Source organism: Coturnix japonica, chromosome 34 (assembly GCF_054131305.1).
Source record: "Coturnix japonica strain WE chromosome 34, WE-NBRP24, whole genome shotgun sequence".
Taxonomy (NCBI): domain Eukaryota; kingdom Metazoa; phylum Chordata; class Aves; order Galliformes; family Phasianidae; genus Coturnix; species Coturnix japonica.
This window is the reverse complement of record NC_140696.1, coordinates 3143790-3415869: the sequence shown is the minus strand read 5'-3', so window position 1 is coordinate 3415869 and position 272080 is coordinate 3143790. Positions and strand designations below refer to the sequence as shown.

The following is a 272080-nucleotide window of genomic DNA, read 5'->3' as shown; positions in this document are numbered from 1 at the left end:
AAACCCCAACGAATAGATAATAGGAAACCTCAAGGATAATGCAATGGCTTCTTGCATTATCAGCACATTTCCAGCCAATGGAGAAGGGTTTTCCCCAGTGTTGGCCCTAGGATAGAGCAGCACCCCAATGAAATCCAATAGGGATCATGTCTGTGTGCTGGGAGCGGATCATGCAGTCTCCAGCTGGGTGCTGCTGTGCCACCGGCTCAGCACCAATTATTTACGAAAGGAAATAGAAACAAAACTGCTTGACATTTGAAGAGAAATCATTACCACGCACTTGTGGCGAATCAGAGATGGAGTGCTTTAAAGTTCCGCCGTCCCAGCGCTTAATTAGAGACCAGGCAGCTCATGTTTTAGCTCTCACAAAAACTAAATTAACCCTTGGATGCTTTGCCAAGTTCCAAACACTGCTCTTGGACAACATCTTCCACTCCAGGGGTGCTCTGCTCCCATACCAGAACTCAGAGCATCCATCAGAGCTTTTGCTCCATAGCAGGAGATGTGGTGCTCCAGTGTAGTGTCAGCACCCACAGGGCTTTGCCAGCTGTTGCTTCAGTCAGATATTGGGAGCAATTTCTTCTCTGAAGGAGAGGTTGGACACTGGCTCCATTGCCCAGGGAGGCATTGGGGTCACCATCCTTGGTGGGTCTCAGAACTGTGGAAATGAGGCACTGAGGGATGTGGTGGGATGGATTGAGGTTGAGTTTGGGGTTCTTAGAGGTCTTCTCCATCCTTTATGACTCCATGTTTCCAACCTTGGCTTGGGTTTGGGTTCCACAAGACATTTCCATGGATGGCTGAGCTCTTCCTAAGGAACACACAGGGCAGTGAATAGAGCATCCTGTCTGCTTTGGGACCCCAGCTCAGCTGCCATTCTCCCCCTGGATGCTGCTTCCAGTCACATCCATAAAGCAGAGCAGCAGGTGTAGCATGGAGATAAATAGACTGAGGAGCACAAACTGCTCAGATAATGGGATCTGTATAAGCTTCCGCAGTAAACGATCATTGTAGCTACAACTGAATTTCCTTAATCTAGACAAGCCTCTGCTCTCCTGTCCTTCAACCAGCAGTTTAATTTGCATTAAAAAATCCTTCCAAGATGATGTGGATTGCACTTCCCCCCCCCCTCCTTTCCATGCTTTACAAGATATAAACACCGCATCTTCTTTTTCAGTGTAGCCTCTGGGAAGGGATTCCTGTGAAACTGAGAAGCGGGGCCATTTAACAGATAAATGATTTATATGGAAGATGCTATGGATGACCTGACGCTGACCTGTGTGAATTAATTCCAACGTTTGAGCTTCCATTTCTATTAAAACTCCATTTACCAGGGAAGTGAAAAGGTAATTATCGTCCCCTGCTTTAAATCACTCCGCTGCTGAATTATTAAAGGGAAGAATTAAAAATAATCAGGCTTTTTCATTATACTTCATAGAGAGGAAATTAAAGGTGTAAGAATGTATTTTTTTTTCCCCTTATTTTTTTCTTGCTTGCATTTAAGTATTCATTTCTGAGATTTATGTCGAAATTGAAATCATTCTCTCTGTATGCCCAGCTCATTCTCTTTATGAAGAAACACAGACACACGTATATGGGGAAAAAAAGGGGGGGGGAAAAAACAGCAAAAACCCTCTTGTGATATTAAAAGAATAGAAGGAAGAAGGGATTTAACATGAAAAAGTACCAGGAAAGCGTTTTGCATTTTAATACCCTTTTTTTTTCTGCACAATTACACCTCTGAGTGATCCAGCAGAGGGAGATTAAGCTGCTACTAATTTCAGATATACAGTTGTAAAACGCTGGGTTAGTTCTTATCAGGAGAGGTAGGAAAATCCAGAGCTGTGGCAGGCAGCAGGTTGCTGCTGGTGCATGGGAGCTCCCAGGGAAAGCAATACGGGGACTGCAGTGCTGCAGCACATTTGCACTGTGGTTGGTGGCGAAGATGGATTGTTCTCCTTTGCATTCAGTGGAGGAGGTTGGAAACGAGCTCTGAGATCCCCAAATCCAACCCCAGCCCACCCCTATGAACCACATCCCTATGACCCACATCCACCCCTCTGTTGGCCAAACCAGGGAATTGAGGGCAGCTGACATCTGGCCTTGGCAAAGCAGCCACAGAAAGTTGATATATGATCCAACTGATAAAGAATTAAAGGAGAGAAATATAATTAACATCAGTCAACACGGTTTTCATGGAAAATAGGCCTTGTCGGACAAATCTGATTTCATTCTTTGATGAGATTACGGGTCTGGTTGATAAGGGTAACTGCAGAGATGTAATATATTTAGGCAGTTGTAAGAGGTTTGACTTTGTATCTCGTAACCTTCTGATTAAAAAATTAGCTCTATACGATATCAGTAGAGCACGTGTTAAATGGATTAAGCAGCAGCTATCTGTCGGCTCCTAGGAAAGGGGAATCACTGCACCATGAAGGGAGGCACAAGTGGTGCTCCTTCCACATTTCCAGGCTTGGACTCAATTTTCCTCAATAATCTTGATATGAAAAAGTCAAATTAATACTGATGAAATGCACAAGAAACCCAGAGATCTGAGGAGAGATGGATGGCAACAAAGAAGGGCAGAACGCAGAGCGGAAAGCTTCCCCCAGTGCAGAGCAATGGAGGATGCAGTGTACAGAGAGCACTGATCCATCACTCCCTGGGGAGACATGAGAGCTCCATCCGTTAGTTTATCAGAGATGGAGAAGTGACTTGACTGGAAGAGATAAAAACCTTCACGGGGAGACAATGGCAGGTAATAAAGGCCTCGTTAATCTGCCACCAGAGACACGAGGGGAGCCCGATGACTGTGAGATGAAGGCAGGGAAATTCAAATGAGAACTCAGGCCAAACTGTTTCAATACAACATAATTAAATGCTGACAAATTGCTGGGAGGACAGTCCTTCCTCCAGCTCCAGAAATACCCATCCACAATGCCATGCTGCTGCTCCCAGCCCCATGCACCCACCTGTCCCCTCCCCATCCATGGGGATGGGATCCACACACATGGAATGCACCGACTCCTCTCAGACTCCTCATTGATCCCACTGGCTTTAACCCAGCACCAGGATAACCCAGTCTGCACTGCCCTCCTGCTCAGCATCAGCCTTTAAGCCCCCGGTCTCCAGCAACCTTACCTTTTTACCATATTCTGTACAGAACTTAAACTACCCAATCTCCTGGGCAATGAATTTATTATCCCTTTAACTGCCTGAAAAGAACTTACAGCCCTTGTAATAATACCTTATATCTCTCCAGGGTTTTCCTTCAAGGATCTCAAAGAGCTGTACAAATAACTGTTCCTCCTTACATTCCCATTTGCAGCCTTCCCTCCCATCCTACAGAACTCATGTAGAACATCCCATGTTGGAAAGACCCATTTGGGGTCCCCAAGTGGAGCAGATGCTCCATCCTGCTCCCATCTCCTGGGTTCAGTTTGTGGATCCATCAGCTGTTCTCCCCTTCCCATTGAGTTTATTTTGCCTCTTCAACCTCCGAGGCTCCAAGCAACAACTTTCACTTGGATTTCCTTTGTGCTCCTTCTCCTTCTGCTCCTGCTACCACCTCCTGCCCTCCCATCACTTCCCACCACAGCCCTCTGAGTGTAAATATTGCCACCAAACAGAGATGCCTACACAGATACCTTCCCATTCACCTCCCCTCCCTCCCCACCACGCGAGTCTGCAATAAATTAGGAGAAAAACGCTGCTGAGAGGTGTCAGAACAATTTCTATTAAACATAATTTCCTAATGAAAAGGTTATAAGCAGCTGTGTCAGAGCTAATCAAAATTCAATCTCCCCATCACAGCTCGGCAGCATCCCCCTGCACCTCCTCCAACCTCTATGGCCGTGTCTATGTGTCAGAGCAGGGCTCTGTGCATTACACCCCAGCAGCCTGACCCCCAGGTCCTCACCAGCTCACGGCCTTCAGAGCTTTGCCCCATAGCAGCCAGAGAGGATTCTCTCCCAGGGATGACTTTTCCTTGCCTCCAGCACCGCCTTTAAGCCATCCCTCTCATTTCTTGCTTTCTCCCTTCCCTCCCACCCTTCCTCTTCTTTCTGTCTTCCCCAAGCCACTAGGGAGGACTGCAGACAGGATTACTCAATGATAACAACAGCCACCATCCTAAATCCAGTCAGGGATGGTGGCTAATCCCTTTAATGAGTTGCTGCAGCTCTGGCAGCTGAGCTAACCTGCATGCTAACACATCCTCCACCCTTCTCCTCCCAGAGAGAGGCTTCTGAGCCAGCAGACAGGCACAGGACATCGTCCCCCAGCCCCCCATTCTCTCACACTGCCTTCCCTTCCTTTCTAATGAGGCCTTCCCTCCTTGCATAACACGTGCTGCCCGGGCTTTTCCCTCCGTTTCCTTATTAAGATGAAGCTGTCATTGGTTTCCCCACTCTGCTGGTTTGTTGGGGGCTTTCAAAGCTTGGAACGGTATTAAATATTCAGCCCGCTCCTTTGGGCTGCATTTCAGAGCTGTATCCCTCCCTTTAATTGCTCCGTCAAGACGAGATGAAAGTTGGATGCTGAGGCTTTGAGTGGAGCTAACTCCAACACTTTGGGCTCTGCCGATTTATTTATTTCAAGATAAAATATCTGGCTTATTCCGCTTAAATTAGGCGTCGTGCAATTACTAAAAGCCTCCTTCGTTTGTTCTTCTGCTCATTTATGCATTCCCTCAAAGATTCACTCTTTCCCACGCTGGTTTTGTGCCAAAATATACGCCTTCCTTCATCCCTTTCTCTCCATCCCTCTCCTGTCACCACACGTACATCTCCTCAAACACCTCTTCCAAAGCAGCATCGTGCCCTGCGCTCCCATGGGAAGCAGATGGAGACTTCCAGCCGAGGAGGCAGCTCCCCTGGGCACTGCTGCAACAGAAATCAGCATCGGGAGAGAGCTTGGCTGGCGAGGAAAGCACAACCACAGCATCCTCTGCTCAGCTCCAAAGGCTGCTCTGATTGATGGGCGCCCAGCAGAAGCTTGTTAACCTGCCTCCCTCCCTCCTACCCCACCTCTCCTAATGGGCTGAGCTCCCAGCCATCCCCCAGGGCCCTCTGGAGAAACCCCTGAGCATCCCCTGATGCCTCCCTTGAGCATCTTCCCTCTTGCTTTGAACAGTTTCTGTGCACGGAGTCCAGCTTTGCAGCTTTCCACTCACAAATTCAGCTCCTTTTCATTGCAGACTGCAGCTGGATGGAGGTTTTTCGCTTGTTTGCTGGGGGGCTTTTTGCTTTGTCCTCATCCGCCCCTATGTGCATCCCAGCTGCTTTTCACTGAGGTCTGGAATCAGTGGCTGAGCACATCTGTGCCACAACCAGGGGACAAGGTCAGCCCCTATCACAAGGCAGCAAACAGCAGCCATCCGGCTGCACTGCCCTCCTGCTTCCTCTGATGTAATTAACATCCCTTTGTTATTGTCTGCAATCACGGCTGTCTCTGCTTTAATCATCTCCCAGCAATGAGCATTCCTTCTCATTAGGGGCTTAAAAACCTCCATTATAAACATGTAAATGGGACGCAGTGAGGAGGGAAATATTTTACTATTCCAATTTCCTGTTGTGCCACTGCCAGCGAGCCGTGATGTTATTACCAAGCATCTCCACGCAGCACCAGCATCCACAGGACCAGACCACATCACTATTACCACCAGCATCTAACAACACCGGCATCAATGCTCCCAGTCTTCAGTGGTGAAAGGATGCCTTTCCTTTGAGGATGCGATAAGAGATGAGGCTCTGAAAGCAAAGGAGGACGTGATGCACGCTAGGAGAGATCTAGCTCTCTGTTGGCGATGCTGGTTTGACCTTAGGAAGGAAAATTGATCCATCTTCATGATGCGTTAAACAAAACCTCAGCACTTCTGGCAGCACCATTTCATGTCTTTGGCCTCTTCTGCTAAGAGCTCTGGGCCAGCTCATACAACCCATACATATTATTATGTATTAGCCCATACAACTGGGCTAATACAGGCCCACACTGCATGGACCTGGCTGATACACTGCTGATTTCCTTCCCAGCTACCTGCATAAATACCTACAGGAGCCCCCTCTCAGCACAAAGAGATCTGCCCAAGTATTTCTCGCCTCTCAGAAAGAGCAGGGTTCTGTATTTCAGGAGGGGTACAGTCCCTCCTCCCTCCCTACACACACTCCTGCCCAGCAGGCAATTGATTTGAGATGAACCCCTGCGTGACCCTGATACATCCTCACCAAAAAGCTGTTGTGCAACTCAATAACATTTACCATGCAAAGAGCAGCTCTGCACATGGAGCAGATGAGGAGGGATGCTGCAGCTGATCCATAGGAGCACTCGCCATCCAGCCCCAAAAAGATGCTGTTCTATGGGGTAAGAACCTCTGCTATCTGGCTGATAGATCTCCCAGCGAGCACCTTCTGCTCTAAAAAGGCCTCTCATGCGCAGCCGCTATTTGGGCAACAGCTGGAGAGCAGAGCAGCTGTGACATCGCTCCTCTGCTGTGCCCACTAGAGCTCCCACCAGCAGCTTAACCTTCAGCATCCAACCTTCCCCCTCACCAGCCTGGAGCTCATGTTACAGCACTGTGTCCATTTTCCTCTCTGTTTTTGTCTGTGGTGGGGAACAAGGGACACTTGATCTGATCTCTGCAGACAGGTTTTCTGCCTCATGCATAGTAAGGTCTCTGCGAGCAGAAACCACTGAATACACACAAAAAATTTCTCACCCAAGGTGGCTAACAAAGCCCCAAAGGCAGAAATAGCAGCCAAGGTGCAGAGGAGAGATAGCAAATCAGGCACTACTGTGCTTTCAACTCCAATCTCCTCGCCTTACCTGCTGATAAAACGGCGCTGAGACTTCTTCCATCTCTCAGATCCTTCCCAGCTCATGGATTTGGCACCCATGAACTTTTTAATTTCATAAACCAGCAGCGCCTCGCCTTCCCTTTTTTTTTGCACTCACTCGCCTTCTTGGAGCTCTCTAAGCCAGGTGCAGTCACTTGATAATTCCTCGTTATGTTATCACATTAGGGACTCTGCACCAGAGCTGAGCTGCAGCCTCAACTCCAGACCGCTGCAAAAGAGCAGGGCAGCTGGGATCTCAGGCTGGAGGGCATCACACAAACCTTATTTATCTGATCCCCAGCCCTGCTGCTAATGCTAACACCTACAGCATCCTCCTGTGGAGCATCAAGCAGCAAGGCTTCTCGCCCCCCACCCCAAAATACACTTGGGTTCCTGCTGGGTGTTTTATACCCTCTAAAGGGAAGGGCATGCATCGTTTGGATAAAAGCACATGAACCTTTTGGCTCTCCAGTCATCGAGATGTGGGCAAGGGGATGGTGCTCACTTGGTGAAAGGAGCAAGGGCAAGAAAGCAACCAGAGGTTAAACAGAGCCTTTTGTGCCAGACCCTGTGCTCAGGGCAAAGCCATCAGGTTTAATCCTCTTTACAGAACACACTGGTTTGCTCCTGAACTTTTCTGTGTGTTCCCTTGGAGACGAGCCCTGAAAGCTTCTCTAGCAGCCCCAAGCATTCTGGCCATGCCTCTACCTTGCCTTGGCCAAGCAGGGGATGGGGGGTATGGGAGAGACCAGTTGATTGCCTCCTGCAGCAGAAATACCCCCACACCAGCACAAGTAATGCTTTGTCCCATTCACACCTGTACCAAGCCACAGCCACAGCCATACAGAGCATCACAGCCAAGGGCAACAGGGATGTGCACAAACAGCTCAGGAGCCCAATACTGACCCACTCGCAGCCAATGGCTCGTAGCAAAAATGGGATTTATAGGCAAACACATCCACCTGCCCAGGGGCTGCTGCAAAACTGTCTCATTCCCTTCCAAGCACCACTCAGTCAGAATTTAATGTGTGCACTTTGCTGTTTATGTGCCCATCCTGGGAGCTTACAGCACAGCCAGTATTTTCACAGATCCTTGAAGCACTGAGCTGCTCCTGTGCTCAGCCTGCACCATACAGCAATACAGATGAAATCTGGCCTTCTCTCATGGTTAGGATGGGATACAAACCCACCACCAAAGTCAGAAGGCCTTGAGTGCCTGTAGGGATGGGGAACCCACAGCTCTCTGGGCATCCAGCCTGATGTTCCAAGAGTGTAATTAATTCCTATCCCAAGACAGGAGGAGAAGTGTATTTGTTTAATGAACGCATTCACAATTTGTTCCTCTGCTCAGTGTGTGCTCTGGCATTTTATTAAGACTTTTTCTTACTGGTGGTGGGGGGGGAAGGGGAACAAAGACTAATAAAACGTGTTAATGACAAATACCAACTGCGTGAAGAGAAGGCATTAAGGGTGATTTGTGGGCCCGGATGGGGAGAGACCGAGCACCCAATTCAGAGTGAAGGAGGGCTGACATCATCACACTGACAGCAGTGAGCAGCAGGCTTCAGCCATGCTCAGGTCTATCAGCTCCTATCTCCCACTGCATCTCCTGCACAAACCCTTTGATCCCACACCACTTCTCTCCCTTCTCTCTCAGCCACCAGACCACATCCAGGGGGTATATTATAATTTTTTACTTTCTTAATATTACCTCCCTGACATGGCAATAAATAACCAGAACCTCCGCGCCTCTGTTTGCAGCAAATATTGTTCTACAAGAGATGAAGGCAGATATGATCCTCAATATACTGCCCTTCACCGGAGTTATTTTCTCATTCCTCTATTTTGGGTGATGCTTTCTGGAACCATTTATATTTTCCCTCCGTCACTTTAAAATCAGAAAGAGCTTTAAAGAGAAAATTGCATTTGGTTTCCCTCTCACCTCAGAGCCTCAGCTTTCCTCATCCTTTTCTCTTTGATATTTCTGTTTCCTAAAGGAAATAAATAAACAAGTCTTTCCCCCAGCAGCCTCCAGAGGTGACACCGTGGTCATTTCCTCACTCCTTGCTTTCTTTTGGGTGTGCAACCCATTCAAAATGAATCATCCTTCTTGTACTTTTTTTGCTGGGCACAAGTTTCTTCCAATACCTCCAAGCTGGAGGACACCAAGCATCTCATTTCCAGCAGTATTTCTCCCATGCTGAGCTCCATCCCTGCTTTCAACACCTCTGCTAAGCGTGGGCTCCTGCCAGGACATGCATGGGGTGTGAGCCTGGAATCGTGCATCTATTTGGCTTTATTACCAAGGACAAGTCACTGAGCCACCCAATGCCTGCAGCACGTTGTTCTGTACCCACGTCAGCCAAAGTCCAACCTATGTCACCTAGACCTCGTGCCCCTAAGAGAGGCACGGCACACATTAAAGCCACAAGCCACGCTGTCACTTCGGTGTCATCCCATCCCTTCAGAGGTGTGGGAGGCAATGAACAAAACCCCACCTCCTCACTGTACACAAGAAATTAAAACCTCATTATGTTCTTTGTACGCCAGGGGGGGAATAAACCACAGCTCATGAAATCCCACAACAATGGGTCATTATCCAAACGAGCACCGCCTCCTTACCAGCACAGCTGGGGATGAACACAGTTGCTCGTGCTGTGCCCCTCCAGAGTGATGGGCTGGTATGTCTGTCATGGAGCTCCCTCGTGCCCTGACAGCCAAAGGCAGCCAAGGAAAGGCTTTTTTTTTCCCCTCTTTCTTTTCTTGATGGTGGTTTTTTTCTGGCAGGGAGAAAGCACACAGAGGAAGAGCATGGGCACTCCCTCATGATAACCACTGCTGCTGCCAGATAGGGGCCCTCACCCTGCTCTATCTCTATCTCTATCCCAATAATTGGGATGAAGACTCGAAATGGCAAACCTAGAGCCAAGAAACCAACCCACCACGGGGCCAACATCTCCATCCAAAGCTCTATAACTGCACATCCCCATACCCTATTGCTCTGGCATCCCATATAGGATGCTCTGCCCCTTCTAAGGAGCAGCACCAAGCTGAGCATTGCCTCACACAGCATGAAACCACCACCTCCCCCCCCCCCCAAAACAGGGAGCGGATCAGTGGGTGCCTGACAGCTGAGAACCCATTTCCATGCTGTTTATTCTTCATTCCCATTGTCTGCTGTAATGCACACAACATGTAATGGGCTTTGCTCGCAGAGCTGCGTTTGCAGTAAACAGTGTTTAGAAGCCTATGGGTGGATAGGAAAAAGAGCTGCTTTGTATGAGAAGGCTGAGGTTCATTCAGCAGAGCTCCGTGTAACTGCTGCAGCAGGAGGAGGGCTCCTTCCCTACCCACACCAACACAAGCTCAGCCTTTGTGATTTCATTGTGGCAGCAGTTAAGTACCTCAATGCCTTCTAACAGAAAGTTATGGTGCGTATTTGCCATTTTGGTAATGCAGAAATGAGCTGATTCATGAGTGCTGGGAGGGTTTATAAGGTTTTCACCCTGATTTCATGCCAGTCTTGCAGTTCTCAGACACTGACTTGTGGCACAACTCCCCCCCCCAAGCATCTCCCCCCCTACCTTGTGCTCCCAAGGGCAGCCTCATTAACTCACCTGCAAGGTTATTTATTAGGCAGTAAAACGCACAAATAAAACAGAGCAACCTAATGAAGACAGCGCGGTAAGTTTTGGCCCATTTTTAATCTTAATGCTGCGTATATTCCCCGTTTGGGTCCGCAGACTTGTCAACAGCTTTACAACTTTGGATGATACGAGCTCAGCAGGAGGAGAGGAGCTGGGGAGCAGCATTAGGAGCAGCCCCATGGGAGCCCTTCTGCAGGAGCCAAGGACGTGTCCTCACCATTGCAGCAGTGACAGAGAGCAGAGCAGAGCAGAGCAAACCCTGCTGCGGTGTCCTGCCAATAAAGCCCTCCAAGGCTCATTCGCCTTCTCTCCTTAGACAGGCTTTGTAGTAACCAGCTTATAGAATGGAGAGTAAATCTATTCAGGAGCTAAGGATTTTCTGACAGAAGGATGGACGCAGAGAAAAAAAGGTTTCCTTTCTATTGTGAGCAGAGGCAATGGGAGCGCCGTGGCTCTCCTGGATGCTGTGAAGGTCTGCAGGAGAAGGCTGAGCCCTGTGAGGTCTGCATTCCTCATAGGCAAGGCAGCAGGCTCACAGCTTTATGGATAGGAGAATTGGGACTGGGTGGAATTATATGACTGCTTCACAGCGCTACAGGGAACCTATGGCAGAGTTTTATTCCCGTCCTCCATCACCTTGCCCCATCCAGGGCTCAGAATGGGGTTTAATCAAAGCTGCATCCTTTACAGCTGAGTAAATCAGGAGCTGCTCCCTGGAGGTCCTTGCACAACAGCCTGCGGGGAGGCAGGGAGCTGCAGGGCTGCACTCTGTGCACACAGGTATAGAAGTGGACAGACTTGAGGCTTTTCTATCCCCCCTGCCCCAAAGCCTTCCTGCTGCTCACCCCTCCTCCTGCTGGGATAACAGCATTGCAGTGCAAAGAGTGCCTGGTTGAGATCCAGGGACCCCGAGCCCTAGTGAGGAAGGAGCAGCCTGGCAACCCGTCTCCCTGCAGGGCCCAGCATGCAGACACACAGAGATGCTTCTCGCAACCAGCTGCAGAGCTGGTGGAAACCAGCCCAGCCATTGCCCAGCCCTCCTCCAGAGCGGGCTGACTCAGAAGCTCTCTGCCTCCCAGGCAGCTCCTGTCGTGTCAGGGCTGTCACTTCCACATCCCACCATCAGCCAGAAGGGCTTTCTGCCGTCTGAGTTTGACCTTCTAAGGATGTTCAGCATCTTTCAGCATCTGGCCCATGAAGGATGTGACATGCTCCGCAGATGGGCAGGATACAAGGCTCCTTCTTGGCAGAGCAATAGGGACCTCATTCCTTTTCCTCCTGCAGCAGGATTCCAGCTCCCAGCAGGGCACGTGGCGATGCACAGCATGGGACCCAGGTGACTGAATCTTTCCCTGGAGGAAGAAGCTTTGTCTCACTTTCCTCCTGCGAAAGGACACTCTCCAGCCATGCTCTGCTTATTTCATTCCCTTGACACATTTTCCTGTCTCCATTGACGAGGGAAATTCCTCTGCACTTCAGGGCTCACTGAGCTGGCTGCAGCCTGGCTTTATACCAACACCTGCAGCTACCCTGCTGGCTGGGCTTCCCAAGGGGCAGAGAAGCTTGTCTGTCTTTACAGGTAATTAAATCTGGATTAAAACAAGATCTTACTGTAATCCAGCCCAGGAGGAATTGTAAAGAGCTTTGGGAGGTGATGAAGCTCCACACCAATGCCCAAGCAGTGCCCTGCGCCTTTCTATGCCCCATGAAAACAAATGGGAAACCAAAGCTCCCCCATGGCATCCTACATTTTACCTTATCAGCTGGGACCATAAAGAGCACTGAACTACATTGCTCATCCCCAGCAATGCTTTGCTAGGGGAATCTGCCAGCCCCTTTCCCCATGCCTCAGTATCTCCAACCATAAAGTGAGGCATCAGTGAGCAAACTAAGCCCTTGGTAAGCACACCAGCAAAGAGTGCAAGCTGCAGCCCCAGCAAAACTCCTGGCACTTGCTGATCTCCCCAGCTCCTCCTGCTGCTGCTGCTGGGCATTTTCCATGGTGTGTCCCTATGACCGGAGCTGCTGTTCCCTGCTGGGTTCCCACAGCACCCCCATCCCTCCCGGCTGCTGCATAATGGGCCTGAAAACACAGAACCGATATGCAAATCTGACATTTAATTTGGATACAAGAGCTTAATGAGACTGTGGAGATTCTGCCACTTGCAGCCTCCACATCCTGCATCCCGCAGCCACACTCCCTTAATTGAGCACGTCCCCATCCACATGTACTGATGCACACTCATGAGCATCTCCACTCTCCCAAACTGCAAAGCTCTCCCTGTCAGGATGAGTGCTTCAAGCCATCTCAATGGGACCTGGAGCACACATCCCACACTGCGTTCCACCAGCCCCAGTGCTCTCACCATCCCAAAACCTCAGCAAGATCAGCTCTTAATGAGTTTAAACAGCTCCAAAGCAGCCTCCCTGCTAAGCAAAGGCTGCTTGGGTATCTCTGGAGACCCCCTTCGCCACTCTGTCCTCCTCTGCAAGGTGTGGAAGGAGGAAAAAATGCATCTTCCCCAGTGTGCAGCTCGTTGTGATGTGAGAGGCACCCCTGGAAGCTGGAGCTGAACTGGAACAAATGGAACCATAATTAATCTGCCTCCTTGAGTGCAACAGCCTGAAATCAGCACGCTGCCGAGAGCCTCAAGTGAGATGAGCATAGGATAGATTGGCACTGAGCAGGGCAACCGGGAATGAGCTCAGGCCTTCTGAAATCAGTGCAATCCTTAAAATTTCCAGTGAAGAAGAAAACAAATAGCGAAGCCCAAGCAAAACCAGGAAATCCTGCATCCATAGGAGTTACATTTTGTGCCACTTGCCAGAATGTGAAGCCTTGCACTAGCTCAGAAACCTCAGGTTGCTCCTTCCCTGCTGCTTTATGTCAAAACAAGGCCCCTTATTGCAGCAGCAACAAGGCACCCCGTGCACCAAGGACAATGCTGCAGCCCCCAGCTAAAGCTGCCATGTTTAATTGGGAACTAGAGCTGGGATGAGGCAAAGGGATGGGGAGAGCCAGCCTGGGGGAGGGGATGAGAGAGTGACTGGGGCAGCAGACCAGCAGGAAGGGGTGAGTACCTGGGACATGAGCTCTTCAGTACGAGCTGGTTCCAGGATGAAATATTAATGGCAGCATCCCGAGAAGGCAGCGCAGCAGCGTCTGTGCCGCTCGGCCATGAATAAAAGATGGTCCTGAAAATGAGGAAAAGCAGCAAATTAATTAATCGAAGCAAAAGTCTCTCCACTCCCATTAAAGAACAAACTGCAACCCTCCCTCACGCAGCATGGGGAAGAAGCTGGGGCACAGAAGCAAGCACCAGCAGGGACTTCTCCCAGCACCTGCCTCCTCCCATTGACCACCAGTGATTTTCAGCCCTGATCCTGGTCCAGTTCCCCAGAGGAAATGCTTGGCACAGGGCTCAGCGATGCTCCTGCCAGCAATGGAAGGCAATGTGGTTTTCTCCCTTTGGAGGTGGGGATTGTTTGGGTGCTGCTGTGCCTGAGGCTAATCCCTTCCGCCTCACCGGTTGACTGGGAACAGAGCAGGGGAGGCTGTGCAGATGGAGAGCCACCCTGAGCACCAGGCAGTGATTGATCTCCTCTTCTGAAGCTTCGCCCATAAATTATAGATTTTAAGCAGTGTTTGTTTAAAATATTCAGCTTGCCACTTAAAAAAGAATACTCACACACACCGGGAATGGGGAGGAGAGCTTGGAAGAGGGGAAGGGTAGCAAGAGCAAGAGGTGTTTCCTTGCTTGTCACACAAGCAGCCCTCCTTCTCATTGCTCAGGCCCAAAGGTTTGCAGGAGCAAAGAGCCTCTGCTTTTTCCACCTTGCAACCAGCTTGTCCCAGAGGCTTCCATTGCAGCCCGGCTCTATTTGCAAAGCCAGAGCCCAAAGGCTGAAGGAGTTGAGAAGGCAGCAATACAACCACACGAACACCTAAAAGCACAATCACTGCTTTGATTGAAAATTCAGCTCTCCAACTGCCACGGCCAAGGGGTAAATCTGTAAGAGGTGAGAGGCAGAGAGCTGCAGCTGGGCTATTTCTCATCAATGAAAGATGCTGCCCTCCATCCCCACTCGCCATCAGCAGAGCCTGCATTGCCGCCTGATGGCAGAGAGGGAGCAAGGCTTGCTGCAGTATGAGATTTCTTGAGCTTGCAGCACCCCCCAGGCGAAGGATTTCATAGAGACAGCACTGGAGAAGAGATAGAACTGTGGCTTCTGCTGGCTTTTACACCTACCATCACTATACTGTGTTGCAGCAGCACTGGCAGGGTTCATTCAGCCCAAATAACAGCAAGGCTGCCCAGTGTACACTAAGGGTGCTGCATCCCCTCCTCCTACATCCCTCTGTGGGTCTCTGGTGGTCTCTTCTCAGCTCACCTGCATGCTCTCTCTGACCCCAAAAGGAAACAGCTTCACAAAGCTCACCAGCCCAGCCTGGAGTTCAATGCTGCATCCATAACCTCAGCACAGGGAGTCAGATCCCCTGACTTTCTCAGCAAGGCATTAAAATGCACCGATAAGGCCAAGCAAAAGGAGTGATGCTGAATGAAAATCTACTCTTTGCTTTGAGAGATTCAGAGGAAAAACACACACACAAAAAAAGAACCTCCAGGAGATCAAAGAGTCAACAAGCACCTGCTGAACACATTGATTTTACAACTTCTTTTTTGGCAGCTCTGTCTCTGGGTTTGCTCAGCACCTCAAGCAGGGCAGGGCTACGTGCATTGCCAGCAGCACTGAGTCCTTCAGCTGGGAGCCCACAGAGCATCATTGCCCCACAGAGCCATATACCAACAATCCCAACCCTCCCTAAGATCAAATCCAATGCTATTGCAGCACTGTGCTCCTTACCATCCCTCCCATGAGATGCTGACCCTTCTGGTGAGCTCCACAATCTATTTTTAATACATTAGCCCCGAACTCCATTTGCATGGATAAATATAGCATCGACTGCTCTGCCAAGCCATTTTTCTCTTGGTTAACACATTTATCCAAGCTGCTCTATTTGTCTTTCCTCCACAGACTCATATTCTTCTGGATTCATTTTGTCAAACAAATTGCACAAGCTGGACTGCCCATTTACCCAGTGTTGCTTGATTACAGGGGTTATTTATGAAACAGCAAGACATATGGCATTAAGCTTCTTAATAATAATAATAACAATGAGAAGGGGGGAAAGCACCAGAAGGGGGGGGAGGGGGGGAATGTTTTTCATTGCAGACAAAAGCTCCTGCCATGGGTGATAAATTCCAGACACTTTTCCCCTGTTGTTGTGCTGCTGGTATGACAAGCAGCATGGGCACTAGCACAAAGCTCAGCTGCAAGAGCACGGCTGGAGGTAAGGAGGTAAAACAACAGCGTGCACAGGGCAGCAGAGGCATGCAGGGCCAGCAGGAGCTAAACTTGCACAGCATGCAGCCATTGCCAGGTCCCTCTGGGTGTCCCCTCTTTGGTCCCACAGAGCAGTGAGATGGGAGGTAGTGAATTGTCTGGGTTCCTGCTGTCAATTCCCAGCTCCCAATGGAAGCCATTTAATTTCTGGGTAGCTAAACCACTTCTGAACCTGTTTTCTCCCAATTCTTTTCTCTGACTCAGTCACTTAATCTGGAGGTATGTTTGGAAACACTCTGTTCAACACAAGGAGAGACCAGTCAGGTCTCTGGACTCACCCTCCTCTGACCTGGAGAGCCTGGCTCTAATGAGGACTCACGGTAATTCAATCAAAAGCTCTTTCAAAGGAAGATGCTTGATTAAGGGCCTGGGAGACCTCGCAAGTGAAGTCAGTCCTGCAAGAGGACGGTAATTAATTATTTTAATCAGTGGGCACTAATCTCAAGGTCTAGAGAAAAGCAGCAGCTGCAAAGTTACTCCCACAGACAAAGTGGAACCTTGGCACGTTACTGGGAGCCCAGTGCTCAGGATGGGGCTCAGCCCATTCCAACCTGCAGAGCTGCTGCACCATCCCACCCCACTCCCTGCTGCCAGAATGCTGAGCCATTCCATGGGGCAAACACACTTAGTACAGTCTTCTCCTTCAAGAGCAAGGCTTGGCAGCTCTTCTCCTCTCGCCCCATCCCAAAAAGGAGAGTACACCAAGCCTGAAATCAAAGGCATCAATCTAAGGATCATTCCTTAGCATCCAGGCTCCCCTCACTGTCTCAAAGGGAAGAGCAGACAATAGGATAACCAAAAGCCAACATTAATACTCAAGGCTTTCTCCTGGCAGATGCAAATGGTTCTGCAATGCTACTTCAGCTTCTGCTTCCTATTCCATCAGCTGGCACAGAGCTGGGGATGCTGGGCAGGCAGACTTAATCAGGCCTCGTTTGTGATTACAATGAACTCTTGTATTTCATGGCCTGCATCCTAAACCTGCTTTCTAATTCCCCAAGGGAGAGGGATTTACACTTTCAATTTTATGTCTAGTTAGTTAATGGTTCATTACTGTCAAAAGGATCAGTCGCTAGAAGTTAAATCCTACAGGATTTATGATAAAGAAGAACTAAAGGCTGCAGTGGAAAACACGCCAAGGAGAGGGCACCAGGAATGGGGGGGGGGGGTTGGACAGCCCTGCCTTCCATCAATGCCATCCCAGCAGGATTCCCAAGCTCTTCTTGGGTAGGTGATGCAGCCCCTGTCACCGTTCCATAGCAGAGATGCTGTGCTTATTGTGGGTAATCAGAGGCTTGCAGCAAGACAGCAGCTTTGACAAGTCTCAAGTGCGTTTGCCCTGCTCATGTTGAGTTTAGCCTGCCACAACAAGAGGCACTGGAAGGTTTTGGCTCCCTTAGCTGGATAAAGGTTCCTGTGAAGTACACACAATCCTGCCAATAGCTGAAAATTGGCATCTCTGCTTCTGATCCCATCCCCTGAGATAGATGCGTGGTTTTTCTGCTGTCAAAGCGGAGGTATTACAGCAGCCACACTGAAAAGGTCTGTCAACATCACAAGGCTTGAAGCTCAGGGGCTTCTAACCTGCACAGAACTCACTCCAGGCTTGAAGCAGGGCAAGCAAAGTCCCCATACACCCCAAGCAGAGAAGTGCTATTTTTATTTTGCAAACACTTTTGCTTTCCAGTGCTCATCTTTGGAGGACAAAAGCTCTGCAGCAAAGAGCAATGCTACCCTCTGGTGCTGCCTGGGGGAACGGCCGCTCTGCCTGCTGCTCTCCAGGGATGCTGCAGTTGCAAAGCAGGATTGGTGCAGCAAAACTGCTGTGCCATGGAGGGAATGGAGGCAGCTGCACCCCAATGCTGCTGTGTAGGTGGGGAACTCAGCCTCCATTCGATTCCCATTTATCAAACATCACCTGAATGGAACTTTTTGTTGTTATTTCCAATGGATGCATTAAGAGGAGGTGGTTCGGTTCCTGGCGTTCACTTACTGCTATTGTGGTAAACAGCAGCTCGCATTGTGATGCTCAAGAAATGCCCCTTTTTGTTAAGTGTTTGTTTATATGGAAGTGGAGCTTTCCCCTGTGTCTGCGTGTGTGTGATTATAGCTGCAATGCTTTCTGCTGACAGCCTGTGTTTTCCATCTAAATCTTTGAAGCCAACACATAGAATCGTATCATAGGATCACAGAATGGCCTGAGTTGCAAAGGCCCACAATACTCATCTCATTCCAACCCAGTATGCTGTGTTGTAGGGTCATGAACCAGCAGCCCAGGCTGCCCAGAGCCACATCCAGCCTGAACTTGAATGCCTGCAGGGATGGGGCATCCACAGCCTTAACCTTGGGCAACCTGTTCCAATGTGCCACCTAGGAGACTACTGCAAAACAGCACTGACTTTGTGCCTGTGTTCAGGATTAAAGCTTTAGATAGGGCTCAGTATTTGGCTGGGTGCAGGGAGGTGAGCTGCAGGGCTCTGATTGCAGGAAAATGTCCTTTTGCCATAAACACAGACAACTTCTGCCCAGGTGGAAATAGAAGACCTATAAAAGGCTTAAAATGCATAGGGAACGCTCTTACTTTCTCAGCTTTGTAGCTTTGTGTGACCTCATTCCAGTGCAAAACAGCACACACTCCCTTTGGAGCCCTCAGTGGCGGAGCAGCAGAACAAATGTGGACAAGATTAAGGAGGATGCTTTATGTAGAATGAAAATCCACCTTAAGCGAGTGCTCTGTGGTTGAAAAGTTGGGGAAATCACAATGGAGTGCCTAATTTTCCATTGCAGATGGGGTGGAGGCATAGGGAAGAGCCTAAGAAGCTGCTGCAGAGGGTGCTGTGGAGTTCTAGAGGAGGATATATATATATATATATATATATATTTATATATATGCACCATAATTGCAATAAGCCATGATGATGTGCCTTGTGTTACATTCTGATGTCACTTAGGGAGAGAAAAAGGCAAGAGATATGGGGAGAGGGACAGAGAGATTGGATACGCAGGGAAGGAAGATCTGGGTTACCAGTATAGGAACTGGGTTACCAGTATAGGAACTGGGTTACCAGTATAGGAACTGGTCTGGTAATACTCAGGTGGTGGATGCACAGCTGGCTGTTGAGTTGTGGTCCTTTTTGTTTATTGCAAAGAGGGGATGTGTCACATATGTTGGTATGTGAGATGGAAGTAGGTGAGATTCAGCACTTGCACATGCATGAAGGGGGAGGGATAACATCAGCCCTTTCCTCCAATAGAGATGGGGATTGCAGAGACACTGTCCCTTATTGCATTGGTCACAGAGCATCTCTTGAAACAGAGGGGTTTGCCCACACCTGCACAGGGATATGGCCATTCCTCTGCCCATGTGCAATGTTTGTAATCCTTATAATTTTGCCTTGTTGCCCAAAGAAGCTGTGGATGCCCCATCCCTGCAGGCATTCAAGGCCAGGCTGGATGTGGCTTTGGGCAGCCTGATCTGATGGTTGGCAACCCTGCACATAGCAGGGGTTGGAACTGATGAGCATTGTGGTCCTTTGCAACCCAGGCCATTCTATGATCCTATGGTTGGATCCCTTTCTACCATAGATGCTTTGGGGCTGTCTGGCCTGGAAGTGGAGCTCCCCAAGGGGTAGTTAATGCAGCAGCTGTCACAGGCAATTTGCACAGACCATGGGATGGACCCATTGCTTCCATTCCAGATTAGCAAAAAAAGGCTCCTGGATGCATGCACACTGTCACAGCCCATTCCTGAGTGCATCAGTTACAGAAAAACACAAAGCCGTGCATAAAACATAGAGCGTATTGTTAAGCTGTTAGAAGCAATACACAGATTAATAAACCAATTAAATTATCTTAAAGGAATAGGAGAGGTAGTTAATTGTAATCAAGTGCTGGCTGGCTGGATCCCAAGTTCCATTAGGAATCAATGCTTAGCCAAGTGTGGTGGAGCTTCTGATGCTGAACATGAGCGGCTGAGTACCTGGAGAGTCACAGAGAGATTTCTTCTGGTAAACACAGACATTTGGGAGCATTTCTCTCTTCCAATAAAGGGTTTCTAAAAGTGGCAGGGATTTGATCTTCATCCGTCGCCTCACTTGTTTTTAGTGATGGCACAGAAGTGCATAGCATGTGGCTGCACCGTTTGTCAGCTGTCAGTAGCAGAGAAAACAGGCTCTGAAAAGAGCAGCAAAGCTTGCCCCAGTCTCCAACGTCCCTGCTTAGCCCATTAAAATATGAAGGGTTTGGAATAAACCCACTGTTTGGTGAGTGACAGCTTTGATGGGAAACTCCTGGTGAGGGGATTTGCTGTCATTTAAGCGAGTAGATTGACATCTATTGCAATGCTGCAATGGGATCTTGCAAAGAGCAGTGACAGCACTGCCTGGTCACAGTACCTGTAGTTCCTTTCTTCACTGAGCCTTTGCCCATTACTTTCTTATTTTAAGGTGTTCTGTTTTGGTGCTTTCTCTGCAGTGACCCACTTAACTTCTCTGGAGAGAACTGGAAGAGACGGGGACAGGGGATCCAGCTTGCTGGCTGTGCCCTGAGTACAGGAACACAAAGCTTTCCAGCCTTTGTAGCAAGCAGAAGCAGACAACAATGGGTAAAAAGCTGCCTGGGAAGTGCTTGCAAATTGCCCTCTTCTCTAAACAATTTGTCTTTATGGACTGGGGAGAACTGCTAAGTGCAACAGCAGTCTGGTTCAGTGGACGGCTGTGGCTCCAGGGGTGATGGTGATGGGAGAAGGGGTAACGTGTGCTTTGGAGTAGAGCCCACTGGGCTGTGGGTAGGCAATGCTGTGCCCACACTGTGGGTGTCCCTGGGGCTGGGGGGGCTCAGGCAGGGCAAACCCACTATCTGCCATCAGCTGGAGGGAGGGCAGGGTGCAAGGGGGATCTCCTTGCCCAGCCCTGATACACACTGCCATTGTCCGAGCTAACAATGGGGGAGATGAGCGAGCCTTGCAGCCGATGACACAAACCCAAGTGCAGGGAGCAGCTGGTTGGCTGCTAAACGGGAGCACTGTGTGTACTGTAGCAACATCCCCTACCCATCTATTGCTGCCAGGGTGAGATCCAGGCCAGAGCATCCCTCTCCCACCAGTCCCCAGCCCCAGGGTAAAACTGTTCTGTGCCAGACCTTCCTGCCCATCTTTAACCCACCTCTTTCCAGAGCCAGGAGCTTTGCAGCTGACCCAGATCACAGAGGTACCCTGCATCCCTGCAGGCAGCTGCTTCCAGTTGGCTGCTCTTCTCTGAGAGCCTGCATGCTGAGAGTTAACCATCCTGTCCTGATGGTGTCTTCATAAATAAGCAATGCTCATAAACAGTTTCCATTCCTGAAGGCCCAGCAGGTAGGAGGAGAGAATACAGGGAAGCTATTTCCATTTGCTGTAGCTTGCATTATTCATCTCTCCTGAGACAGAAAGCAGAAAGCCTGGCTGAGAATGGAAGGCAGAAGCAGAGCTGTGCATTGAGACCCTTCCTCTGCTCAGCAGCTTCCTCTTTTCCAGCTAAATTCCCCCAAAACAGAGCAGTCTAAAGTAGCTCTGAGCATCAGCTGACTGCCCAGGTCCTGTAATGTCTCCCGACCCTGCATCATCCTGTGTGTGCTCCCCTTGAATCCCAGCTTAATGAGGGATAGGTGTCACTGGGTTCAGCAGGAGATATAGGGAAGATCCAACCCTCTGAAACAGCAGCTTTTCCAAGTTTAAGTTCTCTTTCCACATGAAATCAGTTACACAAGCCCTTTGGCTTCACTCTATGAGAGCCAGACCTAGATCTGCAAACTGAACTAGCAGCTATCTATCTGCCAAGCCAGACAGGCCCATTTGACAGAGATGTCCCTCCTTCCCTAGGGATGAGTGTCCCTGTAAGCTCAGCACACAGCAGGTTTGCTCAATACAGACAGCAGCTCTGGCAGCCAGCAGCTGGGTGGGAAAAACCCAACCCCTGCCAAGCACCAGCAGGATGCATCACACGGGAGGCAGCGAGGAGGAGGCGGCTGACGCAGGCAATGCAGCTCTGCTCCTGCTGAGGCTGGGGAGCAGATGGAGTGAACACAGAGCTCCATGCTTCCAACAGCCCCCTCTTGCAGGCTCCTGTTATCCTGGCTGGCTCCCACGAGGATTTCTGAGGCTCCTGCAGGAAGATTTTATAGCTCTAGGCAGGAAGGTGGGCTGCAAGGAGGGCTGCTCTGCTCTGATAAGGCAGCAGCACTGTGTGTAGCACAGGGACTATTAGTGCCTGGTGGGTTCTCAGGTCATTGATAGAGGCCTTCCTTCAAGGAGATATCACCCAGTGCTGTGGGAACAGAGAGGTTCTTTTAGGGATCCTTGGTATTGAGGACAGCCCACATTGCTGTGGTTATAATTAGAGCTTTATTATCACATATAAATGTTGGCATTCTGAGCAGATTATTGGTATCTACAACCGTGAGCAGTCAGTATAGCTTATAGTTGCCCAGAATTTCCAGTAATCAGCATAGCTTTGTTGTTACCTAGAATTGTTACAGATCGGGTCAAACTAATCAGCTCTCCATACAGTAATCATAATCTCAGGCTCAGAGTTCAGCTAAAAGCCACTGACTCCTCAGGGATGGATGGTGGCATTGCCCCTGACCATGGGGACATTGCAGCTTTCTCTTTCCCATCCAAGTCCCACGTAGGACTTACAGCAGCTTGATTTCAAAGACAATATCATATATGCTGCTCCACAGTGCATGTCACCACATCCCAGCCACCCAGTGCCTACAGTTCCTGTAGCAAAACCTCCCTGCCTATGCTGGGGCTTTGCATGAGGCATCCCTTCCCTTTTCTGGGCTCTCAGGGCTGCTTGGAGTGCAGCATCCCCAGCAGTGCTGCAGCAGGAGCCCTGCACACCCTGTTTCTGTGGCAGTGCAGTCTCCTCCACCCCTGCTCTGTGCAGCGGTGCCACAAAGCCCATGGGCTTTGTATCTGGGCCGTGCTCCATATAGCATCCTTGGGGCTCCCAGGGGCTGCTCTGTCTCTCCAATCAAGGGCAAAGCTCTTCTGCAGCCTCCCTTCCTCATCTATTGAAGACTGAGATGGAAGGGCCTGGGTTCTGCAGTAAGCACAAGTCCTTCACAGCCCTGTGCTGCCTGGCAGGTGGATATTTGCGTCCTTGGAGGCACAGCTAGATTAATCATAATGGTTCTTGGATGCATTCTCTTGCTCTTCCATCCCATAACTCTGGCTCTAACAGCCTTTTGGAGGAGGCTAAGGACCTCTTCTTGGGAGATGATGGCCAGGCCCTCCTGCCTCCCATTCCCAGCAATAGCAGTGGACAGTTACTGGTAGGGAGAGGCTGTGGTGTGGGCGAGGTGTGAGTCAGACCCACAGCATTCAGCTGTGCAGTGATTTGTGAGCAGGAAGGAGGGATGCTCTCTCTCCATGCCTTGAGAATGGATGAGAGCAGGGGAGAGGTGTTCTTCCTGGGAAGGATGTGCACTCAGCCTTCTCCTGGAAGGGCAATGTGCTGCAGCAGACGTGCTTTGGGTCAAGGCCAGGTTTTAATTGCTGCAGCAGCACCAGACACCCGAGTCATGGTTCTCCTCTGCGTCTCCACTCCCAGCCTTGTGCTGCAACTGTCCTGGTGCTGCAGGAGCAGCGCTGCCCCTGATGCACCTCAGCACAGCAGGAAGACCCCCCACATTCCCCACCGGATGGATTTCAATGCAGAACTGGGGGCAGTTTGGTTGATCTGAGCTTTCAGGAGGGCTGGCAGTGCCTTGTCCCGCTGCATTGATCTTTGCCTGCTCATATCTGCCTGCACTACTGCACTCTATCCAGCTGCTTCCCTCCCCTGCTTGTTCTTGTCTGTCTGTCTGTCACTGCCTGACACCTACCCCTGCACACCCTACCTACCCCCCAGTCTATTTTCCTATCACTAAATTTTCTCATCCCCACTCTCTTTTCCTTTCCCTTTGCCCCTATATGACTTGGGGTCTGGTTTTTGGGTCTGATTTTCTCTGTTTTATGGATAGCATCCAGACTGCAGTCTGCAGTGAAGGGAGCATCCAGCTGGAGAACCTCTGCAAGGAGCCTTCTGCAAATCACCTATTCAGGATGCTTGCTGCCAGCACTGCCCAGAAACTGCACAATCATTGCTTCCACAGCACCAGCAGCCAGAGATTTAAAGGGAGCTGACATCACTTGCAATGGTAGTGGGGCTAAATGGAAAAGAACCCAAAGGTGTGTGTGTTCTTACATGTGCTGCCCTACATCACAGCCCTGTTTGGATGCAAGCCTTGGGTTTCTGGGGTTGTTTTTTGCTTTGCACCATGACTTCGTAGCAACATGCAAGTGTTTGTGTGAATTTGCATGGCATCAATCTGTTTCCAGTCTTGCTAATGTTGGCTTTCTGTGCCAGTCTGCCATGCCTTTGCTCCTTTGCTCAGCACTGTCAGTCTGTACCAGCTTAACCTGCTGTTATTGTGTTGATGCATGCACACAGCTAGGTGCAATCCTCCAGCCTGGGTGTCAGACCCCATTTGGGGCAGCACACCCTGCAGCCCCAGCCTAGATTCTGTGGAATAAGCAAAAACTCCCCTGCACAGCCAGTTTGCAAAACCTCAGCATTTGAATGTCACCTGGGCTCAGGTTTTGCTGGAGCAGAATATGGCTTTCCAGATCGTCTTTCACCAAGCCAGCCTTTTTTGCAGAGCCCAACCAGGGATGGGAGGAGGTGAGGAGCAAGCAGGACCCCTTCATGCCTGTGCTCCTTCCATGGAAGCCTTAGGATTCAAACTTGAAGGCAAGCAGCTCCCTGGTGCTGCCATCTCTTTGCCCAAGAACAGGGGGGATGTCTTTTGCCTGGTTGCTTTCAGGCTTCAAAGATATTTTGCCTGTGCAGAAGTAGTTCTGCTTAGACCCTTCCCATCATAGTGCTAAGAGACAGAAGAGAATGGTTCTTGGTTGTGTCCTTTCTGACACCAAGTGTCCCCACTGGTCCTACTACCACCTCCTAAACAAAGGCAAGTATTGGGTTCTTGAATTAGAGCAGGCTGCACTGGTGAGGACTCTGACTTCAATGCATCTGGGTAAAGGGAATCTCTTCTCTTCCCCAGCAAAGCCAAGCCCAAGTTCTTCTTCTTCCCATATCCATTCCACCCTCCTTTACATCAAAAAACCCCCGCATTGCCAGGGAAGGCTGCGGGCTGGCATGCAAAATACCACGTTCCCATGGCAATGGGGATCCAGCACCCCTTCCAGCCTGCACAAAGATGGAGAAGGGCGGTGGTGGGCTGCAGGGGGTGCCAAACAAGCCCCCCTACCCATACTTAACCATGCTGAGGGGCTGCCTCGAGGCTCCCTTGGCCTTCCAGCACCCCACAACACCCGGACCCGGGGTCGGGGCGGGGCAGAGGCAAAGCTGCAGAAGCAGCCCCCCTTCAAGCACCGCAGGGCTGGGGGCTGAGCCTGCGTGACGCTTCCCGGTCGTGATTTGCTGGGACCGCCCGATCGGCCCTTCCCAAACTGCGGGAGCTCCGCGCCTCCCACACCCCGCCGGGAGCCTCGGGCAGCAGCGGGCGGCAGCGCCGGGAGCAGCGGGCAGCGGCACCGCGCCGCAGGTAGGAAGAGAACCGGGACATCGCGGGGGATGCAGCCCCAGGGCAGAGAAGGGAACCGGGGGGAGCCGTCCCCCACCCCGGGTTGGGGGTCCTCGGGTGTGCCACGGTGATGCTTTGCACCGTGCACCGAGCGGGGAGGGGGGTTTTGGAGCTGGGGGGTGGCGGGGATGGAGGGAGATGCTCTTGATTTTTCGCATTACTGCTCCCTCTCCCTCATCCCTTGTATTTGCAGAGGGTCGGGATTGCGGCGCTGCTCATCCACCTTCATCCCTGCAAGGGCGGATGCCCGCACTCTGCTCCTTGCACGGATGCGCTCAGAACCCCGCAGACCCCCGCACATCCTCTATTGCTGCCCACTCTCAGTGTCTCACACCCTTGATGTCCTCACATGTGCCATCCCCAGCCGGTGACCCCCTGCTTGGCACGGAGGTGCACCGTGGCGTTTAATAATGAGTGGTACAGAGCACGGTGCAAAGCTTTGCACTGCAGGGCTGGATGGAGTCCATCGGATGCCCGTGCCCTTGTGAGTCCTGTCTCCTTTCACACCCCAGGACAGGGTGATACCTGGCTCTGCTCCTGCTGCAGGATATAAGGGACCTGGGGGATAGGAAGCTGAGAAAATCAGAGTGCTTTGATGCATCAGTGGGAGCACATCTGAACTGATGTGGCTGTGACCTAGGCGGTGTCCCAAGATGTTCAAGGAGGAGCAAGTCAGAGGTGGGGAACAGCAAAGCAAAGGGCGAGAGGAATGTGAATGAGGCTCAGTCTGTTGTGCCTCCATCTCCTTTTATAACCTCTTGATGATCGATACCAAAGAGAAGGGAATTTTTGTGCTTCACTGGGGTTTGAGGTTGTGCAATAGAGAACTTGAGGAGTGAGTGAATGGTTTTGGTATTTCCTCTTTGAATGTTATATGAAAGACCCAAAATATGCTAAAAAGAAAAGTCCAGCTGGCTGAGGTACAGGCGCTTCCTGGCTCTTCCCTGGATGCTTCTCCAGGTTCTTCTCTCCCCTCTGCCAGACTGGGATCCAATGGGTGCCAATTCACTACCCTTCTTGGATGTCCCCCTGTCCCCTCTAGGAGGACTCACTGCAGAGCAGCCTTCAGCTCCATTTCTGCTCTGCTGCTCCCCCACCCCTACCCTGTGCTCTGCATGTCTGCGGCTGGATTTCCCATGCAATTGCTTGGCTGGGTTGCAAACCTTTAATTGATTCCTCTTGGTTGGATCAGATCATCAACAGGGCTGGGGTTTAGCTCCAAACCCACGCAAACCACAAGCAGCCCACAGAAGGCTGAATTGTAGGGACGATAGGGACCCAACAGGACATCAAAACCCTTCCACCCAGCAGCCGGGCTCAGCCCCTAGAGACTGGGTGCCATCCTTCAGCATCTCAGCTCTGTGTCCGGCTGCCGTGTCTGTCCTTCCTGCTGCTCTTGGCCCCTTTCCCTCACTGCATCGCAATGAGTCATCTCTGCTGAGCTCACCCGCTGGGGAAGAGGGGGAGGGGGCAGTCTGGATCCCTCACCTGGCACAGCGCTGCGCAGCCACCAGGAGCATCCATTCTCCTGCCCAGTCCTCAAGCAGGCACCCAGCCCAGCACAGGCTCATGGCGGGCACTGCATGAGGGTCTGTGTTGTGCTTCATGCTTGCTATGGGGTATGTATGTAGGGAAAAGAGCGTGGCTGGCATCCCTAAGGTACAAGATGCAGCAGCCTCCAGCCCACATCAGCACAGCTGTGTGCCATAGCACTGCCTGGCTCACCGTATCTCTCCCCCCACCCAGGCTCATTTCTTGTTGGCATCAACCTCTGGGCATCTCATCCTCGAAAAGATGAACCCCACGGTCAGCATTGCTGTCATCCTGACAGGTAAGGCTCTGTGGGGTGGCACTGGGGGGGCTGCTTGGGTGTCCCCATTACTCACCTTTCCCCTTTATATGTACCTGTCCCAGTGCTGCAGGCTGCACACTGCCAGATGATCCGGGACCTGAGCGCCTGCCTGCTGGGCCAGAGCCTGCGTGTGGACTGCCGCTATGAGAACAAGACCAGCAACCCCCTGACCTACGAATTCAGCCTCACCAAGGACAACAGGAAGCACGTCATCCAAAGCACCATCAGCGTCTCTGAGAACGTCTACCGGAACCGAGCCAACGTCACCATGCATAAGAACCTGGTGTGCCTCTACCTGCATAGCTTCACCACCAGCGATGAGGGGGTCTACATGTGCGAGCTGAAGGCTACCAATGACTACACTGGCAACCAGATAAAGAACATCACTGTTATCAAAGGTGAGGGTGCAGTAGGGTTTGGCCTCCAGTTCTTCCTTCCTACCTGCCTTGGGCTCTGCAGGGCCAGAAAAACAAGACACATCCCACTGTGGATGTTTCCAAACCAGGCACAGTCAGTTGGTGTTCCCCAGGGTCTCTTCCCCCTGAATCTCTCCTGTTCCATGAGGTTGAAGGGGAAATGGGCAGTGGGGCTGGCTGCATTGTATGGCAAAGACGAGCAGCAGGGTCCCAGCACCCCATAGCACTCAACCCTAACCTTATTCCTGTAAGATCTCATTGTTCTCTCCCACCTCGCTCCCCATCCTCGCAGATAAACTGGAGAAGTGCGCCGGCTTCAGCCTCTTGATCCAGAACACTTCGTGGCTCCTGCTGCTCCTCCTCTCCCTGCCTCTCCTGCAAGCTGTGGACTTCGTGTCCCTGTGAAAGGAAAAGCCCCCTGCACCCCCACGGAGCATCCCAGCCAACCCGCCTCCCCTGCCAGAGCGCAGCCCTTGGAAAGAGAAGATTTGGAACACACGAAACCTCTCTCTATGTTATCTCTATATAGCCGTGTATCTAATGCTAACCACCGTCCTGTGCTCAGCCCTGCCATCACGCCCTGCTCTGCTGCATGGTGGCTCTGCTAGGCAGCATCGCTGCTCCCATCGTGCCCTCCCCGCGCTCAGGCTGGTGCTGGGGGATCTGTGCTTCTCCCACCCCTTAGCTTTTGGGGTTCTGTTTGACCAGGGAAAAGACAGCTGGATGAGCAGGTAAGGGAAGTGATGGGAGAGCATGGGGAAGGGTCCCAGCGCTGTGGCTGCAGCACCAGGGAACACAGTGATTTCCATCCATTGCAGCCAAGCTGGAGCTGGGCAGGGGGGGGACCAGCCCGTAGCTGTGATGAGAGCAGTGCTGCCAGCCCCACAGTGAGGCCTGTGGAGCCTCTCTGAGCTAGACACAGTGCCCCCACGGGAATGAGCCTGGGTGGGGAGGGGGCTCCTCCGCAGCACCCCTCAGCTTCATTTGGGGAACATCTGGGGAACATCTGAGCTCCCCATCCTTCCCCATGGCACATATCCCTGTCCTCCAGCCCCATCGGGCCACTGGGAGGAGCCCGTGTGCCCCCTTCCACCTCCCTGTTCCCTTTCAGCATCTCCCTGTCTCTATTTAGGGGTAGAAAAGGCTGGCTAAGGCCATCCTCAATCAAGCTAAGATGTTTCCCAGTGGTCAGCAAGAGTGGGGAGAGGGACCCCAAGCACAGCCACAGCTTGTCCCCATGTACCACGGGACCCCAGTGAATGAGCAAAGAGCTCTCCCAGTAAAGAGCATGGGGTAGGAGGAGATGCTGGCAAGAACATCAGCTCTGCGGAGCAAACCCCACACTGATCTCCACGTGCAGTGCCTGACAGCTGAGAGCAACTCCCAGCAGCTGGTCCCCACTCCTTGCTTTTCTCCGGCCACCAAAATCTGCCTTCCACCCCCAATGCCTCTCACCCCAATGCCTGTTCCTGCCCGTCTCTGCCCGCTTGCTTTGCTGTCTTAGTGCTGCCCAGGCTGTACGTGGCCAGGGGTAGGGCAGAGCCCGGCCGACCACGCGGACACGTCTCCCAAGTCTCATTCTTTTTGTGAACATTTGTAGTTGTTTCCACAGCTTGTCGTCAAGGAGAGAAAAAAAAAAGAAAAAAAAAGGAGAAAAAAAAGGTAAAAAAAAAGAAAAAAAGAAAAAAAAATAAAAGAAAAAGAAAGAAAAGCCAACCTTACGAAAAGCAACAATAACGATAACAACAATACACCTGTCCTCCGGGAGTTTTCCTCTGTCTGCACAATAAAACCTTAGGTTGTGTGTTGGAGATGTGTGTGCAGTGAGGGGCTATAGGGGGGGAGGGCACGGTTTGCCCTGCTGGGGGGTGACCCCCTTCTGCACCCATCTACGCTTCCATTCTATACCAGAGAACCCTTCTCGGCTCATTGTGAGCTCAGGGTTGGGGCCACCTGCGCTATGGGGAGAGGGGCAGTGCAGGGTAGGTACCACCAGGTATCCGTGGGCATATGGGCACAGGCTCCCTTGGCACCCCATCTCCATCCTGCCCTGCCTGCAGCGTGGAGGCAGCCCAGTGGGCAGGGAGTGAGTGGGAGTGGGGTTGGACACAGGGCATATCCCCCTATGGGTGACCCCATAGAAGCCTCTGGGAGTCACACCCAAGCACAGACGTATCGGCCCTCCCTGTTTTGGGGCTGGAGCTGGGCAGCGGGGATGAAGATGCCACCATAATTGCATCCCGCACCTAATTATCGTCAGCAGGTGCTGGCTGAGTCACAGGCACCGCGGTGCCGGCTCACGGGGTGGGTCAGGCGTCAGGGAGAGGCACCCAGGATTGTGCCCTGATGTCCCCCTGTGTCACCATGGGGTTACAGGGGTGGGTGCTCCTGGCCCCCTCCCACAGGGCTCTTCTCCATGTAACAAAACCCAAAGCAGCTCCCCGTTCCCCTCTTACTCTTTATCAATCCATTCCCTCCTGGACCCCCATCTCCTTCCCTCTCCCCTCACTCACCCCCACAACCCCCCTTCCCCTCCCCATCCTTCCCATCTTACCGTGGGCCTTACCTTGGGCTCACGTCCCCTTTAAGCCTCCCTGAAGCTGGAATGCGAGAGGAGCATTTCGGCGCCCCGCGAGGTCAGATAAAGACTCTATATTTATCTAGCTGGTAACCTGAGCCCTGAATTTCTGCTGTGTGTTTTTTACGCTGCCCCACAACCCTCCGGCACGGCCCCTCCGGACCATTCCCAACTGAACCTCGGGGTGATCAGACCCTGCCACAACTCCCCCAACACCCCCCTGTTCTCCTCCAGCCCCTGGAAGAACCCCGAGGAGGGAGGACTGAAACAAGGCAGCCTCATGAGTCTCCATTCACCCCACACCGTGCCAACCTCGCACCCCTGAGCGCGCAGCCACTGGTGAGTGCAGGGAGCACAGGGGGATAGCAGCAATGGGGAGGGGGCTGCGGGATGTCAGTGGGACCCTTAACTCTGCCCTCTTTTCCCTTTGTTTGGGGTGAAGCCATGGGAAAGATGTTTTTCTATCTCCATAGAGGGTGGGACCATGCCTGGCACTTGGCCCCTGGGTGAGCACAGCCATGTCCCATCCACTTCCCCCCCCAGGCTCCCTATTCTTTATCCACCTGCAGACCTCAAAGCAGTCACCTTGGGCCCTCCATCAGGGTTCCACTGTGGGTTTGGGATTTTGCTGCCTTGGGGTGGCCCTGGAGCACTGAGCAGCCAGGTGGGGATGTGTCAGCGCAGTGACGCCAGGCCTGCAACACACATGTGCTGAGCTGGGTGCATTCTCAACCTGTGACTGCATGGGGAAAGCTCCCCCACCTTGCTTCCCTCCCAGCACCCTCAGCCCTAAAGCAGCCTGGAATGGGCAGGGTGTTCCACATGGGATCCCCCCCATTGCCTCCCCTATGGCATCATGCTGGGAGCTCTGCATTAACCTCCAGGCTGGGACATTGTGTCTCAGGGCACAGGGACAGGGCTCACAGCCTGCGTAAGTGAGAAGCAGCTGAGCCGTAACACCTCGGTTGGAGCCAGGGCTGTGTAAGCTGAGCTCACCCTGGGGCTCTGCAGCCACCAAGGGGGAAAGCTGCCACCGGGGCCACCAGTGTGAATGTCAGCTCACTCAATGCCTAGGAGACCAATGGGGATTCTATTGGGAATGCTGGGAATGAGCTCCCCAACATGAGCATCCCTGCAGTGCTCATGGCCACATGGCCACAGACCGGACATTCCCGTGCCTCAGTTTCCCCAGGGAGGATGATGAGGTTGCAGGAGTCCTGACTCAGCCATGCCAGCCTCAGGGTTTTGCTTTGCATCAGAAAGGCTCAGCATTATTATTGGGCAGGGAGGGGCCAGGCAGGTCAGGAAGCGATGGGAGGAACCGGGGTTTTTCTCACACCCCCTCAGCTCCTCGGGCTCATGGCACACTCCGCTCTCCCACAGCCCTGGGGTCCACAGCGATATGACATGGGGACAGCACGGTGCAGATCATCCTAGCAGACACAGCAGCCCTACATGGTAAGACCTCTCCTCCCATGATACCAGTGGGTTCACCGCTATGTCCAGGGCAAGATCCCCCTCCTGAGCCCCATATCCCTGCACATCAGCTCTCCACACCCCCAGGGCAGGCAGTATCCTCTAGGGATTAATCCCATGGACTGAAAGCCCCCGTTGGAGCCACAGGGCTCCAGCACCCTCATCCCAATGTCCATGGGAATGCTGGTCCTTGGCTGGGTCCCACATCCCCCAGCAAAACCCTACAGTATGCACTGGATCCTGGCTGGTAGAGCAGCTCCAGGGCCCTCCCAGTGCTGGCACGGATGGGCCAGGGAGAGCCGGGTGTTGGTGGCTTGTTTGCCTGCAAGGGGATTATTCACCCCTCGGCCTCAGTTCCCAAACAGGTCTGTGCGCTCTGGCTTGCTCTCGCTTGTAAATAGTTTCCTCTTGCTGCTCCCTCAGCAATAGCAGCCAGGACACAGCCCAGGGCCGAGGAGGGAGGATCCCATGGTGCTTGCACTCGGTGACCATCCCCATGCCCAGCTGTGCCCTGCATGGAAGGGATAAAGCCAGGCTCCATCCCATCACCTCCACGCTGCCTTGGAGTGAGGCCAGTGCCCGCCCCAGCAGGGCTGGGAAAAACCTCTGAGCTGGGTCATCTCCTGGGTGACAGGGGACTCTTAGAGTCACACGAACCACTGTCCGGCCAGGGAAGGGATGTGAGGCAGCACAGCCCTGGGACAGGTAGGAGACCTGCATCAGCACAGGAGAGAGCTGTCCTCCCTGTTTGTGGGAGGTTTCTTGCTGCCCTGTCTTTGACTCTGTGCTGGTTCCTTCTTTGCTCCGGGTGCCTCCTTCCCCCTCCTGTCCTGTGCATGGGTCACTGTGTGGGAGAAGCCACCACCCCCCATAGGACCCAGTGCTTGGCTGTCACACTGCCCTGCAGGCTGGCTGTGCCTGGTGACGGGGACACAGCGGTCACCTGCACTGCTGAATTATTGATGGCAGGCAGGCAGGGCACTGGCATGGCAGGCAGACAGGCTGTATGCTGCAATACGGTGTCCCTTGTTTGTCCCCACTGTCCCCAATGCCCCCTGGTGGGTGGTGGCTGCAGCTTGGCCCCAGGCACCGTGCAGGGAGCAGGGATGGATGATGATGCAGAGGCATCGGCTGACCATGAGTGCCCATTGCCATGCCCAGTGAAGCCCTAATTCAGTGGTATCAGGTCCCTGCACAGGGTCTCCAGGTGGGGGTCCTGGGGTGGGCACTGTCTGGTGTCAGTCATAGCCCATGCAGCTGAGCCCAGGCCCTTCTCTTGCAGCCCATGCCTCCTTCCAAGACCTCTGAGCCCCAGCCTCCAGCATGTCCCAGCTCTCCTCCACACTGAAACGGTACGTTGACTCGTCCCGCTATGCTGAGAACACCTACAGCAAGATGCCCAGTGGCTACAGCTCCTACACCTCCTACGGCTCCACTTATGCCTATGCAGACAGAGACAAAATCGGCTTCAAATCCAGCTACCTGCCCTCCCCTCGGTACCACCACAGCAGACTGTCCCCAACCAGCTGCTATGACAGCGGCCGCCTGCCCCTCTACCCCGACTCCAGCATCCGCCTGAGCCCCACTTATATCCGCACACAGCCGGGCAGGGGGCTGAGCGGGGGCTCATGCTACACCTTCACTGGGACCCCCGGCAGCCCCTCTGGCTACGTGTCCAACTCCACACTTCTCAGCCGTCGCAGAGCCATAAGCCAGTCGGACCTGGCCCAGGAGTTTGCAGGGCTGCACACTTCAGATAGCGCCTACCCATCCAGCCCCAGTTCCTCCTTGTACCAGGCTGCCATGCGCTCCGACTACGTCCATGACTACCTGGAGAAGAACAGCCACTGCAGCCTGACCTCCAGCCCCTCCGACAGCCAGCTCTGTGAAAGGGATGATGCTTATGGCTCCGACCTCACGGTACGTGGCACGCGGTGGGATGGTGATGTGATGCCAGTAGGGTGAATGGTCTGCAGTGACAGGCACTCGGGGCTCCAGTAGGTGCTGTGCCATCCCCAGAGCAATGGCCCAGGGCAGGAGCAGCTATCGTACACTCAGCCCAGCTCTGGTGCTTACAGCAGCGCTGGTAATTTTCCACTTGGGTCCCTTTCCAAGATCCCGTCAGGCTCTATCCATGCTGTCTCTCAGTTCACCCCATGGTGGAGGTCGGTCCCCCTCAGCTTAGTGCCTGACCCACAGCTTCATCCCAGTGCTGTGCACCCAGCAGGGAGGATAAGGGCTGGGGGTGTCATTTGTGCATCCCCAAGAGCAGGACGAGGGGCTCTCACCCTTCAAGCTCCAATCCCCCCCTGTACCCACACACCTGGGATAAGTGCCATGGGAGAGCTCTGGAGGTGCCAGGGGACAGCAGGCAAACAGGGAGTCAGATCGCTGACACCAGCTGAGGTTTCCTTGGCCTTTAATGTGCACACCTGCTATTTTCCATTCCTATGCATTTTTTCCCCCCATTCCCAAGCAGGGAAGCAAAAGTACCAGTCATAAAACAAACTGCAGGTGCCTGCAGTCATGCCAGGTGCCGGAAACATGTGCACCCAATGCTACCATTGGTTCTACCCCATTACACAGCCTCAGGGGCAGCACTGCAGCCAGGGCATGGATGGGGCTGTCCCCACGCCTGCTCCCATCCCCTCACCCAGTGCACAGAATAGAGGAGCCTGGCACCTCCATTTGTCATCCCATGGAGCAGAGGAAGGTTTGTGCAGCTGCAGCAGAGCAGCCATGGTGCCAGGGAGGGAAGGAGTAGTGCTGTGCCACCCCATTAACTGCCTTGTGGGGACATAGGGTCAGGAGGCCAAAGCCAGCCACAGAATCACCGGCAGCTCTGCACAGCCCCATCCTGAGCAGCTGATGGCTCTGGCCCTTGGCCAGTCCCGGCCCTGCCTGCTATTGCAGTGCCTGCTCATGGCAGAAGGTCACTGCTGTCGAGGGGACAACTAGGACGGGTTGCTGGCTCCTTCACTTTCTGACTGCAGCCTTGCCCCAGGAGCCTGCATCCCTCTCCAGCTATAGGAACAACCAAAGTCACTGGGGAATGAGGTTGGTTATGAGACAGGGCTGATGCCAGCCCTTCTGCCATCCAGCATCCTGGGGAGTGATGCACCAGCACCTGGGGTACACAGCAAGCTCAGTCCTGACCCCAACCCATACGCTGAGCTGCAGGGCAGGGTGCTGAGCCTCAGCCCTGATGTGCAGCCATGCCCCATATGGGTGGGATCATACACCCAGTCTGAGCCCAGCGGGGTGTGCACCCACACCGTGTCCCTGTGTGTGTACAGTGTACACAGCACAGGCTGTGTATATATATATATATACACGAGTGCAGATTACGACAGGGCTCCTCTTGTGATGCAAAAAGCGCTGGCCCTGCAGATGAATAACGCTGCAAGATGCCTCCTCAGATATTTTTGCTGGTGCCAAAAATAGGCTCCTTTCCCCCTCCCACCCCCATCATCCCCTCCAGTGGCTGTGCACCGCAGGCAGGGCAGGCTGCAGCTGCATCACGGGGGGTACAAAAAGCACCTCTAGTGTGGTCTGGGGGCTGGCAGGGGGTAAAGCAGCCTCACTCCATGCCTGCTACATAACAGCCCTTGGCAATTTCCCTGTGCAGGTGGTCAGGGCATGGATGGGTGAAGCGGTGGGATGAGGGATGGGGATGCAGGAGCAGGATGCAGTTTGGATGCACGCAGGTTGGGGATGCAGGACGGAGAGCTGGGCTCGCTTCCAGCCTTTTCACCTGCCCTTGCTGCAGGGACAGAGCTGGAGCCCTGCCTGCTCCGTGCCTCAGTTTCTCCAGTGCTCGAAGGGGAGTGACTGGGGGGGGTCCCTGCTCCATGCCTTGGTGAAACAAGTCTGAGAACGACCCTCAGAGCCCAGTTCTAATGCAGCCCCCTCCCCAGCCTGCCCCACAAAGGGTTGCCTCTCCCTGCCCTGGCTCTCTCCCTTAACACTGTCCCGTGAGCTCCGCATCCCATTCGGATGCCCTGCAGCCCCACTCCATGGCTCGGGGGCAACTTTCCATCCTCTGAGAGCCCCGGGGATGGAGGGGAGGGGGCCGTGCCGGTGGTGCTCCCTACATTATGCCGTGCCGGTGGCAAGACGGAGCCCTGGAGCTCAGGGGGGACATCGCGTGTGTCCTCCCAGCGGTGCCTTGTCCCCAGCCCAGCAGGGGCCGCGGGCACGGCCGCCCCTCGCGGGCCCCCCTGGCTCCGAGCTGGCTGTACCACGCGGTGCGGCGGGGGCTGGCCGTCACGGAGCCCTGCTGCTGCCTCTCCACCCATTTGATGTCAGAGCTGCTCAGGTGCCGTCAGCTCCAAAGAGCCGGCATCGGCTCCGGCACCGCAACCGCCCGGCCACGGCGTTTCTCCGGCCCGGCCTGACCCCATACTCGTGCCCTCGGCCGGCCCGAGGAGAAGGGACCCTCCTGCCCACCCCTCCTCGTCCCCTCGCCATTTCTCTTTGCTCTCGGGGGGCACTATGCGGGACTCGTACACGGTGACGCTGCCCGAGGAGCCCCCCGTGCTCCCCGACCTTCACAAGGAGCTGCGGCCCCGCACCTCCATGCCGGGCTCCCTGCTGGTCTCTACTTTCGTCGGGCTCGTTCTCAACAAGACCAAGGTACGAGCAGCCCGGAGGATGGGGGCTGAGGAGGGGACGATGGGGAAGGGGAACCTGCTGTGTGCTTTGGAGAGTGCCGAGCCCCCCGGGGCTCACATTGCTGCACGATGGGGTGCCTGGCACTGGGTGCACATCGATGCCACCGGCTTTAGGGGATGGCACCTCCCAGGCAGGGAGCAGGAAGGGAGGTGAAAGCACGTGGCTGTACACCAGAGTCCCTTGGCCAGCGCTGCCCCAGCCGTGACCTTGGCCCCATCCCATGCCCCCGTGGCAGGGAGGAGGGGGTGGCCATATAACAGCGTGATGGTGGTGTCACCGGGACCCCCAAAGCCGGCACAGCAGGGCCGTGTAGGTCAGGGTCTGGGCACTTAAATAAGTCGGGCTTCTCCAGCTCTTTGCTGGTGTGCGGGTGACCCGCATCCCGTCCCCATCCCCGCTCTCTGTCCCCTGTCCCCCTCCCGCAGTGCAGCCTCAGGGACTCCCCAGCCACCGCCGCTGCCGCGTGAGCCAGCTCTGCTCTGCCTCCTATGAGCCCAGCCGTGTCCTAGATAAAGCCCCGGCCGGGCGAGGGGGATTAGCTGGAGTTGAGTCACCCAGGGAAGGGAAAACGTGAGGGGGAAATCTGACCTTGGTGCAGCCACGGCCACGGCATTGGGGTTCTTGTGCATCCTTACCCCATGGAAAGGGATGGGGGCTGTGGGGCCGCTGGGCCAGCTCCGTGCTGCGGGCATGGTTTGCATGCAGAGCCACGTGTGCCCGGCATGGGGCACCTGGGTGCCCATCGGTGCTGTGCCCCTGCTCTGGGTGATGCCTGCAGCATCGCTATGGCACACGTGTAACTGTATCTGGGTTATTTTGGGCTGCTGTCAGGGCTGGGTGCTCAGCACCTCCCACACGCGCACCAGCTGCTGCTATTTTAGAGCTGACGAGCCCCCTCCTCTCCTCCTCCTCCCCCAACTCACGCCTGGGGGTGGACCGGGAGTTGTGGCTGTGATGGGTGCAGGTCGGGAGGTTCGCCCTGTCAACGCCTTCTCTGGACTTTATCCCACAATACAGCCATGCTTCTGGAGGGTGGCACATGTATGGGGTGCCCTGGAGGGATGGGCAGCAGCAGGACACCCCATTGAGCCATAGGGCAGGCATGGAGCACAGCCACCCCCGGCTTCCCAGGGCATAGGGTTGGCAGGGAGAGGCAGGGGGTGGCCAGTGTAGCCTGCAGGGCATAGGGCAGCAAGAAGGACTTTGAGCCTTGGGAGTCATCCCAGGCCAGGCAGCTGGGTGAGCAATGGGTCCTCAGGCTTCTCCTATGCATGGCAGTGCCAAGAGCGCCCCAAATGCCCCCACATGCCCATGTGGGGCTGCCCCACAGGGGTGCTGGTGGCCCCACGGGCTGCTCACAGGCAGCCTGTCACAGCCCTGCTCCTTCTCTCTGCAGAGCTCCAAGGCGGTGCAGGGACTGACTGGGCTGCGGAACCTCGGCAATACGGTGAGTGCTCATCCCCTTCTGTAGGCACAGCCCCAGCCCACAAAGTGCCATTCTATGGGCACATTAAGGACCCCAGCATCCAGTGGTGCAGGTGGACAAACCCTTCCCCACTCTCCCCCCTGCTCTGTCCCCATCTCCTGCCCACCCGCCCCAAGGTCCCCCCCTGTCACCACCCGCCTCCCTCCCTCCGCCTCACGTTGCCATGGTTTTCTGCCTCCCCCAGTGCTTCATGAACTCCATCCTGCAGTGCCTGAGCAACACCAAGGAGCTGCGGGATTACTGCCTGCAGAACCAGTACCTGCGGGACCTCAACAACAACAGCCGCATGCGCACCGCGCTCATGTCAGGTATCAACAGTGGGGTTGGGGGTGGAGGGGGGCAGGATGGGGACAGCAGTGGGGCTCATTCCCCCTCCCCATATCGCTGAGCTTCCTTTCTGTACGCAGAGTTTGCAAAGCTGATCCAGCTGCTCTGGACCTCATCCCCCAATGACAGCGTGAGCCCTTCCGAGTTCAAGACGCAGATCCAGAGATACGCCCCACGTTTTGTTGGATACAAGTAGGGACCGGCGGTGTGGGGCTGGTAATGTGGGTCTCATGGGGGTCTCACATCCGTCTCCTTTTGCCTTACAGCCAGCAGGATGCACAAGAGTTCCTGCGCTTCCTCCTGGATGGGCTGCACAGTGAGGTGAACCGTGTGCTGGTGCGGCCACGGGCCAGTGCTGACACCCTGGACCACCTCCCGTAAGTGTGGGGTGGGCAGTGGGGTGGGGGCTGGATGCCTGGAGGTCCCAGCGTGGCTCAGCAGCTCTGTCCCTCTGTCTCATAGTGATGATGAGAAGAGCCGCCAGATGTGGCGGAGGTACCAGGAGCGGGAGGACAGCCGTGTTACTGGTGAGTATATGGGGAGGGGAGGGGGCAGGCAGGGGGCTGGGGCTGGGGGTCTCACCCTTCTCCATCCTCTCGCCCCCAGATCTCTTTGTTGGGCAGCTGAAGAGTTCGCTGACCTGCAGCGAATGCGGCTACTGCTCCACAGCCTTTGATCCCTTCTGGGACCTCTCCCTGCCCATCCCCAAGGTGAGGTGCTCTTCCCTGTCCTCCCACCCCACACATTGTGCCCCATACCCTGTGCCCCTGACTGTGCCCTCCTCCTACAGAAAGGCTATGGGGAAGTCACCCTGATGGACTGCCTGCGGCTCTTCACCAAAGAAGATGTTCTGGATGGGGATGAGAAACCGGTACGGGGTGTGGGATGGGGGCACAGGGAGTTAATGGGTGTAGGATGGGATTTCACTGTACTGCTCACTGCCTGCAGACGTGTTGTCGCTGTAAAGCCAGGACGCGGTGCACGAAGAAATTCAGCATCCAGAAGTTCCCCAAGATCCTGGTGCTCCGTATCCTTTGTACTGATAAATGGGGTTGGTGGGGCTGGTGCAAGGTGGCAGCTCTTTGCAGGCTCCCTATTGCTCCCCATTTCCTTGACGTGGGCCCCTCCATAGACCTGAAACGCTTCTCAGAATCCAGGATACGAGCCAGCAAACTCACCACCTTTGTCAACTTCCCACTGAAGGACCTGGACCTGAGGGAGTTCGCCTCGCAGAGCTGCAGTAAGTGCTGGTGCTGGGAGGGCAGAGCTCAGAGCTCATGTGTGGGCACCACTGATCCTCACCCTGTTCCCCCAGACCACGCTGTTTACAACCTCTATGCCATCTCCAACCACTCGGGCACCACCATGGGGGGACACTACACTGCCTACTGCAAGAGCCCCATCTCCAGCGAGTGGCACAGCTTCAATGATTCCCGGTGAGGCTGCGCAGGTGGCACAGGGAGGGGGACCTCGTGTGGGCATCCCATTGCTCATATTGCATCTCCTTGTATCTCTGCAGTGTCACCCCGATGTCCTCCAGCCACGTGCGCAGCAGTGATGCTTACCTGCTCTTCTACGAGCTGGCCAGCCCATCCTCACGCATGTAGCCAGCCCTTGGGCACCCCTTGGAGCTTCCTAGCTGGATTTGGGCCCCCCAAGAACAGCAGAAAGCCCCGTAATGAGGGCAGAACCCAGGCAGCCCTGGTGCCTCTAGGCCGCTGGCATTTGCTTTTTACCCTGGGGTAGGTTTTTCTTCATTCTTTCTGGTGTGTAATAAAAATACTGAGCAAGGGGCATGGGGCTGCCTGCCCCCACCAGGACCTCGGGGGCACCCAAAAGTGGGTCCCTTCTGGCATCTCCGTATCACTCTGCCATCCCTGAGGATCCACGAGCCTCCTCCCAGCTCTTCCAAACCTCCTGGTGAGGATTGCAGCTCTTTGGTTGCCTCCATCCCACCTCCATCTGCTTTCCAATCAGCCCCGGACTCACAGCCAAGAGGGAGGACAATGCTTCATGGATTTTCTTTCTATTTATCATGGACTTCTCTCAGCCTGGACCATCCCTCCTGGCTGCCCAGGGACTCACGCCAGGGGGGGGCTGACCCACCTCCTTATACGACGGTGCCTTAAACCATTTCGGGGCACGGGAGGCCCTTGGGGTGCATAGGGATGTCCGTCCTATGGGGGGTGGGGGGGTGGGCAGCACCTTTCCAGTACTGGGGCTTTCCTCCCCTGTTCACCAGGAGCCCCATGGGGTGCCCAGAGATGCTCCCCTCACCCAGCCCCACTGCTCCATCCTCTAGCTAGCAAACGCCAGTGGCCTTTTTAGCCTTTTCTCTAATTTATTCTCCTCCCCATCCCGCCCTGCCCGAGGTGCAATGGGGGTTGGGGGTGGGGAGGGATATGCAACTGACCCAGGACAACCCCAGCCCCAGTCCAACCCAGCACCCATCCTGCTTTGGGCATGGGCTGAGCCCCCCTGCCCCGAGCACATCCCCCAGGGGCATCCAGGCAGGGTTGGGTGGTAGAGGTGGGTCCCGGGCTGGGGTAGTGCTGCAGCTCGGCAGGTGGCTTGTTTACTGTGTAAGCAAGATGGGCAGGATGTGTCTCGTACAAGGGAGACTCGTGTAGGAATAAATTTTAGCTGGAACAGAGCGCTGTGTTTGTGTGCTTGGCTCGGGGCTCCATAAGCAGGAGGGAAACTGAGTCAGGATTAGGAGGAACCACGGAATGGGGCTGACCTGCAGCAAGAGGATGTGGTGGCTGGTGTGTCCATGGGGAACAAGGAGCCTCTCCTCCTTCTGTGCCCTGTCTCTGCCCTCAAAGCCCTGAACAAAGGCCCTTTTCTGCCCAGCTCAGGCACAGACCTGTGGCATTAAGGGGCAGCAGGAACACAGGCAGCAGTGCTCAGATATCAGCAAGGGGGGGATGAGAGGGAAGGAGGGGTGCACACCCAATATAGACCCTCCTGGGCTGCCCAGCTCCCACCAGCTCCTGGAAAGCCGTGTCCCCAACCCCTGGGACAGCCTTCCAGCTCTGGTTCAAGCACACTTTCCCCTTTAAGATGTGGGATCTCCGTGCCAGGGTCTGACCTCGGCATCCTCAGCTGAGCTGGATTAACGGGGCAGAGGGAAGGGGCCCGCTGAGGGAAGCAGGGCCTCCCAGGGCTCCCCACACACGGCCATAGGGCTCTGTGGGGCTGAGCAAATGCGGGCACAGCCAGCACTGTATGCAATGGGAACATCCAGAGAGCAGTGGGTGGAAGGACATGTGGCCATGCTGGGGAGCACAGAGCTCTGGGGGGGCTTTTAGATGCTCTGTACCAGGAATGCTGCTACCATGAAGGACTTCACTGAAATCACTCTTTGCCCTGAGGCTCTGGAGCGCAGTGAGGTAGGGCTGGGGTAGGGGTGCCACCTGATGGGTCTCCATAATGCAGTCCCCACAGTGCTGTGCATCATTGCTTTCATGCAGACTGAGTTCTGCAACCCCGTCTTTGAGGGAGAGGAGCCCCTGGCAGTGCCTCCAGCTGAGCAGCCACTGGATGAGGATGGGGTGGGAGCCACGTCACCCCATGATGCCTTCGGTACCTGCGTGGGGTTTGTGCATGCGCCCGTGTCCGTGGGGCCACCAGGAGCTCACCCATGGGGGTGTGGGGATGTATGGGGAACTGCTGGCACCCTGGGGACAAAGAGCTGGGCTCAGGGGGTGGCACAGGGCTGGGGATATGGCAGCACCCCACTCTGCCCACTCTCCTCACCCTCCCCAGGCCGGCAGCTCTGGGTGCAGGCAGGCTGGCAGTACCGAGCTGACTGCAGGTTCACCTGGCTCTGCGTGGCTCTGATGAGTGCCGTTCTCCTCTTCCTCATCTCCCTCCTGCTGGGCATCATCATCCACCGTGAGTGTCGTGTGCAGGGAGAGCAGGGGGACTGTGCTGTGACCTGGGTGGGCTTCCAGAGCTCCCTCCCCATGCTACATCCATCCCCCTTGGTGCAGAGCTGACATCCCCACCACCACCCCACTCCCCGGCTGCAGCCCTGCCTGCCCGCAGCTCCGCCACCACCACTGTGACACCCACCCAGAGAGACCCCCAGGACTCCAAACCCTCCACCCCAACCCATGGCCAACCACCTGCAGCCAGCACTCCAGCACTGGGTAAGTCCCCACATGGGCTGCACACTATGGTGGCCACATCCCCATATCCCCTAACCCAAACCCATTTGTAATACGCAGTGTGTGGTGGGACCCTGTATGGCCCCGAGGGCTCCTTCAGCTCCCCCAACCACCCTGGTCCATACCCACCCCATGCTCTCTGCATATGGCACATCGAGGTGGCAGCTGGCATGGCCATCCAGCTGACCATGGATGCATTCAGTGTGGAGGGCACTGCCTCCTGCCTCTTCGACCGACTGGAGCTCTATGAGGAGCAGGGAGCCCGGGGGGGCACTGCCAGGTAGGGCTGTGTGTGCCCAAGGAGGGGGTGGCATATCCAGGGATGGGGCAAGCAGTGCTATTACCCTCACTATGCCCCCAGGTTCTGTGGCAGCGTGGTCCCCCCAACCTTTAACAGCATCTCCAACCACCTGCGTGTCACCTTTGTCTCTGATGGCAGTGTGGGGGCACCAGGCTTCAATGCTCGGTACCGGGCTGTGGCCCCCAGTGAGAGTGAGTACATAATGTGGGTTGGCCCCAAAATACGCAGGGGTACAGGTATGGGGTTGGTATGGGTATGGATGTTGGAATGGGAATGGGAATGGATATGGGTATGAGTATTGGTATGAGTATTGGTATGGGTATGGGTGTGGGTATGGGTATGGGTATGGATATGGGTATGGGTATGGGTATGGATATGGGTATGGGTATGGATATGGGAATGGATGTGGGTATGGGTATGGATATAGGTATGGGTATGGGTATTGATATGGGTATGGGTATGGGAATGGGTATGGGTATGGGTATGGGTATGGGTATGGGTATGGGTATGGGTATGGGTATGGGTGACCAGCCCAGATACCTGCACTCACCCCGCAGAGAGCTGTGCATGGGATGAGCACTTTTGTGACCAGGGGCTCTGCATCCACCTGGGCTTTGTCTGCGATGGGTTCCATGACTGTGAGGATCGGAGCGATGAGGCCAACTGCAGCGTGAAGCACAAAGGTGGGATGGCAGCGTGTGCCCCCCCCCCAGCCCTGGGGAGGTGATGGTAGAGGGAAATGGGGGCACAGCTGCCGTGTGTGTGTGTTTTGTGTGTTCCCAGAGTGTGGGGGGCCGCTGACAGCCCTGGAGGGGCACTTCTCCACCCCGAGCCACCCCCAGCCATATCCACACCAGCAGGTGAGAGAAGGGATGCTGGGAGGAGGAGGAGGGCAGGAGGAAGACCTCCTCCTCCTGTGCCCCTGTCTGGCTTCATGGCTCTCATGGCTGTCCCCATAGCTGTGCCTCTGGCAGATCTCTGTGCCCCTGGGCCACGTCATAGACCTGCACTTCCACAACTTCAGCCTGGAGTCACACGAGGATTGCAGCTTTGACTTCGTGGAGGTTCACGACAGTGCAGGCACTGGAACTGCCAGCCTGATGGGCAGGTGTGGGTCCTGTGGGTCAGCTGGGGAAACTGAGGCATGGAATGGGCTGCTGGAGTGAGCCAGAGGATGAGCTTTAGGGTTCTACATACCCAGTGTCCTCTCTTACCCCATGTCCCTGCAGGTTCTGTGGCCACCAGCTGCCACCCACCCTGACCTCATCGCGCCACGTCATGACAGTTCTCTTTGTGGCAGATGAAGGAGTAGCAGACACTGGGTTCTTTGCCACCTATGAAGCCCGCAATGCCACAGAGAGTAAGTAGCCAGACAGGGAGCAAGGTGCCAGCAGGGGCTGCATGGTCTCCATCCTTGGGAGATGGATGCATCCTATGCCCTGCCTTGGCAGAGACCTGCAGCCCCACAGAGTTCTCCTGTGGCAATGGCGAGTGCCGGGCACTGGAGTCTGTGTGTGATGGCTGGCACGACTGCCCTGATGGCACCGATGAGCTGAACTGCACCGGGGTCTCCTACCCTGCATTTGGTGAGTGCCCATGGCTGGGGGACACCCCCTGTCAGCCATCCCACATCCCACCTACCCCGGGTGCACACCTGGAGGCCATCAGACCCTCTGTGATATATAACCTCTAACCCTAACCCTGCATCTCTCTCTTCAGGCTCCATCTGTGAGCCTGTGGAGGTGGAGATGTGCCTGGGGCTGGGCTACAATGCCACCTCCTTCCCCAACATCTGGCTGGCCATCCCGGACCAGGCAGGAGCCGCTGAGGTGCTGCAGGACTATCAGGTGAGGTGCTGGGCTGCAGGTGGATGCTCTGCACCATCCTGTTCTCACTGCTTCTCTCCTGCAGACTCTGATGGAGCTTGCATGCTACCAGCACCTCCGCCTGCTCATCTGCAGCCTCTTTGTGCCCAAGTGCACTCCGGATGGGGGTGTCCTGCAGCCCTGCCGTGCTGTCTGCCTGGCTGCTGAGCTGCGCTGCCAGCACTCCCTGGGTCTCCTTGGCATCCTCTGGCCCATCAACTGCAACATCCTGCCTGATTCCAATGACCCCGTGGAGTGCTTCCAGCCCTGAGATGGCAAGGAAAGAAGAGTAGGAGCTGCAGAAGAGCCCAGTGCTGCCCTAAACCTCCATTCTACTCCAGCTGTAACATGTCCTGCACTGAGGCCTTCCAGTTTGCTCTGTGCTCAGCTCAGTGCCCAGATGCCACGGGCTCTTTGCAGGACTGATTTCCCATAGAGAGACTCTGAGCCCTCAGCAGCAGAGCTGTTAATGCTCCATGAATGGAGCAGGGCTGGACCAGGCTGCAGGTTGTCCCCCAGTCCCAGAACCAGCAGAATAAAGAGCATGAGCAGCTGATGAAGTGATGGAGCAGATGTATTTGGAGACGGTCTGCATATGGGTCCCACCAGATTATTACTAGGGAAATGGAGGAATGGGCTAAGAGAGGGAAGCCAGGAGTGTGGGCTGGAATAAAAGGGCACAGGACTGTCCCAGCTGCGGGGATGACATGGGCTGGTTGTTGTACCCTCAATGGGATGGGAGATAAATGGGTCTTGGAGAGTGTCATGCAGGCAGCTCCATGGTGCAGGGAGCAGAACTCACTCCAACCAGGGCTCTGCCCTTTCTGGCCATGCTGGCACCAGGCCACCCCACTGGCAACACCCTGTGGCCACAAACCAGCTCCCAGCTGACCAAAACCAACAGCCCCTTCACACCTGGGGGGGAGCAGCCAGGCCGCATGCAAGCACATGACTTTTAGGTATGTGGACCAGGAAGGCTCAGCCAACAGTGTCACCCACAGCACCGCACCCTGCAGCATCCCTTGGATGCACTCGGTGCTGGAATGGATTCAAGGAGAGCTGGGAGTGCCTTGCAAAGCCCAGCACTGTCTCAGCTTTGTTGCATGCCTGCAGTCTCGCTGCCTGCACCTGCAGCCTGATGCATCCCTGCACCCTCTGCAGCCCGCAGTGCTGGCACTGCCACAGTGCATGTACCTCACTGTTCCTCTTGCCTTATCCCTTCTGCCAGGCACAAAGCACCAGCCAGGGCATCACACACCTTTAGGGCTCCTGCTCCTTTCTCTAACTCTGCTTCTTTCCTTTCTCTCCTTCTGCTTTCCCTCTGTTTTCTCTCACATTCCCCATTCCATCTTGCTGTCCTGCTGCCCAGATGCCTTCAGCGCTGATGATTCTCATCCCACGCCTCCCCTCGCCCCGCTGTGCTGTTTGTCTGCCTCTCCCTTCCCCCTGCTTACGGAGCTTCCGACACCGCGGGATTAGTTTTCTTTTTCCCCTTGTCTTGTAGCTTTTGGCTCCCAGGGCCCGTGATTTCCTTTGGAGTTTGGGAGGAGAGACGTGGGGAGGAGGGGGGGGGAGGTGGAGAGGCAGCCTCTCCTCGGGCCTTCGTCAGAGCAAAGCGGTCAGGAAGAGCTGCAGCCATCCCAGCGGAGCACAGCGGGCTGTGGGGACAAGGAGCTGGTGAGTTGAGGGGGGCATGGGCATAATGGGGTCCCAGCTCCAGCAATGGGGCAAAGAGGAGCCACATTTCTCCTCCTTTTCCTCTTTACTGCAGCCGTCACATCCAGGAGAGGGGAGAGAGAGATTTCATAAGGGAAAGGCCATGGGGAATGGGCTGGGGGCTGTGCTGGGGATGGGAGGGCTGTAGGGTGGTCCCAGCACTGGGGTGGTCCCAGCACAGCCCCATGCGATGATGCTGTAGCCCTGGATGGTTGTGTGGGGAGCCGGGTGGCTCGGAGCAGAGCTGGCTGTGGGGATGCTGCCAAGGGCAGGGCCACGATGCAACTGGAGCTCCCGAGCTGCCGCCCTGCCATGTAATGCTGTCTATTGAAACCACAGCCCATGCACGGTGTCACCATGAGCATCCTGCCAGCAGAGCCCACCACCCTGAACCCGGCATGCAGCTGTGCACTGCCATCACCTCCCCTGCGTGGTCCCCTCCTGTTTCTGGCACCGCCACGGTCTGGGTGGGCAATGGGGATGTTGCAGCAGGTGCAGGTAGTGCCTGCCAAAAAGGCAACTAGGAGAGAATTGAGGGCAGCTGCAGGGTGCCAGCCTTCTGAATGGGTGCCCACAGGACTGTAAGCTGTGTTCTGTGCCCCCTCCCAGCTCCTGCATGGAAGACGAGATGAAGCAGCTCTTCCTCCTCTTTCTCCTTGGGCTCATCAGCAGCTCTGTGCAGATTGAAGACAACAAGATCCCCAGGCAGTGCTCAGGGCAGCCGGGCATCCCAGGCACCCCAGGCTTGCATGGGGGTCAGGGTCTGCCAGGCAGAGATGGACGAGATGGCCGGGATGGGGCGATGGGGATGCCAGGAGAGAAGGGCGAGATGGGCCCACCAGGTAAGTAAGGGGTCATGTCAATAGGGGACCCTCACCATGGGAATGAGCTTGTGTCTGAACATTGGCACAACTCTATATTGCTGAGCTGGGAGGAAATCCCACAAAACCCCCCCGCTTTGTGCTGCCACCACCCTTCTTCCCCTGCATGGATGGCCCTCCAAGAGTCAGCAGCTTGCTGCCACCAGCACCACTGTGTTTCTCCCTTCCTTCCACCTCCTGCTTCAGGAACCCCAATGTGGGTACAGCATCCATTCCTTGGCTCCTTAGGGTTGATCTGCCTATGCTGCACCCCCAGATAGAGTGGCAGCACCCATGGGATGCTGAACCCCACTGGGATGGGTCTGGGCAGCTGAGCTGGGGGAGTTCGAATGTTACACTGTCCCCTCTGTGCTCCCTCCAGGAGCTCCTGGACCCCGTGGGGAGATGGGCAGCCCCGGTGTGGATGGCCTGCATGGTGAGAAGGGGGCACAGGGTGAGTGTGCAGTGGCCCCCCGCTCTGCCTTCAGTGCCAAGCGCTCCGAATCACGCAGCCCACCTCTGGCCGACCAACCCATCCGCTTCGATGTGGTCCTGGTCAATGAACAAGGCCACTATGACCCCGCTACTGGCAAGTTCACCTGCGAGGTGCCCGGCCTCTACTACTTCGCCGTCCATGCCACTGTCTACCGTGCCAGCCTGCAGTTTGATATCATGAAGAACGGGCACTCCATCGCCTCCTTCTTCCAGTACTACGGGAACTGGCCCAAGCCCACCTCGCTCTCAGGGGGAGCCCTGGTTCGCCTGGAGCCCGAGGATGAGGTGTGGGTGCAGGTGGGAGTCGGGGACTACATCGGCTTCTACGCCAGCGTGAAAACAGACAGCACCTTCACCGGCTTCCTCGTCTACTCCTACTGGCAGAACTCAGCTGTCTTTGCCTGAGCGTGAGGCTGGGGATGGGGACCCCATGGGCACCCATTGGGGATGGGATCTGGCCATATGGGAGCCGGGATGCTCAGTATCCTCCCTCTGCCCTACTGTGGCTTCATCACCTCATGCCAGGCAGGGGCACGCTGTCCCTGCTACCCCATGCAGCGCTGTGCCAGAGCTAAGCATGATTGTGTGCACCCAGCTTTAGGGCTCTATGCCCTAAATTCTGGGAGCTGCAGTGACCCGATGGCCGCGTTGTCTGTAAGCACACAGCATCCCCCCCCGGTCAGCTTCTCCCTGCGGGCTGTCCGGCCGCTGGCACGGCGAGGGGCCCATCCTGCCATGTCCCAGGGTGGGCAAACCATCCTGCCTGCATCACTGATGTCCCCCATCCTCCAGCCGCCCATCTCCTCCTTCACCAGCAATAAAAGGGGTCTTCATCCCTGCGCCTGCTGCTGTTCGGCCCTGCCTTGGGGTTGGAGGGGCGGCACTCGGGGGGCTGCACGGAGCTGTGCCGCATCCCAGCGCTGAGGACAAGACGAGAGCAGCCAGCACAGCCGCTAGATGGAGGCATCGGCATCTATTTGCTTCCTCCCTCCCTGTGCGCCTTCCCCTAAAATCATCGAGGGGAGGGGATGGGGCGGGACTCCCCTCCCAAACCCCGATTTCAGTTCACTTCAGTGCGCGACGTTGCGTCTGGGGGTCGCGTCCCCGCATGGACCCCCTCCCCTTGGTGCCATGGGACAGGCTGGGAGCCCCTACAGGGCTGGAGACATTGAGGTTGGAGCAGGGGGAATTATTGCCCTCTGCCGTGTCCAGGACTTGGGGAGTTCGCCAGCTCTCTCCCATCCCGGGCTGCAGTGTGAGAGCAGTGATCCGCTTGGGAGAAAGGTCCCTATTTTTAGCCGTGGAACGAAGAGTTTCCTCATTCCTGCCCAAAATAGGTCCTGCGGGGATAAGGGACGAGCAGGGAGGGGGCTTTTGGCTGGGGGCCGAACTCCTTCACCCAGCAGCCGTGCTGCCCATCAGGCTGAGGATGAGCAGCCCCACAATGCAATGAGCAAACCCTACAGACCTTGGGACCACGCAGGAGCCAAGGGCACATCACTGCATCACACCTGGGCACACAGCAATGACCGGGACCACCCTCAGCCCCACAAGGACTTGCAGAATCTATAGGGCCAGGGGTGAGGGCTCGCTCCCCATGGGAGCCCTGCAGCTCCCTCCCAGCCCCAACCACAGGGTCACGTTGCAGCGGAAGCGGCTGTTTGGGTTGAAGATGGCTTTTTTTCTGTAAGCAGAGCTGCTGAGGGATAAACAACGTGGCAGAGCAGATCGATGGTCGGAACTGTCTATTCTGGGAGGAGGAAAATGACTTATCTTGGGATGAGGCCAGGGGAGGTACGTGGGGGTTGGGAGCATCTTCCAGGCTCTATCATGATGCGGAGCAGAGCACTTGGTGCAGCAGCTCTGCTCTCCTTGGGATGCTTTTTATCTCCTAGGTGCTTTGTATGGGGTCAGTGGGGGATGCTGGGGCCTCCCTTGAGCACCATAGGGGTGCCCTCAGCTGCCTAGGGAGGAGGACAAGGAGGGGATAGGGTTAAGGGGAGACACAAGATGCTTTGGTTTGTGGTAGTACCTGGCGGCTTCTAACAAGCTCAGCTGCCCCTGAGGAAGAAGTGGCCACAGCCCCTTTTCAGCTGCACACAGTTTAGGGAGGGACCACCACCCCTTTGGCCAACAGGAGGGTGAAGCTGCTATAAAAGCAGGGTGAGCAGGTAGGTCTTGTTGTGCAGCTGATGGAGGTGGCAGCTGGAACAGAAATGTTTATTCAATTAAAAAGAAAAGAAGAAGATCTGGCAGCCCTTCCCAGTGCAGTACTTTGCTTCTTGGCCACGGTAAGGTCACAGTTTCCAGCTGGAGGCTTGAACCCAGCAGGGCTGGGGCTCTGCAGCAACAATCCAGGGCTACCATGTGCAGCTTGCAAGAGGTGTTGGTGCTGTGTGTGTGCCCTGAGGTGAAGATGGATCAGTCATCTCCTCCAAGAGCCCAAACCTTCAACTACAGGAGCAGAGTATGGAAATGCCCTCGGTAGCAAAGATTGTGCTGGTGTCTCCTGGCTGACCTGGTAAGAAGTTCAACCCTGGGGGAGGGGATGGGGGCTGTCCTCAATTAGGGGAGGCAAGGAAAGGGCTCAAGTGTGCAACCTGGGCTGAGGAGGGGTCGATCCATAGCATCCACACCAGCACTGTGTGTGAGCTCTCATGGCTGTGCTGGGAAATGGGACCCTGTTGGGGTATCTAAAGTGCCTATACAGCAGTGTGAGGACAAACAGGAGGGACCTGTGGGCTCTGTGTGCCTGCAGTCTTATTGGGGTAATGGCAACCAAAGCACTGGTCCTTGTGGGAATGGGATCCACCTTGGTATCTGGCAATAGCTCACAGCAGCAGGTGGCTGAGGAGCAGAGCTCAGGTGGGTAAGACCTTACAAACCAGAGGAGCTGAAAGAAGGGGACAAGACCAAAGGAGGATCCAGCTGAGGGCTTCAGGAGGGCAGACAACAGGTTCTTCAGGGATCAGCATGAGAGAATCCCATGTCCTGGTGAGTAGAAGGGGACCAACAGGACCAAGAATCACCTCCTCCAGGCCCAAGTGATGTTTCCATCTGCACCTCAATGGGATGGAAACCCTGTGGAGGCAGCAGGGAGTTTCCATTCATGACAATACCCTCATCCCAGCTGAGCACAGCCCTGTGCAGCATGTTCTGAGCCACTAATGAGGGAGCAAAGCTGGTGCCTGGGAGCAGACAAAAGCCCCCCGTGGTTCTGCTGCTGATCCATCACCTGCTCCCTCCCCATCGGCCAGGGGCTGTGAGCTGCTTTGCAGTGCGTGTCTGTCATGCCAGCTCCCCGCTGTCCCACAGGCAATGGCAGCTCATTAGGGCTGGGATGTTGCAGCTGGGCAGACAAAGGGATGCCAGAGATTTTCCCAAGGCCTGGGGCAGGCTTCAGTTCCAGCAAGCTGTCAGCACCCCCCACCTCAGTGCTTTTAAATGGGGGTTACCCAGCAGCACCACACCGAGTAGAAGGAAACACATCCAGGACCTCAAACTTTGTGCCCATGCCTGGTCTGTGAGCATCATTGCAGCCCCACACCAGCTCCATGGTGCTGGAGGAATATCAGGACAGTGCAGGCTGCCATCAGCCAGGAGCTGGTTGCATTTTCCTCTTGTAATTGCTTGCTGCATGTGAGCCAAGTGCGTGCATGACAGCTCCCAGGGGAAGACTGTGTCCTTTACATCCTGTTCTCACTTGACCACAGTGGGATGAGGTGGATGCATCCATCTCTACATCCTCTGCTTGGATGCCCACTGTATAGAGCATCTCCCTGCCAAGCCCCATCCCCCAGCCCACCTCAGCTCCCTGAGGACACAGGGGAAGGCTGTGCCTCAGTTTCCCCTGGTGCAGCCAGTCCCCTGCAGGGCTTGGCAGCCCCATATTGGCTCTATGCCTGGCTGAGCTGCACTCCTGCAGCCTGCAATCCCCCTTGTGTGACTTTCAGCCAGGACTTATGAGCTTCCTCATTAAAATTAGTTTGTTTGCTGGCACAGCCCTACCAAAGCAGGTGAGTTCAGGGCAGGGTGAGCCAAAACTCCTGAGGTCTCTGCCCATCAGGCTCCTGAAATGTATTTTCCAAACAGTTTGCAAGGATTTTGGAGAAGCCAAGGATGCTTAAAAGCACACAGTAGCCTGCCAAGAGCTCAGATCGGGGCCAGGGAATAACTGTGCGGCAAATGCATCTGCTCAGCAGTAGCTCAGCACAGCTGAGCCCGTCTTGGCCTTTTTGTGAGGCAAAGCTGCCCCTGTTCTGCTTCCACCCCTGAGGATACGGGGCTTGCCAACACCCTCTGTCACAAGCAGCAGGGTGTGGAAGCACCAAGGACACACGGGAGCTGGGATTATGCATCCTCACGCTTTGTTCTGCCAGCCTGGGAAGTCTCAGCCTTTCTGCTTTGGGTTGCTCCAGCTCTAGAATAGCCAAGCACAGATTGCTTTGGTTCAGGGCAGAGAAGCACAGATTTCTTTCCAGGAGCAGCTCAAGCAAAGCAGGCTGCTTTCTCTCTTCCTTTCTGAGCAGCCCATAGTGACAACAGCCTTGGAATCCAATTCTATGTTAGTGATGGAGCCTGACTGCAAGCAGAGAGGAGGTCCCAAGGGAAACCCACCCCAAGAACGAGGCAGCTTTTGGTAGAGGAAACTTTAATCTGCTCATTTCTAGTGCAAAGAGTTAAACTTAAGGCAAAGCTTTCTCTCTTCTTTTCTTTTTTTATATAAACAGGCGAAAAAAAAAAAACAAATGGGCCCCTAAAACAGTGACTGCTATAACAATAAAAAAAGACTCGTGGGGAGAAACTGCAGTCTGGAGAAGGCTGAAAGTCACATAGGACACACTGCACCCCAAGATCACCAGCTGGCCCCAGTCAGTCCATCTGAGCTGCAGGAGAGGTGGCTTGGAGGTGAGGATAGAGATCCCAGCACACAGCAGTCCCTGCAGAGCCGCTCTCAGACACCATCAGTCCTCGACGCAGCACAAGTTTGCAGTGCAGAGTTGTCTCCCAGCATGGCCTGGCCTCTCTGCTGCCTCTGTTTTGGCTTAACTTACTAATCAATTATTTGTTAGCAGGAGAATGGAGAAAGCCACGCCAGCCGCCCCCAGGCTCTTGGCTTGCAGTCGAGAAGTCAAGGCTCCTTCCAATCTGGCTCCAGCCAAAATTGGCTCTGATGCATGGCTGACCCCAGACAGGCAAACTGAAAAAGGGAAAGCTTTTTAGCGCGTGGCTCTCTTGCAGCCCAGCAGTTTCTTGGAACAGTGCTGGGATGAGGCACCTCAGCCCTCCCCAGCAAGGAATGGACGGCCTTGTCAGACATCATGGGATGCTTACATTAAACAAACTGTATTTCACACTGCAGACAAAGCAGAAGTATAACCCTGCCCTAAACAAACATAGCTGTGGTCCTGGTACTGCCCCGTGCACACAAGGTCTGTAGTACTTATGTCTGGAGCTGGAATGTCTCAGTGGGCTTCAAGAAGGATTGGGGTGTCCCCTTGTCTCTCAAAGAGCCACCCCTTCCTGCCTGCCCAGCCTGGGATGTAGCAAATGCTCTCCAGCCTTAGGGAGCCTGAGGGCTGCTCAGGTTCCCCAGGCAGCAGGTAACAAACTCCCTTCATGCAAGTAACACGGTATGTGCTTGCTGGTCTTGCATAGGTGTGGAAGCAGCAGCAGTACTGAGCTCTGCAGTCAGCTGTTCTGCAGGGAGATCGTGCTCATTGTGGCTCCTAATGGCAAGGGAAAACTGGGACACCAAAGCCGTGGTGGCTGGGACATTAAGGTGCCTCAGAAACCCTGCTGTCCTCCAGCTGAGAGCTGGGCTCAGCCCTTTGGTAGAAAAGCCTAAAAAGCTCAAGTGTGCTTTGCTAGAGCCTTGCAAAAGGGGCACGCAAATCCTTGCCCTGCGAGCTGCCCCACTTAAATGGCAGGAGGAAGAAAGAGTGTAAATGCAGTCCACCAGGTAGCTTTTTGGCCAAGCCTTGGTAGCAAAACACTCCTTTGCCTTGCACCAGTCCCAGTAATTCCCAAGGCAGCACAGCCTTTATCCTTCCATCAGTTTTGGCTAGGAGGAACCAGATCTGTGCTTTGTTTCAGATCAAGGCAACAGGCCTTGAAGCAGAAGTTGTCAAATACAGAAACAAAAAACCCCAACCTTTCAGCCTGCTGCAGAGATCAGCTGCTGTGCTTGTTAGCAGGAGCTACAGCCTAGTTGTACACTTAACATGGCTGACAGATACCTCTGACAGCCTCTTGGTCCTTCAGCACCATCCTTAGTTCTTTGGAAACAACTCAGGACAGCCCTGGGAAGAGCCATCCTGCACTCCAGCATGAGGCAGAGGCGTCTTCAATCACCTGTAAAACAACCCGTATTACCCACCCCCACAGTTCACAAGTACACGTTGAGCGTCTGGAGGATCATCTGGCGGCACAGCGGGCAGTTGCGTTGGTAGATCGCCTGCTGCAGGAGGACTTCTGTGCACTCCTGGCACAGGCACAGGTGCCTGCAGGGCAGAAGCAGGACTGTCTTGGTTTGATCTTGACAGATGACGCATTTCTTACGTTCCTCTTGTTCTTTCAGAAGCATCCAGGGGTCGTTGTCCGGAGCTCCTGCTCCATCCCCAGCTGTTGCATTCAGCTGCTCTCTCCTTGGTGCTTTCCCCCAGGAGGTGCTTGGCTCATCCCTGGATGCCTGGAGACGCTGCCCAGACACAGCGCTTCGATTCAGAGCTGGATGTGCCTGCGGGACCTGCTCTGCATCTGGCTGTTCGTCCTGCTGTGCTGCAGCATGGTTGTCCTCTTCCAGCATCAACCTGCCCAGCACCTGAGCCGCCCCTCGTCTCTCGCTCTCTCTGTTCATCGTTCTGCCCCCTCGGCTCCAGTTGGTCACCTGCAGGCTCCAGTCCACCAACCTGCGCCACGTCTGCGAGGTCATGGCCATGCCCATCATCAGGACAGCCAGCTGGTACAGCCTCCACACCTCCTGCTGCAGCCGGGGATACGCAGGCAGCGTATGGAAGCAGCCAAGCACATGGCCCAGAAATGTCAGGAGCAGCCCGGGGTTGAAGATAACAGCGCTGACCACAATGATGGCGACGAGCAAAGCCAACCCATAGACGTTGACAAAGAAGATGCCGATGAGCAGCTCGGTGGTGGAGACCAGCAGCTCGAAGGCCAGTTGACAGGGAGACCAGAGCAAGATGGATACAGCAATAGCACTGCTAGAAACATGTGCCAGGAAGGCAGCCAACAACTCACCAACACGCAACACCGGGCTGGTCACCGCATCCCATAGAGCCAACAACAGCGTGAACAAATTCTGCGTGCCCAGCAAACACAAATTAACCACGCTATTAACCAGATAAGCCAACAAACTGATCCCAATGGCCAACCCTTCCCCTGCCTCTCTCAATACAGCCTGCCCCGAGCCCAGCAGGCTGCACACCCCTCTCTGCAGCATCTCCCTGCCCCTCAATCCCATGTGTGTTAGCAGGTGACCCAACACCTTCAGCCCCTCCATAACGTTACAGCAGCCCCTCAGCATCCCACCCACCCCCTGCACGACCCCCAGCACCAACCCACACAATCCATTTAACAACCCGTTCCAACAAGCCCATATTCCAGCTGTGGCAGCTCCGGGGAGGCTGGAAGCGGTGGTGAATAACCAGATTAAGGCTGTGACCAACGAGGATACGAGGAAGAAGTTGAGATCCAGCAGTAGGAGCAGCAGGTCCAGCGCCAGGCGTAGGCCGCGCAGCAGCAGCAGCACCAGCTCCATGGCCGCCATCAGCTGGGCCGCACTGCTATGGGCGCCGCCATCTTGTCGTGGGCGGGGACTCGGTGGTTAGGTCGGATTTAAAGGGCCAGTAACCCTATTAACAGCCCCCCCCCCCCCCCCACCCGTCGCTGTCATGAGTGTGATGAGTTGATGCCGGTCTCAGCGCTTTCTGGTTGTCCAACACAGGGTCAAACAAGGCGGTGCTGCTCGCTCCATATCCTGTACAGGTCTCAGAATAATCCCAAGGCCAAGGTTTGGCCATGGAGTAGTTCAGCAGTTCCTGCCAGCTTCCAGGCTGGGCATCCCCAGGAGACACTGCCTGTACAGTGACGCCAGCCAGAGGAACACCCAGCATCGTGCCCAAGGCTTTTTAAGGAAGGACAGAGCAAGATGACCCATAGGAAAGACATGCAAGGCCCTGGGCAGTGCCTGGACATAGTGGCAGCCCCTTGGAGTAGCCCCCCCCTTCCACCATGCAGCCCCCTTCCACTGCATAGCAAAGCCATGTGTCTATCTGTCTATCTATCTGTCTGTCTGTCCTGCTTGTTTTCAGGTCCGTTCCCTCCCTGCCTGCCTGGTTTCAGGGGTTTTTGGGTGTGTGCCGGTGCCCACGTGATGGAACCAAGATGCTTTGAGCATTTATGGTAATGTTTGGATTTCTTATTGCTTTACCAGGAGGCAAAAAAAAGACACAGTAGATTGGGGGGGGGTGACACAGAGCTGGGTGTGCTGTGCTCCATTCATTCCTCACCCCATGCCATGGGGAGGGGCCTTGCAAGCCCCATGCACCTGTGTCCCCTTCCCTGCTGCTGCTGGAGAGGAGGGGGGGGCACACAGAAGGGCCAAGAGTTGCAAGGCATGGTGTCTATGGGGCTTATGTGGGTTCTGTTGGGCCCATATGGTGTTGTGGTGCCTATATGGGTTCTATGGAGCTCATATGGGGTTGTGGGGCCTCTATGGCGTCTATGGGGCCTGTATGGGGTTGTGAGACCTGTATGGGGTCTATGGGGCCAATATGGGGTCTATGGGGCCCATATGGGATCTGTGGGACCCATATGGGGCTGTGGGGCCTGTATGGGGTTGCGGGGCCCATATGGGGGTGCGGGGCCTGTATGTGGTTGGGGGGCCTGTATGGGGCCTATGGAGCTCATATGGGGTTGTGGGGCCTCTATGGGGTCAATGGGGCCCATATAGGTTCTATGGGGTCAATATGGGGTTGTGGGGCCTATACGGGGTTGTGGGGTATGACCCCTCTTTGGCAGCCCCCCCTTTCCCCCAGCTGTCCCCACACTTGCTGGAGGTGTGGGCACGATGCCACCATCACCCTCCCAGCTGTGCACAGCAGCTGCCTGGAGCAGGGCGGGCTCCTGCTGCTCAGACCTCATTGCACTCATTGACTCAGGGCTGTGTTTGTACCTTTGGGGTGTAAGAATCACAGTGTGGGTGCATCATACCCGGGGCTATGCTGGCACCCAGCCCTGCTGTGAGGCTGCATCATTGCCTTCCCAGCTCTGAGCTCACCGCAGCGTGTCGGGAAGCAGCAGCAGTCAGCCTGGGCTGCTCCAGGGCTATAAGCAGAGATGAAGCATCTCAATGCTGGAGGAGCTTTCTGGTTGTCCTGGTTCTGTGGGGCGTGTGGGACCCAGCGTGCGGCTGTGGGGGTGGAAGAGGAATGGGAAAAACAGGGAGACAAAGGGTTGGCAGCTCAGCCTGCAGCTGCACAGGGGGGAAATGATGCTGAGGAGGGGGGAAACGGCGCCGGGGGCCGCCAAGGCTCCCACCTACGCTGCCTTGTAGCAGGACACAGCTTCCCCGGCCCCAGCATCTCCTCCCAGCACTGCATGGGGGCAGGAAGGGTGGTGCTGGGGTGTGGGTCCTGCTGGCATCGTGCCCCCGCTCCCAACCTATGGGCTGGGCCCATAGAACTGTCCCCAGGGTGCTGACCCCTTGCTAGCACAGCACGGTGACACCAGCACGCAGCCCAGACGTGGCTGCTTAAGGTGCCCGGCTGAATGCCCCGGCACAGCCCCGAGCTCCAGGTCAGGCTCAAACAATGGCTCATTTCAGCACATCCGCTCCAGGAAGGTTCCCCATCCCCGTCCCCAATTGGGCTCCGATCCAAAGCGTTGTGCCTCGCTCTTCCCCCAGCCTCCACCTCCGGGTGGGAAGGAGCTGCGTCCCCAAGCATCCCCACCATCTATAGGCTGTGGGGATGGGGAGCCCAGAGAGCTATAAGGAACGGAGCTGGGATCTCTCTCTGTCCTGTTGGAGCCCAGCCAGGCAGCCCTGGGAAAAGCAAGTCCTCATCCATGGGAAAGTCCTGCGAGGAGAAATCCCTGCCCGGCCCCACAGCTCCCATGGGTGCGAGTGGCCTGGCGTGTCCCCAGCGTGGTGGGTGCAGGCAGGGGGGTGGCATGTGGACAGAGCCCCCCTCACTGCCCTTGTCCTCTTCTGAGCAGCCCCAAACCCTGCACAGCACGGAGACCCCCCACCCCCTTCCTAAATCTGGTGACGCTGTGATTTTTGGGCTCTTCCTTCCTACTGGGGAAGCCCGGTGACGTGGTGAGCTGAGTGTGTCCGTTCCAATGGGAGCTGCAGCATTAGCAGGGGGCAAACATGGAGCACAGCCGGGCCCCCGCCTGTCCCTGCACCATAGGACCCCCCGCCATCCAGTCCTATAATCCACCCTATTGTGCAGGCGGGTGCCCGGCCCCGGCCCATCTGGCGCCAAGACAATGGGGCCTTTTTCCATCCGGCAATAGCCAGGGGGAGATGAACTCAGCATCTTCCGAAGGAAAAGGCCTGTTTATAAATAGCCGTCCCCGCTCTGCCGGCTTCCCCCAGCCCCAAAGCCTTCCCCTCTCAACTGAGAGAGGATCCTCAGGCACAGACGTGATGGACCGTCCCAGTTTGGCTGTGCACATTGCGAGTGATAGGGCACTACGTGGCCATCTGCACACCATGCAGGGCTGCACCTGCTTTGGGCTGCAGGGAGCCCACATCCATGATATGGGGTGAGCATCCAGCCCTGGCTATAGGGCTCCTTCCCCATGCCCCCAGCCGGGTAGGGTTTCCCCTTCACTCCCCAGCTGTCCTTGTCCATTTGAGCTGTGTGTTCTTGGAGCAGGGTTGCATGCCCCAAAGCCTTCCCCACCATCCCCAGGGCAAATATGGGGCTGGGTGTCCCCCTTTGCCATCTCAGCTCCTTTTATGGGAGCTTTGCCACTACTCGCCATCTGCAAAGCCGCCTTCCATCCATCCCCAGGTGCACAAATCCAGATGTCATCTTCCTTCCCCCCCCTTTCCTCTCACATCCTTCCTCCCTCCACCTGCTAAACAAAGCCCCGTAGCCATGGTCAGTAATCCCTGCAAGAAGGGAGAGCGGAGGCATAAAGGAGCACTGGGAGCCCAGCCGAGTAAGGGAGCTTTCTGCTGAGCCATGGGACATCACAGGGCTCTCAGCCCCATACACAGCCCCTCCTGTAGCTACAGAGCCAGGTACAGGAGGAACGAAATGCAATTACAACCCGCCTGCAGCTGGGGATGCTCAGACAGCCCTGCTGTGGGCACACAGCCTGTGGGGCTGCCCCACACCTCGAGCAGAGCAAGGATCCATGCACCGACCTCCCTGCTCCGGCTGCGTGTGCGGGATGGTGTCCCCACGGCACGGCGCATGCTGTTTGTTTGCATAGCAGCGAGCAGGAGCCGAAGCCAAATCCATTAAGCAAGCAAATAAATAAGAAGGCGTGAGATAAAGCAGCTGAAGGCAGCCCGCCTGCTGTGCTCCCTGCTGAGCCTTCACCCACTGGGTGCCAGGTGATTTCATGCTCAGCCTCCCTCTCAAACCCATTAGAACCACGAGGTTGGTTGGGAAACAACAACCACCATAGGAACAAGTTCTCTTCAAAGCAAAGCGCCCCTAAAGCAGGAGGCACACAGCACCCGCTGCCAGGCTGTTTGCTCATGGGACCAACGTTGCCCTTTTCCCAAGGGCTGGGAGTTTTCATTCTGCTTTGTTTTTAATGTGGAATAAAGGCTCGCAGTGGAACTGAAGGCACAGCAGCGTGGCAGCCAGGCTCTCCCACTTGTTTGCTTGCAGCTCTGGGTGCTTTCTCTGCCCTCACTGGGTGGCATTGGGGTTCATTCACTAAACAAGCAGAGCACGGGGCTGTGGTGCAGCACCCAGACACCCCCAGCCCTGGGCACCTATGTGAGCATCCTCATGATGAACCCATAGAGGAGGCTCTGCTCCATGCACTTGTTCTTGGAGGGCCGCCCCTCCACACAAGCAGCGCCAGACCAGGAGCCTTATCACTGCCCAGCGCTGCCATTTTAAGTAACTAATCTCGCCGGGAAAGAATTTAATCATTTCCGATGAATCATCGAGTCCATTTGGCTTGGAAAGGGTATTTGGGGGGGGGGGGCTCCTCAGGCACTCAGCCAAGGCAGGAGGGGGCAAGGAGGGGGCATGGTGAGGGCTGGTGTGGGGCATTGCAGGGGCTGGTGGGTGAGAATGGGGATGCTGAGGGGACTGATGGCATAAAGAGAGGCTGGGTGGGGTGGGCAGCCCCCAGGGTCTGTGTTGCAGAATCAAAGCACAGGGGGGCACAGCTGGAGGTGGGCACCCTGTCTGCAGCAGGATAAGGGTCATCGAGCTTTGGGTGCAGATGGGGAGAGGGCAGGAGGGGCTTCGAGGGAGCCCTGGTGCTTCATCCCCCAGCCTAGATCTGATGGAGAATGGGGACACTGAGGCACAGACGGGCTGCAGCACGGATTGAGGGCTGCTCTGCTCTTTGGGCTTGCGCTGGGAATGGGTCTCAGTGGGGTTGCGTTGGGGACGGGTGATTTCCCCTGGATAATAGCAGCCTTGTCCGCCCCACCGCCCCCGTCCGGCCCCCAGCCAGCCCTGTGCCCCGGCCGTGCAAACCTCGGCTCTTCCACAGCCGCCCCATTCAGCAGCTGCGCGGGGGTTGGGGGGCAGCTTTGTGCCATGGGGCCCCTCCGTGGGGCTTTGCTATAGGGAAGAGACGCGGGTTGGCAGCGAGCATCCCTGCCAGTACGGAGAGCGGGGTCTGGGGGCAAAGCCACAAGGATGGGGGTCTGTATGGGCTGGTAACGACAAAAGGTATTTCGTTCTCCCGCTGTTCCCGTGCCCCAATCCGTGCCTTCAAGGTGAGCGAGCCGCTTTGGGGGCTGCTTTATGGGGCGGATTGAGCCCCTGTCTGCTATTCCCATAGAACAGCAGCCCGCTCCCACCCCGCCCCCCAACCCCCGAGGGGTTCCCACCTCCAGCGCCTCCCTGTCTGCTCCCAACAACCTGAGCAAGCCCAGGCAGGGCGGGCGGGGCGGCAGGAATGAGCCGCTAAAGGAACCCGGCTCCGGAACCGAACCGAGTCGGCATCGGGGTGGGGCGGTGGGAGGGGGAAAAAGGGGAGCGGAGCTCGGCACCGCGCGACCGCTGGGGGGGGATAAGGGGCCGCGGGTGGGGGGCAGCAGCACCGCGCCTTCCTCCTCATCTCCGCCTCCTCCTCCTCCTCCTGACGTCAGGCAGCGGGTCCCGCTCAGTCGCGGACGGGCGGCGGCGGCAGCGGGCATGGCTGGGGGGCGGCGGGCGGCCCCGAGCTGCGGTTGGGGCTGGAGGGGCGGCTGGGGCTGCTGGCCCTTCCTGTGCCTCCTGCTGTGCTGCGGTAAGTGGGGCTGGGGGTCGGGAGGATCCGGGAGCACCTGCGGGACTGCGGGGCTGGTTGTGGGGTGTGGCACCGGGAACACCTGGGGGGGAGAAAGGGGGGATGCAGCCCGACTTTGGGTGGGACGGGCTGATTCGCTGTTGGGATGAGGTTGGTTTGTAGGGTGTTCGTGGGGTGGGGCTGCTCGTGGGGTGCATTTGGCTTTCAGGCTTTATGGGGTGCAGCCGCTTTAGCAGCAGGGCGCTGAGTGCATCTGCTTTGGGTGCAATGCTGCTGCTTTTGGGGTCGTGCTGCGGGGTGCAGCCCGATGTGAGACAGGAGCAGGGCGCAGTTGATTTAGTGCTGGGAAATGGTGCTCCCAGGGTCCCCTTCCCCACCTCTCCCCGTGCTTGGGATATGGCCAGACCCTGCTCCTGCATTTGGGATGTGTGGGGCTGGGGGTTGTGCTGCTCCCCCTCCCCAAATGGCCCTGCAGGGCCCCATGGGCCGTTCCCCATTCAGGCTGTAGTGCTGACAGCCGGGGGGAGCTGACGCCCTTCGGGCACCGCCTGGCCAGAGTCCAGGAATGCTAAAACCGTGCTGCGGGGGAGCGGGGTGGGAGCAGCCCCCGCCCCCATCCCCGAGCCCGTCCCCGCCCTACAAGTCCCCATGCTCCGCTTCAGGAGTGGATGTGTGTGTGTATGGATGTATGTACGTGTGTGTGCAGAGCTGGGAGTGCCCCGTGCAGCCCCCTAAAGCAGCACAGGGTAAGGGATGCCCTCTGTATCCCCATGGGCAGGTGGTTGGTGGTAGCCCCATCCCTGTGCTCTATGGGGCTGAGGTGAGGGCAGTGTGCCCGCACGTGTGTCCCGTGTGCACGGGATGCCTCGGTCAAGCCGTTAGGAAGCATCCACCCCTTTCCTTCTAAGGAGTTTTTCCCCAAGCGCCGTGTTTCTTTTGGCTTTTTACACTCTTTCTTTTTTTATCCTCTTTCCAGTCCGTTTTGCCCTGGTTTATGGGCTGTGCTTCCTGCCCCACACCGTGCCCTCCCCATACCGGGGGTCCCCATGTTTCACCCCTATCTCCCTACAGCACAACACAGGGGTAACCCTGCTTTGATTGAGGCCTGGGCTGAGAGCTGAGCTCCCACCCCCAACCCGTGCTGGGATCCCCTTCCTCGCAGCACACGTGTCGAGTGAAGCACCCATTGGTTGGCAGCACGATGGTGTTGGCGAGCAGAGCTGCTATGAAGGGCTTGATGCTTCCCAGAACCATCAGGGGCTGCAGCCAAAGCCGTTCCCAGGCAGGATGGTGGCTTGCTGTGCACCCTCACATGGGGGTATATGCAGTGGGGCTGTTGGGGTTGAGTGTGAGATTTGCCATTCCCATTGGGGAAGTTTACTGGGGGGTTTGGGATGGCAGCACAGCATTGGCTCCATCACCATCCCCATCTCCCCCCAATAGGAAGCAGAACCCCATTGCATCCCCCCCCCAAGCCCTTCAGCTCCGTGTGCTGCCTGCACACCTCTGCTCTGCAGTCGGCTGCTGGAGGGGCCGTGCTGCTCCCCACCCCCTTCCTCTGCTCTAAAAGCAAATCTTTGTTCTTGCAGAGCGCTGGCTGCGGGCCGCCTGTCCGCCAGCCAGATGGAAAGGCACGGGGGCTCTCCTCCCTTCCCGGCTCACTTGCTGCAGGCGGCCCCTCCGCATCTCGAGGTCTCCCTTTGGAGTTATGCCAGCCTCTCAGGGCTCAGTGTTAAGAGCTGGAGCTCAGCTCTGCAGCCTGTGCATGGCCAATAGTTCTCCAGCCTGACTGGAGAACCCATCGCTGGGTTGAGGGGGGTCTGTCCTTGTGTCCCCATTCAGCAGTGCCTGAGGTGTCACCAGCTGCTCCTTATAGCCTGGAGCCTGGCTGAGCCCTTCACCCTGGGTATCCAACTTGTCCTGGGGGAGGTGGGGAGCAAGGAGAGGTGGGGAGGGGGCTGCAGTCTCCCTGTTGGCCTCTTCAAGGGCAACCAATGGAGCAGGAGGGGTTCCTGCTGCCAGCCAGGGATGCCAGCCATTCCCCAGCTGTGAGTTCATGGTTTCGGCTGCTTGGCGGCCAGGCTGGGGGCTGTCACACTGAGTGGGTGAGCTCTGTGAGCTGCAGCTTTCCTGGGGCTGGGGAGCAGAGCCTGACATGCCCATGTCTGTGGGTGCCAGCTCAGGGCCAGGTGCCTCCTGTTCTGCACTCAGTGCAGTTTCCTGATCCCATTCCATACTTTATCTCTGGGGCTTTCACCTGTTTTTCCAACTTCTCCTTTTCCTGCACGCTGTTTGTCCCTCTGCTTAGTGCCAGCTGTGCTGTGCCTATGGAAGGGCTGAGGGGCAGGAGTGGGCTGCTGTGTTGTCCCAGCTGTGCTGGTGGTGTAAGCCAGCACTTTGGATATGGCAGATAAGGGCTCCTGGCTGCATTTTGGGGCTGTGCCCACTTCACACAGAGCATTTTATGGGCACGGCGTTACCCTTTGAAGCTGCTGTGTGGCTGTCACCAAGCAGTGCTATCAGGTGGCTGTTGACACAGCTGCCTTCCTACAGCCCTCTTATCTCCCGTTCTCATACTGGGTGGTGGGCACAGCCATTCCTGGGCTCCCCATTGCCATCCCATCCTGGGGCTCGTTGCTTTACTGCTGTGCCATCCATGCCATGACACAGCTCTGAGCTGGGGCTGCTCAGACTCGGTGCAGGGCAGCTCCGGGCTCTGGATCGATATCCATTACCTTGGAGCAAGGCCAGGTGCTCCATTAGTACTGCAGGCCCCCATGCTGCAAGCAGGGATATAACAAGGAGCTCACCTTTATATTGCAGGGAGGGTGCTTGGGTTGCTGGCTCTTAGGGTGGAGACCTGGGGTGATCCCTGCTGTGCTGGGGATGTGATGTGAGGGTGCTGTTCCTCCCCCAGGTGTATCTGGCAGGCTGGAGGTCCACATGCCAGCAGTGCTGGAAGTGGAGATCGGGAGCACAGCCAGACTGGAGTGCGGCTTCTCCATCCCTGGGAACGTCTCCTTCACCTCCATCGAGTGGTTCTATGTGAGTGATGTTGGGGTTGGGTGGCCAAACTTGGGGCTGTCCAACGGGTTCTACATCGGGCTGGTCCCCAGGTCAACCATGGGCACTCCAATCGGGTGAGGCTGTGCGTCATCACCGCCAGTGGGGCACGGATAGATGAGACGGAGTACGGCGAGAGGCTGTCGGTGGGGGAGGACAAGGCTCTGTCCATCAGCAAGGTGACAAGGCAAGACAACGCCAGGACCTTCATCTGCCGGGTTGGGGCTGACGGACGGGGTGTGGGGGAGAACCACACCGAGCTCTACACATACAGTGAGTGATAGGGCAGCCGTGGTGTGAGGTGGGGGGGATCCTGTCCTGCTCCTCCTAATACATGGAGTGGCTTCTTCCAGAGGTCCCCGCTCCCCCTGAGATCACACCCAACTCGGCCGGCATCCCCGCACAGAACAGCGACATGTCGGAGGTGAGGAGAGGTCCCCAATTCCCCATCCCCATAGGGGCACCCCCAGGGCCGTGCCGTGCCCATGGTGCTCCCTGCTGCTGCAGATTGCTCAGTGCAGGAGCGAGAACAGCTTCCCGTCCCCCAACATCACCTGGTACAAGAACGGGGAGCCGCTGCTGCAGGAGGAGGACAGTGAGTTGGGCTGGGGATGGGGATGGAGAACCGCATCCCTCCATCAGAGGGACGGGATACCTGTGCCCTCCATGTTTGTGGGATGGGAACAGCATCTGCATCTCTTGCAGAGACAAAGATCCTGACCACGTTGGTCCGCCAGTCGAATGGGCTGTACACGGTGGTCAGCACGCTGTTCAGCAAGGTGACAAGGGAGGACCGCAGCTCCCTCTTCCACTGCACTGTGCATTACTGGCTGCGGGGACAGATGCTCACCAAGGACTCTCAGCGGGTGAACGTCACCGTGTTCTGTGAGTTGGGGGGCAGGGGCTGTTCGCAGTGCTGTGGGTCGGGACCCGCACCCACCCTGCCTGCTCCCTCCTCCCACAGACCCCACGGAGCATGTGGAGCTGCGCGTGGTGAGCAACTCGGGGATGGTGAAGGAAGGGGATGATGTGAAGTTGGTCTGTGATGCTGATGGGAATCCGGCCCCTGTCTTTAGCTTCTTCAAGAGAGAGGTAAAGGGGGGCAGGGGGTGGTCAGACCCCTCTCCTTTGGCATCCCCTGTCCCAGGATGGAGGGGCTGAGGGTTGTGTTGTCCCCACAGCTGGAGGACAGCTGGCAGGATATGACCTCGCTGGCTGACACCAACAACGGGGTGCTGATGCTGCACGATGTTAACAAGAGCAGCAGCGGGCTGTACAGGTGCCAGACGTTGGACTTGGATGATATGACACAACATGAAGGGGATGTGGAGCTGATGGTGAACTGTAAGGCTGGGGGACGGGACACTGCACCCTGCGGGTGGTACCCCATCCCTCTGCTCACACTGCCCTGCTCCACATCCCTCTCCTAGACATCGAAGGGGTCCAGGTGAAGATGGAGCCATCCTCACCCCTTCACGAAGGGGACAGTGTGAGGCTGAGCTGCAACGCCCACAGCCCCGTGGCCCTGGATTACCAATGGAGGGATGCAAAGGTGAGCAATGCTCGGGTATTGGCGTGCTGGGCTGCCCCTTGGGGTCCATTCCTGCCATGGGATGTGGGAGGTGCTGACCCCCAGCCCTGGGTTTCCCTCTCCAACAGGGCAGGAAGGTGGCGGAAGGCAACCAGCTCCACCTGAGCAACCTCACCTTTGAGACCTCCAGTAACTTCAGCTGCAGAGTGCAGGCTCGCAGCGTGCCAGGGCTGGAGCAGAGCAAGCAGGTGGCTGTGGCTGTGCGGGGTAAGGATGGAGATGGGATGAGCATCATGCTGCTTCCATCAGCCCCATCCCATGGGGAGATGCAGACACTCGCTGTCTCTCCCTGCAGGGGAACCACGCATTGTGGCCATCAGCTCCCCGCTGTACGTGCGGCAGGATGAAGTCATCAACCTGACCTGCAAGGCCATCGCCTTCCCCCGGCCCTCCATCCACTGGAGCATCAATGGGACGGTGAGGGATGGGTGGGGGCTGTGGGTGGCTCTCGGGATGGGGACTGTGTGTGGGTGCTGAGCCCTGTGCTTCCCATATCCCTACAGACCCACGAGTACATGGAGAACAAGCACATTGCCAGCAACCTGACGGTGCGTGTGAGCCACGACCTGCTGCGGGCAGGAGCCACGTGCCGGGTGTCCAATGCTCTGGGGGTCAGCGAGAAGCACATCCAGCTGCTGGGTGAGCCCCATTGCCCCTATTTCTGCTCTGTGACACTGAGAGTCATGTTGCTGTCTGGCCTGGGGAGGGAGCCTCCTGCATCTGCTGCTCCTCTCCCTGTTCAGACAAGGAATGAGGCTCTGTCTCCACCTGCAGGGGTGAAAAAGCTGCTGCTTGGTCTCATTCTATTGCCCAGCAAAGCCAGCAAGGGTGCAGAGGGATGGCTGGGAGGGTTGTGGTGTCACCATACCCGGAGCTCTACAAGGACTGTGGATACGTGGCACTTGGAGACAGGGTTGGGGTTGGACTTGGTGGTGTTAGAGGTCTTTTCTAACCTTCATGGTTCTGTCATTTCCATGCGTCCTGCAGGCAGCAGCTGGTGCTTTGCTGGGGAAGGAGCTCCTTTCTTACCCCTGGGAGCACAGATGTGATGCACGCTCACCCCCCTCCTCTCCTCTCCTGTCTAGATCAAAAGACATCAGAGAGCAAAGGCATCATCATCGTGGCCATCATCGTCTGCATCCTTGTGGTGGCCGTGCTGGGCTCCATCATTTACTTCCTGCACAAGAAAGGCAAGATCTCATGTGGCCGCAGCGGCAAACAGGACATGTAAGCACCGCCGCCCTCGGGGCAGAGCTGCTTTGCCATCACCACCGCTTCCCATCCCATCCCACCTCCCCCTGCCCAGCATGGCAGGCTGGGCCGCTTCCAGCTTCCCGCGTTGAGGAAGGAGCAGAGCTTTAGAGCAGCCAAAGGGACCCATCCCCAGGGAGGGGCTGTACAGCACAGGGCTTCCCCCAGCTGGAGCATCGTCCCCAGCTATCCCCTGCCCTATGGCATCCCCCAAGGTGGAGCCTGGGGGCTCGGTTTGCCTCTCTATCCCCCAGCCACGTGCCCTTGGCTATGGCAAAGATGTCTCAAAGTTGTCACCTCCCTCCCTTAGCACAAAGCCAGAGGCACGTAAAGACAAGAATGTAGTTGAAGTTAAGTCAGATAAACTTTCCGAAGAGGCTGGGCTCCTGCAGGGTGCCAACGGAGAGAAGAGGTCGGCTGCTGACCAGGTAGGACCGAGCATCGTGAGCTGGGGCCAGGGCTGTTGCAGCAGCCAGAGGTGCTCCAGGTAACGCTTTCCTCCTCTCGCAGCCTCCCCCCACCCTGCATGGGCCTCCATCATCCATCAGCAGCGCTCGAGGAGGGGCTGGGAGGGAGGGGAAGGGGATGATGTGCTGCTTTGAGGATATATAGGGCTGCTCTGCCAGCTCTGCTCTGTGCCAGCCCTGAGCACTTCAGGAAACAGCTGCCTGGCTGTGAGCCCTGCAGGCTGCCCCAGGGGTGCTGGGGAAGCGGCTGCACGACCAGCCCTGGCAGAGCTCAGCCCATTGCAGGCTGAGATGGCTCTCCCAGGGCTCAGAGCCCCCAGTGCCCATGCCAGGCTGTCACTGTGCCAGGGCTGGGCTCTGTGTGCTCATCCCATAGAGCAGCACTGAGCAGGCTGTGCTCCTGTTAGCATTAGATTAGAATGGCCCCAGCCCCTCCTGCTGCCAGCACAGCTCACTGCTCCATGCCCTGGGAATGGCACACACTCCTGTTCTTACCCCCACCTGTTTTGTTTTATTAACTAACTGCTTTCCTCCTTCCCCCCCCCCTATTTCTCTTCTATTGGCCTGAAGAGCGAGAAATACATCGATCTGAGAAACTAAGAGAGGGCGATCTCCTAAGTGCTTTCATCCTTCGATCCTTCCCTGCTCTTGGATGGCCTTATCCCCCCCCTGCCCCACACCTGGGGGGCACAGCCAGAGGCAGCGACCCCCCCCGACAGCTCACAGCGGGGCTGACGGGTTGTCGGCTCAGCAGCAGACTTCGCTTACTGCTACGGAGAAGCCAACAGCAATACTCACACCCCACTCGGCTTATCTACCTGATGGAAGGGTTTGGAGGCTTTTCTTGTTTCTTTTAGTTTCGTTTTTTTTTGTAATGGAAACCTGTTCTGTACGTGTGTGAGGAGGTTTGGATGCGTTGCTTTTGCAGCGGGATGCCCCAGGCAGTCTATAGGCACATTGGGGGGTGTGCAGCTGGGAGGGGAAGGGCTCTATTAGGGGATGTGGGGGAGGGCTTTGCTCTCAGACAGGTGCCAGAGCTCTGAGCTCCCCATATTTGGGGCTGTGTATAATAGGGAGGGAGGTGGGATGGTTGAGTTTGGGTGTGAGCCGAAGGAATGCGAGGGCAGCGCCAGGCAGCGCCGGCTCAGGGCTGGATTTGTTGTTTTATTCCCTTTTCCTTTATTTTTTTTTCTTCATTTTGTCATCTTCTTTCCTCTTCCTCTTCTTCTCCCCCCTTTTCTCCTTCCCCATTTTCCCCCTAAACATCCCACCCCCCATTTCTCCCCTCTTTTCCTTCCCCCTCATTCTCCCTGCTCTTCCCCCCATCCTTTTTTCTCTCTATTCCCTTTTCCTTTCCCCTTATCCTTTCTCTTTCCCCCCTTTTCCCTCTTTCTCCTCTCTTCCCCCTCTCCTCTCTTCTTCCCCCTCTCCTCTCTTCTTCCCCCTCTCCTCTCTTCTTCCCCCTCTCCTCTCTTCTTCCCCCTCTCCTCTCTTCTTCCCCCTCTCCTCTCTTCTTCCCCCTCTCCTCTCTTCTTCCCCCTCTCCTCTCTTCTTCCCCCTCTCCTCTCTTCTTCCCCCTCTCCTCTCTTCTTCCCCCTCTCCTCTCTTCTTCCCCCTCTCCTCTCTTTCCCCCTCTCCTCTCTTTCCCCCTCTCCTCTCTTCTTCCCCCTCTCCTCTCCTCTCTTCTTCCCCCTCTCCTCTCTCTCTTCTTCCCCCTCTCCTCTCTCTCTTCTTCCCCCTCTCCTCTCTCTCTTCTTCCCCCTCTCCTCTCTCTCTTCTTCCCCCTCTCCTCTCTTTCCCCCTCTCTTCTCTTCCCCCTACAATAAATCACCCCCAGGGAAAACTACTTCATTTCTTCCTCCCCCCACCTTCCCCACACAAGGGATCAGAACAACCAGAGCCCCCCCATTCCCCCCCATCCCTTCCTCTTCCCCCCCAGCTCTTCCTCCCCCTACCCTGCATTGCAGCAGGACCTCAGGTCACTGGGAGGAGGGAAACCTCCCCCCCCCCCTTCTTCATTCAACCTCCAGAGCTGCAAACGTTGTGGAAACAGATGCTTCAGTTTATATATATATTTCTGTTGGATGGTGTGTGTACATTTCCAGGAGTTCTTTTTTTTTTTTTGTCTGATATTTGCAAGGTTTGTTTTGTTTTTTATATATATATATATATGTGAAAATAAAGTACCGGGTTCAACACGTGGTGGTTGCTTTGGGCCTTGTTGGGGTTGGGGGGGGATGCTCTGCTTTGTTCTATGGGGTTCTCAATGGTGGGAATGGCCAACTACTGGATCCGTACCCACTCAATAGCAACTGATCCATCCATTCTCCATTGAATCCATTGAACAAATACGTTCAGTTTCTCATAGATGTGAGACTAAATTCTAACAGGTCTCAGATTGTAACAGAATTAGGGTAGGTAATAATTGAAGGTGATTGATTCTATTATAGCATGAGCCACTCGTGGGGCCTGAGATACAAAGTGGGAACCAACCCCCCCCCTCCATCATTGTAAGGGGGAAATAAACCAACATGGACAACTGGAACCACTTATTTCACGTCCAGTTCAACCCCTGTGTCCTCATTTGACCCCAATTAACCTCATTTGACCTTTAGGATCCCTTATTTTAAGTGATTTGACCTTGTTTGCCCCCTGTGTCCTCATGTGACCTCTGTGTCCTTATTTGACCCCAATCAACCTCATTTGACCTTTAGGACCACTTATGTGATTTGACCTTGTATGACATCTGTGACCCCATACGACTTTTCTGTCCTTATTTGACCCCAATTAACCTCGTTTGACCCTTAGGAACGCTTATTCTATTTGATTTGATCTCACTTGATCTCTGTGTCCTCATTTGACCTCTGTGTCCTCGTCTGACCCCAATTAACCTCAATTGAGGTTATGATGATCCTTTAGGACCACTTATTTGATGTGATTTGACTTCATGTGAGCCCCTCTGCGCCCTGTATCTTCATTTTACTCCCATTTATCTAGTCCACACAACTCAGGGCAGGCAGTTCTAAGCACATCTTTGCTTCTGTACAAGCCCCAAGGCCCTGCAGGGTTCATTAGACACGATGCATTAATTAGACCTCATGAGGACACTAGGTATGTTGTATGATGCAGCTATACCCATCACTTCTGATCTCTATACATAGAATCACAAGGTTGGAAAGGACCTACATCATCTAATCCAACCATCCTCCCTTTACCATACCTACATAAAACAACTAAGCATACCTACATAAAACAACATATCTCCTAGCTCCCTATCCAGATGCTTCTTTGACACTGCAAGATCTTCTGCGTTCACAACCATGTAAGAGATATATAAACTAGATGTAGCAAGTGCAAGAATAGATCAGCACCTACTGCAATAGACTAATGGACATTATGAGAGGCAGATGGGCTCTAGTAGAGTGGCTGTGATGCTTAAGGATCCCCCAACTACAGACCAGATTCCTTTTGTACCCTTAAAGGAGAGAAATAAAGTTGTTGATGTGACTCTGTCTCACAGATTCTTATGGATTCTAGAACCTGTTCATCAAGATTAGTACAATACGATGTGCTCTATCAATAGACTTAATAGCATTAACGCACCATCCCAGGCTCGGCTGCTTTGATCAGGCTGACTCCAGCTGGATGTTCTTCCAGGACCCACAGAACCAACACAACTCAGCCCATCTGCTACAACAAAGGAAATTTTATTTAAAAATAAAACTTTTGTTTCATTTTTCTTCTCTCTCTTTTCTTTTTTTTAACCGACACAAGGTGAATGAAATCCCAAAGAAGCTCTTTAGTGGGCAGCACACAAGAAATGGAAACAATTAATAAATAACATTAGTATAACCTCTAAACATTAACAATGCATTTGCAAACAAAATGAGGACTTTAAACCAAGTGAACCTTAAAGCTCAGCTACTCTCTGTAAGAATATTTACCTTCTGTTTTTCCTTATTCTTTACAGATCTGAAAGGATTAAATACTGCTATTATATTTTATATTAATGACACTATTATACTTTGTTTTTTTTTTAAATATTTTTTTTTTGTGTGTGTGTGAAAATCTCAACGTTTTTAACACTGATATTATACAAATGGGTATTTGTCATTCAGCTGCTCCCTGGCAGGAGTTTCAAATCAAAACCATTTCAAGGAGGAACTTTTAAGTGTCCTTATTCCCCTCTCATTTCCAATGTGGCACCTTGAAGGCAGTGCCCTGGGAGCTGCATTTTGTAATTGCTCAACAAATAAACAGCCAACCAACTGAACAAAAACCATGTACAGTAATGACCCTACCTTGGGATTGGCTGCAGTAATGCAGTGAGCCTCATGCAGGGAGCAGCACACTGAGCAGCAGAGCCCTTATGCAGACAGCAGGGGCTGCACACCTCCACCTGCAGCTTGTGCAGGGACATGCAGAGCAGGGCAGTGCTGCAGATGAAGCTAAAGCAAACTCCTGACAGGATATGTCTCATTGCAGGATCCCGTTCAGCTGCGGTGGCATCCGACTCACCAAGTCAGTGGGGCAGATAGATGATGTGTGCTGCTTTCCTGCTGCTCCCAAAGCCCCAGCCCTCACTGCACAAAGGGTTTTCTGCTTGCTTTGTGTCCTGGCTTGGCAGGTTGGGGGGGAAAAACAGTATATTTAATCATGAGCAAAACTTGTATTTTATCACAAGCAAAACCAATCTTGTTCCTCCAATTCTTCACACCGAGCTCAGTGCAGCACCAGTGCAGACAAGTCACTGTTAGTAATAGGTAGAGTAGGAAACCTCCACAGCTGAAATGCTACAAAACACAGTGTTGAAGTGACAACTGCCCACCTCTCTCGCCCCTCCTTTTCACACCTTATAATGTATCTCAAAGGCAGCACAGGGCTCTTCCTTTCCACACAGGGATACCCAGATCCAGCCCGGTGACACAGCGTTCCCTTAAGAAAGGCACAAGACATTTTGGGTTTCTCTTGTTTAAAAGTAGCATCACAAAGTGAACTTCTTCAGAATAAAGAACAAGGAGGTGAAGGGAAAGGAAGAGAAAATAGCATCAGGCTCACCTTTCTGAAAGAAAAACAGCAAGAAAAATACACTGTACACAGTGCCTGGGTGGACTTGACAGAGCACAGCCATAAAACACAGGCAGGACTCTGCTGCACTTCAGTGGTGCAAGCAAACACACATCTAAGGAAGAAAAGCCAAGGCTTAAGTTTCTTAACTCAGTTGGAGACACAAACAGTGCACGGAAAAGACACATGCAGAAGAATTAGTGATACATGCCACAAAGATTGCTCTCTCTAATCTCTAATACCTGGAACAACATCCCTTGGCACACACAGCCCCAGAGACAGGCCTGTATAAAGCTCTGCTGCGTGTGGGTCGTTCAGCATCACGGCCAGCCTGGAATCAAGGGCTAGCAGAGGATGGGGCATCACTACTCCAATGGCACACGCTGTGCAGGACAAGAGTTAAGGCTTTCCAGCTGGCTGCACTTGGCTCCTAGCAGCCCTGCCTGTGTGCTGCAGCCTCACGCCACACTTGAGCACACTTAGGCTGAGTTTACACAGCAAGGCAGAACTGAAGTGGCTCCAACAGCAACACGGAGTGAGTGGCAGCACTGGAGAGGAGGGAAATACAGAGCAGTTGCTCCCTCACAACACGTTCTTTTATGTGGGTCTCCAGGAGAAAGCCAGAAAATAACACCCAAGCAGTAGGACTGGATGGTCAGGCTCACAACTGCTGCATCTGTGGGCACAGGAGAGGGAGCAGCTCTGCTTCCCCAAGCACAGCATGCACAGACATCAGCCTCCCTGCCAGGCCAGACCCTGCTCTTGGCTGCCTGACCTCTCTGCAGCACTGCAGAGCACGTTGCTGGCTGACAGCGATCTCAGCAGCGTGCTGCATTTGCAATTTCAGCCCCAGCCCCAAAATAGCAACAGCAGTGATGGCCTTAAGTGTTGCACTTAAGAGATCTCCTTACAGCTTCAGAGAAATACAGAAAGGAGGGGAGTGAGGTGAGACAGCTCATGCTTTTAAACTACGTGGACCCCACATCATCAATTTACAAAGCTGTAGATTTAGAGAAATACCAATACTCCACACAGAACAAACATTTGATGCTTAGTTTCCTATGCTAACACTGGTCAAGTCCCCCTCTGCAAACTGCAAGTTGCTTCGCTCAGATCTGGAAGCAGCAACCAGATCCTTTAAAAGCTTCAACTGAATCCAACAACCGCCAGCACTCCAGCAATAATATTTCACGTCGTAACCCTTTGCCCAGTGACTGCTGCTGCCCTCTCAGTGATGCAAGCAATGCAGGACATGCTGTGCAAGGCGAGCAGCCCCTTGGTGCGCACAGAGCACCCTTCATGCAGCAGGCTGTGACCTGCGGATCCCTGCTCCATTTAAATCCCCTCCAGAGGAACTATGCTTCTCACACTCCAGGCAAATTATGCACTGAGTTAAGTAGCTGAGTATGCAAGTCAGGTTTTTGTGAAGTAACTGCCCAGTTCTGACTTGTAAAGCTCAGTGTGATTGTTTTACAAATGCAGAGGTTTCCCAGATCTGCTTCAACACAAGCTCTGGTAATTCCTGGGAGTAAGGGCAGTGCAAAGAGCCCCCGTGTTGTTTCGATAGCCATGCAGAGAAACTGCTGAGTTTATTTTACTTCAAAGCAGGTAAGATACCAACAAATACATCAGCTGCATCTACCAGCCCCACACAACAGCCTGGCACAAAGAAAGATGTCTGAAGGAGACGACGGAATGTGCGTGAAGGCCACGAGTCTGCGACAGCCACCATGCAGTTAAGATAAATAACACATCGTATTTACCAGGTGCAATATTCCTAGAGAAAGAGTGAGTGCCTGGTGATGCTGCTTAAGCCCAACAGGGCTGCAATTGGAGCACCGAAAGCATGGAAGGCTCAAGGCTACAAAAGGAACAGCAGCAGCCAGTTCTCTGCTCTCGGCTCAGCTTCTTCCCACCTCTCCAAAACATGCAGAGCTTTCAGCACATCTTGCTCCCTGGAATCTGGCGCTGCCAGCATAGCTGGCACGAGGACACTTACGACAGCAATCCAGCTCCAAGATCCAAAACGCCTGGCAGATGCTGGTCAGGCTATCTCCAAGCAGAAAAGGACAACTCAAATCATAAGCAATAAATGCTACTGTTACAGGTAAAAGGGAAACGCCGTGGCAAACAGGAAGCAATCAAGAGATTTCTTCCAAGGTCTCCTATTTATTCCCAGCAGAAAGTGACCTCTCAACTGCTCTGAAAAGCCTGAGCCAAGATACACAGCAGCGAACAGGACCAAACCTAGTACCATGAACCACAGGACACACTACACCGACCCGGAGACTTTGTTTCTCAGAGCACTCACTTAGAATTCACAGCACAACACACTCCCCCCGGCCTCCAGGGCATCAGCTCTGGGATCCCTCCTAATGAAACCTTCCTCTACAGACACCCTGGAAATTAAATCTGTTCTCTCAAACACGAGGTAGGGGTAAAGGACTCCAAGACACACACTCTATAAAACACCATTCCGCTCCATTCCATTTCACTGCTTTGAAATCTGGAACCACAAAAACCTGATAACTGATTCTCTTAAGAGGCAGGGCTGACCTCCGCATGAAGTCTCTAAAGGAACCCCCTTCCCCTTTGGTGCGTAGCCGGGCTACGGCTGCCCAGGCAGTTGGTCCACAGAAGCTCTAGGTGTGGAGGTAATGTGCTATGTGGCCACGTGTGCAGGGGAGGAAATGGAAACAAACTCACGGAGAATATTCTTGGCCATTTCAATATTGTTATGTGCAATGACCAGAGCTTTCTGAATGTCCTGATATGAGTAGCCTTGGCTCATGAGGTTCTCAATCTCGCTGGAGAGCTGCAGTGATGCCCCGGTGCTGCTGCTGGCTGCTCCTGGCTGGCAGCTCCCTGCTTTGCGCTCGGAATTGATTCTTCGTGGCAGCGGTTTCGGAGGCCTTTCTGGAACCTGAGAGCCATCTGAAAAACCTGGAAGGAGAAATAAAGGCGTCACTTTGGGAAAGGGCACGTGACTCTTGCTCGGAACACAGGATGACATCAGACTGGTAAGTGGCACTTAAACACAGCACCGAAGCTGGTGTTGCTTTCTCCAGTCAGCCCATCGTCCCACGCAGCGTCACAGATCAGATCAGCTTCCCTCCTTGTGTGCAATAGCAGCCACAGGGATTCATTATTTGATGGGTACATCAGGTCCATTTATTACATTAAAACTGAAGAAAAATTTGGCCACGGGGGTATGCATCCACGTAAGCAGAGCTGAGGGATCAGTCTTAGAGTGAGACAGAGTCCTGCTGTGATAAAACAGCACAGAGAATGCATAACAGACTGCACCAAACCTACTTTGCAAATGATGAATAGACAGCACCTTAAAGAAAGCTGAACTTGCCTTCCAGAATAACTCCTCGAGGTACTCGGGATGGAGTTCTCTGCACTCAGATCTGTAAGGCTAAGAACGCCCACACAATCCCTCTTTAGGAGTGGGCAGAGATGAAGCCGTCATTGTGGAGCTTTTCTAAAAGACTCTGACCAAAAGCACTAAGATAAAGGAAACAAATTCACTGAGGCTTCCTCACCAACCACAACGCAGTTCATCTCCCTGATCCTCGCAGTACGAGCTTCTTACTCATAAAAAGCTTTTTGTACATTGGAGAGAAAGGACTACCCGCTTCTCTCCCCCAAACTGGCTTTTGAAACAGCTGTTCCAGCTTCAGCTGGTTCCAATTTCAGGCACCGTGGGTCAATTTCAAAGGGCGACTACCAGCTCAGCTTTTTTGGTAAATGATTAAGAAACTAAATTGTAGATCACAATGTATGAGAACATCAATATGCCACAATTCATCCCATAGAAGTCAGGCTTGCTTAGCACCAGGCTTCAGCAGCAGCCAATACCCAACAATTCAGACAACGGCAGATGCTTCCCAGAGAACTAACATCAGCACTTTTCATGAGCAGATCTCCTACCACTACAAAGCAGAACAACAGCACTATCATTTCAGGGTTGTATAAACAAGGAAGGGTCAATGATTAAGCTCAGTTGTTCATCTGGGAGCAGCATGTGAGCTCCCTTTGCACTTCTTCTCCCTGCCAGCCACATTCTACAGACACGGTGACAAAGGCAGGAAGCAGAGAGGAGTGGCAGCAGCTAATACATGTATCTGATCTAATAAACTCTGAGCTGAGCTGAGGAAGTGAAAGCTCCAAAAGAGGGAACTAATGAAGCAGGTGAATAGAAGGGACAAGCAGCCTTGGGTACGGGAAGCTCAAGGAACAAGAAACTCACTCCTTTTACTTGGAAAATGGCCAGAGTTCAGATGTGCTGAAGCCCAGAGCACCCCAACAGGAAGTTTCAAAGCTTCCTTTTGCACTGCAGGGCAGTTGTAGGGATGAAGCCAAGCATTATTCATGAATGCTCCTGGAGAGATGAGGCTTTGGTTTCCCCTTGGTGAACGTGTCTCAGCCAGAAGGACAAGATGTCCCCTGCTTTTTCTTTGGGGACAAAAAGCTGACCTCGCTGAGCCACCAAGTCCTCAATCAAAGACATTGAAAGCATCAAGCAGTGCTATTGTGCCATCTGCTGGCAGCCACCACCTTGAAGCCAGGCAGAAGCCAGGCCAGTCATCCCATATGTGAGCAGCAGTGCTAAAGTTCTGCTTCATGCCATGGTACATAAAGAATCCATGTCCTACAGGACTCAGTGGCTTAAGGATATCCTTCGGGCTGAGAATAGGTTTTGCTAACTGTGATTTAATCACGATTTGCTAGTTAAGTGATTTAAATGAGCGAGGCAGTGCATTCCGAGTCATAAATCAAACTATGCAATTAAAGACCACAGTAATTCTGCTTCATAAAGCTGATTTTACAGCCTGCACACAAAGCCATCAATACCCACAAGAACATCCAGAATACAGCTGTTCTCTAACCTGTTACTGGGTCATTTTCCAAAGACATTCGGCTGAAGGCAGGTGTGGCATTGGAGATATCAGACAGTGTGCGACGAGCAATAGCAACTGGTAGTGGTGGTTTGGGGATATCATAGCCATCCTCTTCATTTTCTGACTCCTCAGGGCCGTTGCTGGCAGTGGCTGCTGCCAGATCCCCTTCATCTGGAACAAGAGGAGCAGTCTGAGCTCTGGGGCCGAACAGAGCCTTTGGCTCTCAAGGCAGACTCTGTTCCCGCATCCACAAACACTGACAGGACACAGAACTAAAGCTCTGCTGCCAAGAACCCATATTCAATGGAAGCTCTTTCCAGAAGGTAGTATGTGATGAAAAATATTTACCATATATGTGGGCTGACAACTGCTGCAGCTGCCTACAGCAACTAAGCCCAGAAAACAAAGTCTTCAAAACAGCAATTCTGTTCAACAACTGCCGGATAATTTTACAGTACATTCCAGCTATGCTTCTCCCCAGCATCCCCACACGCAATTTGCAGTGCCCTTATACAAATGCTTCCATATACATCATGGCTATTTTAACAGCAAAAGCAAGTAACATTCAGCACAAGAAGCTAAATGCTATTCCAGCTGGTACTGGGGTCAATATATTGCATCTTGGTTTCTCAGCTGTTTGGTTTTGATGGGCTTTTTTTTAGCACACCCACTCACCAGAAGCGTTGATGGTCTCAAAAGCAGAGGGCACTGCTTGGGAGTGAATGTTGTACATTGCTTCATACATACAGCCATCCGCCTGCCGGTCACACTCCAGAGCTCTGAGGGAGAGAACACACATTCTGCAAGTGAGCAGCAGCCACATTTCATTTCTAGTTCACTCTGCTGAGTGTCACCAGGGAAATTCAGCTAACGGAGAAGACAAAACCTCCACCCTACTAAACAAATACGCTTCCCCAGCGCAGTGAGGAGGAAGCACAGCAAGTGCAAACAGAATCTCACCGCAAACTCTGAGTCATTTCCAAAGGCATTTTGATCTCTGGTTTTTGTACAGCAGGACCTGGAGGCACCACTGGCAGAGAGGAGGGTGACATGTATTCAGTGTCTTCATCGCTTTCAGACTGTTCCCCAGGAGGCAGTTTTGGTACGGGCAGTGGTCTGAAGGCAGAATAAACAGGATATAAACACCAGGAAAAAAAACATTTACATTAAATCTAATTAATATCAACGTGTCCTTTCAAAGCCAGAGCTGAAGGAACAAGCAGTCACGTTACATTAACACTGTCTAGAGAAATAATCTGGCTTTTGGTATTCTCAGCAGCCCAGCTGCAAAGTCTCACTGACACAAGGTCATTATGCAAAAAGCAGTTGACAGCACATCATACATCACCTGCTTTGCAATGTGCATTTATAAAGGCCAGCTCAGAAGGAAATTTATGATAGAGCTAATGGCAACCATAGCCTGTTTCCTACTGCCACAGCCAAAGGTAAGCACTCAGCCCCAAACCTCTGGATGCTGATTTCACCTCCTTTCTCTTGGTTGTGTGTTTGGAAGAATCCATCATCTCAGAATGAAACTAAGGCTGGACAGAGTTATGTCAGACTCTCCCTCTGCCACCAGCACGCAGAGACCTACAATTACCTTCCTGTAACTTATGAAAGAACACGTTTTGCAAGCAAAGAGCATACCTGGCAGCTAAGGAGTAGATAGCATTGGCAGACGAGGAGGGTTTAATTTTGGGATGCTCACATTCTGAGGTTGCTGGTGGACCAGTGTTCAAGTTCTGAAAGGAAAAATGCCAACCCAGGAATTAGCAATGCCAGGTCTACCAATGCAGTTGAAAACTTGTCAGCCAGCCACCCAACATGCCCTCTTGGGGAATGAAACACCTTCATTTATCCAAAAACATTCGCTGATACTTAAGAAATTCAGCAGTTCTGTGTTAGTTTTCCCTTCCTGAGAAGCACAAGCAGAGTTTTTCTCCTCCAGCCAACTGCCTGTTTACACAAGAACCAAAGGAACTCTTATCTTTGAGACTCCAATGACTTTGTTAGACTCAGCTGAAATTGACCCAAAGGTCAAAATGTTAATAAGGGAAAAGAGCAAAAGGATGTAGAGAAGCATATATACACACAGTGACAGAATCACAGAATCATCTAGTCCAATAAAGTGCAACAGAATGACAGTTGCGCTGGTGTCAATTTCTTAGACAATCTGGCTAAAAAATGTACTTGTTTCAGTTTCTGTTTTTCAAGAACGATGGAGATTTTAAAAGGAAAAAGTAAGCAAATGGAATCAAAGGAAGCCAAACTGCCTCAGGTTTCTCTTAGAGGGCAGTATGTTGGACCACCAAGTTACATACCATGACATTACTAACAGTAACATACCCAAATGTAACTCAGATTTTACTCTGTTGATCATTGCTACTGTGTGCAGGTTTTACACGACTGAAATCTGACATGTGTGAATTACACATTTTCAGCACACCAATGCAAAACAGACTCAGTTTTTCATAATCCAAATGTGGACAGGGTTTGTGAAACTGTGGCTCAGGACTGCTTGAAGTTAAATGTGCATGACACGCTGAGATTTCAGCCCTGCTCCCAAGAGGCAGGAAAACACATCCCTAAGAAGTCCCCTTGCCTGGCAATCACCAGCTCCTTTCTGCCTCTCCCTTGGCACAGGAATGCCCTGTTCTGATGCATATGAGAAAAGGGGCATGACTCAGTTCCCCACAATCTGCCTTCACATCCACTAGATCCACTCACCACTGGGTTGTCCAGGCTGAGCGTGCTCCCAAGCCGATGGCTTTCAGGCCTGGAATCCATCTGAGAGGGCAAGGAGAAAGGAAGCGAGTGCCTGTTTGACAGTTCTCTCCCAGGCCAGTGGTCACTGGGGCTGTGAGCTACAGATGGGGCTTTTGGAATCGGACGGGAGGGCCAGGGATCCCCCTGACGGTTGGAGGGCACAGGGGGTGGTTTGTCCCTTGCAGGACAGTCTGCTGGTGTGCAGGGCAGGGGCCGCCTCTGAGGCCGAGCATCAGCCCCAATGGAATGTGGTCTATCCGGAGGCGGCGGCGGAGGGAGATCTCGGAGCGTGGGTGGGATGGGCAGAGGCTTGTCTTTGTGAAGGGTACCAGGAGCAGCCTGGAAGGCAAAGGAATGTGAAAACATTGCTTAGTAAAGGTAGTTCAGCTACAAAACAGAACAAGGTTGGGGGCGGGTGGCAGAAAGTCTGGTTTTGTTTCTTTTTTTGTTGTTTGTTTACACGAAATTATCTCAATGGATGTGCAATAATGCCAAGTTAACCCTCCAGAGACACCTTCTCTACAAGCTTGAGAAGACAACACAGTGTGACTACATGCTGCTACAACAGCTGGGCACCGAACACACCAGGTCATCTTTCTTGAAGGAAAAAACACTCTCAAGGCAGTATTGGATTGGAAAAAATCCAGTACTGGGGCTGAAAATCAGTGAAGGCAATGATGATCACTTGGTCGTTCACCCTATGTGATCAAGTGCTTCAGGTTAGAACCATCTTCCTTCTGTCAACTGTTTGGATGAGTGAGAAGAAAGACAGGTTTTCTAAATAGGAAATAGAGACCACTCCAGAAGGAAGCATTTACTTTCAGCACAGACTAAGCTCTTGTGGGGAATAGAAGAGCTCTTGTGGCCTGACAGAAAGAATACAAAGCCTTGTGTGTAAGCACTGAGGGATGGCACAGAGAACACACAGCATTCAGCAGCACGCTCTCCTTCCCATCTGCCCCACCAAAATCACACCTGAAAAAGGCAATTAGTGTGTTTTACCTTTGAAGAGGTGCTGGGGCTGGAAGCCCCAGGTGGATTGGACACTCGCTGTTGCAGAAGATCCAGTCGTGGTGGCACAGGAGGAAGGGTGGCCTGTGGAGCTACTGAGAATGGGGAAGGAGGACGCTCGACCTGAAAGAGAAGATTGGGAAAATCAAAGAATGACAAAACCCAGCAGAACTCTTTTCTAGAGGCTTTCAAGCTCTGTGACTTTTATAGGCTTTGGTATCACAAATGGTAACAAATGATTATATTAACAACCATACACTAGTAAATTAAGGTACTTTCACAGCACAACAGCATTTGACTTGCAGCAAACAACCACAAACGCACGTTTAGCAGGGGCACAATAAGAGACAAGCTGTTTTGCTGCTCACTGAGCCCTGAGTAGCAGCATCAAGCTTGCTTCCTTTTCAACACAAGAGGGCACGATCTGCTGCAAAACCTCCTTATCGCTGCAGGCGCTGCTGTGCAAGCTGCCTCAACTACAGTGTCATGGCTGTTGTAGCAATCATTAGTGTGCACCAAAACGTCCATTTTTGTCCCCGGAAAGCTGTTTTTTTTATACCTAATGGAACAGTGCTTCTTCTCCTCTGTTTATTTTGTGAGCAAGGTTAGTGCTTGGTAACCCTGAGAGTCTTTATACGTGTTTGAACTCACTAATGCTAACAAATATGGAATACTAGCCTGCTGCAAACCGCAACAGGATGTCACATCAAGGAAACTGTGCTTTGCTTCCCCAACCTATGTATACAAAAACAATCCCCAGGAATACAGTTTACAGGATCTCACAGGGTAGAGGCTAAAGAGAAATCTGACCATAGGTTAACAGTGTAGAGCAGGAAAAGCAGCTTCTTTTAATGGATTCAACTATGGAAAATGAGCCAAGTTTAAAACCACCTTCCAGTAAAGCAAAACAATGCTTCAAAACTGCAGATGTGCAAGAGCAGCAATACACACTGAGAAAAGAATGGTGAGAGATCCATAAAGCATCCCTGCCCTGCACACATATCCTGGAAGGAAGGTGCACTAATAATGGCAGAGAGCTATCAGACCTTTGTTATACAGTTTTATCAGACATCATGTAAAAAGATGAGAGTCAAACTGTCCTACTCAGCAAAACACCCTGCCCTCTAACCTGTTAGTCATCATGACCTTGGGAAGACTGTGTCTGGTTGGTTGTAGTCATCACTGCACAAAATGGACAAACTTTTGCTGATATGAGGGAATTAAAGCACACGGAGGCCACCTTACTTTGGTACCAGCGAGTTCTTTCATCATGAAGAGGGAATCATCAGCTCTGTCGTCATCATCGTCATCATAGTTGGGTGAGGGAGTTCCTTCTGCACCTTGCCGTGACAATCCTCCTCCTCCTCTGGGGTCGAATGGGTCTACAACAATTGGCTCCGTGCCTTTGATTTCACAGCGGCAAAAAGGACAACCCTGGCCTTCTGATTCCTTCAGGGCAGAGGAGAGATCTGTTACAACCACCATTAAGATGCAGAAATTAAATGCATGGTTAATATACAGGCAGGTTGAAGCCTGCTTTTTGGCAGGTACAGAGAGGAAGAGAGAAATGCAAACTGCACTAGAAATGTGGAGGATTTTCTCTTTGGAGTACAAAAACAACTTTTTAACAAGTCCTTGCACTTCTTGGCTATATACTGAGATAGAGCATCTGAGCAGCTTCTCCCTGGGCACGGAAAGCTAGCACTGATATTCCTGAACTAGGAGCATATGTTCCCTCATCTCCATACCTGAAGGAAACAGAACAGGAGGACACACTGTGTTTCTGTTGTAAAGCAATTAGTTGCACTCAGGGAGACAAACAAGAGGCAACACCTCACCTGCCATGCAGTGAGACAGGACGTGCACATCAAATGGCCACACGGCTCAATCTTCACATCCTTGTCGTTTTCAGCGCAGATTTTACACAGCTGGAACGTGGAGCCCATCTCACAGTACAATTCGTATTGTTCCTTGGAGAAAAGATGGACAGACGTTGTTGACATTGTAAAACAATGTGCAGGATTTATTGTAGCTACAAGAAATCCAACATAAAATAGGCACAAAAGAAACAGATTACTCTGAAGAAAGAGGACTTTGGGTTTTCCCAGATGTGTTAAGAACAGCCTGGGAATGCAGGGTTTGTGGGTGCAGGTATGGTGGATAGCACAGAAGAATCCATCTGATGCAGAACACTCTAATGAAGTAATTTAAAGTCTGTGAGCAGAAAGCTTTACAATCTCTCTCTGCCCAGCCCTACCTTTCAAAGAGCTCTGCAGCTCCTAAAAGATAAAACAGAGCAGCCTGAAAAACAAGCCTTTAGGATACTGAGCACGAAAGCATTTCACTCACCTGCGTAACTTTAATGTGGTCCTGAGGTGTGGGCTCACACAAGCCAGTCAAGTCAGGGTTCTGATTCCGGCCATCGGGAAATAAATAACTGTAAGCAGTTGAGGAAAAACAATATCTCACTCTATATGTACATATACACACATACACATGCACATAAGGTTTCTTTTCAGGGTGGGGGGAGGAAAGGAGGAATGAGGGTGAGAACAAAGGGGTGGGAATTCAAGGTAGTGTGAATTCAAAAGAAGTTTTGCAAGAACTTCCTTATCAGACAGAAAACAAACATGCCATTCTTTACTCCAGAAAGAAGCTTGTTTTCCTTCCTGGGAGCAATTATACTCTTCTTAAATCATTCCACAGTGAAATTGTAATTATCCAGAGTGAGAAAACCGAGGTCATAGTATCAGTTAAGCACAAGTTAAGGAGCCAATTGCAGAAGAGTCTATGATGAGGAAAACACTGGCACACACTTATTGTCTGCTCTTGCAAAGGGCAATACAGCTCCCAGTACAAACGACAGCTGTCTGAGCACTCTCAAGTGCCAAAGCATACAAATTTTTCCACTGACACCAATTCATTTGCTGGAAGTGTTTTCCTGAATCAAGGTTTAAATAAAAAAGGAAGAGCTGAGAGATGTTCAGAAGGGGCTGAGTGATGTCAACAGTGATTGCTTGACCTATGCAAAAAGCTGTGTCTCCCAAGGAGGGATAACATGTCATCACCCGGCAGGTGCACTTCACCATTCAGCTGACTTTGTGGCAGCAGGATTAAGAAGATATAAAACAAACTCGCAGTAGAGAACAGAGAAAGTTACTTACAAGCCTTCCCTGAAGCCATCGATCAATGCTTGAAAAAGAGGTTTGTTGTGAGGGATTGTCTGAAGAATGTTCCCATCTGCAGTGACGTATCCAATGGCCCACTGACCAAGTCGGGTGCAACTCAACCTAAAAATGTAACTGAAAACACAAAGGAAAAAGAGTTTCAGTTTGGACTGAAACAGGCAGAAAGCGTGAGATGCCAAGCAAGTCTTTGCCTATCTCAAGACAGCAAATAAAAACTAGTAGGAATGACCAGATGATTTATACCAGCTTTCCTCACTTTACCCCCAGGCAGATCAAAGGAGAACTTTGCAATCTGATACGAAGTGAGAAAAGCATCCAAGCAATGGTCTCCATGTGAAATTAAACACAGGATCCGTAGGAAGAAACTCTGGCATCCTCATAATCATTTGTTTCAAATTAATTTCCGAAAGGAAAAAAATAAAAAATAAATCAATCTACACAAGGTTTCCATTTTTAAAACCTACACTGAACTAAAAACACGCTAACAGCTTCCAGAAGGGAACACTTGACCCTTCCTCTCCATAAAGAGAGATCTGTCAGCTCTGCTGCATTGCACCACATTCTACCCAGGGCACTGGGCAGCCCAAATTTACTCATGTCTACAGATCTATGTGTCCTGCTCACCCCTGATGCTGCTATAAACCTTGTGCAGGTAAGCCATGACACAGAGAATTACTGAACACAGGAGAAGATGGAGCTTTGCATAATTAACAGAGAAGGACAAAGACAAAACCAAACTGATCTCCTCAACCAGCGCAGTAATCAGTAGCGTTAGCAGTAGCTACCTGAAAGGCCAAGCACTAACCTGCCAGGTTTGTGAATGAATTTCTGAAGCCGGGCTTTCACCTCATCATACGTTAGGAATGCCATATAACCAGGATGAGTCACTGCTAGGCTATTCCAGTTCCTGAGCAAAGAGGACCATGGCTAGAGAAACAACAAAGTAATATATTAACCTGAAAGGCATCAAGACATACAGTACTCCTTAATCAAAGGGCTCGGTGCTTTGCTTAGAACAATAGGTTTCTTATCCCACCATAAATCCCACAGATGACCAAAAGCCTACAAACTCCTGCAGCACCTCTGTGTTGGATTTGCTCTGGTCAGCAATAAAAGCATCAGCTGAGAAGGACCTTCATCAAAACCCCTTTAAAAATGAGCGAGAGGTCACTGACATCACAAAAAGCCCATGAAAAACTACCAAGTGTTACTGCTTCTTCAGAGAAAATGACTCATTCCTGAGTCGGGGACAGAGATGGGAACTTGGGAAGATTATGCAGAAACCACAACCAGCCTGATCCCATCCCTGACTTCCTTATGGCCTCAGGAACGTGACCTCCCTTCTCTGTCATGGTTTCACTGTGTGTAAGATGCTTGTGACTCGAACTACCTAACCTCGCTTGGGTGTGGCATGGGCTGCTGCCTAGTCCAAGATTTGAATCAATGAACCAGCACATACATGTTAGGTTTTCCCCCAGAAAGTGATGGTTTGAAAGCTTTCCATTCTGAGAAGTGCTGGGATGTCTAAATCTCATCCAACATTCCCAAACTATTCAACTTGCCCCAAATGCCACCTCTCCCTATTAACTCTGTATCTCTCAGAAATCACAGAACTCTCTCTTTTATGAAGCATAGCTGCAAAGTGAGGAATGAGATCAGATACACTGCAACACCAAACATGGGAATATTTCATCTAGATGATTCTTAATTACAACCCATCCTATCACATGGGAAAAAGCAAGCCAGAGCCAAAGAAGTCAGTGTTTGTTCCTGTAAACACCCATTTGCACCATCAAAAGCTGTGTTTCAGAGCCCAGCACTATTAAAGACCATGGGCTAGAGTTCTACTTGCTATTAATATCCCTTCAGCCACACAAATGCTTCTTGCACACAGAACGTGTCTGCAACATCCTGGCTGTGTCAGTTCAAAAGCTAGGAAACCTAAATTTCCATGCTATGATCCATCCTGAACATTCCCCTATGGAAAATAAATCTGACAAGAAAAGAAATGGATACAAGGAAAGATGAACTGATAAACTCAGCTTCACATTTCCTGAAGCTGTGTCAGAACTTTGGTCTAAAAATGACCTTCGAAAGGGGAAAAACTGATTCATGGGAGGAAACAAAATGTGCCTTACATTTGGTTACAATCTAAATATAGAAAACTTTTTCTTCTTCAACCAAATATATCAAATGCTCTGATGTGATTTAACTACCGAGCGTAGTTAAGAACTGGTCAGGGGATGAGGGGCAAGAAGACCAAATCCTTTGCAATATAAATACCACTTTAGCATGCAAAATATGGTTTAACTTTGGAGAAGTCGAAGCTGAAGCACTGAGATAGATTTCAAGTGATTTACACTTACCTGAAAGAGTCGTGTGAAGATATCGAACTCAAATACTGAAATGTAGTCATTGCACGTCAAGTCGATCGTTGATTTTAGGGCCATGGCTTCCAGCCCTGAACTGATGGGATGCACTTCGTGCAGGGCTTGGCGGAAGCTCTTCCAAGGAACAATGGTCCTGGGGGAAAACAAGCCATATGTGACTGGATGGAGATATAACATGGGCTGTACACATCACTGTCATTTGGTACGAGTTTAATGGTTTTCTAGCTGGCAGAGAAGGAGTTAACAATAAGTAGAGGTGCAGACAGTTAAAAAAGCCAAAAAAAAAGGCTGCAAGCAATTCTCTGAACAGGCATTAACAGGAGAAGGAAGATAATCAGCAACCCAAACACAGGCTCCTGTTGAAAGGAATATATTCCTTCCTTTAAAATATCAAGTGGAATAGAAACATGAAAAGAATGTGTCCAGCTTCAGACAACCGAATACGTGAGTAAATACATTACAGCTTTCTGTTCTGACAGCTACTAATTAAACTCTTTATGTGAAGTACCTCACTTAAAAGCCGTGCCTAATTCCATTAACTTTAATCCCTATACACTGCTGCGAACACCTCTGAGGTTCATTTCCATAGCATTTCATTAGACACAAAAATTAAAGCTGACATTTCAACTGTTTACACCTAAATACACGTTGTGCTTCACTTTCTCCTTCATTCTGTCTTATCAAAGCCATCATGTGAACTGAGGCGAGTTCAGAGGATGCAGAAGAAAGGTGTCTAAGTGACTGGAAAGACTAATTGGAGGGAAGATGAAAGTATTTAATATGATGGCTTAGCTTGAGGACAGCTAATATTGGGGGCACAGCAAGCTTTGGAAGAAGAAAGGTTATTCTGTGTTGTTTGTGGAGCTCACTTAGAAGTTAAAGAACTAAGTTAAGGAGAGGAAAATTTAAGCTGAATAAACCAGAGAAACCTTATGACAGTACAAGTCTGCTAGGAAGGACCATCACTTAACACATCTAAAATAACACAGGACAAAGAAGTGGAAAATATTGTGTAGGAACAACTCTGTACCCCACCTGAGACAGTGGATCAAAATGACCTGACAGATCTCTTCCATTGTTCATTCCCATTGATCAACGTTAACAATACACATTCTATATACATAATACATTGTGCACAGTGTGTGGTCACAGCTCTGATGTTAAGAACAACTCGAAACTTACTTCTCCCCAAATGCTTTCCTCCAAAATTCTGCAGCATCAGCTTTGGTGATCCGGAATGTGTCTCCTTGGAAAAGGCCGCTTGGGAAAATACCTTTGAGTTCTGCCAGCATGTGGCTGAATATCAGGGATAGCTTCGTCAGGTTACGCCTACAAAGGATCACAGAAATAAATGTTTCTTTTAGGAAAGAAAGATGTGGTTTTGTGGGAATAATGCCTGTAAGAAACGGAGGGGCAGAGAAAAAGAGCTGGGTATTTCTAGGCCAGAGACATTTCTTATGCCCCGTATCACATGCTGGGAGGAGAAAGAAGGAACCAGTATCACATGGGGAAGAACAGCTTCTCCTCTGGTCACTAATGAAACACTGGGTTTGCTCAGGAGACCACACAGACAGGCACAGGCTGGTGGGACACCAAGCAGGCTGACACAACAGTCTGCAGGTTGCAAAGCTCAGCAAGTAAAACCACCCAGACGCTCTTCATGAGGCTGCTCAGTTCAGCAGCCCCCCCTTGGATGCATCCAGAACATGAGTATTTCAAAGCAAACATTTGATTTGATCCTACAAACAGAGTTAAAAGCTGTCTTTGTTGTTCACCTTCATTAGCTTCCAGGAGAGGTGATATGGGAAGCCCCCAACCCATTGCTGTCCCATTTCCCAGTCATGTTGCTTCCTCTGTTCCCCACCCCCAGCTTTAGGAAAGCTTAGGTATCACAAAAAGGCTGCACAGGATCCTGTGCATGAGAGAAAGCAACTCAGTGAACCGCACCCAAACAACCAGGTATGAGATCCCCATGTGATCAGAATCATGACTGTAAATGTCAGTGTAAACTCATTGCAAATGGTGCAGCCCTCTTTCCAGGAGCAGATGAACACCTCTGCATTCCCTAAGGCAGGCTCAGGTAAGGGGGGCACATCCTTTGTCCTATAGGGGCGAGGGTTTAATGGAGAGCTCATCCCTTTGGAAGCCCACGTGTTGTGTTCATTCTATCATTGTGTTCATTGCTCCTCCAGCCCTCTCCCTAAAGTTCTCATCTTCATACAATGAGACAAATGAGTTTATGGCAGAACACAGAGGAAATGCAAAGACCGCGCTATTGTGAGCCATTTAATCTCAACTCAGGCAACAAAGGAGAGGTGGAATTTGTATCCACTCCATTGATAAAAACCACAGGCGTGAGCTGATGTGGAAGCAGTCTGTAGAAAATGCTGAAGGGTTTCCTGAATGGGTTAGGGAGCAATGTCTGCATGCAACCTCAGCATGCAAAGCAGCATCAACACGTTGCTGTGAGATCCCATGTCCTGCAGCAGCAGAAGCCTGGAGGCACCCAGGTCCACCATCACATCTTATCTGTGATAAGATCCTAGTCCTGCTTGGAGTGAGCACATATAACACTCAGAAATAGGAAGGAGCATCACTTCAGGTGTTTATTCCCACACACTGTGGAAGGGTGGGTACAATGGGGTGAGAAACAAGCTACAGGAACAAGGGCATGGCTTGACAAAAAGCAAGTGGGTGCAGTGCAAGGAGACAAATGGCATTGCTGTGTGTGCTCACTATGAGAGCTCCCTCCCCTCGCTGTGCTTCAGGAAGTGCCTGCAATGAGCAGAGCAGACACAAGAATGACTTCCTTCAGCAGCCTCCGGTGTGGATAAACAAATGATGACTTGACAGCACACACACACTGAGGGACACGGGGCTTGCAGAAAGGTTTCTGAGGCCTTAAACGCTTTCAGGTCTTAGGTTGATGTTGCCATCATTTCATATTGAGTCATATCACCTGTAAACAAAAACAGGAAGAGCATGGGCTGGAAACAAAGAAGAGCAGATTACTGAAGGCTTTAGGTTAGAAAGCAGCTGGCACGCAGCAACCAGTGACCAACCCTGTGCTACTATTACATTCCCTATATAAATAACGCTGCTTTATTTGAACAAGCCAAGTTATATGTTTGTAAATGAATACAGACCAAGTGAATGCTTAAAGTTACAGTGATGTTTACAGCCTGTTATCACGTTTTTATTGATGTATCTGTGTTTAGTGATGTTGATGGGGTTTGATTTTAGTAACATCAACTGTCCTCATCTCTGGAGCTCAACAAGAAACAAGTGTTCACCCGCACAACATGGCAATGTTTTCAAAGAACATTTAAGCAATTTAGGTCATAAAATCCCAAATCTTTTTTGGCCAAGGACCTGCAGGGTTCCTTAATGTTTCTTAGAGACCAGCACAGCCCCTGCTGCACTGTTAACAGAACACAAAGGCTGCTACTAAGAGTTGCCCCAGAGCTCTGCCAGCCACAGCTCAGCACCTAAATCCTGTTGGCCAGCAGAGGAACTTCAGCACCCGTCACACAGGCATTTGTTAAACGTTACCCAGGCAGCACAGGCCACATCAATGGGCTCTCCTGCTTGCAACGAGCTGAAGGCAACACCTGCACCAGCTTCAAAAGAAGAACTGCAGCACGTCTCTGCGCAGCGGTTGGGTCTGGAGGCAGAGCAACAGCTCCGCTGGGGTGGGATCTCATGCTCCCTATGAGCAGCTTCACACATGTATGCAAAGCTTGCAAGCACAGAATCAACCACACACACACAGAACGAAAGCGTGGAAACCCAGCACTTTTCCACTCAATACAGTAACCAAACATATAACTAAGAAACACCTGCAGCTTTTGCACAGGGCCATTAACAAGCAGCAACAAACCAGCAACACCAACAGGGCTTCCTCAGCTGCTGTTACACCGTTCTGCCTTCACAGCAACAACGGCTCCAGCAATGCTGGTGTGCAATGATGCCCTTGGGGAGGCTGTGAGTGCCCTGCTCAGCTGGTGGCTGTGTGGGCTCCATCCCTGCGTCCCCCCGGTGCTGCGGTCGCTGCTTCCTTCCTGCTCGGCTCCACACATCGCAGCGGAAGCCTGGAGGTCGGCCGGGCACTTCCAGGCACACCAGGGCTGCTCCCTCCCCCATAGCCCAAGCAGAGCTCTCTCCTCCAGTTTCCTGTTTGCTGGACAAAGCGTTTTCCCTCCGTACAGGCTCAGTCTTGCAAAGCCATTAACAGCAGAGGACCGCTGTAATCTCAGCATTGCCTCTTGCTGCTGCAGTGATGCAACGAGTTCAATTAATCCACGTTACAATCATACAGCATCTGGAGGGCTCAGGACTACTTCAGCCTTACCTCGAGGCAACGTGAAGGCAGCGCTGCCTCTTCCACTAGTGCCAGCCAGAGGTTTGGCATTGTCTTCCAACATCTCTCAGCTATTTCCCAGCAAACCAATGGGCATGGGGTGATCCTGCTCCTCCTCCATTGGCTCAGTACTGCACCAACATGCCCTGATGCAGCACTGGGGCTGCAAAGCTACACCATGCAAAGCAGAAGGGATGAGGAGCTGCCATGAGACAGCTCTGGAAGTCATTGCGTGCATTTCTTATCTAAGGCAATTTCCAGAGGGCTTTTCTATTGGCACTCCTGCTGATGCAAGAAGGGGGTCTGTACAAGCAGTGCTCAGCATCTTAAGGTATAGGCTGCTTTTAGCAAGGATTCTTCAAGGGAAGAAGGCAGCCACTCCTGCACCTCAGCCCTGAAACAAAATTCAATGCTGTTATTGCATAAAGATGAGCAGCAAGCTGAGCTCAGTTACAAACCAATGACGAAAACTAAGAGGGCAATAAACTCAAATCAGAGCACCTAAGTTTCAGTCAAACCACCCTACTCAAAGCTGAAGAGAAGGTTCTCTATATGCAAACTTGGCTGTTTGAAAGGGCACGACCTGAAACACAAAACGCAATCTCAGCCCGTGGAAAAATAACAAATGAGTGGTGAGTGTTTTTGAAGAAAGCAAAGCAAAGTTTCTTTAGTCTGATGGGAAATTAAGGAGGAAAAGAAGAAAAGCATAAGAGAGGATGTGGGAGTGTCTGCCAGCTAATACTAACCCACTGACTGCAAGTCGGGGCTCCTATGGGAGATGATGCAGTTTGTGATTGTGTTTCCCCAGAACTAACACACACACCTTGGGCAGCTCCCACACACTGCTCCCTTTCCTTCTGCATCACTGCGGTGGTCTGGAAAGGAGATGATTGTTCTGTTAAAGCGAAGTAAAGAGCTCTGATGGCTGAGTTATTCCTTGCTGCTGGGAATAAAGTGCATAGGACACACAGCACTGCAGCTGTATGGCTGTACCCCGTGGGGTTGTTTTCCTGTAATGACATGCCACCGACCCCACTGATGGACAAGGCTTCCTTCAGGACCTGGACATGCTTCAGGTTGCCCAAGGAGGCAGTGGATGCCCCATCCCTGCAGGCATTCAAGGCCAGGCTGGATGTGGCTCTGGGCAGCCTGGGCTACTGGTTGGTGACCCTGCACACAGCAGGGGGTTGGGACTGGATGAGCACTGTGGGCCTTTTCAACCCAGGCCATTCTATGATTGTGAATATAAGATCATACTGGACTTCCAAGAGGCAAAAAATCCCAGAGATTTACCTTATTTTACAGGCAAGGCAGCTGAAGCAAAGGCAGTGCTGGAAACTAGAATGGAGAATCTAAAATCCTTTATCACACGTTCATTATTGAAGATTACTGTCCACTCAGTGCTGCTTCAAGGAAATACAGCCATAGAAATCCAAATTTCCTACCCTCTTACTCTGTAAGTCAACATATAGTTACATTCAGGACGACACTCAGCACACAGGATTTGTATCCATGTGGGTAAATGGAAGCACAAGCTTCAGGACTAAGGAAAATAATGAAACCACAGCTCTTGGGGTCCTGCAAACAGCCAGATAGGGGGGGAAAAAAAAGACAACTACTTTATATATGTCAGAGTTTGAATAAGTCAGCCTTTTTTAACTCTCCAATAAGTCAAACTCACGTTTCAGAAACCACAAAGGCATGAGGTTATCATGTAACAGATGCGTTTCAGCTGTTAGCAGCTATGCAGCAGCCAGCAGCAGCTCCAGCCCATTTGGGCAGCTAGGTGGCTGCACCTGGTCCCAGAAGGAACAACTGCAGCAGGTTCTCATCTTTGTGTCAGCACAAAGCACCGTGCACAATCAGCAACAAGTGGGAATGCTCGAGGTGCTCCCAAGCTGACTTTCATAACTCAACCAGCTTCAGAGCCCTCTATGCACAGTGATCAGCTTTAAAAATAGCTACAACGGAACTACTTTCAACAAAACTTGCAACACAGGAAGTGAATGAAATTCCACTTAACTATTGCTAGTTCAACAGAAGTCACCTTCTGCAGCAGCAATGAGCCCTGACCTGCAAAACACACAGCAAGCAGCATGCAGGCATCTCCCAGCAGGGAATTCACTGCTTTATTCACACTCTGCTTAAGCCACCTTGGTTTTGTGGAGGAGCTTGTCTGGGAAAAAGGAAGCGAGCAAAATGCTTATCATGACTTGTTGGTACAAGTTTCACTTCTAACTCACTTTTTGGTTGAAAAGGGTGCAGGCTTTGCTGTTTGGTTCCTTATAAAGTTATAAAAACAGCTGATCCAACCTGCAGTTCTGAGTCTTCCCTCACTAAACCCACACTGCAGAAGGTGCTGGGACATGAGTGAGTGGAGCTGCGTCAGTGCTGCCCTCCAGTCCTGTAATGCTCCATGCAATGCAATGCTGCTTGCAAGCAGAGCCCCAACTACAGCCCTCTTCAAATCCATTGAGACCCCAAACACAACGGCCTGGCCCTGTGCATGCAAGCTGAGCACCCAAGGGACACAGCACAAGAAGCAGAACCACACTTGGCCAGCATCAGAACTCATTTAGGAGGTCATTCCTTCCGACTAAGCAGCATGATGGTACCACCAGCCACCATGCAAATGCATAGAGCTGGCCTTGCATGAAGCTCTACACTGACCCTGAGAAGAATAAGTTTACTTCCCCACTGTGCAATAAGCTGGAAGATTACCTTGGCCCATAAGCAGATTTGCAAGACATCCATGTGAATTCTGCCATGAATAAAATGAATGCAAGCTTATGCCGATGATATGAAGCCTTATCTGAGTTCCATAATGATCACCTCAACTAGCAGTTTAAAGCAGAGTTAAAGAGAAATAATTCACATTCCTCTCCACAACAACATTTAAATGATAATGAATTTCTCCTTGGGTAATAAGCAGTTAGTTAGCACTCATACTCTGGAGCCTGGCAAGGAAACCTTTCTTGTGGGCAGCTCTGGAGCCTGCTCTTTTCTTTAAGATGTTCTAATTTAAATGCAGATGTAGACTTCACACTAGTGGGTTTTGTTTCAAAGTCTTTGCTGTGTTGGAAGGAAGCAGCAGCAGGAGGATCGGCTCACAGACTGTGTGTGTGTGGGTGTGCAAGCACTCCCAAATACGTGATCAGAGCAGAACCTCCTCCGGAGGGCTCTCCTGGGTCATGGCACTGCACCAATGCTTTCCGAATTATTACATTCCAATCCTTTTTCCAAGTCATTCTTCACGCATTTCCTTCCCCTTCAGGGTCGTTTTGAATACACATTAAATCCCGGTAGCTTTTTTCCTGTGTAAATCAGTCTCTATGCTGGAGCTGGAGAAGAATACAAAATCCTGCTGAGCCAGCATCCTTTCTGTCAGGAAGACAACAGTTAAACACAGACGACTTCCCAAAACTTCCCTTATTACAGGCAGGGTTTACGCCACTCCCTGTCCAACCCCATTTTCTCTTCTACAAGTGCATTAAGTTTGTTAACCTCTTATCAGAGCGCTCAAGCTCAGCTTGCAAGTTCACTCGTGCTATTTCCTAAACAACCAGTCGATATCCTGTGTAATTACTTCTCCCTTCACCTGCCCCCACCCACTGACTCAATTCTCACATGGAAACGTTCACAATGGTCTGATTTTCTTCAGGAAACAACTTATCTGAACTTCCCCTCATGGCAGATGCTCTAATATACTCAGTAGAGCTGATTCATGACTGAAAATGCGACTCTTTGCCCTAATTTATCCTCTCCCAAGTAACAGAGGGTTGCCACTCCAGGTCCTTTGTGTGTTGAACTGTGCAGAATTGCTCTTGTTGCATTGCTGTGGCTGTATAGCAGACAAGCTTCACCTCTGGGTGGTTTGCTTCCTCATTTTTAGCAAGTCTTAAATACCTTCTGTGTCAGGAAGCAACTGGGATCTATGGAGAAAACAAGCCAGCAGTTTCACAAGTGTCTGCATCCTCAAGAGAGCTGCTCAGCACCTCACCTTCAGCACATGAAAAAGCATCAAGAATGACAGATCAGCTCCCGAGATATTATTGATCCCAATACCCAACCCTGCAATGTTAACTTTGTAGCCTAGCAAACCATCAGTTTGATTTCAGAGACTGAAGAGCCCCCATTAGCAAGGGGCTACAACCAGCAGCCAACAGTCAGTGCTCAGATTAACACTGCATCTCTGCTACAAAGGAAACCCTACTCAGAAATCACCACATTGAAGCATATCTATGTGCCTACTCGTTCTATAAGCAGAAACAAGAAGTTACCACGCGTACTCAATTAGTCAGGAAGTGCACACACAGCACCCTTAACAGTGCTGGTTTTTAAATAGAAACGCCAGTGACCTAAAGCAGATTTTAAATAGTTATCTTTAAAGCTCTACTAATGAAATAAACAAGCAAGTTCCCCTTGCAAGAACTGCAGGATGGGTTTGAGGAAGCTGGTACCAGTGTCAGCTGAATGACTGCAACCAAGGACTGAAAGGAAGCAGTGCATGAACCACGAGGACAGCCCAATGTGGGATGCTGTCAGCAGGCTGACCGTTGAGGTATGACGCAGGAGAGCGTTTAACAGCTCTACCATTGCAGCTGGACTAAAACTAAAGGAACAAAGACTCACCCACATCCGTAGTAAAGCAGGCATGCACACGAGCCCGTCCTGACCCTGCTTGTGTTTGAAAGTCAGAATAATACACCAAGGCTCATGTTGTGCTCTGCACAAATACACCTTCTGATGTCCAAACGCAACCTTATTTCTACTTGTGGATTCTAAACTAAGTCTGCCTTACAGCAAACCCTGAGCAGCATCAGTGCTCTGCTCCCATGCTGCCTGCAGAGCACTGACACTACCTGACACACATCTTGCAGGGATGTATAATGCAGCATGGGCAGCCACGAGACACGATGCTCCTTGCAGCTCTGCTCCAGTTCTGCCTCAGCCCACTGCAAAGGGATGCACACGAGAGTCTGTGAAAAGTCTGAGCAAAGGCACAGAGAGATTTAGAAATGAGAAAACCAGCTTTGGTCGCTTTGATGCTCCAACACGAAGACAAATGTGCTCCTACAACCTCAGATGCTATGGGCATTTCTAATGGCTGACACGTTTGCTAGCAGCAAACACCTGCATGGTTTGCACGCTACTTATGCAAATAGCACAACAGTGCATTTGCTTTACATCAAGAGATTCTGTTGGGGGGCGGGGGGAGGAAAACAACAGCGTACACAACAGGAAACAAACTGAATGCTAAATCTGGAAGACAGGAAGAAAAAAGCTTCAAGGACAACAGGGGGGGGGGGAAAAGCTAGAAAAAGTCAAGAAAAAGTGATTATTCAGTGCATCAAATTAGGTTTTTAAAGGCATGTTTTCAAAACACTGTAGACTAACATTAGCAGTGAGCTTACATAAGATCAAGACAGATATTTTATATATCCATCCATATGCACACACACGCTGCCATGAGCATGCTTTGCAATGAATACCAGATCCGAGTTATATTTGTTTGCACTGCAGGATGCTGACAAGCTTCCAGAAAATTTCTCCCACGCTTTGGATATTTGAACTCATTCATGCTTACAGTCATAAAACACACACACATAAACCCACACCACTTTTGTCTTCAACTCCTAACAAGGTAAGAACGTCTTAAATCAAAAGGTTCTTACCTCTTAAATCAAAAGGTGCACTGATGGCAATGTTGCTTTTAAGCAAATTGAAGAAGAAACAAACAAACAGCATTTAGTTATAAGCTCCTAAAAGGCCACACGGATGCTGGAAGTGCAGCAATTAGCAGATTCCCTATAGCTGAACCAGCAGCAGCATTGTTTGGGTAGAGCTATCTCTTAAACTGGCATATGGTTCACATGCACGACCTCTTTTCTATAACAAAACAGAGAACTGAGAAGGTTCCCACTCTTGTTACCAGCCCCAGGATAATCGTGTTTTACCCTCTGTGCCAAAACAGTAACTGCTGTTTCCTGGGCTGAGCACAAGGCAGGAGGAGATGCCATGAAACCAGCTGGGATACAATTCTGCTTTCACACTTAGGTCTGTAAGTCTCAGTTGCTTCTCTTGTAAATTGTTTATTTACAATTAGCAAATCCCCAGAGACTCCTGTCACCTCTAACGGAATCCTCTTTGAGTTCATTCATTTGGATCCTCCTGCTCCTCTTCCCAATTTGTTTGAGCACAGACAAAATGAAGAGCCTATCCAGGATGGTTAACGCTGCAGAAACATTGCTCTGCTTCCCTCAGAAATACCAATGGACAGGAGGGGAGAGGCTGAACCTACTATTGACACAGCTATCCTCTATTTGCTCATCAGATGTTCCACACTGACGACAGGCAGATCACAACACACACAGAACAAGCATCAGATAAACCCTGAAGGGTTTCACATACCCTCACAGCCTATTTCTGGAGGCAACAGTGAATGTTCTAGAAAACATCACCCATATTACGTGGCAGCAACATACAAACCATAAGCAATAACTGCTACTTTAGTTATTTTAGGAACAACCTGTTGCGTTGCAAAGTCACCATCTCCAGTGATCATCCATCTGTCACCATCTCAAAGAAGAATCCAATCAAATAAGCAGGAGACTCAGAGCTCAGTTATTGTGGGTTTACATAGCAAACTCAGCTTCTTCTAAAGGAGACAATGAGACCACATGAAGATGCCATACTTGCACTCTTAAGCCCCATCTCCAACAAGCTCATCTGACAAAGTGATGCTAAACAACACATCTAAAAGAGATTTTCATTTCTTAGTTCATTCTTCATCACTGGCAATAAGAAATCAAACAACACGACCAGCACCTTCCCCAGGCACTCTAACAGACTTGCTGGAGTTCAACATTATAGAATATGCTGCAGAGAGTTCAATATATACCAGAAACATGTGCCAGCACTTCTCTTTTTTCTTCACCCCAAAGTAATTCAAGCAAGTAGTTGCCAGGGCGTTAACCACATATTCTCCCCAGAGCAATTACGTTCAGCTACTGAGTTGTTTCACTTTTTTTTCCACTGTTTCTTAATTCAGTGCTTACTGCAAAAAGCTGAAACGAGTTTTAAATGACAAGTGCACTCTTTGTCTGCCTCTGTCCTCTACATCTTGCTGCCAACAGTTGGACAAATGCATAAGATCAATGTTTCCCAAGGCTTTACCCTTCTCTCAAGTCACCCTATCTCTCCTTAAAGCCAAATGAAGGGATGATGCAGCCTTTCAAGTACAGCACAGCACTCCTCAGGTTCCAAAGCCTATAGATAACTGCTTTGCTACGTAATACAAAACATTCTCCTGTTTCCTCAAACTGTCAGAAAGGTTATCCTGAATCTTATCATCCTTTACGAAAGGAGAAAGACCTTTTCACAGCACAATTTATTGCTCACATGCACCTAATGAACCTGAACTACACAACAACAAGGGCAATGCAGGCTCTGAACACATACTCTGTGCTCTGATCTCCATAGAACCAAGTGTATTTTACTTGAAACTCTATATTTAGCCTTAAATTTCACCAGCCTGTTCTCATGTACAGACATGTCACCCAGCACATCAGTATCACAAATACTGGAATGCCTTTTTCCCCATTACCTAGGCTGAGAGTTCTCCTCATACATCCGCTCTTTCCCCTCCTTGAAGAGGCTGATGGTCTGCTTGGTTTTCTTCATCAGGTTCTCCATGAACACACGGAAATACTCGTTTTCTCCCAAGGTCTCCATCTTCCCTTCGTAGCGTGACAGGATGGTCCGGAGGTGCTGGTAGGTGTCAGGCAGAAGGTCCAGGATGTAGGGTGGGCTGTTCTTCAGGGCCAGCTTTGGGTTCTGGCACAGTCGCACCACCTGTGGTTCAGCAAGAAGACTCTGTTTTAAAACTTAATAATAGCAAGCAAGTCATCGGTCACTTCCAGACCATGTTTACTTACAAACCACATCTCTTTTGTTCAGACAGGGAGCCTCAGTCACTGGGCAAGCCTAGAGACCAAAGTGTATCAGGATGCAAGCTGAGCTTACTATAGGTTTTCACTATATATGCCAATGGCTCATGATAACAGGTTTGGGACTGGGGGGAATAAAAGAAGCCTCTCTGCCACTCACTACTGCCAACGTAGAATAAGAGAAGGGATGGGAGAAAGAAGGACAAAATGGCAATTGTTTTACTGTCAGTTGTAAGAAGAACCAAAACTCTGCTATTCTGTTTTAAGCCCAGTTTCAGAAGTTTGAGAACTAAGGAAGCAGCTCGTCCAGCCTTACTCCTGTCCTGCTTCCATCTTTAGCCTCTTACATCAAAAGCGAGCAGAAGACTGGTACTAAATAGGCATCCAGCTTCCTAAAGCTCTTTGCTGAAGTGCAAGTTATCTGACAACCTAATACCAAAGCACAGTAATGAGGTCTATTAACGACAGCCACACACACAAGAGTATACAGGGGTCCTCATGCATCTGACTTAGAGCAGTGCCTCCAATGCGAGCTGATTGAGAAGGACTGTGTCACTGAAGAAATGGGCACACTGTATGTTAACAAACAGAAGAATCTGACTGACATTTAGAGAACTCTTTGCCTAGAAAACCCTCCCTGAGAGGAGATGGAAGTAAAAGCACCAAAATGGCCCCTCTGTGCGTGTTAAGAAGCCTCGACCAGCAGACGGGTGGTCACACAGCTGACTTTGCCAATTGATTTGGATGCCTCAATTGCTGCTTCCTTGGAGCCTGTGAACACTACAACAAACCACATCAACAAACTGAGTCAACACAATCGTTCCCTGGATAAAACCAGCTTCACTGCATGGTATGAGCTGATCCTAAATATGCTCTACAGGCAGCAAAATCGCTTCCTCTATAGAAATTGTGGCTTAAAAACTTAACAAGAGCAGTTCTTCTAAGGAAGCCACATTAAATAGGCCCAGCCCCTGGAACCACTGCACCATGGCACAGCTCAGAAACGCTACGATTCTTTCCTTAAAAGCAAGTTCTATTGAAGCGACATCTCACCTTGGCACAGCAATACAAGAAAAGCTACTCAAACTCCTCTTATCTCCTGCTGCATTTGTACCCAGCCTCTCTGCTATTTGCAAGGAAGGTGACCTAGAGGCGGTTCTCAGTATCAGCTTTAGGAGCTCACTAACATCAGCACGCTGCTCTGAGTTACCTATAAGCTCACCTTCCTCTGCTGGATGTCACTGCACTGTATTGCATCCCTTAAACCTTGCTTCAAGTGCTTCATGGACCACAACACCCATCCCAGGTGCTCTGCATCAGCTGCTGCCCCTCCACATGTGGGAGAAGCAATTCCCAATTGCAGCAGTTCATGTAAGAAACAAAGAGTTGATTTCACCAGCCATCACATTGTATGTTTCCTTACGCTGAGCACTGCTTTATTTGCTGAAGACAGCGATAAGATGAGCAAGCGTGATAAAAACAAATGAAAAGCAGTTCCTCCCACTTGAACCAACCTATACACCACGCTGCAAGGAAGTGACTGCGTTACTTACTGTGCTGTTTGTGCAGGCTCACAAGATGCCTGACAACAAACCCACCCTCAGAAGGGTGCTGATATTACAGAGATAAATGCACATATATCACCTAGTTCAGTGCAGGTGTGCAGTGACACAGAGGGCCGTCCTGTGCAATGGCCCCCACTCACAATTAGAACTTCAAGTTAAAGAATCTGAAAGGCAGGAATACATCAGGCAGCTTATGGAGAACATTATGGGGAAAGTATTTGGACAAGAATCAACTTGCATAGGAAATTCATCAGTCACATCCAGAACCAGAGATGCACGATTGCTTTGACAACCCCTGCTCGTTATTCAGGCTGAGGAATCAGGCCACGAATGCACTGTATGCACAGCACACATCTCTGCAAGGAAAACATCATCTATTAAACATGCACGCAAGTTGTTTTTCTTCAGTTGCACCTGTACTTTCATCTAATTGGCCCAGAAAAATAACCTATTTTTGATAGCTCCCACGCACCCCTTCTCACCACTGAATCCACAACCACTGTACAAAGGCCTGGCAGTTTCCTATACAACATTTCAGTTCTAAATGTGCATTAACACAAGTGAGGTTAATTGGAATCAGAGAGGCTTTTCAGATCTCCCTCCTGCCCCCATCACACTGCACAACAAGCTAAGACTGCAAAAATTAAGCCTAGAGCCAGAGCTTTCAGGTGTTGTTTAGGAGCAAAAATGGGAAGCTGGTGCTCTTACAATTTCCTTTGACTTGAGGCAAACAACCATACCCATGGCTTGGCTCTTCTGTTGGTGATTTCAAGGTGGAGATGGGGGATAGCCAAGGTCCCATAGATCTGAAGTGAGTGCACACCCAAACAGCCCATCACAACCCAAAACACATAAGTATCTGCAGCCCACCTCACCAAGGCAAACACAGACCGACATTCACCTCTATATCACAGGAGCAAGAAGGAAGATTTGCATTCCTACAAGTTGAATTTATTCCCAACAGAATCCCATTTCTGGGCTCATCTTCAAACCAGTCTTCCCACCTTTTAGCCCTTATACTTATGCCCTCAGTGTGTGTCAGAAGCAGCCACTGGCGCTTCTCAAAAGGCTTCACTCTGGATCCCAGTCCCTCTCTACAGGAGGTGATCAAAGCTCATCACAAACCCAGCAGGGTGCAACTATAACCCGTGCCTTTTGTGGAGCCAGCCAACGCAAAGTGATTTCCTGGCATGAGCATCATTTAATATGTCTTGAAGAAAGTCATCCACCCTGCCTTCCTCAGCACTGACTGTGGGAGATTCAGACACTGCATGCAAAAGAGAGAAAAGAGGTGAAATGCATAAGCCAACAGGGTGATAGAGTGAGGAATAATAGGGTGAGGGATGTTCTCAGCCCCTACACTGTGCTCCTGGGGGAGAGTGACATTCCCCATGGGCTGCTGGGCTCTTTGCTTTGAGGCTGCTCTGCTCCTTAGGGCTGACCTCCTGAATCACAGAATGAGCCGGGTTGGAAGGGACCTCAAGGATCATGTAGTTCCAACCCCCCTGCCTAGCAGGGCCACCAAACATACACCTTTACTAGATCAGGTTGCCCAGGAGACCCCATAGACCCCCACAGAGACCCCATAGACACCATAGATCCCCACAGACCCCCATAGAGACCCCATAGAGACCCCGTAGATCAGGTTGCCCAGGGCCCCATCCAACCTGGTTTTGAACACCTCCAAGGACAGGGCATCCACAACCTCCCTGGGCAGCCTGTTCCAGGGCCTAACCACTCTCCTAGTGAAGATCTTCCCCCTAACATCCAACCTAAATCTTCCCTCTTTTAACTTAAAACCATTTCCCCGTGTCCTGCTATTGTCAGCCCCTTCCAAGAGTTTACTCCCCTCCTGGGAGTAAGTTCCCTTCAGGTATTGAAAGGCTGCAATGAGGTCACCCTGCAACCTTCTCTTCTCCAGGCTGAACAAACCCAACTCCCTCAGCCTGTCCTCATAGGGGAGGTGCTCCAGCCCCCTGATCATCTTCCTGTCCCTCCTCTGGACCCTTTCCAAAATCTCCATGTCTTTCTTGTACTGAGGGCTCCACACCTGGACACAGTACAACAGATGGGGCCTCACAAGAGCCGAGTAGAGAGGGACAATCACCTCCCTATCCCTGCTGACCACCCCTCTCCTGATGGAGCCCAGGATCCCATTTGCTCCTGCCTTGAACCCAGCACGATCCAGCACACGCTGCAGCCTGCAGCACACGAAGCCCAACCTCAGCACCCGACAGCAATAAGGATTATCACAATCACATGGAAAAGACACATCACACGATAGCTATACTTACCTACCAGGCCATCCTACATACACCATGACGGGCTGTTCATCACGTTCTCTCCCAATAGCACACAGGGCCACAGCTCCAGGCTGGGGGCTGTAATTTCCTGGCGGCTTGAAGGCTACAGGAGGGGAGTGTCTGACCCCAACTCCAAGGCCTTGCATTGGAATAGGTCTCTCTCCACTCCCACCCTGCTGGTTGCTTATCATTACATCTGATTCTCTTTTTGCAAAGGGTTTTACACAGCGTTTAGTGGCTCTCAGACACAGCAATGAGGCCCCAGCACTGAAGGATACCACACAACCTCATCCCATATCTACCCATAGCCCCCCCCCAGGCCAGGCCCACTCTGAGTGCCCCCCGTGTCCCCCCCATCCGGACCCACCTTATCCATTAACTTCCAGCACTTCTCCACCATCTTTTTATCCACAGCTCCCGGTTGATGCGGCCCGAGATGATGATGATGAGGCTGAAAAGCGTCCTTCATCAACCCGATCAGCCCCCCGGGGCCCTTCTTCAACGGAGCCGACATGAGGGCAGCTCGGGGGCGGCAGATTGAGAACCCACAGCCGCCCCCACCCTGAACGGCACCGGGCCGCGGCCCTGAGGGGCTGCCGGCTGTGGGACGCTATTGGACCGGGCCGGGCCGAACCGGGCGGTGACTGAAGGAGCCGCGGGCGGTGGCGGCGGGGGGCGCCCGGCTAGAGCGCCGCTCCGCCTTCCGGCCCGGCCACGCCGCACGCTGATTGGATATCTCCGCCCAGTCCTCCGGGGAGGAGCCGCTTTCTATTGGCTGGCGGTAGAGCCCAGTAGGAAGGGGATGGGAGGAGGGCTGAGCGGCAGGCCACGCCTCGTCTTTTCGGAGCATGCGCAGTGTGGCAAGATGGCGGCGCGGCGGCCATGTTTAGTGAGGGAGGGAATGGCGGCCATGTTTAGTGCGGGCGGTGTTGCCATGGGAACGGGTCCCTCTGTTGGTGTATTATTGCCCGTAGGCCGCTGGTTGCACAAGAGATGGTTTCCCCTTTGTACAAAGCAGCTTCTCTATTCCCCAAATACAGAAGTGGCAAGTTCAAAATGGGAAGTAGGGAGTGCAATGTGTGCAGACATTGCCCCCCAGGACACGCTGTGCCATCCTAAGGTGTCATGGCGGCATCTCCCTCCATCACAGGGCATAGGAGAAGACATAGAGCAAGGAACAAGGAGATAACGCCATATATAGGCTTAATTTAACTCCCTTTTGTGTGTATTTCTGACACAGCTCCTTGTCTGGCTTTAATTACCTGGGTAAATTTTCTTAAGGATTATATTGACCTCAAATATGTCGACGTTGATTGAGGCAATGTGTTCCTGAGGCTTTTCCCATTAGATGGTAATAGATTCTGGCTAATAATCAAAGCCGAATTGACCACCGGAGGGTGCCCTGGGCAGCTTCAAGATACCACAAGCTCAGCTGCTGCAAGGCAACCTGCCCTCATTGCACACACAGTTGCTACAACAACAGCTTGGCTTGGAGGCAGCTGCCGTGTGCTGAGGGACTGAGCCCTGTGCTCCCAGCTTTGCCTCAAGGATGCCCCCAAAGGGCAAAGGAAAGAGGAAAAATGGAGTGAAACAGCACAAAAAGGGAAAGGCAGCGGGTGAGTCCAGCTACTTCCCCATCTTTGCTATGAAATCTCAGCTCTAGATCCCAACTCTCCAGGGAAGAGGCTTCAAGTCAAACTGGCTACACCCTGCACAAATACAGCCCTAGCACTGGTGTTTCAGCTGGCTGCATATCCCAGCCAAGTTTTCCTGGGTTGAACATCTCCAGGCAGGCTGCCCCCAGGCTATTTAACGCTCCTGGTATCCCTGGGCCAAGCCCCACCAACCAGCTCCTCCTGACTTGTCCCTTCTTCTTCCCCTCTGGCAGCAGAAAGCCAAGCTGCAGCCACATCCAGGAGAGCAGCGCTGGAAGCTGACAGGCTTCAAGAGCACCCAGGTAAGATGGGGAGGAGCCAGGAGCATGTTTGGGAGCAGGGAGAAGCTAGGAAAGATGCAGTGCTGGATCCCAGTGATGGGCAAAGCATCTTGTCTCATGGTTTGGATACAGCCATGGGTCCCCCCCAGCAGCTCTCTGTCTTGCAGTTCACTGGAGGGATATGGTCTGGAAGGTGAGGGCTGACAGTGATGGGCTCCATAGGAGGCTGTGGGAGCTGGAGCAGGCATTGGAACGGGCACAGGAAGACAAGAGAGACATGCATGCAGGTAACAGACGGGGTGGGAAGGGGCAGACACAGGAATCTCACACCTCAGTGCCAGCCAGGGATGCCAGCCAAGCTCACCACACCTCTCCCATCATCCTGTACTGCTCAACCCCAAAGCACTCATGCTATTGGCACACCAAGGCTTTGGTTGTGCACTCATTGCACCCTAACTGCTGTGCTCAGACACGGAGCAAACCAGAGCCTGTAGAAGTCACTGCCTCTCCACTTCCTTCAGCGTTTGAGAAGGAGGTGGTTTTAGCAAAGGTAAAACCTCAGCCAGAGGTTTGTGGTCTTTGCCACATGCAAAACTCCGTGCTCATTTTCACTCTCCCACGCTCAGCAGAGGTTGAACTAACTTCCCACCCCCCTCCCCAGGGCTCCCTCCTACCCCTGCCACAGCCCAGCATGACAGGGGACATGGCTACTCCTCAATTCCCACTTGCTGCAGCCCTGCCTGGCCACAGATTCTGGGTTTCTAGCACAGGGACTGCCTGCTTGTCCCTTCTATTGCCTCCATTTGTCTCCTTATCCTCTCCTTGGCTCCCAGAAATGACCCGGCAATACCAGGAGCTGCAGAAGCAGACGGCATCATACAGCCAGCGCTTGGAGGCAAAAGTGAAAAGCCTGCAGGAACAGCTGGGTATGGCCCTGGCATCTGTCACTAGTGGGATGGGAATGGGTTTGTTCACCCCAGGGCAGGAAGGTATACATTGGGGGAGTAAGGGGAAACAGGAGATATTCACCCTGTGCTGTCTGCCAAGCAGCAGCTGAAGGCAAAGCCTGATGCTACTCCCAGTGCATCCCTGAGCTTGGAATACTGACTGCAAAGGGGATGCTGTGATCCCACACCATCCCAAACCCTGGGGTGGGGGCTGTGCAGCACCCTCCATGACCACACATTCTGTGTCCCCTGCCTTTGTCCCCAACATCCCACAGCCACCATGCTGCAGGAGAGCCAGCACACCCAGCAGGCTGCCACCAAAGCACTTGCAGAGAGGGACAGGACCATCGCCAAGCTGCAAGGCAGAATAGACATCATGCAGAGGGTGTATAAGAAGATCTTCCATGTGAGTGGGGACGCAGCTGCGGGTGGCTCCCCTCAGCACAGTTCCCCCTCCTCATTGCCCTCTCCCCCAACTAGGATAGCCTGGACCTGGTGCTGGACAAGATGGCAGAGGCCAGGCAGCACTGGAAGGAGGAGGGCACAACCATCTGTCTGGAGTACAAGCAGCACCTGCAGGAGTTCGGCCTCAACCCCCTGGAGATATAGCACTCAGGGCCCCCCAGGAGAGGGCAGGCTCTCAGCCTCTATCAGCACAGCTGGCCCAGGGTTCTGTCTGTCTATGGGACATGCTGCTGAGTGACAGACCCCCCAGCACACCACTCACATGAACAGCAGCGTGGACTTGTCCTTTAATCACTCACCAAAGCAGTGACACAGGAGCAGTGCTGTGATGGGTGCAGGTACCACCCAGCAGATTGCAGAGGGAGATGTCCATGCAGGGCAGACCTGAGCCCAGATGAGAGCTGGGGGGGTTCCTCCAGCACCCTCTTCCCCTTGGCCCAAAGTCCAACCCCCTGGGTCATGGAATGGAGGGCAGTGCCTTGGCTCTCCTGGGAGCAATCCAGAGCCTGGAGCTGGGCATTATGTCCTCAGTTACCCCTGGAGGTGTAGGTCTGTCCTCAGGTTCCTGCTACATTCAATAAAAGCTTGAGGCCAGCTATGGACAATGGAGATGAGTCTCTGGTAGTTGTGATGCTGGCAGTCCCACCCCAGGAGCAGAGATGCAGTGCGGTCTATAATGACAATCATTTTGTTCTCTGGGTACATCAGCAGTGCTGCGTGGGATCCTGGCTGGATGCAGGGTGCTCCAGGCTGTTAGAACGCATGGCGCAGCCGCCTCTGCTCCTCTCTGCATGGGCTCTGCAGGGACACAGTTGTGCCAGGAGTTCATCACAGAGGGCACAGGGTAGGGGGGATGCCAGACTTAGAGCAGCGTGGTGAAAGTGGTTTACCTGTGTGATGGTTATACTGTTGGCAGCAGCCATCAGCCAGGAGCCAGGTCCCTTCGGTCCCACATCAATGTGATGGAACCCAGGGGAGTTGCTGGGAGAGGGCAGGGAGGGCGTGCAGGAGCCCAAGGCAGGGTCACCACCATCAAGGAACAGCAAAGGGGACAGCCCGATCTGCAAGAGCATCACGGGTGAGCCATGGAGCTCCTTGGCAAGCTGAAGATCTTGAAGGGAACCTCACTCTGCAGGTCTGGGGGTGAGGGATCCACCTTGCAGACTGAGTGTTCCCCAGCACGTACCGAGCGGTAGAACGCATCGCTGGCGGGGTCAATGACCAGCAGTGTCACTTGCTCCTTGTGGGCACGGATCCGCAGCACAGTCTCCTGATGGTCCAACCCCTCGATGCTCTCACCGTTCACAGCCAGGACACGGTCCCCTTCCTTCATCCCTGCCTGCTCAGCTGGCAGCCCCGCATCTATGTCCCATAGGAACTGGCCTGTGGGGGTGGTGGAGGAGAGATGCTCACCAAGGGGCACCCCAGCACTGCTGTCTGAGTGCAGGTGGGATCGCCTCCCTTACCTACTTCCCCTGAGCCGTAGTCATCCTCCTTGAGCAAGAACCCATAACCAGCAGCACCCTTCACCATGTGCAGCTCCCGAGCCTTGAAGGGCAGCCAGGAGGTGTCCGCCAGGGCAGCTGTCGCCTGCAGTCCATGCAGCCGGTAAAACTCCTCCACTGGGCTGGATGCCACCAGCAGTGTCACCTTGCTGCCGCTCTGCTTGAGCTGGAGGAGACACGCATGATGCTCAGCACCACAACCAGCCCCAGCCCTGCACCAAAGAACACACTTCACCTTTCGGGCGAGCTGGGTGTGTGAGCAGTTCCTGACGCTGTGCCCATTTAGCTCCAAGAGCCAGGAGCCCGATGGCACTCCAGCTCTCTCTGCAGGCCCGTCCTGCCTCACTGACAGCTGGAACGTGCCCTTAACACCTGCAAGAGGAGAAGGCTGCAGTGAGTGGGGCGATGCTCCAGGCAGGGTGATGCTGCAGGCTGGTGGTGCTGGCTGCCTTCCTACCTTCTGGACCCGACACGCTGAAACCAAAGCCGCTTTTATCCCGTGTGATGTGGCAAAGGCGCGGGCGGATGTCAGCGGGCAGCATTTGGGACAGATCTCTACCCAGTGCTTTGGCTGCTTCGTAGGAGTCACCATCCAGCACTGCGAGCAGGACCTGGTTCCCGCTGGCCTTGATCTTCTGCACCACCTGCAAGGGGCCAGGCTGCAGACCTGTTCTCCTCCAGTGAGGCCAGCATCCCACACTCTGTGCCCAGCTGGGGGTACCCAGGTGTTCCCACATTCCCAGGATGCTCACGGCTTACCCGGCGATGCTCTATGTGGTCCACAAAGTGGCCGTTGACCTGGAGGAGCCGATCCCCATCCTGCAGCCCCCGGCGCTGGGCCAGCCCCCCCAGCTCGACCTGCCGGATGATGTGGCCCTGGCAGCCCAGCTCCTCGTGTAGGCTGAAGCCGAAGGTCTCTGTGCTGCCCTTGCTCAGCAGGTAGAAGCGGGGTTCCCCCATGGTCTCGCCATCTGCATGGGGACATTGCCTGTGAGCAGGGCAGCAGGGATGCTGACAGGGCCATGGTCTCCCCATTGCTCTCTACTGTAAGCATTCGCCTCCCTGAAGTGCCCAGGGGTGACCACAGCTGCCCTGACCCCACACTGATGGGGGAAACCCACATATTTACCAATGTCCTCAGCCAGTGACAAGGCGGGGTTGTCAATCCCATCTTTGGGGTTAAATTCAAATTTTCTGCAATGATAAAGGGTAGGAGAGGCCACATTAGAGCAGCCCCATCACCTTCTCCTGCTCCCCCATAGGAGCCCCATTCCTGCTGGGGCCACAGCAGCAGTGTCTAGGGGAAACTATGGAGGGATGTCACTTTGGGATTGCCCCTGTAACTCTCTTGTTGTGAAACAAGAGACAGCCATAGCCCCCACCACCCCAGCACTGCCCAGCTGTGGGGCCGGGAGGGAGCACAGCACTTACATGATGGATGCTTTGTCGCCCTCGAGCCCTGCAGAGGGAGAGGAGAGGTCAGCGCAGAGCTGGGTGCTCAGGGCTCATCTGTTCACACGGTGTGCAAGGTCTGTGCAGCCCCTCAAGACTTTTGGGTTGAGAGAGTAACCAGGGCCCCAAAGAGAGAGACAGCAGCATTCCCCTGCACAACCCCCCCCAAAACCCTCCAACACCATCAACCCCTTGGAGAGGGGATTCGTGCCAACACCCCCCCAACAGCCCATTGGCATTTTCCTGGGTGCCCACAGCTTCTTTCCATGGCTCTGACAGCCTTTTGCTCCATGAAGAAGCAGAGCCTGGAGACACGCACACATGGGGAAGGGTCTCTGCAGGACGAAGCCCTGCAGCCCCAGCACATACCTTCTGTTTGTTTCATGGCCGCAGTGAATTCGAGAGGGAGCAAGGTACAGGGTGAAGTGGCAGGGAAGCACAGCGTCCCCGCCTTCTCCAAGACGCCCCATGTTTAATGGTTAAACAACCCCAAGCTTCCCCTGCCCTCCCAGTCCTGGCAGTGCCAGCCCTCACCCAGCAGTGCCAAGAGCTCAACCAGCACCTGGGGCTCAGGGACAACCCCTGGGTGTCCCACAGTAGGAAGATGGACACCAGGAAACAAAGTGGTGCACTTTAATGCTACCAAGGGTTTCACAAGCAAGCTTGAGTCCAAGCCCAGAAGACAAGTCCCATTCACTCTTGGGCTTTATGCCATATTTCAGCCTGGCCCCACGTACCCAGCACCTTCAACAGCTTCAGCAGCATCCAACTGCTGGGCATCTCTGCTGGGATAATGGCACCGATGAGGCTCAAAGGGTCCCATGCTGGAGTTTCCCCAGCATCTTCTTCACCTCACTCTCCACCCTTAGGAACTTGGCTTTCCTCCAGGGGTTGACTGTCTGCCTCCTGCTGCTCTCCAGGTCCTGCAATATGATGGTCAGGTGCTGCCGAACCCTCTCACGGTCCCAGAAAGGCAGATTCTTGTGCACCACGTTCAGGATGCTGGACCAGTAATCAGAGACATCAGTGCCTGCTGTGAGGAAGACCAGAGCCCTGACGCCGTCCCGGTCCATGCGCAGGCTGTCGAGTGCTCGCTTGCCATCCTCACTGATGTCATTGAAATATAAACTATGGGATAAAAGGAGACGCTGAGGGCTGGGAGGAGGGATGCAGGGGGTCGCTGCTGCAGGGAGGGATGCTGGCTCGCAGCATCCCCTGCAAGAGCAAAGGAAAGGGACGGGGTGAACTCACTGCACTTTGTCCAGCGTTGTGTGCTTTTTGGCCACCTCCACCACACGCAGGGCGGCCGTGTCCGTCAGGGAGTTGTAGCCCAGGTTGATCTCCTGGAGCTGCTGGTTCTCAGCCAGGTGCTGGGCAATCAGCTCCACGCCACGATCTCCCAATGCAGTGTGCAGCAGGGACAGCTGGGTCAGGGAACGGTTGCCTGCCAGCGCCTCGGCCAGGTACTGTGCCCCCTGCTCACCTATGGGGTTGTTCCCCAGCCTGCAGGGATGTGAGGTCAGGGTGATGCTTGCAGCATGCAGAGGGGTTTGGGGTGAGGATGGGGCAGTACTCACCGCAGGTTGTTCACCGCACACTTGTCGTGCAGGAGCAGGTCACGGATCTCCTTGCAGGCATCAGGGCCCAGGCTGTTGAGCTGCAGGCTGGTGCAGAGCAAAAGAAGGGGGTGATGGCAAGTCCAAAGCATCAGCAGTGGGGCCGTTCACCCCACCACCATCCTACCTGGGTTCCCCATACAAGGTCACCCAAGGCTCCCTATCCACAAGCAAGCCCACAGCAGCCACCGCAGAGGACACGTAGCATCAGCCAGTAGAGCCAGCAGCAGCAAAAGTGAAGGACGGGAGGGGGATCCGGCTGCCGCTGTTGGGGCTGAGGGTCTCAGGAGGGAGCAGGACCCCACCGAGCCGTCCAGAGCATCCGCAGGAAGGAAGCACCGCACAGCCCAGCTGCACAGCTGCGTCCATCTCTGCCGAGCGCGGCTCGCCACCCCCTGGGCAATGAGCAGACTGCAGCTCTACAAACGGACCGGGACGATCTGGGCTGCGTGTCTCCTGCCCTGAGCGAGCTACAAAGCGATGCAATGCGGCCCATGGTGCTGAGCAAGGGCAGGGAGCCGCATTCCAGCCCGCAGTGCCAGGCGCAGACCGATGCCTTGGGAAGGGGGGGTTGGACTGCAAGTCCCAGCGTGCAGTGCCTGAGCAGGGCTGCCGGTGGAGCACTGCATGTCGGATGCTGTAGTCCCTCCCCGCTGTGAGCACTGACTGCAAACAAAGCCATGCCCTGCCTCCACCGCGGCTTCGAGAGCATCCCTGCCATGGGCACAGCAGGGGGTACTCACTGGAGGAACTTGCACCGCAGCAGGATGGGGAATAGAGTCCTCAAGCTGCTGCTGTCAAGGTTGCAGGAGGTCAGATTCAGCTCCTCCACCTCGTGGTTGGTGCTGCCTATGACAGAAGCCAGAACGGAGCACTTGAGAGGGGTCATTTTGACAGAGGAGAGGTTGATAGTCCGGAGGGAGCGGACGGCCTCAGCTGTGAAGCGCTCGTTCTGGAACTCGTGCAGGAAGAAGAGATAGTCCATGAGCTCGGAGGGGGGCAGCCCTTTGCGGCTGTTCCTGATGACAGTCTTCTTCATGGCCTTGGCTATCTCAAAGGCCGCCAGGTTCTTGATGGAGCAGCCCAACTGCTCCAAGATGGCACGGTTGCGGCGGGACAGGATCCCACCCATGAAGATGGGGAAGAGCTCAAAGACTTCATCGTCAGCGGCCTCATCAGGGTGCCGCATGGGGCCTTCCACACCCAAGATGCTGGAATTGATTTGATCCAAGACATCATCATTGTAGTAATCCTCCTCTTTGAACAGCTCCTCCGCCATGGTGCGGGCGATGGTGTCCCGGCCCTTCCCACTCAACCGCGAGAAGAAGCGAGGGAACATTTTGAGCAGGTTGAAGAGCACAGGCAGGAAACGCAGCGGGAGCACTTTGGAGATGATGCTCAGCACCACGGCAGCATCTTCGCTCACCTTCCCGATGATCTCCGACACCTCCTTCCCCACTTTCTGCATCAGGGTCTTCTTCTCGCCCAGCACCACGTACAGGGCCGCCAGGTACTCCTGCATTGCAGGGATGGTGAAGACGAAGGTGTGCTCCTTGCCTGGCTGCACACACGGAGTGAGGAAGAAGCGGAAGACATCACTGCGGAAGACCTCCAGCTGGTTGAGCTCGCTTTCAGTCTTCATCTCCACCTCAAAGCACTGCTGCAGGTCCTCCTCTGTGAAGCTGGTCTTGCGGGACATCACCCCTTCGTGGGCCAGCTTGCCCACCGTCTTGGCCACGTATTTCATCATGGAGATTTTGGTGGGGTCGGTGCTATCCAACACCTCCCCGCTGAAGTTGAGCCTCAGGAAGCTGGTGTAGATGCCACTCAGTGTCTGGCTGGGAGGCACCGTCCTGGTGAAGTATAGGAAGTGCAGCGTGGTGCACACCAACCAGCAGTAGGACGGCAAGAAGCAGGCGGCAGCAATTTGGTTTTGGCGCTCCAGGTTCCTCGACAGCATCTCCACCAAGTTATCCTGCTCTCCTGAGCGGCTGGCCACGTTGTTTTCTCCATCACAGCCAGGCTGGCTGAGGCGCAGCTGGAAATACAGCTTCTGCAGGTTGGTGTCTGAGAAGCCACAGATCTCTGCATAGCGGCCCACGTACTTACCAGGGATCCGGCGCACCGCAGATGGGCGCGTGGTGACGATGATGCTGGCCTAGAAGCAGAGGGCTGGGTGAGTTTGGAGGTGCCTTTGATCTAACCTCAGCAGGATCCCAATCCTACAACCCATATCCAGGAGCACCCAGGAGCTGGGCTCTGAGAAGCTGCTGCTCAAAGGGCATTGGTTCAAACCTGGCCCAGACAGAGGGGACAGAAGAGCTTTCCACATCCCTTTCTAGGTATAAACTGAGTCTAGAAGGCAACAGCCCTGCAGACTGATTCTCTTCGTCTTATCAGCCTTCCCAAATATTCCCCAGCAACAAACCAGCATAGAGAGTCCCACCAGGTGTAGAAACTGCAAGTTGACTAGCAGCCAAGCTGGGCTACAAGAACTAACACAAGGCTTTAACCTGCAATACCCCAGCAGTCACTGACCTCTGGCAGGAGATATTTCCGCAGCAGGTTGACCACGATGGCAGATGGAGGCACAGGCTCATTGGCATCACAGCACAGCTCAGTGCCAGCCAGTCGGAAATCCAAGTTGAGGCGCTCCAGTCCATTAAGGATGAAAAGCACCTTGAGGTTGGAAGAGCCCAGAAGTGGCACCACATCTCGGAGGTGCTGGTACTTCTTGGTGATGAGGCGTCTCAGGGAGATAGGGACGTGACTATGGGACAGGTCCTCACAGGAGAAGGGGATGACCAGCTCAAAGCGGGGTAGGAGACCATGGCACCAGTCCACCACCAGCTTCTTGATGAGGGTGCTCTTCCCTGTGCCCACGGTGCCGTACAGCACCACGTTCTTCACCTGCCGCCCACATGCATCCACATCAAAGAGGTTCTGGAGGCTGATGACCCGCCTGCAGGGCTGCTGGAGCTGGTGCTGGATAGTCAGGTCAGGTGAGGGCTTCAGGATCTGCTCCAGGGAACTCTCCCGGATCACTGGGTCCACATGGACGGCGTCTAGAGAGAAGGAAGGGCCAAACTGCCTCTCTTCGTTGGGCTGGTTGCTGAACCACGCAGACAGGCTCTTCTGGTGTTTCTTAATAGCATCTGGGAGGAAAAAGGTGTTTGGCAATACAACGGCTCCTTACTGGCAGGAGTTTGGGAAAGTGCAGGGAGGAGGCAGAACCCTGCACTGCCCAGGGCATCCATCCTCCTCGGCACAAGGCTGCAAGCTTACCAGATGAGGCCACGTTCCTGAGATGGTCCAGGCCATGCTGAGAGGAGCCGCGCTGGGCTCGATTCTCCTGAGTCCCTCCCTTGTACCGAACACAGCTCCTGCTACAGGAGAGAAAGCATCAGGAGGTGGGCAGGGGCCAGCAGCCCCAAGGGCAGGGTGGGACACCATGAGGCAGTGCCTGAATTCAGAGCGGCAGGGAGTTGGCTCTGGGTGGTTTGTTTGTGCAGGCAAAGCAGCATCTCTTCCCATAGAGTCCCAGTGGTCCTGAGGCAGCAGCTCAGCCACCCACATCCCACTGTACCTGGGGAGGGAGATGCCAGCCACATGGAGGATCTTCCCGTGGAAGCAGCTGCCTGCAACACCTGTAGGGATGAAACATTCCTCCACTCACCAACAGCCTCCCCCAGCCCAGCAGAGCTCACACCTCCGAGCTCACTGACTTAGCACCCCGCAGAGGTGACACACAGACTGCCCAGGCTGTGGAGCTGGGGAGGGACTTCCAGCAGGGACACCACAACCCTGGGAATAGCGTGGGTTTGGGGTCACAGCTCACCTGGCCCCGAAGCAGCACAGAGGTACACACACCGTACTGCCCTGCAGCCGGGCTGGGACCCACACAGCCGCATCCAGCTGCCCCAGGGCAGGCAGCCATGGCACTGTATGGCCCGGGACATCTTCTGCCTGAAACAGAGGGGTCAGCTGAGAAGAAGCAGAGTAGTGAGGATGTCTCAGGGGGGAGCCTACCCGCCCCCAAAGGACCACAGAACTCACCAAGGGCACGAGGGGCAGAGTAACATTACCTCCCGATCCACAAAGCCGTCAACCTGGATTCAGCTTTAGCGCCGCATCCCGGAGAGCAAAAGCGCTGGAGCTCGACGTTTTAAGCGCTATATGGTGAAACAGCGCCAAGCCCGGCTCTCTGCGCCCTCCCCCAGCTGCGGACGAGGGGTTGAGCAGCTCGGGGGGGATCCTCCCAACCTCCCACCGTATTGACTCACGCGCAGCACGCCCGGCTTGCAAGGGAAACTGAGGCACAGGGAGTAAGAAAACTCCAGCTCACAGCAAACGATGAGCCGAGCAGAGGCCGAGCAGGGCTCGCACCGCTCTGCTTGCTGCCATCCCCGCCTTACCCGGCTCCCTGCCCTCCCTCTGCTCCGCCAGCACCTTCCGCCGCCTTCCCCTGGGTTCTATATAGGGCAGCACAGCCCTGCTCCTCTCCCCCGGGGCCGGGAAGGGCTCGGAGACGTCGGTGACTTCCTGCAGCACCGCCCCGGCTCGGCACAGCACGGCCCGGTTCGCCCCCGCACGGCGGCTGAGAGCAGCGCCTCACCCGTGAGCTCAGCCCCGGCCCCGGGGGCAGAGCTGCTTTGTAATCCCGGGGGTGGTGCCCAAAGCCGGGCTGCTCCCTGCCGAGAACCGCCCGTGCTCAGCATCCATCTGCATCCCGGTGCTCCGACACAACGCGGACCCGCACAGCTACTAAGGGAGGAAGCAAAGGGATACACTATAAATATAAGTTTTATTGATGTGTGAAAGTACAGCTGGCAGCTCAGAAACACCGTGACAAGCCGCGACCCCTCCAGCCGTGCGGCAACCAACCATCCGACCACCGAGAGTGATGCCCAGAAGCCAGGACCCAAAGGCAGCGGGCACTCACCTGCACACAGCACTGCCCTGCGCCCCCCCTGCAGCCCAGTTATGTCCCCCCCACCCCCCAGGCCTGGCCATACCTCTGTGTCCCCATTGCAAGGCAATAGGACCCACCGCTGGCAAAGCCCTGGCACAGCAGAGCCGCAGCCCCATGAGCAGACTCCTTCATGCTCTGAGCTGCTGTCTGCATGTTATTTTGGTCGATGGGCCCATAGAGTACAGCTCACCCCGACCCACATGCACACCCAGCACTGCACAACCACACACACGCAGCACAGAGGGGCAGGGAGGCGGCAGGAGCCCCCAGCAGGACAGGATGGATGGTGTCCACACACAGAGAGAATGAAACACTGCTTTATTGCCTGTTTGGGGTGGGTGAGGCCCCGCAGGCAGCTCTTTGCCCCCTGTGCTGCCCTGCTGTGCCCTCCAGCAAACCCCAGTGGGTGAGGATGTGTTTGCTCCTCATGTGAATGTGACAAAGGTGACCTGGACATGCGTGGAGGGGAGAGGCCGAGTCCCTGTGTGCCTGGCAGCGTGCTGGGGGCTGCTCATAGCACACAAGGGGGAGGCTGAGCTTTTGGGCCTGAAGCAGTTCAAGATGGGCTGAAGTTCAGCTGGCGTCCTCAGAGAGCTGCAGATACAGCCCAGATCTCATCCTAATGCACTCAAAGTGCATCGCAGGGGAAGGGAGGGGGTGGGAAGGGAGAGGAGGTGGAGGGGGAGAAGCCTGCTCTCCTCCATCACACTCCTCGTGATTATCCAGACGCGTTCCCTGGAGGGATGCCTGCAGCCAGAAGCACCCAGAGCCCCACTCCCCTGCTCCAATAAAGTGCATCCTCACCCCACACATCCTAAACAGGGCAAAAATCAACACGGATCTCCTATGACCTCACAATGCAATCCGAGAGCAGGGCAGAAGTGGGGCACTGAAGTAGCCCAACAGCCCCAGAGACAAGAGATGATGGTAGGGGACAGCCAGCAGCTCTGCCATTGCCTGGTGGCACAGCAGATGTGGGGACTGCAGCCCTCCCATCCCCTGCACAGCACAGCGCAGGGATAGTGAAGGGAGCATGGGGGAGTTTTTATGGGGCACAGCAATGAGTCAGCTGAGATCTCCCCTGGGGAAACCCCAATGCTCAGCACTGGAAGAGCATCAGAGCACGTCCTGCTTCCAGAGCCTTTATGCATGAGCTCCTCATATCCATGCAGGGGAAACCCAGCCCTGCTGCAGCAGCACCTCCATCTCTGCCCTCCATCCAGACCCTGCAGTGCAAAGCAGTCCCAACAAACCAGGAGAAGAGTTCAGGGGATATTGCTGCAGTTTCTCTGCAGTCCAATCCTCTGCCATGTCCATGCTCACCAGCAAGCAGTGGGCTCAGCTGGCATCATGCAGCCCCATGACAGCAGTGCCAGCGTGCTGTCCCCACCAGTTCCACTCCTTCTGAAAGCCAACAAGGTGCTAAAATCCCCCCTGAAGATTGCAGAGCTTTGGAGGAACCACCAAAAGGAGCTTTTCTCCTGGTACCAGTCCCAGCATCAGGGCGGCTCAATGCAAACCAACTGCTGTCAGATCTCACCTGCCTTCCAGCTCCGGCACCACTGGGACCCACTTGTCCATGCTCTTACCCACCAGTCCTGCTGCAATGGGTGGGTGCCCATAGTCTTCATCCCCTCCCAGCTGATGCTGAGGGAGGGTGGGATGGGGATCATCCTGCATGGTTGTGCTGGGGAAAGGGAACAAGGGGCCCAGCAGAGCTCCGGTGATGGCACAGTGTTCCATATGGGGTTTGATGGGACGGTGGCTTCTTTTTGTGTTGATCACTTTTATCCTCTTGGTTCAGATCCCAAAGATTGAACGTGACACTGCCCCACTCCTATAGACACTGCTGCATCCCCAGGTAGCAGAGACCATCTCTGAGGATGGCACTGAGCAGCAGCATAGGAGAGCCCCGAGTCCTCTGCCCCCTGCTCCCATTTCTCTCCATGCAAGTGGGGTTTTAAACATAATTGAAAAGGAGGAAAAAGAAATAAAAAGGAAAAGTCAAGGGAGGATTGAAGCAGGAAGGAAAAGGGGAGGCAGCAATCTGTGGCTGCAGCAGCATCAGGAAACACAGAAGCCTTGTGCAACTTGGTCTATGGTGGCTTTGGGCTCTTCTCTATGCGACGGCTCTGTGTGTGTCCCCACGTGGCTCAGACCCCCAGCACCTGATTCTCCTTCTCCTGCCTGGAGCTCCCCACAGCCCCACTCTGCCTCTATGGGACGGTCCCTGTTGTACCCATAGGCAGTCATGGTGAGCGGAGGGATGCAGCTCCATGGGCTGAGGCAGAACTGGGGGGGACACGCAATGGGGCTGTACAAAACGTTTGCCATGAAGAGTGAGTGGAAAGGTTAAAACAGTTCCGAGATGTCTCAAAACCCTTCTCGACTGAGCCAGGCCTGGCTGGCACCTACCGACATGGTCCATGGCTGCCATGCAGCAGCTCAGGCCTGGGGGCAGCTCTGGGGTCCCGCGGGCCCCTTTATCTCTCCGACTTGACTTTGTACCTGAGCACCAGGTACGCCAGGAGCCGCAGGATGATGAAGAAGATGCCCAGGATGAGGAAGTCCAGGTAGAGCTTGGCCTCCTCCACGTCCAGCTCCTGCAGGATCTTGATGGGTTTTTGGAAAGGGCAGAATTCCTCGAGGCACTCCAGGTCCTCGCGCTCCATGGCGTAGATGGTGAGGATGACGCCTTCAAAACCATACCTATGGCAAAGCACAGTCACTATGCATCCCACGTAGCCCCACTCCCACCCCATGGACAGAGCGTGGGGTCTCACCTGACGTAGGAGACATAGGAGCTCCATTGCAGGTAGGTGGGGATGGTCTTGAAGCTGACAAAGAAGCCCGAGAAGAGCAGGACAGGGATGGCAGTGACGGGTCCCACAAAGGTGGCCACCTATGGAGCAGAGGCAATTGGGTGCCACATCCTATATGTGGTCCATGGCACTCCCCATCTGTGGTTCTTTGGGACACCCATGTCCACACCACAGGCAGAGCCTGACCTGCAGGGAGGTAGAAGCAGCTCCAATGAGAAGCCCAAGGGATTGGGCTACCAGAGCAGTGGCAGTGGCCAGGGCAGAGAAGAGGAGGAATCGCGTGGCCTCGGGAGGTTGGCCTGTCATCCAGTACACGATGCTGCAGTAGGCAATGGGGCAGATCACCTGGAGAGGGGTGAGCAGGGTTACATGGCTGTCCTGGTCCCATAGACCCTCCCCATGGGTGGAGAGTCCAAGGAGCCCATTCAGGGCATCAGGAATCCTCTGTGCCAAGGGGCCATCTCACAAAAGCTCACCTGGAAGGGCACATCTGCCATGGTCTTGGCCAGGTAATAGGCTTTCAGGCTGTACCAGTAGTTCAGATGCTCTCGCAAGAATACAGACATCTCCTGGGGGACTGTGGGGAAGCAAGGAAGGAGTCAGCAATGCCCCAGCACACCCTGCAGCCTCCAGCCCACGGGTGGGAGCTTCACCAGGGACAGAAACCGAGAGCGAGAGGGGAACCTTCACATGGACAAGTCAGCTCAGCCAGGGGGGTTTTGCTCAGGCTTTTTGAGGAAGTGAAAGGGAGATCTGAAGCAGCTGGAAGTGCAGCTGTGCAGTCAGTTTCTCAGCATAATAAGTAAATAAATAAGTTTCAGCACACTGCTTAGAGCCGTTTGGTAAGGAGTGGCAATAAATGAACCAGACAGTAAACAAATGGCAGCTGGGGGATGTACTCCAAGTGATGCAAATGCTTCCATCCTTCTCTTTGTATTCTTACCATCCCTATCCTATTGCCCCACAACTCAGCTGTCTCCACCATACAGCATCTATTGGACCTCTCGCATGGACACAGCCCCCCCTTCACACCCAGGGTGGGAATGGTGGGGCGAGGAGCTCCTTACAGGTGAGGATGGTGGGCATCAGAGCAGCGAACATGAGGAAGAGCATGGAGAAGAAGAGGAAGCCAGTGTTGTTGAAGACTTTGCCGGCGTCGTTGCCGATGTGCAGGTAGAGCAGCCCAATCAGCACCCCAATACAGATGTGGGACATGAAGCGCAGGTGGGTCAGCACCTATAGGTGGGCAGAAGGGATCAGGGAGGCAGGACCACATCCCTTGAGCATCCCAGAGAAGGGTTTCCCCCAGCAAATAGCTCCCATCCCTTTAGGGTTGGCTCACCGTGTCCCTTAGGATGCAGATAAAGGTTCTCTTGAAGAGGATGCAGAACTGGGTGGAGGTATTGGTGGCGAACGTGTGGCTCTCAATGTGGTCCACGTCCTGCAAAGGGATGCTCAAGTCAGAGATGCAGATGAAGGACAGGGATCACCTCCCACATGGTGTCCCCTCTTGGGCTCTCACTGTCACACAGTGTGCTGGGCACGACGAGTCCGCCTTGTCAGGGCTGCTCTTCTTCTCTGCCATGGTGCACATGCCGTTCTGCACAGCGCGGAACAGGACGGGGTTGAGGTCCCCATATTCTCCTGAGGCCACCTCGATAACTGCAGAGCACAAGAGCCAAGAGCAGCACTGAGCCCTCACCATCACACTGCTCAGGTCACCCAGATTCCCCATAGTCAGGGGATGGGAGCCCAATGCAGCCCCCACCCCACAGCGTCACACCACCCACAGCACTGCATCCAATGGGAGGATGTGAGTTTGGACCTCACCACCCTCCAACCCCAACACTGCTGAGCTGAGGAGGGACCACTCACTGAAGTCAGCAGGGTTGTGGTATGTGGGGCAATGGAGCCCAAGGCCCTTCAGGTAAGGGATGAGGTTGGTCACGACGCCTTTAAAGATGCACTGGCCCTGGCTAAGGATGTAGAGCTGCAAGAGAAATCAGCAATGGGGCAGGTGCAGAGCAGCCAGGACATCACTACCTGCTCCAGATCCTGTCATCAGGGCTGTGACCCACAAGAGCCCAGGTCAGCATCCTGCACCCACCCCTCCCACAGCCTCTCAGCATGGTCAGAATGACCTGCCCCAACAGAGAGCCCTGTGCCCCAGCCCAAACCTTGTCAAACATCTCGAAGAGCTTGGCGCTGGGCTGGTGGATGGTGCAGATAATGGTGCGGCCACCCTGAGCCAGGGAGCGCATCAAGGAGACAACCTGGAAGCAGGAGGCACTGTCCAGACCACTGCAGGATGGGAGAGAGAAGAAAGAGATGGCAAAGGGAAAAGGAGAGAGTTGAGAAAGCGAGATGGATGTCCCCAAGACACCTCCACCACCACATAGGCACCTTCTTTCTGCCTGAAGGATGGAGAACAGCATCACTTTGCAGCCCTGTTGTCCTCTAGTCCCTTTGGTGCCCCACGGCCCCTCTCAGATCCAAAGGGCTCTGGTCCCCTCCAGCGAATCCCAGTGCTGGGGAGCTCCAGTCCCTGCAGTCTCACCTGGTGGGCTCATCGAAGAACATGACTGGAGGATTGTTCACCAGCTCCAAAGCGATGGCCAGGCGCTTGCGCTGCCCTCCCGACAGCGAGATGGTGCGGGTGTAGGAGCACTCCAGCAGCCCCAGGGCTGTCAGGATCTCATTGACCTGAGGGATGGAGCCTCATTCACCATGAGCTCCCATGGACCCTCACCCATCCCCCATCACCTCCTCCCACACCCCCATCACCGAGGGTCCATGGTTCCTTCCCTTTTCCACTGTTGGGTATTACCGTGGGGTAATACAAGGGGCCCTGGACTCACTTCCTCTTCACTTACCAGCTCCTTCTTCACCTCCTGCTTCTCACTCAGCTTCAGATTAGCAGAGACCTGCAGGGAGAAGATGAACAGGGAGATGATAACATCATAGAATAGCTTGGGTTGAAAGGGACCATCATGCTCCAACCCCCCCTGCTGCATGCAGGGCCACCAACCTCCATATCTATCTAGGCCAGGATGCCCAGGACCCCATCCAACCTGGCCTTGAACACTGCCCCAGGATACCCTGCAGGTTATCTAACCCTAACCCCCCTCTCACCATCATGGCCTCCAGCACGGTGAGGTGAGGCAGCAGCATGTCGTCCTGCATGATATAACAGGACATCTTGCGAAAGGTGCGCAGGTCCCGCGGCCGCCCATTCACCAGGATCTGACCCTTCATGCCCGTCTCCCTGCAGGACACAGAGGATATAACACAGCCCCCAGGTCCTGCTCACCCAGCCCCTCGTCCAGCCCTACCTGTAGCCAGCCAGGATGTTCATCAGCGTGGACTTGCCGGCACCCGATGGGCCCATGATCCCAATGAGCTCTCGCTGGCAGAACTTCCCTGACAGGCATTTGAGGAGGGTCTTGTAGCCTAGAGGGAGAGAGCAGCATAGTGGGATTGCAATTGGACCCCGGCACCAAGGGACCATCTCTATCAGCACCATCACGTCTGTCACCCTCAATACAACCCCTGCTTCCCCATCAGCTCATCCATTTCCAATGCAGACAAGATCAGAAAGCTCCTGAGACACAGCATGAGGAAGGGCACCAGACTGTGGCAGTGCCCTGCTCCCCAGGCATTGAGGAGCAAGGTGCCATGGGGCAGCAGTGCCCCCGTGCCCGCTGAATGCCTGGCTGCTGCCTTCATTGGCATTCATGCCATGACACCCAACAGCAGCCACTGCTAATCAGACCTGGAATTATCTCTGCTTTAAAGGCAGCTGATTAGCATTTTCTGGCAGCAGGAACGCAATGTGTCAGGAGCACGGAACAGGCACAGCCTCAGGCTGGCAGAAACTGCCCTGAAACACAGCCCTGCATGGGCAGGATACCACAAACCAGGTCTGAGCGTCTCCCTATTGGAAATACATCCCCTTACCCCATAGCACCAGCTGGCATCATGCAAGGACAACACATCTATCCCAATACCCACAAACTGGAGCAAACCTTGGGATCAGGGCAGTGAAACAAGCAGGAGGGGATAGGATAGGATAGGATAGGATAGGATAGGATAGGATAGGATAGGATAGGATAGGATAGGATAGGATAGGATAGGATAGGATAGGATAGGGATAGGATAGGATAGGGATAGGATAGGATAGGGATAGGGATAGGGATAGGGATAGGGATAGGGATAGGGATAGGGATAGGATAAGATAGGGGATCCCTCCAGGGATGGGGTCCAGCACCGCGACCTTCCAATGCCCCAGCAGCACACGTTGGGGTCAGGCACCCCCAATAGAGGGGCTCTGGGGGCTGGGAGGTGTGAGCAGGATGCTGTGTGTGACGGCAGCAGGGCGAGCCCCGCTCTCATCCTCAGCAGTGCATGCTGCTCACGTCGGTGCCACTGCAGCTTGCGCAGCGGTTACTCGCGTTCATTGACTGCCAGTAACCTCCTGCTTCAGCAGCGAGCGGCAGCACAGCCGGATCCTGCACAAAGGCACCTGGAGCTCCACACTGGCTCCTGTTTGTGGTCCAGGGGAGAAGAGCATCCCCCCTGTGCAGCCCCACAGTCCCAGCACCCCCCTGCTCCAGCTGCCCCATCGCAGCGTACACAAACACTTCAGGCATCCCTGGCTCCAACCTCCATCTTTTGCTTCCCAGCATCTAAGAAGGCAGAGCTCACCCTGGGGGCTTTGGGCTGGTCCTGCTGTCCATCAGTGACTCAGTTTCCCCATCTGCAGAGCTTAGCTGGGAGCAGCAAGGACCCCACACCCTTAACCAGCTCACCCCAGGACCCCACTCAGCCCTATCAGCCCCCCCCTTCCACCTCACAAGGCCAACTTGATTGACATCCCATTAACTAACAGAGCTAATTAAAGATGACTACCACCCACCAGCCACCATCTGCCTCCCCTCCCCAAGCTGTTGGCCGCAGTCGCACACAGGGAGCTGCCAAAGAGGAAACCCCCTGCAAGCCCAGCACCCCCCTGCACAGCGGGGCACCCCTTGGAGCCTCCTATTGCCAGCACAGCAACACTGAGAAAACCCTTCCAGCATCAAGCTGACCAACAGCCCTGATTGCCCCATACAGCTTCTAGGATGGGATCCCCTGGGGATCACAGGGCTGGGTGGCCAAAGGGAACCGCGGGGTGAGCAGCTCCAGCATTTCCCACTGCTGTGCTTTGAGCCAAAGTACTGCAGAGCTGAGACTGCATCAGCAAAGAGGGATGGACCCAGGACAGGGGGTCTGGGAGAGATGAGACTTGGGGGAGGGGGGTAAACATGGCAGCCTCAGGGGTCCCCAGCCCTACAGGCAGCTCCTACCTCTCTTCCTCCACCAGGAGCCCTCGCGCACAGAGTAGGACAGGTCAATGAACTCGATGTTGACAGCTGAACGTTTCGGGAGGTGGGAAAACCTCTGGGCCTCTGTGATGTGGTTTTCCACCTTCTTCAAGTGGGTGGTGAGGAGAGGAGCATCCGGGGGGCCGGCGTGGCAAACCGTGTCCTCCAGGGCGATGGAGACGCACGCAGGATCCATGCCTTTCTCTGCCATTGTGCTGCTCTATAGGGAACACACAGGGATGGACCCACTGGATCTTTGGCACCAGGGCTCTGCAGTGATGGGGGGATGCTGAGCCAGGTGAGGTAGAGAACACGCTGCACCCCAGGCCCTCTGCAGCATCACAGATGAGGATGGGGCTCGGGGTCCCTCCTTGTGCTGAGGACAGGAGGCTGAGCCGTGCCCTGCTGAGCTCAGCACCCCCCCCCCCCCCCTCCCCTGCAGGGCCGGGGTCCTAATGCCGTGCTAACCTACATTTAGCTGAGCCGCAGGCTGCAGGCAGCTCCTCGCCGCAGCTGCAATGCACACACACAATCCCCTGGAAGGGGAGGATGGCCTCGCGAGGAGCTGCTCCGAGATCTTCCCAGCCCTCTCCCCGATGCAGACAGATCCCTTTCAGGGCTGGAATAAAGCCAGCCTCAGCTCTGTGTGAGAAAAGGGGCGAGCGAGGGCTGCGTGATCCCATCACCGCCCCTCCCTCCGAACGCTTTGGGTCCCCCCTTCCCACATCCATGGGGCATAAGGCCAGCAGGACGGGGGGCTGCTGGAGGCACAGACCGCCCTCGGGCTCACCTTGACTCCTCGAGCCGCTCCCCACCCCACCCCACCCCGGAGGCGAGGGCATCTCCCGGGCCGCTCCTCCTCCATCCCTTCTCCCTCCATCCTCCGCACCCCAACCCCTCCGACCCCTCCTCTCTCACCTGTACGATCTCGGGCTCCGCTCCCTACAGCCTCCGCCGCTCCGCTCAGTGCCGCAGCCGCTCCCCCCCCACCCCCCTGCGGACAAAGGGGCGATGCCCGCGGCGGGGCCGAGCGCCCGCAGCCCCCGGTGCGCCCCGACGGACCGCGGGGCAGGAGAACGGGCGGCGGCCGGAGCTCAGAGCCGCTCCCCGGGCTGAGCGCTGCCCCCTAAGCGGGATGCGCTCCCCATCCCTCCGTAGGGCTGGGCTGGGCAGGGCCGGGGCGGGCGGTGGGGTGGGAGGCGAGGGGTGGGAAGACCGGATCCGTGCCGTTATCCGCTCCCGTATTGGTGCCCCGGGTCCATCTGTGCCCCCCAACGCCGGCGCTGTCTCCGCTGTCGTTGTGCGTCGGGTCGGTGGGAATTGGCTGCCCGGGCGGCGCTGCCAGGCGGCGAAAAACCCTCTTAAAGGAACCGGCTCTATTTCCTCTCCCCACTCTTTGCGTGGCAGGCACAAGGCCCCGAGCATCTCTCGGTTGCACACTTAGGGGTCGGTAGCCCCCGTTCTTCTGTCCCCGTGGTCCCACAGCAGCACCTCTCACACAGCAGAGAGCCCACACCCACCGCCCCTCACCACAAAGCCCACTCCCAGGGCTCACCGAGCCACACACTGAGCTGCCATTGCATTGCATTGCATTGCAGCCAACAGCCTCCACCGCAGGGCAGAACACTGCTCAGGAAGCTCACAGCAAGCATCAAGGGCCAGGGGGCACAGCTTGTCCTTGGTGGGAGGGTGCCCACCCCTCAGCTTGCCCCCCCAGCACATGTTCCCCTCCATGCTGTCCATGTGCTGTACCTGGCTCCCTCCTGCTGCTCACACCTCTCACCCACCCCTGTACTTAAACATGAAAGACATATGGAAACGAGCTGCACTGACAATGGTATTAATTAAAATACCCATCTGGTGAGCTAAGGAAATCCTTCCCCTCCCACAGTCAGACTGAGGCTGGGATGGAGCTGGGGACAGGGATCCGGCTCTTTAGGATTAGGATTCAGGCAGGAGGAGCTGGGACAGGGTGCGACATCAGAGTCAGCCCAACATCGAGGCCTGCAGTCAGTTCCTCGTGGAGCAGAAGAGGTGCTGGGCTCATCCCAAAGCTATTTCATCACACTGCCTCCTAACCCAGGACATTCACACCTGGGGCTCGGAGAGCCAGTCCTGGCCCTGCCCTCTGTGTGTGGAGCTGTGGGGTTGGAACAGGCAGCAGAACCTTCATGTATAACTGCACCCTCTTCCTCCCCAGGGAATAACTATTCTGGCTCTTCCACTGCTGCTCCAGAGGGATCCAGCGTGTCCATGGGGAGCACGTGGCACCCAGAGACCATCACAACAATGGGACATGAGGGGATGTGGGACAGAATCAAGGGTTCAGGGTTGGGATCCCAAGGAACCCAGGACCAAGGAGGGGTCTTTAGCACTTAGGACAGCCCCTTGCATCTCCTTACCTGTCCTGGCTGCAAGGCATCAGCTACCCCAGAGATGTCCCTGGGGAGGAGGGGGGGGGCTCAGAGCAAATCACACACTGCAGGAAGGAGCAGCCCCCACCCTGCGGGCACCATGCACAGCAACCCCCATGCATGGATGGAACAGCAGGACAGTCCTGCTGACAGCACACAGGGGCAGGAAATAGCTGGCAGAGAGAAATAGCAGCCTGCAGGACAGGCACAGCGCTGCCTCCCTGCTAGAAGAGGATGTGAGCCTCTCCAGGGAGCAGCCAGGAAGAACGGCTGAGACACTGAGGTCTCCAAGTCCTCATTGCAGCTGCCCAGCTCCTGCTGCCCACAGCATTCCCTGCACACCATGTGATGCAGCCAGGCAGGAAGGCAGCAAGTCCCAAACCTCTTCCCCCAGATGACAGCTTCAGGATGGACGGAGATTACGGGAAGGAAGAGCCCAGCACTGGAGATGTGTAGCCAGCAGAGCTCAGTGCAGAAGGCTCAGCTCTATCAGGAGGAAGCTGGAAGGAGAACAGAGATGTTGAGCTGCTCAGCAGCCCTTATCTTGCAGCCACCCCTTCCCCAAGGGCAGCATCAGCCCCTCACCTGAGGTGGGCACCGCTATCAGGACTCCCCGCAGGGCACGTGGCAGTCACACTCACAGACATCGCAGCGCAGGAACCAGCGCACCCAGCCCGAGCGTTTGGTGCTGCAGGAGGAGATCTTGATGCAGCCACGGTGCAGGGAGGCTCCCAGGTGGCTCTGGGTGCTGCAGGATGATGAGCAGCTCCCACTGATGTCCCGCTCGCTGATCTCGATCCGACCTCGCAGGCAGATCCCTGCAAGAGCAGGACTGGAGCACATCCCCACTGTGCCCACCAGCCCCTTTTATCCCGTGGTGGGCTGATAGAACAGCAGTACCATCCCACCCCATGGTACTCACGCAGGCAGGTGGGTTTGGGCGTCCAGCGGCCGTCGGACTGGCAGGCACTGGCTGGGTCCCCAAGCAGCATGAAGCCGGGCCGGCAGCTGTAGCGCACTACGGAGCCCACCCACCAGTCATTGCCATACACCACTGAGTTGAAATCCGCCTCGGGCCGCCCGCAGTTCACTGGGGATGGGGAGGATCCCATGGGCAGGGAGCTCAGTGTGATGGGAAGGTGAAGAGGTTCCACACCCTCAGAACCCCCCACCTCCCCGCAGTGGCCGTACCTCGGCAGAAGGACTTGTAGCCCAGCCAGCAGCAGCTGCCATTCCCACACTGGCTCCTCTTCAGCTCCTTATGCTTCCCCTTGCAGCCCCCCACGCAGATGGGTGCAGTGCCGGACCAGTAGGTATCCAGGTCTCCTGGTGCCATGGGAGCAAGGCAGAGCAGGGTTTGGGGCTGAGGATCTCAGCCCTGAGCCCTGCTGTAGGTGGCACAGCCTCAAGCCCTGCTGCAGCAAGGAGCACATCCACTCGCAGCCCCCAGATCCGGCACCTCCAGCACCAAGCTCCAGCACATGGGCTTATTCTTTGCTGTGTCAGCAGCCTTAGGGCACCCCGTAAGCAACCCTTCTCCCAAACACCCTGTTACCTTCTGGGTGCTCACAGGAGACCAGCGTGGCCAACACAATGAGGAAGAGAAGACCCAGCCCCATAGCGCAAGCACTGCTCTCCTCCCCTCACCCCCGAACACTGCCAAGGAGAAAGTGAACTTGGTTTCCATACACACAGGCCGGCATGCTGTAGGGCCCAGGGGAGGGAGGAGACTCCTGTTGATGCCAATCCTCTCCCCATCAGATAATCCCTGGCAGATTACCCTCTCTGGACCCAGTGTTTAAAGGGACAACTCTCCTCGGGCACCACCCCACTCGTAACACCAAACAATTGGGTAGCATAAGAATGCTGCAGCTTGAAAGCAGCGGCGCAGCCACAGCTTTGGCAGCAGAGCTCATGTGTTGGAAGGGGAGCCAAGATGGAAGTGCTGCGAATGCAAACTTGGCACGAGTTCCTTCTCTCGAAGGTATCTGCAGCCCCAGCTCAGCCAAGCAACAGTGAGCAGGCGCCGAGCAGGGAAGGCTGGGCAAGGCCAGGGCACAAGCACAAGAGTCACGGCTTCATATGCATTGCACTGGTCAAAGGAAGGAATCTTGCTCTCATACCTGCATGTAGCCCCACAAGACCTTCTTACTCTGGGGCAGGGGGCTCTGCTTCTCATCTCAACCAGGGCACAGGCCCAAGGGGCTGCTCTCATCACTCCTGGCCAAGGGCATCAACACGGATCACACCCACAGTGCTTGTAATTAGAAAGTGAGCAGATGGCCAAGGGTTTAACATCAAGTGATTTTCTCCATTAACCTGGAATTCCAGCAGCTTTTGCTGAACTGCTTGAGGAAGTGAAGGGAAAAGTCAGCATCTGGCTCAGATCAGCCAGGTTGCCTCCCTGCCTCCCTTAGGGCACATCACCTCCACATGCAGTGCCATGAGGATCCAAGGGTCACTCCAGCTTCACACTGTCCATATCAGGTACAAAAGAGGAAGCTGGCTCAGCTCACAAGATCAGGCTACTCTTCAGATATAGAACAAACACACAAACACCACTGCAGGCAGCTGATGCTGATGACCAGAAGGAGGCAGCAAAAAATCAAATCCATGACAGGACAGCAAAGAGCAAGGACTTAAACTAAACCTGGCCTTCCAGTGCCACCACTGGGGATGTGGAACTGCACATCCCAGGCAGGGAGCAGCTGCACCAAGCAGCAGCACACAGGATGTGCCCGTAGATCCCAGCAGCTCTGCAGGCCCTACAAACCTTGGCTTCACAACACCCTTCAGCTGACAGAATGTGGCTGAAACAGACACCAAATGCTGGCTGGCCTGGCAGTCTGACCTTTATTTGGCTCTAAAGTACACTCTGCACAACCAGGAGCCCAAACCCCCCAATGTGGGGAGCAAACTCAAGGAAGAACAAAAGCAGGAAGGCCCCAAGCACCCCCATACTGCAGGGCAGTAGTAGCCTGCAAGGGCCAGTGCCTTCTTGCAGTCCTCTCCTCCCATAGAGATCAATGCAATGAAATGGGAATGGCAGTGCAGACACCTCTGGACCCTTTCAGACAGGCTGGACCCTTTCCCCCTACACATTTCCCAACCTCTCCCTGCACCACGTCCCACAGAAGCCCAAGGTTTGCAGGTGAGCACCTCACACAATATGGATACCCAGCTCTTCAGCTGTCTTCTGCAGACGGTCCATGATATTCTCCTCCAGTTCCATACCCAGCCCACTGGCTGCTGCCGCCCGCTCCTCTGAGGGCGTGTTGGCCATGATATAATACACAGTCTCACTCTCCCCATGCTCATTGGTCCTGTTCACCACACGGATGATGGGGTTGGCTGGGGTGCTGGGCTCCTGCTCTGAGGGCTGCACTGCTCCTGAGAGGGCACTGGGCTGTGCTTGTTCAGAGCTGTTGGCAGAGCAGGCTGCAGGATGCAGTAGGGCCATGTGTGGCTCGGATACGTTGCTTTCCATAGAGGGAGCCTCTGTTGGAGCCTCCAGAATGATGCCCTGCAGGTTGGCCTCACCTTCAGACAGCACCACACCATCAGTGGAGCCATCCAGCGCCTCCTCCTGTTTCTCTCCATCCTTCAGTAGCTGCTCCGTCAGCTCCACGCTCTCATAACGCACCAGCTGCAGCCTCATGTAGCCATCCTCGTGTTCCTTGTACCTGAACAAAGGCCCAAGGAGAAGGACAACAACCTGAAGCAGCAGCCAAGGAAGGGGCGCGGCATTCTGGGCTCCCAGCACAACAAACCCAACACCAGACATGTAAAATAAAAACAAACCCATAGCCCCAAAAAGCACATCTGCTCAGCAGCTTCTGAGAATTCAGCCAAGCCTTTATCATCTTTCAACTCCATCTCCTTTCCCCATTCTGTTTCATCAGGAGCAATTGAAATTCAGCCTCTCCCCATCCCCGATTTTTTGGGAATTTCCTAGAGATAATGCAGAAAAACAACTGTCAGGAGACTGATCTGCAGCAGCTCTTTCTAAGTGGTACAACCTGGACCTGGCCCCTGCCAAACACTGAGGTGTATCATAAGATGAAGCTATGAAGGCACCACTGACCCACTGCTGGAACTGTCACGCAGCACTTCTCCATTGCTGTGTCAGATCCCAACAAATAGTTGTTTTCAAATGCTTCCCAGCCACTGGGAGATGAGCCTTGAGCACGTTACAGGCAAACACCAGGGCCCAAGCACTGTCATGTTTCTGCTGGCTCTGGCAAGAAGCAGGATGTGGTTCCAGATGCTGCACTAGAGGGTGTAAGGAGCTAAGGATGAGCAGTACCTGAAGCGAGGATGCCCCGAGGGCCATTTGAACTGGTGTTTCTTCCTGAGGTGGACAGTGAGGTTGTTCCCACGTGTGAAGCTCTTGTCACAGACGTGGCACTTGTAGCGGGGCTCTGAGTCACCCTGAAAGGCAGAGAGAGGGATATGAACACCTTACAAGGCTGATCAGGAGGGCTGGTATCTATACATGTAACAGAGGAAAGAACTGGGTTCTCAGAGATCAACACAAGCTGTCATTGCACAAGCTCATGCTCCTACAGCCCTGGTCAGCCTGGGGCTCTCTGCTTCTGCAGACCACACTGCATTTAGAGCTTGTCAGCCTTGTCAGAAGAGATTACACAGCAGTCACCCTCTGCTCCTTCCCTACCTCGTGGACTTTTCGATAGTGCAGTTTAATGGAGCAGAGGGAACGTGCAGAGAAGCTGCAAGCCTCAAACTCGCAGCGATAGGCTGGTTCTTTGCTGTGCGTATCCAGATGTTTCCTCAAGTCAATGAGATTCTTGCACCTGTGACAAAAGAAAGGAACAAAGCTGAATACTGTGCACCACACACATGCTTCTCTACCAACAGGAAGGGAAGACACCTCACCTGTAGTCACAGTAGTCACATTTAAATGGCCGTTCTTCACTGTGCCTAAAACGGATGTGATTGCGGAGGGAGGAGGGCAGTGGGCAGGTCATGTCACACAAAGGACACTTATAATGGTTCACTGTGGGAAAGAATTGGGGGCAAACCACCTCAGAGAGGGGGGAACACAGACTTCAGAGCCTCAGCTGGGCCAGGGGGCTGTTACTCACCGTGGTTCCTCATGTGGTCACGGAGCAGCCTCTCTGTGGCGAACCTCTTGGAGCAGTGAGAACACTGAAACCTCTGCTCTGCACAAGGATGAGAGGGGAGGGAGAAGTAAGAAAGGGACCAAAGCAGAGAGTAGAATGCAAAGAGCAACATAATGAGTGGAAAAAAAGATGCAGTTACAGTGGAGCTAGGAACCCTTCCCTCCAAGGCCCATTCTGCCTTCAGTTTATGCACCCTCTTTTTGCTGCCAATGTAGAATCTATGGAGCTACAACCACGCACATCCCCTGCCCACAGGAGCTTACGGTCCAGTGCAGTCTGACGGCGGATGTGGTCAAAGAACTTGGTGTTGTTGGCGAACATCCCACCACAGGTAGGACAGGCCACCACCTTCTCCTGTGTGTGGCTGCGTAGGTGCTCCCGCAGCTTGCAGCGCCCTTTGAAGGTGCAGTCACAGTCTGAAGAGGAACAACAGAATGACATTAAGATCATCAGCTTGAGGGCTCGACAGGCCAAGTATCTATGGCCTCACTATGTGGCAGGCTGCTCACACAGAGCCACACAATATTCATTGGAGATATCATGCATGTACCCAATACCTTTCCAGCCACAGAGCACCACGTGGTTCTCCTTCCCAGCTGCCTTGTACTCAGAACAGAAGCTGTGATCCTCCACGTGCCGATAGAACCACTCGGGATTATCAAACGATCTCTATTGGAGAGGAAGGACAGAGCAATGAGATCAGCACATGCCATGACACAGGGCAAAAGCAGCTCCCCACCCCTCAGCTCCCATGTTAGAGACCACTCAGGGAAGCAGAACGAGGTCTCAGCCCTCACCTCGCAGTACTCCCATAGACACTGAAAGTTCTCCTGGATCTCAGGGATGATGTTGCGGCTCTGGAAGTCCAGCTGGCAGTGACTCAGCTCCGCCTGGCCCTGCAGGGCCCTCAGCCCCCACTGCTTCAGCTTGGTGTGATAGCAATGGAAATAGACGTGGCGGATGAGGTCGGCGGGGCTCTCAGGGGAACAGAAACCACATTCCTGCCACAGACACGTGTATTCCTCTGGAATACAAGCAGGAAACACACAGACCATAAGGATCTGAGGGCAATACAAGAAGGAGACACACAGACCATAAGGATCTGAGGCTGTACATAAACCTATAAGGGTCTCTATGGGAGCTGCAGTTCAATCCCCAATAGCTCAATGCTGTTCAATCCTTACCGAGCGGATCCAGCTCGTCCCGCTGCTCGCCGGGCAGGTGCCGATGGAGGTGCTGTGTGACATGGCTGCAGAACTCCTCCATGGCTGATGCCACGTAGCTGCACGCCTCCCACTCGCACTGCAGCACCAAGGCCTCCTTCCCGCCGGCCTTCACGGGCGCCATGGCCGGAACCGACTAGGCCTCACCTCACCCTGCCCGAACCGGAAGCGCCTCACAGGGGGACACCGGAAAACAAAGGACCGCCGCAAGCTCAGCCAATAGAAGCCGTCTCTACTGAACCGCTGACCAATCAGCGCATAGGAAGGCACAAAGCGTCCGCCGGCAAAGAGGAAGAGCACAAAGGTTCCGGGGACATTTCTGCCCGGGGGAGCCATAGTGGGTGCTGCCCTTTGGGACCGACCTACACTGAGAATTAGAAACCTTCTGTCGTTGCAGCAAGGCTCCATACATGGAGGACTGTTCAAGACCAGGTTGGACAGAGCCCTGGGCAACCTGATCTAGTAAAGGTGTATGTTTGGTGGCCCTGCCAGGCAGGGGGGTTGGAACTACATGATCCCTTGAGGTCCCTTCCAATCCAGGTCATTCTGTGTGATTCTGTGTGTGTGTGATCAGCAGCCTGGTTCCTGCTATAACACAATGCAACGCAGTCTCTGTAAGGAGAAGACAGGCTGAAGTGGCGGTTGGAAACAAACAACCCCCCATTGAAGCGTTGCATCTGCTGCCCCGAGCTTCTGAGGTTCAGAATAGAGATAGGATTCCCAGGAAAGTTTGCTTTGGCACAGGGAGATACCACACTAAAACGAGATGGGGCCATAAAACATGCCCTATCGACACGCAATTGCTTCCATCATTCCTGCTGTATACACAGAACACGTCACCTCCCAACTCACTGAATTACATGGAACAGCTGGATCTGATGCTTTGTCAAATGAACTTCAAGCTGTGTTTTTGTTTTATCTCTGTTCAATGCTTTGCTTTAGGATCTGCTGTTGTTTTCCATGCTACTGTTTCTTAAGTGGGGCAGAAAACACCTGGACCGGCCAAGATAATGCAAAGCTATTAGCTGGGATAGAGCAGGGATTTGATTTCTTTATCCTATCCAAAGCAAAGTACATAAATATCTGGCACAAGAGACAAAAAACAGCCTGCCAGGAGCCAGGTGGCAAATTGAGCCTGCTGCTGATCACAGAGACAGCTCCTTGCTGATGGGACCCCACATCTGCCTGCACCTCACCAAACTGCCTGGTGCTCACAGCCCTTCTGGCACCTCTCAACCAGATCCAAGGCACTGGATAGCACGGTGACCAGGGATATTCTCTCCCTCCCATGTGCAAGGGGTGATATTCATTTCTGGCTGTGTCCTGTGTCCAGATGCTGACTGGTCAGTACACAGACCACACTCACTTCTATTCTGACTATTATGATCCTAAGCTTCTTGGGTGCCTTGTGCCCAGACTCGATTGAAATCTCCCTCTGCTCAGTATCCAAACACCAAACATTTGAGGTAACCAGAAGCCAGCACTGAGATCCTGCATTACTTTCACCCTCTGCTCATCCCTTCCCAGCTCTCCACGTACCTGTGCACCTGGGGATACAATGCCATATGAATTCAAGTGGTAAATGGAGCCAAAATCAGCCAGGCAAAATGGTAAACCCCACTTTGAGACATCAAACGTGGCAGTTGTGGAATGGCTGTTTGTGTTCTCCCAGGAGAACGCAGCTGGGTGTTATCCAAGGGATTAGCTTCAAAGTTCAGTTTTTCTCTGGAAGATCTCAACAAAAGCCCATCTGCACACCCCTCCCTGGTCCTGCAGGTGCAAGCTGCATAGCACAGCCTATCAGCCCGGATAAAGGAGACAAAAAAAGAAGCCCATAAAGGACTCAGTGCCATCTTTCATCTCCACAAAGCCCGCACCAGCCTGTTGCATATAACAGCAGTTCCTCCAGCTGCAAGAAACATGTACCTGCACATTGAGCATGTTGTATAGCACTGACCCAACCCCAAAGGGCAGAGGGCCTCAGTTTCCTGCCCAGAGCATCCCACAGACTTCAGGTGAGGCTGCTGTGAGCTCTGATGCTGTTAGATGGGAGTTATGTAGCATGGGGATTTCAGGGTGTCCAACCTTTGCAGTGTTTGGATGTGCTCCTCCCCAGCTTGACAGTGTCCAAAATGACCAAACCTTTGAAAAATGATGTGCTAATAATGTTAAACAGACATGGAATCACAGGCTTTTCTCCCCAAAGTCTAGGCAATCTTCATCCCACCCCCGCCACCAAACATCTGCAGCCATCTGGGCTTGCAGTAGGACATCCATGGGGACATCCTGGTCTGAGAGGGCCAAGCCTCATTGGAAAGGTTTTAGGACGTCTATCAATGCCCTGTGCCATCTCTAAAGAGGCTCAGCTGTGCTAATGAAGCAATGACCTGCTGTGGGGCTGCCAAGGCACAGAGCTGAACACCGAGCTGCTCAGGGGTGGTGGGCAGCACCAGGCTGAAGGGTGCTTTGATCCTCATGGATGCAGTGGATCCCCCTCTATGGGAACCTGGAAAAGCAGGAAGGCATTCAGGAAGACTTCTTGGGGAGCACTGGGAAGGAATGGCTGTGGTTGTACCCATTTCAATCCTCCCTGAGGACTATCAGCTTTACTCACTGCCTTTCTGGAGGCAGCTTTTCCATTCAGCACTTTAATGAGCACAATGGAAAGCACAAAGAGCTACAAAACAGGCATTGCTTCCTCAATTGACCCCTGCTTTATACCCCAAAGCTCAGTAGGTGCGTGGACCTCATGCAAAAATCAGCCTTATTGCTAATTCCCTCTGATAGACAAAAGACATTGCTGTGCAGGGCACATGCAACCCAACACATCATGGAACAAACAGCCCTAAGAGCAGCTCTTTATCTGACAGATAACACGATCCAGACTCAAAGCAAACAGCAGATAACCAAACAGCCCTTTGTATATTTATCACACCGCCTAATTGAGCGGCACCTTTTACTTGAGCGTGATCTTGCCTCCAAAAACAGAACATCTTTGTTGTGCAAGGAAAAGTCTATAGTGTGTGTGTGGGGCCAGGGCTTCTGACAGCTGAACACGTGTGGGCTGCAGTGATGCTAAGCAGATGTGCTGCAGAAGCCCAGCAAACCCAGTCCCACTGCACTGAGAGGAAGTCATGCAGGAGGAAATGGACTAATGGGCTTAAATTAAGCCGCACCATTCATCACCCGATAAGGAGCCAGGAGGCAATGAAATCAAGCTCCCTGCAACATGAGTGTGCTCGCTGCAGGGAAAGCCAAGGGTGGGCAGCTGCAGAGGTGCTGTGGTTGAATGAGGAGAAGCCCTCCCCAAATGCAGAGTTAGGGGTGTCAAACAGCAGAGCTGGGCTGCTTCCTACTAAGACTGGAGCCCAAACCCTCGTGCAGAGGGCTGCACTATTACCTTCAGCCAAAGGTTCAGAAGAGAATACAGACAAGCAGGCAGCACGATGCTGTAGCCACGGGCAGGCAGAAGCAAACATAGCAAGAAGGGCATCTGCTGAGCCCCAATTTGCATGTGGCAGCTCCAGCTCTGGAGCAATGATCTCACTGAGGTCCATGCAGACACCCAGGCAGGTGCAGCCCTGACCCTGTGGGGTGAATCTTGTCTGCCTGGAGGCCACAGGGCTCCTTCCTGCCACCTCCTGCAACTTGTGTGGGCTCAGGACTCATTTCCATGCCGTAACAGGGAGCAGCTGCAAGCCTCCCTCAGCACCAAAAGGAAGTCTTAGCGCTGGCAAATTTAATTCAAATCTAAACCTCTGAATTTGGTTGCTTGCTGCGGCAGGAACCTCCTGTTTGCACTATGCAAACTGAACACAGCATGGAACCATCACCAGCCATGGAACCATCACCAGCCAGTGTGTAGATGCAGAGCAAGACACAGCCCCATGGATGAGCTCTGCCCTCGAGGAGCAGGTGTCTTTGCCACAGTGCACATAAGGAATTAACCACCCTGAGCACAAGGGTCACTCGGGGCTAATTCTCCTGTACCTCAGGGCCAAGAGGGGATTGCTGTTGTTATTACTGTATTCAGCATTGCTGTACCACCCAGCCAGGAGCTACAGACAACTGCCTCCATACCCAGCTCACCAGGAGCCAGCACAAGAGGCTCTGCAGCAGGGAAATGCAGCACGACAGAGCTGGTCATGCAGATTCAGCCTGTTTTGATGAGCCAAGGACTTATATATCGACTATACCGAGACCCGTTTTGTGCTGACACCAAAAGAACTGCTCAGCATTGTGGCTGTGCTGAAGGACCTTGAAATATATGGGAAAGAAAACAGTTATCTTGATAGTTCTGCCACCAGCTCTGCCCAAGTCCTTTGAAATCTCTTCTTAGCCTACATCTGCTAAACCTCAGAGGCCCCAGGCTTGAAATCTCGAAGATAATCTCCCCATAGTGATGGCACTATGGCTCATTGCAGCACATCGCAGCCACGCCAACACCTTCCTGAGCTCCGTGCTCAGAGAACTACCTTGCTTTGAAGAGACATTTGGTAACATGCCTTTATCTTTTGTGGGTCAGTGGCAACGCAACTCTGTCATCTTTTTGCCCCCCTTCCCTCCTCACCAATAAATAAAAGCCTTTTGTGCTGGGTGGACAGAAAAACATAGTCCCAGAGGAAAGTATTTAAAGGAGTTAACCCAAAAGCAGTGATAAAGAATGGAAGACCCCCATAGCCTGATGTGAAATCCCCAATGGGAGGAGAGGTAACAGCTCCCACCTGTTTTGATGGAGATGGCATGTGGAAAATCCCTTCTTCCTCTGTGTCTTCCCTAGACCCAAAGAGAGAAAGCACAAAGCCAGGAGCTGACAGTGCTGTTCCTTAAGGTCCTGGGTCAGGAAAAACGACAGAGGCAGAAGGTTTTGCTGCTAGGTACAAGCTCACCTCTCTCTCCAGGCTCATTTGACTTGCTGCAGGTGGAGATGTGCTGGCTCAGGTGCTACAAGCTCCAGGCTGATGCTCCTGGTTAAGCCAGACTCTCTCCTGTCTGGGGAGGGGGCTCTGCTTGGCCCCTGCAGAGGGGCACTGTGGTTGCCCAGGTGTGATTTTCCCTTATCCATCCCTTTCTCCTGCCCACAGCAGGTTTATTCATCCCAGCTGGTTACTGGCAGGCAGAAACTTTCAGAGAATCATGGAATGGCCTGGGTTGCAAAGGACCACAATGATCACCTCATTTCAACCCCCTGCTGTGTACAGGGTCACCAACCAGCAGCCCAGGCTGCCCAGAGCCACATCCAGCCTGGCCTTGAATGCCTGCAGGGATGGGGCATCCACAGCCTCCTTGGGCAACCTGTTCCAGTGCATCACCACCCTCTTCTTTCTGATTGTTCCCATCTCATTGCTCCTTTCCCCAGTTAAGACCAGCTCCAGCCCTTCACCACACCATTGTCTGGACAAAGGAGGATAAAAGGCCCATCTAAGGCCTCCAAGAGCTGGAGAAGGAAAATAGTTTGTTACTGAAGCAAATGAGTTACTTGTACGCTTTTTCCTAGCTGGTCCTTCAAACAGAAGATGCAAACAGAGGCACTGATGCACCATATCCACCTTATGAAAGCAATTCTCACGGACAACCCCCAGCCCCACCATAGTGCTCCATTAGGGGAACCACCATCCTGGGGTATCATGGGGTACCATGCTGGTACCGGAGCAGACATCGGTGCCGAGCTCTGCGTGCAGCCGCTAGAGGTAGCTCTGCTCACACGAACACGCGAGTCCTGCGCTGCCCTTCGGTTCTGCTCCTTCCCTCGGGTACCCACGGGAGAGGCAGCGAAACCCTCCCGGCTGAATCCCAGCACCCGCGGATGTGCGGAGAGGGCAGGAGACCCTCCATGAGCCCCGGTGCGTTCCTCCATCCCTCAGCCCACCAACATTTCCCACACTCCATAAGCACGGGCTCCACACGAGCCCCCCAACCAGAGATGGGGCGAATTCTGCTGCTTTCAGGTGTCCCCGTACCCCCCAGCCCCACGGCCGCAGCCCGGTACCCCCCGGCAGAGCCCCGCTGTGCGGCTGCGGCCGGTCGGGAGCGCCGGGCTCCGGTCCTGCCCTGGTTTCTCTCCCCGTTTTCGCTTCCTGATTCCCCAGCCCTGTTCAGACCTGTTGGGAAACGCAAACCCCCGCGGCTCCACGTGCCCCAAAGCCCTGGGGCCGCACCTTTATGTTTGCCCAGGGTGGGGGGACAGACAGACTCGGCCAGCACCGGGAGGGCTCTTTTGGATGCATCCGACCCATTCAGCTCTTCACCAAGGCTCCTAACCCAAGAGCAGGCTCCCCTCTGCATCTCCAGCTCCAAAGGCAACCACCACTGTGGCTTCTGGGAAGCATCTCTTGCAATGCAAGGGCCTCAATACACTTAGCTTCATCAGGAGGTCCCTGTGCCCCCACTGAGCCCCCCCGTGTCACATCACAGGACAAGGAGAGGGCTCCTTGCTGGGGCAGTGTCCCTACACCCAGCACAAACACAGAGCAAAGGAAGGGATCCCCACCATGCCCACTCCTCCCCAAATCCGAGTGCATTTGTTCTACTTCGAGATTCAGCCTTAACAATAACCCCAAGTGAGCAGCTGGTAGATGATTAACAGCCCGGCCTGCTTGCTGCCATCAGCCAGCTATTCCCGAGGCACGACACTGCTGTGGTGCTCAGGGTAAAGAATAACCACCACTTAAAACCAAAAAAACCCAAATACATCACTACAAAGCAGGGATGGAGCTGCCCAAAACCTGCATCATCCCAGCAGGCTGCAGCCCATCTGCTTGCATCATATGGGGCAGGCCAGTGCTGCAGCACCCATGAGAGGGGCTGCCTCGTGCAGGGAGAGCACACAGCCTGGATTTAGGGGCACATGCATGTAAACTCCAGTATGAGGCCAGCATGTAGGGAGAGAGAAAGGAGCAATGTGGGAAGAAACAGGGTCTGGGTGGTTTCCATCAGCACGCCAAGTGCGGCCTCCCTGCTTGGCCACATCCACCCAGTGACAGTTTGGTCCAAAATCCAGAGTATTCACCCTTAAAAAGTGCCAAATAGTGCAAAAAACCACTCGGTCCCTTGCTGTGTCCTCTCTGCAGGTAGCACATGAAATATGAGAGGGCTGGAGCCCAGCCTGCACCTCTGAGGGGAAAACACTGAGCTGGGTTCGAAGCATCTGCTTCGTTTGGGGAAAGATGGAGAAAACCTTGAAAATGTCAGAAAAGCACAGAGTGAGGAGGGCAGCCCCAGCGGATCTTATTCCCCCAGACCCTCTGCTAGATGGGGATGTGCTCGGTTTCACCAAAAGATAGCCCATTTTGTGGAGCCTTTGAATATTCAAATTGAAAGTATCGCGCAATCATTGATTGTCAAATCATTGGTTTCTAGAGGTTTTAAATACTTGGCATTAGGGGAGAAAAACTCAAACTTATACCAGTAGGTATAAAACAATAATATTTAAGCGGGCACCACCTGGCATCGCCACGAGGCCGCCGGGTCCCTCGACCCCCCAATTCGCAGCCCTCCACCTCCAGCTCCCATCCCCCGCCTCGGGGTCGGGGCCGCCGCCGTTTGCACTGGGGCCGCCGGGCGAGCCGCTGCCGCCGCCGCTCAGGATGTCCGGTAAGCCCCCGGCCCACGGAACCAGCCCGGTTTGGGGCCGTTTCGCTGTTCCATGGGGTCATTCGGTGTACGAGGAGGCAGCGTCGCCTCCCCGGAGCGAGGAGGAAACGGGAGGGCGGGGAGCGGGGAGGAGGCAGCGAGCGGCTCCTGCCCGACGGGGCCGGGGCGCAGCGGAGCGCAGCGGGCAGAGCTGCTCGACGGAGCCCCCATCCCACCCTATCTCCATCCCCAGCCCCACAGCTGGGACCCTCTGCTCACCCAGCCGCCCCCCTCTGCCCTTGCTCTGCCCAGCCTGGCTCCTCATCCCCTGCCCCTTCCGTGTTCAGCCCGGAGGAGCCGGCAGCCTTACCCACACTCGCTTCTCGGGGTGTAGCCCCCCCAGTCAATCACCAGCTTAGAAATAAGGCCGTGTCTCAGCTGTTGGGGTTGGCCTGAGAGCTCTCATGGTGCAGCTGACAACCCTGCCTGCCTCCCTGTACTCACATCCCAAGCTCGCAGGAGGGTGGGTGCCCTTCCTGACTATCCCTATCTGCTAAAGGGAGTTCTCATTAAATTCAGCTGAGGGTGCAGCTCAGCATAGTCTCTCCTAAAAGCAGCCCCAGCTGAGCTGTTGAGTTGCTTCCAGGGTGACCCAGCACTTCTTGGCAGCATCTCCTCAACCACAGCTCGGAGGGGAGGTCAGACAGGATGGAGAGATGCTGCATGTCCATCAGCAGCAGGGAGAGGCTATAGCAGGGGGTTATAGCAGAGTGTGTGATCGATGTGTGAGCACAGCCTGCAGTGGGACAGGGAGCCTGCAAGCAGAACTGGGCTGGGACCATGCTGGTGTGCATAGGATTGGCTGTGGGATGGAAATAACAGCAGAAAGTCAGGACGGAAACTGAACTGCCAGAGGCTCAATGGAAGGATTTCAGCATGAGTACAACAGGTGAAAGTGATTCTTCGGATGAGATAAATTCTTTGCCATTTCCTGTACTCAAAATCCCTCCTCAGGTAGTGACTGATGATTGATGGTTGTTTGGGGCTGGATTAAAGGCATCCTAAAAGCTCGTTTGAAGGCAGTGGGAGCTGCACAGAATGGGTGAACCCAAGAGATAATGGAGGCTTTGCAAAACAAAAAGAATAAAAGGAGGCATGAAAGCAGGCGTTTTATTTGTGTTTTATTTAACCCTGTGAATAACCACCCACGTATCTGTATTGTTTGATTCCTGCCCTTCATCTGCCAGACGAAGCAGTTCCCACTTCTATTTTCAGGTCCCAGGAGCAGCAAACACAAGGGGGATTTGAATGGATGTAGCAGCAGCACCAGATGGAGCTGGGTGTTAGGACACCTGGAGGGGAAAATAAGAGATACCAAAGAATAAAACCTATATGATTAATCCCGTCCTGAGGAGAGTCTTTCCATCCTTTCTTTCAGGAAAGCCCAAAGTGTACCAAGGTGTCAGAGTAAAGATCACTGTTAAGGAGTTACTGCAGCAGAGAAGGGCTCGACAAGCAGCAACCGGAGCAGCGGTGAGTGACCCACTTGGTGCCTGCTGTGTATCTCCTCCCTTCATCGTTTGTTTAATGCTCTTGCCAAGGTTGTAATCTATGTGACGTGGGGTTTGAGCACGGCAGGGTGATAGGGAAGAAGGAAACTCAGCCAGGATCGCAGCAGTGGTGCAAACCGGTGCTGGGCTGAGCCCTGTGCAGGTGGTGGATGTGTCTGTGGCATGCTGCCCAATGCAATGTGTGCCATGCTGAAACCACACAAGGTTTGGGAATATGGGAATCCAGGTCTCTTGTGTTGTCCGGCACGACCTGAGCTCCGTCCCTTCTTAGAGAGGGGAAGGAAGGAGGTGGGTTCACCTGTGTGCAAAGCGCATGCACTCAAACTCTCCCTAATCTTTGTGAGAGCCCTCCAGCTCCAGCCACGCTGGGGATTTGCATAAAAAAAGGTCAATAAATCATTCCTGCTTCCCGGTTCATGACACCACGCCTTGGCATGGCTCTCAGATCTCATCTCCCACCTCCTTTACCTGATGGCAGCTGATTGCACAAGGCTGGAAGCCAGGTGGAGCAACCGGGGCTGACAGAACACAGAGCTGCTGGGCTCTGGGAATGGAGGGTCTCCATTGGAGGCAATGGGGTGGGAGGTTCCCACTGTGGGTTCCTCGTTGTCCTGGAGGGATCGGCTGCTGCCTGAGCTGGATCCAAAGACTTGTGCTGTGGTGCACATCTGCAGCCAAAGCCAGGAGGGGCAGACCTACAGGCACCCAGAGCAGCCACTGTTTAATGATTCCCTGTTAGTAAGGAAATGAGCTATCAGCATTTTGAGTAGAGGAAAAGAAGTGGAAGTCTGTGTAAGTTACAGCTGAGGTGGGGGGGAAAAAGGGTTTGCATTTGCAACGTAAAATCCTAGACCCCAAAGCACAAGCATCAGCACTCCCATTGCATTTGGGGCAGATATCTCCCCTCCAGCCAAGCTCCTGTAACAAACACAGACCCATCAACTCTAAATTGCAGCATCCTTTGGGAATCCCATCCCTTCCCATGGGGGCATAGAGCTGTGTTAGGGGGAGATACGCTGTATCTCAAACAGCATCAGCACCAACCTCAGTGATCCAGAGATGCCTGGCCGTGGGGACACCTGTAATGCCTTTAGGCACACTTCAAGGCAGCTATTGCTGCACTTGTTAATGGTTTGTTCTTCATCATATTCATCCCTGCAAGTTCACACGGATCCACAGTCCTGGGAATGAACACATCAACGTGGGGAGGTTTGCAAGGCAGCCCCATCTCTGCTGCAGTGACAGCAGCAAGGCAGCAGGCAGAGTGTGCTGGTGATGTTATATTGAAAGCTTTGCACCAGGCTGCTGCTTTGCTCCTCCAGCCCCATTATCTACACAAGCTCAGGCTAAGAATGTTGCTCTGTCAGTTCCAGAGGAGCTTACCCAAGATAAATGAGGTTTACATCAATAGCTTGAAGCAAAATGACTTACCTCCGTGTGCAGAAAGACACTCCTGTGTTACAGCACCTCCAGACCCTTCCTCTCCCCTTCTCTTTGCCAGGTTTCCTGGGGCAGCAGCAGCATCCAGTTTGCAGAGCCTGTGTCTCCTCCTCACCCAGGTTGGTACAGAACCCTCCCGAGTGTCCCTTCCCAGCCATCCCCACAGCCCTTGGCTAATGCAGAAAGCCAGCGGTGCAGCCAATCAGCACCTGAACGGAGCCCATGGAATGCAGATGAAGATGCCGAGAGGCCAAAAGGGGACATATTCCCCTCTGCAGGATCACCATCAAACGCTCTGCTTGGACAGCTTCCCACTGCAGGAAGGCAGAGCCCCTTCCCCAAGGGATGCTCGGCCCCATAGAGCACTGCTGTCCCTGGGCTGCAGCCCATGGGTCGTTACCTGGGAGCACTGTGCACTGTTGGCTGTTCTTGCTCTGCTGGCAGCCCCTGCAGCAGTGAGAGGAGTGTCAGATTTTCAGCTCCTTCCCCATCTCAGTGGATATCCAAGGAAAGGGGGAAGGGCGCTCGGGGCTTTCAGGTCCTTCAAGTGTTCTGCAGCCAAAGCAAAGAGACCTCAAGGGTTGGGCAGGTGTGAATATATACATTGTGTGGACAAGGAAATGATTCAATCATCAATATTTAGGAATCAATTTGCTTATGTTAATACAGAAACATGAGATGTACTCAAGGTCTTTCAGGGTGGTAAATCTCCATCTGTTGATGTACTTTGGGTACTTCTCACTCCTTCCCCCATCCAGCTACACACTTCTACTTGCACCTGCAAACGCTGCCCTTGGATATTGAATAACTGCTTCTTGCTTTACCTTCTCCCCCAGCACCTTTTGATGCAGAACCCATCTCTTCAGCTCCCAACTATTGCCCGTCAAGGCAGTTCACAAACTGCTTCTCCTGCGAGGAGAGCCCCGGCCACCTGGAGCAGCTGGTGGACTCCTACCTGCAGGCGGAGGCAGCTTTTGATCCATCCCTGGGCACTCTGCAGACACCATCGCATTACATCCCTGATTCCTTCCAGCCAGTCCCACTCTGCTTCAACCAGGGCTTGGTAAGCGCCGTGTGCTCCAAGGGATGCTGGGGATGGGGTCACAGCATGGGGTAAAGCAGCAGCAAGCTGATTTGGGAATGGGGTTCAGATATCACAACACAGATGGTGCTCTGCATGGAGATCTCACAGAGCTCAGAGAAGGTCTCTGTTAGTGCTCATAGTATTTGAATCACCTTTTGGGTTTAGTCTGCTGTTGTGACGATGCCACATGGGATGGAATATCCATATGGCCAGCTTAGGTTGCCTGTCTCAGTTCCATCCTCTCCCAAATCCTTAAGTCCTTCAGTCCCCTCACCGTCAGGACAGCATGAGAAGTTGAAATGTCCTTGTCTCTGTGCACCAATACTCAGGAACAACTAGAAGGACTGGTGTGTTATCAACCTGGTTGATCTCCTAAAGCCAAAATATAGCATCACACCAGGCAAGATGGAGAACATCAACCCCATCCCTGCTGAAACCAGGACGTCCTCCAAGGGCCAACCCACCTTCTGTGCATCCAGACCCTCTGAGTGTGCAGCAGTGCAGCAATCCCAGCTGTATCCCCAAGACAACACCCCAAACCAAAACCTGCTTTTCTCATTTCTCTCCCTTGCAGGCTACAGCATCCCCGAGCCCAGCTGATCTTCCCAACACGCTGCCCCACGGCTGCCCCGCTCCCCAGCTGCCCCCATTCACCCCCCTGACCCACAGCCCACCCCCTGCCCTGGACCCTGCTCCCTACGGCTGCCCAGCAGAGGGCTGGCCCTGCCACCCCCCATCCCCTTACACTCCCCTCGCCTGCTGCTGTGCCGCCTGCAGCCCCCCACACACCGACCCCAAAGTCCCACAGCGCTTCCCCTGCCCTGGCACGGACTGCTCGGGCTGCCTGCCGCCCACTGACGACTTCTTCAGGAGGGACAGGAGCTGGGACATCTGCTACAGCTAATGGGGAGGGGGCTGCACGCTGCCTTCATGTCGGCATCGTTGCCTGGGAACTGCACACGGTTGCACTGCCTCCAATGTACTCATCACTACTCACACCCGGTGTTGTCACTACATTCATCCTCCTGTTTTCTGTGGTCGGGGGTGGCTTTTATTATTTGGTCTTTATTTTATTTCCTGGTTTTGTTTGTAAGGACTCCCCCTCGGCTGACTTACCAAACCCACATCACCAACACCAGCTCTTTGTGTCACAAATAAATCATTTGGTACTCACATCACCCTTTCTCTTTGGCTAATGATGGAGGCTCACCAACATGGGGAAGAAGTCCTCAACCACAGTAATGTTCTCTGGTGGCTCTTGCAACTGAACAGCTTCCTCTGCCCAGAGCTGGAGGTACTCAAACACATGGGGATGCAACACATGTACTGCTGGCAGATAGAGAAGCTCCTTCATTCTACCCAAAACCAAACCAAAAGCCCAACAACAAACCCAACCAATATTTCATCCCCTTCACCATGACATTCAGTGATGTGTTCCCCTCTTCTCTGTTTTCACCTGGTTCACAGCCCAAGTATTAAATCTGTTCTAAGCAGGAGTCAGCAGCTGTGTTTTTGCCATCACCTTCGTGATGCTCCTACAGGCGTCATTCAGTGGTGCTGGAGGTGCTTTGTTCCCTGTGGGGGCACAGTCACCTCCTGCCCCAGCAGTGCTGAGCTCCTGGATGCTCTCAGCCCATCCTCACCAACATTAAACAGTTATGGGAGGATGAGGATGTTTGAGGCTGCTGGTGGAAATGGGATGACCGCATCGTCCCCATGGGCTGGCTGCATTAGTCTGAGCTTAGCAGAACTACCAGAGGGTGTTCTCCTGCAGCAAAGAACACGTGCAAATGGGTTGCAAGCATAGAACAAGGAGAGCACCCACCTTAGCACAGCAAGGCTGACACTATTCCCATCTGTTAGCTAAGTCACCCTCCATCCCTGGCAGCCATCTCCCATTTCCCTGCTGCACTTCCTCATGTTGTTTTGCAGTCCCCCATAGCAAGGGAGGTGCACACATCTCAGACACCAGCCCCCAGTGCTGTGTCAATAGCTCCAGGTGGCACGTGCAGTGCAAGCCAAAGCTTGTGCCTTGTTGACACAAGGATTCCTGGGCTGATTGTGAACTAGAAGGAAGAAAACAACAGAGGGGGATCATTCAAAGGCTGACTGTGGGTTTTCTGGCTGTGAGGAGCCTGTTATTTCCCTGCTTTCCTTCCTTGTAAAAGCTGATAACATGGGAATAGCTCGTGCCATATCTCCAACAGAACTGGCACAGCGCTACCAAATGCCAGGCCCTGCCAGGTGCAATAAACACATGGGCATGCAGAAATGAGGATCACCCCAATCCGAGCCACGAGTAGCTCCAGCAGCAGCCTGCAGTTATAGAGAGAATAAAGGGCTCTTATTTAAACCAGTCATTCCAAGGATCTGATCAAAAAGCTTTCCTTGCCAACCGCTCAATGGCTTCTCCATGGTGCCACTTGGAAGCGTTTGTTTAGAGATAACGAGCCTTTGTTCTCCATGACTTATCTGAAGCCACGGGTAGGAAGAGATAAAGCCTGCAAACAAAGGGTATCGCACACCACCAGGGCTGCTGCTGTTATAAAAGGGACATTCCTCCTCCAAACAGCTGCAAGAACTGGAGATGCTGCGATCACAAAGGGACGAAACTCATCTTGGCACAGAGAACAGCACAGGGAGCACTGCTGAGCCATGGGAGGGATCGTCTCAAGGTGGAGAAAGAGAGAATTTATTGACCACTTTTCCTCGTCAATGCGGTTCTCACTCATTTGGGTCTTGTTACAGCATCCCACCAAAGCAAGGAAGCACATGCTTGAGCCGGCCAGTGCCCAGTTACATGCAAATTTATGCAAACACATGCAAATATGTGTCTGCTTTTTTTTTTGTCAGAGGGAGCTGGCAGGTTTGTAGGCATGATGTAGTGAGAAGCAGTAGCCAACCAGTAAAGAGGAGGGATGAGGAAGTCAGAAGGTCTCTTTTGTTTGGGTCTGCAGAACAGTCATTGAAGCAGTCCAGGTTTGCAAGGCTTACCAGAGCTCTCACCCCCCATAGGCACCTGCCTTCACTCCTCCTGCCCCACACACTGCCAGCTGATTGCACAGCAATTCACAGATCATTTCACAGAAAGGATAAGAACTTAACATGGGATGAGGATAGGAAAGAACCCATGCCACACACTTGCCCTTAAAAGCATCTGCTCTCCTTTCATAGGGTGAAAGGAGGGGGGCAATGGAGAGCTGGTTCAGCTTCCTTCCTCAAAGTGCTAATAGCAGGGATAGCAGCAGCTTGCAGGAACCCTCACTTGGAGGTCTTCTGTTCAGCCAAGCCCCTGGAAACTCTGCAGTCTTGGCATGACCTCTTTGGTCTGAGTCTTCCCCCATCCCACTCCAGTATATAGAATCTGGGGGTTGGTTAACCATCCTCCTGGTTGTTCTATGGGGCTTTGTGCCATTGGCTGAAGTTGAAGCTGTTCCAGAAGCTGCAGGCAACCTAGGATCTGGCATTCCGGCAACAGGAAATAAATGTTGATGTGACTTTCCCTCTCTTCAGCAAATGCCTGATCTGCCAAAGAAATGCAGAGGTTTGTAATGCACCACATGAAACTGTGGGGGCTGATATGCACACACACACACACGTCATTATATACATGTATAGGCATAATTAAAGACACATCCTAACACACTAAGGCTAAAATGAGCTCCAGGAGCCTCTTCATGCCCATAGACATGAAGCCTCATCCTCCTTTGAGTCATGCTGCCATTAAGGAGCTGTAGGTTGGTATAGCACAGCTGTGGCACTTGGAGACGTGGTTCAGTGGTGGGTTGATGGTTGGACTGGATGATCACAAAGGTCTTTTCCAACCTTAACAACCCATTGATTCCAAAGCCTGCTTTGTGCTCCTCAATTTGCTGATGTAGGAATCCCCCAACAAGCTCAGCCCCACTTGGCCAACACCATTGACACACAATGTCCTCCCTGTTTCCTCCATTAAAGGCAGAGGGCACTGGTGCAGCAGGAACACATACCTGGTCCCCAGCTTTCCCATTAGGAGCCATGTGGATCGGCTGATCGTTATCTAAGTTTCGGATGCTCGGGTCTGCCCCGTGATCCAGGAGCAATTGGATGATTTCCTTCTGGTTCTTGTCACCATGCAGTGCAGCCGCCATGTGCAGAGCTGTGTTTCCATGAGCCTAAAAATAAAGAACAACCCTCTGAAAGGCTTTGCCTGTCTCTGTGCATGGAGCCATAGCTCCATTAGCTCACATCCCTCCATACACCACAACCTGAGCAGGGGGGGCTCAGCACAGGGCATGGCACCTGCCCATGCAACCTTAATGCTGCCCAGTGGGGTATGACCCGTAACGGTTCTACACGGCGAGAAGCAAGCGTGCAGATGCACAAGGAGAGGTATTTTTAGTCGGCACCAAGTCTCGATGTGGCAGCTGTATCTGTTTGTTCCTCACTGAAATAATCACACGTTGCTGATGAGTTTGGGAAAGACGGGCCCAGATGGCACCGCGCATCACTACTCCAACTGTGAAAAGGGATATGTATGATTTTCACCTCCTGTTTACACATAAGAGATGTGGAAGCACAAAACAAAACGGCGAATTAGAATGGAAATCTCAATAGTTATTCTTAGGCAAGGCATTTTTACAAGCACTCAACAAGCAGGCGCTTGTCAATTTTACCATCCCATAAACTCCAGAGATAGTTTATAAACTCTTTATACGATTTCTCATTAAAAAGGAAACATCTGCATTTGTTTGCTGCATCTTGGTGGCAGAGGCACTTGACAGCTTCCAAACCCAGGCACAGGGCTATGAGGACCAGGCCAGCTGGCAGCGCTTGATCTTAAAGCCCCTCCATTGACTTCAGTGGGACTTGTGTGAGTCACTATTTCAGTGCTCCATATCTGAGCTCTAGAAGTGGGTGAGATGAAAAATACCTCAAAGCTCTCAATGCTTTTCTCATTGTGAAATCCACAACTGACTGGATCTGGAATGAGACAACTTGCAGCAAGCAAAGGGTGACCCAGGAAAGCCAAAACACACGAGTCTCCATTTTTCTTCCCTCTGTTTTGCTTGGAAGATCAGACAGGACCAGCCAACCCTGCCACTACATTTCTTCCTGTCCCAGGCATCCCACCAACAAAGCTCCAAGCGATCCTATCGCAGTAAGAAGCTCTCCCAGCATTGTGATCAAGAGACAACAGCAGACTCCCCTGGACAAGATAGCACGTGCCTGATGGCTCTTCAAAGATATAGAAAGAATGCAGTAAAAGAAAAATAGAAACCCAGTATAATTACTTGTGCATGCACACTAAACCAAACTTGTTTCTCCATCCTCCAGCCCAACGGGTTGGATTTGGTGCCCTAGCAAACAGCTCAGCTCTGCAGGAGCACCCAAATCATCACCCAGACCTGCACAGAGGTGGCAGCTGCTGGGATATCAGGCTGATGGTGCAGGGCAATTGCTCAGCACACACAGGAATGTCAGGATCTCTGCTTAGGAGGATGGGTGCAGCTGATGCAGATATAAGATAGTGTCACTGCTTTGTGTCTGCTCAGAGGTGAAGCATGGGGCAGGCAGGGGGTGGGTGACAGCAGCAGGGCTGGAAAGCTCCCAGCTCATCCATCTCAGCTCTGTAAGCAGAGCTACACAGTGCCTGAATCCATTTAACATTTAGCACTGGAGCTTTGTCCCTTGCTGTGCAGGGCTCTGCTGGGGAAGGTTACCAACACACAGCTGTTCCAAACACTGCCAACAGCAAAGCATCACAACACTGCTGAGCTGTTTGCTCAGATTTCAGCCCAATGTCACAAAGTTCCCATCCCTTCCCAGGAAACCACATCCCACATCCCTCTCCCCCCATTATCTGTCTTGCTGCCAGGGCTCAGCCCAAGCCCTGCACTAAATCCCTTGTACTGCCTCTTTGCTGCTCAAATAACATATATGGGAGGGGAGTCAGTGCTTTCTGCAGGACCCCAGTGCTATCTGCACTGCTTCTGTCCAGTCTCACCTTGCTGTTGATGAAGTCCTTGGATTTGAAAGCATTCAGCTCCAGGAAATAGCGGAGCAGGGAGACATTCCCATCCTGGACGGTGTAGTGAAGAACTGTCTTGTTGCTTTTCACATCCTATTTAAATGCAGACAGACATCACCAAATGAGAATCTTTCTGCAGAGCAACTTAAGGCACAGTCCCCATACCAGCAAACAGCAGAGGGACAACTGAAGGATGGGGAGAAGCAGTTCCTACCCGGCTGTAGATGGAGGCTCCTGCCTGCACCAGCTGCTGCACACAGCTCTCCAGCTCCCAGCTCTGGTGCTGCAGATCTTCACTCTGCTGTTCCAGCAGTGCCAGGCGGCTCCGGTCCCGTAGCAGTGTGTTATGGGCCAGGACAGCACAGTGCAGCGGGGTATGGCCTGAGGACACAGCAGGGAGGGAGCGATGATGGTCTCCATCAGAGCAACACCGTAAGGGGAGGATGTGAGCTCCTGATGGAGCTGTGGGTGTTCCTGCTCAATGCAGGGGAGGTTGGACCAGGAAGCCTTTAAGGGTCTTTTAAACCTTAAAAGATACTATGCACATATCTTGTAAAGGGCATCCTTAAGCCCTGAGACCTTTCTCTAATTCCAAAAGTCCCATTCTGGATGTACAAACAATTTGGGGGCATTCTGGTGCATACTCAGCTCCATGTGTGCACTGAGATACCACTGAGCCCTGTGGCATTTGAGCTTCCAGCACTGATGCATCTGAGCCCATCACCCCATGCACCAGCCAACCCCAATGTGCATCAGTCCATGACATTGCTGGTATCACTTCTTCCTTCCCTTCATTTTTCTTTTAGGACCACTATAAAATACTTGTGCATAAGGTCTCACCTTCAAAATCCTTCATTTCTAAATCGAGAGGGAGGCCTTGTGAGAGTATCACCTGGGAGTGGCAGAGAAATGTGGCAATTTTAGCTCAGCAGAACATTGTCCATACCACAATGGTTGGAGCTAACAAAAGATGGGGAAAAAAACAACCAACCAACCCCCAACCCTCCCAAAAGAAGCAATTAGACAATAGATAACTATGATTTAACTGTAGGCTAAGCAGTTTGGCACTAGATTTTGGCACTCTGAGTCCTATTTCCAAGCAGGGATGTCACTCAGGGTTGCACAAGATGATCACCAAGTCCCCTAATAGTAACCCAAGGACATGCAGCCAGACCTTCAGCCTTGTCTGAATGACCACAGTTCATGCATATTTTGCTCTGGACTGAATGCAGAACGTTGTTTGCATTGCAGCATCTTGCATGGGGATGTGGCTGCACGGTGACTCATCCCAACCCCGTCATGCTGGACAAGGCACAGGAGGATTACTCAGAAACGTTAGGGCTTGTGCTCTCTTATCATAACAAGAATATAATATACCCAGAGCAAACATTGACAAGAGGCTTTGAGCTGCCTGATGTTTAGAGATTAGACGTCTCAGGTGTTAAGAAGAAGAAAACCAAAAAACACCGTCTCATGTCATGCCTGTGACCCAGGAGAGCAGCAAACCCACGTGCACTATTCCTTGCTCCATCTGATTCCTCTTTTTATGCTTAAAAAACAAACACATAATAAAAAGACTCGTTTCCACTAGTCCAATTGGCACTGATGGAATTATCTGAACGCGCAGCACTTTAAATGAAACACCTGCTTTCCAAAGAACTGCCTGTGTTATACATTAACCACTGCTGCTGGCCCTCCTGGGATGGGTGCCAGGCTGAACCGATGGCCGCTGGAGCTGCATATCCCATATAAACCCAATATAAACCCAAGGGTTTATCCAACACCCTGCAGAGTCTTGTTCAACCCATGCGAGCCCACCATGCAAGAAGATAGATACACTTTTTTCTCTACTAAAAATCTGAACTGCTTACAATCATCCTCCCATCTGAAAGAGTTGTTTAAAGATGGTGATAATGAGACGATAACAGGCTTACACTGCTAACAATGAAACCATAAAAGCTTTTCCTACCTGGAGAACGTGGGCATACCCATATGTTGCAGCAAGGTGCAGAGCTGACTGCCCTTTGTTGTCTATAGCATTGACATCTGCTCCTGCCTGGATCAAATCGTGGACGATTGCTGGCTGCCGGGCAGTGACGGCCACCAGGAGCGGGGTCTGGAAAGGGCAGCACAGCAGAGAGCCCTGAGAGTCTGATGTGATCATAAAGAGAAGAAAGGCAGAAGCAGACTGGGTTGGATGGGATCTAGAAGGCCAAGGGTTGTGGTGCACAAGCCAAGGGGAGCTCACAGGCAGATCTGGAATCCCATAGAACTGTGAGTGAGGGGCACTTCCCAGCTCCTGCTGGGCTCTCTTAATTCAGATGGCAAAGCAAGTGCAGCACTTTCAGAATGCCAGAGCAAGGCATAGCACTGCTCAGAGCTTCTCCTGCAGTAACAGAGAGGCTGAGGGGGGCTGAAAACACAGCATCGCTTGCTCTCAGCCTTATAGCCAGTGCCCATCCCAAATGCTGTTTGCAAGAGGAGATGGTCAGCATTACCTTTCCTCTGTGTTCCTTGGCATCAAGTCTCCGCAGCTCCTTCATGCGCTCTGCAGCTGCCAACGTAAACGCCCTCATACCTTTAGCTGCATAAATATGTAGAATTCTAAGACAGTAAATAAAGATATCGATCACTGCTTGGTCATGGATCACCCTGGAAGCAAACAGTTTTACAGGGTAACAGTGCTGCTTCGGGGGTTTTACATCCAGAGTTCCCACAGACCCATCCATAACCCCAAAGGCTTGAGATTCAGAAAACCCATTTCCAGGAACTGAGTTTCCTACCTCAACATAACTGCTGCTTTCCCAATCCCTCAGCACCCCAAGCTTTGCCATGCTGGCTCCCTTCTACACCAGCACTATCCCTCAGGTGAGCTTGACACTTGTGCCACAATGTACCAGAACCCCACACAAACTCAGCATTGGGGCTCCCACTGGTTTGGGGTCACACTGCCATGTGTAGCATAAAACCAAGGCACAAGGCAGCCCTAGCAGCCCAATTTGCTCACTCTCAACACTTCTTAGTCATAAACTGGTGGGCAGTCGCTTCTTCCCCCAGGTAATTTTGTACCCCAGAGCCACAGCTTGCAATTTTAGGAAGCAGAAATGCAACTTCACAGCTGGTCTGGTTTGCAGTCAAGCTCAGCATGAGCTATGAGTGCACACTGTGCATCCCCATGGTTACCAATAGCAGATGACTGTGATCAAACCAACACCCAAACAGCAGCAGTGCTCGTGTCAGTGAGCAAGCAGTGCTCCCAGCCCACATTTAGACCATGGAGATCCTCTATTAGCCTGACTCAGTGTGCAAAACTAGCAGAAAGCCCAACAGCTCCTTGGGCTCTGGGCTGTACTCATAGACTGATCGCTAACCCAGCGTGCTGGGTCATACTTCTGTGTAGGAAATAAAACACTCCAGGCGTATGGAAGTTACTATAGATCTTTATTGGAGAATAATTTGTCTTTTTCTAACCAGAACAACCCAGAAAGAAATTCTGAAGCAGTTCATCTTTGGTATCCACACAGAGAATTTACATACATTGAAGTGAAAGGAAATCAAATGCAATCTTAGCAACCACGGGCTTGGTTCACACACCTATTATCCCAGTTTTACTGAGTGATTCTGTGCTCGTAAAGCTGGAGTAAGCAGTGGTGAACCAAACTCCTTCTAATTCATTTCTTTGCTGGGTTTTTCTGCTAATATAAGCCACTAATTTCAATGCGCCTGGACTACTGCTATTTTCAAGTGACTTTATGATCACTTATGTGATCTACTGCTCACGTCTTCTAGATTGGTGAATATTAAGCAGTGGAATATGCTTTGAAAGTCCTCAAGACTTTTGCTCTGATCTTGCAAACCTCACTCAGGCATAAACCATTAAGGTTACTTGAAATATTGCCTGGGTGGCAACTGGAGTGCTAGGCACCAGGCAGGCAGCAATGCAATAAATTACTTTGCATAATCTCACAAGCACTGAATTCAGTTAAAGATCCTGGGCTTCAGAAAGCAGAAAAACCCAGAGAAATTGTGTTCATCAGCCAAGAGCCTCCAGTTCGTTTGGTTTCTTAAGGTAATGATAAACAAAGCTCAAAAGGGGGTACATCTCCTACAAGTATGTATGCGGCACGGCACTCCTGGACATCAACAACCATATTAACAGCGGCATCAGAGGAAAAGGTAAAGCTACTCACTGTCTGGGAAAGCAAACCAGAAAGCCATAAAGAGAATGTGTGCACCTGTGAGCTTGGGAAACTACAGTGAAGAGGAACTTTCCATAGCAGTAAGGCACAAGAGAGGTCACTGAGGTTCCCTGGCTCAGCACACCACCAACTTCATTCTCAAATGCTACAGAAGAAACAGAAGCATTGCCAGCTAATAGTAATGTCATGAATTTCTTGTTAGGCTGAAGTCCAGATTTTGGAAGACCCTGTCTTCTCAATGATTTGCTGATATGGGGCCATGTTGTGCAATCCTGACTCAGGCAAAACTCTCAGTGACGTCAATGGGACCAGGATCTGTCCATTGGTAGAACACACAGCATTACCAGCCACAGAACCAGCCTCCCATTTCCAAGGTGGAAATTTAGAGTCCAAAAAACACCAATTCAGGCCCCCGAACATTTTCTAGTGGCATAAACAGCTCTACAGACAGAGCAAAGGGACACACAAGGCATTTACACTGAGCTCTACAAAGCAGTCCTACTGGAAAGGTCATGCCAACACTTAAGAGGCGAGGGCACCCTCACCATACACTGGCCATGGCTATGCTGTGGTTTGCCCATTTCAGGCTGTGAGATGAAAGTCACCTTGTGCTGGGGCTGTAACAACACAGACTTTGGGTGCTGGGCCCCAGGACAAAGCAAGTTTCACTCAGCACTCAGCCACGCTGCGCTGGAAGTGGACAATAAAACCTTCAAGTCAACTCACTGCCCTCACCCCCTGGGCCAGATTTCCTCTGTACTCAATGCTTGTTGTGATTCCACTTGGAGCACTGAGTACACGAGGACTGGATCCAAGATGAACAACTTAAAGCCCTTCAACAGAGAGAGCGTGGTTTAACACATACGTATCATTGTCTTCATCTTCTAGAAGCAGCTTCTCTATGGGCAGCGTGCCGATGACTCTCCGGGCATCCTCCAGCTCCTGCGGGGCCGGCTCAGGGATGGAGATGGGCAGGGGCACAAACTGCGGTGTGGGAAGCGTGGAAGAGGCTGGTTGGTACTGCAGGGTTGGGGCAGGCAATGCTGAGAGCGGCTGTGCCCATGGGAAGTAAGTGAGGGGTGGCTGCTGCTCCGTCACCTCCAGTTGAGGCACCACGGCCGGGGTGCTGCTTCGGGGCTGGTGGGAAGGAGAGGCATTTAATAGAATCAAACCATTGGCCATTGGGTGGGGTGTGGGACACAAAATGAGGGGAAGGATGCTCAGTCTCACTTTGAACATCCCTTTTCCTGTCTCTCTGGGGAAGATTTACACCCAGGGTGGCAGTTTTCCCACGCTGGCTCCCATGAGAGCGGTGGCTGTGGGTGTCCCAGGTGCTCGCGGGCAGTAGCTTGAGCTCATGATGAGTTAGTTCCCTTCAGCTTTCTGTTCCCACTCCCACCCTCACTGCAAGGCCATGAGACAGCTTCACTTTATACTGAATGCTGCCTTCTTTGGCAGCATTTTTTTTTTACCAAGCCATTTTCCTGGCACGTCCAGTAGGTATTTCCTAGAATTCCCTTCTTCACTTTTTGCTTTTTTTTCTTTCTTTTCCAAATATTTGGAATTAAATAGTGAAGAATCTCATGAGGACTGCCAGATCTGCAGGCACTCAGGGCCAGGTGGGATGGGGTCCTGGGCAGCCTGAACTGATGGGTGACAGCCCTGCCCATGGCAGAGGGTTGGAACTGGGTGACCTTTGAGGTCCCCTCCAACCTGAGCCATTCTATGATTCTAAGTCCTTGACTTGACAACAGTGTATAGGGACCATAGAGTAAACCCATTCAGAACCACAGCTTTCTCAGCTATTGCAAATCTAAGACAAAGAACCCCTCGTCCAATTGGAACCAATGACAACAGTAAGCTGAACTGACTGTGTTATTGCTGTTAAATTATATGAGTTATATCCTGCACTCCCCATTGATGCTTACTGGAAGGTGGGGATTAGCCATCATTTATACATAGTTATCTTTGACTTACTGCAAAATTGGTGATCAGTGGCTGAGACGCATAGGTCAGCACAGATGAAGGTCCAACCAGCGTGTAACTGGGACACATGGGCTGAATGTACATGTCTGCAGTGTAAGGACAGCTGGCTGCTTCGTGGGACACGTAGTCGGGGTAAGTGGTCCACTGAGTCAAAGGCTGCAGGGATGATGGAGAGGGCTGGGAGAGCCAGCTGGAACAGAGGGCTCCTTCCTCTGCACTGGGTAGTGCAGGGGCAGCAGCATCCACATCGATACATGGCTGGCCTGGAAGACAGGAGGGGATGACAGCTCAGTTCTGCATGGCTTTCCCTGCAGCAGGGTTGAGAAATACATAGAAAATCAGGGAAGCATTACCCATTGGTGAGTAGGAAGGGAGCGGCTGGTGGGGCAAAACAACCTAGGAAAGGGAAGAAAAATATCCAAGGATTAATACCATAAGCAGCAGCATCTCTTTCAAATCAATGGCAGCTGAAGCTGCCTAGTACCTTAAAAGCAAAAATGCATTTATTTCATAGAATGGGTCAGAAGGGACCTTTAAGATCATATAATCCAACCCTACAGGCAGGGACACCTCCCACTACACCACATTGCTCAAAACTTGGTCTTCATTTACATCTGATTTATAAATGACATTTAAAATATATCATAGTGTCTCTAGGTATCAAGAGGTTCTGCTACCTCTGAACACTAGTGATACAAAGGTTTCTCTCATTGCACCAAGCAATGCCAGGGCAGCTCAGTTATTTCACTACCCAACCCAGCTCTGCTCCTGCAATTCTTTATCTCTCTTACCGTCGTGGCTGCTGCTGCAGTGGCATTACGGACATTTCCCCTTTTCCTTTTCAGCAGCTCCTTCACTGGCTCTTTGACACGGACCCCTTGATAGGGGCGAGGTTGCGGCTGTTGTTCTGAAGCAGAAGCTGTAAAAATAGGGGAAAAAAAACACACATGACAGGTGGTGTTTGTTTTCTTTTCTTGCCCCTGTTTTCCTGCAGAACGTTCCTACGTGATGCCCTTTCCCTTTGGTCTATTTGCTTCCTGTTGCTGCTGTGGCACAGGTGTGCAGTGCAGTGATTTACAGCACCTGAAGGGCAAACGGGACTGAGTGAACCTGCAGGTTGGTTGATGAGATATTCAAGAGGGTCATGTTATAGTCCCTATTTAGAAGCAAGCTGCAAATAGAAGCAAACATGAAGAACATCCCCATTTGGGCAGCCATTGCCCATTGGACACATATGCCTCATGGCTTTTGGGAGCAGGCTCAGCAAGATACATAATAAGACAACAAGAGTAGAGGAAGAACCGTTCTTCATCAGCAGAGATTATCACCCTGCATTATACACAGTCACTGGAGGCAGTTTAGAGCAGGAGACCACGGGATAACAAAGCTCAGGAAGGCCCTTCGATTTGTGAGCATATCAGTTGGTAAGTTTCCATTTCTGAGGACTGCAGTTGGCTTTATGAAGGAGCCCAGCTGGATACCCAGCTCAAATCATCCGCATAAAGCACCATCCCAGTAGGAAGCGTTGATTCAGATTTACGCTCTGTGCTTTGCGCTGCAGAACGAAATGAAAAGCTGAGTCTAAAACTGCAAGAGAGCCTCAAAAATATTTGACAGAGTTGACTTTTCTGCTTGGATTTCTTTTAAAAATGAAATCCCTATTTTCCCTCAGCTTTGAAACGCCAACAGTTTGCTCTTTCAGCCCCACCACATACCATTTAATCACGAAATCTTGAGAGGCCATTATAAATACTTCTGGCAGCAGATAACACCACAGTTATGTGTGGAACTGCTCTCTTTGTTTGTTACCTTTATGCATATAGGGAAAATTCCATGCTTTAGAGCAGTAGGTGAAGGAAAGCTGATTCCTCAGCCTTTGCCTGATGTGTACTTGTTCTATCTGACCATTCCTTGTGGAACTTCAAAGCGGGTTGCCTGCATTCTCATAACTCCTGTGGCTTTGGAAATGCAGTTAGCAAAGGGAATGAAGGTCACTTCGTTTAATGCAGCTTTGCTTTTACAGCGTAATTGGCATTCATTTCTCTAAGTGACAACTAAAGGCAGTGCCACAGAGCACCATGCTGTGGGCTGCAATTGACTCTTCACAATGACAACTCTGAAAATGAGCTGAATACCAGACAGGTCTGAAATGAAGCCCATCCCATAGGCACTATTTTGCTCTTGCATGACATTTCTTTGGAAGAGATGCATTGTTGGTACCTTACCAAGAACGTCTCAGAATTGGGTGTTGCTGTTGTTTAAGCTGAGCAAAACCATCGGCTCAGCCAAAGCCAACATGCTGTAGGGTGCAAGAGGAGCAGAACGTCCCTCCTGGCAGTGCCCTATCCCCAAGGCAAGCTGCCCTCACAGCTCCTCTCTGCAGGGTTGGGTGGGGAAGGATGGCAGTTTCTGGCTCCAGGTTTGGGGGGATGGGAGAGAAGAAATTTACTGTAAAAGCTGACAAATATACCTATTCACAGTTTCCGGTGTAAGCAGAGTAACCCAAAAAAAAAAAAAAAAAAAAAAAAAGAAAGATAAGAAATAAAACCAAAGTCTGCACAACATATTTCGGTTCCCCCCAAGCTGACCTCCAGAAATATAAATAATGCTAGCACAGCTGCTTTTCCACTGCTCAAGTGTGCAGAAAGAAGAGAGCAAGACGAGCTTGGGTTCCAATGTGCAATTCCTCATAAAGCAAAATAACGTGATCTTTTACAAGTCTTTTGGATCTTTAATGACCATTAAATTAATGACCAATAACCTTAAGCAGAATGTAGCTGGATTGAGCACTCTCCAGCCGTTTCTATCTAAGGGTTGCCTTAATGAACTATCAAGCCTACTTTGTACTCAATAAAGACTGCTACACTGAGCTGCAATGCACCAACAAACCCAAAACAGATAAAGAACAGCATCAGGTGTACTTTGGTGCACAGCACAACAGCCGTACATCCTCCTTACCAGGCACTAGGTCCCAATTTGTGGCTGCTTGCTGAAGCTGGAGCAGTACAAAACATTGAAAGCATGGAGAGAAGAGAGAGAACCTGACCCAGCCAGTAGGATTGACCATAGTTTCTGCGTGCAAACTTAGTTGAGCTCATTACAACGCTTTGGTCAGGCCGCCTTACAAACCCAAGCTCCTTTCATCAATGTTATCACTCAGTGCATTTACTGATTGCTGAGAAAAGCCTGGCATGAACCCCAAACCCTTCGGAGCAATGTCTCAAAGTGGATAGAGAGCACCAAGCGGTACCAAACACAGCACTCCCTGCAGTGCTATGCATCACAGACAACAGCAAAAAGCCCACAGAGGTGTTGAAGGCTGCTCAGCCATTCAGCTTGCTGAGATTGCAGAGAAGCAAAAGACCACCGCTTCACAAGGTTTCCTTTCCCTGTGCTTATACTGTATGATAAGCTATCAACCAATCAGTGCAACCAGTGCAAACATTTTGCTCTTTCCCTTCCAATGTAATAAAAAATAAATACAATAGAAATCTTTTTCATCTTTACAGGAACGCCAAAAAGCAAACGGTTCCTCTTGGATAACAAGAAAAAAAGGCATTTTGCTTAACAAACCATTGACATTTGGCCTTTGGGCTTGAAAATTCCATAGGGCAGTTGCTGACACTGCTATGGTGTGCAGTGAACTTTGGTGAATTACAAATTATAAAGAGTAGTGGGGGGGAAAAAAGAGGTGTAGCTTTGGATCCACTGCTTGGATGTTTTGACTCCAACCCAAACCTTTTTGGTAGCATTGGTTTGCAACAGATGCTGCTTGGAAATGAGTTGTGATCAAAGCAGACAGGCCACAGTTGTAAGGGAGCTGTGTTGGTAGTGACAGGTCGGGTTGGCTGGTAGACACTGGGAGTCATGACCAACAGACCATTCTTTGACTGACATGCTGAATAAACCACAAAGTAACTCCAAACATGGCATTTCTCCGCATTGCCTTTGGTCATTGCCCACTGTGCCATCTCATCAGTGGTCTCTCCATTTGAAATGACACCCAAAGGCCACAGTGTTGGCATGGTGCGCCCATTTGGAAGCCTAAAGGCACTCTGTGCTTCCGACACATCCCAGATCTCCTGTAAGGTGTTGCTATTCTTTTTATAAGATAACCCTGACTAAGAGAACTGGACCAGAGCAGGTTATTTCCTACACCGCTTGTCACACCGAGGGTGTGTACCTCAGTGAGGATTTAGTTCAATGCAAAGTGCTAAGCAAACATCTGGGCAGAGAATCTGCTGTACAATAAACAGAAAAACTCAGAGCAAGAGCAAAAGAGACAAGCAATGGTTCATTGCTCAGCATAAGGAAATGAACCCGGGAGGGTCCTTAGTGTAATTAAATCAACAGACTAACTATTTCACTTGCTTACCAACAACTCAGAGCAGTATTTGGTCTCTTTCTGCTCAGTTGCTTGGCACGACAACTACTCAATGGCGTGAAACAGATTACTGCCATAGTACTATATTTCACAATTATGCCCAGTCCCTTCATCTATGGGTGTTTATCTACAGTAAGAAGATGTCCAAGAACAAAAGCAACCTTGTGTTCCAGCAGATCCATGTGCCATCATACCCTGCCTGAGTCCTTCCAGCATGCTGCCCTTGTAGGAAAGGTCTCCTCCACACCTCCAGGAGATGTAAAGGAGTGGAAGCCATAGGAGCACTGTACAGAAACTGAGTTCTGCTACAGCACAGGGAGATGGCTGCATTAGCTTTGTGGTGGTGAGGGCTGCCAAAAATTATCTCTTTCAGAATAAGAGAACTCCCGTTGCAAAGGGGAAGCTGAGATAGACAGAAAGTGGCTTAACCATAAGTCTCACCCTGCATGTCCTAATTCCTCCCAGCCCAGAATACTCTTTCCATTTTAGTAATGCAGGCTTTCCATTTAATTGACAATGTGGTCATTCATAGAGCCCGACACCTGCTTTGTAAAGCATGGATGGACTCAACTTTCATGCTATCCATCTTTCCCAGTGGGGTTTTTACCAAAATTAAGACTCACAAGATGTGACATATTGCAGTTTCACCTCTCAGTCTCATTATCTGATACTTTCAGAAAGGCAGTATAAAGCCCCACATCTGCTGAGGGCAGAAAAGGCTTCAGGGGCTTAAAAAGCGTTTGGGAAGAGGTTTGCAAAGGGGAAGATTCACATCTCTCTGTTGCACGGGAATCCTGCCTCACCTGCACCCGTCCCACAAGACTTGAGTAGGAGTTGAGTGTCCAAAGCTTATTGACCTCACCAAAAACACCACGTCAATGTGAAACACTTGCCGAATTGCAACCTGCTCGCATACCCTCTCATAACAGAAGTAATTTGCATGAGAAGTATGTTCATTTTGTCATCAAAATACAACACGGAGTCCGTATGCAGATAGCGACACGTAAGAGGAAAGGTGCTGCGCAATAGAAATTACCCATCCCGCCGAGCAGCCAGCTCCCATCCAGCAGAATCCTGCCAAAAGCTGGGAAGCCCCTACAGTCACTTTGCTCCTGCCGTGGGAGGGGATGCTTTCAGGCCGTGCCTTTTGCTCAGCGGAAGCTCTGGGCCCCATTCCTGTACAGAAGCTCCCGCAGGGTCACGGCACAGTGCGCATCTCCAGCCATGCGAGACTCCCTAGAGGATGAGGGCCTCTGGTCACCGCAGGGCTGAGGGCTGCCCTGTTCCTGTAGGGTTTTCTGCTGAAAGGTCCTCTGCAGAAAGCAGGAAACTGCCCTTCAGAAGTGCCCACAAGAAATGCCCTCTTGGTGAGGTGACACCTATTCAAATCACCGGCGTCGCTCTTCGATTTTCACTTTGTTTGTTTTGATCTTTGGCTGTTTTGGTTTTGTTTATTTCATGGCTGTGGTAAATATGGGGATGATACCATTCCTTTTGAAACCTCCTCTTGTGCTAAAAACCCATTTACATCCATACCATACCATACCATACCATACCATACCATACCATACCATACCATACCATACCATACCATACCATACCATACCATACCATACCATACCATACCATACCATACCATACCATACCATACCACACCATACCACACCATACCATACCATACCAATGGCATCCTGATGGAGGAGGCTGCCAGGAGTTCTGTGCAGCCTACTTCCATGCAGGTACAGATGGAGCAAACATTTCTGCCTCTACCTTCGCATTCCAGCTGGCACTGCCCTCAGCTCAATTGCAAACATAGCTGTGAAAAGCCAATATTAGACTGGATATAAGGAAGAAGGTTTGGCACTGAGGGTAATGAAGCAATGGCACAGGTTGCCCAGAGAGTCAGTGGTGCCCCATCCCTGCATACAGCCAAGGTCAGGCTGGACGGGGCTCTGAGCACTGCTGGAGCTGTGGGTGTCCCTGTGCACTGCATGGAGTGGCACCGGGCGGCCTTTGGGGGTCCCTTCCAACCCAACCCATTCTCTGAAATGCAACAGGCACAGCACATGATGTACACAGAGCTGGACTTACTGATGGATTTGTGACTTGCACGAGGACACTGGAACATCCGTGTGGTCACAGGTGCAGGAAACACAAGCCCACAGCTGGTCACGCTGGCAGAAGACAGAGGGACTAAATGGGGACTCGCAGAGCTATCACAAAGTCTGATTTCCACTGAAATCATTGAGACCCAACACCACGCTCAGCAACAGAGAAGGTAAACGCACCCCAGCACTGCTTATGGCTACACCTGAAGCCAAAGTGATCCATCACTGCAGCGGAACAGGAAAGCAGGATAACAGTATAATGCTGAAACAAATGATACTATATTCAGGTTTAGCAAAAAACTCAAGGGTCTCTAAGACTGAGGAACCCCAACCATGCCATGACACAACAGACACCAACAGCAAACCAGGCATCAATCTGCTCTCAGCTCCTTCCATGTCTCAATTAACACAAAGCCAGGCTGATCCAGCAACCAGCCCAGGGGCAGAGGGAAACTCCTTCTGCAGCAAGAGAAGCCAAATGAAGGCAGCTGCTGTCTTTCAGAGCAGCAGGGAGCATTGCTACAATGGGAAAGTCCAGCCTTGGGAGTTCAGGGGCATGGATGGGCAGAAATGGTGTTGGGTGGAAACTCACAGTGGGGAGAGTGACTTTGAAACACAGGTTTTGATCTCCACTGCTGCAGGCTTTGCAATTCCTGCTTACCTGTGAAAGCACTGAGTGTGTTAAAGAAACAACATATGGGGAAAACACCTTATCAGTTGCCAGTTTGGTTCTACCTCCAACATAGCTGGTTAGTATTGCTTTGTCATTGCAGTAAAAAAAGAAAAAAGAAGAGAAGTAATCATAAAAAGGAGATGGATAGGCTTCTCAGATGGAAGATAACATCTGACCCTTGCAACATGTTTCACATCATATACCTACTGGTACTGAAAACAGCACGAGATCATCGGAAACAAGGTGTGTTACCATAGTGCTCCTGCTTGCTGCTGACTACTCATCACACAAACTGAAACAGCACCGTGTAAGGAGCCAGGGCTTCTTACTTCAGGACTTGCACAGTGTAATTTCATGAATACACATTTGAGCTTCCAAAGTTCCCAAGTGAAAAGAGTAACAGAAGCTTTTAGCAGGGAGAAATTAAATGTTGATAAGTTCAGAAAGATGTGGGGGCATCGTAAACCCATCTCTGTATAACCTACAAGCTGCAATGTCAAGGAGAATAAGATTGGTCTTAGTTCCATGTTAAATAAGACATTATTAAGAGGCTTCTTCCAGATGGATATATTATATTATCCCAGGCTAAAAGGCGGCATGGTGAAGTGCCAAGGATGGCAGCACAGCTGCAGAAATGAATCTGGTTGTAGCATCATAGAAAGGCTTATGTTAGAGGGGGTTTCAAAGCCCATCCAGTCCCAACCCCACGCTGTGGGTCACTAGACCAGGCTGCCCAGGGCCCCATCCAACCTACAGATCCGCACAGTGAGAATGAAAGAGCTGCAGAAGCAGAGCAAACACCTACCTGCATTGGGACCGGCAAATTATCTGCACAAAGGTGGGCCAAGAGCAGTGAAGTTATCTTGAAAACAAGAAAACTGATTTCCTGTAAACTCATAACCGTATTGCCTTCCCTCCTTATCTTTATTATTAGTTGAAGAAGGAGAAGAAAAAAAAGGTACGTATCAAAAAAAGACACAGAAATAAGCTTTCTCACAGGTTTCACTTTTAAAAAGGAAAATTCTCTGGTATGTAACCACCGTAACCTTTGATATAATACCTGCATCCTGTTATTGTTTTTATGAATCATAGTCTTCCACTTGATTCATAGTGATGAATGCCAACAAAGCAGCAACGCTGCTGCCTTGTCTTGATATCCCTGCTGGAAAATCAGCATCACATTCTCATTTGTCTCTCCTGAGAGCGCTCACCTCATCCTGAGCATCTCTACCGTGCTATGTTAACACTCACTTATCCATCACACCTTTTATATCAGATAGGAAAACAAAGGCAATCAGAGCTCACTTACATTTTTGCCAGTGCATGCTGAGTGGTGGGACGGAGCCTTGTGTCTCTTTAGCCGAAGACAGTCGGGCTCTTGAAGAGCCAACGTGGGTTTGACTCCCTTTCGGGGGCTGCGATCTCTGAGCCTCAGGATGTTTCTTTCAGCTTTTTAAAAGCCCCGTGTTCCCGCTGAACTCTGTGATGTCATCACATCCTCCAACCACAACTACTTCTATATTTTCCCTTGCTCTGTGTTGTTCTTCATGACGCTAAAAAGTTCCTCCAAGACCCAAAAGCGCTCTGGAAGATATTAAGCATCAAGCAGCACGTGAGATCACCAAGATCCATTTAAACAAACTACTGAGCTTGGAACTTGCCTCTTATGGGGCTTTTGATGGAGGTTTGTAAAAATGGGGTCACACAGCTGAAAAACAAGTGGGGTTTTTAACAAGGCGTTGACCATCTGTGGCACTGTGAATGACCAAATCCAATGGCCATCCTGTTGTAGTCATGGGCTCTAGACACTCAACCAGACTGAACACTCTCTGTGTCTGCAGGGCCCTTTAAATGCCCACAGCTTTTAAAACACAAAACTGGAGCGTTCGCCCCTGCCTTATGAGAATCTCAACTCCCTGGGGCCACTAAATTTGAACTTGTGAGGAAACACCTGTAAACACTTCAAGCCTCATTAAACGAGGACGTCCTTCATTTAAAAAAGAAACCTCTCCTTTTTCTGTTTTGTTTTTATCAAAATATAACACTTCCTACCAAGGAAGAGCTGGCCTTTCCAAAGAGCCTTGCAGAGCTGAAGGAAGGCTGAGAGACTGCCATAGGAGCTCAGGTTTGTTCTGAACATTATAAATAACAACACTATTACATCTAATCTGCTCATACCGCTGCATGAATACAACCTCTTTAGCCACTTGGCATTCCCATTAAAAGAACAAGATGAGGTCTGGCCTTTGTTTTTGGCCATGAGTAAGTCAAAGGGATTTCAGCCATCCAAAGATGCCCAACGTGTCTTGAGAGTGAGTTCATACTGCAAACCATTTGGCAAGTGTTTCGTGAAACAAAAACCAACAAGCAAACAGAATAAAACCCCAATGGACTCACAGAATGGAGATCACACAATCATACAATCAACCCAGTTGGAAAAGACCTCCAAGACCAACCAGCCCAACCATCCACCTACCATCAATATAACCCCACTAACCCATGTCTGTTAGTACCACATCTAAATGTTTCTTGAACAGGAAAGACTTGCCCAACAAAGAACCTCCAAACCAAGCAGTGACACAAGAGACCACACGGCTCCACACTGCTGCTCTCAGCAATAGCCCCCACCTCTTGAGCATTGTTCTGCCACGCTTTGCATATCTGCATTCATTCTTACTACCAGCTGCACGCTGTGATATCCTCTCTGCTGTCAAAGTGCTTAGTAATAGCAGGCATGCTGTGAGCTAACACTGCACTGATGGGCAGGGGAGGGCTCAGCTCACAGCTCTGTGCTGCTGGATGAGCAGAGGGACAACATTGGAACTACCTTCAGTGCCATTTCATTTGCACTAACACTGGGATAATATGTGGACTCGACTATCTCTGGTACAGTAACTATTGGATTTCTCCCCAAAATAATGCAATTATAGGATTTCATTACATCCATTAAAATTGCATTCTAACGATGCAAAACCTCTACTTCACAAATGATGTGCTTCAAATACCACTGCCTGGTCAGCTATTCAGATTTCCTTACAGCTCACAGTGCAGGGCAGTATTAGAAAGCAATGGTAGAAGTTAAGGGCACTTGGCTTGAGTTAGTGCATGAGAAAACAGTGAACACAATTAGGAGATGGACTCAGTGATCCTCACAGGTCTCTTCCAATGTGAGATATCCTATGACTGTGCTCTGCTGCAGTTTTCTTCTGGATACACCTGACTTCTACCACAGCCAAGGAAGGCCTCCAGCAGGTCTCTGCCACGAATGAGCCCTCTATTTTTAAACATGAGAACACACCCTGTGTACATCTGCAGAAGCACTGCCTGAGACTCATACACAACAGACTGGCAGTGCATGCAAAGGTGGATCGCACACAACATGGTCCCATGCTGACACCCAGACCCAGCATCTCATATTAACCCATGCTGTAGTTGTATTTAGAAATGCAGAGGATAAAACGGACTTGCTCAGGATTCAGCTGTTTTCCAGGTCTTTGCAAACATGAAACCAGATAAAGTCTGGTGATAAATACCTAAAATGAGGAAGTTGCAAATAAAAGGGCATAGATATCCACAGGTAAATGAACTGGCAGTACTTTGGTGGCTGACAATCACCCATTTATACCCACAGTCAGTAAACTTTTGATGTTTGTTTCTATGCCTCCCAGTCCTGCTTCGATCAGTTCACCACCAAAGCAACCAGCTCAATGTCTTGGAGCCAATGAGATCTCTGTTAGCATGGAGCATCTCTGCCCCAAGTCATGGTGAGATTTCTCTTGTTCCTGGTGGCTACACATTGAGTCGTGTCCACAGACCAAAAGACTCAAAGGCAACACAGTCCTGCCACAATTCTGGGAGTAAAAACAAAACAGAATCATAGAATCATCACAGAATGGCTTTGGTTGGAAGAACCTTCCATCTCCTGGCCCCCAACCAGTTCAGGCTGCCCAGAGCCCCATCCCGCATGGCCTTGAGTGCCTGCAGGGATGGGGATGTTGCTGGGGATGCCTCCATAAGATTAAGTTGTGTTTGACAATCTGATACTCAGCTTTACCTTGCAGGTTATGAATTAGGCACTCCCTCCCCTTCTCTCCTTATTATTGCCTCATTCCCAGGACAGCAGTTGAGCTCATAAATAATTATCTTCCCAAAGTGGATTAATGCTGTTGACAGATTTCCTTTCATACATATATATTTTTTAACATGTGTCAATATTGGTGCTTTAATCCTACCATACAATGTCAGAAGTAAGAACACACAAGCAGCAGTCTGGTATTTCAGAAAGCTCTGTGGTCTGCAAGCACAAACATTTGACTTTGAGGACACAATAATGAACTTAATAAGAGGATCTCTATCTCATAGCTCTGAATGAGTTTAAAAGACAACCGTGCTTAGCCAAGTTTCCTTCTGAAACTTCCTCCTCCATCCATCAGGGCAGACAACAGAGACTGAGAAGCTGAGTCTGATTGAGGCAATAACGTCTGCCTGAACCAGGGTGGGTATTTCAGACTGCAAACATCACATCTTTGTTCTGTTGAATGACGTTGTATGTGAGAACACAGAAAGACAATCCAGCACAGGGCCAGGATCCATCTGATCTCACTGATGTGAGTTGTGTCATCCAGCCTGGGAGCATCCCCACCTCTGGGAGCTCCTGCGAAGGACACCTCAAACCCATGTTTAGAATGCAAAAGGTGACTTCAAGCAATGAGACCAACCCCCTGAGCAATGAAAAATAGAAGAAACTTTCCCATTTTCAGCAGAAACTCTGAGGGTTACCAGGATTGTGTGAGTCACAGCAGGAGGGAAATCACAATTTGAGCAGGGCTGGAGAGACCCAGGGTGAATTTAGTCTTAAATCTCATCAAAACTCTCTGGGTAATGCCAGATTTTACTCTATGCCCCACAATGGGAAGGCCTAAAAGAAATGACAGACACGTTTCTGATGTCCTGATCCCAGTGGGAAAGGCAGCATTCCCAACTGGCACAGCCTGCTCCATCATCTTCGTGTGTCACAGAGCCAGAGAAACACAAAGATGCACTTGTTTAGCAGAAACCTGATGGCAGCACTCATATGTTTGTCTGGTTTTCCCTTGGAATGCTGCTGCTCTGAGCACAGCCATGCACAACGTCAGCCCCTCATTACCAGCATCCTTCAAACAGCCTCTGAGCACCCAGTGGAGCTGCAGTGTCTCCACTCATTGCTGATGAGTTGAGCTAAGTGACATTTGAGGGTCCCTTCCAACTCAAACGACTCCATGGTTATATGAGCATCACCTGTTTTCTTATAGTACTATAAATAAGAGTAAAGCAGCTACAGTACAACGAGCTCCACTTCAAGCAGCTCTGTAATATTTTTATTTTTCTACGTGAGCCTCACACCTCCCACTTGGCCCTTTGAAACAGGCTCTGATTCATGCTTCAGTTTTAATAAGGAACAAATGAGGCATCCTCCATCTGCAATCAGCAGCATTAAGCCCTTGGGCAGTGTAAAGCACCATCACCCTCATGACCTGTCAAACATGCTGAGGACGTTCCACATCCACTCCATGGTTGCTGCGTGTGTTTTTTTCACACTCAGAAATCACAGAATTGATTTCAATTGCTCCTCTTTGAGTTTGAAATCATTTCTCGCTCGTCCTATTGAGTGCCCCATACTGCTCACACCTAACATCAGACATAGAGGATAACCTGAAAGCCCTCAGAACCTTTGCACACAGGTGACCCTATTCCCTAGTATCCTCAATAGCATTCTAGGCTAGAAATGACATTAAAAATACATTTATAAGTCGAGCCAACACAAACTTGTTTGCTGACTTCTCCAAGCTTGACTTGCAAGCTGCTCACAGCAGGCACAGCACTCGCCTGTTCCTGCCTCTCCCTTCCTGCTCCTCACTCACACGTTCAGGTGTTTGTCTGCAGATGAGTTGCAGTCACGCCGAGCTTAAAAGTTTCCGGCGCTGAGTCAGGCAGTGGGAACAGCAGCAGCCAACACTGTGAGCTCATGTAATGCAAGGCAACTGTGGACAGAGTTTGTCCCCTTGGTAAGAGGACGAAGAGCAGCGATGGTGCTATGGGCACCATGCAGCTGATGTGCACAGACATGCTCACTTTGAAGCAAGAAAAGAGGGAAGGAGCATAGCATCTTCCAACTTCCCCACTTATATTAAGTAGCACCAGCCCTGGGTCTTGCTGGCATCCAGGGCTTGAGCACCAACACAAAGAAAACCACCCATCCGATCTATCTAACTACACACAGATCCACCCCCCAGAATCAACCTGAAAACGGGCAGAAATATGAAGATCTCAAATGATTCACCAAGGGAAAAGTACGAGCAAGAATATCATTGCATGTTACTCACATGGGTCGCATGACTGGCTCTGGAAGCACGAGGTTTCTGCAGCTATGAAGGCAGTGCAGCAGAAGGGCTGATCCCATTGGTGTCCCAGCATAGTGGTCCTGTATAACAGCCAGAAACAGACCACAGTGAAGGCTTAGGTCCCTTTTCTGAGTCTCCTGCAACAGCATTTCTTTACAAGAACACGTTATTAACAACCTCTCTTTCCCCTCACTGAAGCAAAACTGAAGCTCAGCAGATGAACAAGGAAGGCTTTGTGTAATGTGAAAACAGCGATGCTTCTTACAACCAGCGCTCACAGTTTGTAAAGCTGTTCTCACTCAAAATTTGCCTAACAGTTGACAGGGATTTCAGATGAAACTCGATTTCTGAGGGCCTCTCATTTGACTGCATGGCACGTCCTAGAAAGGCACCGTGCTTTTGAGCTCACACAGTGCAAATAACACCCAAAGATGACAACCAGTGGCCCAAAAAAGCCGTATCCAACCAAGCCACGGGCCTAAACTCAGTAGAGCAAACCAGAGGCTTCACCATCTCTTTCACCACTGAGATGCTGGGCCAGGCTTGCTTGGTTTTCAACCCAACAGCTTTGAGCTGCTGGTTGATATTCTGCCACCTGCAGATCAGACTTTGTGCCATAAACCACACCATGGGGCTGCCTCTCGCTGCTTCATTCTGAGCACATTTGGCCCCAGAGTTTCATTAAGAAACAGGACTCAGCAGCTCCACAGCATCCTCAGCCTGAAACCTGCAGTGTTCAGCTGTAGAGGAGTGGGCAGAGAGCTGCAGAGAACAACAGGACCACGGCAAGATGTGAATGTGCACAGAAGTTCCCACTGCGTCATTCGGTGCTTGCTTTACTGTGGCCTCCTTGGAACACATGGGAAAGCCCCAGGCAAGGTGCAATCCACCTGCAGATCCCAACCCAGCTCACCACTAAGGAGACTGACCCTGTCTGGTTTAGGGGAAGCATTAGGAAGTCTAAGGAAAAATAAATGAAGCTTTTTGGGAGGGTTTCCTATCCTTGTCCCCCATAGATTGGCATCTGTCTCAGTTCCAGACAGGCTTTTTTCCCCATCCTATTCGGCCTTTGGCTTTGCTCTTTCCCTTGGGAGCTCCTATCAGGCCTAAATTATACCTTTAATAATCCAGTTAATAATTCATTGGCAAAAATTCCCTCTTCTTTGCTGGCCACTGGTTTTGTAGATGGCCTTTCAAGCCCGTCTCCACTTGATTAACTGAAAGCAGCACTAATCAGCCTCTTCTCATCATTACAGCATGGAAGATGGAGCTGTGCCACCGACCTGCAGAGACACCGATGGACCTTGGGATAGAATCATAGGATGGCTTAGGTTGAAAACACAGATCGCACCCTAAGAGCATTGAATTCAGTTTAGACAAGGAGATGGGTTACATCTTCATCTGGCCCTCGTGCTTAAGAGAGGCTGCAAGCTTTACAAAGTGATTTTGTATTGACGTGAAGGAAAAGAAACTAAACACGTCCCCAGCTCTGGTTCATGGTTAAGCTACGCCTGGGGTCAGTTTGCAAAGTTGGACACAGAGGGAGAATCTGGGCTGGTTCTGGTCAGAAAGAATGGGAAAACCAAAAGCAAACTCAAAAAAGAAGATAAACAACCCACCCCAAACCAGCACCTAGACTGAAAGGTAGAATTTAAAGCGTGGTAAAGTGGAAGCATCACTGCCTGCCTTAAAGACATGCATGTGGCTGAGAGGGAAGCAATGAACACTGACTGTGGTTAGCAGGAACAGAAGAAATGGCCGCTTCTGGTTGGAACCAGCCTATATCAGAGGGGCTGGAAATAGATGATGTTAAAGATCCCTTCCAACTCAAACCATCCCATGATTGTATGATCTGAGAGGTGCCTTCCAGCTCAAGCCAGTCTATGATTCTATGGTCACTGACATGGGAGCAACAAGCAGGGTCTGTTCTAAAGTGAAATGGGATTGGTGGCTGGGATTCTTCCATCGCCCTGCAGGACCTGTATTAGGGTAAGGAAGGAGAATCCCATTGCAGCAGCTGATGGTGGCACTCACCGTGTCCCCTCTGTCGTCCATCCATCCGCTGGGAGAAGCTGCCACCTACCGGCCCGCAGCCTCCATCCAACCCCCATCAAAATGGAGATCTAAAGGCTCAGCGGATGGACGAGCCATGGGAGGAAATCACAATGGTGCCTTGAAGGGGAAATGAAGACTCTGTCACTTAAAACACAGCCCTAACCATCTATGCTATGTATTTCTGAGTGCAGAGTTATGGGATGTTTCCATTCCAGTTGCACTCCATTGGTACCGTCTGTTCCCTGGAAACAGAGGGACTTTCCTTCAGCTGTGCCAACAACCTTCTCTTTTCTTCCAGCAAGTGAGATTCTCACTGTGCAATATTCTATTGTATGAGATGCAGGTGCAGAAACCAGCCCTTATTGTACTCTGTGCTTCTCATGAAATACCAACAGCATCTCTTGAGGTCCCAGTTGACCCTCTCCATCGCGTCTCATTTGCTTACCAGTCATGGGGTTTTGCACTCAATGCTTTTACACTAATTCCACACTAATTCACTTCCACACGCTCTGAGCTGGTCACAGATCCACAATGAATGTTGGCCTGTAGAGTTCCATGTCCAATAAAGACACCTGACCTCAGATACTCTTATTCCTCTTTGGACTATGGGGCCGTCTATCCATTTCTGCACCTAAAACCAAACATTACGCCAAATATGAAGAGTCCTTTGTGGTTTTGTTGCTCTCTTTTTGTTTTTCCAGCCTCGACCCGGCCAGGTGATTTCCAAAGAAAGCATTTTAAGTCGTTTTTGTGTTTACAGAAGGGTTGGATTTTCATACCGTGCGGTTTGGATTACACATTAAACTGTTATAATCATTTATCCCCTTACAAAGACTGGGTCCCTTGGAGTTTAAGTGCATCGTCCAGCAGCGTGCCAAGCCAGGTGAATAAATTCAGAGCTTTCAGGACGGGGCTGCCAATAGCAGACAGGAAGGCTATGGGAAACACTCGGCCATAGATCACACTTTGTACGCCTGTCTTCCTTCTCACTCCTGGCCAAAACCTTGAGCAGCCACAGAGGCAAAAATTCAGCTCACCTTCCAACACCCCATTTTATCCCATTTATCACCACCAAAACCCTCTGACAAGGATAAGCCACAACATTCGTTGGAATCAGACTGAAGTATGAACTTTGTCTGCTTGGAATGGAATGGATGCCCCAGCATAGGGCATGAACCTGCACTATGCTGGAGGTCCTTAAGGTTCCCCAGTACTTACCTAATATCTTCTGTTTTATCTGATAACATCAGAGAAAAATGAAACAAATCGGATCATGCTGTTCCAATTATGAGTCGCTACAGTGAGGCAAACCTGGACTTTCCCAGCCAAACATCTCAATATTGTGAAAATATTCTGACTCAATTATTTGTTCCTTCGAACATCTGAAAGGCACATCTGAAACAAAAGAAGAAACACTCATAAAATTAACCGAGAGGCTCAGTGTTTTCATGAAGGGAAAAGCATTGTTTTCAGTTTTGCTTGCAAGCCCCATGTCGGTGCTCAGTTAGTCAGAATTCAAGCGTTGCCTGAATAAATGGGGCAATGCAGCCCTGCAAGGGAGGAGTAAAGGCTCAGGGCACAGCACTGTTGTTAAGTCAGTGTATATACGGAAACTCAACCAGCTTTTTGATTGCTCGTATGGTACATCACCACCACCACATCACAGCCAAACACAGGCAGGATTCCCATGGATGGGACCTTACACCTCCCTGGTTGGGGCAATGATCTCCTGCACCATCTGTTGCCTCTTTCCTCCAATGCAAAGCTTTTCTCGGGCATCAGATGTGAAATGAGTGGAGACTTGTGCTGTTTCAGGGCCACATGAAGTCATTTATTCTAAAGCTTTTGCTATATCACACATCACCTCAGCAGGCGAGAACCTCACCTCCATCCCCAGCCATGATGTCTTCAAAGCTTGGTGATGTTTATCTTAAAGATCCCACACCTGTAATCAAGTGGTTGCGGTTAATCTCCATTTAATTAAAGAAGGCCAAGACTTGAAGCATAAAGCACTTGCAAACATGAGCTGAGTATATTTAAGATTCAGAAATAGGCTGCAAAGGGAATGAAGTCCTCAGCAGCACACAGAGCATCACGTGGCATCATTCCTCCTCTGCTGGGTTTCCCTCTGCCCTAAAGCAGAGCCAGGTCTAAACAGCATCCCCAGGAATGAATGCAAAGGTTCAGAGCTCAGAGCGGTGTCTGAAGGTTACAGCCTTGACGTTTGAAGGAGCAGCAGGTTTTGGAATGAAGCAGTTTGATGGTATCGTATATACTTTGTTTTCAGGCTTGTAAACTGAGAGCAGAAGTGATCCTATTGAGCAATACATACAGAATGGTCCATGCCTTTGTTAAAGGGCTTCTCTCCCTGGGAAGAACAAACACAGCAGCCCATGTGAGTTACAGCCCTGCGGAATTGTTGCTCCCAGTGCTCCTGATGGTATCAGCTGGCTGTAAAAATACAGTTTGGCCCAGGGGAAAGCAGAATGTCTGAATGCTATGGGGTGTGGGATGAAGCCCTCTGTTATTAAGGGCTGTAGGGTCACTCCAATGCCTCATTGAGCTCAAGTGTTAGTAGGAAAACACTTGTCTTTTGAAGTCTGCATGCCAGCGCTGTGTGCATCCTTAACAAAGGGGGCACAAGAATCACAGAATTATCAAGGTTGGAAAAGACCTAAAAAATCATCAAATCTAGAAGATCAAACCTAAAAGATCATCAAATCTGATGTTCAAAGCCACATGAGCATCTCCTCTCTTGTACCTCCAAGCACAACATCCTTGGTACATCCAATGGCACACACCAGCTTTGCACAAGTGTAAGGTTTGCACCAGAGCTTCTGTTCCCAGTTTGGCTCTGACTATTTTAGTTCTGGAATTACTGGAATGACAACAAAGGGGCTGCGTGACTCAATCTGCCCATTGGCATTTCTTTCACCCGCTAAATATTTAATTCCTTATTGCTCTTGTTGGTAAGGCCGCCTGGCTGCGGGCGCTGTGCTTCCATTAACCCCCTGATAACCCCTGGATAAAGAGGCTCAAACTCCAAGTAACGCCTGCATTGCACAGACTCACAGCCAGGCAGCTACACAAAGAGCTGCACCACTGCATTGAATGCAGCAGTGCAGCACCCATGCTGCACATTGACTCATTGGCAGATGTAGAATGAAAGCTTAGCTCAAAGGGAAGACATCAATGCTTTCATGGGAACTTGTCAGCTGGGAACGAGAAACCAACGTGGCGATAAACCAACCCAAACAATCCCTGCGTTAAACTGGTTCAATCTGAGTCCCATCCTCTACAGCCAGCGTAGCGCTCACATATTGATTCACAAACAGAGCAAGAACAACCTGAATTACCACCAATCCCAAATTACATATGAACATATATACCTGTAAACTAGACCTACACAAGCACAGCACTCTTCCCATTTGCCCTCTTAGACCAATTTTCCCTTATTCTTCCCCATTTCTTATGATGTTTCTCTTATGCGCCCTCGTTTCTTGCCTGAGCTTAATAGCAATTGAAGGACACAACTTGTCTCCTGTCCATGGGACTGAAGGCAGCTGGATGCGCCCCTCGGATCTGTTGGTTAAGAAGGTAAAACTTCCTTATTTCCAGATAAATACCAGATGTCACAATTATTAAAGCAAAGCCAAGAGTAAATACTACATACGACCCTGAGCAAATACAGCAGCGCAATCATCCCCGCGGTTACTCAGACCTGTTTTGCAGGGTTCTGCTCTTATTCATTGTGTTATTGCCCACAGATTAACATAGAAGTGTCTGGGTCCCATTTCACCATGAGGTGTTGACCCCATCTACATTGGGGCAGCATTACCTGCCCATTACCTGCCCCCATTGCGGAACAGATGGGGTGAAGCCCATAGGGAATGCAATGGGTATGGGAAAGGGACTGGGAAACCTGACCCTATTTAACACCTATTGTTGTCTGCCACTCTCACCCGGTTTAGTTCAGAAGGGGGAAAATAAAAGGGACTTCAGGCCTTTATTTGCTTATCTCCACTCCAGGCGTTCCTATTAATGATTAACCTTAAATAAGCCAATTGTTACGGAGCTCATTTGTGGTTAATGGGAGAACATGCTCTGTTAGGGCCATCGTAGCTCTGGTTTGGTTCAGCTGCTCTGATGCAGGATGACAAATGGGGAAAGCACTAAGGAACATGGGGAGCTTTGGGGTGGGTTTCCTCACCCATACATGAACAAATCCTATCAATATATATTGATGGGACAAGGGGAAAGCACTTCAAGGAGCAGCATAGGGCTATAAAGGGTAGGACTGAGACAACAGGAGAGGCAGAGTTATGAAAGAGATGGAGAAACTGAGCCCTGTGCCTGGCTGCCAGCCACGCTGCTGGGTTTGAACACTAAGCAAGTCAATGATCCTTTGAAAAGAAAAGAAGGCTGGAAATAGAGAAGGTGGTTTGAGCACCCAGCGTCTAAAAGGTGTGTTTGCAGCTCTGGCTTGTGGACACAGAGCGTTAACCCTGACTGTGCTCCATATGTGCAATGGGTTTGAGCCAAAGGTGCCGTGTGGGGCCAGGGATGATATTCCAGCCATGTTCATAGAGCCATAGGATCAGCTGAATTGGAAGGGACCCTTAAAGCTCAGCTCCCCTGCAACCAACAGGGACATCACTGAGGTATAGAACGAGACAGACTGGAGAACACAGGGTGAGCCTTCATCTATCCCAATGCTTTCAACAGGAGATTTGGAAGCCCTGTTCTAGCCTCCCCCCGTGTGCCTTGAGGGAAATACTGCTGCTCCTCACCCAGCTCTTTGCTGTCCGATTGGTTTTGGCAGCTGGTTTATCTTTCTTTTGCCTGCTAAGGAGGTTTTCCTTCGGTCTGATTCACAGCACCATCTCGTGGCAGAAAGAGGGCAATGGAGTGAGTTGGACTTGGGGGGCAGATGGTGATGAGTGGACTTGGGGGGCAGACTGAGAGTGAGGTGTCTATGGGGCTCTATGTGTCTCTATGGGTTGTCTAAGGGGCTGTATGGGGTGTCTATGTGGTGTCTATGGGGATTAATGGTGGCCTATGTGGTCTCTATGGGGCTCTATGGGGTGTCTATGGGGCTCTATGGTGCCCACCCCCTGCAGCACCCACCTGAGAGGCAGAACTGGAGGCGGCACGGAGGTGCCTGCAGATGGATGGAGCAAATTGTGGCATCCATCCAGGTGGAAGAATCCAGAGGCGTTATGGCTGCTGTGCTCATCATGGTCTGTGCAGGTGATGCTGGTGGGCACCAGCACAGGGAGCAGCAGAAGGAGCCCAGGGTCACCTGCTCCAAAGCAAAGCAGTGGGAATCTGGCTTACCTGGGTATAACAGGGGAGCCAGGAGCTTGAATGGAGCATCACCTACACCCTGCCACCCTGTGGGCCCCAAGCATCCCTTCACCATCAGTGCTGTCACCTTACAGGCCCCGAGCAGCATTTGTGTCCCTGGGGTCAGGTCCTGCTGCACCCCAATTACAGCACCCAGAACCCAGAGCACTCAGGAACAGGATGGACACCTCCACACCCCATTTCTCTCCTTCCACCCTCAGCAATGCTACATCAGCCCATAACACCACAACCAGAGCCCTGCTGTGCAGCCAGGGAGGTTTATTTGTGATGGGACAGAGCTGCCACAAAGCTGAGCAGCAGCAAGATTCCCCCATGGCATCACCCCATGGAGCTGGGGGGAGCAGCTTCAGATGCTTCCAAGCTCAGCTCAGCTGGGACGGGGGTCGGGCAGCCTCAATCACTGCCGGTCACATCAGGGTTGCGCAGCTTTGCCATCATCTCTCCCAGCATTTGGTTGCACAGCGCTGAATAGGGGTTGAGCAGCACCAGCTGGCGCCGTGCGAAGGCGCTGCCCAGCCGTGCCGCCTGCTGGAAGTCCCGCCGGGCATCGTCCTGTCTGTCCTGCAGCTGGTGGATCAGCCCGCGCTGTACCAGGCTCTGACACACAGCGCGACCACGGCCACGGCCCAGGCGGATGGCGGCATCCAGGTCCCGCAATGCGCCTGGATGGGACAAAACGCAACATGGGGATGTAGGGTGGCTCCAGGCCGTGCTGGTCACCCAGTGCTACGTTCCTTACCTGCTACATCGCCCTTAAGGCGCAGCGCCTGTGCCCGGTTGTTGTACGCAGAGGCGCGTTCGGGCAGCAGGCGGATGGCGACATTGAACCGCTCCAGGGCTGCGCTCAGGTCTCCGGATTCGGCAGCAGAAACACCCTGCAGCTCCAGGTCCTTCACCTGCTCCAGCAGCTCCGGAGCAAAGGCCGATTCCTCCTCTGTGCATGGAAAACAACTCCATCCCATCACACAGAATGACCCAGGTTGGAAGGGACCTCAAGGATCATGTAGTTCCAACCCCCGTGCCTAGCAGGGCCACCAAACATACACATTTACTAGATCAGGTTGCCCAGGAGACCCCATAGATCCACATAGAGACCCCAAAGATCCCCATAGATCCCCATAGAGACCCCATAGAGACCCATAGAGACCCCTTAGATCCCCATAGACCCCATAGATCAGGTTGCCCATGGCCCCATCCAACCTGGCCTTGAACACCTCCAAGGACGGGGCATCCACAACCTCCCTGTGCAGCCTGTTCCAGGGCCTCACCACTCTCCTAGTGAAGGACTTCCCATTAACATCCAACCTAAATCTTCCCTCTTTTAACTTCAAACCATTTCCCCGTGTCCTGCTATTGTCACACAGTGACCCCCAGCTCCATTCCCCAACACCACCCAGGGGAAGCAGATCCCCTTCCACCCCTCCAAGCGGGCATCCTCAGCCACATCCAGCTCTCACCTTCCTGCTCAACGTCCTCATCCTCATCCAGCCCTGGGACATCCCCAAAGGGTGTGCTGGGGTTGAAGATGGTCTGCAGCACCGCTCTATCATTAGCGCTGCCCATGGCGCACTGAGAGCCCTGGGGTCAGGAGGGCACCCAGCGGGCTGGTTAAACTTCACCCATCCCCTCCTATGGCAAAGGGGCTGCAGCTCCTCCCACCAACACAGCAACTCCCCCATCAACAAACAGCACAGTGGGTCAATGAAGGGAGATCAACCCCTATCAGCCCCCATTAACCCCTATCAGCCCCCATTAACCCCTATCAGCCCCCATTAACCCCTATCAGCCCCCATTACCGACAAGCACCGCAGCCCCCTTGGCACAAGGAACCACCCGCAGCCATCTGCAGCAATAAACTTGACATGTTTATTAATTAAACTATCACTTAAATAAAAAAAAGTGCATAGAAAATAAACATGTTTAAAAACTCCTTTTTTTTGTGTGTGTCTTTTTTTTCTCTTTTCCCCACCGTTTTTTTTTTCCTTTTTTTTTTCCTTTTATTTTTTATTTTTTTTTACAACTATGTACACTTTATTTTTTTTACATTCAGTCTTTTTGCAGAGCTTTCAGCCATTAATTATTATTATTAATTATTATCTTTTTTTTTCTCTTTTAATTAGCTATTAAAGTATTTCCTTCTTCCCTTGTCAGGGAGTTTTAACACTGATGCAACTCGAGACGCGGTTTGCTTTGCTTTTTTGTTTGCTTGATTTGAACCCGGAAAGGAAAACCAGAACACAAGGAAAACAAAAGGGAGGTTTTGTTGTTATATATGAGAAGCCGTCAAGAAATGCAATCATAGAACGTAACATGGCGGATTTTTTTGGTCTTTTTTTTTTTGCCTTTTTTTCTCTGTTTTTTTTTAGTTATTTTTTTGCTTATTTTTTTTAACAATACCTACCTGTATTTACTAAAGAGACTGTTTAAGTTCAATGAAAGAAACACCACAAGTATAGATCTCGGTTGATAAGACAAAAAGCTACTGTAACCTTGTTTAAAAAGATAACCAGGAAAGCACAGAGCACGTCGGTTTGGGGTATTGGGTTTCTTTTATCCCTATATATGCAGGTGGGACCCCCAACATTCATCACCAATAAAAAGAAAGGGAAAAGAAAGAACCAACCAAAAAACAAACCCAAGGTAACGAGCGGAAAGGAAAGAAACCAGAGTTGTACAACTGGTAACAAGAAAGGGCAGGAAACATCCCCCCATAGGCTGCCTATTGCCAAGCAATGCCCACCATCCAACCTCCAACCAGGCACCTACATGGGAACACACAGCCTGGGTTGTTCCTACCTCTGTTAGAACTGTAACACAATCCTTATCTATAGTGTTAAAGAGAATTAAAAGCCATGGACCGATACTGAACTAGGCTTCGTTACACGGTGCGTTACTATATTAGTTCCTATATATATCGTATTTATAGTTATTCAAAAGGAAAATAATAATAATAACAAGAAAAGAAACCAACAGCTTGCAAGGTGTTGAGTGTGGACCAGTAGCGTGGGGTTTGAATGGCATGATTCTGCACAAAGAGCATCCGCTGAAGAACCCGGTATTGCTTGGAAACGAAAGAAGGAACAATTAACAGAAAGATAACCCAGCCCTTTGCAATGACCCGCTTTTCCTTTACACACGACACACAAAAAGATATAAAACAAATAAAAAAAAAAAACAAACGCCCTAAAGTTCCATTTTGTAGTATTTTCTTTTTTTTTTCAGATAGCGTGATCTGTGTCAGTCCTTATAAAATATACATTCATATAATGGGAAGCTGTGCTGTGCTCACTGTCGGCCCAGGCAGGGCATGCCAACCAGCACCTTGTGGTTGCCTAATAGAGAACACACCAAGGCTTCTCTCCCTGCCTCCCTTCCAAGCCCCCACGCTGGGCCGTGGCAGCGGATCGGGGCCCTGCCCAGCAGCACAGCTCACCTCCTCTGGGTACAGACAGTTTCACTGGCCACGGCGGTACCGCCACAGGTATAGCAGCAAAGCAAACAGCGAGCTGGGTCTCAAGGACCCATTCTGCTCGGCCGGTCCTCAAAGGAGGAGATTTCCTGGTGCTCAGCTCCTTGGGGGTCCCACGGCTCTCCTCCCCACCCCTCTTTTCTCTCTCTCTTTCTCCCAGTGTTTCCTATAGGAGCACTGTTGGGGCTTCCATCCTCACACAGCGCGGCCACCAGGCTGAGCCATGCAACTCACAGCACTGTTTAACCAAGCACTGCCATCCCAAACAAGCTAAGGATAAAGGACAAAGAGCAGCCGTGTCTGTGGATACAAGATCCAAGATCCCCCCCCCAAGACGTGCTGTTTGGCCTTCTCAAGGTATGTGCGTTCCCAAACTGTCAGTGCATCAAATCATTTCAGTAACAAATGCAGCTTCGATTGGATTCTTCTTTCAACAGTTATTACCAAATAATAATAATCACACAGTGCAATAAAGAAAGGAAACCAGCAGTTCCTGACCCTGTGAGAGCTGTTATGTCATTCCCAGGTCAGAGGAAGAGGTCTGGGGGCCTGAAGAGCACAGATAATGGAGCGTGAGATCACGAGCACTGGGGGTATCGCTCAGTTCGGTCCATTCCCTACCAACTGCTGATGCTGTTTCAGAGCAGCCTTTCCATTTGCCAGCTCGCCTACCCACAGGTCCAGCTTAGAAAAGCAAGGCTGCTTCAAGGAATTACTACTCCAAGGCAAAAACTACTCTCTGTTTGGTTTGGGGACGAGGAGTGCACATATAGGGGTGTGAGCCCCATGCTGCCCTGGGTGGCAGGTCTGGGGCCCTATTGCTTCGCTAGACTTCCACAGGACTGCATTTCCATGTCTGGAAAGATGTGGGTTTACCCAGAGCAGAAAGGGAAGCTGCTCTGGACAAAAGAGGGATGCTGAGACCCCACAGGCACCACAAGGCTGGGCCAGCAGAGCCCCCCACTGCCCCCGACATCCAACTCCCCACACTTTGGGGTGAGAAGAGTCACACCTCCCACCGAAACACTCATTCTGAACACCAGGCAAAAGGGGTGAAGCTATTTAAGGTCAGTTCTATTCTCTTTTCCCTCTCTTTTCTCCTTAAATACACACAGGATACTGGTGTGTGGCAAGGCAGAATCATGCCTCCTGCCTGAGGGCACGAGCAGTTGTTCAGAGTTCCCAACAAAGCCGGGCAATTCTCCCTCCTGCCCCAATCTGGATAAGAAAAAAAAATCCAAGTTGAAGGTCCAGCCAAACCTCACAGAAACAGTTACCCAAGTCAAAAAGGCAGAACAAGATTAAAGGACAAAAATAAAGTGTACCCCTCTCTCTGGAGAAAGGATCAGACTCAGACTGTGTCCAGCCACATATTTCCTATAACCGTCCTATGAAAATAAAAAAGAAAATTATTAAAAACAGATTCTTTTAAATTAGGATAATACCACTGTTTAAAAAGCCTCGTCATAAGTGCTTTTCCCTATGAAGTGCTTCTCATAGAAAAATATACAAAATATATTTACATTTATAAAACCTTAAATACTAAACTGTAAACAGAACAGAGTAAAATCCGATGTCTCTATTTGTTAGGCTTGGGGCTTTTTCTTTCCTTCTTTTTTTTTTTTTTTTCTATTTTTTTCTATTTTTTTCTTCTTTTTTTTTCTAAGTTTTGGAGGCGTGGAGCAGACCCAAAAGGGAGGAGCATTTACTTGAACCAGGACTTGAACCATTTACTTTTGATTCTACGTTGGACTCTTCAGCTACCGCCATTTCCAACCGTGCCCATCGCCTATTTGTCTCCTGTGCGTTTTTAAGTGCTGCAAGGAGCACCCGAGGCTGCTTAGTGTTTGGCCTTGCATCTTCAGTGATTTTTGCACTCCATTTTGGTGCCTCTTCCTGTGCCTTTCATGCATGATTACGATACGATGGGTCAGACAGGCATGTGCCTACAGAAGCCACTTATTTCTCTCCCTAGGATGCTGTTCAATGGGGCTCCACACAAATCCCCACCTCCCCCAGCTCCTGCTTGACAGCCAACAGCAGCAGCAGCTCCCATCACTGCTTCCTTCCTCACGGTGGCAGACACAGCTGAGACCAGCCGAGCCCTTCAGTCCCCAGGTCAAAGGAGAAAGGCAGCCTCCAAAGGAAGAAGCATGGGAAAAGACTGCTTCCCTCCTTTACAGCAGGGGGAGGGTGCTGCTCAAAGAAAGCCTTTGCTCACAAAGATTTACAGCTCTGCAACCAGTTGGCACAAGCCTTTTTCTCTGCTAAGGAATGCCAGGAATTCCCTTTGCACTCCAGCTGGAATTTCAGAGTGCAACTACCCAAATCCTTCTCACTTTACTTACAGCTGCTGTATGACCCTCACCCCCGTTCAGTCTTCCTCGATTAAAGCAGATAAGCCGGACCCACACGGCACAGCAGGCCACCTACACCACGCAGTACACCGACCAACCCACAGATAGTGTTTTGGAGATGCATAGCACAAGGAACCACAGACTCTCACAAAGTTCTCAGAGTAGCTGGTTGGTGGGGTACAGTTTCTCTCCCTAGGAGAAAGGCGCAGTCATGTACTGTGCTCTGGAAACTTCTGACACAGCAACCGAAGGAAAACAAGAACTCCACATCCACCTCTTTGAGCCAAGGGAGCTCAAAGGGATGGGATTTGTGAGCAGCCCTCTACACTTGGGTCCGGGTCTGCCCTCCCTCCCCTCTCCCACTCATTAGCCCCATTCTGAGAAACAAACTCTGAGAAGGGGGGGGGGGGTTGGGGTGGGAAAGAGAATAGCAAAAACATAATCACATTGAGGATCTTCTCCAGTCGCCCGTGTCTTTCGTAAGGGTAAGTGTGCGCATGCAAGACATGAAGATGTGGACTCTGACAGAGAAACACAGCCGCCAGTTGGGTCCCTGAGCCCAGCTGATCTTCATTCCTGCCTCTGTCCTTTCCCCTCCCCTCATGAAAGGCAGGGTAGGGGTTTGCTGTTAGCTTTGGTTTGCCCCATGCCCTTTAGGGCTCACTTGCAGCTCGTGGAAGTTCTTAGTTTAAAAACTTCCTGCACTTCTTGGCGCCGCAGTTACAGGGCAGTTTGTTGCTGGCGTCTTCAATGGGGAACTTGTAGTCATAGGTGAGTTCTTCCCCTCGGTAGATTTTGCGCATGGCGAAGATGACGATGTGTTTCTGGCCATCGATGTTGATGACCCGAGAGTAGCAGTTGGGCTCACAGGAGTGATTAATGAAGCGGGCTGCATTCCCATGCATGGTGGCATCCACCACTTCAGAGTCATCAATGCGGAACATGTAGCAACCGATCCCCTACACACAGAGAACAGGAAGACAGTTATGGGAAGTCAAGAGATAGATACACTAATGACAGTCTTGCTTAATTATTGCAACATGCTGCACACTTAGAGTCAAGTCATTAAGAATATCTACAACCCTTCTAACCTTTGCCTTCATAAGCGCCCGCTTGAATTATTTCAACCCCTTTTCTCTTTGGAGCTGCAGTGTGAGACCACACTGATATCTTTCCCTGCCCATGGGAGAAAATGACTCTGGAGCTCCAGCAAATACGGTAAACACACAGAGAATTCCTTAATCCCAAATCACCATGTTTCAAATGCAGTTTTCACATGGCCTATGCTTGTCCTGCCTTCACGGCTACTTCTTAGTTCACCCAAACTGCTCTCTGTACACAATAATCTCACCAGTCACATCTGACAATGATTTATTTCATCTTATATACATCACTACTTTGCACTGAAAACTGTTTGAAGTCACTAATACTAACGCTAAACACATTTGAGAACTCTAAATATTCTGTGACTATACTTGTCCTGGTGTTGTTTAGACAAACAAGTGAAAGCCCTTAACTCACCTTACTGTCATAGTACTTCTCTCGTTTGTCAGTGAGGATGGAGCGAATGACATTGCCCGAATATTCAATCACCATCTCACCTGCATCGATGTTCCTTTTGCAGAACAGGCCCCGGCCGTGGATGGGAGACCTAGAAAAGCAACAGGGTGAGAGAATATTCAAACAATACAAGTGAAGCTCAAAAACACTGCACCAGCACTGCAGAAAACAAGTTATTTCGTGATCAGAACCACAGCAGTATTGTTTCACTTCTACAACGTAACACCAATGAGAACAACAGTAGGTTTCTCCTAATGCCTTGGTTGTCAGCAAGGCATAACAGAAGGAACAGTTGTTTGTGCTGAGCTTTACTTTTCAAATATATACCTTAAAAACCTTCCTCTGTCCCAGATGTCAAGTTCAGAGTGGCAGAACAAAACCATACCTGTAGACACCAACTGCCTCCTTGGAAGTCTTCTTCAAGTGTCGGAATCGCATGGGCATTGGCAGATCCATGCTTGTTGCTCTCCTAGAAGAAAGAGACAACTCTAAGCGATGACATCCATGAGAGCCCATGTCAGGTATCATCTGGGATAGCTTCCAAGATTCAACCACTGCAGCCCACTGAGAACACCATCAAAATTCAGGGTAATATAAGTGCATGCATATACACACACACACTAAATGTAGAGCTGATCTTAATTCTGCATCTTAATTCTAACAAATTTGTAATTGCTAACAAGCAATCTTCTTAAAAATTCAATGCAGATCAATTCTCCTCTTCGAGTTATCAACAAAACTTCTCATGTCAGCAGGAAAAAGTGGAAAAGACAACTGGACTGGCTGACCACCTTCAGCTGGTGCAGGACTGCAGCAATCTCCCTTGTTGTTGTTGGACTTGGTAGCTTTGAACTCTTGAGCACTACCTCAAAAAATAGCAATAAGTAACTTAAACCTGATCTCTTTGTTTCTTCCCTTTTAAACCTTTAAATCCTACCGCATACCGGGCTGATTTCAGCTGTACTTCCTCCTCTTCCTCATCATTTGGGTTGTATTCCGGTGGCTGTCGGTGTTTAGATGCCAAGAAATTAAACATATCAAACGCAGATTTCCTGTAATTTAACAAAGGAAGTTTGTGTTACTAACTGAAATTAATGTAAACATTTGTTTGGCAGAACAGCTTGGCATGTTTACTGTTTTACACCTTCTCCAGTCTGTCCTCTTTCACAGCTTTCTATGCATCAGGATAACACACAACAACTTCTGAGAACTGTGAATAAAGGCACCAGCCAGGAGGGCTGTATTAAACAAAGAAATGCATAACAAAGCGTGCAGATAAAGAAGATACAGTATCATTGATTTACAGGAGAAAGTTGTTTACATTTACTCATAAACTGAGCGCTCTCAGTGCTCCTGAGATTTTTTGCTTGTGTCCTTGTTAACCTTAACAACTGCAAAGCTCACACTTGCCTCAGGTGGACTTCAGCCCTAGCAGAGCCATGTGGATTCAGAGGGGGTTCATTGGCCTCCTCTGGTTTATGAAATCTGAACTTGTAGTTGTGGCAGTGCTTTGCTCCATAAAGTTGCTCAATCAGAAACACAACAGTATCATGGATAATTCCCAGCATCCTCAAACCATTCACACCTGGAACAGGAAACAGAGCACAAGAATGACAGAAATGACCAAGCATACTGGGAGGATACAGCAGCCCATTAAACAAAACCTGTGCTAGCCTGAAGTTTTCACAGCAGCACTAACTAGCTCATTCCAGGTAAGCAATTTTAATCAATTCATTAGACTTTATTTTCCACTAAAAAAAACAGCAGCTCAACTGAAACTCTTAAGACAGTGAATCCAAAGACCTGTTTGTTCTTCTACATTCAAAAGCACATTAAAAACAATGGTGGCAATGGACATCACCTGCAAATGATAGCTGTTTCAAGCGGGCATTGGAACGGGCTTCTTGAACCTTGTCAGTCAGTGATTTCCAGGCATCTGCAATTACATAAAACAGAAAACAAAACTGTGAAAGGGCATCCAAGCTTTGGGCACTGAGAAGTGCTGTAACAACAGCCTCGCTGTCAGTTCTGGCACTACCAACAAGACATTTATGTACATGTGAGGTATGTTGTTTTCCTAAAAAATGTTGATATTTATATAATGACCAGATAATGTAAAGCATTCATCCCATCTAATGGACTACAAATACTCCAAACTCACTGTGGCTGAAGGGAAATGAGTTTCTTCAGTAACTTGACTGTAGGACAAGTCTAAATGTCATAGAGCCTGAGTCATGCTGTTTCTTTACAACACGTGGTTCAAAACCATGGGTCAATGGATAAACCAAAATGGGATAGTGACATATTATATTTTCCAACAGAAACCATGTAATGCAAGGAACCAGGGCTGTAAATTAGGAGTTGTTGTTTCTCATTTAAAGATCTGTGAAAATAAGTAACGCTCTCAGAAGTCATAATTTAACTTCTGGTAGGGAAAGTTAAAACCAACGCAACAATAAAAGCACAGTTCTCACCTTCAATACTTTCTGCACAGATTTGAAAGCCGTCATCACTTGAGATCTCAAAAACCAAACCTTTCTTGGGTTTCTTCTCACCAAGACTCTCTTTCCTCTTTTGTTCTTGCTGCAGCCAAAACATAAGTGGGGAGCTGAAAGTGCTCTCTTCTTCCTCGATAGCTTTTGAGCCTAGGAAAGACAAAAGCTAGTATGAAGGTGGAAATTAAGCAGAACAAAGCTTTCCCCCCCACAGCTGAATCAATTACTTCTATTTAGTGGTCAAATGGCAAGTCAGTAATGTGTCTAAGAAGAACCTATGGAACTCAGATAACAATTCCACTCACATAAGGACTCGTACAAATTTACCAACATTCACATCTTGGCAGAGGGACAAAATCTATTCATTCTGAAGCTGTTTTAACAACAGATGACATTAGTAGCTTCTAAACAGCTATTACAGGAGAACCAGGTTTCCACAAATCATCATTTGCAGTAAGGACAAAGAGCAGAAAGACTATTATTTTATATGCGAGAACTATTCATGCTACTGCAACCGCATGTAAGTGACAGCAGACTGGGAAGATATGAAAGACAACAGTCTACATTTCCAGATTTACTTTGAAACATTCAAAAAAGGCCTCGGAGCTCTCATATATGGCAGTCAAACTAAAATATACTTTCTAAGAACCAAGATTCCAAAAAGAGATTTTACTCAAAGGAAAAAATTCCAGACAGCACCATAGTGTAAAATCTCAAGTACTGAAATTCCCACCAGCTAAAAAATAGAAACAACTATTTGAGCAGATTTTATTAATAGTGAACAAACCTTTCCTCCCTTCAAGGCATGAATAACAAGACTATTAGCTCTGAGATTTTTCTCTGTGAGAACAAGAGAGACAAATTAGAACAACAAGGTACCAGTTTCCCAGTCATGGAGAGCCCCAGGACCTGGTGCATGTGAAGAAACAACATACCTGCATTTTCTTGCTCATTTGTCGAGGTCTGTGTTGGTTGAGATTCTGGGATAACTGCTGTTTGCCTTCAGAGGGAAGGAGGTGAAAATGAAGAACATGAATAACCATTTTACTACACCCATTGTTAAATATGTTCTAATGTGAGCACAATTGGAAATGAACAGGAGGATTCTATTAAGTTGCAATTATCTTTGTGGCTTCCATCAGTCAGTAGACTGACTTAACAGAACCTGTGATCTGTCGTTCTTATTAGTCCTGCTCCCTGTATGCTAACACAGGATCTGCCTGAGTAAGAAATGCATTTCCCACAGCTATATTAAAAACAAAATAAAAAACATGGCTGCTCATTACAGACTGAAAACTTCCAAGATAAACCCGATAGCAAAGACTCCTTGCATTCTCCGGACTATTTTATGTATTCATTTATTTATTTAAGATCAGGCCACCAAAACCTGACACAAAGGTGTACTTCATGCTTACCCCGTAGACTGGCCACATTGTGTTTGTGATGGCTGATCTGTGCTTGCTGCATCCTGCATATCTGTCTTCACAGCAGGAGCCCTGGAAGAAAAAGAGTTAGGAACATTCAAACTACCTTCCAAATCACACATGCTATAAATGAGACTGGAAGGCAGCAATAGATCTTCTGGGAGTTGCAACAAGTGCTTCAGTAGTTGTGCTGCTCCTGTGATAGGAGAAAATGGATCACATTCCCAGCACTGCATGAGATTCAAGAGGAACAGTTCTGAGCAACCATAAGCCACATGCTCAGGGGTCAAGTGATGTACAGTGGAACGTTGACACAATTATAGCAAATATTTATAGATTGAATCAAATTGGCAAGTAATCAACTACACACACTCAACAAAAGCTATGTTAAGAGGTTAAGCCATCTAAAGAGTTCTGAATCTGCTGTTTAAGAATCAGGCTCATTTCAGAACATCAAGACGATCAAGTTATCACAGGCATCACGTGCAATATTTCTCAGTTACCAAAATGTTAATGCTCTTCAGCACCAGCAATAATTTAGGACCAACCACTAAGGTAGCCAGAACTGAAAACAAGGGGTGCAATCTTTAAGGTGCTAACAGTGAATAGAAGCCCTCCTCACCCTGATCCTCAAAGGCTCAAGTTTCTCAGCCTTCACTTTCCAGAGGCAAAAGTTCTAAGAAATTCTTCAGAGATCTGCTTTCTGAAGCCAGGTGAGGTTTTACATTAGAAACTATCATTCAAAAGGTAAATCTGCTGTAGATACAGGTGCAACATTTTCTCTTTTACTGCTGCAAAATCTCATGGACGAGCAAAGCATGCACTTCTCTTACCTTGCAGCTGAGACCTGGGGTGCAGCAGTGGTCCCTCTATCAGGAACCTGTGCTTCGGAAGAGCCAGTCCACATGTGAGAAGTTTTGTGCTTCTTTCCATTCCCTTTCTCTAACGGCTGAATGCGTTTGATTTTTGGCTTCATTTTCGATGAGCCAAGCACAGAGCTACTTGCAGACTGCTGACCAGACGACGGGGAGCCTCCAGGAGATGCTGAACTGGCATGCATCACAGATGAGGAAACCTTGTTTTGTTCGAGTCCGGTACTGTTGGGAACATCAACCAGCTGTGGAAAACTTGACAGCTGAGCTGTTGCTGAAGCTGAGCCAAGGTCCAGCTGTGAGGAAGCAATCCCAGTTTTGCTGGCCAAGAGTTGAGTCATATGCTGAAGCTGATAAGAGCCTTCTGGGTCAGAAGATGACTGGGCAACTGTCATGCTCATAGTCTGAGCTGAAGGCAGAACACAGATGCTCGATGCAGCCGTCATTGCTGCTGTAGATGGAGTTTGTGATGTTCCAAGTTGCGAAAACATCCCAGAAGCTGGTGGCAGAGTCATGTGCTGCTCCTGAAGACCAAGGCTTTGCTGACTAGCTTTGATCAAGAGATTGCTTATGGAACCAAGGTCCCCTAATAATCCAGGGCTAGTTAACGTCACTGAGCTTTGTCCCAAAACGTGTCCAGGAACTGACCCACCAGTAGTAGGGGCTGCCGTGGCCTGCATGGATACCACGTTCAGTACCGAGGAACTCGATGCTAGCCCTGACACAGGCCCTGCTGGAAGGTGACCAGCATCTGGTCCAATAACACTAGGAGATGTGCCAACTGCAGCAGCAGTCCCACTTTGGGGCAGCAAAGAGGTTTGCTCAAAATACATTACTCCAGACTTGGACCTTTTTATAATGTTGGGGACGGTTCTGTGGGACGTTGAATTTGCAATGGTTCCCAAATCCAATGGGTGGTTGGAAATTTGGGAGGGAGCAAAATTAATTAAAGTCATGTTTGAGACCATATCAGGAGGAGCTATTGCAGAAGGGGTTCCAGAGGGAGCCAGTTTCTTATTCTTCCTTGACTGCAGTCGAGATATTGGCCGTTTCTTGCTCAGGGCTGCGGCTGGTGTTGAAGCAGTGGTACCAAGATCAGTCCTCTGATTAGCTTCAGACACCAGCAGCTGAGGATCAGGGGGTGGCTGCACACCAATAAGGAGACCTGGCGAAGGACTGCCAATATTTGGTGGGAAGCCAGTCTGAGTGGCCGTGGAGAAGGGATGTATATGCTGGTGATGGGACATGGGCAACAACCCTTTACTAGTGGGAGGATATAAGGACTGAGATGAGGGCAAGCTTGGATTTAATCCTGTGGTCAGCGTGAGCCCGCTCCCCACAGGCCCCAACACTGAGGCATTCGTCTCCATTACGCTCTGTGCTGAACTAACAGAAGGTGTCAGCTGTATCTTTTGAGTAACACCATTGGGAAGAGTTTGGAGCACGTAGAGTGGCTGCATATTTTGATTGACTACAAGAAGCTTTTCTGCAGCTGGTTTAAGGTGGGGTGGTGTTGTCTGTACTGCAGCATTAGAAATCTGAGAGGGGCCGGGACTGTCTGTGGAATTGGGAACATACTTCTGGTTCTGCAGGGGAACTGTGGGTGACACGGGCACTTGGATACCTGGAGTCCCACTGTTCCTAGTTAAATCCTGGTTGCTGCCATGTCCTTGCTCTACCGGGCCACAAGGCGGGCTGGCTATATGCTCTGCATCTATGTGACCTTGGATGAAGTGGTCAGGAGTCATGTGCCCTTCAGGGCTCGGGTCTACTCCTGGACTCAGAAGAGCTGTATCGCCCTCACTAGAGGTGGATTTTTCTGTGACCGTAACTCTTTTTTCCCCAGATTCCGTGGAGGGCAAGGCAAGCATTGACCTCTCTCCTGAGGAGGACAGCGAAGACTCTGAAATGACAGCAAGTCTGTTGTGATTTTGACTGGGCACCGTAGGGCTGCGTGTAGTCAGAACAGAGAGGTCAGAAGGAAGTTCCAGCGGTAATTCAAATTGCTCCTCTGCTGATATGGACGAGGAAACACTGCTATCCACCGGCTCAGTTGTTGGCAGCTGTTGAGAAAACACTTCAAATAAGCCCATGTCTTTGCCCCGGTTGCTATCGAGACCTAAACCTTCTCCAAGTGTTAGAAGTTCAGATGACGAAGACTCTGGACTTTCTCCTAATGCCTGCATGGATGGTGTGTTCTTCAGTACAAAATCCATGATGTCTGAAGGGAGGATGTTTCCACAATCATCGCTGTTGTTATTGTCAGAGTCAGATTTCAGAAGTTCTGTGTTAAAAGTATCCAGTAAGTTCTTATCAGAAGGTGTGCTGGCATGAGCCCTACGGCCCGTTTCCAAAGAGCTCAGCTGAGCTTCCAGAGAATCCTGACCTTGTGTTTTAACCCTGCTCACGGGATGGCAATTATCCATCTTTGGATCGGCTTTGTGGACAGCGGGGCTTTTTGTGACTTGTACTTTCTCCCCAGTTTCTTCAGTTCTATCCAGCTTTAAGTTTTCCGTTCCATTTTCTTTACCACTCCGTTTAGTTACTTGATTTACTTTTCTTGTTGTGGCTGTGACGCTTGTATCACTTTCAGTCCCATCATCTACACCATCTAACTGGGAGATTTTTGGAAGATCACACTGCTCCTCCTCCCTGAATAAGCTATGGGACGCAAGCCTCTCCTCAGTGTTGGAGGAAACCACTGTTCTAGTGAAATTATAGTAGTACAAGTCATCCTCATCTGATGTACTTAAATCATCTGCACCATCCACCTGTCCTTCTGCAGACCGCTTCCCTCGCTTCTTCCCCGTTGAGTTACTGTAGAATGGAATGTCTTCCTCTCCGTAAGACCTCACACCATACAGAGGAGTCAGTCCAAAGAACATATTAGACCTGGCCCGAGCGCTTCTACGTGGATACCTCCGCTTGTATGAGCCTTCTTCTTGAGGTTTAGTCCCATCCTGAAGCATCAAGCTGTTATCTTGAACAGGCAAGTTTTCATATGCATTATTTTGAGATTCCTGTGTTGGTGCTTTATTTGGACTTCCTTGAACTACAGAGTTATCTTCCAGGCTTTCAGAATTTGAGGAGGGCTCTGTTGGAGTGGCAAGCTCTGCCTCTGCAGGCTGAGATTCAGCATCACTTTCCTGCTGTGCAGCTTTAGACTGGCCTTCGCTTTCCATCTTGAGAGGAGTCAGAGTGACTTTGACGGTGCGTTTTCTGGGCGCCTGTGATTCCTTAGAGGCCACTTCAGGCAGCACTGCAGAACCTTTAGACGACCCCTGCGAAGGTGGAGACTTCTCAACATTTTTTTCAGCAGGAATATTATTACATAACCTCTGACTAATTTGTTCAGTCACCAAACCCTGATTACCGAATTCTGATGCCAGATTTCCTTCATCGCTGCCTACTGCCTGACTTGAATCTGTAAGAGATTTCAAAGAAAGCTTCTCTTTAAAACTCTCTTTCACTATCTTTTTCCCCTTCTGACGCCTGTCTCTGGAGGCAGAAACTGCCTGCTCGCTTGCTGCAGGAGACCTGCTATTTACTCCTGCAGACTTCAGCATCTTTGCATCCATCTCATCAACTGAAGTTGTTTTTTCTGGCTGTGCAGATTCCAAGTGCTGATCTCTGTCTTTTCTCGGGCCTCTCTGATGCAAAGACGGAAAGGATACTGTTTCTTTAGAAGAAAATGATCCTGCAGATTCTTGAAAGGTTCCTATTTTAACACTTATTTCCGTGCCCGACGAACAGTTTGGCTGAGTTGATGTTTTGGAGTTTCCTCCAGAAGAAAAACTATGAGCTGAATAGTCTGGGTCCCTTGAGGTCAGTGTTTTCATCTTCTCTCCCTTTGAAGGTGTGCTTTTGGCTATTGAATCTGAACTGCTAGGATGTTTTCCTTCTGTAGGCTGAGATGCATCCAGCTGGTAAGTTTTAGTTCCACTTGTAGCTGCTGTTTTCTGGGAGCCTGAACTGGAAGAGCAGCTTTGAACTGGAGCGCTTGCGGTACCTGAATTCACAGATCCCACATAGTGGTCAGTAGGTTTTGTACTCTGTTCATGTTCTGAAGAAGACCCTATGCTGGAAACTGAAGACAGACTGAGCCTGGAGTAAGTATTCCCAGCTCGTGTAGGCGAAATCATCCGGAGTTTTGATTGCTGCTGTGACAAAGAAGAAGTGCTATGTCTTCTAGAACCAATGCTCTTAAGTCCAGAGGATAGTAAAGGATCTCCCACTGTAACTATTTCATGGGTCATTGGGGTAGGACTTCCTGAGAAAATAGAACAAGAAGACTGTCAAGAGATCTGAATCTTTCAAAATCAATACACACCTAATTGTTTCAATCACATGTTTTTTGACTGGTCATATCAACTACGCACATTTCAGAACGTTCCTTCTCTGAAACCTATTAACATTTTTCATGTTCTTCAGAAACACAAAAATAAACACCATATTCTGAATGCAGTCACAAAAAGACACTGAACCAACCCACCAACAGTTATCTCAAAAGCAAACAACACCAAAACAGAAATCAAAGTCAACAACACTTGAAATACCTGCAGAGGGTAAAGGCCTAGAGCCAGGAGACCTCTGTGTGGATGGATAACTTGGTGTCCTGATCCTGAGACCCTTTGAGACGGCGGGATAGTAACAGGAACTAGAGGTCTGAGAATGCATGGGACGATCTGGAGATGGTGGGTTTACAATTTCAGGAGTATTTCTGCTGTCTTTGAACAAAGTTTCTGTCATTGCATAAAAGAGAAACAACAGTGTAAGTCATCACTGAACCCTAACACTATGACCTGGTTAAGCATATACTGCCTTCAGGGTTTCACATGAAGAATCCGGGCATTTGTTAGACACAATATCAAACACTACTGCTTCCTTGTCATCTGATGTTTTTTTCCCTAAGAACATCATAAAATACTTGTCATCAACATATTACCTATCGACCCACAAAGTGCATGTGAAAACTGACACTAGAACTTATGATGTTTTAGACCATTAGAAAAATCTCAGCTCTGTTGACTAGAAAGCACTACTACAGTAGTCTCTGCTTGGGTCCTGTTTACCAAGTTGCCAGTGCACTCAACATTGTAATCATAAACAGGATTCTGGTCCAAATCAGATTTAAAAGCCAGAAAGTCCTAGTTACTATCTGACTTTCTGGTAAGAATACACTATAGCAATTCCACGTAGAAAATATATACTTTAAGAAAGTCCTTCAAACATTACCTGTAAGGGGAACAGGGCTGTGGGCAATTGTTCTGTTATCATCATGTTCTACAGTGCTATTGATATCAGGTTCTACGACTGGTGGTCGGCATTCCATGATCTTGCAGGTATACACACAGCGTTTCCTGGCATCTGTTGTACTCCAGTACACCCTGGAGCACCTGGAAGATAATACAGACATACATAAAATCTTTACTCAACAGTCAAGTAAGCTCTGGCATTCTATCATGTATGCATTTTCTTGAACTTACATAGGATAAAGGCTTTCTGGTGTAACATACAGCACAGATAGCTTAGTCACAAGATTTGTTAAGAGTTTATGAAAGCTGCAGTAGATTTCAACCTATGTTACCTCAGTGCCGGTTTGACTTCTGACATAGTAAAAGACACTGTCAAGAAACAGCTTATACTCACTGATAGCCAATGGGAAACAACTTATCTTCACAGTCTGAGAGGTCATTCAGAATTCCTAAGCAGTCTATCGTCATTGAACCTAAGCAGAGAGAGGAAGAGAAAAGTTCTGTGAACAGAGCTCCAGCGCCAAAGATGAAACAAGTGCTCAGGAACAAGATCTTACCAATCATCATGTGGATGTTCTCTGGTTCCAAGCCACTAAGAAATTTTCTTCTCAAACTGATCCCTTCAAAATCCACAAAAACTCTCCTAAGAACTTCAAACCCATTCTCAGGAACCACCTGGAGCAAGAACCCACAAAACATCTCAGTAACTTGTTCACAAGGAACACGTTCAACATTAACTCTTAAGAAACGTTTGTAGTTGCAGGCTGTCCCCACCTTCAAAAGCAAAGCAAGTGTGAAAGATGAATCTCACCTCTCCTTTGATCAAATCACGGTGCCTCTGGCAGTAAACTTTCTTATCATCCAGAAAAACACAGTTCTTGGCTCGTGAGCACATGAAATGATAGTTACTCGTGCAGGAAGTGAGGCAGCAGCCCACTGTGGCACCTGACTTCTGGCAGAACTCACATCTCTACAAATGCAAAAACAAAGGTAAATGTTTATTTATTCTAATATGGGTCAACCGTAACTGTCAGGTGCCTTCCTCTGCAGAACACAAATACTCACCAGCTGCTTTCCCCTGATCACAGCCATGTGCACATTTTTCAGAGAACCATCATCATCTTCGAATACTTCTGCTGACCATAAAGCACAGTTCACGTGTGTCCACTCGTTTTGGCCAATATAGAGAAGGCGTCCAGCATCCTAAGGAATGGGAAGAAACCTTTTTTCCCGTTTTCTTTTTCTCCCTTAAACATTACACAAGACACAGCAATGCACAAAAAGCCTTGTAGGTTTCAACTGCATTGGATTTAATCTTTCCCCAGTGAAAGTTTAACAAGACAGCATTACTTTTAGAGTTTGAAAGAGAGATGTTAACTAGGCAGAGAAGATTGCAGCTAAGTACATGATATAAAAAGGAACCTTAGGAAGGAAAAAAATTCTGTTCTTGAACAAATGGCAAGAGGCTTCAGTGTAAGAAATGCATGCAGTTCACATAACTGATGCAAAGTGACATGGTGAATTCCTTAATGACATGTCTAACATTAAGGCCACGCTGTTTTCTAGGCAACAGGACAGCTAGAGGTCATTTTCATTCCAAAGAAGGCACGCCAAGATACAGAAAAAAAACAAACAAAAAACCAGCACCCCCTACCCTACCCCTTATCTGACCTATTCACAGTACTAAATCTGTAATACTGCTTAAGTCAGCTACTATCAAAATGAGTGCATGCCAGATACTCACATTAGCACTATCATCACCATATTTCAGGCACAAGGCACACTGCCTGTTGTCTTCTACATCCGGAGGTGGATTAAGCTCAGGACTATCTTCTCTGCTTCTGTCAGAACCTTATCATTAAAAGAAAGAATGCTTTTCATTTTTGAAGGTCAGGAAGGACAAAACTTATCTGGAAAAATTACCAGTAAGTGAACAGGGCAGAAGAGCCAAATAGCAGCCTAGAGTTTGAATAACCAGCTTGTAAAGCAAGGAAAAGCAGGTATCTGCCTCTACACAGCTCTCATCCTGGGGAAACAGGGGCAGGTGAATGGGCTTTCTGGGCCAAAGCTCTATTCAAAAACATATCAATATGTAACAGTCTCTGAGTGATTTCAGGTCACACGGGTCTCCAGAATTCCTCAATCACATGAAGAACTAATACCACCCTCCCTATGAATAGAGGGCTCAAAGTGAAGCACTTTGAGTTTGGGGCTAATGGTTCTGCAATCTATTTTCTCACCAGAGATAGGAGGTGTAGGAGGATGTAGAGGAGTAGGTGAATCCGGTTCTCCAGGCCCTTTGGGTTTTGGAGCTGGGATGATTTTCTTCATCAGAGGAGGCTGTACAGTGTGGTTGTTCTCTTCACGCTCCTGCCACTGAGCATAATTGTGATCAAGGGAAGGAGGGAGCACTGCATTTGGCAGCATACCACTGCTGAAGACAAAAGGAATCAGCCATTAGACCTGGCTGCACCAGATGAACTTCTGCACTGTATGCAAGCACTACAGACATTCAATATACTGTATCAGCTCATTTAATTACCACCTTCAGTCTAAACATGCTCTCACAAAGGCTAAGATCAATCACTTATCATTTAAAGTTTGTGACACAGCTGTGTTTCTTTGGAGGAAAACAGATGCAGAAGGGTCAAGGTAAGAAAGGAGATGACTGATAACCCAACACACAACACACTTAGTACTAAGTAACACTTTTGATTTCCCTGCTTCAGAACAGTGACATGTATATAAAACAAAATGGCAATGTGATTACTTCTTAAAAACAACACCATAATTATCATTAAGAAGCCAACCTCACAAACAGGCTCTCTTAATACTTTTTGCTTGGACAGCTGGCAAACCACACACGGTATCACAGTCAGACCCAGGACAACTACTTACTTGCTTGTTACTTTATTTGGCTCCCAAAATCTGGACTTCTTTACACTAAACCATGGAAAAACACGCTCCATTTGCTGAAAGAAAACAACATTCCATTAGAAATCTTATCCAGTGCACCTAGAAACCCAAAGAAACTTAGCCAAGATCTACTATGAAACCAGAGAGATTTCAGTAACACTAACAACTGACAAGTTATTGTTTTCTTCTTAGAAATGTGCATGATGGACATTTTGGATTCCAACAGCTACAAACAGCTGTGTGATACAAAGGAGACTTAAAAATATCTGTAGGCCCACTCACCCGAATAAAGAAGGACTTGACCATGCTATTGGCTTTTTTAATTTCTGGCTGACCTCCATCGGAATTAATTGCTGCTTGAATTATCTTCACAATATCATCACTAAAATCCAACTGCAAGAAAAACACAGCACTGTTTGATCAGCAGGATTATCTCCTGTACAGCTACATCACTCATTTACTTTTAAGGCATCAAGTGAACTTCCAGGTGACAAAACGACTGAACCAGAACATTGAATTCTGCCTGAATTTGGCTGTAAAGAAGCAAGCAGCTCTGCGTATTTGCAAACTGGCTTGCAGAATGGCTGTGCAAATGAACCCATCATCTTTCCCCTCCTTTCTTTAAGCAGGACCTGGCTGCTGACACACTTCACATCTACTACATGAGCTATTTCACCGGCATTTGGCCAAAATCTTGCTAGGATCTGCAGATAAAGGATGACCTATCCTGTTCCATGAACATAAATAACTAAGAGCAAAAGCAGTTTAACCAAGCATCGCTGCCCATTAAAGAGAGGCATACAACAGTGTAAATTACATGTCTTTGGGCCAACACTAACATGAGTGCCAGAAAGAATTATTTTTAGCAGTATATTAGCCTGTTTTCTTGTTCATTAAGAAAAGGCTTAAGCATGCTCAGTTATAAATACCACAGGTCATTAAGCAGTTCATAGGACCTATTAATAGAATGGAGCACTCTGACATACCACAGAAACGTAACCTCCTTGATCCATTTTTCTTTTCACTCCTTCCATATCCAGAGGCTGCTGCTCCTCTTGTTTACTGACTTCTGTCAGGACAGGAGGATCGGGACCTTCTGGAGAGCTTCTCGATGGGATACTCTCCTCTGTCTCAGGATTTAAATCAGGTGGTTTCGCTGCCTGTCAATATCAAGAAAAAGATATTAGCCACTGAAGTGCGGATGCTGCTCATGACGTACTCCCTTGCCCATTCATAAGCACAGAGATTCCCATTAACATAAAAGAGACTCAAGCTTGGAATTCCTGTCCAGAACATAAGGACAAAAATAACAGCTTTCTGCAGTTGATCAGTAAGGCACATGGCAGAGCAGTGACCACCTATAAGGATCAAACTCATTTTTCAAAAGTCTTATTTCCGAATACGTTTCAGGCTTCAGCTTACCTGTCTGTAACGCAGCAAGTGGCTGGTAGTTCTAGAATTCAACAGGGCTGTTAAAACCTGTTTTAAAGAAACCTGCAACTCCTTTTCCAGTGCAAGACGCCATTCTGCAGGGTGCTGCTCTGTACAGTTAATGCAGGTGTATGCTACACTCTCAGGCAAGTTAGAGAGTATCTCATACATTTCATCTGGAGATGGATAAAAAGAAAAAGAAAACAACAACCTGAACTAATTTAGTCAAGAACAGACGTGCGGAAAAGCCTTACCCTGTATACAGCACATACTGTTTACATCAGATACCCTTTATACAACTAAAGCATCTTGTGTAACTCATTCATACTGCATTTGAAATAAGACCTAAGCTTTCAGGTTATTGCTGACGTTAGTTAGGTATTTCTCAAGCAGATGACAAGTGAGAGTGCTAATGCAACACTCAAGGAGAAAGACCAAAGCGTTCCCATTTTGGACTCGTTTGCTGCTGCCTCATGCTCTTAGGGGCTGAAGAGATGAGAGTTTGCCTTACCAGAAAGGTTTTCACATTTGGAGTGTACCCAGCGGTCACATTTTCCACACTGCATCATCTTACTCTCATAGTCATCATCATCATAGCATTTGTCACAGAGGGGACAAAAATTCCCTGCAAACAAGAAATGAGAGATACGTTTTTAATCAGAGGTTCAACTGCTACACAGACCTTAAAGGCTAGATGGTTACTTACTAGTGTGCTAAGAAAGAAGCTCTCTGAAACCTCCCAATGGTAAGCTGCCAATACAATTACATCTACTTTTATAACACTGAAGATGATGGCCACAAAAATAACCTGCTTGAAAGACCAGTTATCCTTTTTTTGTGGGGATGTTGTGTTTGTTTTTTTTTTTCCTGGGGGGAGGCATGTGGGGCAATGAGATTAAGTGAATCAGCTTTACAGAGTAGAATGAAAATGACAAGAATGACACAGGCAAAAATGTAGGAGGGACACTCAAGATTTCTCCCTGGAGTGATCTCTCCTAGGTTCAAAAGCCTCATAACTAACACAAGAACAAACTGTTATTTTACAATAGGAAATGTGCTGCTTTTAAGACAGGAGACCTTCAAAACATCTTTTTCCTCACGAGCTACTTGAAGTCCTGAACCAGCAGGTCTGTAATTCCCTTTCTATGGTATGGAACTTAATTTTTGAAGTCTCACACTTTCCCAATGTAACAGTAGTGACTTTTGCTATGCACTGTGAAGCTCACGAACATAGCTTTCAAACTATGCTCTGCTTCTTGACCCTGACACCAAGTTTCACTCCTGTTTGTACCACTGGCAAGCTCATCAGGCCTTCATTTTAACTAACACTTGCACCATCTCATTAAAAACAGCATCTGAGAAGGTACTTACCATAAACAATTACAACTTTACGTACCTTTAGCAAAGAGTTTGGCACAATCATGACACAGTGAGAAGTCATGAGACCACTGTGCATCCCACCCTTTGCCTGGCGTTGTGGATCCACAGCTCTTGCAGCGAACACATTTGGTACATATCTGGAAGAAGGATGCGTTTGTTATTTGCTTTCATCCAGGGGCTTCTGTTCCTTTGTTCTAATGATGAATTTAATGGTTTTATTCCTTTGTGAGAGCTGAAAGCTTACACAACAGAATGAGTTTCAAACACCAGGTCTCCCACTACTTAGAAAAGAGCTCCCTCCCCTTACAGTGAGATGGTGCTAATTCTAGAAAAGGAGAAATAAAATAACATTTCATATTTACACTTGAGAAAATATCACCTTTCCCTTCACATAAAGCCTACGTAGTTGTAGCATTTCTTCCACTTAAAATACAACACTATATTTTATCAGTTTTCCAGCTTTGAATACAATGTAGAAGAAGCACTTAAAAACAACTAGTACTAAATACACTAATAGGCAAAGCTTCAGCGCTAAGCGTGTTCATGACATCACTGCTTCCATTCTTACAAACTTCTTCTACCTTCTGAGACTACAATCAGAAGAGTTATCCCAAGTGAAAACGGTGTAAAACCTTCAAAATCCTTCTCATACGAACCCCACCTGCTTAAGCAGCAACCCGCCTCAGTGAGAAAGCTATCCTCAAGCGTACCTGCCAATGCAACAGGTACCCTTCCACACACTGCTAAGTGAATGCTTTGGCCCACAGCGTTACGATCAGTTAACAGGGGAATTAACCGAAGAAGAAATGTGAAAAAACCTCACCCAAACTTTCTTTTTCTTGGTGGGTTTGGTTGGGTAGTTTGGGCCCAGGCACTCAGGGTGATAGCTGTTTCGGCACTTGTTACACTCCAGCAGCTGCTACAAGAATAATGGGAGAAAGTATTGGAACAAAGATGCTAAAAAGAATGCAAAATTCTGGACATTTTCATTGTACATTTAATCTCTTATTCAGAGCAGTAGGAGGAAGTTGCAACTAAGCGACTTGAGCTAAGTCCACAACCACATGAGGCAGCGCTCCACCACCTGCTGTCCCGGTTCCCAGCTGAGGGTTAGAGCAAGCAGAGCTTGAGGAGCAGCACAGGGAAGGCTGGCTGGGTTGCCCGGAGGTCGGGGGTACCTTGGTGGCCTGGTGCTGTCTCCCACACACGTGGCAGAACTTGCAGCGACGGCAACACCAGTTTTCCAGCTGGTCCTCCAGGGGCCGCTCGCTCTCCTCTAAGCAGAACTTGTGGAAAGGCTCACAACAGACCTGACAATACACAAACTGCAAGGGGGGGGAGAGGGAGGTTTTAGCAAGTCAAAAGCTTTCCTGAATTCCCGCTCGCACTCCAAACTACTTTGAATCCTGCTTTACAACTAACAGAACAAGGCCATCTATTGGTATATTTCACTGGGGAAATGGTGTGTGTACTTCGGAGCACCTAAATATACACCTGTCTATCTAGATTATGCATCTAGCAGCAAACAGGAGTCTGATACCTTTTGTCTACATGTTCTGAGCGTTGGTAAAGGCCTATAGGCCTCTTCAGGACTTCCCTCCCTCGCTGCAACACAAGCCAACAGAACTGAAGACACATTTAGCAGAGAAGGAAGGGACACATGGAGCAGATAGACATCTTTCCCTCTGTTTAGCTTAGAGGGTTCATTGGAAAGCTCTAAGTATCCTCTGCAAGGCTGGACATCCTAAAAAAGAACAGTCCTTGGGGCATAAACACTGCAGGCTCAAACAGGACAGAAGAATGGTTCACCTGAGCAACCTGACAGAGAAGGGGATTGGCTCCACGTGCCACTGGACCCTTGTGATCTTCAAATACGCTGATGTCCACACACAGAACTTAACCCCATTTCCCTCAAGTATTGTTTGCTCCTCATACTCGAGCATTTTCTAGAGTGCTACCATCACCTTCCCAGGATGTCTGGGCTGAAAACTCTGAGAAGACATCTACCTTGTCCTGGAAATGCAGTTACCAAAACTCAAGCCTAAATTCAGGTGTTTATGCAGCACCAAAACCTCACCAGTCACATTTCAGCAACAATCTGCAACTCTTTGGAGATAGGGGCACCCCAGGGAAAATCAACACTGCCTAACAGCACTTCAAAACTACTGAGCAGATGTCTTAGCTTCAAGCAAAGAGAAAGCAAACTCCCTGCTTTACCTCAGCTGTGGGATCCCAAATTACATTTTAGAAGAGATGCAGGGGCTCTTGAAAACGTCATTCCTTACAGCTGACAGCATTCACGTATAAACTAAGCACCACAGAACTCCTCAAAGACAATTTGTATGCTTTTCACTTTAGTATCTTGGGACAAAGTTTAGCAAGGACAGGTTTTCAGGTATTATTTTAATCTCTTCTGGATTACGGTTCTTATGCTTTTTTTTTTCTTTCTTTCTTTCTTTTCTTTTTGGTAACAATATGGTGCTGTAATTAAGTCATCAACAGCAGAACACAATGCTTTACCTCCACATGTCCACTGCTGGCACAGAGAAAACACACCACCCTGGGAGTAATAGGTACCGAGGTCACGATGCCTAACCCACCCATCTCCCAAACATTCTCCACTTCACAGTCCTCCTGAAAGTACAAAAGGATACATCACCATGCAGAACAAGGCAATACAACATCAGTATAAAGTGCTCACATTGCTGCTTTATGCACCGCGCCTTCAATAAAGCGTTTCTAAAACAGAAATCGTTTTAACTTCTGCCTTGGTCTACCTTATATATTGGAACAGGAACAACTCAGCGCTTCTCCTGCCAAGCGAGCTCAATCAAACACTAACCTTCCCTCTCCAGAAAGCAAGCCTAACAAGCATGAGAAAGTTCTTCACAATGGCTTATCACTAAAAACGAAATTTCACAATAGTTAAACTTTATTAAAAATCCATATTTGTATCAAAACACTTACGAGGTCTCACTATAACCCCCGTTATTAACACTTATATAAATGACTGAAAAAATATTAGGAAAATAATTGATTTTTATTATTTCAACATCGCTGTTCAAAATAGTACATGATTTCTCAGTTAAAACCCCCAGATATCCCCCAAATACTGTGAATTACAAATTACTAACATTTTCCCCAAATCTTGTTGACCCAAGGTAAGGTTTTATAGTTCCATCTTAATGGAATCAATCTTCATAAACCTCAAATTCTTGCTCATCCTCACATTGAGAGTTAAGGTTTAAAGCTTTAAGTGTCTCTTCATCCAGTACTCTAATTATAAGGAAAAAAAAAAAAGGCATAATAAACTTCTAAGGATTAACCGAGTCAGGTTGGCTCCTATTTACAGTTCTCTCTGATCAGGACCAGACACACAAACTTAGAAGTCACTGTCAGCATTCTTGAGGGACTCTACTTCCAGTGTTTAGAGTCAGTTAATATTCAAATACTTAAAACATATTGTCCTCTACCTTGAAATCCACTCGGATTCTGTGGACTCCATCTGTAGGTGGCTTTTGCTTGGAACTGCTCCCATTAGTCAAAGTGCTGAGCAAATTCAGCGTGCTGCTTTCTGGCTTGCTTATAGGAGGGGGCTTTTCCTAGTCAAGTAAAGGAGCCTGCATTAATCCCAACCTCAGACATCAAAACTTCAACAGTAATTCAACACCGCACATGATTTATGTACCAGAAAAAACAACCACCAAAAAAAAACCCAACTCATACCATCACAGAATCAACAGGTGTATAAAAGTTGCAAGAAAGTAACCATTCTGCAATCCATTTCCAAAGCACTCCATAAACAATTGCATTTCTAATTCAATTTATTGCATCTTCTCCCCCCACCATCGGGTCATTCTCTCTGATCAGTGCTATCTTTTTACTTTGTCCCAGTGGGGCAACTCTTGGTGTAATTATTACCAACACATTTCCCTTTCAGATTTAAGTGTTGCTTTGTTTTTTAAATGATGAACCAAACATCCACCCCACAACACACAAATCTCAGTGAAAATTAACACCTAAGCTGAATTATGGTCATAGGCCAGATAAATTGGCATCCACATACTGGCACAAGGTAAAGCCTAACATTTGTACAGCCTGCTCAAACTCACAAGAAATTACATGTTTCTCATCGACAAGACTGAAAACCTCCTTCTCAAATACCATAAAGACCCTGAGTAGCATTAGGAATCAAGTTAGATCGGTCTGAAATCAGCATTCAAAGGAAAAGGAGAAGAACTGAACTCCCACAGGTATTTCAAGTACACAGAAATCTGCAGAAGGGTTAAGTAATACAGTTTTACTTTCTAGACAGACAGATGGATGCTCTCGAAATTCATTGACTGTGTACAAAAAACGGTATTCACCTTTTCTTTTGGTTTCTGTTTCACAGGGAAAGTTGGACGGGGAGCAATTTTTTTCTGTTTGTTTTGTTCTGTGCCTAGGAAGGGGGGAAAAATTATGAGTATTTCAAGTAACTAACAGGAACCTGTAGAGAAGAGAAGGGAAAAAAAAAAAAAGACAGCTGTGTAAAAAGAGATGAATTTTAGACTGGAATTTTTCCACCATCTTTGTGACTGTACATCACCAGCTATGACTGGGGCAGTCTGCAAGGCACGGCCAGTCGAACTTGGTCTGCTCAAACTCTTTAAGTGTTCCATGTGTAAAGCAACAGAAGTCCTGGAGCTGCCTTTCTGGTCACTGTCCACGCCGATCTGTACTATGTGCAATGCTAGGCTATGTTTTTGTATTAAGACATTACGCTCCTGTTGTTTCAACATTCAGACTGTCAGTAAACTTAACAATATTGAAAATACGCTTCAAGACAGTATAACTAAAAATCACATTAAAGGTCGTCACTTATCTTTCTTCCCATCCCAATAAATTACGCAGTTCAATAAAAGGAAGCCAGTTCTAAACAAAATTACCAAAATGACTTGCTTTAATTTCACCAGATCATAAAGCACTTATCAGTTTTAAAATCCAGCAGATTTTAGCAGCATTAATACTGTTACTTAACATGATTCAAACATATTGAAGATAAACAGTCCCATTTACCTATTTCTGGCTGTGGAGGCTGCTTTTTCTTAGGCTCAGAAGTGGTAACTTTTGGTGCTTCCTTTTTCAAAGGTCCTGAGCTCGGTGGCTGAGATGGAGGGAGCTGTACTGGCTGGGCTGCCTGTTTGCCAGTCTTTCTGGCACCAGATGCAGGGGTTTGTTTGGGCTCTGGTGGGGGAACAGAGGAATTCCCATCCTCGTGCTTCTCCTCCACAGGTTTACGAGCAGGTTCGCTGCTCTTCTTTACGGCACTGTCTTCTCTTGGTACAACAGTTGGAGGAGTTGGTTTCTGTCCAGAGTCCAATTGATTCTTTCCAGATTGACTTTCTTTCTTTTCATTTGTCTTGGATTTCTTCTCTTTCTTTTTTGCAGCTAGAAAGAAAAAAAGCATCAGTAAAGCAACACATATAAAACTGTGCAACTTCAGATGACTCAAGTGCATATTAAAACTGTATCTTGAGGGAGGTTCAGCATCCTGACCAACGTGACAATAACATGCAAACCTCCAGAGGTCCAGTGCCAAGGATGCAGGGATTTAAGAAAACACATACAATGTACATACGGCTCACTTAAGGCTTATGTCAGAGATGAGGATGTGCCAAGGGATTTATCAGTCCTCATATCACTTAGGAACAAAGAAACAAACCTCTGAGAACTGGCTGAGCTTAAGTGCTGAGGGAAGGCTCATCAGCTGCCAGCAGCCGTTCCTTACAAAAAGGAGGAGAAACTACAAGTCTAGGCTGAAAAAGATAATAGCTGTCTCTGTTTATAGTTGCCTGCTGTATTCGCATCTCTCCTACAACTATCACACAACCCCAACAAAACAGCCAGGTTCCCTGTTAGCATTTGGTTTCAGACTAAACTTTTACAGTCGTATGCAGTCACAAAGAGCAAAATTTAAGGTACGAATGTTTCTCTCATGCTGCACTTGAGCCAAACCTCTCAGCCTACCTTTAGCTTGCTTCTGGAGATATGCTTTTGAAGGCATCCACTGTAGATTCTGACACTTCCTCATTCTGCAAAGAAAGAACACGTCACCCGATCAGAAATCAGAAGAAAAATGCAGACATTAGGAAGGTATTCTGTAAACATTCAACATGATTCAAAAAAGGAAAGAAAACCATCATCAAGGCATCCACCAACTTCCTCTAAACTGTTTTCTCCTTCTTCAGAAACATTTAAAAGCATCTTATTTTCCTGTATTTTCTTTCCCCCCACCTACACAGTTTTGAAGATAATAAAACACTGCTTCACTGGTAAATACCCCATCGATCCCATTTCTTAGAATCTGGAATTTGTTAAGTATCAGAATACTTCTAAGAGCTCTAAAACAACATCAGACACTCACCAGTAGGTTATATGTAACCCAAGCAGGCCATTTCAGATTAAAAAATACATATATATTCTGTTTCCATGGAGTGGGATTGGATTAAGTGCGACCAAATATTTTTTAAGCATTCAGTTCCTATTTTCCTCATGTCTAATGCACGTTGTCTTCTAAATATTGAGCAACAGTCTTTGTTTCTGCCTTCATTCTTGTAGCAAAGTCAGTGGTTTTGAAACCCAGCCCAAGGCCGGGGCAAAGCTGCTAGGAGTTAAATTACTTATGTTCAGAAGTCTGCTGACTGCTTTCACACAGATGAGCACCCTATAGCAATTCTCAGAGCTGCACTTTATAAATAGCTTTTATATCACAATCTTTCTGATACCACTTCATTTGCTGCCTTTTCAGACAGATTATCTAGTCTGGAAAAATCAATTTGATACAGCAATTAAAAAAGCAGAAGGTTCAGACTAAGTGATATGAATACAACGATGGGAAAACTAAGTAATGGAGTTCCTAATGATATCCAGAGACATCTTTGTTATACGAAGCGTATATTCATGAGATAAACTTTGTTTGGAAAAAGGAAGCTCTCCATAAACACATTCTAGGAGAACAAAAGATAAAATATATCTGCATACATTGCCATTCATTCCTGCAATAATCATCTTTCACTCAGAAGGTGGTAATGCACTGGAACAGGTTGCCCAAGGAGGTTGTGGATGCCCCATCCCTGCGGACATCCAAGGCCAGGCTGGATGTGGCTCTGGGCAGCCTGGCCTAGTGGCTGGCAACCCTGCCTGTGGCAGAGGGGTTGAAACTAGATGATATTTGAGGTCCCTTTCAACCCAGGCCATTATATGATTCTATGAATAACCCATAGTGCTGAATGAAAGTCACTGGTCTCATTTCAAATGGCTCTCAGTGCTTCTGTGACAGTGTCTTCTGAACTTCAGAAAGAGCTCACGAAAAGCACACCTTCAATCAGGATCAACACTCCTAAATTAAATTGCTTTTAAATCCCTGTAGTGATCCAGCCTCAGCATGGGCCAAATTCATCCAAAGCCTGTTGTTTCCCACCCCAGAGCGTGGGTGTGCTTATCCTGCTCCGTACACAGATTAGCCAAGCAGTTTCTCAAACACTCAGACTTACTTGCAGCACTGCTTCTTTATATTCCGCCCACCAAACTTGGGTTTGTCCAGACAGTTAGTGCAGACACCACAGTCCTCTGGAACCTGACAGCCTGAGCACTGCCCACAACGCCTCGAGCGTCGGCCCTTCTTCACTGGAGGTTCTTGCTGTGCCTTGTTTCTGGTTACCGGCTTAATTGGTTTGATAGGTGGAGCAAGAGGTTCAGCCTCTTCAGAGCCAGCTATTGATGATTTGTCTATTAGGATAAAAAATTCTGTGAATTCATAGAAGTCAAATAACCTTTCTGAAGTTTCTAATGAGCTCATGGAATCCATTCTATTACATCTAAGTTCATCTTCAGAGCCACACATATATACAAGGTCCATACACACACACCGCCTTCAACAGACCTCAAGTGCAGCACATAACAGATGTCTGTAAAATTAACGATGGTTAAAAGGGTTAACCTTGTCCTAGTGGCATTTGAATTGCTCAAAGATTTCATCCTCACAGGTTCAGATGTGATTTCAGTTGTATTTAATACAAACGGAAAGATGCCATTAACCCAACTAGTCAACGAAAGCAGACTTTCCATGAATCCACAAGTGAAAATTGGAAGCCTTACCATCATTCCCCATGGAAGACAGTATCTTCTCTCGCTCTTCCCACGGTAAGGCACTCAGAGTGGGCATGTCATCAGGAAACACCGCTCGCTTTCGGCCCAGGGCAACAGCTGCTCTCCTGCAAACATGCTTTATTCGTGGTCCTCGGACTGACGTTTCTGATGAATCGCTCTCTTGTCCCTGGATTTCAAGATATGAAAACAGACAGTGTTCCTAAGAAAGGTACAAAAGTGGGACTGTGATGCATGCAATGGAAACTTCTAAATAACCTAAGAAGAATTAAAGCACATCCTAGCTTGCATTTTGTAAAAGCTGTGGTAAAAATAAAGACTCTCAGCCTTCTAAGCCTCAGATACCCAAGAGAAGATAATTCAAAAGAACAAGAAGTTTTGCTCATATGGATTTACAAAGATTCTACCTGTTACTGAAAAGCAAACTCACTCCTGAAGCCATATGTTATCAAAGCAATGGCATTAGAAATCCAGAGTTGACTGGAATCAGGATAAACAGACTAACGTTGGGTACAAACTGATCTGGCAGAAGACAGAAGAAAGTCAAGCTGTTTAAATCAGGCTCTTTGACAGCTTTGGAGCTGCCAGGATGAGGGCACTGTGTTTACTGAGGTGATAAATGCAGCAATTTAGTGCTATTTTCCATGTTTTCAATGCAACATTCTGAGATATATCCTAATAAAAGAACTCCCCCAAACAATTAATTGCAAGGGTCTGGGTTTCCTAATGTAAGCATGCCAGGCACATACATTTTCATATGGGGACAAAAGAGAAGAACTAATAATTTCTAACATTAACATTATCAGGGAAAGTAATAGTTCAAATAAAAAGGAAATACTCTGTGGAAAGGTATTGCTATCATATAACACCTACCTTTTTGATACCTAAATAGACTGCAGGGAGGGTTTGTGGTGGGGCAAATGTTGAGAAAGCAGTAGGAAGCAGTTCTTCAGCCAGACGCAAAATCCCAATGGATTTTGCTTCTGCCCATAAGTAACAGACCAGATCATCATATGAAACAGTTACAGAAGAGAGAACAAGATCAACTTCATCTTCAGAAAGACTGCAGTCTGTTAGAACTGTGCTTTTAAAAATGCATATTACCCTTGATGTTCACTTTGCTTAGATGCGTACAGAGAAACCTAATAACAAGCTCCATTGTACTGCTGTCCAAAACTGCACCCAGCTCCCCTGAGCTGAGTACACAGCAGCTTTCTCTCCCCCTCAACTTCTGCCCATGCCTTCTCATTTTTGGATCCCTTACCATCTGTTGCACTAACAGCTTCTTAGCCTGGCATGTTAATTCTTCACGCTCAGGGTATGAAAGCTGCTCGTGATTTTCACTGAGCATTCCAAACAAGATGGACCCTAGCAAAAAAAAATAACAACAAAACAACATATACACACAAAAAAAGGACAAAAATACCTGTGCTTTTGGCTGATCTGCTTGCTTGAGGGACTTGCTCTTCTCGATCTTGTACAGCTGGGCTTTTGCTTTTTTCAGAAGGCTGGCTACCCTTTTGTCAGTCATTGGCAGTTTGTCTGCTTGAGCCAACATAGAGCTGATGGAGGAAGCGGAATGTTTAACGGTGCTTGAAGCAGGAGTAGAGAGACGCAGAGCTTTTTCCTTCTCCAAAGATGGCACAGCAGGGCTGAGTTCCAGATCTGATTTGTCTAACCCTCCTCTACCTTTCTTGGATGTTTTGGTTTTGATGGCTGTTGTATCTACCAGAGCAGCAGTGGAAACATCTGCCACAGGATCTATTGCTGTAGACTTCCTCCGCCCGGCAGTTTTTTTTGCAGAAGATGATGCTGCAACATCTTCACTGACAACTTTTTCTTTGGGCATTTTACCTACAGGAAACAAAGCAGAGCTACTCTGAATTTCTGACCCTTTTCTCCTTTTCTCTTTCCTTGACTCACGTTTGTTCTCCTTCTCTCTCTCTCTGTCTTTCTCTCTGCTCTTGTCCTTCTCCACACTCTTATCAGCGTCTTTATCTTTGGACAGTTCCTCTGTTGCCCTGTCTTTGTTTCTGCCTCTCTCTGTCTGGGGACTTGTTGTGAACCAAGGAAAGAGAGGAGTAGGACTACTAGATGAGAAAGGCTCTGCTGGAGTGCTAGTCTGCTTCCTTTGTCTCTGGCTTCTTTCTGCTGATTCCCCAGACTGTGTTAGGGAATGGGAAGGAAAAGTAAAAGTTGAATTTAAGGCACTAGTGGCAAGAGAACTAACAGAAATGCTAGTTAATGAGGAAGAGACAGAAGACTGTGGGGTGAGAGTTGTCAGGTCAGAGGTACTAAGTCTCCCACTTCTTGTCCTCATGGAGTGCGAAGGAGATCTGGGTTCTGAGCGGATAGGGCTAAACACTTTTCTCTTTCGTTTCCTAGAAGAGACACCTGTTGCAGAAGTTCCCGTAGTGGTTCGACCAACGGATGAGGGCAAAGTTACAGATTCAAAGATTCTGGAGTGGGCCTCGCTTGGAGTGAATCTCGGAGCTCTCAGAAGAGGACTTCTCTTGTGCATATCAAATCTTGTTCCAGAATGAAGAGAAAACAGACGTGCTGGAGCCGTAGCACCTGGCGTCGAGAAGCCAGACGCAAAGCCAACGTCCTCCGGTGTCAGCGGCGGGGGTCTGAAGTTATCAAATATTGGTTTGCGAATAAGACCCTCTTTGGCATATTTTGCTGATGAGAAGTACTGTGGTTCTGACCTGGAATGCTTTAGAGAGGTCCACCTAAACGTTGGCTCTCGCAGAATTGATTTACGTTTCTCTTGCATTGGTGCAGCAGAAGTGGGAAGAAAGGGTGAGGCTAACGGTATGGTAGGAGGCATAAGCCAGGGAGTGTGGTCTGAGATGCCGGAAGCAGGTTGTAGTGGTGGGGGAGGAGTGAGCAGAGGGGGAGGAGGAGAGGAGGAGGACTGCTGCTGTGGCACACTTGGCAAGGCTGACAGCTTTTTAGCAGTCCTCTGGCCAAAACTCCTTTCTGTTATCGAAAACCTTCTGTTTCTCCTGTCGCCGTTATCATCCTCAGGGGACTGAGAAACGGGTAGAGGTGTGTGAACTTCTGGAGTATTACTTCGTTCCTCGGAAAGCGTCTGCATCTCCTCAGAAGCCTGAGAGTCTGTAGACGTATCGACGCTTGGGCTACTGGACCGGGAGGAGTCTGAAGACATCTGAGATGAATGCTGAGAAGCAGCACTGGATTTTTCACTGGATCCACAAGACGTAGCACTGAACCTGCTGTTTGGCGTGGATTCTAGTCGGGATATTTTAATAGGAGGGTCGTAGTCTTCATCTTCAATGAACCGTTTGGGTGTTTTAATAATCCGTGAAGAGATAGCGCTTACAACTGGCATGATGAACTGTCGGATGTTTTTAAGCTGGGTTCTCCCCTTTCGGCCCTGCAGTTTGGCTGCTTCTTTCTCGATCTTTTTTTGTGCCCCCTTCTTAGCCCTCTGCAGAAGTTGCTTAGCGATCGTTGCATCTGTCCTTTTTGTGGAAGGTATGATCCTAACAGGCTTAATCCTGCGTGGACTCTGTCTGACAGCAGTCTTCTCTTCCTTCGTAGGAGGCGGTGTGCCATCCTTTTCTTTACGTATCCTTTGGGGTTTCTCCAGCTGTGAATTTATGACCAAGCTTGAGGAAGTCTTCAAACGTTCAGAAGATGGCGGCCTTCCCCTCCTGCGCACAATCTGAACACTTTTCCTCCCTATCTGAATTTTTGCCCCAGGCTTAAATTTAGATTTTAGTGGGGAGAGTTTACTAGTTCTTAATTTCTTAATTTTAGTTGCTTGTTGAAACGTAGTGGACGGTGACCTTTTGATTTTTTTCAGACTCTCTTTATCTTCTTTGTTTCCCTTCTGAATATCTGATGTGTCCTTAACTTGCGACAACTTGAACTTTACGCTAGTAAGTGTTGGAGGTCTTCCTCGCCTCTTTTCCCCACTTTTCAGTTCTTTCTTCTTTACTTTCTCCATGGATGTGGTTTCAGACTTGCTTGAAGGGGAACACACTGATGAAGAGTCTGACAATACAGCTGAACTCCGGTCAGAACTGCTCCGGGGCCTCCCACGAGGTTTTCGTGGACTAGATTTAACTGAGAGGGAAGTAGAGAAAGCAGAGTACACATTAAATTTCCCTGAGTGTCAGATCAGCATTGTCCAGGTCACAAAGGTATTTACTCGGTATAAATCACATAAACTGGACAAGTTGCTAAAACATCTCAGTTCCTTAAGAAATAAAAATAGCATTTATTAATATATAGATAAAGAATTCCATCACAAAATAATCTCTTCAAAATCTCTAAGTAAAATAATACAAAAGAAAACAAAACCCCTAGTTTTAGCTTTGAAATACATCTAGCACTCAGGACTCCAGTTAGAATCAACAAGCAGACGTGGGACTTGATTACTCACCTCTACCAGTGCATCTCAATCCACACCCACCAACCCAGCTATTCCACTTCTGGGTCTTCACATAGCTCTCACTACATGCTTCATTCTTCATGTGAAATACCCTATTAGCAAGGCTGTCCACAATAAAATTCACTGGCAAGGCTTAATTGAGTACAGTGTTGTGGTGAATGAGTAGAGTACTGTGGCGAGAGCAATTACTGATGAGAACCTAAATCAAAACCACTCATTTGCTTTCAGACCCATCGTCATTTCAACCTACCTCTTGAACAGATCAAACCTAAAGACACCACAGTGACAGACAGCACCCAAAACTAAACTGATTCCAAGGACCATCCAATGCCCTTTACGGTGTATGAGATTTAAGACAAGAAACAGGAAAGACATGAGAACAGCATCACAAAGGGGCACAGGAAGTCAACATGCATTCCTGCTACTTGAACATACCTGTGGGGGACCGGGTGGGACTTTGTACTTTGATTTCTTCATCTGAACCAAAACCTAGGAACTGTTCATCCTGCAACAAAAAAAAGAGGATTAACATTTGGGAACTTCAGCAGGGCCTTTACTTCCCTTCAGCCCCCCACTCTGAGCAGCCTCCCCCTCCTCCCACAAAAGAGGTGCTCACAGCCCCTGGAAGGAAAGCACAGTTTCAGGGCTTCTGCCAATCCCGCAGGCCTCCAGATGTAGCCTACCCCAACACTTCTACCACCCAATGGCCTCCAAGCTGAGCAACAGGCTGGAATGAATTCCAACTGCTGACATGAAGATAGAGCAATCCCAAAGGCATCCTTCTCTCTTCAACAGCCCTGGCACCCTGCAACAGCACTGAGTATATGGAAACACCACTAACCAGTATGGTTTACTCTTTACCCTGATGGTGACAATAGAAACCAAAAAGAATCAGGAAAAACAACAACAACAAAAAACACTACAACAAGTGCTGTAAGATAAGGTGCAGATAACAAATGAAGTAACACCAGCATAAGGTGAATCACAACTGGCAAAAAGGCTCATGCCACAAAAAGCTGCTGAATTGTGAAATGGCCACTTTCAATACAGCAAAGCAAATCAATACCCCAAGGCAATGCTCAAGGCACTCTGTTAAGTCTGTTTTCTCATGGAGTATGCAAATGTAAATCCTCGTGATGTGCCACCAATGTTTGTGACTCTATTTTTATGCTGATCTGTGTTTCCTGGTGCAATTTCACCTCGAGCAATTACGTTCCCCATTCTTGAATTCCCTCTGCCACTTGCTGCTTGCTTCTTTAAGCACCTGTGCACCCTTGCTACATGCTGGAAAGTATCTTCTTGTTCTACTAGGAAGGTTCCACAGCTCTAATGGCAACAACTTGAGTCTTCAATGAGCTCTGAGAGAGGAAGCACTTGAAAAATAGTATACTGAAAGGAAAAAGGTGCAATACTACAGAAGGGGAGTCCTTCAGCAGCGCAAATCAACAACAACAACTGCTTAATTGAGCTCTGGGCTGATTCAAGAGTATGTTCAAACTGCGCTTCTTTCCCATCTTGTGCTTTATATGTTAAATACCTAATTCACTTATGATCAGAAAGTCTGAACTGCTGAAACAACAGTTTAGTTTTAAAGAAATTGAACCACATGCTGGTAACCTGCATGACCATGCCCAGGAATACAAAATTCATTCAGGTATTAGGAAATACAAACCTAAAATACACCAATTCCACTTGGGTAGCTGAGCTAGCCTGACTCCTATAGGTTTAATGGGGAGCAGCACAAGAGCAGAGCTGTTCTGGGAGACCAAACCCCTGAACCATCATTCCCAATCTCTCCTCTAAACAGTGCCTTCAAAGTTCAGTCATTGGCATTTGGCCCTGAACTTCCAATGGTTTTCAGTTCCCTTCCTTTCTTCCCTTACATCTCCGTTAATGTAACTGTCACTCCCACTACAATAGCTTTAAATTCTTTCTTCCCTTGTCCTTCTGTTTTACAAGAACAGATCACAAAAGCGATGCTCCCACGCAGTTTGCAATGCTCCCTCTGGACAAGTCCAAGCCATTATTACAGCCACACCACCCATTCCCACTCCCAGGCCAGCAGTGCTCCCTGCACATCCACCTGACCTGCTCTGGATTTTGTTTGCACTCTGTTCCCCCAACATCTTATCTGCCTCTTCAAGCACTAAGACAGACTACGTGTGGAGCTGTGGAGGATGTATGTGAAACAAGCTGACAGCTACAGGCTTTGGAGGCTTCATAAGGGGGCTGCTAAGCTAAATTGAGGGAAAAAATAATTAAACTCCTTGCTGAGAGGAAGGCTAACAATAACTATTAATCCTAAAGACCACTTGGTGTAAAAGATAGCAATGATTTCTTTCCATAAAGCAATTCAGTTCCAAGTCTCTCAGCTCCAATTAAACAACCCCCAGTGCTTCATTCATTTGCTGTGCAGAAACAGTGCTGAACGAGGGGAGCTCACAGCTGCAGCTCTGGACCCACAGTGTTGCTGTGTGAAAAGCACACCTTTAAGGCTCTTAATACCAAAAGCATCTGGAATATTATGTCTTCATGTCTCACACTAACCTGTCCTAGATGGAAGTAAGTAATCCCAGAAAGTACAGTCACGTAAGTTGGGGTTTCTTCTTCGTATGGAACAAAAAGAAATGAGACATGAGCAAAATCTTGCCCCACCAAGAAAGTCTGTGACCTCCCCCCTCCACCTTTCCATAAGCTTAATGAAAAGAAATAAAGACTTGAGCACCACTTCTACTTCCCCTAAGAAGTCTGCTCAGATCTGCTTCCCTGCGGTCTGACCCAGGTCAGAGCTTCCTTACAACCACACAGGGAGGAAAGGTGGAGAAAATTCAAGGCAACACGCACAGTTTCTGCAATAAGAATCCCCATTCCTGCTATTCTGAAGCTTCATAAGATATCACAGAGCTACTATCCTGCCCCAGCCATCACAAAACAACTTGGAAACACACAACCTCTCATCAAATACATGGAGTCTGGGGCCATGAATTAAGTAGGATAAAAACCAACTGTCTAACAGTCCACAAATCAGAACCTGGCCACCATTAAGAGACAAGTGCAATGGGTTAAATAAACTCTGGCTTCAGCCCAGTACCCCGGGAATGATCATCCTCTCTTATTTCCTACCAAGCAGTCACAAGAATTGTCTACAGTGAAGAGGCTCTCCAAAAAATTAATTACTTTGGCTCCATTCTCAGAAATACCATGTCCAATACGCCATTCAGGTTTGTTCGGTGATGTTCACGAGGGTATCATTGACCTCAGAGTGGTCATTCTCACAAAGTAAGAAGGAGGTCACGTAAATTCAGCCAAATTAGCGATGATGGAGGAGGCTGCTAAGTACCAGTATGCATTAATGTGGCTGTTATCCATTCGGTCAGTCGTATGGCAAAACTGAATTTGGAGACAAATAAAGAAGGAAGTCTCCCCTCTTTTTTTCCCCCAAAGTTGCTATAAAACACGACAGATGGAGAGTGATTAAAAACCACAACGGTTTTGCACATGGCCTCATTTACCTGAGAAAGAATAATGCAACACAAAGGTCAGCGGGATTATAAGTAACGGGATGAGGACAGGCTCACCTCATGGACAAGGCTCAAAACAGCTCTGCATGCAGGGGCTGCCCAGCTTCCAATGCACCTTCCCACCCAACACTTAACTCACAGCCCAGGTTAGACCTCGAGGTTGTGAGCAGATGAGTGAAGTCTTCCCTTGAAGTAACCTGGTTCCTGCAAGAACAGGGAAGTCCCAGACACATCCTTGTTTGAACTCAGGAGCAAAATGACCTTTCAAGGAACTTCTGATTGAAGATTCTCAGAGGAAAACCCAGCTACAGACACAGAACTGTCCTGAACGAACTGGTTTTCTGATCTCTGAGTAATACTACAACCCAAACCACCACAGACCTGTCAAACTGCAGAGGTCTCTCATCGATGATGTCAGAATCACTAAACCCAAACCTCTTGTATTGCTTAAAAGCAGAGCTATCTGAACCTTGCCTCGCTTCTCCTCCTACTCACCATTCTGGTTTTGGCCCCAGCTCTGCAGCACCTCATCTTCTTGGAAAGAGAGGAGCTATTTTTAGCAGCTCATTCAGCAGCATGCTTGGTAACTACAGCACCGTGTCTCAGGGCCTCCTTCCAAAGCAACGGGCATCCTCAGAGGGCAGCAATGAGCAGCCCTAGAGCCCAACTCTGGGGGCACTCATTGCTCTGTGGCAGGTGGACCCCCCGGTAGTGCTGGGAGATGCTTGGAGAATCACACAGAGCAACCAACTGCAACAGTCTCCCTGGGTGCACTGATCAGCACTGCCAGCTTGCTAGGAAAATCCCAATATCCAGCAGCAGGGGGGAACAACACAGCCAGGCTGTCACTATTTGGCCCAAACCACAAGCAACAGGCTCAATTCTAACAGCCCACAAACAAAACACAGGCGGTTCCCATGTGCCCAGCTACGACTCCATCAGTCAATACTCCATATGAAGACTTGTGATGCACAGTAGGAATACTTAAAGCAGTTGAGAAATGCTCTTGTTTCACTTGCAATACCACCACTCAGCGTCAGCTGTACTATTGTGTAGAGAAGTTCAACTTGCATCCAGCAAGAGAAAGGCAACAGCAGAGCCTCAGTCTGCAGCTCACAGAGCACTGGCACTGTGCTCTACAACTAACACTTAGGAAGCAATGCTTCAGCTGAACTTCCACAACTGAGAGATGGAAAGAACTGCAAAGCTGTGGTTAAATAAAAGCAGACGCAGCTCAGCACACTGCCCAGACACCAAAACATGGCCTGAAGTGCTTCTGACACTTCTGCACACACACAGCTATGCTCTGCAGTCGCTGTATCAAAGGATAAGAAAAAAATTATCTTCAATAACAATGACTCATCTTTCACTCCTCAAGAAATGCATGCCACCTAACGAAGCACAAAAGTATTACAAAGTATTTCTTTTGCTTTCTTGCTTCGCTCAGTGCAAACAGCACACCTTCCTGCCAGACCTTTTGCAGCATCTCTATAACTTCATGCCCAAGAGCTGTCAGTGTGCACAAGGCTGAAGTGTGGGCTGACCCTTCAGTGCTGTCAGTAAAACACAACTGGACAACTTGCAAGATGCTTTTCTCTCCATCACCATCCTCAGCAGCCACTAATGCTGGAAGGAAAAAGCAAGATTAGCACTGCATGGTGATTCTCTCTACTCACCCTTTAGCCTCCTGATCTGATGGCTTTGCAGTCAAAGGTTGGTTGATATCAGGATGCCATCCAATACATGGCAGGTATGTTATACTCAGGTGCTCTAATAGAAGAGGCCAAGAGAGAAGCAGCATGTTCCCCTGTGTGCAGGCACAGGAGAGAAGCAACCGCTTGCTCTTGGAAGCCACAAGTGGTCTCCTATGCATTCAACAGGTCAGGAGGACGCTGCTTCAGCTGGGAAGCACCTGAAAGGCAGCTAAAGGGGCTGGGAGATGAACAACTGACTCAGAGTTAGCGAGCTTCCTCTCATTTCCTTCGCCTGCGGTACAGTAAAAGCTGCAGTTCAGCACTTTGATTACAGTACAACAAAAGGCAGCAAGAGATACTCCTGCAAACATCTGCCCTCTGAGTTTTCCAGCACCAAGAAACCCCCGGAGCAGTGAGTATCACTGCATTGAAAACAGCTTCTCATGGGGAAATCCAAATTGCTGTCCTCTAAAAAACCTGACAGAACCGATACTGTGAGGGTTCTGAGTACTCGCTAACGCTGACTGAACTTCAGAAACAGGGTGGTTAAAAACCGTACTCTTGTTTTCACACTTCTGACAATGATTTCCTAACCCTTCAGAAAGGAAAGGAAAGCGTGAAGGAGAGCACAGCTCTCAGGCTGCAATCTGTCCCACCTTCATCTTCAGGCCTTTTGCTTTATATCATACCTGGAAACAGTTGTGCCCCAACTCACAGTCACTAATAACACTAACTGTAGCAGACCCGTGCTTCCCAGCTCTGCAGTAACTATTCAGCACTAACTATGAAGGGAAATCCCAATGCAGACAGAACTGTGATGCTCATAGAGGAAACAAGTTATCCATACTTGAGCTGGCTGACACAGAAGCCACCCCTCCCCACACACGCTGTGGCACATCACAAACCAAGCCAGCCATCAGCCACCATCAAAGGCTCTACCATTCACTCCATAAAACATTATGATCCATGTATAATTACAGCAGCACTGCTAGAGACACTATCGCTGCTATTACATCCCGTTTCCAATCTCGAGTTTCTGCAACTTAGCTTTAACTTTCCAAGTGCTGCAGATTTATGAAGTAAACTGTCAGCACACATCCGACACACTGTCAGCTTTTATGTCCTGAAGCTTCAATTAAACTGCAGTGATGCTGAGGGAGCTCGCAGTGACAGTTCCAACAGATATTCAACAGCCACACACCACCTTCACTTTTATACCACGTTTAACAGAACACGGGCAGAAAACACAAACAAATTCCCCTTATTACTTAAGTGTCATTCCCACCAAGCAGAAAGGATGACACTCGCTATGAGCGTCACTGTTTTCAACCTGAGAGAGCTTTGCTTATGCAAAAACCCCCTCTGCCAGCTCCTGCTGTGCCAAAATCAAGTATCACAATGTTGCTCTCTTAAAGCTCAATGGTTTCAATATAACTCAATGAAAAACTGAACTACAACAGAAGTACACACACAGCACCACCAGAAACCTGGGGAGCATGTCATGACATCCCAGAACTGAGAGCTTTATTATAGAAATGAAGCCTACAAAATAGATGTCCCTAAAAACACAAGCAGGCCTCATCCACGTGACTTCAGTCAGCTAAACACTGATTAAACATCCAGGTTTGACTTCTGATACTGATGTGGTGCAGGGAGGACAAAAAGCCCCATAGTGAGCGATGCCAGCATCACCAATGGGCAAAATGAGCCCAGAGAGAGGGAACTCATGGAAGCCCCTCACTAGAAGATGGATGCACCCACAGCCAGGTACCACGCAGGCACCAGAACCTCACCATGAACACACAGCCATGCTCTCCTCAAGAGACCACAGGCAGCACCCACTCATTGCTCAGGTGAATTGGAGCTCCTCTCACATCCTCTGCTCCTGCCATACAGAAACATGTGCTGTGCGAGAGAAGAGTCTGTCCTAGGCTTCCTGGTGCTGTGCTCTTCACTATGACTGCAACACACAGAACAAGTCAGTGGTTAAGAACATCCGAAGCTAAAATACTTGGAGCATCACAGAAGGAAAGGCACCTTCTTATAGGAGCAATGAAGGAAAGAAACCAGCCTTTAAGACAACCTGAACCCAATGCACACACAAGAAAACACTGCAGTGTCAGAGCAAGAATATCTTGGGTCTATATACCTGTATAACCACCATGAAGGTTTTGGTACCAACCAAAATGGATGCTAGCAGGCAGCATGTATTGCCTTCAGTAGGTGACTCCAAGCACTGTTAGGCTGACAGCATCTCCAAACTGCCTCTGAGTTGGTGACTCTGAGCCCCCAGCATCACTGCCTGCTGGAGCAGGAGCTCAGAGCTGCATGACATCACCTGCTAGAAAGCCCTGAGAGCAAACCCCAAAGTAGAACGCACCCTTATATGTGTTTTCATCACCTCTGATATTACTATCAATCAGTGATGATAAAGCAAAGTAGCTGCTGTTTAACATGACACACTCACGCACTCCACAGCTGACAGTTTGCCCTCGGAGCCACAGACAGAACATGCCTCCCAGGAAAGAAAAGCAAGCAAGAATAAAAGCCGCCTATTGTAAAGAAACCAAAGGATTTTCCTGCCACATCAAGGACACAGCTAACAAGCCATGCAAAGCAAGAACGCTGCAGCCTGTAGTAAGTAACACATCCCCATCATGTCTTCCCCGTTCTGTCAATAGGTGGGTTGTTGTCAGACACTTGCTCTGGCTGCATTAGAATGGCTTAAATAAACAAAACGAAGGCAAGTAGAACAACTGAATAAAGACAAACCGAATAGGCGAGCACAGATCTTGCTTGATACCGAGCAGCTCTGCCTGCCAGGCTCTGCTGCCCCGGGGTGCAGCTCAGTATCCAGGTGCAGCCGGGGGCGGCAGGAGGAGGAGGAGCACGGCAGGGCCGGTGCCCGCGGCACCAGGAGGGGCGGGCGCTGATATCTCCGCTCCAGCGCCCGTTCCCCGGTCCGGACACAGCTGCTGCCCACCCGTGCTCCCCCATTAACGCTTTATCCCAGCGATCCCGAAGGAGCGGAGGCCGGAACAGCTCCGAGCATCGCTCCTCAGGGGAGATGCACAGCTGTTACCAGCGGCCCCTCCCTCCATCCATCCCTCCCGGTCCCGCTCTCCTCACCCACCTTGTGCTGCCGCCCTTCCCGACGGAGGAGCCGCGGGATGAGGATAATGGAGGCGGCGGGGAGGACACACACCGGCGGCAAGTCGCGTGCGCGGGGAGGGACCGTGCGGCGCGGGGGCGGGCGGGGGGCAGACACCGGCACCACCGGCGGGGACCCCACCACCACCATCACTACTATCACTATCACTATCACCACTATCATCACCACTATCACCCCCGTTGTGCAGCCGGCGGCGGGGCGCGCCCTTTGTGCGCGGTAGGTGTGTCCGGCGTTGCGGGCCGTGGCTGTGCGGGCAGGGGGTGTGTGTGTGTATGTCTGTATGTATATGTCTATGTATGTGTGTGTGTATGTATGTGTCTCTGTGTGTGTGATGCTGGGCCGGGACCCGCGCTCCGGGCCGCGCCGCGCCCTCCCCTCCCTCCTTCCCTCCCTCCCTCCCTTCCCGCCGGCCCCTCCTCACCTCTCCGCTGCCCGCCTCGGCCCCGCAGGCCGCTCTGAAGCGCCGCAGGTTGATGCCGATGGCGGCCGAGACCTGAAGCGCCGCATCGAATCCCGGTCCCACCCCGGCCGCGGGGCCCCCGGAGCCGCCGGATCCCGGCGCTGCCCCGCCTCCCCCGCTTCCCGCCGCCCCAACGCCGGAGCACGGGCCGCCTCGTTCCCCATCGCCCGCCGCCTCCGGGGCAGCCGGTTCGGCCGCTCGCAGGCTCCGCACGGCCGGCACCCGCAGCCGGGACCCCCCCAGCCCTCGGCGGCCCCATCCGCCGCTGCCGGGCCGGGCAGGGAAGCGCCACCGACCGCTGTGCGCCATCTTTACTGTGAGGCGACGAGCCAGAGAGCGGGGCCGGGCCGCGCCCCGCGCCCTGCATATCCCGTCGTTGGCCCGCGAAGGTCCTGCATAAGAGCCGGGGATATGCTGGTTGCGGGGCGCCGCCATCTCGCCGCCCCGGCGCGTGGATAAGCCAAACGCGACCGGTGAGAGCCCGGCATAACGCTGGGCGATATACAGGGTACCGGGCAAAGGCTCCAGCGCGCCCCCTCGACCTGAATAGCGCAGCGAGCCGCCGCGGCAGCTCGTCATAACCCGGAGCGTTATACAGCTTGCGGGGCTCCTCGCACGCCGGCCCCGGAAACAGGCTGTTTCATAAGGCGGCCGTAAGCAACCCACATAACCGTAATGGCAATGCCGAGCGACAGCGCGAGTCCTGGCAGCCCGGGATCGAGCATAAAGCATAACGCGCCCCGCGAGCCCCCTGCATAACGCCGGGCCGTATGCGGGGTGCGGGGCTTCAACTCGGCGCAGCCCCGGGCCGGGCATAGGGGCGTGAGGGGCGGGCGGCCCGCATCGCATCGGTGCCCAGCCGGGGGGCACGGGGGGCGGCTGCGGCCTCACAGAGGGGGAGAGAACGGGAAGGGGAAGGGGCTGCTATGAGGAGGGGCTGGAACCAGCCTTCGGAACCGCCTCGTCCTCCCCACAGCCCGGGTGCGGGCCCAAAGGCTGTGAGCAGGCCCGGCCCACCCGCAGGTAGGTGCCTCACGGCAGCCAGGCCCCGCCGCCCCCATCACCCCCCTCACAGCCCGGCCCCGCTCCGTCCTACCTGCCGCTCCCCGGGGCTGCCGGGCTCCTCCCGCTGTCATGGCCGGGAACGAGCGGGGATGGTGCCCGGGAGAGGCTGGATGCGGAGCCCTGATGTCACGGAGCGGCCTCACCTCAGCGCTGCGCCGTGTGGGGAGAAGGGGGTTAAATTCCTACAAGTGCCGCTTTGTTCCCTTGGAAAACGGCGCTGCCCAGACACGAGCAGCTGCTGTCAGGAAAAGCCGGTGTGTGAGGGAGGGGAAATACCTGGTGCCGAGCGAGCTGCGTTGGCTGGGTGGTAAATGACAAAAGAAAACGAGCAGAGGCCGGTTGGGGTGCAGGGCTGAGGGTCGGGCTTCTCATTAGGGCTCCTTCTCCCTCCCTCGTTGTCTATTAAAATAAGATGGGTTCTGTCGCTCCAGGGAGCATGAAGAGGACTGGAGCGTGGCCAAGCCTTTGCTAGTCAAGTTTAATTTCATGTTCTTGATGAAGGGAGCTTGACAGCCCCTGCAATCCAACGGCAAGCTGCAGCACAGGGCACGGAGCTGCCCAATTCAGTTGCATTTAGTTCCATCCTGGCAAAAGCAGCACACACAGGTGGCACAGTAGGTCCTTGTAGACTTGCCTTCTGGTTGGTTCCTTTATGCTGGGGCTGGAAACCTTCTGCAGGTCAGTCGTGCTTTTAATCCCACATTTGACCTCTCTGCTACCCAGTAGATGTGTTACAGCCCACCTCTCACAGCTGGGTGATGGATTATAGAGCTGGGAGATCAGGAATGCCCAGCAGTAGTTCACAATCACTCAGAAACAGAAGAAACAAGCACCCACCCCAAGTTCCCCCCCCATTAACCGTGTGCTTACTTGCATAACAGGCTCCTCCAACACATCGGACCCACTGTGTACTACCACACATTGCAGGGGAATGCAGTGAATCCCAAGTATCTGACAGCAGAGCAGTGTGGAAGAAGAGGCAGGAGAGCCCTTCCCAAGTACCTGTAGACAGCCGTGCTTAAGTTAAGTACCATTCAGTTACTTGAAACAGAGCCATCAGCCCCAGAACACACAGTACACACTAAGATGTGCATAGGTATTGCTGAGCAAGGAGAAAGCACTCACTGCTTAGCTGGGACATCAGGCTTCAGCCCTTTGTTAGTCACACTCAGAGGTTACTGTAGCCCTGCCATTGGGAGCTGTGCTCTTTGCAGGCCATCCTGTGCTGCCTGGTACTACTCTGGGTCAAGTGTGGAGCCACAGGAGGTTCTCCCTATGAAGCTGTGCTCCCTTCAAACAGCACTGATCCAGTTCTGTTCTGTGGTGAATTCTCAACACTGGGCCATTGGCCTCCAGGGTGGGACATGGGCAGCACATGGAGATTACAAGAGAAAACAGTGCTGCCCATCAGTATCTTTCTTCAAGGCTCCACTTGTGCTCCACTTTCTCAGCAGCACTGCCACAGCTGCTGGGTCAAGGACCCTTCTGTGCAATAGAAATGCATTGTCTGTTGGGAGCCTGCTGGGATACCAAGCAGACAGCATGATCTGAAACCCACAGTCAAAAGAAATGCAGGCACAGTTCCACTCCAGTGACCAGCTCTGGAAAATAACCAGTGTGACACCTGCACCTCTCTAACGTGCTACTTGCTGCCTGTGGCTGCTGCTTGTGCTGCCTATCCAAAGCATCCCAAAGACCATGCAAGGCTTCTTCCTGCCACAAAGTGCTGGGGGAGTTGAGGCTGCTGCAGACAGTAGTGCTATAACTGCTACAAGTACAGCATCACCAGAGCTGTGTGAGGTGGGGCAGCCAGGCTGGAGGGCTGAGGGTCACCAAGGAGCTTAACACAGGGCCCAGGGGATCAAAAGAGCACCTGAGAACAGCCTGTCTGGTGTTAAATATACTCAGAAACAAGAGAAAGTATTTGTATAGTCAGTTTGAAATGGCCAGTCTCTGCATTTCTGCAGTGCTGTAGCTTGTTGCATACAGGTTACCATTAACATTGAGCATGGAAACAATGATTAAGCAGCACTACTGACCAAAGCCAGCTTTAATGCTGCCCCACATGTTAAAGGAGGGGCAGAGGAAAGGAAATTCCACCAGCACATCCTGCTGTGCTAAGATGCCCTTCAGGCAGCTGTGTTAGAGAAGCCATTCCCCGCTACTGGTGACATCGCCAGGTCAGAGCCAGGCTCACATCCCAACCACTGCAAAAAGACCACAACAACTCAACATCAGCCCCTGGCTTTATTTGTGTTACAGGCTCAGGGCTGCAGCAGCCAACACTGTGTTACTGAGGTCGAGTCTTCAAACGTTGTATCCAATCAGGCCTCGTTTGCCTATGATCTCACCAATGTAAAACCACATCAGCACCTCTGTGGCCACCAAACCGTTCCTCAGCGCTTCCTGAAAGAAAAAAAAGCCACAATTTAGAATATTTGCTCCTGCAACAGCTTCCTTTCTTGCCCTTGTCTTCACACAGCATGCATGACTAGCAAAGCAGTCATCCGATGGGCAAGACAACAGTTTAAGCCAAAACCAGATGTGCAGGTGAGCATTCACCACGTTCATCCACCCCTCATCCACACTGTTAAAATGGTTCTAAACCATTAAATGCTGCATCGGCTGATGTTCTATTTCAGAAGTGATCTTAAAGGGCTCTAAATCCAAACCTGCAGGAAACGAATTGAATTTCAGGGCCAAGCGATGCACCAAACAGGTGACACAGCTTTGACTGGGCAAATCCATTCCCTCCTCTCTCCACTTGAGCAGTGAGCCCAGAGAACACAGCACAGCTCTGCTATAGTTGTAGAAGAGCTGAAACGATGCTGAAACATTAAAACACCTTCAACTCTTGACCCATAAGTGCTCTGAGCTTCAAAGGCAGCTGACGGCAGCTCAGTTGTTCTTCATGGTGTACAAGTATGTCAAGCTACAATGCTGGTGGTGAAGCTGTGCCTTGAAAATACCACCCTGATGCTGATTTTGCCTGTGGCTCACAGACTGCAACTGCCAGAGCCTGGAGAGATTGCAGAACTCTTCCATCCTGGGAGGTGAAAGGCAGCAATAAAGCCTTAAAAACATGAGAGTGCTGAGGCAATGGGATGAAAGAAACACAGGGAAAGGTCCATGGGTAGATGGTTGAGAAAAGTTAATGATCCAAGGGTTGCAGCAGAAACCAACACTGTGAAAATAAGCTGACCTCATAATGGCTGAATAAAATGGTCACAAGGAATAACACGAGCCTTAATGTGCCTGAGTGACTTCAAGCATTACCAAAAACCTCATCTAAAATGAGGGATTCTCCTGAGCGATGGCCAATGTACCTCATTTGTTCCCTATCTAGTTGATCACATACATTAAGGTTCTGATTTGGGGAGCGTGTGACCAATAAAGACACAGCCAAACTGCAGTAGCAGATGATCTAACATCAGGATCCAGGCAGGAAACGCATCCTCAGCTCCCTCATGGCCATGCAGGCAATGAGATGGAAGCTCACCATGCAGGGAGGCAGCACCAGAGCTGCACATTGATTTGTACTATATGAGGATTAACAAACCAAGCAGGACACAGGCTGCCCAGCTTGAGCAGGAACTCATTGAGAGCAGCATGAGACACGTATGTTAAAGCTCCCATCTCCATATATTACTGCAGCATAAAATACCTTCCTTATAAGACACATCCAAAGACAATCCCTGTCTTCCCCCTTGATTGAGCCTGATCAGAATTACTCAGAACAGACCCTAAACCTCACCTCAATGTAACACTGTGGAGGTTAAATGCACCTTAATAGATACCAGGAAGGAGAAAACAGACAAGCCCAACGCCTGTTTGCTACACAGTTATTAACACACACCAAGGTCACGTCCAGAAACACCCATAAATGACAGAAGGACTGTGGCAGATACAAACCACAACGACCAACCCTTTGTGAACACTAATATCAACGCAATAGGGTGGAAGCAGCAATAACTACAGATGTGTGGCTGAGCACATACTGAGCTGGGAACTGCTCTGAGCTCAGATTGTGGCTTCTTCAAGGGTCCTACAAGCAGACAGTGAGAAGCAGAAGCAATAAGAAGCAGAAGCAATAATGCAGGTTGGATTTACACTGCTAAGCACGGCCCTACTGAAAGCTGGCTATGGCTGAATGGAAGCACACACGGTTTAATTACACCCACCCAACTCAACCAGCCCTTACCTTGACCGTGAGCTGCGCCAGGCGGCCGGACTGGAAGCTCCTGACCATGTCTTTCATGCTATCGATGGCCTTGGGGATCTCACCGGGGGTCGGAGGGACGAGCTCGACCTTGGCGTAATACCAGAACGTGGCCAGGCGAGGTTTGGAGTAGGCCACAGCAGCTACAACGAACAGCACACAGCCAGGTCAGCCCCTCCCGACCCCATACCAGGCCCTTCCCCTCCATCACAGCACACGGAGCCGGCTCAGAACCACATCCAGCGGATAACCCACATCCATCCATCCCCCCCGGCTCTCACCGCTCAGCAGCTGCGGCCCGCGTGTTGTCAGACTCTGCACCAGCTTCTGCGCGGCCTGCGCCATGTCTGAAAGTCACCCCGCTGCCTCCAATGGACCCCGCCTGTCTGCAGCGCCTGCTTCTCCCTGCAGGCGGATGCAGCGGGCAGCCCGCACAAGGACCCGCAACACGTGAGTGAGGCGGGGCCCTGCCGGAGGTCTGTGGGTTCGAGACCCGCACGGTACCGGTTCGTCCCCGTGTGCCCAGAACGCGGCCAGAAACCAAACGAGGGACGGAGTGAAGGCAGAGAGATTTATAGCGTTCATCACAACGCGGCTCCGGGAGAGCTCTGAGACAAGGGGTGCTCCCATTCCGCTTCTCATTCACCATTAGGAACCGCTAATGACAAGCTCCTCCTATAGAACGAGCAGCCTCGTCATCCCTCCGTGCTAAAACAGCTTTTCTGTAACTAATTTCTCTCTATGAGCTGCTAGACCTGTACAAGTATATTGCATATCATCACCCTTTATTCCCATCTATGTATAACTGTCCCCTTTCAGTCCATGCCCCCCACCACCATCTGAACTTCAGAACTGCAATCTGAACTTTGCAGACCTACAGATGCATAATCACATCATTTAAACAACTTGGGAGTCAACAGCAACAGAAGAGAGGCTGGGACAGCAAAGGAGGTTTTTGGTGTCACTGTTAAAGTAACATGGCAGTTGTTAGCCAACACAAAGAACAATTAGTACAGGGATGGGGTAATAGGATAATTAGAAGAGCTTCCCAAAGATGCAGAGGTGAGGAAGCGACAGCGCAGTGTTAATTCTTGGTATTCAATGGTATTTCTTAAAAGGAAAGACAGAAAGAGAGAGAAAAGAAGATACAAGGAGAGGTTCCAGATGTGGTGTAATACGCTGCGTGTGTTCTTCATTCACGTGGCAAGTTTCATGGATGCTCTGGAGAAACTGCCAGCATCACTGCAGGACATTCATGTCGCCAATGATTGCATGTCTGGGGATGGAGATCTTTGTTCTCAGTTCAGTGTGTCCTCCAGCTCCTCCTTCTGCTTTTTTCTCTCTGCGAGCCACTGCTGAATCTTTTCTTTAAGCTCCCTGTTTGGTCTAATCTGGTCCATAGTGAGTGGGCTCCGATTAAAAGGATCCGTCTGATCACTGAAAGAGAGCATTGAGGAGATTACCTTGACTGCCCATTTACTCAGCCAACACTGAGCCCGTGTGTCACTGGATACCATGAGATAAGTGAAACATATCACCCCAAGACTGCATAACTCCATCCCCTATCCCAAGCTTCCAACTTGGAAAAGCCCCATGAAAAACAGTCAGTGCCAAAGGAAGCTTAATATAGCTTAATATACATAAGGATGCACTTAAGCCTACGTTTCATACCTGAGTAGGTGCCGGGCTATGGTCGAGCGATCCACAGTGACCCGTGATGATGGCAGGATTACTGGGTCAGACATCAGAGTGCTCATGATAGGATCCAGGAACTCATCGCAAGCATCTGCGTATGTCTCCTCCTCCTGCTGCTGACGGTCTGCAAGAGACTGGTAGGCACACACAGCTTTTAGAACCCAAGAGATCCCAGTGCTGTTCTGATTCTTTCAAATACAGGTTTGCTTTGAACATCACCATGACTGAAAAAGCACCTCATGGGACCACAGAACAGGTTGGAGAGCCTGATTTAACACACAGACACATTTGCCACTTGAAGCTGACAAGCCTCACTATCAGCCTGCATGTGTTTCTTCTCTCACGCTATATACTCATACATCTGTAAATGCATTAAAGAACTGCATGCAAAAACTTATAGAGGTCTGTGCCATAAAGGAGCCTTCTCAGCTGTCCAAACATACACTTCAGGTAAAGCACCATTTCCCAGAACAGCTTCATGGCAAAGGTGCAGCCAGAAACAGATGGAAAAGGATGCCAGTTTTGTTTCTTTTTGGCCTTTATCCTATCTGCTTCTCACCTTGATCCTCTCAGCCAGGTTACTGAAAGCCACTATCATGTTGCCAGGCTTATTGATTTTCTTCAGAACCCTCACTGTCTGGGCAAAGAGTGTTGGTGAATAGGAACGGCCGTCCTTCGGTACCGTGGCACAGAAGTTTTCTTCATCTCTGGACCACAATGTGAAAGGAAAGCAAGAGTTTAAGAATTCATATTCATCTGGTTGCAAATCAGTGCCCTCAATGGCTGTGTTACCAGAGCAAGGAACTCGAATTACAGGGTACAGAGAGAAAAGCTTGACTGTAATCAAATTGTTTTTCCCAGGTCATCTCCAAAGAGACCCATGGGATGAATTTAACTGTGATTACGCTCAACTTCCACTCCTAGTAGCTGTGCACAGCACATCTAGTCCCACTTTAGGCCAAATTAGAGCTCCAATTCCTTGCAAACATCATCAGTGTCCGACAGACAAAAACCTGTTTATACTTCAAAGCACCCAAAGGCTGTTCTTCTCCACGAGCACTTCTGACATCCCACCTCCAGCACTCCCTTGTCACATACCCAAGGTTCAGGTAGATCGTACAGATGTCAGAAACTAGCTGCTGTGGTTTGAAGTCAAACTCGCTGAAATCCTTGACTTTCAAAGCTCCCATTTTAGGGCCAACCAGGTGTTGCAGAAAATAGTTTAGCATGGAGATGATGCGTTCAGCAAGAAAGGGATGCACAAACAGGGACTTGATTTCTGGAACAGAAACCAACAGTTCCCTGAGCTTCATGGCAATCCAGTCCCTGTCTGACAATACTTAAACTACTACTTAGACCTGCCCAATTCCCAGACAATGCAGTTTTGTAGGTCCCAGCAGGCAGGATTTGCTCTTCCCTACCTGATGTCAGGAAGGCCAGAGTACCGATGGTTTCATTGGACATGATGTTGTGGAAGCGAGCCAGCTGACCAAACATCTGCAGGCTGGATTCCTTCTCCCGACGAGCCTCCTGGGACAGGTTGTCCCACTCACCACGGTCCTTCTCTATCTGCTGAATTTTTATCTTGCTCAGGTACTGTAAAGACACAGCAGGGAAACATATGGGAGCAGCTGTGTGAGTAAAGCACACTAAGATGCTTTCCTTTCAGCCAGTCACTTCAGGGCACAGAAGAGGCACGTGTGCTTGTTAGAGGAGCATGGAATACATCTCAGCTTAGCACAGAGAGCATCCACATTCCACATCATCTCCTCTGGTGAATCATTATAATGTTACCAACCTTTCTTATGGCAAATCCCACTTTAACACATGTAGGCAATGTTAGCAGAAAGCATCGAATCTCACTGCTCCTCTGCCTGACATCAGGAGACAGAAGCAGCAAAACCAAAGCATATTTTTCAAGAGTGGGATGCCGTGAATTAATTTGGTTTCAAAAGCTCTAACAAGCAAGAAATAAGAGCTTACTTGTGTCATAATACCTTCTCACCAACCTAAGGAACTTAATGGCAAGACCTCAGATATTATCTGCTCCACTCTGAGGCCAGTTATGGAAGGAAAAGGTAGAGCACCTGAAAAGGCTCATAAGTGCATAACTGTAATAAAACATACAGCTGCTCATAGTGACAAATTGTATGAAGTCTGTAGATGTTCAAAACCAGACGTGCAATATCCATGTGACCTGTCTGATCTGCCAGACTCCATTCTGCTACAGGGAAAAAGCTCCACAAAAGCACTTTCTGGCAGCACCAAGAGGCTGTGGAAGGCATGGTGAGACAAATCATCACATATCGGGGACACAAATCCAGCTGAAACTTGCCTTGTAAACCTAATGGAAAATTGCCTAGAGACAAAAGGTCCTTATTAGCCAACACCACCTGAGGAAAGGCCAAGGGGATTTGATAATCAAAAACTGCACAACTCATTTAAAGCCTGGCTGCATCCAGATTAACAACAGGCAGATTTCCTTCCGACCCTGTTAGCACTTCATTCTCCATCTGGGAAATAAAAAAGAAAGCTTTTTTTGTTTCCTTTTGTTCTGATCCGTCCCCCAAGATGAAGGGGAATGGAATCAAGTGCCCTGTGAGCTCTGGCCCAGACCCCACCATACTTCTGCCATAATCCCTTCTACCATGGGTTTCACTATACCAGATTTGATGCCTGCAAGATCATGAACCTGGCTCAGCTGAGTTTCCCAGCATGTATCTACTGCGAGGATTCACCCAAAGAACACAAGTATATTAATATTGCTCTGGAGATAAAAGGGCACTGCTGTAATCAGCCATCTAAAAGGGATTAAGAACCATTTCTACACGACGCCTGCAGCACAGACACAAAACCCCACCTGTATGGCTTCATCCAACAGGAAAATTGCATCGTTCATGAGCAAATTAAGGAAGCGCAGGAAAAGAGGGGGATTCATTGCCTCCAGGTTCTCTGAGGCATAATCAGCCAAAGCCTGCAAATAACAAGGGAATGATTACTGCTCTGCCACAGTCCAAACTGCATGACACAAAGCTATATGCTCCGTAAGGAGCCACACAGACATGCTTACATTTACACCGCTTGTCTTACCTTTATGCTCTGTCGGTATGAATCCGTGCCCCACATGTATCTCAGGATGGGATACATTGGACGGCGGTAGTTGAATTTCTGCTCAAACTGATGGGGGTCACCTAAACATAAGTGAGAGCATCATGTTTTGGCCATGGGCACAGGCAGGGATTTTTAATTCCTTATAGTGTTTGCTGTACAATGGGCAAGTCCTGTGGATCAAGGGCCAGGGGGAGGCACAAGTGGCTGCTGGGATCACAGCTTAAGATCAGCTGGGATACTTTTACAACAGGAGGGTGCAGCCAATGGATAGACATTGTGCCTGACAGCATCCCAGGCAGAAATGGAAACAAACAAATGAGAAAGGCAGCACTTCAGCTCTTGAGTAATTCTCTGTTTTCAAAGAGCAGGAAGTGCCAATTGTATGTAGGGCAGCAAGAAACTCACAGAGTCCAACAGAACCCCATAGGAAGGACAATGACCGCCTCAGCTACACATATGCGTTTCCTCTAACAGCAAGTGTTTCCTATTGCTCTCCAGGGGATTATAAAGAACAACTCCTGGAGAAGTCAGAGACCTGTTACCGACTTCTTCCCCTTCCATGCTTACCAGTAAACTCAATATCCACAAAGACTTTGATAAGTGCCTCAGCTAGATGGGCAGCATGCTGGTAAGAGCAGAACACTCTCTTACGATGAAACACGCTGGAGACAAGTGGATTCTGGGCCTGATCTAAATGAGGCATCACAGCTTCCAGCACTTCTGCCAGCTTGGCTCGCAGATGAGGATTTTTCATTCTGCAAGTGAAAAGACAGTAGAATTCAAAGGGATACTTAAAGATCAACTCCAAGATGTTCCTGTAGCAACTAGCAAAACACCTCTAACAAAGCACTTGCTTATGCCATATAGGAGCACAAATCAAAGCTTCCATGTTAAAAGATAGGCAGGTTGTTGTGGGAACATCTGATTCTTTGCATCACTACCAACTCCCACTCAAAACCCTTTCAGAATTGTTAAATACAACGCTTTAATCCACACCCAGATGACCACAACTAGCATCTCAATTTGACTCAGCACCATACTTGCTTGTTTTCACATACACAGCACCATGGGAAGCAGCAGAATAAGTAACCTTACAAGTACATTTAGATTAGGTAGTGATTTCCAGCTGATCCATACCCTTAGTGCTCCTGCAGCCATATGCCATCTGTGTAGATGAGAATGCCAGGGTAACCAGAAAGCATAGAAGTAACTTCTTCAGGTCATAAGAAGTATTGGGAGTGTTGGAAAAACTCAACAACATCTGGAGATGGGCAGCAGTTACTGTTACAGCAACAGCCAAACCTTCCTTGCTCAGTGCTCACTGGCACTTTGTTTATGGGTGACCACGCTCCCAAACGGTATGACTGTATAACTATTAAGATGCTGAATGTTCTGTTTGCTTCCTGTGAAGCACGAGTTGTTCAGGCAGCTTTCAGTGCCTTCTGAGAGCTGAATTTGATTTTTCCAAAGAGATCAAGCAACCTACAGATGCATGAGCCGAGCTCCAAGGCACCTCTAACTGTTCCTACCTTTTTGCTTCCATCCAGGTGCTTTGCAGTAAGTATAAAGGGTTTACATCTGGGGCTGCACGTACCTCTCCACATCACCCATGAAAACGGTAACAAAGTGAAGGATGTGCTCCAGAGAATCGGCAGAAGTCTCCAAGATGTCATCAGCAAAACGCCGCAGGAAAATGAAGAAATCACCCAAATTATCTGCAAAGAATTCTGTGAGGAGAGATTGCATGTGAGTTCATCAAGCAGCTCACACAGCATGTTTTAATAGAACACCAAAATGAATATAGAGCCTGAAGAAATCGAATGCACAGGATCCACTTTGCTCATCTCAAAAGTCACTATACAGGGTGACACCCAGCAGCTCTCCATTGATATTATGCACTGCTACACAGCAGAAGCTCGAGGGAAGAGAGTCTCAACACAACAGAATTCAGTGCACAGGGAGAACAGGAAACCAAGGCAGGATTTGGTCAAACTTAGCAACATGGCAATGCATGGGATCTTTAAAAGGTCAGCAGCAAACAAAACCTGAAGTGTTCCCTGAAAGAGCTGCAAGTGTTATGAGAGTTAATGACCCTCTTCAAAGAGAATATTGTGTGCAAAGAAAAATGCTACCAGCAACAGCACTGGATCCTCTCCCCTGGAAAGCAAAGCACTTCCTCGGACAGCACTTCCAGTGTTCATCTAGACAGTACCAGGACTAGCTTGCTGGGTTAACTGAGAGGTCTCTGCCTGTTTGGATGCTATGATCTCGCTGATGATGTTGAAGTTGCAGCTGACTCACGCTACACTCTCTTACATGTTCTATAACTCACCCTTCACATAGCTAAAAATTAAGAGGAAACCCTGGTGCTTAAGGAATCTTAAAGAATAAGATACCACGTATGCATAAACACTCTGCACAGAGCACTTCTTAAGCCACTTTACATTCAGACCCTTACGTGCAGCAGCGCAAACCAGCAGGAGAAGTGGCTTCACCTGGTACATAGGCCAATGCACTGTTTTCCACTCCTGGCAATGGAAACGTCAGCTCTATAGGCTCAGTTCCTTGGTTTCCTATAGCCAGCTGTACCAGGAGAACTGCCATGGACACCTGCAGATTCAGGCAGTTCTGCAGCATCTGTGGCTCCGTCATTGCTGTCTTCGTGGAGAGATAGATGGTCATCAGGCGTTCAAACTGCTCCCTGAGGCTGTCAGCAGCAGGGCTGGAGCTCTGCTGAGCTTCTCGCCACGCTACCTGCAGGCGGTGAAGGCTTTGGTTTATCTTTACCATCTGGTCATGCAACCTACCAGGGGAAAACAAGGCAAGAGATCAGACAAGATGCAATTAAGTTCAGTACAGACTGCCTAAGCAATGCAGAAGTCACTGTGCTTGTTAGCTAGCAGCTTATTTGTAAGAGACATTCTGTGCAGCAGGCAAGTACCTTTTCTGTTTAAGATTATTTGCAGGGAAATAGCTGTTTCAAGGGGTCAGGAGCAAGAGATGCATAAAGAAAGGCAAGTCAGGGCTTGAGAGGACAAGAAATCCTCCTGACATACTACAGAGGTCTGCAAAGCAGCGTGGTAAAGCAGCAGCTCCTACGAAGCGCTCTGCAGTGGTGCAGACAACGAGCCCACGCAGCTGCAAACCTTGTTGGGTTCCCAAGGTCAGGGTGTGGGTAAAGCCTGAGAGGTGACATTTTCGGTTTCCCAGCAACAAGCCACTTGCATAACTTTTTCATCTATTTCTATATTTAGATAATAAACCAGAAGGGGACTATGCTTGAATCAGTGGTGACCTCATAGTATCCAGGCAACAATTTAGAGAAGAAAGCTATAAAAATAGTGCATTCTGGTGTCCAGAAAATTGTTTCCTGGAAACGGCCAGTTACCCTGCACTGCTGCTTCGAATAAAATCAATTTAGTGGAGCAGTTCTGACACCTCACACTGCTCCTGAGATGCTCTTTAGTAGATAAGCAAAAGGACAGAGGTCTGATCTCCCAGAGAAGGTATCAGAACTGAGTGAGCGCTGCCAATGCAGCACCTAGCTGTTAAAATACTATTTACTATAATACTATTGGATTCTTTAAGGCTGTTAGCTCTGAACATAATTATTCAGCCTGATGCTCAAGTTGTCAGTCAAAATGTATTCTGTATATTAGTTATTTAAGCCCAAAGACATAAAACCTCTCTCAGAGTGCATGTCTCAGTAGCACCTCTAACACCTTCCCAGCAGCCAGCTCTGTAAGAACACACACAGCTCTAGAATTATTACCTGTGGAATCCTAAGTGAAGGGTATACTGTGTCAGAACCAGGTTTTCTGTCACCAGGTTGTAGCTGTTTGCAAACTCTGGCTCTTGTTCAGTCACAGCAGGTATCAAACACGTTTCTTTTTCCAAACCTAGAATCAAAAGCATCTTTGCATTAAGCTTTGACAGGGGCTCAAGAGAGCTCCTCCTGATAATATGAAATGTCTACAAGTGTCCCTGGGCAGTGTTTCATTTGAATTTATCCCTTCCACTTTTTCATCTGTAGTCTCTCACTTAACTCACCCTTTACCAATGTACAGAAAGCGTGCACTGGAGAGATTAAGAACTGAGAAGATCCCTTTTTACTTCACTTGCTCCCACAGGTTTTGGACATACCCTTCATATGTACATTCTTACTCCTCCGCTCCTCTTCATTCAGCTCCTTCAGGGCACAGTAAGTGGGGTTAAAGGTTAGCAGCTTAGGAGATTTTGGTTTGCAGAAGGGCTGACACAGCTTCAGGAGGGCAGCTCCCAAATTGAGGAAGAAGGCATCTGAGGCATACATCTGGAAGAAGATCTCTGGCATCTGATTAGCCCAAATTTTGGTACGGCCTGAGTTAGCGTGCAGACAGTTTCCAAGCCAGGAGAGAATCCTGTGCTTCGTCTCTGGAGACAACTGCAACAGGTTCTTGAGCATCTGGTAGATCTTCTCATGGAACTGAGCCATAAACTGTTACAGGGAACAGAAAATGGTTGAAGGAGTCATGACCTGAAGGCTCCTTTTGACTATTTTATTAATGCTTCCAGAGTTGTCCCATGTCCAGACAACTTCCCACCTTCAAAAGGAAGGATTGCCAATGTAAATTACCATTGTGACACTTGTATTATGAATAGCTCAAAACCTGAGGCCAGAATAATGAACAACACACTGAAATGCAAGTTGGTTCCGTGGGAAATACAAGCAAAATTCGTGGCAGAAATGATGACCCTGAAAGAATGTACGGCTGGAAATCTCATTCTCTGTGAAAAGCACCCGCACCTGACTATGCTTCTCTGCAGAACGAGGGCTGTGTTTGTGCCTTAATCTGTGATGCTTCTCTCTCCTGAAACAATTCAGGATCCTACTAGCAACTGCTGATCTCAGGAGGGAAGCTGTTTAATTTCATAGAGCAAAAGTGCTGCTCGTCATTCTATCTGCTTGTGAGCCAATGTTTTAATGACCAGAAAAGCACTGGAAAACCTATTTCACAGTAATTACAACAAAGGTAGATTATCTCCATATACCATCTTAAACTTTGGTGCTGGGATCTGCCCTGCAAGTACCCTAGCAATGACTTCTTAAGCAGCAGAAACACGAGGTCAATATAAAGACTTTGGATACAACCCGAGTAAGCAGTTACACCTTACAGATCTTACAGATGGAATCTACAGGCTATAGTAGTTCTATGACTTGCTTAGCCACAAGCCAGGCTATTAAAGAACCAGCTAAAGAACACAACCCCAATATCCAGTCTTCTCACTTGAACCCAGAAGCAGAGACCAATGAACCCCATTAAGCAGCAATGTTATGCTTCAGTCTCACCTGATGAATGTTGGATTCCTGCACCTTGATCTCTTGTGGACTGGATCGGGATGGATTCAAGAAATACCCATGATTCTCTACCACACCAGGAGTCTTTAGCAAGCAGGAGATGTTTAAAATGGCACCTAACAAAGTCTTCTGGTACATCTGTCCATTGCTGGGATCCTTGGGCTGAATATACCCTGCAAAAACCTAGGGAAAACAGTTGAACGTGCGGCAGCCTAAACTGAAATCAGAATTACATTGTAAAGATGAGTTCCTAAAAACAAGAGCACAAGAAGTGCCACAGAGTATCTGCTTCTAGGACTACTGTCTGCTTCCCTGTTGTCATGTGCAAACTCCTTTCCCACTTCTTCTACCTCTTGTCTTTCTGAGCAATGCTACGGAAGTATTCATAGGACAACACTAAGATGATACAATTCCAACCAGTTGGGTTTCCCCGTAACAATCAAAGCAGCCAACAGCTCCTGATAACTGAAAAGCACATACCTTTGCTATATCTTTCTGCTTTGTGAAATAGAGGATCATATCCAGGTAAGTGTATAGAAGGATCTGACAAAGGTCCAAGTCCTTGATCCTGCTCAATAAAATATCAAACACTGGAACCATGACTTCCCCAAACGTCCGCACTTCCTCATCCATCGTTAAGGCTTCTATGACCTCCTCAAGAAACTCAGTCATGTCTTCAAAATCTAGCAAGGGACACAAGGGAATTACTGACAACCCTCACAGCTCTTAACAATAACCTCACTAAGACATTAATTAAGTTCAGACTTACGTGCTCCTCTCAATGCTTCCAGCATCAGATCCACCAGCTGCTCATACACATTTTGGTTGACATAAATCTCCGGGGTGAGAAGAACAGTGTGAGCATTTGACACAGTCAGATTTCGGCAGCGCACAGCAAAGGGCAGCAAGTTCTCTGGAACCTTGGTTATCTGCACAGAAAGAACAGAACAGATCAGAGGCTCCATATCCACCTCTTGCCATGGAAAGATCAGCTTTTAGATAACAAAGATCAGCTTTTAGATAACAAAGATCAGCTTTTAGATAACAAAGTTACCTCCCTTCTCAGAAACTTCTACCCACCTCTTCTCTTGCCCTCTGGAAACAGGCATAGAGGTAGCGTAGGATTTGTTTCTCCCCTGCATCTCGATCTGCAGAGAGATTCTGTGTGCCAGCAGAAGTCATGTAAATCAGGTTGTTTCCAGGCTCCTGCAGCAGCAGGCGGGTAAACAGTGCCTAGATACAAGAAAAAAACACCATGAAAGTGAAACAGCTCCTGCAAGCCAGGAGTTTAACAGTCTGGCCAGTTACAATCAGCATCTCTCTTGTAGCCCTGATGCAGTCTCAATTTGGACAGTCATTGCAATGCATGAGATATACCTGCTCGATGTTTTCCATGTCAAGCCAGTCTTGGTCATCCAGATCTGCAGCCATTTCTTCCAAATACACACAACGAGCTGGAATCCCATTTCCACTCTTCATGCTGGGATCACCTGGTGAGAATATAAATCATCTGTAGTCACAGCTGATAGAATATAACTGCAAGAAGTGAAATCTGCAAGCAGGATCCTGCCTGGGGCAGACAGTCATCTGCTGCTGGCTGCTGCAGGGAAGCACTGCCCACCTCCCAGCATCCCTGTCCAATTTCACATAGATCTGATGAGCTCCTGCTTAAAACACATTTCATTAGGGAATCCAGCAAGCACAGACCCCACATCATTAGAAGCTGCACTCTTACACTGATATCACTTGTAGGAAATAAGCTTTGGGGTATTACATGGGGTCACAAGGCCCCAAGCTCTCAGGGAGTTTCTCTATTCACATCCTTGCCCCATGCAGCCCCATTCAACATGAGCAGCACGAGCTCCTCAACACAATAGTGCCAGATGTGAGATATACTAAGTGACACTTCCATTTGCTGCATTCAGAGCCTGTTTTTTCAAGCACAGAGGCAGAAACAGCCTTTCACAGCAGTTGTGTAATGCTGTTTTCTCTCACCCTTTCAGGTACAATGCAAACACACAAGCTCTGTTCAAGGTTCTGGGAACATAAAATGTGAAGCAGCTGCGTGGTTCGAGGACACAGAGCTGTTCCACCTTGTGTTCCTCCCATGTTGTTTTATACCAGCACAAGAACCAGAGTGGAGCTTGCTGTATGAGAAGGGGCTATGCCTCCTACTGCTCACCCAGAGAACAGAGCACCAGCATCCCATCCCCTTGAGGCCATATAGAAGCCAGATCAACAACCACAGGACATCAGGAGCACTCACTGTTATCAAGAGTGATGAGAAAGATCCTTTGGATCATGTGATTGATGTTGAGCTGCTCGCACAGCTCCCTCTGAGACCTGAAAGAACGGCTGATCTCAGCCACAGAGTAATCACAATCATCCAGGCTCTCGGACACGCTGTTATCAGAGTCATCTTGACTGACCGAAGTTTCTTCTCCTGCAAAATAAAACCTCCTGAGTGAGCTTCTTCCTTTGCACTCACAGACATGGAAAGGCACGAAGGGACACAGAGCAGCCCCTTTGCCCCCCCTTACCCCCCATTTACCCCCTGTTTACCTCCATTAACCCCCATTTACCTCCCATTTACCCCCTGTTTACCTCCATTTACCCCCATTTACCTCCCATTTACCCCGTTTACCTCCATTTACCCCCCGTTTACCCCCATTTACCCCCATTTACCCCTCGTTTACCCCCCATACAGGCCCAGCCCTGACCTGCCAGCTGCCTCAGCTGCTGTTTCTGTCCTGCTGCGAACTGCTTGGCGTCTGCGATGGAGCTGAATAACGCAGCGAAAGGATTCCCGGAGATGTTGTTGTTGTTCTCCTGATCGGTCATCTCCATTCAACGCCGCGCCATGCGGGACGGACACAACCGGTCTGCGGGGACGAACCGAACTAAACCGAACCGAACCGGGCAGGCCCGGCACCGCCGCGCTCAGCTCCTACTCAGTCAGCACGTCGCACACTAATGACGTTATTTAATGGCCATACAAGAGGGTGTCGCAGTGCTTTAGCTCCCCCTGGCGTCTTGGAGGACTCCATGTAAACAAAAACTGGTGCCACCCACATGCATTAATTAGTTAATTAATTAGTTAATTAATTAGTTTATGTTGGAATTCGCACACTTAGGATATAATATTGATTTATGGATGTCTTGCATTGGAGTCACTGTCCCTAGAGGTGTTCAGAACCGTAGGGATGCGGTGCTTAGGGCTGTGGTTCAGTGGGGTTGGACTCATTGATCTCTTATGATCCTATATATGTGTGTGTATTGCAACCTCCCTCCCACCCCACCCATGAGGCCTTATCCCATTGCCATGTCCCAATAGCGCTGAGTTGGCTGAGGGGGCCAGGAAGAGAAATGCCCTTTGAGCAGCCCTATATGCTCCAAGCCAACACCACACACATCACCATTGCAATGAACAGCTTTTAATGTCCTGCTGAGGGGTTCTTTGCCCCGTGACACAACAACAGTTGCATTGAGCCTCCATGTCAGGGCCCACAGGGCTGTGGCGGCAGCTCCCAGCACAGGCTGGGTGTGGAGCGGTCCCTGCGCTCCAGCTCCGCCATCTCTTGCATCTCCCTGGCGCTCACTGCTGGCGTCTGCACCTCGAAGGTCAGCTCGAAGCGGCTGTAGTCCACGTGGAAGGCTCCTTTCTCCAGGGACATGCAGGGCTCGAAGCGATACCCCCACAGGATCTCGTCCTCAGTGTAGGAGGTGCGGGCCTGGCACGTCATCCCTGCAGCAGAGACATGGTGAGATGGGCTTTGCATCACACTAACACAAGCAGCTGCCCATAGACCCCACTCCCTGTCCCTCATACCCGGCTCTGCCTCACCCCAACCCCTCCTCACTCACCCGTAGCTTCCACAATGCCCTCGAGGATGATGATGATCTCAAACTGCTCCCTCTTCAGCGACTCCGCCGACAGGTCCCAGAAGGGGCTGTGCTGGTTGATGACGTGGCAGATGATCTGGGGCTCCACCAGGAACAACCTGTCCTCCCCTGTGTCGTAGCCTAAATTCAGCTCCGACTGCTCCAAGGGGATGAACTCCCCTTCTTTGGTCTGTCGGGATTTGATCAGTTTGGCTCTTATTTTTGCATCCACCATGTGACTCTCCCGGAGGTCCCCAATGCGGAACATCAGACAGAGCTTTTCATCCCTATGGGAGATGACACAGTTTTTGCTGAAGATTAAGGTCTGGGCACGCTTTTTGGGCCTGGAGATCTTGACAAACATGCAGCCCACCATGAGGGCATCAATCATGGAGCCAATGATGGACTGCACCATCAGCAGGATGACGCCCTCGGCGCAGTTGGCTGTCACGATCCTGGAGCCGTAGCCAATGGTCCTCTGGCTTTCCACAGAGAAGAGTAAGGCAGATATGAAGTTGTCCACGTTCTCGATGCAAGCCTTCCACTCTGGGTCCCCGATGTGGTTGATGTCATCCCTTACCCATGCATCGAAGAAATAGATGGTGCCAAAGACAACCCAGGTGACAATATAGCACATCATGAACACAAAGAGGAACCAGCGGTACTTAAGGTCCACGATAGTGGTGAAAATATCTGAGAGGAACCTCTTCTTCTCCTGGATGTTGCCCAGGTTCACTTGGCACTTGCCCACCTTGGTGACGTAGCGCTGGCGCTGCTGCTTGCCAGCCAAACCCAGCAGCCTCTCATCCTCTATCAGCTTACAACGCCGGTTCTGGAGCCTCTCAGAGGTGGGGATGGAGACGATGCTGCGGTTGGGTGTCCTGCTCTGTGCAGGGCTGAGGGTGCTGGGCACGCTGTGGGTTTGCCGTGGGTACCAGCGGGAGGTGCCATCATGCAGAGTGGGTTGGTGGTCTTGGCGTGAGGTCCGGCGATGCTTGGGCATGTCACTGGTGGTAATGGAGATACTGGGCCAGCGCCTGGTGGGTCCTACAGCCTCTGAGTCCACACAGCTCTGCGTGGGAGCTGGGTCACTAGGAACAGCAGTGCTACAGGGTGGGGAGAGGTCGTTTGGAACCAGAGTGCTTCTCTCAGCAGCATCTATGAGAAGCGTAGGGGCAGCTGGGACTTCAGGCTGTAAGGGGAAAGGCTCCAGTTAGCATTAAACCACCCTCCTCATGCTCCGTGCCATCACTCAGCACAGCAAAGCAATGGGGCCGTGGTCCTACCTTCTGGGGGAAGGTGCCATAGCGGCTGGTGTCGCTGGGTGGCCGTGGCAGATAGGCCAGCATGTGCCTGGCAGTGGGTGCATGCACGGGTGGGATGGAGTTCCTGCGGCCCCGGGGCTCCTCGCGTAGCAGCCAGCTGCTGCCCATGCTGTTGTGGGTGCAGAGGATGTGCTGTGGGTCCATGCTGCTGCCTGCAGGAAGCACTGCAGCCATAGTGCAGGGTGCTGTGGGGACAGAGCAGGACTGTCAGGTGGGGCTGTGTGGGCAGGGAAGGGTATTGGGGGTGAACTGGGACTCCTAAAGATGAGGCAGAACCATCACTAACAGCAGCCCCTGAGGGGTTTGGAAAGGATTCCATTGGTGGGAAACAGACCCAAAGCCCTCACCCATACTGCTGACGTCAAGACAGCCCCAGCACATTGTCTGGCCATCATCTCCCACTCACTTGAAGAGGAGATGTTTGTTTTAATACGGGTTTTCACCAGAAGGGAAGTTGGATGTGACCCAAAGTGCTACTTCGAAATGCAAACAGCAGCCCTGGGCAGAGACAGAGGCTGGAGCCCGGCACAGCTACAACCTGCATACTGCTACCATCTCCTGCTGTGTCCCAGTCAGGTGATGGAGCTGAGCTGGGCAGGAAGCACCAGATGGCTAAGCCAATTACTCGCCCTAATTGCATTGCACCACCTGGGGATGGCTTCCTCCCGTTCAGCCACTTGTGCAGCCCTCAAGCTCCACATCCTCAGTGGTCACTACCTGCAGCTTGTCCCTTGGAATACAGCTTTAACACCACCCAGAAACATAACTCAGGAGGGGGAGGAATGAACAGGCACAGGACCCAACCATAGGGGCAGAGTGTGGGGGTACCTGGCTGGCGGATCCCCCTCCCCGTCAGCAGGATGCAGCCTCACAGTGTGACCATCCCCAGCACGGCTCCTGGCACTGGTCCCCCCATGGACAAGGCGAGGGGCCCCGCTGCCTCATGCAGCATCCTCTGCCCCGGCCGCTCGGTCCTGGTACGGGCACTCCGTCCTTCCGTCCAGCAGCGCTGTGGCCCGCAGGCTCGGCTCTTGGAGCAGCTGGATAGAGAAGTTGCAAACAGACCAATTCTGCCACAGTCCGGGCAGCCCCAAATCTCTGCATGGGAGCATCCTGCAAAAGAACAACCCCATCCTGGCTGCAAAGAAAAGAACAACCCCATCCCGGCTGCACCCTGCAGCAAAAACGAATAAAGAAGAGGGAATATGGAAAGCAATCACTGCCCAGCACAGCTCTGAGCACCAGCCCTTGTGCTGTGGATCTGCATTGCCTGGGCCAGGCTGTGAGAACTGGGCTAATGAGCCCTGGGGGAAGAGTGTTATCTCAGAAATAATTATCTGCTTTAATTATTCCTTTCCTCTGGCAGCTCAGAGCTGACATCTGTACAGCCCGGGTGTGGGGCTGGGGAAGCAGCAGCAAGTGCAGGAGAGCCAATGGGTTTGGAAAGCACAGAGCAGCAGATCATGGGTGAGACCCTTTGTAAAGTCAGGAATGTCTGAATCCCTGATTTTTAAGGTGATTTAGAGTCGGACGTGATGATGTTTAAAGGTTCCTTCCAACTTCAATGATTCCGTGGTTTCTCTTGCTATGTTACAGCAGCAGCTCCTGCCGGTTCCTCATACTTCAGAGCTTTCCCAGCTGTAATTCCTATATCAGACGCTGTGTGAGACTCGTGGGTGTGAATTTGGGATGCCTGCAGACGCTGCGCTGGTAGAGATGCCCATGCATGGAGCTCTCGTGTTCAGAATGAGGACGAGCAGAACTGCAGCACCACTCTGTGCCCGTCACTGAGCCCTCCTGCCTTGCACTGCTGCAATCCCAGCCCTATTCCTGCAGGGATGTGTCTCGTGGTCCCACAGCTGCTGCCCCATCCCACAGCACGGCTCCCAAATACTTGGTGATGCCCAGCAGCCAGCATAGAGTGGGTGACCTCACAGATACCCCCAGCATTGTGCCCCTGCCCCCATCCCTGCCCATCTCCCCCTGCCCATGACCCTCTCCCGGCTCGCAGCCCCTCAGCACCTACCGCATCTCCGGGCACAGCCCCTCGGCCTCTGCCTGCCCCTACAGCTGCTCCTGGGCACTGATCTGTCTGCTCCTGGGCATCTTCCCATCAGTTCTGGGGGGAAATCCCGTCCTGGCTGCACCGCGGAGCTTAGGAGAAAGAAGGGGAGCTTGGCACGTCCTCCAATCCTGCTCCAGTAGAAGAAGGTCACTCGCTAATCCCCCTCAATGACGGGCAGCATTACCTCAAGATGATTTAATTGGAAGGGCTGGGGGCTGACGCACTGTGGGGGCATTCCCTGCCGGAGGATCCCAGCCTTCATCCACACTATTCCCCATGGTTTTAGGGATGGGGTCATCAGCAAAGGCTTCAAGACATTGTCTATATTTACGTGGATTCTTTTGCCTGTGTGAGTCATTAACTCAGTGCCTGGTGCACCTTGTCCTGCAGAACAGAACCAAGTTAACACATCTCAGGGCCATCCTCTGTGCTATATTTAAAGCCGGATCCCTATAACAGGAGGGTTAAAAATAACCAAGGCAGCACCGAGATTATAAATAGTGCTCAGGTCCAGCCTGACTTGGGGTCACCAACACAGCACGACGCAACTCCACCAACCACACTCGTGACTGCAGCACTGGACTCACGCTCAACCCGCTCCTCCTGCAGCTGACACAGCTGTCCCCAGCAGGACTGCAGCAGTGCAAGCAGCGGCCGCAGACATCGCCTGGGGGCAGCTTGGAACCGGTGGGACCACAGGGACATGCTCAGGGCAGGCAGCTTCCAGACATCTGAGTTTCATACAAAGGGCAGAAAGCAGCGACCGTGCCCAGCTGTAGGGTTCTAATGAGAGGATGCAGCAGAGCAGCCCTCAGCTGGCACTGAGCGATGGGAGCAGGATGTGTACCCAAGGGATCAAGCTCCCCATCCTTAGAGCAAATAGATTCTAGTGTCTTCATGCCTTTTCTAAAGGCCTCTGATCATTGCGTGCCAGGAAAGTGGCAATGAAGTGGCGCTGGGGGACATGGAGGTCCCATTCAATACTGAGCCCCCTCCTTGTGAGCCCATGACATGGCCATGGCTTGTGGTGCTGGGCACAGCCCCCACAGTGCTAAGGAAGCAGCAGTAATTTCCCAGCCTGGCCCCCTCGTATCCTTCTTGGTAACAAAGCAAGCAGATGAGCGAGAGATTAGTCACTAATCCCCCCATGAAGATGAATCTAAAAAGCTGGACCTTGGGTCCATGCGTGTGGCTGGGCTGGAACAGATGGGAAATGAGTGTCATCAGAAAGTTACTGCTTTCCTCTTCTCCTTTTTTCCTATCTATTTTTTACAGCAGGATATTTTCTTGCAGCGACGCTGTACCCCAAGTGACATCCCAGCTCTGCCTCCATCCCATCTCCTCCAGGTAACCCCTGGGAGCGGCTGCTCAGAGTACAAATGTTTGCAAAGTGCTTTTGAGGATGAGGAGGTCGGTATAAAGTCCAGCCCCGTTGCAACACGGAAACTTTCCAGGATCTCTGTCTCCTGGAGCAGGGACTCAGCACACAGAGCAGCCTCTGGGCCACTGCTCCTCTATGGGAGCCCCAGGGACAACTGGCAGCACCTCTCATGGTGTTTATTAAAGGGCTGGAGGAGGGTTGGGGCCTTTAATCCTCCTGGGAAGAACCCAGGCACCGCATTCTCTGCCCACAGCCCCTCTCCCCTGCCAGACCTGCAGCTGTTCTTGCCAACTCTCTCCTCGGGGTTCCTGAGGCTCAGGGGATTTGCATGCTTCTTGTTTAACCCTCCTGCGTACAGGGAGAGGCAGCCAGTAAGATGGGTTTCCCTTGAAGCAATGCTGGCCATGCAAGGGGACAAAACCCTTTGTTTCTTGGAGGTGTCCTCTCCCAGAAGCCAGCCCAGAGCATCCCCCAGTTTGCAGGAATGGGGTGATTGGTGATGCACACAAAGCAGGGCCATGCTAAAACACTGTCTGTAGGGGAGAAGGAGCAGAGCGTGGGGCTGACGATGGCTTTCAGAGCAGCTCTGCTCTCCGTTGCACCCAGTTTTTCCTGCCTAGCCAGCGGTGCCTTCTTCTATCGCAGCAAAACCAACAAGACACGAAAATGATCGAGGCCACACCCAGGAATTAGAGGTATAAGCCTGAATTTCCCCCCACACAACTCCTCTGAAAGGCAGGAACAAACAGCAGCGCTCTGACCGTGACCGCCAACTGAAACAGTGTGTTCATGGAAATCCTCACCACAAATACACAGCTCCAAAAGCGTTAATGCCAAAAGCCTTCTGCTCACCTCAGCTTATCTCAGCCCCAGCAGCGGAGCCAGCACACAGCTTGCAGGAGTAGTGTGAGCATGGCGTGGAGCTGCAATGCAAGGGTCCAGGTGGGAGCGATGCTGCTGGCACTCTTCGGCTGGGTCTCATCCTGCGTCACCACCTTTGTGCCTCTCTGGAAGAACTTCAACCTGGACTTGAATGAATTGGAGATCTGGACCATGGGGCTGTGGCAGGTGTGCATCATGCAGGAGGAGGGGGCCACGGAGTGTAAAACCCACGACTCCTTTCTCGCCCTGCCGCTGGAGCTGCGCGTGTCCCGCGTCCTGATGTGCCTCTCCAATGGGCTGGGGCTCCTGGCGCTTGTATTTGCCAGCGTGGGTTTGGACTGCTGGAAGACATGCGAAGGAAAACCCAATGCCAAGAAACAGTTTCTGCTCGCTGGAGGAGCAGCGTTCAGCATGGCAGGGGTCACCACTCTCGTGCCAGTCTCCTGGGTCGCCTACACCACAGTCCTTGAGTTCTGGGATGAAGCCATTCCCGACATCGTCCCGCGCTGGGAGTTTGGCGAGGCGATGTTCCTGGGGTGGTTCGCTGGGTCCTTCCTCATGGCAGGTGGGTTGCTTCTTATCTACAGCACCTGCCTGAACCGGACTGGGACGCCCGCTGTACCTCCAGCCACTCGCCCGCTGCATCCAGAGACACACAGCCCAGCCACGATGTCACCGTGCAGCCACCCCTCACACCCCAAAAACACCGACCTGGTAATCTGAGACTGTGGATTTGGGCTGTTTGGATTTCAGAGACGGCTCTCACATGTTAAGGGATGATTTGCTGATTCCTAAGACTGTACATTGCAGCTTGGTTTTCTTCCATCTGTGTCTGTCTGCTTCACTTTTTGGGTTCCCCCCCCTTTTTCCAAGCAATGCTTGCAAACTGAGCCCAGTATTGTAAGCCACAAAGGCAAACAGAGCAGTAAAGAGCACTTTGTATTTCTGGCTACATTTGCAATATACTCACTGATTACACTGTGTTGGGAATCCCCAATGGCTGGGAATGTATTTGCTGTAAGACCTCTATCCGCGCTGAAAAGCTCGTTCCTTGAATGTCCATTTCATTTTGATGTACTCTAAATAAATTATTTCAGCCATCAGCAGTGCGTTTCTGTGCTCCGAGAGCAGAACATCCCACATGGGATGAGCGTGTGATGATGAGAGCACGGGAAGAGCAGGGATGAAGGGTGTGGGTTGTAGGGAACGAGGCCACTGCTTGAGTGGTTCATTGAGCAAAGCTCAAGGGGAAACATAAGGATGGAGGGGAGAGAGGGGAGACAAACACGAGCTGATGGTCAACTGCAGTTGACCAAGATGCAAACGTAGCAGAGACCTTCATTTAGAAGGTTCTATAGCAGAACTGTTTACCTGGGCATCAGAGTCAAAGACCATAGAAAGGTGTTATTTTGTGGGTGTCTGTGAGGATCTCACCCCCAATTTCTTGATTCAGCTCAAACAAGAAACTAAACCTGCTTCTACAGCTGCTCCTAACGCTACCGAACACCAGGTTGGGCTAACACCAAGAACCCCCACTGCAGGAAGCCCGCTGTCACAGAGCTATTTGCAGCTGAAATAAAGGAAGCCTCCGCCCAACAGCAGCGCTCCTTCAGGAACCAAAGTTCACCGTTCTTCAAAAGCCCCATTTTGAAATCCGCACTTTGGTCCGGCGAAGAGTCAAAAATGGAAACACGTGGGGGAAGAAAAGAGACGATTCCCAAACACTTTTCACCTGGTGGAGGGATTGCTGGGGGCACAGCTCAGCTCAGAGGGACCCAAAGAGCCACAGCAATGGAGTGTGCACTACGGAGGGGCCAGAAGGGCAGCATTCTTGCCTGATGAATGCACTTTTCAGACACAAACGCAGGTGATTTTTCTTCAGAGTTACACAAACCCATGAAGCAGAGACTCTATTTTGACTTGAACTCATCACCCACACCCTTGGGAAATGAAGACACAGCAGGGGGAGGGAGAACAACAGCAAATAACCTGGTCACCTGGAAGTCAGAATGCCTTAGAATGACACAATATTGCAAAACTTACCTTGAAATTGTGGCCATTTCCTTGCTGTGCAGGGTGAGCAGTGATGGAGAGCGTGGCACCAAGAGCTCTGTTATAAACCCTAGAACCCTAAGATATAAAGCAGAGTAGCATCATTCCAGGGTCTTCTCCATCACAACAGCATGGAGCAAGGTAGCAAGGCTGGAAAAGCAGCAGCTCTTGCTCTGTGACAGCCATCAGTTGCAATGAGCCATTAGTTGCAACAGGCTTGGCTCACTTGAGTTTGAGTTTCTACAGATTGCTGCTCCAGCCTTCAAGAGAACTCAAGATAAACCAACTCCCATAGGGGTTAGTTATTCCTCTATAGGAACTGATGGAGCAATGGGACCTGGCTGACAATTTCACTCAAACACAGCTTTGCTAATTACAACCAATGCTGCACCAGGAAGAAGCCCCACAAACATCTGTCTTCCATTTGGCCAAAAACACCCTTATTTCTCTCCTTTCCTCCTCAGCTGCTGAAAAGAATCTGTGTTTTCTCAGCGTGATGACAGAAGGTAAAGGCTCCATTATAACGTAGAATCACGTTAGCAGCTCAATATGCAATTAAATGTTTCATTTCCCCAATTAATGGAGAAAATAGAGATTTTTGGCTGCTGGAAAACATGGATTTTTCCTCCTCTTTACTAACTCGATGTGAATGCATTATTTCCTGTTGCTTGCTTTGGAACAGCAGATCCCCAACCTCTAAAACAAAACCAGCTAACACAGAGCTCCCTGCAGCTCCAGGGGAAGCACAGCCCTTCTCAGCACATCAATATCTGCAGACACAGCAGGGCAGGGTGCATGGCCTTCAGTTACAGCAGCACCGAGCTGAACCCTTGGTCACACTGCTCAATCTGAATAACAGAAATAGAGAACAGTGAGATAGAAAACCAGACAGCACCGTAACCCGGCACAGTGTGTCCCACCTGTAGTTAACTAAAGGTTCGGTCAGATGCATCACAGCCAGTGCTCCCATTGTGGCACGCTTTGGCTAATGGAAGCATCAGCCACAAACTAGATGAGCTGCAGTGTATGCTGTGAGCTGTATTTAACCCTTGGGCATAGCACGACCTGGCTGTTCTGTGTGTCACAACATCAAGGTGCTGCTGTAGATTTCATTGGAATTCCTGCCTTCTCAGGGATGAGCCGAAGCTGCCAGGTCTGAAGAGCAAACAAAACTGTGCTCACAGTCAGTGAACTCAACTCTTCCTCCATCAAAGCACACAGATGCCCCCCACACTCCCAACAGCAGCAGGAGAGAACTCTGAGCTCCCAAGCACTTCATTGCCGTTACAGACCCAAAGAGGAGCCATCAACCACAGCACTGCAGAGCTATCAAGTGCTCACACCTGGAGCCGCATCCAGGGACAGACACTCCTGCATTGCTTTGCCAATTGATTTCTTTTCCTCTGCTTCCCTTTCTTCCTGCTGTAGCCAAGAGGAACCCCCATAAGGCATAACAAACAGAGGGGAAATAAAAACCAAAAGAACAACACACAAACACACAGAGGGAACTTTTTCATTCTAACATAGAACAAATGCTTTTATTGCACCTTTAGAGAAACTGCATAGTCCTAACAAACAGGCTTCCTCCTCCACTTACCCAGAACCCAGTTTGGTTTAAACAACTGTCAAGAGTTCAAACACAATCAGAGGCTGACAGCAAAAGGAACTCCGAACGAGGCAACGTTTTTTCTTACAGGAAGTTAATTAAAAAGGGGCTGATTCTATGCCTTGCAGTTATCATCACTCATCCAGCACCGAACATCCAACAGAGGTGAGAAACAAGCTCACTTTCAAACCCAAGGGGGTAATACACCTGTTATGCCCTGAACCAGCCAGCTAACACCGCAGCACTCAAAGCATCCAGCTCCATCCTGTCCCTTGTCACTGCCATTATTTGATTGTGCTTTTCTCAGAGGAAGAATCCTGCTCCTTTTCTTTTGCCAGTTAGAACACAAAAGGGAAATGCTTGTTTAACTCATCTGAAATATGCAGTTGAACGCGTGGCTGCACACAACACACAGAGCGAGCGCTGCTGTTCCTCTCAGACAGAAGTTTGGCAAGATCTGAATAAATAAGGCAGCTAATAATTTAGGAAGATGTAAACGTGTCTGATGGATCAATGACAGCCAATAGCTCAGCTCACCAGATAAAACCAAGCCCTTCCTCTGCTGTTGATGTCATTCCCATGGATGTGTGCTTGCTGGACAGCATACAAAGTTGCCACAATAGTAAAGATATCCTCATCTGGTCCTAAGAAAATGAGGCAGGTGGAACTGCCAGGTACCTGCTGTGCCATTTAGTACAGTGGTTCACATCCTTTGCATTCCGACTTAACATCTTATCTCAAAAGTGCAATATTGCTTTTTAAATCGCTCCTATTTACAAAGCACACAGGTCTCAACACGAAATCACCTCTTCCCTTCTGTAAATACCACCTGGCAGGAGGATGCTGTGCACGGATGCTTCACAGTGTGTCACTCCGAGGTGCCAGCTCTGCCATCTACTTCACAGTCACGGTCGAGGCGTCGTGGATGGACTCCATCACTGCTGCAAAGCGGCTGCAGAGATCGTATGGGGAGTTGGGACGGATCTTTGGGGGCTCTTTCAGTATCACCACCTCTGTGGAGCCATCGAGGAGGCGGGGAAGCAGCTCACCCAGCCTGATCTGCAGGCTTGCTGCAGGGGGAGGAGAGTGATATAATCATAATCAATGGGACTGAAACAGAAATAGCCAAATGTGCTACGACACTAATTTTAAGATCCTTAAGGAAGTGCTTTAAGCAGCCCCTTCATTCTTTTCTAGTTAAGGCCTAGACACAGCCCTAACCACTAACAGCACAAATAAGGTAATGCAGGTGAGCATTCACCATTCCCTACCGTCCATGTCTTCTCGTCCCAGATAGGAGCACCAGCAGTTTCTCATGATCTCAATGGCATCCATGTCTTCTCTGGAGATGTCAAAGTTGTTAATGAGGTGCACGCAGGGGATGATCAGCTCATTCAGGATGCTAATGCCCTCTGCCACGTCAGCTTCCTCGCAGCTTACAAACAGAGATGATGCCACCTCATTCAGCTTCTAGGAGAGGAGAGAGAATCTGAGAAAGCTCTTTAAAAAGCCATCGTGGTCTTCTGATAATCAGCGTGCTGTGAGAAAAGGCGCAGAGCTCAGCTCCTGGGCTGCTCTCACCCCTCCACAACCCTCCCAAATGGCTCGAGAGCTCCTCCTTTACACACCAAGAGACACTTCCTTCTATACAAGGTGATCAGCGATTCATTCACTCCTCTGTTGGCTCCCTTCTTCAGCAGAGCGGTGTTGCTTTGGTAGGCATAGATCAGGTAGGTCAGGGATTCCTTGTACCTACAAGAAAAGAGTTAGACGTCCAGCTTGCAAGCTCTGGAACTCCAAAATGTGCTTAAACCCATTACAGTGCCTAATTCAAGACAGTTCAGTTTTAGTACAGCAGTCCAAAGGGCCAAAAAGTGACGGCAATTGTACAGCTTCACCGAGAGAAAGATGAGGGCATGCTAAGAACAGACACCTCGCTAGTGTACTCAGTACAACCAGGGCTGGCCCTGCATTCAAGGGAGGGCAAACAGCGAGCCAGGAATAAACTATACTGTCCTCCATCACAAGGCTGAATGGAGACTGGCTATCACAGGTCTGAAAGAAGTAGTCCTGCCAAAACAAGCTCCAGCCCAGAAGTAGAGACTATCTTGTCTAAAGTCACCATTAAAATAAACTTACTTTCTATTCTGGTACAGCTCCAGCCCTGTAAGCAGGTAAACAGACACCTTCCGAAAAAGACTGTAGTCTTCGTGCCATTTCTGTTGAGGAAGGAAACAACGTCAGTGTCACTTCCAACACGTTTTCACACTCCTTCACAACTCACAAGTGCATTGTGAAGAGTTTAAAATTCTCTCAGAAGCCACAAATTGATTCAGTCAACTGCAAACCATCCCTTGAAGCTCAGCTAATTCCCTCCTGCTTTCTATGCATGCACTGCTCTGAACCACATTCCCAGTTTGGGAGACACGAGCTCTGACTGCAAGAAGGCCAAAAGGTGGCACTTACCTTATACTCCTCCATATTGACCTCATCAGGACCGATCTCTTTCAGTTTATCTCGTGCTACCTTCATAATGCTAATTGACCTGCCCCACATAGGAAAAGATGAGAAAATGAGAAGGACGGCCTCAGTTGCTTCCAGATGAGTGAAACTTCATCTCGGAACCCACTGAACAAACCTTTCGTCGTAGCTGAGGTTCCTGTCTGCAAACTGCTCAAGGAGGGTCCGTTCCACAATCTGCTGGGGAGCATCGTTCTGAAGGAAGTAAATGAGCACGTGCTGCAACCGGGCATCGTTCTGAGGGGTTGGGGTCTCTTTGGAAAGGAGATAGAGCCTGGAGTACTCCTCATGGAATGCCTGGCAAGAAAGCACACACACATTGAGACATCCACCCTTTTACCAGTCTGAATGCTGCAGTGGCTGATGTGGAGCCTAAAACTGTCCTAGAATGATGGGATGCCCACATGGGATAACTATCTCTGCTGCTTAGCTGTGCTCTGCTGGTGACTAGAAGCTCATAAGCATTGGGAACGATGTATTCCAAACTAGAAGCACATGCATCAAACATGAGGTTTTCTGAAGCATCCAGGTATCTGAACGGCTTCCTGAGAGAGTGGGATACACAAAACAAGTTTGGTAATCCTCTTATGTGAGCAAAGGAGTTGTCAACATCAACTGCAATGCTCTTAGATCTGTGAGTGTATCGTCATTTATATTCCCATAGATAAAGAACACAGGAGATTTCGCCCCGTGCTGTATTTTTAACTAAATCTACCTGGTGGTAAAACCATCAGAGCCAACATTGGGCAGCTTGTGTTGTTTCAGATCCCCCCATTCCATGCACTCTTTTCACCTTTTGCAAGGCAAGTTATCATGAGCATGCACATTCCAGAGCTCAACTAATGTCATGAGTGCTCACGTCCTGACAACAGCACCAAGGACGTGCAACAGATGCTGAAAGACAAAGAAAGCCTCACTTTTAAACCCAGACCAAGCAAATTACCAACACTGAAAGAATAAGCAGCACAAACAGCAAAGAGCCTTCTGGGAGAAGGCAGCTCTTACAAGCTGGGATGCAAGGATGTGGCGTTATGCAAGCACAAGCACAACTGCAGGACAGAAAAGCCATTATCTAGAACAACAACTGCTTGGCCCTCTCCTTTCACTTGCTTGGTATGTCTTTATACAAAGCACAGAGCCTTCATATTGCGAACACAGATCTCCATGCTTGTGGAAATGAAGCAGATGAGGATACCTTGACGAGCCCTGCTTCAGACCCATCGCGATCAAAGGTCTGGCGGGCTTTTGCAATAGCCAGGATGACACCTTGCATGGCTGGACTCAGCATCACCTGCCATGGAAAGCAGGAAAAGAAACACAAACGAGAACGAGGAAAACAGTAACAGACAGGAGGAGAAGAGAAAACACGGTGAAGAAAGGAAAGAACTTGGAACGTGAAGAACACCAGCCATAACCCCTCTGCATCCCACTCAGTTTCCCTCACCAACACAAGAGAGCAGTGCATGTGGCAAAGGACTGTGCTAAGTTCATACAGGCAGGCATTAAATATACTCCAGCAGTACCCATCTCTGCATTCCTTTAAGAGAACTCCACTTCTAGAATGTGAAAAGACAACTGTGTGTGTGAGTGAGGTTAACCAGGTTCAACAGACCAGGAGCTGGGATACTCCGAGTACTGCGAGTGCTCCATCCCTTTGACATACATAGGACAAAGCTCTGAAGACACTAAGGAGGTTTGTAAGTACATCTAGGACCAATTGGTTCCAACAGGAACACTGCAGTGAATCTAATGATTGAATGCTTCTACAGAGCTGCTCCTCTGATGGCATTTAGGAAAGGAGCTGCAAAACAAATTGGCCCGACCACTTCTAAAGGGGGAAGAATTTACTTTGAAAACAGCACTGCTTCCATGACAGACAAGTGAGTCAATCACTACGAAGTCAGAGGTTAGTGATGGACAGCAATTAGTGCCTGCACTGGGAGCTGTACCTCCTCGTTATATCCATCTGCATCAGATCTAACAGGAACCTTCCCCACACTGGGGATTTCCACTTCTGAGATCTGTGAGCTACTTTGGGCAGCAGACTCTGTTTCTTTCACATCCTGAGGTTGTTCTGCCTGAATTGTAAAGGCTGTTTCACCCGGTTGGGCCTTCATTGGTTCTACCTCCTTTGGCTGTGGCCGAGAAGAAAAAGAAAAAGGATAAGAAATACAAAAGCAAAATAGCAGAAAGCAGAAGATGGGCTGAAATAAACGCGGCACAGCTACAGAATCACAAGGAAATGAAAAAGCCAGGGTGTGGATTGAGAAATATAACACACAGACAGCAGCTGGTCACTCCCTGGGCTGTGTCCTTACCTCGCAGAGTGCTGCCTCCACACCTTTCTTCTCATAGATATCAGCTGCATTAGCAATAGCTTTGGCAGTCTGCTCCTTTGCAATCATGGCGTGCTCTGAGGACAGAGAGCGCAGGCTCTGCTCGTGGGCTGCAGGTAGATCTGTCATGGTAGAGATGTGGTGTGAGCAAGAACTGCAGGGCTCAGTCCAAATGCGCAGAGTAAAAGGTGAACAGAAGTGCACGAGGGTGAAGCAGCTCTCACACGTCTCATAAGCATCCACACCAACTTCTTTATCTGTACACAGCACCCCACAATCACACACGTTATGTGTGTGTTATGTGGCCCTTAATGAGATGGAACCATCTACCAGAAGTGCACATCCTTAGGAATTACGGCCCAAGATAAAGTAATGGCTTCATTAACATCTTAAACTGCTGCACCACCAGATGACGTGATACAAGATGTTAATTTAACACTGTGTCTGAGTCTGGATTGAGCTGCTCAGTTCCATCAAAATACAATATCACAATGAGCATTTGCTCTCCATTATATCGTTTTTCCCTGTCTCGTTCTATAATGTTTTGAAGCACTTCTGTGCATGACTGAACAGCCATCCCACATGAACCTGATCCATCATGGGCTCATGCACACACACCCCATGAAACCTTTTCAGAGGCTGTTTCTGTTGAGAAGCCTGGAAACACAACTGTGCAAAAACACGAGAGCAGCCTTTTGTATTGCCAGGACACAGCTCCCACCAGCACCTCTGCTACTTCAACAGCCCCTTAAACACCCCCATATTAAACAAGGCTCCACAGCAGTGATCTTTCTGACCATTCATTTCAACACAGCTTGCAAAATCAGACGTGGCATCACCTAGACCCGACTCAGGAGAGAGTTCTTGAGATTCAGAAGAAGTTGAAGGTATCTTGCAAGACTGCTCCTCCTCCCACTCCTCTGCCTCCTGCTCCAGCCGCCAGTTGTCCTCTTGGATATAACGCCTCAGCTCTGGGGGCAAAGCCTCCACCTCCTCCTGGAGCTGCATGAGCTCTGAGCCTTCACCTTCACCTGGAAGAAGGTCAGAAACAGGCCTGTACCCAAAGGCTACCACTGTACAGAGAGCAGCACTCAAGCTGCTTGCAGGCACAGTAAGGCTTGAGACAACATATCTACAGCATCATATAAAAGCAGGGAGCCAATGTGGGCTCCTAAGTATGAATTCTGTGCTGGATTCAATTCAATCTTCTTCAATACCAACATCTGAAATAACACAAAACCCACCCAACATCAGCTTTCGACAAGTCTTGAGACTATGCAAAACGAATGACAATTCCCTCTATCACAGCCATCTTTCTTTGTGCCCTCATTGTAAAAGAAAGCAGCAGAAATGGTATCAGATAGAAAACAGTTTATGGGTCCAGAAACAGACCTGTCACAAAGAACAGCTTCCAAATTCTCATCAGCAATGAACAGAACGACAGTCCTCTATTGTTTGCTGCTATTGATTACATCAAAATGAAGCACGCATGAAATTATTAGGTTCTTCTCCAGCTGCTGGCCATGTATAGTGCCACGTGCACAATAATTCATCCATGTAACTATTTATATGCTGGCAATTGCAAACAGGCTTGCAGGGCTAAGCCACAACCACCAATAATTCATCTCACGTAATAGAGAACGCTGTGTAACCAAAGACTCCATGTGGGTTCAGGGTGATGATATCACTAAAGATTAAGTCAGATAGGAGGCAAAAAGAGAGTATACACAGTGTTGTATTAGCACAGTTATAACTTCAGTTTTCCCCTTTTTCCTCTATTAAAGACTCAAAAGAACAGCAATGGAACAAACTACTTTATGGATATGTTGGGTGAATTGTCTTCTAAGCATCTGCTCACTGCCTGGCCAGCTCCTACAACAAGAGGTCTGAATATGAGGCAACAAATACAGTCATTACACTCAGCTATCCGTCCAAAACACTGCAGCCAGATGTGACCAGGACAAGCTGGCTGTGCTCCATAGATGGTCCTTTCTCCTGTCAGCACCCAAGTTGTAGCCCCTTTCCTGCTGCTCTCACTACTTCTGCATCTGCAGACAGGGGGTAATGCCATAACACACAGACACCAAGGGACCTGGTAATGATGCAGGTTAGACAGAATACAATGCATCAGAATTAAAACAGCTTTAGCTCCCCTACCTGCAGCAACATGGGACACCTTATCGCTGATGTACATCAGGCAGTAAGCGCTGGCATTCCTCAGGCCACCAAATGAATCTCTCTCCAGCTCTTCCCACGACGATTCTGTCACTGAGATGTCATTGTATTTCAACCAGCTTTTCCGAGACTGGTCATATACGAAGGCCCAGTAGTGACCAGCATTTGCTTGCCCTTCGTGCACCAAGACAGCGTGTAAATGATAGGGAACCTGCAAGATCAGATGGACAGAGCTTTCAGACTTACTTTTAGTAAAGGAATCTGTCTGAACTTTATGAAGATGATGTAAAATACATTCACAGCCATTGCCTTGTGCAAGAATTGATTCACACACGCGATTTACTGCTAAGAGCTGGCTTTTAATGGCAAAAACGTTAGGATTTGTTCTAAAAGAAAAAGTAATTTAACCTCTATTGTAACACTGGGATCTTCCCAACATACAGGAAAGTGGGTAATTTGAACTGACAAGTAATGACGCACTATCAGCATCATCAGTTTAATATTTACTACATGAAGTGGCATCTCCTACCTGCTGGAGGTGGGGGTCGCTGTACATTTCATCAATGGATAGGCTGATTCTGGCAATGGACTCCTTCAAATCTGCCAAGGACACCATGAATTACAAAGAAATACCTGGAAACGCCACCATTAACAGAAAGCTTGAAGCCAGGCAGTAACTACAGAACGCACCAAATAGCAGAGCTGAAACCCATACATGGTTATTTGATGGTAGATGTAAAGCTGGTGGATATACCAATATAACATCTACCTCAAAACATACAAACGAGTTGTTTTTAGATGAGCACAAAGACCTGAAGGTGCAGCTCGGGATTCATTCAGCTGAAGCAACAGAGGGGGATTCAGGCTGGCAATAAAACACAAAAACCACAACCGACGTTTAGGGCTGACCTCGCACATCTTGCTCGATCTCCTTCCTCCATCGCTGCAGACACGTTGTCACCAGGTTCATCTCTTCCTCAGAAGCCACGTGAGGAGCAGGACAGTCTGATATCTCTGCTGGTGGACCAGAAAGCTGCAGAGGTGTGTTCAGCTGCTGCTGTGGTGAGGAATTTGCCAGCAGGGCAGCTTCATCTTCAGGCTCACCATCCTTTCCATCAAACACGCTGCAAAGCAAAAGCCAACTGTAAGCTGAGCAGCCTCATCATCAGCCTATACTGCAGTAACGTAACAGTTAATGATAGACAAAACCAGTAGCACTTAGCTGAAAGTTAACATGTCCAAAAAATGGTTTTTACTTCCATTTACCAACCTGTCAGGCTGTGAAGGCGTCCCCAGAATGAGTGACTCGCCCTGGGACTGCCTGTCCATCATCTGAGAGTCCTCAGTAGAAGATACACACGCAGAGGACACAGCTCCAGCAGGCTTCGTAGTGACGAACTCCAGAACGTATTGCAGCATGTCAGGCAGTGGGAAGCGTGCAGGGCCAGAGCCATACTTCATATACCTACAATGACAGCAAAACATTCCTTTAACGAAGAAATAGAGCTGTCTGGTTAAACTTGAGACAAACAACAAACAGGCAACTACAAACCTGGCTGTGACACCACTTATTTACAGATAGAACATTTCTTTTTAGGTCTGTTTGGAAAATACATTTGGTATCAGATAAACCTTAGGATGCATTTGCCCATGGAACATCCCAAAGCTGCCATTCTGGGATCCCACCAGGCACTACTTACATATTTCTCAACCATTTCTATTCATTAAATGAAATCCTGTGCTGCTGCTTTTTTGACAGATAAAGCCTTAGCTCCAAACGATTCCTCCACTTTGTGTGAAGGAACACAACGCAAAAGTAGCTGTAGCTGACTGCTCACCTTTCCAATTTCTGTTGCAGAATCAGCATTTTCTCCTTCAATTTCTTCATTTCTTCTCTCTTTGTCTGAATAAGCTCTTTGCTGCAGTAGAGGTACCTAAACAGGCAACAAAGAGCCTCACCGTGGGCTTCTTTAAGTACTTCAGATCCATCCTTGCTTGCCAGCTTTCAACACGCTGTGCAAGAGAGTAACTCACCTGTCCATATAAATAGTCTGAGGGAATTCCAGCTTTGTGTGGATCTTCTCTGGCTGTCCCAGGGATTGATTGAACTCAAATCGGGAGAGTTCAAAAGTCAGCACAGGAGGGAGTTTGGTGAACCAGCGCTGCAACAGAAGCAGAAACACCCCCAAGGGGGACTTGTTTTAAGATGACTGCTCAGCATCACGTCTCAAACCCATCCTAAACATCTCTCAATACTGGATGTAGGTTGTGTTTATGGAGTGACTAGGCAGAAAACTGTGTTATGTGAGATTAAGCTCTCTGCTTCCAGCTTATGTTTTTACCCCCAAGCAGCCTCTAAACTGCCTTAAGGAAGTTCATTTTCACTGCCTGACACATCCAGCTCCACAGCTTACTAACTAAAAGTTACAACAACAGCTCTGCATGTCAGAGCCTCCAACAGACAGCTGCTTCCCAACATACATCACATGCAATGATGAGTAACAAGACAAGAGTCCTCAAGCAGCGCCTTATTCCTTATCATCTCTGTTTCTAAACTACCCCATCCAGGAGATTCAGACAAGAAATCCACTACCCATACATTTAATAGACTGTTGCAAAGAGCCACAGAAGAAGAAAGACTCATAGTTAAACTTCTCTTTCCACTGCCTTTCTGGGCTCATAGCATCACAAGCACCCCCAAGTACTCTCCACCTACCTGACACAGCACTCACTGTGAACACAATGAGGGCATTTCCCTTTGCATGATTCACATCTCACACCCCCCCCATAGCAAATCTGCCCCACACCAAAGGGCCACAGCACTTTTTAGATCTAAGATATTTACAGTGGAGGTGATTGGGTTGTTTTTTTAAATGCTTTTTAAAGCAGTCAGCAAAGGGAAAGCCTTGAACAAGAAAACATAAAAATAGAGAAGGAAAGATTTTCACACCTACCACCAAGGGAAAAACTTAGGTTCTGATTAACCCCACAGATGCTTTGATGCACTCACTCACACAACAAAACACACCTTCTCCTCTTTGCCCCCTATTATGTCCTCCTAGGAAGTAACAACACATTTTCCACTTGTTTTCCCAGAACAAAAACACTTTTCTCTGTCCCTTCTAAGCCAGACACCTCTGTGCATTTCTCAAACCAACCTTCAGCTGCTCTTAATACACACCGGATGCTGAATGCAATGGGACATCTCAGCTTTCTACTGCGTTTATGACTGGTTTGTGATTTGTGGGTTTAAAGAAGAGAGGAAAAAATACATAAAGAAAAAGGAAATTAAATAAATCAGCACAGTCAGAAGAGTGAAAATGAGAAGAACACACACTGTAATAGGGAGAAAGATACAAATTCCAAATGGCATACCATAGAGATAAGCACTGTACTTTTACCCTCCGAAAATAAGGAGGCAGTGGTTCTCCCCCTACTCAGGTACAGGTAGGCTTCAACAGAAAGAGAGAGACTTTATCACACTTGCATCAGAAGCATACGGTTACCTTTTTATCTTAAAACAAAGCCCCTGAGTTGGTTATACAGGACAACACATCTTTACAAACAAGCAGACTCAGCATCTCACAGCTGACGTACAGCAACGTGAGATCCCAGGCAGCCAGAAAGCATCGCTGTGTTCAATCATAGACTGTTTGCAATTGCCATTTACAGTTAGCACGCTATGCTGAGACACACCTGTGCTACACACATTGAGTTTTACTTTAGAAAGCAACCGAAAGCTCAACAACAAAACTTCCAACTAACCTCCTGTACATATTTCACTGACTGAGATGCTGTCTCCTCATCCATCTCTCCCTCCACCATGGCTCCTTCCAAGCACTCATTCAAGTTTCGATAACCATTTACCTGAAGGGGATACTGACCAAAGGTTTCGATCTTGGAAAAAGTATTGCCTGAATGATGAAAATGATACAAAACCCCATGAACTAACTGCAGTGAGCAAAGCAACTCCCATTAACACAAGAGGTTGTTGTAAACACTGGGTTAGATGCATTAAATGAAGAGCTCATAGCTCTCTATGCACATCTCTCAGGGTAAGCCTCCTCCTATACGAGTGCTTTCAAATACGTGAGCACATTAAACATGATCAGAAGATGTATTATAAAAATGTTAAAGACAATTCTATAAGGAAAAAAGACTATTTGCAGGTTTACTGTGACAATGAAAATCCAGGCAATTCCAACAAGGATGTACAATAAAAACATGCATCAGTACTGATGTACATCAAAGCACCCAAAGGACTTAAAAGGTGGAATTATCAGAACCTTCACTCACCCTCGTGGACACCTTCAGTCAAGAAAGTCCCATAGAAAAGTTGGACCATTGGGTTTTCAGATTTATCCCCAGGGCTTCTGGTTCAGAAAGAAAAAAAAAGCACTGAATTCATTTGCAGGTCACTGTATGGTGATAATAATGAAAAGATGGGAGTTGTAAATATTATTTACAGGAAAAACTCACCCACATAGAAACCTTCAGTCTGCTGGGAACAGCTGAGGCAATCTACACCAAGGAGCAACCTCCAAGAGATGCTGCCTTAGTGGTGGTCAGCCCTTAAATGAGGTCTCAGAGGAGGTGGAGTCGAGCTCCACCCCTCCCGGGAGCACAGCTCCATTACTCTCACCTGTGCTCCCGCAGCTGACCCCACACTTGCCTCAGCTGATTAATCAGAGGTTCAGGCTGTGATTACCAATGTCCCATACAGTCACAAAACAAAAAGTCCTAACTCATCATCCAGCCCTCAGCTTGGGAATCTTTCTACGATCAAAAGCAATGCTTTTATCACAGCACAGAACACAGAGGAAGCTCGTCATATGTTCTCATACTCAAAAGCACACTGGAATACTTATGTTGGCAAGGAAGGAAATATGCAGGCACTGTCTTATGGAAACACAGCTCCTAAAAGCCACATCCATTTGTTTACACCAGTTCCCTTAGAGCTGATATAGCCTTGAATGCAGTCTTAGGCAAGATGTAGATCTAACGCTCTATAGGCATATTTCAGGCTGAAGGGGGATCACCACCAGCCAGCAAACAAGTTTTCCTTAGTTCCCATCTCATGCACTAAGCAGTCACATCTAAAATCTGTTTCTCCTCAGCGACAGGTCAAACTCCTGGTATCTTCAAAAACTCACTTGACATTCACAGCGAGTTGGAATGCATCTTCCAGCCAGTCCAGCAGTTTGTGTGTAAACTCGCTCACGTCTTGCTGCAAGAGAGACAGAGAGTCAAACACACAGAGCAGAAAGTGGTTTCATGCTGCTGTACCCACACAACCCAAAGACAGTTGTCTGCCTGCTGCCAAACACACCAAGAGACCTCTGGAAAGGAAAGGATGCAACCACACAGGGTTCCTCTTGTATCAAGTGCTGGTTCTGTAACATGGTTTTACCTGCTGCTCCTCTGTTGATTTAAATGCATCCCTTAAGAGTTCCAGTGCTGCAGAAGGGTCCACAAACTTCCGACGTGTTCCCAGCATTAAAGCAAATAGACATTGAAGTTCTTGCATGAATGCAATATTTCTTTTACCCTGCAACACAAAAAGAAGACAAACCCTTCCTGCACTGTAAGCCAGGTGCTGCAGAACACCACATACACATAACAACCAGCAGCACAGGCTGCCCAGAGCCACATCCAACCCGGCCTTGAATGCCTGCAGGGATGGGGCATCCACAGCCTCATTGGGCAACCTGTTGCAGTGTGTCACCACCCTCTATGTGAAAACACTACACTCACTGACTCAAACACCAGTTCTTCTATGATGAACATGAACAAAAATAACAACCTGGAGCTGCCAAATAAGCTTTAGGCAGTGGGTTTCTCCTGCCCCTCACTTAGAGGAAAGCTTGATGGGAATCATTCAGTTCGTCTGTTTTTTCTTTCTAGTGATTCTGTCTTTAAAAAAGCAGCTCGATGGTTAAGAAGTCATTAATACAGGGAGGTCTAAGATAGCCTGTTCCCAATGTAATCTGCTGGAAGAAATAAAGCAGGGCAGCACAAGAGGGAAACATCAGAACTTTACATGAAGAAAACTCACAGTGCGCGTCCGACAGCTCTCAAGTGCACTGGGTGGGAAGGAATAGCTGAGCACCAACCTCCGGAACTGCGGCAACTGGAAAAGAGACTGAAAGGAATGGAGAGAGAAACAGCCATCAGCATCTCCACATTGCTGACTCACTGCAGTTTGATGCACCCCGCAGCCTTCCCTGTTCACTCCTCATTCTCCCTTGGCCTCAGGACACTAAGAAAGCACTTAAGTGAGCAGCCGGAGTGGCAGAGCAGCACAGCCCTACCTCATGGATTCCTTGTGCTCCTCCCAAAGGTCTCATCCTCCCATCCTTAGGCTATAAAACTGGCTTAGGAAGAAGTATAAGGAAAAGCACACAGGAGCAAGTGACACAGAGAAAGGAGCCCAAGTGCAGCTACTTTACCTCCTCTCAAGGATGGGGAGCCAATGGATCAGCATTTATCTGCTGATGTGAAATGGTTACAAGAGACAAACGTGCCCAGTTCCACTTACTGTTGTCTCTTCTTGTTTAGGCTATCACTGATAATACACACCGCTGAGCTGCTTATTAGTCCCAATGTCTGTGCCACTGTATCCCATTAAGCAGAACCTGATACCCCACGTATTACGGAGCTAACAATAACATCACTATAATTACATCATCAGTTCCAATCAAGTTTCTGTCATTCAATAAGCACTTGTACATCAATGCATCAAGAAAGACCGATTGCACACATGCACACAGACTATATGCATCCATATCTTTTGATGCAAAGTCTCCATTTAAGTGCTCTTCTGGCAGAGGAAATCTTAATTATGTAAAATAAAGATATTCTTTATCTCTCCCTGAGGACACACGTCAGCACATCATGTTTAATGTTAAATTCTAAGTGATATAGACATATTGTCTCCAAGACTACAGCAGTGATAGAAGAACCCCACCACCACATTACCTGTATGACAGCACTAAACCAACACGTGTTGCCGATGTTCTTCATCCCAACGGGCCAATCACCCACTCTTTTCCAGTCACTCTGTTTGGAATTCTCTCCCCAGACTTCGCAGCGTTTCCTTTTGGAGCGATTTTTGCTTTCAGGAGAATGAACCTCCTGCGGTCTGTCACAACACAGGAAGGTCAATGAGAAATACCACCTTCTCTGGGCCTTGCACCCCAGCCATGGACAGGATGCATTCAGCTATCAGGCAGCACCTGGCACTACAGACAACACGCATCTCATCCTAAAACATTTCAGCTCTGAACCTACAGCATCACCAACCTCTCAGCAGCGCGAGCTTTTGGTGATTCCAGCTGTCTGTAGGCAACAGCTGAGTGGTCTCCTTTCTTTTCAGGGTCGAATGCAGCACCACCTGGAGGCAGGACAGCATTCAGATCAATCTTCCATCACCAGTGGGTAAATGTTTCCTCTAAAAAGAGGCTTCTAGAAAACATTACACTCCTCCAACATTACACTCCAATTTTTAACCTCATAAGGAAAGGTTTTCCTAGCAAAAAAAAGAACCCCAGAAATTTCAATACAAATTCTGTTAGCTTGGCTCACACTATAAAATCAAAGCTCCCATTAAGTGCACTTGATTAGGATTACGCAGCCATGATTTCCTTACATCCCAATTCAGAGCTAGTGGGAATGCTCCGAACCTGTTGAGATAATGAATCAGGACCCCCAGCTGCTGCTTCTATTTGCTACGCCTTGACACCAGTGCTGACAACTGACACTGTGTTAAGAAATAAAGGGTTTTCATTGAATACAATCTGCATGTTTATATACAATCAGCTTCCTTTGGTTGTTTCAGGATGCTCAGCTAACTGAGCCACTTCATTTACTGGCTACAGAAGAGATGGGAAAGGAAAATAAGCAGCTCTGGAACAGGCTGAAGCCTTAGACAGCAGAACAAAGTGCTTCCTTTCTGATTCAGCTCCTCCTTCATCAAGAAATACTAAACACAGTCAGAATAAACCCTCCAGAAGCATGAAACCTGCTTGAAAAAGGGTTCCACCCAATCCATGTATTTGATAGAGGCTGCTGATGTGCATTCTTGCTCCCCTTCCTTAAACTGGCACTTGGCTGACCCAAAGGTGAGCAGGTTCTAGGAAAGCCTTCCCAACACCAAAGTGCTTCCTGCCAATTTAGTTCCCCACACCAGCAAAATCAGTGCCAGGATTGGAACAGGAGGGATTCCAGCAGGAGCACCAACAGATCTCCTTTCAGCTCAGGTGACACAATGAGCCTTCAGGAGACCCAGCATGAGCAGAGATGGGCTCTTACCTTGTGGGGGCTCTTTGCCCACTGCGCTGCCTTCCCAAGAGGACGGCTCTGCAGCAGTTGTGTTCTGAACAGGCTCCTGATCACGCTCCTCTGTGAGGACGATAAGTGCTTCCATCAGGTTCCCCTTAGCAGCCTAGGAGAAAGACAAGGAAAAAATCCATAGTTATTCACCTGCATTTGTATGAAATTCAATGCATCCGTGGCAAAGATAGGCGCGCTGGCTCCAGCTTGGCTTCCTCTGGCCATCAGAGAAAGCCATCTATCTATTGGTGACAAGTAGCAGTAAAAACAAAAACAATAAGGGCTAAAACTTATCTGATGGAAAGCACTTTGCCTTTATTACTAGGACAATATAGACTCCATTATCTAATTTCATTTCCCTCGCTAGAGATTCAAGTAGCTGTTGGTCTGCAGTGCACCAAAGCACGTGGCCACAGGGCCATGTTCATTCTCTATCTCATTTTATACCACAAAGTTAAGTGTTAAACTCCTTTCAGTCCATGTTTGTTAACACTTTGTGGGCATTACTTCCCTGTTTTCATAAGTAACTCTCTATGTATACAAACAATGCAACTCATCTCTTGCCCATACATCTCAGGGCAATGATCAAAACACTCTGCATCACCATCACAGGCCACACAATGGCTTCCCTACCTTCTTACCAGCCCACAAAAAATCCTGCACACACCAGCCCTGAGTTATGCTATAAGAGAACCTGGACTTGCCTGATACAACACCATCAGCCTCCTTTCAAAAGGACACTGACAGCACATACAAACCTTGAGAGCAGCGTGAAGGAAATCAGCATCCTGAATTCCTGTTATCTCTTTCATCTTGTTTAAAACCTGGTAATCCTGCAGTCAAGAAACAAAGAAACCTCCTGTTAAAAGGTGACCAGGACCACATCAACCCATCCCTAAAACATCTGCCAACCTCACAATGAAGCATTTATTCTTTCTTTCCCATTGACGGGTGGACATGGAAACTCACTCACACAGACAGTACCACTGACATCAGTCTGAACACCACTCTTAGTTTCTGCTATTTCCAGCCTAACTTACAACCTGTTGTATGTTCAGGAGCATGCTGGCAGGCCCTGGCAGCCCTCTCCCCAAGCCCAGCATGTGCAACAGGACATATAAGGCTCCCCGTGGGCTGCTGGGGGCTATTTTAAGCCTGGCTGCACATGCCACTTGTGCACGTCACCTCTCACTCACAATGAGGTGACAGAAGAAGGGCCCAAGAGGCTTCCATCGCTTTTCTTACCCACATCAAGGGAGCTCCAGGCTTGACTTCTTTCTTGACTTCTGGAAGGATTTAGGGGGATGTTGAGTAAAAAGCAGCCTTGGTTTGGCCACACAAAATGTCCAAGGAGGGACACAAAGAAGCCTCAATTACAGAGCAGTGAAAGATATTTTGCTCCAGGCATTCATTGCCCAGAAGGTAACAAAGCTGAGGAATGCACTCAAGGTCAATAGAACAAGATCAGCACGTGTGCTACAGAAGTCAATATCCCAAAGGGCCTGCACTTGATAAGAGCCCTATGTGTCTGCATGCATTGCTGGATAGAGGTTTGCACCAACAGCAGGAGCTCCTTGTGCAACACACACACACACACACACACACACACACACACACACACACCTGGGGTGCTCCAGCTCTGCATGATGAGAACTGCACACCCAGGAGCCTCAGGACAGGAAAACTCCCAGCACATTAATTATACCACGTTGCTAATTTCCCACCTCCACGCTGTATTCTGGTTGCATAACCCCACCTGATGCTGCAGGGCATGTCTTTCCATTGGAGAGGAAGCCACATTGCAAAACCACATCACAACAGTACAATCCAAAGGAGGACAGGGAGTGGTTATTCAGGACCTTTCCTTCTTCACCAATAGAAGAACTCACAGAGTAAACACAGTCAAACTAATTACCAGCCCACAGCTTCACATCACCACTTAATAAATGGTTTGCAGGGCTGTTTCATTCATAAGAAACACATGCTGTGGCTGGGAATCACGCTCTGCACCTCTGATGTGTGAAGTATGGAGGGGAGCACTATTGGTTTTGGTTTGTCTCATTGCTTTTTGGGTTATGCTCCTTGGTCCTTTAAAGCAAACCAGCCTTTAGGGCTCAGAATGACAGCAGGAGCTGAAGGCTGGCTGCAAAAAGAGCAAAAGCAAAGAATAAATGCAACACGTTGGAAAAATAGGAGTCACACCAGCAGTGATATTGGTGTTAAGAGTCTGGAAACAACAGACAAGGCTGAAAAGGGGCTGGGAGAGAGGGAGGGAATGGAGATAATAATGACATGGCCAGCTAACGAGCGATAACAGCAGCAGCTCTGCTGCTTTCCTTTGCACCCTATGAATCTCAGCATGCAGCAATGGTTGGATTGGGGGAGAAACTGAGAGCAGGGACACATGCAAACGTGGAGCATCAGTGAGCAGCGTGGATGGGAGCCCACGACCTTCAGCCACAGCAACCCAGCTGTGCTTTGTATCCCAGTGGGAAAATGGATGTGAGACCCCATAGTCCCCATAGATCCCCACAGAGACCCCATAGTCCCCATAGAGACCCCATAGATCAGGTTGCCCATGGCCCCGTCCAACCTGGCCTTGAACACCTCCAAGGACGGGGCATCCACAACCTCCCTGTGCAGCCTGCTCCAGGACCTAACCACTCTCCTAGTAAAGAACTTCCCCCTGACATCCAACCTAAATCTTCCCTCTTTCAACTTAAAACCATTTCCCCTATGATGAGCCCACATCCCTGTGCATGCAGTGTCTGTGTGCGTGGCATCCCTCTGCACAGTGCATACACTGTGTCCTGTGCAAGTCCCTGTGCATGCTGTGCTCCTGTTTGCACTGCATCTCTGTGCATGCTGAGTGTGTGCTGTGCACATTGCATCCCTATAAACCCTCCGTGTATTCCACCCCATGCATGCAACATCCCAATGCAAGCAGCGTCCCTATGCATGCTATATCTCTATGCACGTGATGCAAGCGCTGTGTCCCTGTGCATGCCATATCCCCACTCCACGTGCTGTATCCCTTTGCTCTCTCTGTGTGTGCTATATCCCCATACATCCTATATATGAGCCCACCCCGCACCCACCCACCCACCCACCCAGCTCCAGGAGGCCTCGAACCGCCCCTCCCACCCCATTCAACCCCCCCACCCCCCCCCCAACGCCCTCTCACCGCCTCGAGGCCGCCGGTACCGCCGTTCTGGGCCTGCAGTTCGGCCGTCATCCCTCCGGACCGGACCGAACCGAACCGAACCCCCCCCCTCCACCCCCCAGCACCGAGGGGTCGCACCGCCCGCCCGCCTCACCGCCTCCCTGCTGCGCATGCGCCGCCCAGCAACGGGGAGGGGCGGGGGGCGGGGATGCTCCGTTGCAGCTTTAAGGTGCGTGCAATGCATAGAACGAGCCTTAATAATAATAATATTAATAATAATAATGAGCCTTGAAGTCAGGTGCATGCAATGCAGGGCATATAGGACCTCTGTTGCACATCAGGGCAGGGGTGCTCTGATAAACCCTCATTTGTGTGACTTTTGCTTAGGACGAAGCTGAGATGAGATCTCATTTACAGTTTCCTGCTGGATCTGGGATGCAAAGCATCTCATCACAAGGGCTGTCAGCAGCTCACCCAGCCCCGGCTGCACACACACATACACACAGGACAAGGCAGATGAGATTTCAGCATCGCACATTGGCAATTTGCTTCGGCCCAATGACCTGGCGGGGCTCAGCTCCCATGGGGGCTGAAGCCAAATTCCTTCTTTGCATCTATGGAGGAGCACTCAGGAACGTGTCACATGCAATTGCAGCTCCTCGTTTCTCCGGCTGCTTGGAACATCATTGCAGGTGTGGGAGCATCAGCGCAGCCTCTTAAGGGTCAATCTTGGCTCCAAGCACGAGAGAAAAAAGCATTTGAGCTGTATCCGTAGGGGTGTTTTCAAAAGGAGAGTTAAAAAACTCGATTTCATATATCTAAAGGTTTATTCATAGCAACAGAGTTGATATTATTGGGTTTATGCTTTGCAGCATCCCCTTCAGCCCGGCAGCAGATCTGTGCTGTTCCAACCTACTCTGATATCCCAAAAGCTGCTAAAATACAGCCCAGGTGCTGGCAAGTGTGATAACATTGGGCTGCGTGGGCATGGTATTAATTACAGGAAATATGCTACACGAATTTAATGAATAACTGCAAGCACTGTAATTAGCTCTCATAGCGCTGATATTGAGTTCCTTCTCCCCACCAAGCTGAAGCTGCAATTCAGAGCAGCTGGAAATGCAAAGTTTAGGGTAGAAAAAGTGCATCCTATGGGTACCTGCTCAGCACAACCTCACCCATCCTTACCAGGGGAGCAGAGAGCAGCTCTAGGAGCTGGACGAGGTGACCTCTGAGCATCCCTTCCAACCCAAACAATACGAGATGCCCTTTTCTTGCACCCAAAGGAGAGTTGAAGAAGGAGATGAGCCAAGATGCTGAGATTTGGCACCTGAACCAACCCCATCCCAAAGGCAGGGGGCTGTTACTGTGGCTCCGGTTGGTGCCCACGCTGAGCAATGAGCCATTCAGCTCCCGGCCCATCTCCGACTTCTGTTGTGATCCTTTTTGCCTCCTGTTTCCCTCACATAAAAGACTAGTCTTGCCTGAGAATATCAAGTTATTGCTTGGGCCTTGGGGAAATCTGATCGGGGAGATAATCGAGTCGGAGTTCCAATTTGCTTATATTGAGTTTCGCCAACTGCAGAAGGCAGATACCTTTGTATTCCCCTCCGCTGGCTGGAGCCTCCCCGACAGACGCCGAGGCAGCTGTCTCGACACGCTGCCGAACTGGGAAGATAAATAAGAACGCATGGGAATTATCTCCGCGTTTGCTAACCACCAATTTAGGTCTAAGTAGGCTCCCTCTGTTAGGAAGACTAATGAATTCCAATTGTACGAAATATCCTTGGCTTTTAACAAGCAAGATGGAAGGTAGCTGGAAAAAGAAAGAGGGAAGAGCTGTGAATAACGCCACGAGAGAGCCAATTACAGCAGCCAGCTGGCACTGCTAAACTTGGTGCTTAACTTGGTAAGGAGGAGCCAGACTGTGTGGTCCATGTAAGGATGCTCTGGGCCAACCCCGAGGAGGCCAGAAAGGAGCTGCTCCTCCTCCACGGCTTCCTGTAGCTTCATAGAATCATAAAGTCAGGGGGTCATTCAGGTTGGATCTTAGATTCTCAAATCCAACCCAACTCATCCCACTATGCCCACAGGTCCCACATCTCTGCAGCTCTGAACACCTCCAAGGATGGTGAATCCAACACCACCCTGGGCAGATGTGCCACTGCATCACCACTTTATTTCACCACCATCTTACTAGGAGATACACGACATGTCTGTACCATCATGTCATGGGACCGAGCTGAGCTCCAGCCCAGTGCATCCTTACAGCAAAGCCACAATTGCAGCCACTGGGAGAAGCCAGAGAAGGAGATTTCCGTGCATCATTTCATACAAAACACACTTACCTTGAGGTCACTCTTGTCTGTTTTATGAGCAGGAAAATCTATAGGCATGGAGATTGAACACAAGTGCCTGCCTAAAGCAGCCGAGACAACTCCCTCTAAAACATTATTAATGTCCTGATTGCCTATATAAACTCAGCCTCGTATTTTTAGCTCTGGGTTTGCTGAGGGTATGTGTTATGCTGAGCAGCCTGATTAATGTCACAGTAACTAATTAGGGTGCGAGACGGATACTGGTGATTCTCTTG

General features: G+C 50.5%; 22 protein-coding genes and 3 long non-coding RNA genes across 71 annotated transcripts in view; 9 read left to right on the top strand and 16 right to left on the bottom strand.

Annotated features, from left to right (window-relative positions):
• The window catches only part of LOC146755282 (uncharacterized), a 22919-nt gene extending 9244 nt beyond the window's left edge, over positions 1–13675 (bottom strand). Inside the window, exon 1 of the long non-coding RNA XR_014938190.1 lies at positions 13562–13675. This is a non-coding gene — a long non-coding RNA (uncharacterized LOC146755282). The remainder of the gene's footprint in view (positions 1–13561) is intronic.
• Positions 13676–25406: 11731 nt separating this feature from the next.
• Positions 25407–29595, top strand: THY1 (Thy-1 cell surface antigen). 2 transcript variants are annotated; one of them, XM_015884217.3, is made up of 4 exons: positions 25407–25477; positions 27263–27347; positions 27431–27766; positions 28077–29595. In XM_015884217.3, the coding sequence occupies exons 2-4, from the start codon at positions 27311–27313 to the stop codon at positions 28187–28189; spliced, it is 486 nt and encodes a 161-aa protein (XP_015739703.1). In that variant the 5' UTR covers positions 25407–25477; positions 27263–27310; the 3' UTR covers positions 28190–29595. The 2 variants fall into 2 exon arrangements, with proteins under 2 accessions (XP_015739703.1, XP_085381949.1); XM_085525823.1 differs by lacking the exon at positions 25407–25477 and adding an exon at positions 26982–27135.
• An 854-nt stretch (positions 29596–30449) lies between these two features.
• Positions 30450–40978, top strand: USP2 (ubiquitin specific peptidase 2). 3 transcript variants are annotated; one of them, XM_015884215.3, is made up of 14 exons: positions 30450–30701; positions 31746–31820; positions 33121–33758; positions 37909–37959; positions 38183–38306; positions 38406–38517; positions 38592–38702; positions 38788–38852; positions 38932–39035; positions 39116–39196; positions 39274–39352; positions 39458–39565; positions 39641–39761; positions 39845–40978. In XM_015884215.3, the coding sequence occupies exons 3-14, from the start codon at positions 33162–33164 to the stop codon at positions 39930–39932; spliced, it is 1641 nt and encodes a 546-aa protein (XP_015739701.1). In that variant the 5' UTR covers positions 30450–30701; positions 31746–31820; positions 33121–33161; the 3' UTR covers positions 39933–40978. The 3 variants fall into 3 exon arrangements, with proteins under 3 accessions (XP_015739701.1, XP_085381948.1, XP_015739702.1); XM_085525822.1 differs by lacking the exon at positions 31746–31820 and having other exon boundaries at positions 30564–30701; XM_015884216.3 differs by lacking the exons at positions 30450–30701; positions 31746–31820; positions 33121–33758 and adding an exon at positions 36117–36473.
• Positions 40979–41390: 412 nt separating this feature from the next.
• On the top strand, positions 41391–45223 carry MFRP (membrane frizzled-related protein). Its single transcript, XM_085525821.1, has 13 exons — positions 41391–41717; positions 41799–41910; positions 42094–42222; positions 42321–42479; positions 42558–42777; positions 42859–42989; positions 43356–43481; positions 43582–43658; positions 43758–43906; positions 44028–44158; positions 44250–44384; positions 44518–44645; positions 44710–45223. The coding sequence occupies exons 1-13, from the start codon at positions 41637–41639 to the stop codon at positions 44932–44934; spliced, it is 1803 nt and encodes a 600-aa protein (XP_085381947.1). The 5' UTR covers positions 41391–41636; the 3' UTR covers positions 44935–45223.
• A 1047-nt stretch (positions 45224–46270) lies between these two features.
• Positions 46271–48573, top strand: C1QTNF5 (C1q and TNF related 5). The gene is made up of 3 exons (XM_015884219.3): positions 46271–46340; positions 46989–47221; positions 47622–48573. The coding sequence occupies exons 2-3, from the start codon at positions 46996–46998 to the stop codon at positions 48137–48139; spliced, it is 744 nt and encodes a 247-aa protein (XP_015739705.1). The 5' UTR covers positions 46271–46340; positions 46989–46995; the 3' UTR covers positions 48140–48573.
• Positions 48574–52368: 3795 nt separating this feature from the next.
• Positions 52369–55603, bottom strand: RNF26 (ring finger protein 26). Its single transcript, XM_015884218.3, has one exon. It carries the CDS (start codon positions 55518–55520, stop codon positions 54123–54125), a length of 1398 nt encoding a protein of 465 aa, XP_015739704.2. The 5' UTR covers positions 55521–55603; the 3' UTR covers positions 52369–54122.
• Positions 55604–60988: 5385 nt separating this feature from the next.
• On the top strand, positions 60989–69768 carry MCAM (melanoma cell adhesion molecule). Of its 2 annotated transcripts, XM_015884226.3 has the most exons (15): positions 60989–61198; positions 64116–64243; positions 64315–64534; positions 64615–64685; positions 64769–64856; positions 64967–65146; positions 65226–65353; positions 65443–65605; positions 65692–65813; positions 65921–66059; positions 66148–66269; positions 66356–66491; positions 66938–67079; positions 67414–67531; positions 68141–69768. In XM_015884226.3, exons 1-15 carry the CDS (start codon positions 61105–61107, stop codon positions 68168–68170), a joined length of 1881 nt encoding a protein of 626 aa, XP_015739712.2. In that variant the 5' UTR covers positions 60989–61104; the 3' UTR covers positions 68171–69768. The 2 variants fall into 2 exon arrangements, with proteins under 2 accessions (XP_015739712.2, XP_015739713.2); XM_015884227.3 differs by lacking the exon at positions 67414–67531 and having other exon boundaries at positions 61036–61198.
• Positions 69769–71256: 1488 nt separating this feature from the next.
• Positions 71257–103806, bottom strand: CBL (Cbl proto-oncogene). Of its 2 annotated transcripts, XM_015884016.2 has the most exons (16): positions 103444–103806; positions 98866–99113; positions 88082–88228; positions 86876–87032; positions 85315–85436; positions 84486–84623; positions 83671–83758; positions 83160–83291; positions 82567–82770; positions 81313–81444; positions 80272–80649; positions 79192–79286; positions 78505–78660; positions 78220–78323; positions 77533–77715; positions 71257–75580 (listed from the first exon to the last, which is right to left on the bottom strand). In XM_015884016.2, the coding sequence occupies exons 1-16, from the start codon at positions 103588–103590 to the stop codon at positions 75300–75302; spliced, it is 2712 nt and encodes a 903-aa protein (XP_015739502.2). In that variant the 5' UTR covers positions 103591–103806; the 3' UTR covers positions 71257–75299. The 2 variants fall into 2 exon arrangements, with proteins under 2 accessions (XP_015739502.2, XP_085382168.1); XM_085526042.1 differs by lacking the exons at positions 83671–83758; positions 84486–84623; positions 85315–85436; ... (2 more) ...; positions 98866–99113; positions 103444–103806 and having other exon boundaries at positions 82567–82790; positions 83160–83293.
• Positions 103807–104485: 679 nt separating this feature from the next.
• DRC12 (dynein regulatory complex subunit 12 homolog) lies at positions 104486–107031 on the top strand. Of its 2 annotated transcripts, none has more exons than XM_015884024.2 (6): positions 104486–104692; positions 104968–105033; positions 105180–105299; positions 105846–105938; positions 106235–106365; positions 106440–107031. In XM_015884024.2, exons 1-6 carry the CDS (start codon positions 104626–104628, stop codon positions 106566–106568), a joined length of 606 nt encoding a protein of 201 aa, XP_015739510.2. In that variant the 5' UTR covers positions 104486–104625; the 3' UTR covers positions 106569–107031. The 2 variants fall into 2 exon arrangements, with proteins under 2 accessions (XP_015739510.2, XP_015739509.2); XM_015884023.2 differs by having other exon boundaries at positions 104487–104692; positions 104965–105033.
• Positions 106688–110259, bottom strand: NHERF4 (NHERF family PDZ scaffold protein 4). Of its 2 annotated transcripts, none has more exons than XM_085526047.1 (10): positions 110119–110259; positions 109361–109388; positions 109059–109123; positions 108689–108900; positions 108387–108573; positions 108165–108301; positions 107891–108095; positions 107611–107807; positions 107315–107485; positions 106688–107222 (listed from the first exon to the last, which is right to left on the bottom strand). In XM_085526047.1, exons 1-10 carry the CDS (start codon positions 110159–110161, stop codon positions 107178–107180), a joined length of 1290 nt encoding a protein of 429 aa, XP_085382173.1. In that variant the 5' UTR covers positions 110162–110259; the 3' UTR covers positions 106688–107177. The 2 variants fall into 2 exon arrangements, with proteins under 2 accessions (XP_085382173.1, XP_015739508.2); XM_015884022.3 differs by lacking the exon at positions 110119–110259 and adding an exon at positions 109751–109876.
• Positions 109999–115643, bottom strand: NLRX1 (NLR family member X1). Of its 7 annotated transcripts, none has more exons than XM_015884011.3 (9): positions 115413–115643; positions 114836–114963; positions 114584–114644; positions 114283–114383; positions 113536–114152; positions 111741–113155; positions 110959–111045; positions 110633–110884; positions 109999–110509 (listed from the first exon to the last, which is right to left on the bottom strand). In XM_015884011.3, exons 2-9 carry the CDS (start codon positions 114954–114956, stop codon positions 110191–110193), a joined length of 2973 nt encoding a protein of 990 aa, XP_015739497.1. In that variant the 5' UTR covers positions 114957–114963; positions 115413–115643; the 3' UTR covers positions 109999–110190. The 7 variants fall into 7 exon arrangements, with proteins under 7 accessions (XP_015739497.1, XP_015739500.1, XP_015739501.1 ...); XM_015884014.3 differs by having other exon boundaries at positions 115447–115592; XM_015884015.3 differs by having other exon boundaries at positions 114283–114380; positions 115413–115556.
• A 139-nt stretch (positions 115644–115782) lies between these two features.
• On the bottom strand, positions 115783–125472 carry ABCG4 (ATP binding cassette subfamily G member 4). Of its 5 annotated transcripts, none has more exons than XM_015884017.3 (16): positions 125073–125472; positions 124627–124796; positions 124137–124374; positions 122124–122241; positions 121924–122056; positions 121665–121715; positions 121349–121494; positions 120969–121092; positions 120667–120781; positions 120314–120453; positions 120134–120232; positions 119859–120027; positions 119268–119368; positions 118978–119136; positions 118753–118871; positions 115783–118678 (listed from the first exon to the last, which is right to left on the bottom strand). In XM_015884017.3, the coding sequence occupies exons 3-16, from the start codon at positions 124363–124365 to the stop codon at positions 118453–118455; spliced, it is 1929 nt and encodes a 642-aa protein (XP_015739503.1). In that variant the 5' UTR covers positions 124366–124374; positions 124627–124796; positions 125073–125472; the 3' UTR covers positions 115783–118452. The 5 variants fall into 5 exon arrangements, with proteins under 5 accessions (XP_015739503.1, XP_015739504.1, XP_085382170.1 ...); XM_015884018.3 differs by having other exon boundaries at positions 124623–124796; positions 125073–125463; XM_085526044.1 differs by having other exon boundaries at positions 124623–124773; positions 125073–125422.
• A 506-nt stretch (positions 125473–125978) lies between these two features.
• On the bottom strand, positions 125979–128320 carry LOC107324212 (complement receptor type 2-like). Of its 3 annotated transcripts, XM_085526049.1 has the most exons (5): positions 128124–128320; positions 127760–127894; positions 127491–127658; positions 127154–127386; positions 125979–127068 (listed from the first exon to the last, which is right to left on the bottom strand). In XM_085526049.1, exons 1-4 carry the CDS (start codon positions 128185–128187, stop codon positions 127172–127174), a joined length of 582 nt encoding a protein of 193 aa, XP_085382175.1. In that variant the 5' UTR covers positions 128188–128320; the 3' UTR covers positions 125979–127068; positions 127154–127171. The 3 variants fall into 3 exon arrangements, with proteins under 3 accessions (XP_085382175.1, XP_085382174.1, XP_032305034.1); XM_085526048.1 differs by having other exon boundaries at positions 127154–127658; XM_032449143.2 differs by lacking the exon at positions 128124–128320 and having other exon boundaries at positions 127154–127658; positions 127760–128030.
• Positions 128321–129402: 1082 nt separating this feature from the next.
• HINFP (histone H4 transcription factor) lies at positions 129403–133100 on the bottom strand. 3 transcript variants are annotated; one of them, XM_085526045.1, is made up of 9 exons: positions 132897–133100; positions 132510–132773; positions 132270–132381; positions 131976–132128; positions 131674–131751; positions 131465–131585; positions 131244–131382; positions 130875–130999; positions 129403–130251 (listed from the first exon to the last, which is right to left on the bottom strand). In XM_085526045.1, exons 1-9 carry the CDS (start codon positions 132957–132959, stop codon positions 129729–129731), a joined length of 1578 nt encoding a protein of 525 aa, XP_085382171.1. In that variant the 5' UTR covers positions 132960–133100; the 3' UTR covers positions 129403–129728. The 3 variants fall into 3 exon arrangements, with proteins under 3 accessions (XP_085382171.1, XP_015739507.1, XP_085382172.1); XM_015884021.3 differs by having other exon boundaries at positions 132510–132736; XM_085526046.1 differs by lacking the exon at positions 132510–132773.
• An 8571-nt stretch (positions 133101–141671) lies between these two features.
• LOC146755281 (uncharacterized) lies at positions 141672–143677 on the bottom strand. Its single transcript, XR_014938228.1, has 4 exons — positions 143510–143677; positions 143123–143259; positions 142547–142810; positions 141672–141859 (listed from the first exon to the last, which is right to left on the bottom strand). It is a non-coding gene; the product is annotated as an uncharacterized LOC146755281 (long non-coding RNA).
• Positions 141872–145771, top strand: POU2AF3 (POU class 2 homeobox associating factor 3). The gene is made up of 4 exons (XM_085526040.1): positions 141872–142040; positions 143580–143637; positions 144355–144581; positions 145177–145771. Exons 1-4 carry the CDS (start codon positions 141900–141902, stop codon positions 145504–145506), a joined length of 756 nt encoding a protein of 251 aa, XP_085382166.1. The 5' UTR covers positions 141872–141899; the 3' UTR covers positions 145507–145771.
• Positions 145772–147272: 1501 nt separating this feature from the next.
• On the bottom strand, positions 147273–171598 carry POU2AF1 (POU class 2 homeobox associating factor 1). 4 transcript variants are annotated; one of them, XM_085526032.1, is made up of 13 exons: positions 171460–171598; positions 170325–170422; positions 157589–157716; positions 157151–157193; positions 156789–157060; positions 155677–155948; positions 153111–153216; positions 152582–152728; positions 151453–151504; positions 150827–150993; positions 150589–150705; positions 148592–148756; positions 147273–148127 (listed from the first exon to the last, which is right to left on the bottom strand). In XM_085526032.1, exons 2-13 carry the CDS (start codon positions 170413–170415, stop codon positions 148056–148058), a joined length of 1632 nt encoding a protein of 543 aa, XP_085382158.1. In that variant the 5' UTR covers positions 170416–170422; positions 171460–171598; the 3' UTR covers positions 147273–148055. The 4 variants fall into 4 exon arrangements, with proteins under 4 accessions (XP_085382158.1, XP_032304989.2, XP_085382160.1 ...); XM_032449098.2 differs by lacking the exon at positions 171460–171598 and having other exon boundaries at positions 170325–170525; XM_085526034.1 differs by lacking the exons at positions 170325–170422; positions 171460–171598 and adding an exon at positions 165272–165434.
• A 6407-nt stretch (positions 171599–178005) lies between these two features.
• On the bottom strand, positions 178006–179335 carry TTC36 (tetratricopeptide repeat domain 36). Of its 2 annotated transcripts, none has more exons than XM_085526039.1 (3): positions 179222–179335; positions 178504–178786; positions 178006–178426 (listed from the first exon to the last, which is right to left on the bottom strand). In XM_085526039.1, exons 2-3 carry the CDS (start codon positions 178724–178726, stop codon positions 178158–178160), a joined length of 492 nt encoding a protein of 163 aa, XP_085382165.1. In that variant the 5' UTR covers positions 178727–178786; positions 179222–179335; the 3' UTR covers positions 178006–178157. The 2 variants fall into 2 exon arrangements, with proteins under 2 accessions (XP_085382165.1, XP_015739280.1); XM_015883794.3 differs by having other exon boundaries at positions 178504–178698.
• A 550-nt stretch (positions 179336–179885) lies between these two features.
• KMT2A (lysine methyltransferase 2A) lies at positions 179886–223574 on the bottom strand. Of its 7 annotated transcripts, none has more exons than XM_015883852.3 (37): positions 222303–222812; positions 213930–213999; positions 211466–213166; positions 210498–210925; positions 209063–209240; positions 208459–208693; positions 206933–206997; positions 205982–206353; positions 205291–205364; positions 204397–204525; positions 203444–203557; positions 202102–202248; positions 201747–201842; positions 200940–201060; positions 200055–200168; positions 199535–199719; positions 199099–199272; positions 198395–198505; positions 198095–198168; positions 197437–197630; positions 196941–197047; positions 196262–196399; positions 196008–196166; positions 195754–195871; positions 195591–195669; positions 195177–195337; positions 194498–194683; positions 189903–194211; positions 189061–189141; positions 188581–188645; positions 187625–187795; positions 187012–187086; positions 186561–186735; positions 186095–186202; positions 185536–185619; positions 185112–185241; positions 179886–184549 (listed from the first exon to the last, which is right to left on the bottom strand). In XM_015883852.3, exons 1-37 carry the CDS (start codon positions 222774–222776, stop codon positions 184274–184276), a joined length of 11478 nt encoding a protein of 3825 aa, XP_015739338.2. In that variant the 5' UTR covers positions 222777–222812; the 3' UTR covers positions 179886–184273. The 7 variants fall into 7 exon arrangements, 6 of the variants coding, with proteins under 6 accessions (XP_015739338.2, XP_032304983.2, XP_015739336.2 ...); XR_014938226.1 differs by adding an exon at positions 188433–188485 and having other exon boundaries at positions 183739–184549; positions 210498–213166; positions 222303–222820; XM_032449092.2 differs by lacking the exon at positions 222303–222812 and adding an exon at positions 223438–223574 and having other exon boundaries at positions 210498–213166.
• LOC116654375 (uncharacterized) lies at positions 223123–226649 on the top strand. Its single transcript, XR_014938231.1, has 3 exons — positions 223123–223364; positions 224288–225956; positions 226049–226649. It is a non-coding gene; the product is annotated as an uncharacterized LOC116654375 (long non-coding RNA).
• Positions 225635–228013, bottom strand: ATP5MG (ATP synthase membrane subunit g). The gene is made up of 3 exons (XM_015883865.3): positions 227907–228013; positions 227608–227768; positions 225635–225812 (listed from the first exon to the last, which is right to left on the bottom strand). Exons 1-3 carry the CDS (start codon positions 227968–227970, stop codon positions 225714–225716), a joined length of 324 nt encoding a protein of 107 aa, XP_015739351.1. The 5' UTR covers positions 227971–228013; the 3' UTR covers positions 225635–225713.
• A 169-nt stretch (positions 228014–228182) lies between these two features.
• Positions 228183–240741, bottom strand: UBE4A (ubiquitination factor E4A). 2 transcript variants are annotated; one of them, XM_015883861.3, is made up of 19 exons: positions 240490–240741; positions 240036–240212; positions 239147–239259; positions 238850–239002; positions 238539–238698; positions 238250–238452; positions 237761–237952; positions 236575–236908; positions 236204–236330; positions 234927–235234; positions 234026–234158; positions 232999–233186; positions 232411–232511; positions 232181–232294; positions 230742–230916; positions 230419–230599; positions 229880–230027; positions 229297–229454; positions 228183–229062 (listed from the first exon to the last, which is right to left on the bottom strand). In XM_015883861.3, the coding sequence occupies exons 1-19, from the start codon at positions 240614–240616 to the stop codon at positions 228924–228926; spliced, it is 3231 nt and encodes a 1076-aa protein (XP_015739347.2). In that variant the 5' UTR covers positions 240617–240741; the 3' UTR covers positions 228183–228923. The 2 variants fall into 2 exon arrangements, 1 of the variants encoding a protein (XP_015739347.2); XR_014938227.1 differs by lacking the exon at positions 230419–230599.
• A 446-nt stretch (positions 240742–241187) lies between these two features.
• Positions 241188–245308, bottom strand: LOC107324137 (G protein-activated inward rectifier potassium channel 4-like). Of its 2 annotated transcripts, XM_015883862.3 has the most exons (5): positions 245003–245308; positions 243805–244016; positions 242938–243161; positions 241634–242843; positions 241188–241514 (listed from the first exon to the last, which is right to left on the bottom strand). In XM_015883862.3, exons 3-5 carry the CDS (start codon positions 243148–243150, stop codon positions 241267–241269), a joined length of 1671 nt encoding a protein of 556 aa, XP_015739348.2. In that variant the 5' UTR covers positions 243151–243161; positions 243805–244016; positions 245003–245308; the 3' UTR covers positions 241188–241266. The 2 variants fall into 2 exon arrangements, with proteins under 2 accessions (XP_015739348.2, XP_085382157.1); XM_085526031.1 differs by lacking the exons at positions 243805–244016; positions 245003–245308 and having other exon boundaries at positions 242938–243264.
• Positions 245309–247155: 1847 nt separating this feature from the next.
• On the top strand, positions 247156–248407 carry CLDN25 (claudin 25). Its single transcript, XM_032449097.2, has one exon. It carries the CDS (start codon positions 247335–247337, stop codon positions 248025–248027), a length of 693 nt encoding a protein of 230 aa, XP_032304988.1. The 5' UTR covers positions 247156–247334; the 3' UTR covers positions 248028–248407.
• A 2458-nt stretch (positions 248408–250865) lies between these two features.
• USP28 (ubiquitin specific peptidase 28) lies at positions 250866–269746 on the bottom strand. 14 transcript variants are annotated; one of them, XM_085526020.1, is made up of 26 exons: positions 269642–269746; positions 267083–267157; positions 266304–266436; positions 265296–265386; positions 264972–265134; positions 264049–264135; positions 263404–263541; positions 263147–263220; positions 262290–262366; positions 261759–261907; positions 260028–260155; positions 259832–259927; positions 259264–259458; positions 258903–259117; positions 258523–258593; positions 257976–258204; positions 256658–256849; positions 255801–255940; positions 255432–255617; positions 254678–254773; positions 253601–253779; positions 253429–253507; positions 253102–253181; positions 252591–252714; positions 252234–252432; positions 250866–252032 (listed from the first exon to the last, which is right to left on the bottom strand). In XM_085526020.1, exons 1-26 carry the CDS (start codon positions 269729–269731, stop codon positions 251857–251859), a joined length of 3462 nt encoding a protein of 1153 aa, XP_085382146.1. In that variant the 5' UTR covers positions 269732–269746; the 3' UTR covers positions 250866–251856. The 14 variants fall into 14 exon arrangements, with proteins under 14 accessions (XP_085382146.1, XP_085382147.1, XP_015739340.2 ...); XM_085526021.1 differs by having other exon boundaries at positions 252234–252429; XM_015883854.2 differs by having other exon boundaries at positions 269509–269664.
• Between the last annotated feature and the right edge of the window lie 2334 nt (positions 269747–272080).

What these genes read in the sequence shown, in the direction of transcription:
- USP28 (XM_085526020.1), bottom strand. Translation starts at nt 269,731, where the DNA reads ATGCATTGCACGCACCTTAAAGCTGCAACGGAGCATCCCCGCCCCCCG. An exon ending in CAACTCGCTGTGAATGTCAA is followed by an intron (nt 262,367 to 263,146) that starts GTGAGTTTTTGA and finishes TTTCTGAACCAG; the next exon opens with AAGCCCTGGGGATAAATCTG. An exon ending in CAGATGGATATAACGAGGAG is followed by an intron (nt 254,774 to 255,431) that starts GTACAGCTCCCA and finishes TTTCCATGGCAG; the next exon opens with GTGATGCTGAGTCCAGCCAT.
- LOC107324137 (XM_015883862.3), bottom strand. Translation starts at nt 243,150, where the DNA reads ATGGCTGCAGTGCTTCCTGCAGGCAGCAGCATGGACCCACAGCACATC. An exon ending in ATGGCACCTTCCCCCAGAAG is followed by an intron (nt 242,844 to 242,937) that starts GTAGGACCACGG and finishes TTCCCCTTACAG; the next exon opens with CCTGAAGTCCCAGCTGCCCC. An exon ending in GGGCATTGTGGAAGCTACGG is followed by an intron (nt 241,515 to 241,633) that starts GTGAGTGAGGAG and finishes TCTCTGCTGCAG; the next exon opens with GGATGACGTGCCAGGCCCGC.
- MFRP (XM_085525821.1), top strand. Translation starts at nt 41,637, where the DNA reads ATGCTCTGTACCAGGAATGCTGCTACCATGAAGGACTTCACTGAAATC. An exon ending in GCTGGGCATCATCATCCACC is followed by an intron (nt 42,223 to 42,320) that starts GTGAGTGTCGTG and finishes CCCTTGGTGCAG; the next exon opens with AGCTGACATCCCCACCACCA. An exon ending in AGCCATATCCACACCAGCAG is followed by an intron (nt 43,659 to 43,757) that starts GTGAGAGAAGGG and finishes CTGTCCCCATAG; the next exon opens with CTGTGCCTCTGGCAGATCTC.
- RNF26 (XM_015884218.3), bottom strand. Translation starts at nt 55,520, where the DNA reads ATGGCGGCCATGGAGCTGGTGCTGCTGCTGCTGCGCGGCCTACGCCTG.
- POU2AF3 (XM_085526040.1), top strand. Translation starts at nt 141,900, where the DNA reads ATGATTAATCCCGTCCTGAGGAGAGTCTTTCCATCCTTTCTTTCAGGA. An exon ending in AAGCAGCAACCGGAGCAGCG is followed by an intron (nt 142,041 to 143,579) that starts GTGAGTGACCCA and finishes TCTCTTTGCCAG; the next exon opens with GTTTCCTGGGGCAGCAGCAG. An exon ending in TCTGCTTCAACCAGGGCTTG is followed by an intron (nt 144,582 to 145,176) that starts GTAAGCGCCGTG and finishes TCTCCCTTGCAG; the next exon opens with GCTACAGCATCCCCGAGCCC.
- TTC36 (XM_015883794.3), bottom strand. Translation starts at nt 179,327, where the DNA reads ATGGGCAGCGCTAATGATAGAGCGGTGCTGCAGACCATCTTCAACCCC. An exon ending in TGAGGACGTTGAGCAGGAAG is followed by an intron (nt 178,699 to 179,221) that starts GTGAGAGCTGGA and finishes TTCCATGCACAG; the next exon opens with AGGAGGAATCGGCCTTTGCT. An exon ending in CCTTAAGGGCGATGTAGCAG is followed by an intron (nt 178,427 to 178,503) that starts GTAAGGAACGTA and finishes TGTCCCATCCAG; the next exon opens with GCGCATTGCGGGACCTGGAT.
- UBE4A (XM_015883861.3), bottom strand. Translation starts at nt 240,616, where the DNA reads ATGGAGATGACCGATCAGGAGAACAACAACAACATCTCCGGGAATCCT. An exon ending in TCTCATCACTCTTGATAACA is followed by an intron (nt 239,260 to 240,035) that starts GTGAGTGCTCCT and finishes TATTCTCACCAG; the next exon opens with GTGATCCCAGCATGAAGAGT. An exon ending in TGTTGGATGAAGCCATACAG is followed by an intron (nt 230,917 to 232,180) that starts GTGGGGTTTTGT and finishes GTGTCTTTACAG; the next exon opens with TACCTGAGCAAGATAAAAAT.
- ABCG4 (XM_015884017.3), bottom strand. Translation starts at nt 124,365, where the DNA reads ATGGCAGAGAAAGGCATGGATCCTGCGTGCGTCTCCATCGCCCTGGAG. An exon ending in AACATCCTGGCTGGCTACAG is followed by an intron (nt 122,057 to 122,123) that starts GTAGGGCTGGAC and finishes TGTGTCCTGCAG; the next exon opens with GGAGACGGGCATGAAGGGTC. An exon ending in TCTTCGAGATGTTTGACAAG is followed by an intron (nt 120,782 to 120,968) that starts GTTTGGGCTGGG and finishes TTTCTCTTGCAG; the next exon opens with CTCTACATCCTTAGCCAGGG.
- DRC12 (XM_015884023.2), top strand. Translation starts at nt 104,626, where the DNA reads ATGCCCCCAAAGGGCAAAGGAAAGAGGAAAAATGGAGTGAAACAGCAC. An exon ending in CAAGAGAGACATGCATGCAG is followed by an intron (nt 105,300 to 105,845) that starts GTAACAGACGGG and finishes CTTGGCTCCCAG; the next exon opens with AAATGACCCGGCAATACCAG. An exon ending in AAGCCTGCAGGAACAGCTGG is followed by an intron (nt 105,939 to 106,234) that starts GTATGGCCCTGG and finishes AACATCCCACAG; the next exon opens with CCACCATGCTGCAGGAGAGC.
- POU2AF1 (XM_085526032.1), bottom strand. Translation starts at nt 170,415, where the DNA reads ATGCTGGGACACCAATGGGATCAGCCCTTCTGCTGCACTGCCTTCATA. An exon ending in CTGCAGCAGCAGCCACGACG is followed by an intron (nt 157,194 to 157,588) that starts GTAAGAGAGATA and finishes TCCCTTTCCTAG; the next exon opens with GTTGTTTTGCCCCACCAGCC. An exon ending in CACTGATCACCAATTTTGCA is followed by an intron (nt 155,949 to 156,788) that starts GTAAGTCAAAGA and finishes CCTTCCCACCAG; the next exon opens with CCCCGAAGCAGCACCCCGGC.
- HINFP (XM_015884021.3), bottom strand. Translation starts at nt 133,059, where the DNA reads ATGGCGCCCGTGAAGGCCGGCGGGAAGGAGGCCTTGGTGCTGCAGTGC. An exon ending in ACTATCGAAAAGTCCACGAG is followed by an intron (nt 131,000 to 131,243) that starts GTAGGGAAGGAG and finishes TCTGCCTTTCAG; the next exon opens with GGTGACTCAGAGCCCCGCTA. An exon ending in TCGGGGCATCCTCGCTTCAG is followed by an intron (nt 130,252 to 130,874) that starts GTACTGCTCATC and finishes GCCTTTGTTCAG; the next exon opens with GTACAAGGAACACGAGGATG.
- CBL (XM_015884016.2), bottom strand. Translation starts at nt 103,590, where the DNA reads ATGTCGGCTCCGTTGAAGAAGGGCCCCGGGGGGCTGATCGGGTTGATG. An exon ending in GAGGAGAACTCTCAGCCTAG is followed by an intron (nt 88,229 to 98,865) that starts GTAATGGGGAAA and finishes GATCCTTTGTAG; the next exon opens with GCGTAACCTGACGAAGCTAT. An exon ending in AAGAACTCGCTGGTACCAAA is followed by an intron (nt 81,445 to 82,566) that starts GTAAGGTGGCCT and finishes CTTCTCTTTCAG; the next exon opens with GTCGAGCGTCCTCCTTCCCC.
- CLDN25 (XM_032449097.2), top strand. Translation starts at nt 247,335, where the DNA reads ATGGCGTGGAGCTGCAATGCAAGGGTCCAGGTGGGAGCGATGCTGCTG.
- THY1 (XM_085525823.1), top strand. Translation starts at nt 27,100, where the DNA reads ATGAGGGTCTGTGTTGTGCTTCATGCTTGCTATGGG. An exon ending in CATTGCTGTCATCCTGACAG is followed by an intron (nt 27,348 to 27,430) that starts GTAAGGCTCTGT and finishes TACCTGTCCCAG; the next exon opens with TGCTGCAGGCTGCACACTGC. An exon ending in GAACATCACTGTTATCAAAG is followed by an intron (nt 27,767 to 28,076) that starts GTGAGGGTGCAG and finishes CCATCCTCGCAG; the next exon opens with ATAAACTGGAGAAGTGCGCC.
- MCAM (XM_015884226.3), top strand. Translation starts at nt 61,105, where the DNA reads ATGGCTGGGGGGCGGCGGGCGGCCCCGAGCTGCGGTTGGGGCTGGAGG. An exon ending in TGTGGAGCTGATGGTGAACT is followed by an intron (nt 65,606 to 65,691) that starts GTAAGGCTGGGG and finishes TCCCTCTCCTAG; the next exon opens with ACATCGAAGGGGTCCAGGTG. An exon ending in GAAGCACATCCAGCTGCTGG is followed by an intron (nt 66,492 to 66,937) that starts GTGAGCCCCATT and finishes TCTCCTGTCTAG; the next exon opens with ATCAAAAGACATCAGAGAGC.
- NHERF4 (XM_085526047.1), bottom strand. Translation starts at nt 110,161, where the DNA reads ATGCCCAGCAGTTGGATGCTGCTGAAGCTGTTGAAGGTGCTGG. An exon ending in ACCACATAGAGCATCGCCGG is followed by an intron (nt 108,574 to 108,688) that starts GTAAGCCGTGAG and finishes GGCCCCTTGCAG; the next exon opens with GTGGTGCAGAAGATCAAGGC. An exon ending in CAGCGTGTCGGGTCCAGAAG is followed by an intron (nt 108,302 to 108,386) that starts GTAGGAAGGCAG and finishes CTCCTCTTGCAG; the next exon opens with GTGTTAAGGGCACGTTCCAG.
- NLRX1 (XM_015884009.3), bottom strand. Translation starts at nt 115,079, where the DNA reads ATGTTACTCTGCCCCTCGTGCCCTTG. An exon ending in GGAAATATCTCCTGCCAGAG is followed by an intron (nt 113,156 to 113,535) that starts GTCAGTGACTGC and finishes CTCTGCTTCTAG; the next exon opens with GCCAGCATCATCGTCACCAC. An exon ending in TGTGCGGTGAACAACCTGCG is followed by an intron (nt 110,885 to 110,958) that starts GTGAGTACTGCC and finishes ACATCCCTGCAG; the next exon opens with GCTGGGGAACAACCCCATAG.
- USP2 (XM_015884215.3), top strand. Translation starts at nt 33,162, where the DNA reads ATGTCCCAGCTCTCCTCCACACTGAAACGGTACGTTGACTCGTCCCGC. An exon ending in GCGCACCGCGCTCATGTCAG is followed by an intron (nt 38,307 to 38,405) that starts GTATCAACAGTG and finishes TTCTGTACGCAG; the next exon opens with AGTTTGCAAAGCTGATCCAG. An exon ending in GACACCCTGGACCACCTCCC is followed by an intron (nt 38,703 to 38,787) that starts GTAAGTGTGGGG and finishes TCTGTCTCATAG; the next exon opens with TGATGATGAGAAGAGCCGCC.
- KMT2A (XM_015883849.3), bottom strand. Translation starts at nt 222,776, where the DNA reads ATGGCGGCGCCCCGCAACCAGCATATCCCCGGCTCTTATGCAGGACCT. An exon ending in TGATCAGGGGAAAGCAGCTG is followed by an intron (nt 196,167 to 196,261) that starts GTGAGTATTTGT and finishes TTGCATTTGTAG; the next exon opens with AGATGTGAGTTCTGCCAGAA. An exon ending in AAATGAGCAAGAAAATGCAG is followed by an intron (nt 187,796 to 188,580) that starts GTATGTTGTTTC and finishes TGTCTTTCCTAG; the next exon opens with GCTCAAAAGCTATCGAGGAA.
- ATP5MG (XM_015883865.3), bottom strand. Translation starts at nt 227,970, where the DNA reads ATGGCGCAGGCCGCGCAGAAGCTGGTGCAGAGTCTGACAACACGCGGG. An exon ending in CGGGCCGCAGCTGCTGAGCG is followed by an intron (nt 227,769 to 227,906) that starts GTGAGAGCCGGG and finishes TGTTCGTTGTAG; the next exon opens with CTGCTGTGGCCTACTCCAAA. An exon ending in TGGCGCAGCTCACGGTCAAG is followed by an intron (nt 225,813 to 227,607) that starts GTAAGGGCTGGT and finishes TTTTTCTTTCAG; the next exon opens with GAAGCGCTGAGGAACGGTTT.
- LOC107324212 (XM_085526048.1), bottom strand. Translation starts at nt 128,187, where the DNA reads ATGGGGCTGGGTCTTCTCTTCCTCATTGTGTTGGCCACGCTGGTCTCC. An exon ending in CTACAAGTCCTTCTGCCGAG is followed by an intron (nt 127,659 to 127,759) that starts GTACGGCCACTG and finishes CCCCATCCCCAG; the next exon opens with TGAACTGCGGGCGGCCCGAG. An exon ending in GATAGCGGTGCCCACCTCAG is followed by an intron (nt 127,069 to 127,153) that starts GTGAGGGGCTGA and finishes TTCTCCTTCCAG; the next exon opens with CTTCCTCCTGATAGAGCTGA.
- C1QTNF5 (XM_015884219.3), top strand. Translation starts at nt 46,996, where the DNA reads ATGGAAGACGAGATGAAGCAGCTCTTCCTCCTCTTTCTCCTTGGGCTC. An exon ending in GGGCGAGATGGGCCCACCAG is followed by an intron (nt 47,222 to 47,621) that starts GTAAGTAAGGGG and finishes TGCTCCCTCCAG; the next exon opens with GAGCTCCTGGACCCCGTGGG.